The 288,358-nt window shown below is 42.8% G+C and overlaps 2 protein-coding genes across 6 annotated transcripts; both read left to right on the top strand.

Moving 5' to 3' along the window:
* The first annotated feature begins 124,758 nt into the window (after positions 1–124,758).
* EMCN (endomucin) lies at positions 124,759–214,318 on the top strand. 3 transcript variants are annotated; one of them, XR_014711205.1, is made up of 15 exons: positions 124,759–124,945; positions 150,134–150,187; positions 152,075–152,128; positions 155,185–155,232; positions 159,577–159,690; positions 163,839–163,907; positions 169,024–169,149; positions 175,763–175,792; positions 179,067–179,120; positions 181,090–181,185; positions 183,015–183,039; positions 183,909–183,970; positions 205,801–205,874; positions 209,582–209,663; positions 212,528–214,318. XR_014711205.1 is itself a non-coding variant. In XM_084625343.1 (14 exons), the coding sequence occupies exons 1-14, from the start codon at positions 124,861–124,863 to the stop codon at positions 212,531–212,533; spliced, it is 897 nt and encodes a 298-aa protein (XP_084481469.1). In that variant the 5' UTR covers positions 124,761–124,860; the 3' UTR covers positions 212,534–214,318. The 3 variants fall into 3 exon arrangements, 1 of the variants encoding a protein (XP_084481469.1); XR_014711206.1 differs by having other exon boundaries at positions 124,766–124,945; positions 150,076–150,187; XM_084625343.1 differs by lacking the exon at positions 209,582–209,663 and having other exon boundaries at positions 124,761–124,945.
* A 66,939-nt stretch (positions 214,319–281,257) lies between these two features.
* DDIT4L (DNA damage inducible transcript 4 like) lies at positions 281,258–285,532 on the top strand. Of its 3 annotated transcripts, none has more exons than XM_084626054.1 (3): positions 281,258–281,339; positions 281,824–281,961; positions 282,959–285,532. In XM_084626054.1, exons 1-3 carry the CDS (start codon positions 281,261–281,263, stop codon positions 283,444–283,446), a joined length of 705 nt encoding a protein of 234 aa, XP_084482180.1. In that variant the 5' UTR covers positions 281,258–281,260; the 3' UTR covers positions 283,447–285,532. The 3 variants fall into 3 exon arrangements, with proteins under 3 accessions (XP_084482180.1, XP_084482181.1, XP_084482182.1); XM_084626055.1 differs by lacking the exon at positions 281,258–281,339 and adding an exon at positions 281,346–281,444; XM_084626056.1 differs by lacking the exon at positions 281,258–281,339 and adding an exon at positions 281,346–281,541.
* Positions 285,533–288,358: the final 2,826 nt, after the last annotated feature.

Below are 288,358 nucleotides of genomic sequence, written 5' to 3'. Positions count from 1 at the left end.
GCCCCTGGAATCTGCAGTGGCTGCCAGTAAATTGCCAGGTGGATTTCAGGTTACTGATGTTAACCTATAAGGTCCTGAATGGTTTGGTATCTGCTTATCTAAGGGGTCGTCCCTTCCAGTGCCAGACGGTTCCAGATGGGAGTGCTTGAGTTGGAGTTCTTCCCTATAAAGGGGAGTCAGCAGTATGTTCTATGTGGAGGGTCCTCAGCTTTGGAACTCCTTTGTCCCATTGGTCAGCCGCAGGCCAGATTTGTTAACCATTCAGGTATGCTGCATGTCCTCCAGACTTTTGAGATGGATGTGGACTCAAGGTTATAGGGAGTAGGTGACTATTTATTGATGATATGAGAAGAACTCTTTCTATTGTATTTAGTATGTTAATTTATCGGATGGGTACCCAGTGCATAGGATGGGTGCCTAGAAAGATATTCATAAATCTAAATAAATAGAACATCATGGCAGTGGCCAGGACAGTTAGAGCTTTTGGTACCTTGAAAGGCAGTCGGGGAATGCGGCATATGCACATTAGCTTGGGGATTCTGCTAAAATGATCAGCAGTGAAATAGTTGACAATGTTGGCATTTAAACTGTCAAATTTAAACCCCCATTGAGGTGAACGGGGCCATGTCTCTCAGGGTATGTCTTCACTGCAGAGTTTACCCAGGTCTGGGCACTCAGATATGGGTGACCGAGTTAGCCATGAACACTTGTAAGGGTCCACACTCTTTAGACACTTCTCTTACCCAGGTAGCCACATCCACACTGATGCTTCCAAAACCTGAGTTAGACACTGGGATTTCTGGGTTTATAGCCATGGTTCTTAGAACTGCATTAAGTTGAGCTGCTCTAGGAATTGTTTTGTGGTGTATAGTGGGAGAACTTGTCTGTTCTTCCTGGGCAACTGAGTGGAAGTGTTCTTAGCCTGTCAATAGAGTCAACTCTTTCGGCTCTTGCTTGCTCCTCACTTCTGTCTGCAACCTCCACTGGCGATGAAGCAGGTGCTGGTGCTGGGTTTGGCTGCTCGCTGGCCATCAGACTAAGCACGTGCTCAAAGAGTTCCTTTGCTTCCTACTGTTGGTCACGCTGTCTCATTGCCCTGTCATGCACAAAGTAGTCTCACTCTAGTCTGGCATCTCTTTCCTGTCCCTCACCTCCCTCTCCCTGTCCTGCTCCAACAGCTGTCTCTGGAGTTTCAGCTGAAGATCTGACCTGTGGCCAAAGTCATTCAGCATGTCCTGCAGCAGGTCATCCCTGACCCTTTTTCCTTTCTTCCTCTGGTTCAGGGGCCTCTTTCCAAGAGGCCTGGGTGGGCTGTGTTTGGTCCAAAAGCAGTAGAAGGTGTTGCAAAGGCAACAAAAGAGTCCCCCCCCCTTTTTTTTTTGTACAGAGAAAGAAAAACAAAAGTTTCTCCCATTTAACATTCTGAGTCACAGTAAGGCCACAAATTGGTACTTTGATCTCATTGGAATGTCTTTATTTCATCTCTCAACTTTTGTCTGTCCCACGGTGGCTGAATTGGAGGCCACTAGCCCACCAAGAATATGGTAAATATTTTCTGTCTCTTGGAAAAATATCAAGACATTATTATTAATTATTATTATTATTATTATTTACTGGGGCTGGGGTGTGTGTGTGGATGTTGGGATCCACCGGCCAGGGAACGTTTACCAGCGATGATCTTAACAGTAGTTGGGGCAGTGGTGTCATAGGAGTTAGATCTACTGGAGATTGGAAATTTTCCAGGCCTCTGGTAGAAGACCTTCTGTCTGTGAGAAGGTGATCTTTTGCCGCCTGAAGACTGATCGGCAACTCAGTGACAGAAGAGGGTTAGTGAAATTCAGGTGAATATAAACAGGATCCTGAATACAGATGCAGAAACTTCCCTTTCCACAGATGTGCCTTTTCAACCTCCCCCGCCCCGCCCCAAGACAGTTCAATGTCTCCCCCTCCCCCTGCTTGGCATCCATTGTGGATCACACATGGTCAGGAGGGGAAGGAAGATGGGACAGGGAAATGCCATAGCTTCTGCCCCCAATGGAAGCAAAAGCCTCTCCACAGCACATAATATCCTCCCCAACAATAACTGCATTGGTCATAAACCTATGAAACCCTCCTACTCATGCTGCAATTCCCCCCCAAACAGTAACAAAGATACCAATGTCCTCTTACCTGGCTGTGGCTCTGATATTCCTTCCTTTCTGTTCCATGGCTCCTCTCCTGAACAGGTCCTTGGACTCCAGGCTGAGGACATCTTGTGGCCCCTGTGCCTACAGGGTCTGCTGTAGCTTCAGGATCTGTTCTAGCTTCGCTGGTTCCTCTGCTGCCAACGTCTCTTCCAGCTCTGCTAATTCCTCCCCCCATCCAAATATAAGACCATTTAGTCTCAAAAGCCCATCATGCATGACACTGGGCTCTGTGTTCGAGGCAGTGTCGAGCACTTGATCAAATTCCTTGTAGTAGGGGCGGGTTAAAAGTTAGGGCTTATATATATAGTGAGTGAGTCTGTGGCAAGCTGGGGTGTAAATTTACAGTGCTGTAGCATGCCATGGACTAAATGTCCTTATGGACTTTGCTGCCATGCATTAAAAGTATTTGGAACAGCGGTTTGCAAAGTTCACGAGAGTGCTATAGATTTACACTCCAGCTTGCCACATACTAACTCACGGTACAGACATGCCCTTCATTTTGAGACCTTCTGTTGCTGTTTGTTGCCTTGCGACACGCACCTGTTAGGTTTTTAACTCTCTCCCTTCACTGAATTGTCATCCATTTAATCCCCTCCTCTGCCAGTCTCTTGGAGATATTCTTGTACAGGTGACAATTTGGGATACATCGCTCAAATGTGGGTGCTTGCTGAACTCACACCAGAGATAGGACTGCTTGCAGGAATATGTCGGGTTAAGAGAACTTTCCCCAGGCCACAGGCCAACAGGGAGCCAATAGGGAGCATATAAGCCCTGGAATTCCTGGCTCCACAGCAAGGAGCCTGGAAGTCCTGAGTGCCCTGGGTTGAACTCTCAGGGGGACTTTTGGGTCTTCCAGGCTCCTGCAATAGACCCTGGAGCCTGGAAGTCCTGGGACAGGCTTCCAGGGTCTGTGGCTTCAGGGTAGTCCTGCCATGAGTTGGGGATCCCAGGGCTTCCAGGCTCCTGGACTAGCCACTTCCCCATGATGTCTGACTCCTGCAGCCTGGTAAACCAGCTGATTTGCGAATTGGGCAGCCTGGGAAGTCAGCTGGATAGGGAATGTGGGAGCTCTGGGGTCCCTAGCCGCAAGCCTGTCTGCATTGTGGACTTCCCTGAAGCCATAGACCCTGGAATCCACTGAGTGAAATAGACCTGATTCTTGTCAGTTTGATGGCTGTCCACAACTGAATAGCAGTGGTGAAACTGACAGTCATGTCATGTCAATTTCAGTCAGCAGCTGTCAGGCCCCGGGAGCTTATTTCATTGTGGAAAAACCATAGGGTGGTGTTTCCTAAACGATTTTTTTTTAAATGTATGGTTAGTGGGAAATTTCCAAAAGTCTAAATTTTCCATGAACCAAAATTTCTGAGTTTTGTCCTGCTTCTAACCACGGTCCACCAGAACCTTGGTGTGCACCTCCTAATAGCATGTGGTGATAAGGCGTTATTGTTCCAGCACTGTTTGAATGAGCTGTGCAGAAATGCAGCAGGTTATGCAGAAGAATATAATACCACCTAGCTGTTATATAGCACTTTTCATGTTAAGCCCTCAAAGCACTTTACAAGGGAAGCCAGTGTTGTTATCCCATGGAGGGGAGGGATAGCTCAGTGGTTTGAGCATTGGCTTCTAAATACAGGGTTGTGAGTTCAATCCTTGGGGGTGCCATTTGGGATCTTGGGCAAAAATTGGGGACTGGTCCTGCTTTGAGCAGGGGGTTGGACTAGATGACCTCCTGAGGTCCTTTCCAACCCTGATATTCTATGATTCTATGATCCCCATTTTACAGATGGGGAAACTGAAGCACAGAACAAGACATGATTGCCCAACATCACTTAGTAGTAGACCAGTGCCAGAGTCAGAAATTGAACCCAGGACTCCTGAGTCCCAGTCCACTACACTTGAACACTGCCCAGTTGTATATAAATTAGCAGGTGACTTCTGGTGCAAAGAAAATGAGTGAGGTAGAAGGGCAGGAAAATACAGCCTGCAGGGAATCATGGGAAGGCATTGGAGGGCTATCAGAACTCAAGTTCTGTAACCTGGGCTTCAGCCTGCATCCACACTGCAATGTGGGGTGGATTAGAACCCTAGCTCCAACCCAGCAAAACCCTGGCTCCAACCCAGCATTTGTCAAATGCAGCCACTAGAGGCTTTTCTTGTGGCCACGGCCTCCTACGTGGTGATTGGGAGAGGGGGGCAAAGCAGCAGCCCCTCCTCTGGGGCTGCCAGGAGGAGTTGGGCCCTGCCCCCTTCTGGAGCCACAAACACCGAAGGCGCAGACCGTGCGAGTTCCCCACCTTTCCAGGGGTTGTGGGGCTCAGGCTTCTGGCTTCAGCCCTGGACCCTGATGGCGGCAGTGGGCTCTGGCCATGGGCTCTACCCATGGGGCTTTGGGCTCTGGGCTTTGGCTGTGCAGCAGCGGGCTCCATCCCCCAATCACAGGACTCCATCCCCAGGCTCACCCCCGCGGCCACCCCCCATCACAACTGAACCCGCTGCCTTCCCCAGGTTCACCACTCCCCTCATCATCCCTGCTGCCTCCCTACCCACCTCCCCATCGAAGGCTTAATTGTCCCCCGGCTTTCCAGGGCTGAGTAAGTCTGCTGTGAAAAGTGATATTTGTGTGCTTTGTAAATATCACTTTTCACTGCCTCCCAGCTAGCCAACAAGTCTGGGGCTGTGAAAAGTGATATTAACAAACCTACAGATATCACTTTTCACAGAAGCAGACTTACTAGCTAGCAAGTCTAAAAAAATGTAACCAAAAAAGCAAAAGAAACAACAACAACAACAAAAAGACAAGACCATGCAAAGCACTTTATTTGTATGTCTAGTCTGTTTCGGTCTAGTAAAGAATAGAGACTTGCATGTTATTTTTTTACGGAGTCTGCAAAAAAAACCCAAAACCCAAAACCCCTCCATAAATAAATTACTATGATTTGGACACATATATGTGCCTATTTATCTGTTTTTCCTAAAGTTAATTAAGTATTTTAGGAAAAATTGTCTGGGCGGCCACCAGCAAGAGCCCGAAAACTAAAATGGCCTAACTCTGAGGCGGCAAAAAAAATTGTGCGAACCCCTAACCTACATCCCCAGCTGTGTAAGCAAGCCTGGATTCAAAGCATGTGTAAACATGGGTGAAAGATTTTTGTATGTGGATGATAGTCGGTTTTGGACTAAAACCCAGGTAAGAGCCTGGGTTAATGCTGCCATGAACTCTGTACCCTTGGAGCTATTTTTGCAGGGTGTCTGCAGATTCAACCACACCATCAGTTACTCTCTGTTCACCTTTTCAGGGTAAGCCACAAGGGCTAGAAACATTCTTTTCTAATGAAACCTGAGATGCTGGAAAATGACTGGGAAGCAAGGGATAGATTCTGTGGGCCAACATTGCAGCTACAGAACAACATTGTACTTTGGGGGCATGTAGATGAGGTATGCTCAGAGATAGTTTACAGCAGTGATGCATACAAATAAAACATGCTTTCTCAGACTCAAACCTACCCTCAGGAACCTCCACTGTATAAACCAGGCATACGTCTATATGGAGGTAATGATCCTAGTCAACGTTTTTCTGTGTGACTCATCATGTGTGTGCGGGGGACTGGAGGCATGAGGGATTGTGTTCTTAGCCATTCCCTCTGCAAACTATGCTAGCCTGTCTCAGCACTTTATTGGCTTCTCAATTCCTGGAACAGAACTTACTTCATTTAGCCACTGAGCAACTAGCCCACACATTGGTGAAATTAATGAATTATTAATAGAAAGCAGAGCTTGATTAGGAGGCCTGCAGTTCCAGCATTCCCAGCTGTGCTTAATTTCTTTAACAATTTATGATGGGTTTTCCAGCTCTTTGGTTTTGATTGTACTCAACTCCTTTCTTCTTACTCCTTCCTTCCAAATGACCTGAAAAATGAGCCAGAGAAGCACCTGCAGATGAATTCGTTGAGCCTGGCTCCTGAGAAATATAAGCTAGCTGCAGTGTCTGCAAAAAATTGCAAGGGCATGAGTGCAGCATAAATGCTCCTAACTAGTAACCTGTAGGGTGGTGTTCTACTCTCTGGCAGTCTAAAGGGCATAGATCAAAACCCTGGCATGATTTGATTGGCATCATGGAATTTTTTATGAGCCTAACAGCTCTCAATGGGATACACTGTGCCTTCAGCACCCCAGAGATCGCTTTGGGAGGCATTGTGCCTTAGAGACCCAAGTCCCCCCCTTCTCCAGAGGGTGTCTGGGCACTGGGTGCCCCAGTGCACTTTGTACCTTTGAAAAATCTTTGGAATTTTTAAATTGTAACATCTATGAATTTCTGGTAGATTTTAGATAGTGGCCTTGTGTATTCAGTCTGCAAAGGGGGGGAAGTGCACCTAAAATGGGCGGCTGCAGTTATAAATATCCCTTCAGGTTTTCCTGTTCACCAAGTATATTACCCCCCTCCCTGCAACATATGGCTGTGCATTTGTGAACAAAAAAGGATGACATTTTTATATATTTGAAATCCCTCCTATGGGGTGTGTCCTGTGTAGTCTGGAGGAAACCACGCCCCTCCCCATTATATACCTGAGGTATTTGGCTTCAGCTAGCCTGAGCGAACACTTGGAGGGGTTTGCCATCAGCCCCGCCTTCCTCAGGGTATCCAGCACTGCCTCCACCTTCTCCAAGTGTGTCTCCCAGTCGGGGCTATATATGATAATGTCATCAAGATAGGCTGCTGCATACTTGCCATGTGGTCGCAACAGTTTGTCCATGAGCCTTTGGAAAGTAGCGGGCGCCCCATGCAACCCAAAGGGGCGGACGGTGTACTGATATAGTCCCTCTGGAGTTGCAAAGGCCGTCTTCTCTTTGTCGGCCTTGGCCAGGAGATCTGCCAATAGCCCTTGGTCAGGTCAAGGGTAGACATAAACCGTGCTTTTCCCAATCTGTCAATTAGCTCATCGATCCAGGGTATAGGGTGCGCATCAAACTGGAACACCTCATTCAGCTTTCGGAAGTCGTTGCAGAACCTCACGCTGCCATCCGGCTTAGGCACTAAAACCACTGGCCTCGACCATTGGCTATGAGATTCTTCAGTGACTCCTAAGGCCAGCATTTTCCTGACCTCTGTCCTGATCTCCGGGATCCGGTATGGCTTGACGTTCACCTTCACTCCAGGCCCTGTGAGGATGTGATGGTGAACCTCAGTAGTCCTGCCTGGCTCTTCTGAGAACACATCCTGGTTGCGTTTAATCAGGCTGATCACTTCAGATCGGTGCTCCGGAGTCAACTCCAGGGATATTCCCCCTTGGTCGGGCTGGTCGCTTTTAGGGAATGGTGCCCCTAGCGCAACCACATGCGCTTCTCTAGCCATGGTTTCAGCAGGTCTCTATGGTAGATCTGCTCCAGCTTCCGGCGACCCGGCTGTCGGACCTTATAGTCGACTTCTCCTATGGCTTCTATTATCTCATATGGCCCCTGCCACCTGGCCAGGAGCTTGCTCTCTGCCGTGGGTATGAGCACCATTACCCGGTCTCCCACCCGGAACTTCCGGGTCGTTGCTGGCGATTGTAGTATGTCCGTTGTGCCCGTTGGGCCTTCTCCAGGTATTCGCGCACAAGGGGGGCGACTTGGGCTATACTGTCTTTCATCTGCAATTCATGTTCAGTGATGTTTCTCCTGGTGTTTGGCTGTTCTTCTCAGCCCTCTTTGGCCATGTCCAATATGCCCCTGGGGTGGCGACCATATAACAGCTCGAATGGGGAGAATCCAGTGGAATCCAGTGGAAGCTTGGGAAACCTCCCATACAGCAAACAGCAAGTCAGGCAGCAGGGCGTCCCAGTCTTTCCCATCACGATTAACCACTTTCCGTAGCATGTTCTCCAATGTTCTATTGAAGCATTCGACAAGACCATCAGTCTGGGGATGATAGACTGATGTCCTGAGGGTCCGTAAATGGAGCATTGCACATAGGTCCTTCATTAACTTAGACACAAAGGGGGTCCCTTGGTCCGTCAGGATCTCTGTCGATATCCCTACTCTGGAAAAAATCCGGACTAATTCTTTGGCTATGGTCTTGGACATGGTGTTCCGTAGGAGTACGGCCTCGGGATATCGGGTGGCATAATCTAGTACTACCAGAATGTACTGATGACCCAGGGCTGACTTCTCCAGTGGCCCTACTAGATCCATAGCTATTTTCTCGAATGGGATTTCAATAATTGGTAGAGGTACGAAAGGGGCCCTTGGGTGTGGTTGGGGCCCATGTAACTGACATTCTGGACAGGAGGTACAATATCGCCAGACAGCCGCATAAATGCCGGGCCAAAAAAACCTCTGCAGAATCCCATCAAGTCTTATCTACCCCTAGATGGCCCCCAAAAAGATGGCTGTGGGCCAGATCCATCACACCCCTCTGATGCTTCTGTGGGACCAAGAGTTGTTCTAAAACTTGCTCTTAGACCTGGACTACTCTGTATAGCAGATCACCCTTAATCACATAATATGGCCATGGGCCCTTGACTCTCCCCTCCACGGGGACCCCATTTACCTCGACTACTTCTTTACGAATATTGCTGTATTTTGGATCATTGGCCTGATCCTGACCAAAATTCCTGAGTGAGGTCCCCATTTGTCCAAACTCAAGGGAATCTACCTCTGTCTCCTCCTTGGGGAAAACCCCTGGGCTGCTGGGTCCAGCTATTGGGTTGTTGATCTCCTGCTCCGCCCCGCTGTCTGTTGAGCCACCTCTTTCCCCTACAAGCGTAGATTTCTGGTATTGGGTCAAGATCCTCGTTCCCCTCCTTTTGTCCACCCTCTGTTCCCCCCGAGTCTTCCGGGGCTTTCCCAGTGGGGAGAACAAATCCTGGCCAAATTCGTGGAAGACCGGGTGGGGGTTATCTATCTGGGCCACCCCCTGTGTCCCGGGTTCATTATTTTCTTCCACCTTCTCCCCAGGGAGTAGGCTATCAAACCCTAGGAAGTCTCGTCCAATAAGGACTGGGTAGGGGAGTTTCGGAACTACTCCCACCGTCACCTTAGTGGGGTTTCTGAGAACTTCTATTTTTATGGGGATGGTTGGGTAGTAACTGACATCCCCATGCACACAGGATATTCCTGAGCATTTGGCCCGGGATAGTTGGTCCTGCCCGAACAGCTTTCCTGAGACCAGTGTGATTGCACTTCCCGAGTCTACTAACGCGGTAGTCTCTATATACCATTCATTTTAACGGGTCTAGTGTATCTATGAGGGACCATCACAACCCCTACTAGACTTATTAGATCACATGGTCCCCCTATATCTCCCAGTTCACATTGCATGGGCTCGTCTAGATTTGGGCACTGGGCAGCGATATGCCCCAATTCATTACATGTATAACATCGGTACCCTGCTTGGGGCAGCCCCCGATTTTTCGGGCTACTGGGCTTTATTCCCTGAGCCTTTCTCTCCCCCCAGCCTCAAGTTCCTCTGGGACCGCTAGCTGCTCTTTGGCTTCCTTCCTCCCCTCCATAGTCCGGCCTGGTGTTAGGGCAAACTGGGGCCTCAGCGCAGAGACTTGTCTCTGATTCTGGCGCCTTCCTTTCCCGGTGGTCCACGAAAGTTCTTGGGCTGCTAGGTGTTTCTCTACGAGAGCAACCAGTTCATCATAGGAGGAGGGATCGTTTTGGTGGACCCACCCCCGTATGTCCGGCGGCAACCCCCTCATGTACCTATCCAACTTGAAGATTTCCACTATCTTCTCCTGCCCATGGGTCTCGGGGCGGAGCCACTTCTGGACGAGGTGAATTAAATCAAATAGCTGGGACCTCGGCGGTTTGCTGTCCCAGTATTTCCACTCATGGAAGCGTTGGGCCCGTATGGCTGACGTCACACCTGACCGTTTCAGGATTTCCGCCTTCAGCTGGGGGTAATCCATAGCTGTCTCTGTGGTCATGTCGAAATAGGCCTTCTGGGGCTCCCCACACAGAAATGGAGCCAGGATACCTGCCCACTGGTCTTGAGGCCAGGCCTCCCACAGTGCTGTCCTCTCGAAGGCGAGGAGATATGCCTCTATATCGTCATCCTAGTCATCTTCTGAAAATAGTTGCTTGCCCGCAGCGGCTGGATCCCCTGGGGCCCATGCATCAGCGTGGTCAGGGTCAGGGCTTTTAACTGGTTCACTTCTTCATTCAGGGTGGCTTGATCTTGGGCCGCCTGGTTCATCAGTAATTGGTTCGTCTCCTGTTGGATGCATACTGACTCTTGCTGGGCAAGCATCTGCACCCTGGTAGCCTCTTGTTGGGCCGCAGTGGCTTGTACCAATGCCTTCACTACATCCTCCACTTTTTGTGTGTGTGTGTGATTTACCCTGCCCTGAGATGGCTTGCCACAGAGCCTACTCACTCACCACATCCCACTTCTCACACCACGTGTGGCAAAATACCTTGTTCGCCTCAGTAGGCTCAGTCCTTTTTAGCCTTGGAGACTCAGGTTTGGGGCAAGGTGAATCCTTATAGGTGGCACAGGGTCCTGCTACTCCTCTCCTCAGTCAGTCCCTTGTGCTTATTTTCTTTCCCTCCTGGGGAGCGAGTGCAGCCTCCCTACTGGGAAGGTTTGATGTCTTTCTGCAAACAGCCTACTGGCAGCTTCCCTGCTCCTCTCACTCCTTCACTCTCCCCCTCCTACCACCCAGGGGAGGGTTTAAAAAGGTCCCAAGTAGTTGGAGTCAGCTGAATCTAATTGGTTCCCTAGCAACCCCTTTTCCAGCTGAACCTTATTGCCCCATGGTTCTCTCTCCTCAGTGGATAGGGAGGGGCCTTTTAAACCCCTGGGACTAATTACTACCCCCCTTTTGTAGTTATTTGTCCTGGGTTTACCACAGGCCTTGTAGGATGAATGAAACTTGTCATGGTTTTGCATTGGAAATGATTTCTTGTGTGCAGTTCTTTACATGCAGCTCTAAATAAATACCATGTTATGTTTGTTTTTTTACCCTAAGCCCTGTGGTCAACTGGCTTCAGATGAAAGAAGCCATTATGAGCCCTTTTCAAGCCTTTCTGATTTGCTGCTGCACCAATGGAAGTCATGGTTTGCGCTTTGGTCCCCATAACAGAGAAGAGGCATCCAGAAGATACTACCTCCTCAGCAGCTTCAAGAACTCATGCCTCGTGTCACTGTTTCTCCAGCCATAGATGATGGGGTTGAAGGTAGAAGGCAAGGTAAAATAGACAATGTCAAAAAAGGCAGCAAATGTGGTGAGGGCAGATGGGTCATTGGATGGGTCTCTGAGTTGTAAACTTCCTGTAATCTAAAGAAGTCACACAGTCACATAAAAAACTCCCAGCACAATGCTGTGTGTGACCACTGTTTTGAGGGCTTGCTAGGAAGATGTGCAGAGATTCATGTATTGGGATACCTACAACATCTTGATGTAGGAAAAACCACGCCGAGAAAGGGAGTCCACAAGATGAGTAGCCATCATGGTTATTCTGTAAAGTTTGGGGTAAAGGGCAAAGACCTCAGAGCACAGGCTGCTTTCTAGTGAAGCAATACATAGGAAGCTGCAAGAATGTACTATGTGGCAGGATTTTTGGCCCAAAAAAGTAAACACTCAAATCAGAGGATACATGATGGCAAACACTCAGGATTTTGATCATCAGCTCACCATAGTGTCCAGGATGGTGTTGTCAGGAAGATCACCAATGCATTGTAGTTTCCTCAGGAAGTTGGTGGTCTCTCAAAGATAGCTAGGAGTGCTGGTAGCGTAGGGTATGAGGAGAGAGTCCAAATAGCCAGATAATCCTGCTGTAAGAGTGCCGATGCCTGAGATGATGGGGCGTCCAGGATTTCCACGTTTATGGATTTTGGTAGCAGATAGAATACTCCTGGTCAGGGCTCTAGGGATGTGTCCGTGTAGATTTGTTCCTGTGCTGTAGGAGGGAGTGTCTTGAGCAGGTGATGTAGTTTCTTTTGGTAACCCTCAGTGGGATCAGAGGATAGTGGCCTGTAGAATGTGGTGTTGGAGAGTTGTCTGGTAGCCTCTTGTTCATAATCCGACCTGTTCATGATGACTACAGCACGTCAGCCCTTTTGATTATAATGTCAGAGTTGTTTCTGAGGCTGTGGATGGCATTGCATTCTGTACAGCTGAGGTTATGGGGCAAGTGATGCTGTTTGTTCACAATTTCAGCCTGTGCACGTCTGCAGAAGCACTCTATGTAGAAGTCCAGTTTGTTGTCATATGGACCCACGGGAAGGAGGCCCGTGAAGAATTCCACCTGGATTTCAACAATTTCCATGTCACCATCAACCTCAGCCTGGACCAGTCCACACAAGAGATCCACTTCCTGGACACTACAGTGCAAGCAAGTGATGGTCACATAAACACCACCCCATACCAGAAACCTATTGACCGATATACTTACCTACATGCCTCCAGCTTCATTCCAGGACACATCACACGATCCACTGGATACAGCCAAGCCCTAAGATACAACTGCATTTGCTCCAATCCCTCAGACAGAGACAAACACCAGCGAGATCTCTATCGAGCATTCTTAAAATTACAGTACCCACCTGGGAAAGTGAGGAAACAGATTGACAGAGCGAGACAGGTACCCAGACATCACCTACTACAGGACAGGCCAAAGAAGGAAAATAACAGAACACCACTGGCCATCACGTACTGTCCCCAACTAAAACCTCTCCAGTGCAACATCAGTGATCTGCAAACTATCCTGGGAAACGATCCCCCACTCTCACAGGCCTTGGGAGGCAGGCCAATCCTCGCTTACAGCCAGCACCCAAACCTGAAGCAAATACTCACCAGCAACTAAACACCACACCAAAGAACCACTAACCCAGGAACCAATACCCTGTAACAAACCCCGTTGCCTACTCTGTCCCCATATCTACTCTAGCGACACCATCATAGGACCCAACCACACCAGCCACACCATCAGAGTGTACCTGCACATCTACTAATGTGATATATGCCATCATGTGCCAGCAATGCCCCTCTGCCATGTACATTGGTCAAACTGGACAGTCTCTACATAAAAGGATAAATGGACACAAATCAGACATCAGGAATGGTAGCATACAAAAGCCAGTAGGAGAACACTTCAATCTCTCTGACATTCTATAACAGCTTTAAAAGTAGCCATCCTTCAACAAAAAAAACGTCAAAAACAGACTTCAAAGAGAAACTGCAGAGCTACAATTCATTTGCAAACTTAACACCGTCAATTTGGGCTTGAATGGGGACTGTGAGTGGCTGGCTCACTACAAAAGCAATTTTCCCTCTCTTGGTATTGACACCTCCTCATCAATTACTGGGAGTAGACCACATCCACCCTGACTAAATTGGCCTTCAGCACTGGTTCTCCACTTGTAAGGTAACTCCCTTCTCTTCATGTGCCAATATATATTTATGTTTGTATTTGTAATTTTCACTTCATGAATCTGAAGAAGTCGGTTTTTTACCCACAAAAGCTTATGCCTAAATAAATCTGTTAGTCTTTAAGATGCCATCAGACTCCTCGTTGTTTTTGTGAAAACCTGGAGGCTGCTGTGGACAAATAAAAAATAATATTGTATCAGGCAAAATTTCAGGGTCATGAGGCTGTCAGTGCCCCTGGAAAACATTGTGAAGTACTAAGATCCACAGTGCACAGTTCACAAATGAGAAAATTCTTTGGGGTTCAGAGTGCTTTCCAAGCACAGATGATGATGATGATAAGCCAGTTTGCCATCACGCCAGCCAGAAAAAGTAGAACCAGCACTGGTAAGATAATGTGGGTTTCTCTTTCTGCATGAATAAACCCCCATAAAAGGATATTGGTGATGGTGCCATTTTGAGAGATTCTGGAAGGATTCCGTTTATTGTTGTCACTTTTTACCCTTCTTGTCCTGTTTTTTTTTCAGAGATTTAAAATTCACTAGAGAAACAAGGGAGAATAATAATAATCATAGACTCATAGGACTGGAAGGGACCTTAAGAGGTCATCTAGTCCAGACCCCTGCACTCACGGCTACTAAAAAGTTAGTAGTGATTGGACATCTAACATAGTGAATGCCAGTGAAAATGAGGTAGGCTCAGAGGCTAAAATAGGGAAAAAAACAAGTTAAAAATTAGTTAGACAAGTTAGACGTCTTCAAGTCACCAGAGCCTGATCTGAAGAATACCACCTTTGTACAGAGATCCACCTAACGATCTTGAAGACATTTTGGGGATGTCTACGTAGCCCATGGAAGTAAGCCTCCCAGCCTGGTTTAACAGATGTGGGCTAGCAGGGCTCGCATTGATGCTCTAAGAAAAGCTGTGTAGACAGCACATTGAAGTTGTGTTTCAGGCTGAAGCTCAGCCTCTGAAGCCTAGGGAGGGGGGCTGCAACTTCAGAGCATTGTCTACACAGCTATTTTTAGAGCACCAATGTGAGCCCTGCTAACCCAAGTCTGTCAACCCAGTCTGCATAGATCTGTGGGCTGTATAGACAGATCCTTGTGGGCCTGATCCCAGGGCCACTAAAATCAATAGAACCCACTTCCCGCTGAATTCAGTGGGCTTTGGGTTAGGCCCTGAAAACATTATTAGTGAATTACACTTTACAGGAGCCCTGTGACCTAGGTCAATATTATTATCCCTATTTTACCCTGAGTGAAACTGATGCCAGAGAGGGCTCATGATTTACCTGAGGGTCTCATAGGGTCTGAAGCAAACTGGGAATAGAATGCAAAACATCTGATTCTCTCTCCCATGCCTTAAGCTCAAGGCCCCTCTTTCTTTGCAATGAGAAAAGACAATAAAAGGGTGGAAAAACTACAAAGTTAGATCTCTGACTGGTGTAAACTGGTATAGCTCTACTGCTATCAATGAGGGTAAACCAGTTTACACCAACTGAGGACCTACCCCAACTTCTCCTTTCTGCTCTCAGTCTTCAGTGCCTCTCAGATACACTCAGTTTTCTCTTATTAGTGCCTCTCTTCTTTCAGATTCTTTTTTTCTCCTGAAAGAAAAGTGCATGTTGGATAAGCCTGTAAGGCAACACAATGGATTAACTCAGTGGTTTCCCCAAGTATTCTTAAATCCTGATTCAATCAGACAGTTGTTTTTGTTTCTGTTAGAAGTTCCATAGCTCAAAGTGCATGTTTTCTCTTATCGCGGATGGGATTATTTTTATGCTGACAACCTCTTGAAAAGGAATATAATAGAATTAATATCTGATGAATGATTTACCTATGGGGAACACTCATCATCAATGAACACTGATAGGTTGGCATATAAACACTATGGGCTAATTTGCTGTTCGTGATACTCTGGCATTAACAGTGGCAAAAATGCATGGGGGAGGTGGCATGCAGTAGCCGTGCAAAGAGGGCTTCAGCTTTCCTGACTGGCAGTACTAGAAGTTAGTGATGCACCCAAAAAAGGGAATATGACCAGGGAAATCAGGATTCAATAATGTAGCAGCTCCTCTGAGTCATCCACCAGCATAGCTCCCATCATGGTGGCCCCCCTGTTACCTATCAGCTCTGTGTTTTGGGGAACCAGGGTTCAATACCCAGCCTGTCTGACTCATGAAAGACCTTCCCCTCCCACCAGCCTCTGCTTGAACCAAAGCCAACCAGAAGAAAGACTTACAAAAAGCAACGAAAAGGCAGAGGAAGACACACCTAAACCCCTTCGGACAAGGGTGACAGGATTAAGGAAACTCCTCATGCCCCATTTGCATTAAAGATGGGACAGGGAGGTATCCCCTTTAGCATACAGAATGGAGAATAGAGATTCCAAGGCAAGAACCACACTGAACTCTGGGACCAGAAAAGCAGGAAAGCACCGCATAATAGGGGATCTCTGCTTCAGATGTTAATGAACCCATGCCTGAACACCCCTAGCTCAATAGTTATCAGACCAATTCTAGTAATAAATGCTTTATTGGTATCCAAAATACTGAAGCTGCCTAATTGCATTGTGAGCTCCCTCGAAGGAACACCGCCCATAGCCAGGAATAATCAGTTCCTATTGTCTAGCCTGAACAAAACAACTTTGGTATACTCCCTTGAGCCATCAGTTTACCCACAAACAGATCTAGTGTTCTCCCTTGAACCATTGTTCTTTTCCTACAAAAACCCCTACGCATGCTCAAGTAAGTGCTCTGATGCCTGGATCCAAAATCTGCATCAGTTCCATTGGGACTTCATCTTTGCCTGACTGATCTTGCTGAGGGCTCTGCCTGTCTCCAGCATTCTGGCCCCTCGTCTGCCACCACCATCTGGGAACCCCAATCGATTCAAGCTTCATGGAGTGGTGAGAACCCAGCTCTCTCTCTCGAGGTATAGCCTTCTTACCCTCACTTATGTGATCAGTTATAGTTTTCTAAACCTGACTTTTATAATCAAATTTAAGCTACATTTAATATTATAACTGTTTTGTCTGTTGGCTCCCCTTGTATGGTTATAACCTGGCAATAAATAAATTTCATGGCTAAGCTGGTTGCTTCTCTCTCTCTCTCTCTCTCCCTTGTGGGTGATTTTTTGGCTTCCCCATTCGCTCTGCAACAACGCTCCTTGTTCCTAAGCTAAAGATACCTGCAGCGACCAAAACTCCTGTGGGGTTCGCTCATCAAGTGGGTTACTACCAGAACAATTGTAACGTGGAAGTGGAGATAGGGACGTGCTGAACCTGGGGCATATGAAGGTGGCAGCTTAAAGTGCTGCTCAACCCAGCCTGCTGAGTCCAGGGGCATATAAGGGGTCAGCTTGGGAGTGCTGATTAACGCGGTCCTCTCAGACGTGCTCTGTTAATGTGTGTGTGTGTGTGTATGTTCGCCTGGAAAAGCTCAGCCCTGGGGAGCCTAGGTCCTGCAGGATAGCTCCATTGGGAGGGAACTTGCAGAAGGGAGAAGTAGAGCTCCGAATGAGAACACAAGTAACACAAGCAGAACATTGATAGAATTACAGAACCCCTCTCCCTCCAGAAGAGTAACCCTAATAAATTAGCATACCCCAAAGTACTGGGCAAATCTGGCAACACCCCTTAAAAATTGACCCTACACACATAGCCCAATCACTTGTGGAGTCCAGTTGAATGACAGAGGTAGAAATATAACACATTCTCTGCTGACATGAACCGGGGAGACAGTGACTTGGATGCTCTTTCTGGCTCTTCTATTGCCCTGCCCTATGACAGTGGGCAAGTCACTACTCCTCTTGGTGCTTCAGTTTCTCCATTGGTAAGATGGGAACAATGATAAAATACTTTGAGATCTACACATGAATTGAAGGAAGATGTCCCAATGGTTAGGGCACTAGTATGGGACTTGGGAGACCTTAGTTCAAATCACTGCTTCCCCCAAAGACATGCTCTGTGACCTTGGGCAAATTGCTTAGCCTCTCTTTGCTTCTGTTCCTCATCTGTAAAATGGAGGTCTCTTTGCCTCAGGAGGCTGTTGTGAAGCTATAGACATTCAAGACTGTAAGGTGCTCAGTTACTAAGGTAGTGGGGACAACAGATCTACCGGCTATGTCTCCCTACTGTTCTTATTAGTTGGTGCAGGAGAAAGCCTTTCCTGTGAAGCTTTGGATGGAGTTTACGCTATAGAGACCTCTGAACTAAATAAGGAGCAATGATTCGACAGCAGCAAAACAAAAATAATCATTTATGAGATTTGAAATGTTGTGTGAGATTAAATGATTAAGCACTTGTAATATATTCTATAACCTCAGTTTCCCAATTCTGTAATTGTGATGTAGATAATTTAAAGGTGTGGGGAGAAAAAGAGTAACACAAGGTCTGGGAGAAGGTAAAGTCAGGTCTGAAATGAAGGGCTCCATCTTGTATTATAAAAGCCCTCAGCTGGAGCTGTGGGAAACAGCCCCACTTGTTATGGAACTGTGCATATGTACATGCTTATCAGGGAAGCAGTAATGAAGAGGATAAATATGATAATGATTTTAGATTTGCCCATGAATCAAAAGATCTTTGTCCTTGAAGATTTAAATTTCACATTAAATATTAACAAAAGAACAAAAGGAATTTCTGCTGAGAGTTAATATAACTGCAAAACAGTTAATCCTCCAGCCATGAAAATATGCAGAAGAACTTAGTGGCAGAATGATATCCACAGTGGGTGAAATCCTGGTCCCATTGAAGTCTGTAGGAGCTTTGCCATTGACTTCAATGGGTTCAGGATTTTGCCCAGTGGGCCTACATGTCTGAGGCAATTTGGAACTAAAAAATGAGTCAAAAATTTCAAGAAATCTTGCCTTCCATCTTAGAGATGTATATTTAACGTAAAATATGACAGATACGGTCATTTTAATTGATTGTCAATTTAAAAAAACCCTCTGTGCTTTCAAGTTGTGTGTAGAGCTAGGCTCTTTAGGAAAAAATCAGTATCACTGTTGCGCAGACTTCTTGTCTTCCTTCTCTCTGTTTCACTCACTACTTGTGTCATTTCTTAAACTGAGATGGTAAACTCTTTGGAGCACGGACTTTTTTTTTTTTTTTTTACTTTATCTGTTCATCTCCTAGCAGAGAGTGGACTCTAAGTACTGCTGTCAAACAAATGCTAATTTAAGATATCAGTTAGCTTGGGACATGTATCATTATTTATTGTTTAGATCGGTCCTGATAAGGCCCACAATGTGCTAGGTGCCGAACAAGTGTAAAAAGAGGCCATCTCTACCCCATTTAGTAACCTATATAATAAGATTTCAGGATTGTCACCATTCTGTGTGTCCCCTTGACACCTAGACAGCCTGGTGATTCATTGTGAATCAATGGAAACAGCTTCAAACATGGCTGAACACTCTTTTTGTTTAGAATATCACCAGTTTCAATCATCGCTGGCATTTGCTCTCTGTTACTATCAAATTTTTAAGTTCTCAGCCATTTTCTCCTTTATTTTATAAATAAGATTTTACGAATTACACCCATGTACCATAATGGGCTTTTAGCTACGAGTATGTTCTTATGAGTTCCTCCCTCTATTCTATTATAGTCTAGGTTGGATAGATTTTGGCCTTAATTATATGTGTATATTTTATCCCCTCTTTGGGTGTGTCCATACAAATGCTTAAAAATGTAAATTGGAAAATAATTAAATACAGTGAAAGAGGTGCATTGTAAGAAGGGATAACTGAGCAAAATAGTCAAGCGTATAATACAGATTACTCATAAACTGAAACACCAGCTCCAACGCTTATGAATCATGGGAAAAGCCAGTCTTGAAATTTGTGAGTTGGAGCCACCTTTAGTTCAGATATCAATTTTCATTTTTTTTTTTTAAGAACAACCCTGGGTAGAGTCGAGGGAATATCTTGAGTTTGGGATGGGGGAGAAGATAGATAGAAAATTATACCGGCCAATGCATTTGAGAATATACTGAAGATAAAAATCTTTCCTTAGGCTTCAATCCTGGAAAGCACTTACCTTTAGGCATGCACTTAAATGCTTTCCAGAATCAGGATGCTTTCCTTGATAGGAGAAATGAACAATGTGTTCTAGGTCCTTTCCATTTTCATCTCTAATTGCAATAAGCCTATGAAATATTATCCATGTTAGTATATACTTGCAAACTGCTTACTGAAACAATGTTGCCCATCTTTTCGTGCGCAGTTGCCAGTTTATTTTCCAGTTAAACCTGGATCTATCCGAAAAGGGTGTTTTGCTAAGTATGTTTGGTCCCAATTGCTTTTTCTCCACACTTTGCTGCAAGCACATGTTCATCTATACAAATCCCCCCATGCAGCTGAAATGGAAATAAAATCTTGATTGCTTTGAAATGTTACACAATAAAAGAATCACAGCAAAAAACAAAAATGACCAACACTCCCTCTCTCCCCCGCCCCAACTCTGGCTCACAATCTGCCTAATGCCTATAGCAGAATGGTGCTCTCTAGTATTTAGATCAAGAAGTTCAGAGAGGGATTTGTTTATTTACTGACATAGAAACAAGCTTGTGTTCCACTGACTCACTATTGGTTTCCAAATAGGATTTTAATGTGCTTTTATAGCATATAGATCCAGACAAAATGTTATTCACCATACATTTATTGCTCAAACTTGACACTTCTTTGCTTCTGAGTGGTTTTCACACAAACTATTCCTTACAAAGCCAATGTGAATCATGTATTATTATCATCCTCATTTTATGGGAGAAACCAAGGCTGAGAACTGAAAACATGATTTCCATGAAAACATAACTGCAGAGGGATGTCAAAAAATATGTGAACAACAGTGATCCAGGGGATATAATGTACTTGGAGTTTCAGAAAGCTTTGGCAAGGTCCTCACAAAGGCTCTCAAGCAAAGTAAGCAGCTATGGGATAAGAGGGAAGGTCCTCTCATGGATTGAAGATACGAAACAAAGGGTAGAAATAAATGGTCACTTTTCACTGTGGAGAGCAGTAAATAGTGGGGCATACAAGGATATATACTGTAACCATTGCTGTTCAACATATTCATAAATGATCTGGAAAAAGTAGTAAACAGTGAGGTGGCAAAGTTTACAGATAATACAAAAATACTCAAGAGTTAAGTTCAAAGCTGACTGTGAAGACTGACAAAGGGATCTCATTAAACAAAATGGCAGATTAAATTCACTGTTGATAAATACAAAGTAATGCATATTGGAAAACATAATCCCGCCTATACGTACAAAATGATGTGGTCTAAATTAGCTGTTACTGCTCAAGAAAGAGATCTTGGAGTCTTTGTGGATAGTTCTCTGAAAATATCCACTCAATGTGCAGTGGCAGTCCAAAAAGCTAACAGAATGTTAGCAAACCATTACGAAAGGGATGGATAATAAGACAGAAAATAGCATAATACCACTATATGAGTCCATGCTTCACCCACACCTTGAACACTGCATGCAGTTCTGGTTGCCTCATCTCAAAAAAGCTATATTAGCATTGAAAAAAAATAATACTGAGAATGGCAATGGGGTATGGAACAGCTTACGCATGAGGAGAGATTAAAAATACAGAAACTGTTCAGCTTGGAAAAGAGACAACTAAGTGGGGGGGATATGATATTGGTCTATCAAATCATGTATGGTGTGGAGAAGGTGAATAAGGAAGTGTTATTTACCCCTTCACATAACATAATAGCCAGGGTGTCACCCAATTAAATTAATAAGCAGCAGGTTTAAAACAAACATAAAGAAATACTTCTTCACACAATGCAAACAACCTGTGGAACTCATTGCCAGGGGATGTTGTGAAGGGGAAAAGTATAACTGGGTTCAAAAGAGAATTAGATAAGTTCATGGAGAATAGGTCCATCAATGGATATTGGCCAGGGCCGCAATCCCTTGCTCCGGGTGCCCCTAAGCCTCTGACCACTAGAAGCTGGGACTGGATAACAGGAGATGGATCACTTGCTAATTGCCCTATTATGTTCATTCCCTCTGATGCATCTGGACACTGTAGAAAAACAGGATAGTGGGCTAGATGGACCAATGGTCTGACCCAGTTTGGCCGTTCTTATGTTCTTAGGTCAGTTTCAAAACTTGGATTAGAAACCATCTTTTCTAGTTCCCACTCCTGTGTGCTGACTGCTAGATCTACACCTCTCTTTATTTACTAAAACAACTATACAAATAATATCTTAGTCAATTTCTTAGAGTGGGTTGCCTTAAATATTTGTAGGAATAGTTCGAAATATCCAGATAAATATTTTTCCTACCTAAATGGAGTTAGTTACTTTCCATGGCAAATTTATGATGAGTTTTGCTGTTTTGCATTTGATTAAGTTTTATCAACCAGAACAAAAACTGTTTTTCCCAGACCATCATTTATAAATGAACCACTCTTGTATTGCTGGCATAATTCACCATAATAAAGCCATGTAAAGAGCCTCGGAGGAAAAAGCAATTAACACAAAATATTTCTGTGTGATATTTCCCCAACAATTTACATATTAACACCAGGATTATTACTGAGTGCTCCAAGGCTTCTGGGATTTCAAATGATGCTTGGGAGCGCTCCGGATTCACATGAAAGAAACTAGATATTTTTCCGACTTAGCTCTCCATTAGTAAAACAAATCATAGGCTGAGTTTGGCATTTTGTTGACCTCAAGACAAACTGATCAAAAGATCAAATATAGACAGCGGCTTTCACTGCTTTTGGTTAAATGGCTAATAAAAATCTGAAAGTGACATTTTTAGCTGAATGGCAAAACTAACAAAAAATTGTCCTGAGTTCTTGCTCTTGACATGTGGAATTGGTTTTTCTTTCCTCTGAGAAGGCCTCTTTGTATAAATTAACGAGTCTTTAGTGGCAAATCTGAAAGTTGTTGGCTCCTGCAGGAATATATTTATGCATTTGGTCCTGTTGTGTTTGTTTTAGTAAATATTTCTTTTTTTTTTAATTCTTTCCCATTGTAAAGAGCTTTTGCAGAAGAGGAAAGCAAGAGTGAGAGATCAATGAAAATATACGTTCAAAGACTTGAAAGCAAAAGAGAGCTTAAAAGGTCTTTAAAAAGTAAAGTGCACATATAAAATTTGCATGCTGTCGTTTTTTTTACTGAGTGTTCCCAGGCACGCATACAGACACTGCAATTTGCCTTTCACACTGAATTTCAGCATAACAACCAATACTTTAAAAAAGGTAATATAACAAAGACAGAATTTTTTTCTCTGCAGCTCTGAACCTCCCCCTCTCCTTTAGCGCCTTCCTTTCAAAGTACAAACATACAATGGATTTTCCAATAGTCAAAATCATCACTCTTGTCCTTGCTTGTCTTTTCGGCTACTCCCTCAACTCTGTTCATCCTTTCACCTCTCAGTTCAACAAATCAGACCTTTACAGTTGTTGCCCTCGCTTTCTTATCTCCATTGGCAGCCTGGATCTTCTCCAACTGGGTTTTCACCCTCCATTGTTCTCACCAAGGTGATTAGTTACTTTTTCCTGGCCAATTCTGAGAGTTATAGTCCATCTCCTTCCTCTGTCATCTGTTCACTACTTGGTATCATCAGCTTTGAATTCTGCTTGGTCTTTCATGAGTCTCTTCTTACGTCCCTGATTGATCCTTCTTTTTTGGTGCATCCTTCTCTTACCCTCACTATGCAGGAGAACTTGGTTCTTGAGCAATTCCTCTTCCTTCCTGGCCCCCAATCTTATCTCTAAAAGACCTCATCCACTCTCCTAGTTTCACCTATCATCTCTGCGCTGATAGCCTACAAATTTATGATGCCTGTTCACTCCTCATTTGTCTCTCCTGTCCAATCCCTCATTTCAGCCTGTCTCTCTAACATTTCTTCCGGGTTGTTTAAACATCAATTTTACCACAAAATGGCTAACTCAAATATTTAGGCATCTAAATCCCAGTTTTAGGGACCACTGCAATTTATACACTTGACTTCCACCTAGTACTGTAGGCATCTAAACTCATTCGGCACCTACATTTTTGCTGTAAAGTCCCCTAGCTGCCTAAGTTTCTCCTCAGGGCATACACACTTCTGCCTTACTCCAGGCATTGGGATGCCTATTCCTTCCTAAGCCCCAGTGTGATCCACGAATTGGGGGAAGATAGACAGAAGTGCACCTGTCTCACCTGCAGAGCCAGATCTGAAAGGTGTGCTCAGAGGCTGCCTACTGGATCAGGTCCCATTCAAAATCCAGTGCTGGTATCCACCGTATAGTTTTTATCCCAGCTGTTAGAGCACTGGCCTGAGATATACAAGACCCATGTTCAAGGTCCTCTCTGCCTGAGGGTGAAAAAGGATTTGAACAGGGCTTTCCCATCTTTCAGGAGAATGTGCTAGCTATTGAACTGTGGGACATTCTGATGTGGGGCTCCCTCAGTTTCTCCTGTTGCAGCTGCACATTGAATACATACTTAGTCTTTAGGCCAGAAAGAGAGCGACTCTATAGCCTGGGTTTAGGACACCCACTTGGAAAGTGGGAGACCCAGACTTCCTGCTGCTATGACTCTAATTATTTATGCACAGTGGAACAGCTTCAATAGGAGAGGTTGAGGAAACCTCACACCAGAATATCTCATAGCACAGTGGTGTGCTAGAACAGAGAGATGGGGGAGTTCAAATCCTTTCCCTCCAGCAGGCAGAGAAGGGAATTGAACATGAGGCTCCAAACATCCAAGGTGAGTGCGCTAACCACTGACCTGGAAGTTATAGAGTGAGCATCACCCTCTGCTTCCTTTCCTCCCCACCCAGTCCATTTGTGTGGCGTGAGGCAGGTGCCTATTTCATTCTCATAAGAAACAATTTAGGTGCCTACGCCACCTGACTCCAGGAGCGGGGTTCCTGGTTATAAATCACGAGCAAAAATATGTGCTTCCCTGGAGCTTGGAAATAGGCACTGGATTCCGTAAGAGGGGTAAGGCACAGGTTACACCCCTCTTATTTGCATCTCCCACTGGCTATTTTAGGCATCTTTACACCTAGTATGCTGTCCTTTGTTGATCCCATTCTTAGGTGCCTATCTTACCTCATTCATTGTATAGAGAACCTACGTACCTAACTCAGGCTTTGTGGATCACATTGTTGTTCCAATGATTGTCTAGGCACCTAAAAATTAGGCATTGCAACACTCAGTATCACAAAACCTAAGTCCCTTTGTGGATTCAGGCCTAAAGTACTACTCAATTTACTGGTATCACAATCTGGGCTTTATTCAGTGGAGGGAACTGACATATCGGCAAGTGGGACTGACACATTCCATCCTATAGAATCAGTGGTATGCATACACACACACACACAGAGAGTCATCAGTCATGCAGTCAGCAGTTTCTCAGTAACTTAATACAATATAAACCATAAATTGAACTGGAGTAAATGTTAGGAATATTGTACACAATACAGTAATTTCATGATACCTTGATATTATTACAAAAAGCCTTAGAAAACAAACTCACACAAGGTAAAGATCTCTTCATGTCTGCATAGAAAACACATTACTGGGCATTTCTTCATCACCATCACTCACAAAACAGAAAAAATGGTGTACAAATAAAGTTCTCAGAGGATTTAGATCCATACTGCTTTGCACTCACACTGCAGAATTTCTACAGTAAGGAATACAGTCTAGCAATAAGCAAGCCCAAAGTCCCTCATGTGGACAGCCAGCAGATTTTGCCTCGCTGACTTAAAGTACTCAGACAACAGGAGGAGGTTTTCAAGAAGTTTTAGAGCCTACATCTTGGAAAATCTGCTCACATTTTGGCATGTGCAGCATGCCTGGGTACTATGCTCACCTGGATGGGGAGCAAAGAACACAGGGAGTTCTCAGCCAGGGTTTGCACCAGCAATGCAAGGAACCCAGCTCGGTGGGGTTCTTTTGCCTGGCCATGCACATAGACTGTCCAGAGGGAATGGACAACCTGGGCAGAGGCAGGACCAAAGGAACTGCTGTTGGGAGAAGGGGGGGTATGTAAATGGTAACGACAATGAGGGATGCTCATCTGCAAGATAGGGTGGTGTCAGCGTTGACACCAGCCTCCCATTATGCTTGTACTGGGAAAGGGAGGCTTTAAATCCAATTGGGGTGCCATAGACAGAAGTTTTGCTGGCAGCTCCTGGCTGATCTCCCGTTCGGGCTGTGTTTGTGGGCTGGAACAGGAGTGGCGGGCTGCTTGCACTGGCATGTTCATGCTCCACATGCATTTCCACCCTTGTGAAACAAGCCATCGGACAGCTTTTTTCTGCTGTACTGAAGGAGGCAAAGCCTTCTGTGGTACATTAGTGCTGCTTCAGGTGAGCTGGAAGCAGGTGAAAACTAAACAGGTTCAGGAGCTCTGGAGACAGCAGTTTTACTGCAGGCAGGGAGACAGATAATGGAAAACAGGCACAACAAAGCAGAAGGGAAAAGATTATTTACTTTTGTGCCTTTAAGCTGGGCTCTGTGGGATGAGGCTATTGCCCGGCTTTCCACTTGCAAATCACATTCTTGTTTTTCTTCATTTTGTCTTCAAAATGGACAACCTCAAGAGAATACTACACAGGAAACGTTTTTAAAACACTCCTGCCTGCAGGGCTGCCACTGTGCTAAATTGGCCCTCTGGGAACCAATGCTTCCTCTCTGTGCTGACAAAAGGTGTTGTGTCAGCCAGCAGACCAGTGGAGGTGGAGTAGGTGGTTTGCAGAACTTTTGAAAGTTAAATTTTCCTGAGTTTTCTTTCATGTATAAATTTAAACCACTGGCTGATTGTTTTTCTCATGTAGCCAGCCAGATGAAGTCAGCTGGAGGACAGCTCAGGATGTTTGTGGGAACATGTAGGCTATTAAGTTAGCCTGGTTATTATTTATGATGTTGTTGTTATTACTTGTGAATTCATTGCTTTGAATCTGAATATCTCAAGGAAATTAACAAGGTAGATCAGTATTTTTATCCCATTTTAGAGATGGTGAAGCTGAGTTATTGAAGTCCTGCCTTACTTGGACAGCGGGCAGAGATTTTGCTTGCCTGACTTAAGGTGCTCAGAAAACAGGGGAAGTTTTCCATGTTGTCTGAAAATCTGCTCACATTTTGGAGTGTCTAGGGTGTCTGGATACTTAACCTCAGCTGGGAGTACTTCCAGTGGAATTTTCAACCCCCCACTTGTATATGCATCCATGCTAATTTTCCAGTGCTGTTCTCCCTGACAGGGGAAGATGTGAGTGCAAGTGAATCATGTAATAAGAATTTATATATTGATGTATTGGAACAGATCCTCAGTTGGTGTAAATCTGCATTGCTCCACTGACGTCAGTGAAGTCAGGGTGGGATTAAGGCATAAATACTAAAGGCCAGTGCCTAGATCCCAGCTCCTGGAGTCATGTGTTGACAAATTCCAGATTTCATTTATTTAAAAAAATTAAATTCTATTGTTAAAAAAATGGCCTTCCCCTATCTACCATTCCTATCAGCTACCCCATCTGTCATCCCCAGTCTCTCTGTCCCTTCCATTTGAAATAAAGAGACTGCACGATAGAGGCTATTAAGACAGAGCACAACATGTGGATTCAAGTAGTATACATGACATTGATTTAAATGTCATTTCATATTTCTTCAGGAACATCAGAGGACCAGTATGAAACACCATCATCACAGAATTCATCTGGAGCCATTTGTATCTACTGGAGGTAAGATCTTCCTCTCTTCACACCCAGATGCATAACTGTTCCTTTCTCTCTCTTAGCACAACACAGTTTGAAATATGGACATTTTATAAAAGAAAACAACCAAGCTAAGTTACAACCAAGATCCAAGCTTCAGTGTTTTATCTTTTGAAGTCTACTTTCAAAATAGTAAACCAGGAAACAAATACAAATTAAGAATCTGATTCTGCAAACAATTACTCCCCCATGCATTCCCCTTGGCATCGGAGGGTCTCTTCCTGGGAAGTAACTGAAGGATCAAACCCTAACCATCCTACTACATAAAGAACCTCTGGTGAGGACTTGGATGATATATAAAGGAAATCCTGAAGAAAAATGTTTCTTGTGGTAAAGATCATGGATGTGCTAAGTAAAACAATTGGGTTGTCTTTAGAAATAATGGTCCAAATTCTTAGCAGAAGTAACACCTCCACTGAAGTCAATGGAACTGTGCCAGTTTACACCAGCAGAGAATTTGACCCCCTCTTTTTGAAAAGGCTATATTTAGCCTACATTTGCAGGCTGGATAGTACGTCTCTTCCATCTCTAAAACCTGGGAGAATGGTGCTGAGCAGACAAGTCCTCATATGCCAGTCGTATTCCACTCCTCTCTGACAGCACGGCTTTGGATAGTTGCCCCAGTTGTGTTCAGGAAATCATGACCCCATGTTCATACAAGCAACCAGAATGTTTTGTTTTTTTTAAAAAAAGACCACGTTATAAATAATGCATTGAAATACAAAACCATTTTGTCTCTACATAAACAAACAGAGATGAAATAAGGATTTGACTTTACCTGGGTCAAAGAGTAGACAGCTGGAATTAAAATAAAAATAGTACAGGTTGGACCAATACAAAGATCATTAAAATCAGAATTCAAGAGAGCTCTGTAGTAAACACTAATGAATGACAATGACTGTAAATTGAATAGGATTGATTAATTAGCAAAAATACGTTGCTTAGATTATTTGTTAAAAATTCTAGATACATGCATTTAAATCTAACTATGCATGTTGCCATAACAACATTAAACCACTATTATATCATTTTCATCACATCATCTTGGATATCATTGCATTATGTTACAACTTTGGTTGCTAGGAGAACACAGTACCTTTTATGTGTGTCTCACTTTGTAGAGTCGCTAGCTACTTGTTCCTGCCCTCTGAAATAGCTTATGTAATGATTAGCAAAACAAGAAACTAATTATACATGCTGGAGTAAATTAGACTGGAAAAACATACCTGTAACGGGATAGCCAGACCCTTCTATTGACCCATCCTGTTCACAGGTGTTGTCAGCAGCTTTCTGCATGCTGATGTACTGCAATCTGACTGTGACAGCTTTTGGTCATTATCTCCACCCTGAAGATAATGGAGGTGGGAAAGGTTCTTTAAAAAGGAGCTAGCACAAAGAAGGTCCTGGGGAAAAATAAAGAGAGAGCCAAGCTCAGGGAGGAATCTTACGCTGAGCCTTGTGTTGTACTCTTGCTGGAATTACCAATAAGGCCAAACCCCAAGAAAGGGGTGACTGTCAACTCTAACCCAGGGCCTGTGTTCTGTTTCGGGGACGGGACTCTGCCCATGCTCAGTAACTTTATTAAAAATACAAATTGCACTCCAAAGGCCAGATCCATTTGCTGGAAATGTTGACACGCCATTATGAACTCTTCTAGGGTAATACCAGCGAAACAGGGGTACAACTGATCCCTACACGCTGCATTCAAGTGATGGGCACACTATAGGTGTACATGATAGACTAGTAGCGCTGGTCTGAAATAGGCTGACAGAAAACGCCAATTTGTCAAAAGTGGGAACCTGTCCATTTTGACGAATCTTTAGAAGAAAACCACTTGGTGGGCTGGGAAGGTGGGAAACACCAGAACATTCACAAGATGGAAGGTTTCATTGTTTTCAGAATAAAATATTGTGGAATTTCATTTCCACAACATTTTTTGAGATTCTGGATTTTGGGCTCAATTCAGGACAATTTATTTTCTCCAAACCCTGAAATATTTTGCAGAAGTGAAATTCACTCTCCTGACCAGCTGCTTGGATTAGCTAAGCTGTGGGGTATGACATTACAGCAGAGGAGTACCAGCTGTTTTCGCAGTAATGATAGATTGCAAGGTGATTCCTGGGGTTTATTGACCAGCAGAGAAGTGATGGCATACGTGGTCCATGGTCTGAAGAAAAAACTATACCAGGATCAGGTGGTGCTCATTAAGAATCTGGCCGTGGAGTGGGTTTGAACATTGCATTGGCAGTGACGATGTCGACTCCAGAAAGGGACAATAGTGGCAGGGCAACCTCTGGGAGGGTGTCATTGATGTACTCATCATAGGGATTGTATCAGTGAAGAATGCAGTTGGGGAAAAGAGGCCAACAGCTACAGATCCGTTTTCTCTATTTCAGGCTTCAGGATGGATGCCAATGCACACCCAGCTGAGGACAGAACATACATACACCCCCATTAAGGTAAGTCTCTTCAGGGGTGCTCTGTGTGTGTGTGTGTGTGAGCATGAGTGTTTGTGTGTGTCCTAATGTTTGTAGTTAGTACTTTTTTTGATATTATACTGCAGATTGATCCCCACAATGCCATCTTTCCCCTCTTCCAGTAATACACAGAAATATAGTTTTAGCTTTACATTATCTTGGAGTCGTGTGTGTCTGTTCTGAGTAATGTGTGCACTTGGGTCAGCCCTGCATGCAGGTAACGGGCAGTGGACAGATAGGTGTTCACTGCTCCTGCTGAGTTAATCGTCCCTTAGGTTGAGAGAATCACAGAGGCACCTTCCTGCTTGAGTGTGGGGGGCCCTGGACACGTTTGAAAATCCCATAAGAGAACCTATCTCAGAACTGCCTCTTTATCCAGCTCCTCTCCCCACATGCTTCTCCTGTGGCTGCACAGAGCCGTTGGCCCAGTGACCAGATGTGTAGTGAGAGCAACCAAAAAACCCTATTAGCCGCTCAAACTGCATATTTCTCCTGCCACTAGCTTTGGAAAATCCTGGTCTTAATCTCTGTGCTGCAGTTTCCCCATTGTGCAAAAGGAGAATAACAATAGTTACCTCTTTGTAAAGTGCTTTAATATTAACAGATGAAAAAAGGCCGTGTACTGGCAAGTCCTAAGAGGGGTTGTGCTTATTATGGGAAGTGTGAGGTTCATAGCTTCTAGGAGAACCAAGAGAGAGAAATATATAGTGAAGCATTTTTGAAAGTTTGTTAAAAGCCAGTGCTGTGTGTAGGTGCAGCTTCCCCCCTACCCTACCCCCCTTGGTTTATTTATAGCTGCAGTATCTGTTGGAAAGATTTTGTTCTGATACCTCACCCAACAGTGTGAAATGGAAGAAATATGTTTTTTCCCTCAATCTCCTCCCCCCCCCTTGCCTTAGATTGAGACTTCAATTAAAAATTACCCAGGAGACCAGAGAACAAAAAGAAAATTCATGGGGCAGCTTAAATATCAGTCGTTTGGGGTTTTTTCTTTATTTTGTCTTTGAGAATTAAACTGATTGGACAATAAAAAGGCAGTGAATTTGAATAACAATGTGCACCTCTCAAAATAAAAACAAAGAGCACATTTCTTCTACATTTGCATGAATATTGTGTGTCTTTCAAGTGGTGTGGAGGGATCAAGATTATTGAAACAGATGCACAGGAAAAGAGATTGGATTTCACAGATCATGTTCTCCTTGAGAAAATTATAGAGCTACTTTTTTCAGTGGTATAGGACCATCCTCCCTCCACTACAAAATGTCAGGCTTCAGCATCTGCAGAGTTCCTCCTTGTTTCTTTTAAATGACAGCCTGACTCTCCAAAGTGTCAGTAATAATCCAGGCTTCAATTAGCGTTGTAGGTATGTAGGTTTTTGACACTATTCTCAAAGCTTCCGTGGGCTGCTACAGCCTACAAGCCAAGGATCATTTCTGCTTTGCAAGATTCAAAGGAGAGAGGCTGGGAAGGAAAAGCTACAGTTTTTATTATTCCATGCTAGCAGAATAACAGAATACACCTCTTTTAATACCAAAATGTGTCATCTGAGAAAAATCCTATTGCCTGATCAAGCCCTCCATTACTTATTTCTGCAAGTGCAAGCACAAATCCAGTGCTAAGCCCACGATGCTGGTACCCAAAAAAATACAGCAGGGTATTCTAAAGAATAACAATTTAGAGTTTGTGGGTGGTTGTGGGTGTAATAAAGGAGACTGCATACTGAGGCATTAGAATTAGGCTTCTCTTTGGCTGCTTACATTCTGTGTTAAATTGTTAAGGGCCTGATTCTGCAACCTGTATTCTCCCTGAGTAGTAGTTGCTTGTGTGAGTAGTCCCAGTGAAGTGCTAGCAGTGTAAGCAAAGGTTGCAGAATTGGGCCCTAACGCAGAAGCTGAACAGTAACTTAGCTGGATGCCAGTGGAAAGAGTTGGGTTTACTTTAGGCTCTTTACACATGGAGGGGCATTTTGATTTTAGCTATTAACTAAAGGGTTAGATTGTGTAAACTGCATGCAGCTCATACCAAGGGGCGGTGCTGAGCCTTACCAAACCGGGGGGAACACCAGGGAGCACCCTGACTCATGGAAGCAGAGTGATTCCTGGCATGGAGAGGCTGCTTGCTTCACTGTGCTGAAGAGTGGAGGAGGGGAGGCAGGGCCCTCTTCAGAATGCAATACACTGCTTAGGGCATCCAAGTCCCTGTGCTGCCCTGAACATAGAAACTGGGATTCTGCCTGGCAGGTAAGGGGCTGCACAGGGTTGTGCTGGATCGGGAAGAGAGTACCATATGCCCTCCCTTACCAGGTGTAGCAGCATGAGGACCAGACAGAGTCTAGCCCAAAGGCAGGAGAGACATACAGAAGCCAGGCTGTTATTTTAACAGCACACATAGCAGGTACCCTAAGTTCTTTATAGGTATTATTTTGCTAATGGAATGTTAATCATTGGCTTGAACCTGTGCAAAAATGTTAAGCGAATGGATCACAAGAGAGCAGAACTCTGATATATGTCTCTCATTTGCATCAGTGGATTGCAACTGTAGGAACAGCAGGGTGAAAGGTGTCTGAACATTTCCATGCCTAGCAAATATGAACTACTTTGGAATAGATTAGAACAACAAACAGTTGTAGGGTGAAATAGACAGACTGAAAACTGAGGACTCCTGACATTTTCTTTTTTAACTTGAATCCTTTTTTATAATAATTTTACAATACTGGGAATTAATAATAAATAATAATAATAATAAATAACAATTATAACACTTTGGAAATATTCTTTGATCAAGCCTTTGAATAATTATGGTATTACTGTATCCATTTAATAGACAGAAATACTAAGGATTACTACCAAAAAACCCACCCCAAACCTGAGTTGGAGACCAGTTTACAACAGTTCTAATCTGTAGTGTAGATGGGAGCCCTAACTGGGCTGAAATGAAGGTCCTGTCTACAATGAAGTCTGGAACTATGTTGTATTCGGAGGGGATAAATGTTGTGTCAGGCAGTAAAAATGTTGTAACTGGTCTGTTGGCTTATTTGAATTTTAGTGTGGCTTGACCAAAAGGTGTAGGAAAATCAGTTCACTTCTCTAAAGTCACGTGGCTAGTCAGAACCAGGATTATAACTTGAGCCTCCTGACTCATAGTCCAATGGCTTAAACACTAGATTTATTCCTGTTAGAGATGCATACTAGTTCACTGCATCACTAAAGAGAGTTTTGGTTAGGAACCACCTATGTTTCAGGAATGTCAGGCACACATCAGTATTTATTTGTTCTATATACCTTTGCCACCGAGTCACAGTCTCAGTGCTCTGGAACCGCTCTGATTGAAGCTCAGCCAGGACTCTGCTGCAGTGTGTCTCCCCTCAGGACACATTTTCACCAGAGCAAGAAGCCTCCTCGGCTTCAGCACTTCCTGGGTCTGGCCTTGGAACATTCAGCATCTCTGTTCAGGCTGGATTTAGGGGCAGGCGACCTAGGCGACTGCCTGGTGGGCCAGCTCAGGGTGCTGTTTTTGTTGTTAGTGACAAAAGGGAAAATGGAATGTTTGAAATAAAATGTTTCAGGTATTCTGTATGTGGATTCATTTTTTACTAACCTCCTAGAGTGATCTGGACCTTTGTAGAATCTTGGGGAACCTTTCAGACTTTCTGAGAACTACATTTTCCTCAAACCTCCTTGTCAGCCATGCATAGGGTTGCCAATTTTGGTTTGACATATTCCTGGAGATTTCATCATATGACATAATCTTTAATTAATAATTAATCTGAAATTCCTGGAGACGCAAGGACAATCCTGGAGAGTTGGCAAGCCTAGACATGCCCTCACAGGTCGAAAAGAACAAACTGAAGTGATGTGAGAGCTCAGCTGCGATATTGTGAACCTTGTTTTATTGTGTAATTGTGAAAGTGTACTTGGGTTTTAAAACTTGAAGAGTATGTATAAGTAGTGACTAATAAAGGACATATTTAATGAGATGCCAGAGATATCTATCAAACCCCTATCTACACAACAATATAAAAGAAATAATGTTATTTCTTTTGCCATACTTAACACGTAATGTTTGATGACATTCTAAGACTGCGGAAGGTGGATGGGAGGTGCTGCAGATGCTCCTTGCCTGGGGCGCCATTTGATTTAGGGCCAGCCCTGCTCCTGTTCACTCTGTGAGCTCCTTGCAGTGAGTCCACCTGGATGGGACACATGAGGAAGCCTTACATGCCCCCAAAGGGGCCATGCACCCCAACTTTGCAGTCAGAAGTGACTCTTGGCTAGCACTGTAAAACACAAAGGTTTATTAGTCATCAGGAATACAGCGTAGAACAGATCTTTTTAGCACAGGAATCAGGAACATTCAGTAAAGTCCATTTTGTGGGGAGGGAATCCAAAGCCCAGGGCCCTGGCCCTCCCCCTGAGTCCCAAACCAGGAGCCTGACCAGCTTTCTGCAGCCCTGCCTCAGGCACACACGTTGCCCCTCCTCCATCCTTTGTCTCGTTTCCCGGGCAAAGGGGTCACCTTGTGTCCACCCCTCTCCTTGCTCTAACTTGTCGCAGACAGCTGGAACTGATGAGAGGCCCCCGGCCATCAGTAGCAAGGTTATGGAGTGTTTCGGCCATTATCTACGTGCAGGCAGCTAGAGGCAGCCACCTCCGCCCACTAGGTCTTAGCAAAAATCACACACCCTTGTCCCACCACCTAGGTATCTGTGTCACACACGGAAAAGTGAGGCACACACAGTATTTATGCAAAACATTGAGAAAAAACCTACCACTTTGTTACAACTTTGTAATAATAATGTTTTGTAATGATCTAGTGTCTTCCAACTGAGGCTCTCACTTAGCCATATGTAGCAATTGAAAAGTGCCTTGGGCCAGACTTTTAAAGGTAAATAGGCACATAAAGATGCAGTTAGGCTCTTAGGTGTTTTGAAAATCCCACTGGAGCCTCACTTCGTCTTTAGGTGCCTAAATACCTTTAATAGCTGGCCCTCTGTGTACACAGCCAGTTCAAACACATTTGCGTGCCCTGTGGACTGATCCATTTTTGCTCAGAGAGGCTGTGTGTACTTTTCAAGTTTGGGCCCATATTTTAAAAAAGGACTGCCTACAGGTGGGCTCCTAAATCCATATTTAGGCACCTAAACAAATGGCCTGATTTTCAGAGCTGCTAAACACACCCAACAGTTCCCAGTAAAGCCAACAGGAGATGCTGGGTGCTCAATACTTTTTCCCGGTCAAAATGTTGCTTTCTAGAGCTGGAGAGATGCTTACCTGGTTGGAAAAACTTTACAACAAATTGAAAACCCACCAAACCCAAACTTTTCGAATGTCCATGCAAAATCAGAGTATGGCATGTGTAAGCACTGCATCCCTCTTCATCATTATCCTAGAGATTTTTTTTTTTAATCGAATCTGTCCACCTACACAAAAAAAGCTTGAATCTTGGTGGGTGGGATGGTTTGATTTGTATCCATGCAGCTGCATTCTTCCCAGAGCAGCATCCCTAAAGGAATAAATCCTACAAAACAGCATAGGGTGGCCTTTTTCTTTTCTCATTTTTGGACTGTTGGACCAAGTGAAACTCAACAAACAAAAAATACCCGTCAAGAAGAAAACATTCTGAGGGCTAAATTCTGGACCGCTCTGCAAAGTCTGGATAAATGGACATGTGCAGAGGAGTTCTTTGCGTGTCATTGGTGGGACAGAATATTTCTCACACTGCCAGTCTCAGCCATTATGGCACCACCCTCGCAGCCATCACTACAACCCAGATCCTGTGGTAGTACCCAGGCCTGCTGCTCCCCACTACAAATACACACACTCTGTGATTAATGATAGTAGACTAGACAGACACGGACCAACTGGCATCACTCCACCCCACTTAGGACATGGGCTTAAGTCTATAGAGGCACAAGCCTTCTGAAGTAAGAGTGGCTTAAATACATGTATACTTGAGTTTGCTTTTTTAATTTGGTTTCTTTGTTGTTTTAGTTTAAATAATATTGATGTCCAATATTTTAGCATGTATACAGAATTAATGAGCCATGAGACACAAGCTGTACACAAATGGCAGGAAGCAGAAAATACTCCCATTATTTATAGTGTTATTTTATTGCATTATGAAAGCTCCCATCAACACACAAACTTGTACATGATGCAGCCCCACTGGACTCGTGCTCAGGGAGTCCACCAAAAGTATTTCATAATCCCAGGGGAAGACTTTTTGTCCTCTGGGCAGTCAAGTTTTTCTACTTCATACCACGAGCAAAAAGCTAGACTGGCCACATTTTGGGAGGGCAAGAAGAAGTGTGGGATATGGGTGGTTGGATTTGGGCCCACATAATGCAGTGTAGATGCTGAAACCCCCAGGTTGGGATCCAGGGTTCAACAATTCCTAACCTGAGGTTATTAATAAGTATGAGTTCAGGCTGTAGGTTAACAAGCTCAGGGTCCTCTAACTCAAGTTCTATTTACCGTGGGCTTCCATTGTAGGGCAGACATACCCTTACTGTCTTCTATGTTTCAGAAGCCACCGCAGCCCTGTAAGAACAACAGTATATACATATGTGGCTAGATCTTGCATGTTAACCATGTTTACTAAACATATATAGGTGGACCCCACACCTATGTGCTTCCTTCATGTTATTTATATTGTGTAAAGAGCAAAAGCCACAACAGTACCTTTGTTTAAAGTAAAAAGAAAAGGAGGACTTGTGACACCTTAGAGACTAACCAATTTATTTGAGCATAAGCTTTTGTGAGCTACAGCTCACTTCATCGGATGCATACTGTGGAAACTGCAGAAGACATTATATACACAGAGACCATGAAACAATACTTCCTCCCACCCCACTCTCCTGCTGGTAATAGCTTATCTAAAGTGATCACTCTCCTTACAATATGTATGATAATCAAGTTGGGCCATTTCCAGGACAAATCCAGGTTTTCTCACCCTCGCAGCCCCCCCCTCCACAAACTCACTCTCCTGCTGTTAATAGCCCATCCAAAGTGACCACTCTCTTTACAATGTGTATGATAATCAAGGTGGGCCATTTCCAGCACAAATCCAGGTTTTCTCAACCCCCCCTCCCCTTTTTTCCAAAAACCATACACACAAACTCACTCTCCTGCTGGTAATAGCTTATCCAAAGTGACCACTCTCTTTACAATGTGTATGAAAATCAAGGTGGGCCATCTCCAGCACAAATCCAGGTTTTCTCACCCCCCACCCCATACACACACAAACTCACTCTCCTGCTGGTAATAGTTCATCCAAAGTGATTAAAGTAGATATCGATGTCTGCTTAAGGATATCTACGACTGCTGAGCAACTGATGGCTGTCAGCCAGTCTTGAGAGCTCTCTCTCTGGGTTCAATGTAAGTAGAAGACTTCATACACTACCTCAACAGAGTCCAATTAACACCATCCGCGTCCACCATCCGCGTTCGCCATCCAAATGATTTAGGCTGGGAGCAAATTGGAAGAGATGGAATTCCATTCTATGGAGGCATTTTTGTCTTCTGAATCATTGCTCTGCCTCTTGGTCCGAAGCTATGGAATTGCCCCAAAGCTCAGTTGGCATCCATGGTGTTGGAATTTTTTAATTGAAGGGCTTGGTCATAACTGGGGCTTTCCTCTACATTTTTCTTGTAAGGTGCCAAAAAGACTCTTGGAACAATTAAGCCTGAAATGCATCACTGATCTGAGACCAAATTCTGACACGTGATTAGCCTAATGTTTATTTCCATTCTCATCGTTCTGACTGTGAATAGGCTTTTATCTTTTGTTTTGTTGTAGAATGCCAGTTTCAAGATGCAGGTGATACGTTTACACTGGAGCTCAGGATAGTTCTAATCTCATAATTGCATCTGAGAGGATACAAACAGAAACATTTAGCTTATTAAAAGGCAAATACCAGCTTCTGAACAATAATTCTTCCAGGTGCTTTGTAAGCTTCATGATAAAAAAAAGACAGCATGAATCCCTCCCATGAACAAACAAGAACTACCGTCAAAATTATTAATTATGCCTTCTACCTAGCTGCCTCGATATTATGATCTATCTGTTGTATTCCAGAGTGGCCAGTACCACAGCATCCAAGTGCTGGACCCACAGGGCTAAATTATGAATTAGACTATACATTCTTGCAGGGGAGGAAGTGAGAAGTAAGAATCCATCCCTACACGTACACATTCATAGGTGGGCTAATTGGACTCTGTGTCTACACATGCAAGAACAAACAGATGTATCCCCAGAGAGAGGGATTGTGAGGGCTGAAAAGGGGTGGAGCTTCGGCTTTGTTCTTCCCCTCACAATCTACTGGCTGATGCAACTGAGCTGGCATGGCGAGTGTCACAATTTGGAGTTGGAATGCCCAGAAGCAAACAACTGTCCCCTTCAGCCTCAGAGCAAGGAGAGAGTGAGGAATGATTTGTGCCACAAATTCAGGTACAATGTCTCTGGGGGCTATTCCTGGGTTGGTGCAGCTTATGCTTCACCTCTTGCTCAGGGCTGTAATTAAGGGGACAATTTAGCCCTTAGATAGAAGGGCTTAGAAAGTCCAATTTCATTAGGTATTGGAGCTGGACAAATTTTCTGTGAATATTTCCTTCAAAATTTCAGGGCCTGATTCTGCCATCTTTACTCAGTTAGGTAGCGGTTCTATTCAGCGTGACTAAGGGTGGCATAGTCAGTCCCGTTACAGAGTGAGTTAAATCTACAGGTCTCGCCTCTGATTTATGGCTGTGTTTCCTCCTAAAGTAGGGAAGTTGGAGGACAGGGTCATATGACCTCGGGCTACGTGATAGCAGGACTATATAAGGCTCCTGGTGTTTCAGTTGTGAAGAATACTCTAGGGAAGCAGGATGTGTTTGGAAGTTTCTCTGTGGTGCCCCAGGGAAGAGGCCTGGGAAGGGAGTTGTGTTTAGGATGTAGCAACAGGAAGGTCAGCAGCAGAAAGTTAGAGGGGCCTGAGCAGGGAAGCCTTTCATAAGTGAGGCGTCTGGAGCAAGACCTGTGATGGTTTCTTGGCTGAAAGGGCACAAGGAAAGATAGAGTTTGGCGGAGATCTGTTTGAAGAGGCCAGGGAGAAAGCCTGCATAGTGATACCTGAAGTAGAGAATGACCCTGGGAAATAGCGGAGTAGGGTAATCTTGGGCTTGGGACAGACTGTTGCTCATAGGGTGACTAGATGTCCAGTTTTTGACCAGAACACCTGGTCAAAAAGGGACCCTGGCAGCTCCGATCAGCACTGCCGACTGGGCTGTTACAAGTCCGGCCGGCGGTGCTAAGGCAGGCTAGTCCCCACTCGTCCTAGGGCACTGCATTGCACCCCAGAAGCAGCCAGCAGGTCTGACTCCTAGCCGAGGGGGACATGGGGCTCTGTGCGCTGCCCCCGCCCTGAGCACCGGCTCTGCACTCCCATTGGCCAGGAACTTATACTTGCACTTATGAGTTATGCACTTATGATTGGCAACTAGGGTCCTGGACTGTGAGACTTGTCTGACAAATCAAAACTAACTAACCTAACAAGAAATAGCCAATAGCAGTAAACTGTTTGCAAATAATTGATAGTTAACAAAGTTGTAAAATACAAATAACAAAAAATGGCTACATTAATTGGATAGGCTATTCATTTTATAGCTCCCATCTAACAGGGTTATGTTATATAGCTGTACAGAAAGGAACCTCTATATAAGGTTGTGGCTCTGAACTTACTTAGACATACGAGACTGTACTGTAATCTGTGCTAGTCTTCAGAAATAGAAACATTAAAATATATTAACATATATGTACTTATGTGATTAATATGCTAGCACTCATAATTACCTGCTAATGTTCGTATTCAACTTTAATATTTAAAAGTGTGTGTGTGTGTAAGAGAGAGAGAACCCAGCCACTTTGGACCCTTAATTCTGTAATGTGTCTCCTCAGCACAGTATCCTATCTCCTCTACATACAGTTCTGGTATTTGTGAATGCAAATTAATGGTCTGATGCTGAGAAATGCTGAGTGCCCTCAATTCCTGTTGAGCCAATTCACTATTTTACAGGAAAAGGTCTTTAAAAATAGATAAATCAAATTCTAGTAAGCCTTAGAAAAAGCTGTGGGCCCACACCAAAACCAATTCCAAAATATTCCCAAATTTGCCCTTCTGTTCACTTCCCCACCCTTTCTAAATTATTATTCTTTTTCAAGTCTCCACGTTTTTCTTTGAAAAGCAATCCTCGTCTCATATTCCGTCGTTCTCATTTCACTCCCTGTTCTCTTCATCTCCTCTGCTTACTGCATTCTCATTGCTGGCCTCCTCTGCGCTATCTGCTCTTCCCTCTATTCCACTGCCTCGCCTCTCTCCTTTCCAGTGAGGCTCTCTGTCTCTTCACGGTGCCTGCTGTATCCCTCACCTACTTTCACTTCAGCAGCTTCTATTGTTGGGGTTAGAAAAGTTCCCCCTTATGAGCTCTTTGCACCTGTGGCACTGCTGTCACTAGTCAGGGAGGGTAGGTCCTCTCTCCTCTGGCCCCCCCCAAATACCTCTCAAACTGCTGGGGGGGCTGCTGCTGGTATTTTGAGGGAAGGGTGGAGAAGACACCAGGCATCCTTTTATTCCAAATCCTGCCATCTCTGCATCCTTCCTGCAGCTGAGCCAGCCTCTCCCCTGGGATGCCCACCCTTGTCATGGGAGATTGTGTTGTCATCTCGATGGATCAAACCACCTCGCTGCAGGCTGGCAGCTAGGGAGCGGTGCACAGCTCTAGCACAATGGCAGTGGATGCTTGCTGTGCTCCACCACCCCACGCACGACTGGATCCAGTACCCTCTAATAACTGGCAGATCCATGCTCAAGGGTCTCAAGTCCTAAAGCCCAACTCTGGGCAGCTGTGACAGCCTTCAGTACTCAGAATCCTTAACTTAAGAACCAGAAGGGCTAGCAACCAATTCTCTTTTTTAATGAAAGCTGAGGTTAGCCTTGCTATGTAAAGGTTCCCAGTACTCACGGTGCTGGCTTTCGTGAGTTGTGTGGGCCCCAAAGGCCAGCCCTTCTGGTCTCTGTGCAGTTGTTAATTTCTAGGCAGGTGCTGACTCCAGAATAGGAACGCCAATTTTGCTATAGCACTCGGGTCACACCACTTCACACTGCCACCAGATGTGAGAGCCCTACACCACATTTTCCTTTCCAATATCTCTCCAAAACAAGAATGAATGGCGCATCTTTGAAGTGTTCACTTGGTCTACTGGTTGATTAATCCTGAACAGGCAGAAGTGTGGGTGTGTGTGTATGTATGGGGAAAATCACTGAAATTATATGAGCATCATATAGTTACATCTTTGATACCTCCAGGTACTCTAATTCAATGTAGATAAAGCTGGCAGTCTGTGCTAATCCTCAGCTAAGTGCATGAAAACTGATTAACAACAAAGCTACAAGCTCCAGCAGTTCCTGCAGTTGGGTCATTGACCCAATCTTAAGTAACAGGCTTTTGCACAGATACAAGGCTCCCATTCAAATGGTGGGGGAGGCAGGAAAGAGAGATACAATCTTGACTTTTCAGTTGGATGAAGACTCACAAGGTGTTTTTTTTTCCCTCCCAGACAGAAAAATATTGCCATTACGCACATTTTCTCCCAGGTGCACTTACGTTCTATTAAATGCTTCCTGATGTTTTGTACTAATGTTCTCATTATTTAGAAGGACAAAAGAATAACATTTGTTTTCAGCAGAGCAAAAGGCCTTAATTTTCTTAACATGTTTCTCTCACTTGGGAGCTATTATTGATGCAGTGCTATTAGAACTGAATAAATTTAGACCAGAGCTGGTATATGACAAGCTTAAAGTGTGTATTGAATTTGTTTATCATGGTAAACAATGCTGATCTGCCAGTAGGTAACAGTCATGTTGGAACAGCAATGGCTATTGTATATGTATACAACTACCCTCTTCTGGGTGGAATTAAAATGGCTATCTGTGGGTAAGTTTTCATTGCACAGTTAACCTGGCTCTTATCTAGCTTTTAGCCCAAATTTCCCTACCACTCACATAGAAGCCAAGGTTGGAGGTGCTTTAAGCCTGGTCTAGCCTATCAGCTGGGGACTGGGTAAGAACCTGGGCTCCAGTTGCATTTAGGCTGGAACCTGCCTACTTTTCAGTGTGGATGCAGGCAAAAATCACTTGAGTGCTCAAAGTCCTCCAGTACCCTTTCCACAATTCCCCCCGCAATTGACCAGTTGACTGGGAAATGAATCCTACCACATCTCAGCCCAAAGAACCATGGGGTATTTCCCCAGACATACACGGGTGACTGAAGAAACAGTGAGGACACGGTAATATGGACAGGGCCTTGTTGTGGGAACACTTGCACCTGGACTATGCTAAATTGAGTGCCCAGATGGCAACTGATCACCTGGGCTAACTTTGCAGTGAAGATGTACCCTGTTTGCCATAGCCTCATCCTGCTAAAGCTAATAGAATATTTTAGCTGAAGGGTAGAGGCCTCTGCTTTTAAGCCCTGTTTCAAAGCCCACTGAAGGCAATGGGAGTGTTTCCATTAACTTTTGTGGGCTTTGGAACAGACCTTAAAGAAGAAGGATCAGGATTGTATCCCTGCAGCTGCAAATATGTTCTGAGTGTGCCTAGCATGCAGCACAGTGCAGCCATGAACTAATAGACAGCTATAGATTTGTTAAGATATACAACTCAATACATTCTTTAGAAACTATCATGATGGTTCATAATTTTATTGGGCTATAACTACAATCTGTTCAGATGTCGGGTCCTGGGTGCCCTCCACTTCCACTAATTTCAGCATTCCCACTGTCTTCAGCCCCCTTAGGAGAGTATTACTATGATTTCTGCCAGGTCAAATTTGTGCTAGTTACTAATTATGCTAGTTGCTTTTCCTTTTCAAACAATGCACATTTCTAACCCATTTATATATACTTCCCCAGTCAGCCTCTTACCAAGTCTATCTCCCAGCAATGTGTTCATGAATAGGTTGTGCAGGAAAGTGCTCAGTCACTTCCTTCAGCCTCAGTAGGAACAGCAATCTGGATTCTCTGCAAAACCCCCAGAGCGTAAGGCTTCACATCAATGGCTAATGTTCATTATGGTTGCAGACTGAAAGGTACGTTTGCAAGTAACAAAGGAATGAGAAGTGTTCATTGTTGACAGTCATTTCTGTGGAGGTTAATAGATGGCTCTTCTCATCCTGAGCTGTGGTTTCCAAGCACATTCCTGTTTCAGAGCAAAACCTGCAATAGAAAACTGGATTTCATTGACGTATGAGGTGTTCAAAATTCTCATTGTTTCTGTCTCACTTGAAAACAGGTCTCTCACAACCTCAAGCTGTATTAATATCTTTCCCCCGTCACTTCCTCAGAGTTCAGGAATGAAATTCAGTGGAAATAGCAAGTACCAGAGCCTCTTTGTCATGAGGTTATGACAAATCTCTATGGAGCAACTTATTTAATCAGCATTTTTCGGTCTGTTACACTTCTTTATTTTTTCTCCCTTAAGTAAAAATTTATTTCAGAACTGTATTAACCTTCTGTATTTGCCTGGTCTACTTCTAACAAGATAACCTGAGATAAAAATGACTGTACGGTCTGCTGACGTCCTGAATTTGGGCCAAAACACATCCAAATGACGTCAGAGTTGAATGGGGAGTGCACGGTCATCCCCAACCTCTGCACTATTTCCACATTTTTATGAGCAGTGAACCTTCTATTTGGAGAAATAAGGTGTGGGGTTTTTTTTTGTTTTGTTTTGGTTTTGTCGGATCAAAGTTGGGCCTCTTTAGGAAACCCTCTTATATTACGTGGAGCTGATCTTTGTGTTGCTGCATATGTAGCCGCATCACTGGATCAGGTCTTCAATAAACACAAATTGAGGAGGAAACAGCGAGATACTCCACCTCCTATGAAACAATCCTATATCATTTATGTGTATGTGGCAATACACAGCTGTGCTGCCCCAGGAGCGGACAGTGATTCTGTCACAATCAACCTCCTGGTTTCCCTCTGCTCTTCGGAAGGGGAAAGAGGAGGGAAATATACCAGGCACTAGCCCTGTACCTCGTATGTTGACTGGGGTGTTTGTTGGGGGAGGGGTGATTCAAAATTCTGCCCGAATGCACGGCTGAGGCATAGCAGCCCCATGGAGACTCCTCTTCCCTCAGCACTTCTACCCACACTATGGATACCCAGTGCAGGGGGGTAATATAGTCTTACCTCCCCCTTGCTGCCCTGCCCTGGCACACAACATAGACCACAATCTGCCCCTCAACAGGAACATAACCAATAGGGTTCTATAGAATAGTATTAGGATTCTCTATAAATTATTCTAAAACCAGTGCAGTAGGAGAGGGAATGATAATCTTCCTTTAGCTTTTCTGAATCATCCTATAGAATCCTACAGCAGGGATAAAATTCTCCGGGATGGCTCCGGGATGGAATGTTTACCCCACTCAGGTGAACAAAGAGATAACAGGAGTTTGAGAGCTCAGTTGGCCCACCTGGCTGCAGCTGGAGGGTGTGTCAGACTTAATTTATTATCAGAACCAGCTGGGGACAAGCAGGGTCTTCACTGTAAAAGAAGGAAGTGAAAACTACAGGGAAGGTCCAGGAGGGGGGACACAGGAAAGAGGAAGGAGGCAGGATCTTTTCTGTCTCTGGGAAGGCAGACTGAAGAAGGCCACAAAGACAGAATTAAGCTGTATACTGGGCCCTTGAAAAGGGGCAAGGCACAAAGAAGCAATCTTGAGGGAGGGTTCCAGCAGAGAAAGGAGGAGCTGGGAGGACCGAGGGAGAATCCAGAGGCCTGGAATCAAAGGAGAGGCTTTGCTAAGCACAGGCTACAGGAAAGCAGCCCAAGGAGTTCAGAGACAGGAATCAGAGTAGCAGCCGTGTTAGTCTGTATCTGCAAAAAGAAAAGGAGGACTTGTGGCAACTTAGAGACTAACAAATTTATTTGAGCATAAGATTTCGTGAGCTACAGCTCACTTCATCGGATGCATTCAGTGGAAAATACAGTGGGGAGATTTATATACACAGAGAACATGAAACAATGGGTGTTACCATACACACTGCATTTGCTCAAGAAACACCCTGAAAAAGCACAAGAACAAATCCGCACACACACCCCTGGAACCCTGACCAGGGGTATTCTCTTTGCTACCCAAGATCCATAAACCTGGAAATTTTGGCCCATCATCTCAGGCATTTGGCACCCTGACAGCAGGATTGTCTGGCTATGTAGACTCCCTCCTCAGGCCCTACACTTCTAGCACTCCCAGCTATCTTCGAGACACCACTGACTTCCTGAGGAAACTACAATCCATCGGGGATCTTCCTGAAAACACCATCCTAGCCACTGTGGATGTAGAAGCCATCTACACCAACACTCCACACAAAGATGGACTATAAGCTGTCAGGAACAGTATCCCCGATAATGTCACGGCAAACCTGGTGGCTGAACTTTGTGACTTTGTCCTTACCCATAACTATTTCTCATTTGGGGACAATGTATACTTTCAAATCAGCAGCACTGCTATGGGTATCCACATGGCCCCACAGTATGCCAACTTTTTTATGGCCGACTTAGAACAACGCTTCCTCAGCTCTTGTCCCCTAATGCCCCTACTCTACTTGCGCTACATTGATGGCATCTTCATCATCTGGACCCATGGAAAAGAAGCCAATGAGGAATTCCACCATGATTTCAACAATTTCCATCCCACCATCAACCTCAGCCTGGACCAGTCCACACAAGAGATCCACTTCCTGGACACCACGGTGCTAATAAGCGATGGTCACATAAACATCATCCTATACTGGAAACCTACTGACCGCTATGCCTACCTACATGCCTCCAGCTTTCATCCAGACCACACCACACGATCCATTGTCTACAGCCAAGCTCTATGATACAGCCGCATTTGCTCCAACCCCTCAGACAAACACCTACAAGATCTCTACAACTACAATACCCACCTGCTGTAGTGAAGAAACAGATTGACAGAGCCAGAAGAGTACCCAGAAGTTACCTACTACAGGACAGGCCCAACAAAGAAAATAACAGAACGCCACTAGCCATCACCTTCAGCCCCCAACTAAAACCTCTCCAGCGCATCATCAAGGATCTACAACCTATCCTGAAGGACGACCCATCACTCTCACAGATCTTGGGAGACAGGCCAGTCCTTGCTTACAGACAGCCCCCCAACCTGAAGCAAATACTCACCAGCAACCACACAACAGAACCACTAACCCAGGAACCTATCCTTGCAACAAAGCCCGCTGCCAACTGTGTCCACATATCTATTCAGGGGACACCATCATAGGACTTAATCACATCAGCCACACTATCAGAGGCTTGTTCACCTGCACATCTACCAATGTGATGTATGCCATCAGGTGCCAGCAATGCCCCTATGCCCATGTACATTGGCCAAACTGGACAGTCTCTATGTAAAAGAATAAATGGACACAAATCAGACGTCAAGAATTATAACATTCATAAACCAGTCGGAGAACACTTCAACTTCTCTGGTCACTCGATTACAGACCTAAAAGTGGCAATTCTTCAACAAAAAAACTTCAGAAACAGACTCCAACGAGAGACTGCTGAATTGGAATAAATTTGCAAACTGGATACAATTAACTTAGGCTTGAATAAAGACTGGGAGTGGATGGGTCATTACACAAAGTAAAACTATTTCACCATGTTTATTCCCCTCCCCCCGCTGTTCCTCAGACGTTCTTGTCAACTGCTGGAAATGGCCCACCTTGATTATCACTACAAAAGGTTTTTTCCCCCCCGCTCTCCTGCTGGTAATAGCTCACCTTATCTGATCACTCTCCTTACAGTGTGTATGGTAACACCCATTGTTTCATGTTCTCTATGTATATAAATCTCCCCACTGTATTTTCCACTGAATGCATCCGATGAAGTGAGCTGTAGCTCACGAAAGCGTATGCTCAAATAAATTTGTTAGTCTCTAAGGTGCCACAAGTCCTCCTTTTCTTTTTGCAGAGGCAGGAAGTGGCTTGGGAAAACAGCAGCACATCAGAAGGAGCAGATCTAGCTGCTTAATACAGGATCCCTGCACTGAAACCCAGAACAGAGGGTGAACCCGAGTTCCCCTACCAGCCCTGAGGAAGAGATGCATGAGCCTGATGAAACAGCTATTGAATCCAAGGTGGGGTTGAAGACAGTGTCTTGAGGATGGGCTGAAGAATAGCACAAAGTGGGGGAGAAGACAGTCATAGGCCTGGAATGAGTGTTGCCAGGGGGTGTTCAAGAGAAGAGAACCTGCTAGGCCATACCCTTTCACAAGGGGGCACTCCAATGGTGAGTCTGCTCTTTCACAGGCTCCAGAAACCAACAGGAAAGTTATCATTTTGTGTTTAAATTCTGTAGAACGTTTTTTCCCATAACGGGGTAAGAGAGAGGGAGAGCGATAAAATAGGAGTGGCTAATATGTAAATAAAAACACTTTCTCCAAGAGTGAAATTCTCTCTTGCGCAGTGGGCCAGCACCAGGCCTATGCAGTTCTTAAGCCCAAAATAACTTAAATGGGAACTATGTGCTGCGCAGGGGTGAATTTCACCCTAGTAGAATTGAAACTTAAATAAAATTAGAGAGAGAGAGAGAGAAAATAAGGAAAACACACAGAATCCTTTCAGAAAACCGTAATAAGGCTGGGGGAATGTGGGCAAATTTCTAATTAAAATGCAATTTTAATTAACATTAATTAAAAAGTGCTCATCTGTTTTGATGTATTTTAGATTGTATCACCGGTTCAAGATATAGCCTCTTCTATCAGGCACCCTTTTTAAAATAATGCCAGCGATCATACTGCTTTGCTAAGGTTAATTATAGCTATAAAACTTTCCCAAAGTGGGGAGTAATGAGGCATGTTATTAGGTCTGGTGAAGATTCTCCTTTTCACCTAGGCAGAGATGTGGAATGGCCTCTGTTTCTCAACTGGTTCATCATGTCGTTTTTATCTGCATACATGTCTTCATTTTCAGACAACTAGGCACATCTGTTCATGGCTAAAACTACTGTAGTAGGCTACTCAAAATGTACAGAACTGTTTTTTGTTTTTTTAACTCTCCCAGCCCTAGAACCTTGTTTCACTTTGAATTTGCCCTGTGCAGATGTTCACAATCCTACCATCACATGGATAGTAAAGCTAAGATTTTCAAGGGTGCCTTCAGGATCTGAATGCCATTTAATGAGAATCGGGGATCCAGATTTCTTGTGCTGCTTTGAAAACTCCAAGCTCAAGACTTCCCACATTTCAAAGGAGATACCCCTGTTTACCAAATAGTTCAGTTTCAACCCAATTGGAGAAACAGTTTGTCAGCAACGTTCGCCTCTCAGGTCTGCGTGACAGATCACAGCAGTCAGAGGGTGAACCTCAAAAATGTGGGGAGCCATGTTCTCCCCGTGCAGAAATTACATCCGCAGAAATTACTGGGGAACGGAGGGAGTCAGTCTCTGGGAGTTTGTTTTGGACAAGAATTCAGAAGCTTCAATGAGTATCTGGATCTCTTAAACCTATAAAATTAGTCTGGAAATCAGGCAACTCCCTCCTCAATTTCTACATGAGATTACAGTACTTCTATTTCTGGTTCTGTCTAAAACTCTTTGTGGGAGTGGGGGCGGAGGGTGAGGGGAGGAGAAACAGCACCACCAAAACCCAGAAAAACTACCCGTAACTCAGAAAAACCTTTCAACATTATTTAATTTCATAAGTGCAAAGGGGAGCACCCTTTGGGAGAGAAATCAGATCTTTTCAGTACCTTTAAAAAGTCCAGTTAGAATTAAATTCAACAAGAACAATAGTTCAGAGAATAACTTTTTCCCCCTCTAAACTGGTTTGCCCATTCATAATCTCTCCACCATTATTCTGTTCTTGAGCTATGCATAAGAACATAACACCAGCAGGAGTTCTGCTCATCACTTCTCTTTTGAGGTCAAAGAACACTTTCCCCAGCATGACAAGACATGTTACTGGTCTACTTTTTAAGCCTGATATTTCAAATGTGTCTGAGGAATATTGTTCACTCAACAGAACTTTTGTCCTTGACTATCAGTACTAGGCCTTCTTTGGCCTCAGAGGGCAGTAGGATATGTGTATTCTGATTGAGAGACTTAACTGAACATTTGAAAGTATGAGGATTATTTATTTTAAAATACTTATAATTTTCAGTTGTCGTTCAACCTGTTGTCATGGCAAAAAGTGCTAATGTCATGCATGTTGTGAGCCAGGGAGCATAAAAAGAAAGAGATAACAGGACCCTGGGCAGTAACAGCATGTAGATGGCTGCTAAGGGATCTGTTTGGGTTGAAACACGCTTCTTTGTATGGATGGTCAGTCAGACTTTTCTGAGAGTTCTCTTTCTTGCAGAGCAGCCAGACAAAAGGGGAGTTAATTCTCATTTATCGAGATCATGTGTTCACGGACAGCAAATTGACTAGAATTTTCCCAGGTCAATGAAACATTTTGACATTTCATTTCAAATCAGCATTTCCAAAATGAATTTTTTTCAGGTTTTTTTGTTTGTTTGTTTCTTCAAGGAAAAAAAAATTTCCGTTCAATATTAACCATTTCTCTCCTCCTGCCCCACAAAGATTTTTGGGATTGGCCATTAACATGAAAAATCCTGCCATTCACCCCATTCTAATAGGGAGGCTATAAAATGCATTTGTGTTTGCATAGTGAAAAACTCCAGCATAACAAAAGAGTTAAATGAAAATCCGAAAGGATAGATTTTATCATAAATTTATCTTCTGGTTCATCCAGACAGTCCAGATCCATCTCTTCCTGCCCTTCATTGATATTTTTCAGATATGAACTTATAAAAAACTGTTGCCTGTCATTTTGTACTTTCATGAAGCTTTCTTCCAATCTACCATCAAGTTGAGCTTTGCAGGAAAATGTGGTGGTAAAGTTCAAGTGATAGCTTCTGTGTAGCAGTAGCTCCATCAGGAAAAAAATAATGGTTTTTCACTTAAATAGAACACATTTCCCTTAGACCAATATCTTAGCATTACACAAGTTTAATATTATTGTCACAAAGCTCAGTTTTTATGAAGAATTACATTATCTTTAATAAAAACACCTACAGGGGTCTTAGCGCTGTCAGACAAGACTTTTCACTCACTATTTTTCTCCTGCAGTTCCAAATGTTCCCTTCTGAAGAGTTAGTTTTAGAGACGAGCAAATCTACCCTAGATTAAAATTGATTGTAGTGCTTGAATGGGAGAGAGAATTGTATCAGTGATATATTAGAAGATGAAGGAGGCAATAGGACAGATAAAGGACAATTCATTGCCGCTTCAGAAACATCTAAAGCTGCCATGACCAAAGGGGATTGCTACCATGGTGAAAGAAAAACTCATCTCTCCTTCATCTTTCTCCATTACTTTTGGGTGTTGCGAAATCTGTGTGTACCCATTGGTCTGTACATACAGGATCTTCATTTCTTTTGGCTGTCTCTTGGAGGACTCACTCAATGAAGAGAAGAGTAAGGGGAAAAAAGATTCTCGTTTCAGTTTAGTCAAAAAATCAGCATAGGAATACTTGAGAACTAGATATGCCTGAGTATAATTTCCAAGGTGGTCTCTGTTTATGGAGGAGATGGTATGATGGGATAACATGATTTTGGCAATTAATTGATCTTTAACTATTCATGGTAAATAGGCCCAATGGCCTGTGATGGGACGTTAGATGGGGTGGGATCTGAGTTACTACAGAGAATTCTTTCCTGGGTATCTGACTGGTGAATCTTGCCCATATGCTCAGGGTTTAGCTGATCGCCATATTTGGCATTGGGAAGGAATTTTCCTCCAGGGCTGATTGGAAGAGGCCCTGGAGGTTTTTCACCTTCCTCTGTAGCATGGGGCACGGGTCACTTGCTGGAGGATTCTCTGCTCCTTGAAGTCTTTAAACCACGATTTGAGGACTTCAATAGCTCAGACATAGGTGAGAGGTTTATCGCAGGCGTGGGTGGGTGAGATTCTGTGGCCTGCGTCATGCAGGAGGTTGGACTAGATGATCATAATGGTCCCTTCTGACCTTAGTATCTATGAATCTATGTTGCAATTTAAATACTGTAAGATATTTTAAAGAGTAACAAATTGATGTCCAGAGTACTTAAGCTTGACTCCAGAAAACAAAAACATGCTCCCAGATGTCAGAAGAAGGATTTTTAAGCCTCCTTCTCTCGGATGTCCATATTTTGGGTGGGTCCATGAGCAACCAAGGACCAGACAGCCAGCAACTTTTTTTTATTTTAATGCAGGGGGGGGAGGGGGGGTTCATGGTTATGCTTACCTACAGAGAGACTACCCTTGCCCCATGATAAATCACATACAAGCCTCCACAGTCAGGACTAGAACCTGATTCTACAGTTTCAAAAACACAAGTGTCTACCATTGAGATAAAGGAAAAACTTTGTTAGCTATTGAAGGACCACTTTTGTTTCTTGAAAATTGCACCCTGTCAATTTAGGGCACCACACTCTCATATAAATAGTATCTGATCCTGCTCCCACTGAAGTCAGTGGCAAAAACCCTCTTCCCATTGACATGAGTGAGAGGAAGATTGGGTCCAGAATTATTATAAATAAAGAATAAAAGAATAACTTTGTTTAATTAGAAATTATTTTCTTCGAGGAGCAGGCCCTTGAATTTTCAGAGATGTAAGCGTATGTAAAGCTTGCGGGAGTAGTAACAAGCTATTTTTAAAATGGAAGGAGACAAATTTATGTTAGACAAAAACTGTAGTCTTAAATCAGCATAATTTTTCTAATGATCCATAATCAATTCTTCTGACTTTGAGGAAACACTTCCTTAGGTTTTCAGAGAATTTGGCAATTTTCAGGCTAAATAAATTTTTTCAAGCCAAAGTTAGAGTGGAGCAATAATTTTCCTTTTTAATGGAAGTTGGTTGTCACCCTAACGATAGAAGAGCTATCACCTCTGCATAGTAACCACTTGTCTGTCTTTTTATTTTTAGTCTCTCTTCATATTTTTCCACTATATGATTCTGATCCTGATCCCAAGGAAATAAATGAGAGAATTGTTATTGACTTCAGTGGCAGCAGATTCGGGTCCATAACATAGGTAGAGCGATTGGCAGTTCAGACACTGAAGCTTCTGAAAGTGATACCAACAATTTTGCTTATGTACAAAATTATATGTATTCCATTTTAATTTCTTCTGTGGCCCCTGATGTGGGTGTATAACCCAAGTAATAGTTTTCACATGCACAATCCCCATTGGCATATATAAGTATGATTGTATGTATAAATACTATTACTTGTGTGCTCTTTGTAGAGAACACAAATATTGGATATACGAATAATTTCACCTGCAAAACCTGTAACTGAGAGGCCACATTAAGGTGGTTTTGAAAAATTGGACCACAATGCTTTAAAGAAGCTGCAAAGTCATGTCTGCTTTGAGAAATGCAAAGATGAGATAAGTGTTTTTGAGCCTGCTACAGTCGATTGGGACTTACGAAGTGGAATGGCCTTTTCCCTTCCAAGGAAACATTAAATCACCCAGTGTTTGTCACACCTCTTTGATCTTCTGGGGATAACAGACCACTGACCAATTGCAAGTGTTATGCTCAATTAAAGGTGTGAGAGAACACCATTTTCCCTCTTATTAGAATCTTCAAAGCACACAAAAATAAATATGCGTAAACATCCCACTGAGACAGACTAGACTGACAGCTATTTCTGAAAGTCAATGACACATTCTGTAGGGAAAGTTGTTTTTCTGATTAACTGGAATTGCCCACAGTTGCTGTCTAATGACAGCAGTGGGAAGCCCAGAGTGATGATGTACAGAGTGAGTTATGCAATGATTTCCTGAAGCATTAAAGTGCCTATCACTTTATTGGATTTGAGAGCAGTCCTTTCTTTTGTTGACTAATTAATTTTGATTTACGTGGTAAATGGCTAGAATTGAATAAAGCTTTCACCAGTACAGAAGACTAAACATGTTATGTTACTCGTATTTATTTTGGTTTATGTTGGGGGGTATCACACTGATTAGACACATTGGAGCTACATCAAAATAAAACTTTTTTTTCTTTGTGATTTCATCTTTGTTTTGATTAGTTGAAGAGATCAGGGAGGTGGAAGAAGAAGTTACAGTGTTAGCCTTTAATCTCTGGGGTTATGATTTTCTAAGATATCGCCTATGTACATTTTGGCAAGTGGAAACACATAGCTTCAGAATGCAGTGTGTGGCCTATTATTCATTAGGTAATGAGAAATTTAAGATGTTGTTACTTAGCATCCGTGCTCTGACCATGGTACCCTCTGCAGGGATGATCTATGCAGTAAAAGGTGTGGTACTGGGGAGAGAGAATGAAGGTAGTGGGAAATCAGGGAGTCAGAGAGGGTTTGCTGAAGAGGCAGGTTGCTGAGCACTAAGAGCCTTGAGTGTATGACGAGGAGAGGGGTAAGACTGACTGGCAGGGAGACAAGGGCACAGCGTCTCTGTTTCAAAAGGAAGATGACTGGTGTCAGGGTGGTGAGTGTGTGTGTGTGAGAGAGTGTGTGAGGGGTGCGTAGGATTGCCAGTTTTGGTTGGACATATTCCTAGAGGTTTCATCACATGACATAATCTTTAAATAAAGATTAATCGGTAATTCCTGGAGGGTTGGCAATCCTAGGGGGCCTTGACTGTGAAACTCACTCACCACCTTGGTCTGAGACAGGCTGTTTGTTAATCCAGTCAGACTTAATATAAAGGTTCCATTTGTAAAGAGATGATAGATGATTACTAGATGTTTTATTAAATGGCTAATCCAGTTGTTATACATTGATTTACTTATAACAAGAGCTGGTGAAGAATTTTCTGTCACAAAATGTAGTTTTCACAAACTTGAAATTTTCCAGGGAAAAATTTTGAGTTTGCCAAAATATTTCCTCTCCTCCTCCACATAGGGAAAATTGAAGCGTAATGTCATTTTGCGTTGGTTTGACCCAATTCAAAACATTTTGTTTTGAGTCAGTTCAGCATTAAACTACATTTTTTGTGCTGCTGTATTGCCTCATGGGTATTGTAGTTCAGGTAGAAAGGCTCCTAGAAATCCCTATGGACTGCACTCTGTCTGAACTACATCTCCCATGATGCATGACACTGTCAGGGGACCAGACTTATCCATAGAAATATTTCTTAGTACTGAGTTGTGATTGGTTAAAGTTAATTTTCTTTCCTTTATTAATCATTCATAGAGCAGGATATATAAGTATATTTAGAATGTAATGCTAGTGTGCATTACACTTGTACAATTTCAAGGAATTCTATATTTGCTGGATAAAAGCTGATGCTGATACTGTGTAATTATTTTGTTCCAATGACTTTAAAGCGGGTGTGCTCAATAGAATAAAAACACACACTTAGATTCCTAACCTTTAATAATTCTACTGTACTTTTACAGATGCACCTCACCATACCAAGGGTGGAATATCTTTTAAGTCCAACCTGCTGCTGTTACAAGAATAGAAAAGTATGTAGCATATGAACCCTGTGTAAACATTCAACTATATGAACACTGCTACATATGATGCACACTGCTTTCAGTATATAACTATGAGTAGTATATAATTGAGAGCAACTTCCATTTGCAGGGTAGGCAGCTGTCAATGACACCTGTGATGCACTTGCTCACCTTCTGTGAGCAATTAATTGCTGTAACGTGATTTAGTTTTATTATTTTGACTGAAGAGAGAAGTCTGGTATTAATATACCTCTGACTCGAAACTGTCTAGCATATCTGAGGCCTGTTTTATGTTCTTATTACTGTTTGGTTCATCCTCCCACTCTGTTTCTTCTGGCTGCTACACCCACTTCTTCTGTTTTGTCTTACTAAAACTGTAAGCTTTTTGGGACAAGGACTTCCATTTCCACACTTACACATCTACTAGCACGATGAGGCCCTGATCTTAATTGAGGCCTCAAGTTGCTATCATACTACAGATAAAAATTGCATCGTAATCAGTCCGTCATTCATGCAGATACATTTTTTTCAACCTTTTGAGTATGGATTTTCAATTATATAAAAATACACTAATTTCACAACAGCTTAAAATGCTGTGAAACTAATAAGACAGGTTATATTCGTATCCCAAGAACATATATATGGCCTGTTCCTCTGAAAATTGTGAAACTGCTCTACCTACAGAGAATGTGGGGGAAAGTCCTACAGAAAATGTTAACTTTTCAGTACATTGGGGATGGGATTGTGTAAGGGTCTTTTATGGGGAGGGGAAGGGAAGGACCATCCTATAGCATTAGATAGGAGAGAGAATTTTCACTGAATTGTTCAAAAGAACCTATGGAAAAGTTGTCTTTCTTTAAAGAGTTCTACACTCTGTAGGATTTCAGAATGATTTCTGTTGAATCCTAATGGACTCAAGGAAATCTTACCACAGTTAACAATGCAGAATTGGATGCAGTATAACTAAGAGCACGACTTGGCTTGTGTCTATAGGGATCACTCTCTGACCAATGAATGTACCCACTGCTGCAGTGCTACGTGGTCTAAACTAAGCTGTTGTTTACACTGGAGTTCTGTATGACTATCAGCTCACATGATGTAGAAAGCAATTATGTGTGCTACGGTCAGATCACAAGACACCACTGTATCCAGCTAACACAACTATCAATCGAAGTAACAAGTGACGCTCAATTCACAGAAGTGTGATCATGTGACTTGCCAAAAGCATGCATGCTCCTGTGTAATTGCTTCCACTGGTGCTGCAGACCCAGAGGCAATCCAAAACAAAACCAATGTCAGTTACACCAATCAATGCAAATATCTATAGTGATTTTTTTTTACCCTTTGTTATTGTGCCGTGAAAACAAGTAATTGAATGCCCCTGCAAGCTGCCTGATCCATGTTCTGCATCTGTCTTCATGCTTTTTATTTTAAGAAGACAACAATTAGTCCTCTCCTTTGTTTTGATTTTTTGTCTTAAATATTTATTTAATAGCTTCAATGTGAGGCACAGAATATATTGCACAAAGGTGAGAGTGCTTTTCTGGGATCCTACTGTTACGCTTTATGGGTACATCATTGAACAGTGCTGTGTGAACACTATTCTCACCAACACTCTTGTGAGGTAGGTAAATAAATAGTATCCCCACCTTACAGGCGAGGAAAGGACATGAAGTGACTTGTCTAAGGACACTGAGGGAGCTAGGAGTAGAGCTCTAGGGATACCTCTAATTTCCCAGAAATAATGATGGCACTGAGAGGAATTAATAAACGATGTGACGCTCCCAGTTCCAAGGGGATTTGTTTAATTTTCCTAGTGATACCTCTCCCACTCTCACACAATAAAGGGCAAAAATTGAAAGTTGCCTAAGTTGAGTCTTCACTCAATGTGACTATTCAAAACTTAGATAAGGGGGAAAGTCCTAAAGACTCCCAAGTTGGTACAATGATTGGTTGAGCTGTCAGTCCAACAGACTAATTAACAGCTGGTTTAATTGCAACAAGACCAAGATGGCCTTTTTTTGTTGCCTCAAGAGCCAGACAATCCAAAGGCCTGGACTGCACTGCATTGCAACAGAAGTTGGCCAGTCACGTTACTGAATTTTAAATGAGAGATGGAACTGGGACATCAGAAGCAGTTATCTTGCTCCTATCCAAAGAGCTATGAAGGTGTCTTTACAACTAAAGACAGAATTACAAGTAGGAGTAGGAGTTTAAAATTAGAAATGAAGATACTGTCATCTTTAAATAGATTTTTTAAGGCTAAATCAAGAGACACTAAAGTAAGTGTAGGTTGGACATAAGCCTGTTAAAAACATTAAAGTTTTCAGAGTGATTAGAAATAATTTGAGCACAACTTCTGGAAAAGAAACATGTTGCAAAGAACAAATACATGATTCTAAAGGAATGATGTAGTAATGATAGCTCATGATATGTGTGTGGAGACAGGACATGTCATGGGATAAAAACATTTGCTTTTTATATGTCATTATGTCAGACTGTATTTCCCACAGAAGAAAGGGACTTTTTTCTCAAGCTTTCAAGTACATGGGAAGGACCATGCACAGTTCTGGATAAGTTACCTGAAGTTGTCTACAGAATACAACTATACAGAGGACATCAGTTGGTGTCTCTACAACAGGACAAGTTAGTTCCTTATCCACATGAGCTTCTGAAGTACAGCCTGGGGGATCCCAAGCCAGAATCAATGGTCACAATTATTCAGTAACACCACCAGTATCTGGGGGATCATGTGGTTTGTCCAACCTGCTACAGCCAGCGTCAGTGCAGACCCTCTAATTTTTTCAGAAAATCACAGCTCTTACTTCGGGGTTGTAGAGTAAATTTATCAGTAGGTGGCATTGCTGGAGTCAAATCCTAGAGCATATGGCAATGTGGTCTCATGGACAGGAAAATGGACTGTGAGTCAGGAGATCAAGATTCTGTGCCTGGCTCTGCCACTGATCTGTGGTGTGACTGTGATGCCATGGAGGTCAAGCCAGTGCACCACCTTTTGGTCAGGTGGTGCCACCGGTGAGTCCTGTCTCATTTATCTTTCACTCGGGCTATAAACATGTCCAAACAGGCCTTTTTGGACATGTTTATAGCCTAGGATATCTGTCCTTTCTGGCTCTTTTCTTTTTCCCTATGCCAGGAAACCGTGTCTGTTTCTGGAACCTTTTCTGGTTCCTTCACTGGATTACTTCTTTTCAGATCTTCCTTAAGCAGGCTCACCAGCTTTCCGTTTTGGAGAACTGGTTTGTATGTATTAGTTCCTCACTCTCTCCTGAAACAGGAGTCTCTCCAGCTCTTCTCTCTTGAGCTAGGTTCTGTTAATCAGATTATTTAGTTCATCTTAAGCAGTAGCCGTCTCCTCTCCTCTCTGGAGCTATTGTTATGGGTAGCCAGTTGTAGGGCTTTACCAGCTTCTCCCTCAGCTTGCCCCTTCTCCTTAACGAGGCTCCAGGCTGCTGAGCAGGTTAGTTTTTCCCTACTTGGATCTTCTGGTATCTGCCCTGCTATGAGGGAGGAGGCAGCATTTATGTTGGTCCCTTTCTTCCAGCTCAGCCCAGTTGGTTGTGGGGAGCCTTGCCCTGCTCTCTCTGCAAGGCTCCTGGTCCCGGTTACAGTAATGGGATTTCCCCCTGAGCACTACTTAGCTTCCTCTCTCTCCGATATCTTCCAGATATAATTGGACCTTTCAGCTTTTTTCCTGGACCTCCACACCCTGGGTTTACCTAGCTATTTTAGTGAAGTCCCCTCTGTTCAAAATCTGTGGTTTTTGTAGGTCAATACCTCTCCATGTGTCCATTTATTTCCTCACATTTGAAATAAATTACCCCAGGGTATTTCTCTTCCTATCCCCAAATAGGCTTCTCATGGTAATTTCTCTCATTTTAGCTGTTATATGGGCCTTTTCTCCCCATGGCAGAGTGCCAAAACAGTCTGGAACTCTGCTGGGAAACTGGGGCAGTCTTACCATCTGGGATCCCTTGAGGGCACCTTAACTCCCACTGGCTGCTTTTCAGAATTCTACTAGGGCACCTATTTGTGTCTTTGGATGCCTAAATACCTTTGAAAATCTGGCCCTAGTAGAATATAATGAATATGTGCAAATTCAGCTTTGGGAGGTCTGTGCTATCTATTTTATATTGCTGCCCCACCACTATAGTATCTGAGCGTATTCCATGTAAAATCAATAACAGCAAAGTCCCTAATGGATTTCATGGAGTCTCTGGCTCTTATCCCTTTTTGGGGTAAAACTCTGTTTGAGATATGACTGTTTATGGTGGGTGTGTGGGAGGGGTTGTTTTTGTTTTTTCTGACTGATTTATTTTCTTCAGGAGTTTTTGGCAAAGAGGGGGAAAGGGCAGAGTGTTGTGAGTTTCATTCTAGCTATGGTGGAAAGGCTTTTTTTTTTTGAAGAAGGGGGTTTTGTGTCATTTCCTAAAGACAGACTCTGGATTCACGTAATCTCCTCTGGAAGCTTATTCCATGGTTGGATCCTCCAAAATGAGTATGCTTTATTCCTAGTTCTCACCCACTGCATCTTCGGTTTTGTGAGCTGCATTGTCCCAGACGAGAGCAGCTGTTGCAGTGGTTCATGGACTGAAATTCAGCCTTATATGTAGCTGGGTCTTGATCCATTAATTGCTTTGAAGATTAGGACCAAAGCCTTAAACTGGCAGATGAAACTGACAGGGAACCAGTGGAGGGATTTAAGCCTGGGCCTGATGTGCTCACAGTGGCCTAGATTTGGGAGGAGTTGGGCAGCCACATTCTGTACCCCTACCAGCAGCATCTTCACATTACACTTCAGATACAGTGGATTACAGTAATCCAGTCTGGAGGTGACAAATTCATAAATCATTGTGGCCAACCGCTCATCTGAGAGGAAGGGATGACGTTTCCTAGCAGTTGAACTTTCACCTAGGGGTGAAAGAACCAGTTTTAGAAGCTGACACTATCTGATCATTCCAGTTTAGTGAGGAGTCAGACAGAACCCTGAGGCTTGGCACCACTTTGACATTTGGAGGCTGTGTGTCTTCAGTGGAAGACAGGGACAGCACAGCATCTCAGCTAGTTCTTCAAAGCATTTCCCCTGTCTGACCAGACCCACTCTGGTCCTGCTTGGACTAGCTGATCTCTTCAAGGGATTCTGACATCTTGGTAGTGGGACTTAAACACACACAGCTCTCTGAACAAATAGTTGATTATGAAATATCACTTACTTTGTGTTCTGTAGGGTAATTTCAGGGAGAGAACCCTCAAACTGGGAGAAAAAACAGTAGCACTAATTATAAATGAGCAAGCATCCTACTTTTAGAGTAGTTTTGGCTATAGAAGCACTATTATTCTAAGCTCTTTATTGGCTGTTAAGTATTCAGGAGAGGGGTATATGCAAAAGACTTTATAAAAGCTACAGTAAAGTTAACTGTTTTATTGCCATTGACTGCGTCTGCAGAGTCATTTTGCTACTGGATACTACACTGTCAGTTGATCCAACAAATGAAACTGAGCCGTACTCTGTACAGTATTTACATGGAAAACATCAGCTCCAAACTCAACAGCATTTGTGGTCCCTGAATGAGGCAACTCACAGCATTTTATAGTAAAACAAACACGGAACATCACTCTTTTTAGAGCAACACTGACAATTTCCCACATTCAAACCACCACTGTCATTCACTGAAGTTTCGGACTGGTTCCTGGACACCATTTTGGTTCTGTTTGATTTGCAGCTGCAGGTTATATTTTAGGAACAGGATGATACTTCATTTCAGCAAAGAACTCTGACTGTTTGAAGTGGAAACTTCTTTTGAAACCAACATGTAGGTAGCTGGTTCTGAGACATCCCCACTGAAGCAACACAAACCTTTTCTTTAGGTTTTCTCTTTCCCCACCATTCTCATCCACACGTCTATCCACAGAAGTAATGTCCTTTGCTTACCAGCTAGTGAATAGGGGCCTGATCTCAAGCCCATACAGGTCTGACAGTCTTTTCATTGATTTCAGTTGGCGTTGGGATCAGGCACTAGATACTGGGGCATACTTAACAGTAAAATTCTTCATATATTGCTCTGTGTCTTGTATATAGGGTGACCAGATGTCCTGATTTTATAGAGACAGTCCCGGTTTTGGGGTCTTTTTCTTATATATGCTCCTCACCCTGTCCTGATTTTTCACACTTGCTGTTTGGTCACCCTACTTGCATATCACCTTGTCACAGTCAGCTTCCTTCTGGCCAAACTGGTGGGAGCTCTGTGCAGGTTGGCTGGAAGTCTTTTCTCCATGGCAGCATTACTTCATAGAGCAATTCATTTAAAAAAGCAGAAATAAGGCCTAATATAAATATGAAACATGGAGATTGTGAAAAGATCTTGCCCAATCATCAGGAGATCAGGATTGTAGACTATTGAAGTAGCGAGATAAATCGAGAGATGGGTCTGAATCAAAAAACGCGCTGCCCTGAAGAGTGGGAATGTTGAGATTCTGATCCACCACCACATCGGGAGCCTAATTCTGATCATGCTTAACCTACTGTAACTTCCTGGATTTCAATTAACTAAACTCCTGATTTACACCTGTGTAAGATCAAGCTCACTGTGTCTAAGGGACCATCTCTAACTTTAAATTGCCGACATCAGTGTTTCTCAATGAACGGTCCGTGGACCAGTGTCAGTCCCTGAGATCTCCCTGGCATAGTTTAGGAAGGCAGCAAGGTGGTCCCTGTTATCAAAAAGGTTGAGAAACACTGGCTTAGATAATGTGCAACTATTCAGGGCCAGATTGGGGTGGAAGGGCAGAGGACAACAGCAGTCCCCATCCTGCTGGAGAGCAAAGCACTGCAGCCACCCGTACTCAGGGGTTTATGCAAACTGCCCAATCTACCCCTTATAAATCACCTTTCCTACTATTACTAAGGGATAGATTGTGCAACCCTTACTTTGCTGAGCTCTTGTGCACGCAGCTCCTCTGAAGTCAATGAAATTGATAGTGTAAATAAGTGCATACCAACATAAGTAAGGGTTGCACAAATGCCCTGATCCAAAGCCCATTGACTTCAGTGGAAAGACTCTGGTTGACTTCAATGGGCTCTGGCTCATACCCTTGATTATCAAAACAAATTTCCATCAGAGCTGATACCCTTGCTCACTGGTAACAAAAACATGATTCAAATCATCGATCACTGACTGAATTTTCTAATGCTGCCACCTATTGCAATACAGCTGGTCCCTTTTAAAAATTATAAATAAGATGCATTGTAGCTGTGAGAAACCATTGATTATAGGGTACATTAACAATAATACCACAGTTCACGTCTGGTGGTTTGTTAGAACAGTGAACACCCTCAGCTTTGCTTTGAGCTATTAATTAACCACCCAGTCATTAAGTGCTGCTAACAATTGATTTACAGGGAATTATTTCTTAAATAGCGGGAGGTATTTAAGAGGAAAATAAATTAAAACAAAGACTTGCTGGATCCTTGGGCACAAAAAAGGACTCCTAATAGAGAGAATAGCTGCTACTGCACTGTAATTACAGAGTGATAAACAGTCATTGGAAAGTACATTTCTTTCCAGCAACAATGACATTATGTCTCATTGAAAGAACTCCTCTGTCTGCGCTAATTAAATAATCTGAAATGAATGATGTTATCAGAAAACTAACCGAGACAGCAAATTTTATATTTATGGGGTGATCAAAAATGTTTAATCTTTCCAAGTGCTGCTTTCCTCTCTGCCTGCAGATCAAATGAGACCTATTAACCTTAGTGTAAAGAAACACTGCCTCCTAATGACATTTCTTTTTTAATGTGTGTAGAGAGTAGGGGTGGGGGAGAGCACAATTGTTTGCTAATAAGTAATGACAGTTGTTGATTTGCAGCTCATAGCTTAATTTACTCATCAAAACACAGACTCGTAATTCCACCTGTCAACTCTGCAAGTGTTGATGCCTACGTTTCTATTTTTCAATAAGCCACCATAGCTAAATATCTAGAGACAAGTCCTTTCACCCCATTCCATTGCCTGACTGAACTTTTTTGCAGCACTGATGCACTACAGTGAGCAAATAGAGCACAGACACTTGTTGTCCAGAAGGAGGTCTTGACAGATAGGGGAACTGCCTGCTAATATGGCTTTGAGTTTTGGTAGACCAATGTTAAATATTGGCTGATAGTGCTTACTGTAGTGAGAAAATTGGGGATATTTGGTGTTTGTGTTACTAGGAAATACTCCTGCATCAACATTTTCTTTAAGCCATACCCACTGGCAGCTGGATAATTTATAGTAGTGGCTGCAAAATTCTGCCTAATCATAAGGGACTAGCCAGAAGAAATAAAACATTTTTTTCTTTCCACTGCAGGAAAGGATTGTGAATAGCTGCAGGGAAGTGTATTTAAAATGGCAGGTAGCATGGTGATGGGGAATTGAGTGTTGAGTCACACTGGTAGTTTATACTAAGTGTAATTGCCCTCAATCTTTTAATCTGTATTTGTTTCATTGCTAAGCAATGTAGGAAAGTGCTTTATAAACAAAATATATTGTAATTCTTATGCACTAGTTGGGGGCCCAAAAAACACAACTCTAAACAGAAGTTCAAGATTTAAAGCTCTGAATCCAAACTTCATAATTTTGTACTAGATTGAACCAAAATCCTAGATTCAAAATGTTTGGAGGTGAGTGGTGAAATTTCAGAGTAAAACTTGAAGCTCCCCAAACGCTGGGGTGTGCAACTTGGGCCAATTTATAGGAAGTGGTTTGATCTTCAAATTCTGATCCAACTGCACACCTATTTCTGGGATTTTGTTTTGGGCTCCTTTTAATAATATGCATCCTGAAAGACAAGAGTGCAATAAAATCTTGATTTTTTTCTTTCCCCCCTGTCCATTCCTCTGCAATGGTTACAAATACATTTACCCTTTCTTTTTAAATATATGCTATTCAAAAAGGTTCTAGTAAAAAAATGTACCTTTCAGACCTTCCTATAAATGTGGATGTTTATTCTGAATATAGGCTGGACAAGTTTTGGCATGTCCAGGTTTGAATATTTTTGTACCAGTAGGTGGCATTCATAAACACTGTGTACTGCAGCAAAATTGAATAGAACATTGCTTGATAAGGACTCCTTGTTGATATTAACCATGACTATGGCTGTGTGAGTCTTTCCATACAACACCTGGCAAGAACCTATGCCCCAGAAGATCGAAAGACAGTATCACTATAACCAAAATTTTCAGTTCCATGTCAACTAACATTTGATAGAAATGTTTTACCTGATGTGGCCTGATCAGAATAATGCAGTGCTAAGGAGAAAATGCTCAATAGCATGCCCCCCGCCCCGAAACATGTGCAATCTTCAAGAACACAGTCAGACTGTTACCAGGTCAGTTTTTTTCCATCTTTCTATTAACAAAACGAATTCCTGAGGAAAAAGTCAGAATGTTTCCAAAAAAAGAATACAGAATACCTATTCTGTACACCTATTGTTAGCTCTGTTTTATAAGAGTTTTGTATGTCTTCATCTCTGGCAACATTTTCAATAGTGGCCACCTAAACTGTATAAAGAATTTGGACTATTACTGTGTGTGCCAAATCTGCATGTCAGCACGTGCCAAATCTGCATGACACAAGCACTTTTATTGCACAAGTGCCAAATTGATATGTGCATGCAAGCATGTGTGTGGCATGAGTATTGTGGTACATCACAGGGGTATTTTAGCTGAGTATTTCTAAAAATTTGGCCGCACACTCCAGTTCAGAACTGGTGTCAATAAGTGCAACTCACAAGGAAGTTTCTTGGTCCAAATTCACTGGTGACTTAGATGATGGTGACTGAAAATCAGTGTGGCTGGTAAGTAGAGTAACCTGACCTGAAATTCTACAATCTGCAGGTGCGCAAAATTAATGTAACTTACATGCTTAGGGAACAAGATGTAGCAGGTAAAGAAACTAAGGCCTGGTCTACAGTATGTGGTTATTTTGGAATTAGCTGAGTTAATTCAAAATAAAACTGATTCTGTCCGAGACCAAAGCGTCCCCCCCCCCCGATTTAAAGGGCTCTTTAATCCGATTTCTGTACTCCACCTCGGCAAGTGAAGTAGCACTAAAATCGAGATTGCAGTTCTGGGTTACAGGTACTGTGGATGCAATTCGATGTTATTGGCCTCCAGAAGCTATCCCAGAATGCCCCCTTGTGACCGCTCTGGACAACACTCTCAACTCTGATGCACTAACTAGGTAGGCAGTAAAAGCCCCGGGAACTTTTGAATCCCATTTCCTGTTTGGTCACCATCAGTACAGGCGACCATGCAGAGTCCACCATCACAAGAGAACACGCAGTCCTGGATTCGCAGACGAGCTCCAGCATGGTCCGAACGGGAGGTACTGGATCTCATCGCCTGTTGGGGAGACGAATCTGTTATGGCAGAACTACGTTCCAAAAAAAGAAATGCAAATACATACTCTGAAGTCTCCAGGGCCATGACGGAAAGAGGTGACTCCAGGGACACAGAGCAGTGTCATACAAAAATAAAGGAGCTCAGGCAAGCGTACCAAAAACCCCGGGAGGTGAATGGGTACTCTGGATCACAGCCCCATACATGTCGCTTCTACCATGAGCTGCATGCAATTATGGGGTGTGACACCACCACTACCCCACCACTGTCCATGGACACCTGCAAGGTGGGAGTTGCACAGAGCAAGGAGGATGAGTTATTGGAGGATGAAGAGGAGGAGGAGGAGGGCAGTGCACAGGCGGCAAGTGGGGAATCTGTTTTCCCCCTAGCCAGGAACTAGTCTTAACGCTGGAGCCAACAGCCCCCCACAACTGCCAATGCATGCTCCTGAACCATGACCCTGGAGAAGGCACTTCTGGTGAGTGAGAGCCTGATCGGAGTCACTCAGTGGGGGGTGGGGAGAAACCCAGCTGCGCTGGGCTGTTCGCATTTAGCTTAAAGGGATCATCTCTGCTCAGAGTCTCATCGGAGTGGTGGATGGTGGGAGGTGGAGGGGTGGGGTGCGTTGTATGAAGCCATCATCCCAGAGAAGCCTGCAGGCCCTCCTTTTATATGGCAAACCCACCAGGCATTGCTTGCTATGGGAAAGGGGGCCTGGAAGTTTGAAAGCATTGAAATGAATGCAGAAAAAGCAGAACCCACATGCCCCTAGGGCTTACCATGGCTGCCTGCAGGCTGAATTCAGCTGCCCAGCCACGTGTGATGGCTTACTCACACCAAAGTGGCAGGCACTTCAGTATAAGAGGCAAAATGCGACCTTGTACAGAAAGAACATGTGCTGTGTATTATGAATTGCCTGTTTCACTGAGAAAGAGTGTCCCCTTTGTTCTCTAAAATGTATCTTCTAAAATACTACCCTCCTCTTTTCTCCTCCTGCAGCAGGTGCAAATATTTCAACGCAGCCCCTATCTACTCCGTCCCAGAGGTTGGTCCAGATTTTAGAAGGTGGAAAAAAAGAACTCAGGATGACATTTTTGCTGAGCTCATGCAGTCCTCCCACACTGATAGAGCCCAGCTGAATGTGTGGAGGCAAACAATTGCGGAGTCCCGTAAAGTGTTAAATGAACACGAAGAGAGGAGGGACACACGCAATGAGAGCAGGCAGGATATTATGGTCAAGCTCACGGGGGAGCAAACTGACATGCTCCGCTGTATGGTGGATCTAATGCGGGAAAGGCAGCAAGACCACAGACTGCCGCTGCAGCCCCTGTATAACTGCCCTCCCTCGTCCCCAAGTTCCATAGCCTTCTCACCCAGATGCCCAAGAACACGGGGAGGCTACGGGGACCCCCACACTCAACCCCAGAGGATTGCACAAGCAGCAGAAAGCTGGCATATCTGAAATTTTGATTTGGTTTCTGGACTTGTCCTTCCCTCCTCCTCCACCCCCAAACCCAATATCCCCCCTCCTCCAGTCTACCTTCTGATTTCTCTCAATGTGTTGTGCACCAAATCATAAAGAATGGTTTTTAAACAATTATGACTTTATTTCCTTTCACATATATAGGGGGTGGGTAACTTCAAGAGAAACAAACACAATTGTCACTCCGTACCCTGGCCTGTCATGAAACTGGCTTTCAAAGCTTCTCTGATGTGCAGCGCTCCCTGTTGTCTGGCTGTGCAAAATTGGCTGCCAGGTGAGTTGCCTCAACCTCCCACCCTGCCATAAACATCTCCCCCTTACTTTCACAGATATTGTAGAGCACACAACAAGCAGCAATTACAATTGGAATATTGGTTGTGCTGAGATCTAACCAAGTCAGTAAACTGCGCCAGCGCACTTTCAAACGTCCAAAAGCACATTCTACCACCATTCTGCAGTTGTTCAGCCTTGAACCGTATGCTGCCACCACCAAGCATGTTAACAAAGAGGGAAAGAGGCCACTTGGAGACGTCTTCCCCCAAAATATCCCCCCAAGCCCTACAACCCCTTTCCTGGGGAAGGCTTGATAAAAATCCTCGCCAATTTGTACAGGTGAACACAGATCCACCCTTGGATCTTAAGAACAATGAAAAAAATCAATCAGGTTCTTAAAAGAAGAATTTTAATAAAAGAAAAGATAAAAGAATCACCACTGTAAAATCAGGATGGTAAATACCTTACAGGGTAATCAGTTTCAAAACATAGAGAATTCCTCTAGGCAAAACCTTAAGTTACAAAAAGACAAAAACAGAAATATACATTCCATTCAGCAAAGCATATTTTACCAGCCATTAAACAAACGGAAATCTAACGCATTTCTAGCTAGATTACTTACTAACTTAACAGAAGTTTCTAAGACTGCATTCCTGATCTTTTCCCGGCAAAAGCATCACACAGACAGACAGATCCTTTGTTTCCACCCCTCCAGCTTTGAAAGTATCTTGTCTCCTCATTGGTCATCTTGGTCAGGTGCCAGTGAGGTTATCTTAGCTTCTTAACCCTTTACAGGTGAAAGGGTTTTGCCTCTGGTCAGGATGGATTTTATAGCATTGTATACAGAAAGGTGGTTACCCTTCCCTTTATTTTTATGACAGCCACCATAATCCCTCAATCACCACATGCCGTGCTTCTAGGAACATCTGTGTCCATGCCCTCATCAATATAGTAATCGCGTTGTCGTTGCTTCCTCGCCCAGTTTTGCAGGTACTGCACATACTGCTGAATAATGCACGAGGTATTTACAATGGTCAAAACTGCAGTGGAGATCTGAGCGGGCTCCATGCTTGCCGCACTATGGCGCCTTCATGGATAATCCTGGAAAAAGGCCGCGAAATGTAGGAAAGCAGCATGGCAGCAGAAGAGGTGCTGTTTGGTTCACGATAGCCAAAAAAAGGCAGTAAATGGTTGTCTTCTGTAGCTTTCACGGAGGCGGGAGCCCAGGACAGACAACATGGAGAAGCTCGGTTGCGTGGCAAGAGCGGGAGAGCAGAGTTGGCGGCGGAAGCTGTGCTGCTCGGTTCACGATGGCCGAGCAGAGTTGGCAGTGGAAGCGGTCGATGAGGCAGAGAAAGAGTAGATACTTATAGAGATTACATAGAAAGACGAGAGGAAATGCGAGGTGGATTCATAGTACCAGGAGAGAAGTGGTGCACCGTACTGCACTGTCTGCTGAAAGCAGTATGGCGTCTGCACGCCAAAAAGGCGTGAAACGATTGTCTGCCATAGCTTTCATGGAGGGAGGATCGGCTGATGACACACACCCAGAAACGCTTGCGAGAATGTTTTTGCCCCATCATGCACTGCGAGCTTAACTCAGAATTCCAATGGGCGGCAGGGACTGCGGGATAGCTACCCACAGTGCACCACTCCGACATTTGATGCTAGCCTCGGTACTGAGGAGGCACTCCGCTGAATTCACGCGCTTTAGTGGGGACACACAAGACCGAATGTATAAAATCGCTTCCAAAAATTTGAATAGAATAATTTCGAAATAATTTTGTATTGTAGACGTACCCAAAATGACTGGTGCATGATAAACTGTGTGTGTGTGTGTGTGTGTGTGTGTGCGGGGGGCCGCAAAACTATTAGATATTGTCCCAAATCATAACCAGACTCGGATATGACCAACTTGGTGGGATTTGAAATCCAGGTCCTAATTTTGTAAATGGCCCCTTTCTTTACAGAGGGCCTAACCAAACTCTGGATGTGAACTTCCTTGAGATGAACAAAAACTGCATCAAGTGCTCAATTGTATAGTGTGAGCCAGTCTCTAGGGTAAAAACAAAATAAAAAACAAGTCACTTTGACTGGTGAAGCCTAGCTCTGATGGTAGCAGCAGATTTTCTCACAACTGTTACCATGGTAATGAAAATAACTGTAGGTTTTAGAGATTTTAAAGACAATGAATACACAGTTCTGAACAAGATGTAACCAAGACGGGGGCTGGAGAGGAGGAGGCAATGTTGCATTATTTCTCCCCACGCACACTGGGACCTACTATTACCCCCAATTCATTCTTAAATCCACCCCGCCAAGAATCAACAGTGATTGTCTTTTGAACATATTTGCTTTTTTTTTTTAAGTAGGTTTTGTTAACCTGTAAAGAAAATGCTTCCTCCAGACCCCCAGTGCAATTTGCTTTTTTATGCAGTGGAAATTGACCTGGCATTTATTTAATGTCATATTCTTCCAAATATCTAATCAATATTAATTTGTATTTTATTGTTCTTAATGTAGCTAAATGAGATATTGCACACTGGAAACAATCATCTGGTCAGTGGGTAATTATAAAGCATTCTCAGCTGCCCTTTAATTACTGCAGGATTATTTATTTATTTATTTTTCATTTTGCAAATGCTAATTTAAGGGACTGGTATTAGTGCTATGGGGGAAGTGATTAAATCACCACTGTGTTTAACTCAAACACTGGGAAACTTAACCTAGCAAAAAACAAACAGAGAGCTAGTGTTTGGATTTGAGCTGAGCTTATGTGACATTCTCCCTGTCAGGTGAATATTGCACTAGATGCCGGGGAATTTAGTTTGAGCTTGAATAAAAGAGACTGTGAAGAGAATTTGTCAGTAATTTGGAAAACCTGATTAACCTGGGGTCCCTGATTAAGGTCCTGATCCTACAGTTAGCTCTGTGTGGGTAGTCTCCTGAAACCTTGTGAAATTAATTACAGCACTGGGATCTAAGGTAGTTATTTTACAGCCTCTTTCCTCATCTCTTATTTACCACATGAAGTGCATTTATTTCAAGTGCATTATTATTTTCAAGGTGTCATTTTTCTGAAAGATTGACACAGCCTTAAATAACTTTGTGTCACTGTTTTAAAGCTGACCAAAAGCAAAAATAAACACTCTGCGGGCTAGTCTGCCAAGAACAGATCATGATCAGGGCTGAGAGCAATCGATGAGAAATTCTGAAAATCTGTCGGGATTTCCCTCCCCTATATTATTGTGATTTTCTGTGTGTGGAGAGGCTTTAGAGTTTGGATTAATATTCATTAAGGGCTAAGGGGCTCTGAGGGCAGAGGTCAGGGACAAAAAAATGCACACGGGAAAAAATGAAACTAAGGTCAATTTAAGTGCAGTTTATTTATTTGGCTGGAACACCAGGACTAACATTCTACTTGTCCAGGTAGCATCATAATTACTGAGAAGAGTTGAGCTGGAAAAATATTTTTACCTTGGATTTTTACCCAGGAAGCTCTGATAGGTGCTGTTCCGTTTTGGCAAATGATACAGGAATAATTTCCTTTTCTGAGCTTGTCTGACTAGAATGATCGAGAAGCTTCTTGGCTGCTGAACTGTGGTGGGGGTGCTCAAAATAAATAATGGAACTGGGGCTGGCAATTAGATACCTTCCTCCACACTATCCCATACCAAAATGTCTTTCTCTCCCACACCCCTCAACTCTTTCTGATGTTCCAAATAAAATCAATTTAAAGAGCAAGGTTTGTTGTTTTAACTGGCTATAGAAGAAATAAGTCTTTATTGTTTATAAATGTGTTCTAATGTTCTTCTGACTACATTCAGACTGCAATAAACTTCTACACAAATTTAGATCTTCATTGAAAATGAAATATTCTTAAGGAGAAAAAAATACCATGTTGTGATATTTCAGTTATTTCACAAATAGTATCCAGGATCACTGAGGAATAATAGGAAACTTCCCCCTGCCCTCACCCGCCTTGGTCCAAGGAGCATGGGACATCCATCCAGATAGAACATTCCTCAGAAAAGAGAAGCACTTGCTGCTGATTTGTAGATGAGTGAGACCTTTTGAATACAGACTTCACAATTTTAGTACACAAATTCCTTTCCCAAGATTAAGATCTTGTGGCCTCGGATGCAGGAAGCTGCCTGGGTCACTCAACTAGCCAGATATACCATGTGCACGTGTGCAAACATGCTCCAGTTGTGAAAGAAATTAAAGAGGTTGGGCCCTGATCAAGAAACATTTAAGCACATGCTTGAGTGTTTTCCTGATGCGAGGCTTTTTTGAGGTGAAAGAGACAGATGCAGATTGCTGGATGGTTACATTTAAATACCTGGGAGGAATGGTTTGAAAGTGTTGCAGTCTTTTCCTGCCATAAATCTGGGTAGGAAATCAAGCAAGGAAACTGGGCAACTGTGCTGTTCACTCATAAGGAAATACACAATGAGCATAATGAAGCCAACAGCTGCAGGACAATGGGAACAGAGTGGGCTATTTTTGTTAGATATGAACAATCAGTGGAATTTATAAGACCTTATTTTATTCCCTAACCACCTCCTCCTTCCTCCCCTTCTTCAAAACCTGAAACTTTCCGAAGGAGAAACAACATCCCTTTAATCAAACTTCCCGTTACCAAGAATAAAATAATAATTTTCTCTTTTATCTCAGAGGTTTGGCTTGAAGTCTTAGATGTTTTTTTTTTAGTCAGATATTGTCTTCCTGTGACTTATTGATTTGCAGCTGGTCATATTAATTTTCTTGGAACTTGGAACAGTATTTGCCACTGGGGCATTACTTACTACTTGTCAGCAGATAGGGTTCTCTGTGTGGTGGAAGCCTGACCTCCAACCTGCTGAAAAGGAATGTTGGAAGCATTTCTGAGCTCGCTTTGTCCTTATGGCCAGAATCTAAATTTTAATTGTGTGAAGTGTTTCACTCATGAAAAATGAACAATGAGTCTTGCATCTCATCTGAGTTAATGAGGAGGATGATATAGTTGTATGTATGTCAGTCAGTTGCTTTACTTATTTATTGACTCTTCCTTGGTCCTCTTCACTCTAGTATCTGAGCACCTCACAAACACTGATCGATTTAGCCTGACAATACTCCCTATTAGATAAGGCAGTAGTATTATCCCATTTCACATATGGGAAAATTGAGGGACAGACTTGCCTAAGGTCACCCAGGAAAATTCTTGCAGGGGTAGGAATCTGGATCTCGACTCCCACTACAGTTCTTTTACCACTTTTGATTTGAATGTCGATAAGTGAATTTAATGCTGGTGTAAATTAGTGGCTTTACGGCCCTGAATAATGAAAACCTCTATTTTTCCACAAGACAAATACAGTAGAGGCAACTGCAGTGCAAGATTCCCCACACTCCTTGCCAGTGTGCCTGGAGTTAGCATCTCTGGAATGAGAGTGCAGTGCATTCTCCATGGATCATTTAGACCTGAAACTTTCCATTTAGATGGCAGAAAAGAGTGCCACTTCTGGTGGCAGCTTTTGCGATGTGGATGCCTGTCCACTGGGAACTGGACTGTGGCCCTCTCCTCATCTTTCCCCCATACATACCATTACAAGCACTGCCTCTTACTCTTGGAACGTATCTATGACCACAGTGAGGAAGTTGTGCACTGGGAGTGGGGCAAGAGAGACGCTAAAAAACTCTTGATCATAGAGTTCACCTGGGTGACTGAGGGGCTGTGTGGGATGAGTGCAACTGTGGCCTTCAGGTGTCTTCTGCATGGAACCCCAGATTCCAGCTGTTTAGTCTTGTCAGTTGTTGCTTGATTAGCTCATGTGGAAAGGGAACAAATGGGCTTGGCTGCTAGTCTCTTCTTTCTTTTTTAATGATGTAATTGTAACAGATTTTGTTTAGAGAACTGTTGGCATTGTTAGGGTAGCAGAGTCTACAAACCTCTCTGCCTGTTCACCACCCTAGAGGTGGTTGTATTTCCATCAGGCTGCAAAATAATAAGTGCTGGTTGTGCCATACAAGCAATGCCAAGCATAGGGGATGCATGGAGATCTCTGGACATAGCGGTAAGGTGGTTGCTGTGCCATCCCATAGCATGTGTAGCATGGCGCCCCCAGCATTTTGACAACATGCAGATACAACTGACAGGGGGGAAATGATAAGCAGCAATCATGGTTGCCTTGCACAGGTTCTGTTTATCTGATGATGCTTGTGTTATTCGATTAAGGACAATTCTTTGAACAATAAAAGGAGAGCAATTTCAAAGATCTCACCCTTCAAATACAAACATACATGCTTCACTTGACACATGAATAGACTTACAGAAGTCCTTCGGGATAGTCACACATGTAAAGTTAAGCACACATTTATGGGTTTTTAGTCACATGGCCTGTATTACAAAATGTGGGTTATGGAATGGAAGGAGAAGAATAGAAAACATTTTGTTCCCCCATCTATGCATACATACACACACACTTTCTTGTGCACTCAATATAAATTTATGAAAAATCCAAATTCACTGAATTTAAATAGTTCTCTTAATACTAAAAAAGATTCAGCGATAGTCCCAGAGGCCAGTAAAAGGTGCACTACTTTAATCGATCATATTGCATAGTTAAGAATTTTAAAATTGTAGGACTGGGAGGGACCTTGAGAGGTCATCTAGTCCAGTCCCCTGCACTCATGGCAGGTCTAAGTATTATCTATACCATCCCTGACAGGTATTTGTCTAACCTGGTCTTAAAAATCTCTAATGATGAAAATTCCACAACCTCCCTGGGAAATTTATTTCAGTGCTTAACTACCCTGAAAGCTAGGAAGTTTTTTCCTAATGTTCGACTTAAACCTTTCTTGCTGCAGTTTAAGCCCATCACTTCTTGTTCTATCCTCAGAGGTTAAGGAAAACAATTTTTCTCCCTCCTCCGTGTAACAACCTTTTTTTGTACTTGGAAACTGTTATGTTCTGTCAGTCTTCTTTTATCCAGACTAAACAATCCCATTTTTCCCCCAGTCTTCCCTCATAGGTCACGTTTTCTAGGCCTTTAACCATTTTTGTTGCTCTTCTCTGGACTTTCTCCAATTTGTCCACATCTTTCCTGAAATCTGGCACCCAGACCTGGACACAATACTCCAGTTGAGGCCTAATCAGCGTGGAGTAAAGCGGAAGAATTTGTTGTCACACTGTTGACTCATATTTAGCCTTGATCCACTATGATCCCCAGATCTCTTTCTGCAGCATTCCTTCCTAGGCAGTCATTTCCCATTTTGTATATGTGCAACTGATTGTTCCTTCCTAACTGGAGTACTTTGCATTTGTCCTTATTGAATTTCATCCTATTTACATGAGACCACTTCTCCAGTTTGTCCAGATCATTTTGAATTTTAATCCTATCCTCCAAAGCACTTGCAACAACTCCCAGCTTGGTATCATCTGCAAACTTTATAAGTGTATTCTCTATGTCATTGTCTAAATCATTGATGAAGATATTGAACAGAACTGGACTCAGAACTGATCCCTGTGGGGACCCATTTGATATGCCCTTCCAGCTTAACTGTGAACCACTGATAACTACTCTCTGAGAATGGTTTTCCAACCAGTTATGCACCACCTTATAGTAGCTTCATCTACATCTAGGTTGTATTTCCCTAGTTGTTTATGAAAAGGTCATGTGAGATTGTATCAAAAGCCTTACTAAAGTCAAGATATATCACATCTACCAGTCCCCCCCCCCCATCCACAAGGCTTGGTATCCTGTAAAAGAAAGCTATTCGGTTGGTTTGACAGGATTTGTTCTTGACAAATCCATGCTGACTGTTACTTATCACCTTAGTATATTCTAGATGTTTGCAAATCGATTGCTTAATTATCTTCTCAATTATCTTTCCGAGTACTGAAGTTAAGCTGACTGGTCTGTAAGGTTTTGTCTACACTGGCACTTTGGTCGCTAAAAATTTTGTCGCTCAGGGGTGTGAACCTCCCCGCCCCCAAATATCAAAAGTTTTAGCTACAGAAAGCACTGATGTGAACAATGCTACTGTGGTGGGAGCCATGCTCCCATTGACGAAGTTAGCACCCCTCGTTGGGGTGGCAGAATGGCTGTACAGCGCACCTTACAACAGCGTGGCTGCAATGGCACAGCTGCGCCGTTGCAAGGTGTGCAGTGTAGACATGGCCTAATGCCCTGGGTTGTCCTTATTTCCTTTTTTATAGGTTGGCACTATATTTGCCCTTTTCCCGTCCTCTGGAATGCACTTTTGCAATCTCTTGTGAAGTATTCACTGTGCACTGAACTAGCACTGAGATTCACTATTAATATTCTGTTCTTCAGTCCTATTCTTCTCTTTGCAACTCCTCTCTCCTTTTGTTAATCAGCCTGTTAATCTTCTTCTTGTCCCAAAGCATCTTTACAGACACGGGGAGCAGTACAGCAGCGCCATTCGTTCCTGTCCTTGGCTTGTTCATCCATTAAGCCCAGCCTGGTCATGTCCCCGTGTACATTGTCCCGCTATTACTCACTTAAGATCAATATTTTCTTCAATTTTAGCTATTATCTTAATGTCAGTGAGATCTATCTAGACGTGTCACACACTGCTGGTATTTTATTTTCATTATGATACGTTTACTGTGTTAATGTCTTAATCAAAACTGTTTTATATGTTTAAAATAGTTAATGTAGTTTAGATTAACTGCTTAATTCTACATTCCGGTGAGGAAGCCACCTAACTGACCATAATTCTTCAATTAATTAATCAATAGGGCTATAATTCTTAATATCCAATTTGGTTCTAAAATGGTCTTGGCCAAGTTGCTAAAGGTTACATGGCTGTACTATAAATTGTCTCATCTACCTAAAACAGAATCCATTTCCATACAGTCCAAGGGAACAATTGCTTCATATGTACAGTTATCTAAAGCAGATACTCTTTCACATTTTCTGCTGCCATTTGCTTGCTCCCCCGGATTGGTATAATATATGATGAACTTCCATCCCTCCTCAGTGAAAACAAATTTTTAAAACTCTACTGCTTGAGCCCTTTGTTATTACATATACATAGATGTAGAATGAAAGGGAAATCAGAGATTACAGCTTCTTTGTTCTTTCTTTACTTCTGACCATTCCTTCTGTATCTTCTTTAGCAGCCCCTCCCCTCCCCCCTGTGCTTTCTTCTGGATACCCTCCAGGACTCCGTTCTCTCTCTACATCTTACCTTTGGGTGACTTCATCCACTTGCATAGGTATAACTATTGCTTCCACTCCGATTTTCAACTCCAGACCTGTCTCTTACAGTTCAGCCTCACTTTTTCTCATTTTTTGATCTCTTTATGAATCGCTTCCTGTCACCTCAAACTCTACATGGCCAAAATTGAGCTCATAATTTTCCCTTCCATTAACACTCATTATTGCTCTTGATGACACTAACCTCCCTCCAAGCCTGTGACCTGAGACTCATTTTGACTTCTCCTTTTCCTGCTTCCCCCACATCCTGTCTTTTTTCTCCATAGCAACTCAAAAATCAATTCCTTCCTTCATATCCCTGCTGTTAAACTGCTTTATCTGCAGCAGTGGCATCAGGAGATTATTAGGTAATCTCCTCATCTTTGGGCACTCACATTGAACCTCTATAGTCTGTCTAAATCATTTCCATCTTCCTTGCTACTTCCCTGTTCTGGACTCGTGACTCTTATAGCCTTCTTTCAATACTCATGATAGTATGCCTGGCTGTTGTGCAGATTGGTCTCTTGAAGGTTGTCAAGGTTCCTTCCCCACTCTGAACTCTAGGGTACAGATGTGGGGACCTGCATGAAAACCTCCTAAGCTTACTTTTACCAGCGTAGGTTAAAACTTCCCCAAGGTACAAACTATTTTACCCTTTGCCCTTGGACTTCCACTGCCACCACCAAACTTCATCTGGGTTCCTGAGAAAACATTGTTTGGAAATGTCTTTCCCCCCAAAATCCTCCCAACCCTTGCACCCCACTTCCTGGGGAAGGTTTGGTAAAAATCCTCACCAATTTGCATAGGTGACCACAGACCCAAACCCTTGGATCTTAGAACAATGAAAAAAGCATTCAGTTCTTGAAAAGAAACATTTTAATAGAAGAAACAGTAAAAAGAATCACCTCTGTAAAATCAGGATAGTAAATACCTTACAGGGTAATTAGATTCAAAACATAGAGAATCCCTCTAGGCAAAACCTTAAGTTACAAAAAAGACACACAGACAGGAATATTCATTCTATTCAGCACAGCTATTTTCTCAGCCATTTAAAGAAATCATAATCTAACTCATACCTAGCTAGATTACTTACTAAATTCTAAGACTCCATTCCTGTTCTGTCCCCGGCAAAAGCATCACACAGACAGACACAGACCCTTTGTTTTTCTCCCTCCTCCCAGCTTTTGAAAGTATCTGGTCTCCTTATTGGTCATTTTGGTCAGGTGCCAGCGAGGTTACCTTTAGCTTCTTAACCCTTTACAGGTGAAAGGATTTTTCCTCTGGCCAGGAGGGATTTTAAAGGTGATTACCCTTCCCTTTCTATTTATGACAAAGGTCCACTGCTATCCTGACCATATACTGAGTCTTTGGCTTCCCCCTTGGTTGCCTTCCATCCATGATCATCATACGGTTGTCCTACTAATATAAGTCTCAGGTCTCTGCTGAACATATCCATACCAACATAGTCCAGCCTCCCTCAATTTGTTTTCAATTGGAGCAACCTGCATTAGGCCCCTCACAACCTCGTTTTGTTTCCTCTGTCTGAGTGATGAACAATTTGACCATCTCAACATCTTCATCTCTTTGGTGGAGAGCTTACTGCTTTCTTTCCATGTGCCTGGCCAAATCTCTGTTCCATACATTAGAAAGGGTCAAATTACATCTTTTAGAATGGTTCAAATTACGACATAGTTTTGTCACTGAGAATGGGGTCAGCTCTTCCCATTTGCACCAGGCAGCATTGGCATGATGCCAGTCATCACTTGGGAGGGCACTATTCTCAGCCAACATTTAAATTATTTCATTCCTATACATTCTCTGCTTGTAATATCCTTTATGGCGGGCTCTCTTCTCTGTTATCATAGCCTCAGTCTTATCAACATTCATTTTAAATCCCACCTGCTCAAAACTGTGTTGTCACTGTTCAGAATTGGTGGGCAGGGTCTCTCAATCTTTTGTACATATCACTAAGTCCTCAATGAACACACATTCTAAGGTGGCTGCCTTCATATATTCTCACTTATCACATTCAAGACAACCACAAACCAGAAAACGGGCTCAATGCTGGCCCCTGGTGCAGGCCAATCTTTACTGGAAATTCTCTGTTGTAGCCCCATTTGGATTTGATGACAGTAAGCACTCCATCATACATATCTTGGATAAGACAGACATAGCCTTCCGGCACACCTCTCTGTCACAAACACCACCAAATGAATTCTCTTGGTACACAGCTGGACACCTTCTCCAAGCCCACAAAGATCATGCCCAGTTGCAATCCCATTTCTGTCAACTTCACCATGAGGATTCATAGAGCAAATATACCATCAATTGTACTTGTTCTTGGAGAAATACAAACTGACCCTGCCAAATTTCAGCACGTCCACGCAGACACTGTTCAATAATTTTCTCCCCTTTTTTCAAAGCATGTGATGTCACCTTAACTGAGTGATAATTAGTACAGGGTAATATCTCCTGTATGTTTAAAAATGGGCACCACAAAGCTTTTACGCTGTTTGTCCAGCATTTTCTGCTTTCTTAAGAATATCATTAACTTATACTTGAGTCTGTCTAAAATACTCCTGCCAAAATCATCTTGTTTTGTCCATGACAACATCTTCTTCAAAGCCATCCACCATTTTTTTAAATGTTTTTCATTTCAGGAAATATCCTAATCAGCCCTATTGAGCCTGGAATATAATACAGTACTACATAAATCACCAGTGTTTTAAACATTAATACAATGGTCTGTAAAATAACTGATTGGGCTGTTCAAGATACTAGATCAAATCCTATTTGCCTTGTTCTCACAAAGCTCCCCCTGATTTAAGGCACTGAAAGATGCAGATGGGAACCTAGTGGGGTTTACAAAAGCCCTGACGTGAATTAGGCACCTCACTTCATTTCTGTGTCATTCCTCCCCCCACCCCTTCCCTGCATCTCCAGGGTGAGGGTTCCCCTTTTCAGGAGGTCATAGGGGGTGCCCCTGACAGAGTTGCACTGATGGAATTGTGATGTCAAGGAGTGGGGCTGGAATTGTTTCAGAGGCAAAGGGCCTTCACACAGATAGCCTTGTGGCCCACAAGGGTTGTATGGTGCTATGTAAGTAGAAGTAATAATAGACTTTAGATAATCTGAAGAAATCTAGTGTGCTGCAATCTATGACTAGCTCAGACAGCATTAATAGGTATTTTTCTGACATTGTATGTATTTTTTAAAGTATCTTTTCTTGAGTGAGTGGATGGATTAGTTGGATAAATTTGTTGCCAGACTTTTTTGTACCACTTGCTATAGATTCTGAGCTGCAACAAGATCCAAGGAAGCCTTTTAATAGCCTGGGATTTTCCACTGCCTTGTTTTCTGCACCCCGCAAATAAAAGGCTTTGAAAACTCTCTTGCTTCTCTCTGCCCTGTAGCAAGTGGAAGTATACTCTTTATTGCAAGGGACTGTGATCGTCTCTGCCAAGATTGCTACCCTCAGACTTTGACAGTGAATTGAATAATGAAAGACCTATGCGCTGGATCCCTGTTGTTGGAGCTGCTGAATTATGTATGTTTAATAGCCATTTAATCACAGAAAGATGACTTTCTACATTCAACTTTAAAAAAATGAGGAAAAAGTGTGGAAGAGATGACCTGCTCTTTCTTCTTGTGAAATTAACAGCAGATCTGCCATTGATTTAAATGGAAACAGCCTTCATACTATATTTTGTAGACAGCTGGGATTTTTTAAAAATCAATTTCTAACAAATAAATCAATCTGAGCTCCATTTCCAAGTCTACAAACTGACTAATCAAAAATTGATCTACTGTACATGTACAAGGGAAGAGATAAAGGACCCTATAGACTCCAGGTTTACAAAGTTATCATTCATATAAAACAATGTGAGAACTATTAATCATCTTTTCAGGAGCCTTCATTTCTAATGATGGAGTCAAGCTAATAGCTCATGTTATCGTGAAGACCTATTTGCTTTAAACCTTAGTCTTGAGTCCTTTTCCCAGTCAGAAAGTTTGATGGGTTAGCAATGACAGGTTATTAATACTTACGATGACTTCAAGTACAATATCAGATTTGTTGCTTGGCTTGGGGTTTGTCTAGACAGGTTGTTTTATTCAGTAGCAGATGGTTTGGAAATTGTTTGCTGTAATAGAGCTAACTGACTGGAATTTGAATTCTCTGTTCCCAAATTAAAGAGGAGTGGGGTGGAGAATGGAGGAGAGAAACTCCCACACTCTCTACTCAAATTGAAAATGTGTGTGTGTGTGTATGTATATATATATATATATATATATATATATATATATATATATATATATATATATATATATAAAAATCCAGGGAAATGAGTTTGACTGTGGAGATGGGCGATTCCTAATCAACTCCAGTCAATTACAGAATGAATTTCCCTAACATAGCATTAATGCCACTATTAGGAAAGAGGATTTACAGTCTTTCAAAGTTAAATTTTTTTCAATTATGCCCTCGAAAAATGAGATAATCAAACAGAGGAGCTTATTAACATGGCACACAGATTTCATTGATTAAGATGCTGAATCAGGTAATTGCATCTAGTCAGTTTATTCAGTGTTGGACAGGCATGAGTTATTTAGACAGCTTGAAATTTTGAGTCTCTTAGTCTGAGCCCAGATAAAAGTCTTCATGGGAGTGAGAGAGTAAAGGTTGCTTTGTAGTGATTCTGGATTTCTATTTGGCTATTTTTTTTATAGGCCAAACTTCTCAAACGTAAGTGACCTATTTTCAAGGGAGACAGTACCTCTCATCACCTTCACTAGGATCTGCAGGTGGTCAATATGGACCTAACTTTGAATATAGCTTGTTAATATTTCCCTTCTGTGTTTCTGATATAAATGTCTCCCAGGAATGCCCTAGTAAATGAAACATTAACAATTAAAATTAATGAAATGATGCATGTTCTCTAAAGAGACATTGAGCTTTTGTTCTTGTTTGTACAGGAACAGGACCCATCTGCACCTTGAAGTATTTCAGATTTTATCCCAAGAGCCAAAGCATGTGCTGATCTAAAAAAAAAAAAAGCAGCAACCATTTAACATTGGCAGCAGATTTCCTGCTGGTACAAACTGGCATAGCTTGACTCAGTATTTTTAAATACAGCTTAAATGTAGGGCTAGATTATGCCCCTGGCTATCCATATAATCATGAGTAGCAGTATGGGGATGAGGGAAGAGCAGCATACAGGTAAGTGAGGAGTAGGTGGCAAGGCCTGGAAGCCTTGGCTCTGCTCCACCCCACCTCCATGTGCAGGCAAACTGAGTTTAATGGGAGGGGTAACAAGTTGCACTAGGAAAGGTGCCTGTATTGATTCCCCACTTGAGAAAGGGAGGAAGAGGGACCAGATTGTCACTCCGTCACCGTGTGACCCCTGCTCTGCTTTTGGGACAGCATAACTACGTACATCCCCTTACTCAGAATACGTTGCAAGGAGACAACCTAGCCCTTTAGGAGCAGCACATACAGTTGTGTTCATCCCCAAGCATATTCAATGCAGTGTTATATAATCTATTATTATACAATGCCCTTTGGTTCTCAAATTCAGTCCCTCTCCAGGTTTGCCTCACAAATGGGCAAAATCTAACAGATTTTACAGCCTTATTTTACACCTGTGTTGTGGTCAGCCAGCCATTGGCTCCCACATAGGTGCCCTCACAGATTACTTCTGCTAGGAAAAAGGCATGACCATCTCAGTTTAGATTATTCTAGGTTTCAAGTGAATGGGGTGAGGCCACCTCCCTGATCCTTAAATTCCAGGACAGGGTGCCTCTCAGTGAGGAGGACCCATGGACCAAACCCTCAGCTGGTGTGACTTGGTGTAATTTCATTGACTAAGTCAGGACAGCTCCCTTGCAGCAGATGAAGACATAGCATGGGTTTTGGAGGAGTCAGGATTGGGGCACATCACATGAACTGTATTTTTTCTCTTCCTCTTGACTTCTTTTCTGGCATAAGTTCCAGCTAGAAGTTAGCTTTATAGTCTTAGAACTGAACCATCCTACCTGCGTTTAAGTGAGAAGCGGATAAATTGTACGGAATTTCCCACCACAACCAGCTGGTAGGTGCATAACGATTGGGGTGGGGAGGAAGAAGTCTCAGTTCCATTATTTACCCTGCGACATTACATTCCATATTCTTTATGAAAATATGATATGGATATAATGTAATTGAGATATACTTTACGCAAGATGGCTCATGTAAGATATCATTGGAAAGGTTATGATTTACTGAATGTGATTATCCAATTTGTATACCTGTATCATTTCTGTATCTGAAGTTAGGAATTTTGACCATGTATCTACTAAACTGGGAGGAGTGGTAGATATGCTGGATGGTAGGGATAGGATACAGAGGGACCTAGACAAATTGGAGGATTGGGCCAAAAGAAATCTGATGAGGTTCAACAAGGACAAGTGCAGAGTCCTGCACTTAGGATGGAAGAATCCAATGCACCGCTACAGACTAGGGACCGAATGGCTAGGCAGCAGTTCTGCAGAAAAGGACCTAGGGGTGACAGTGGACGAGAAGCTGGATGTGAGTCAGCAGTGTGCCCTTGTTGCCAAGAAGGCCAATGGCATTTTGGGAAGTATGTGTAGGGGCATTGCCAGCAGATCGAGGGACATGATCGTTCCCCTCTATTCAACAAGGAGTAATGGTCTCAAGTTGCAGTGTGGGAGGTTTAGATTGGATATTCGGAAAAACTTTTTCACTAAGAGGGTGGCGAAACACTGGAATGCGTTACCTAGGGAGGTGGTAGAATCTCCTTCCTTAGAGGTTTTTAAGGTCAGGCTTGACAAAGCCCTGGCTGGGATGATTTAACTGGGAATTGGTCCTGCTTCGAGCAGGGGGTTGGACTAGATGACCTTCAGGGGTCCCTTCCAACCCTGATATTCTATGATTCTATGATTCTATGAACATTGGTGAGGGCCTCATCTGGAGTACTGTGTCCAGTTTTGGGCCCCACACTACAAGAAGGATGTGGAAAAATTGGAGAGAGTCCAGCGGAGGGCAACAAAAATGATTAGGGGACTGGAACACATGACTTATGAGGAGAGGCTGAGGGAACTGGGATTGTTTAGTCTACAGAAGAGAAGAATGAGAGGGGATTTGATAGCTGCTTTCAACTACCTGAAAGGTGGTTCCAAAGAGGATGGATCTAGACTGTTCTCAGTGGTAGCGGCTGAGAGGACAAAGAGTAATGGTCTCAAGTTGCAGTGGGGGAGGTTTAGGTTGGATATTAGGAAAAACTTTTTCACTAGGAGGGTGGTGAAACACTGGAATGCGTTACCTAGGGAGGTGGTGGAATCTCCTTCCTTAGAAGTTTTTAAGGTCAGGCTTGACAAAGCCCTGGCTGGGATGATTTAATTGGGTATGGGTCCTGCTTTGAGCAGGGGGTTGGACTAGATGACCTTCAGGGGTCCCTTCCAACCCTGATATTCTATGATTCTATGATCTATATTTCAAATGTGCTACTTTGGGTGTCACCCACAACCAGCCCTTCAGGTACAACAGTGAAAAAGCTAGATAGTGCTGATGGCCCATTAGCAAGCACAATGGACTGTAAAAGAGCTTAGTCTTCCTGTGGATGCTCCAGACAGCCTGCAAGTAATGGCTGCCACAACCCTGCAGAGACATGAGTCTGAGTCACCTGGTACCAAACACACCCCTTGGAATGACAGTGTTTTTCTACTGGAAGACAAAGGGTTCCTACCATACACAAGAGCTATATAAGGCAGGGGAGATAAATCATCGTGGTTCTCCTCTGGCTCTCTACCCAAAGAGATACTGAAAAAACACCTGAAAGCAAGAACTGAACTGAGGGGAGAAGAGTTGAGCCCAGCCTGGAAGGCCATCTAGCTTGTGGGTAATAACACCTGAAGTCTCAAGTTGCAGGCCAGTGAAGCTAACTTTCAAGACTCTCTGTAATCTGCCTATGACAATATTTAGGGTAAGAAATGACTATTTGTGGCCAATTTCTTCAGTGAATCAAGCTTAGATTGCGTATTTTGTTTTATTTGCTTAGTAATCTGCTTTGCTCTGTTTGCTATCTCTTTAACCACTTAAAATCTGCCTTTTATAGTATATAAAATTTGTTTTGTTTATTATTAAACCCAGTTTATGTAATTTCTAACTGTGAGGGCAAGAAGTGGTGCATATCTCTCTTCACATTGAGGAAGAGGGTGAATTTTTATGAGCTTGCGCTGTGTGGAACTTTCTATAACATGGAAGACAATATTATTTTGGGTTTATCTCCCAAAAGGGGTGTGCACATGAGTTGTCTTCAGTCTGTGTCTGCAGCGGGGTGTGACCCTACCCATGTGTGTGTGTGCTGCAAGAGGCCGGAGAGCCTAATTTAGCAAAACAGGGAGAGGGAATCCAGGGTGGTGGAGCAGGAGAGGCTCAGTGAAACCCCAGTACATCAGGTGCCATCAAACCGGTCACACATCCTTCTCCATCAAATTCCCTGTTCAGCCTCTCCATCTGAACAGCATCTTTTTTGGGGTCTACGTTTGTCCAGGTGGAGGTTGGGAACAGAGAGTAATTGTCTCCACACAATATAATTTCCCTGATAAACTTGTTTCAGAGTAACAGCCGTGTTAGTCTGTATTCGCAAAAAGAAAAGGAGTACTTGTGGCACCTTAGAGACTAACCAATTTATTTGAGCATGAGCTTTCGTGGCATCCGATGAAGTGAGCTGTAGCTCACGAAAGCTCATGCTCAAATAAATTGGTTAGTCTCTAAGGTGCCACAAGTACTCCTTTTCTTTCTGATAAACTTGGTCAGTTCTTGTAGTATTTCCCATGAACATTAATGTTGATTCCATCAATAATCCTTTTTGTGAAAACCTCCTCTACACATTTTACCTGCCTCTAAGGGGATATGGCAAAGCTTCTGGCAAGGGCCAATGGGAGCATGACAACTGAGCCTGGCTGACATGGAGGACAGAAGGCTAGGGAGCAGCAGAGATGAACAACCCTGCACAGGTGAGCCTTTATCCACCGGATTCCTGCTCCCAGGGGAGCTTTAGGGCCCCGCTCTCTATTTATTGTGTGGTAAGTGAATACCCCTTTCCTCCAACATCCATTATAGTGGGTCATGCAACTTATGCCATCCCTTATTTGTTTCCACAGACTGTCATGATTTGCCCATTTCTTTGGTGACTGACTCCCTGCCAATAGTTTGTTATACAATGGTTGCCCTTCCCCCATCCCTCCACTTAACTGTAATCCCTTTTACCATATAATTAGCAATTGGGTAACAAATTCATGAAGTGCTGCATCAGACAGATCATGAAGTTCATCCCCTCTGTTCACTTAAAAGAAACAAAGGTTCCTTTATGTTCAAGACACATGCTGGTCATAGTAGTTGTATTGGGAGCGGGTACAGGTGGAATGTATAGGACTTGGATCTTGGGCAAAAAAGCCTGTTATCAGCTGAAGTTTTTTAGATATATGTTGTCAGAAAAGTTAGTTCCTTGCCTGAATCTATCTGACTTATTAAGAATCATTCTTACGACATCACAAATGTTATAATGTCAACAAAATCAATATAGACATGTGATAGGCAGCGATACTCAGATCTCACTGGTTCAGGAGCCAAATTATGGATCAACATTGCCCAAAAGAGCCACAGTAGTGTGAATTCATTGGTTCATTTACTATTTTATTTATAATTCTCACAGCAAAATGCCTAAGTATTGGTTAATCGGTACAACTGGTTAATAACACAGTAAAGGCACCCTGATTGGTTAATAATTAAAAAACAGTGTTTTAAAATCATGTGCTGCTGAGAGCCACATTAAAGAGCCACTTGCGGCTCCCAAGCCTCAGTCTGAGCATCATTGTAATAGGATCAGGTTCTGTTCTGTCTCATGTGGAGTGACATATAGAATTAGCAGTGATCACAGTTGTTCTGCTTCCCAAAGATACGAGTCAGAGGGTGTGAAGATACAGGCTGTGCGGTTGTCGTCATTGTCATCTTCTGATTATTTAAGTTACCATAGCACCGAGGAGCCCAAGGCCAGAAGCAGGACCCCGCTGTTCTAGACGTAGGACAAACACGGCCTCTCTGTCTGTTTTTTTTCTTCTGTTTCAGAGTGACAGCCGTGTTAGTCTGTATTCGCAAAAAGAAAATGAGTATTTGTGGCACCTTAGAGACTAACCAATTTATTTGAGCATAAGCTTTCGTGAGCTACAGCTCACTTCATCGGATGCATACTGTGGAAAGTATAGAAGATCTTTTTATATACACAAAGCATGAAAAAATGTGTGTTTACCACTACAAAAGGTTTTCTCTCCCCCCACCCCACTCTCCTGCTGGTAATAGCTTATCTAAAGTGATCACTCTCCTTACAATGTGTATGATAATCAAGTTGGGCCATTTCCAGCACAAATCCAGGTTTCCCCCCCACACACACACAAACCCACTCTCCTTTTGGTAATAGCTTATCAATTTTTTGTTCTGTTTTTTTAATGCTGATCCCAATAAATGTTATTCTTTAATCAATAATCTCAACCCGTAAACTGAACAAATCCCTTCTTAAAAACATATGCTGATTAAGAAGCAGATCATGTCACACGATCAACTTCCACTGCAAATCCACTACATACATCCTGGTACCATAAATCAATGGGTATTTCTCAAATTGTGGATTAATACATAATTAACTTATTTCCTCACCCACCTTTTCTCTCTTATTGGTCTCCTGTCTGTTTGTAAATGTGAATGGATTTTTGCCATTAAACAGTATTCCTTACAGGACAATGTTGCGATACACCAAAATAAACGTCTAATTCATGGGCAAGAGTTAAGGTGGTGATTTTTGTAAAGAAATATACATTTCTCTATAATAAGAAAGTAGCCTAAGGGAGATGGGCAATGTAAAATTTAGAATGTCATTAATTATTCATTTCCTTGCCTTTAAGTGCTTGGATTTTGTATGTAAGTGGTCTGCTACATTGCTGCATCTTTTATTTATATATATATATATATATATATATTATAAAACTGAGCAACCTTAGGTAGGTTTTTAAATTAAGCTTTTTATTTTAAAAAAATTAATATAAAGTAACAGGTGATTGTCCCCTAAAGGAAGTACGGACTAGGGATCGTTCAACAGCTGTTCTGTGGTGTCCTTGTAGGATTCTTGGGAGTTCTAGCATAGATGAAGATCTATGGAAGGGCAAAGGCAGGTGTTGGGGAAGAGGAAGATGATCTCAGGGGAATAGTTAATGCCTGGGGGAAGCCCGGGCTGTTGTTGCTTTGAGGGCTTGGGATCAGGAGCCTTGGAAAGTGAGTGGAGCAAAGCTCCCCTCTCTCCCAGCCAGCTGAGATATCTCTGGGCAAGATGACTGTATCTAGTCTGTCTCCTCCCACAGAACAGGATAGACACCAGCAGGGAACGGCCAGCAACCCTCTCCCAGCCCCAAGGAGGAGATCTGTGGGACTTGTGAGCAGAGGAGAAGGCTGACTGAACCAATGCAGACGCCAGAAAGTAGGGGGCAGGGTGTGGGTGCTTGGGACTCCTGAATGAAGAAGGAGGATGGGTCCAAAGGCCTTAAAAGTCTGTTTTTGAAAAAAGACTAAATTCCCCCCATTAAGGGGGGAATACTCTGGCCTGAGAGTAAGTCATTACCAAGGAAGGAACTGAGGGCAGGCACTTGCAGGGCCACCTCAAGCCACGAGGAGGCACCCTGTGATGGCATCCATTTACTAAAATCATTAAAAAAGTGTGTGTATGCATACAGGAATGTGTCAGTAACACACATGCTGATTTGAGCTGTTTGAATATTATTCACTGAATAATGTATATGCAATTTTTTAGCAATTAGACAACTAGATTTTTTGCTAACTTCAGGTGAAATTCACCCCGATATTGAGGGCACAAGATTCATATACTAATCAAGTCTTCAAAATAGGACTTAAGTAGGACTTAGGTGGGGCATGGGCCTGCACTGGTCCTCTGAACAGACAGGAGGTAATTTTATCTTATTTGCAGAGTTCAGCCAGTCCTGTGGCTGGGTGACTACTGCTCATCAAATAACTTATTCAATGTCGAACAGCAAATAAATAATTTTTCAAATGACTCATGTCAGAGCCAAAGCTGGTCAAACAATGCAGGAAGTACGTAGCTGACAAAGGAGTTTATGGTTTATCGCTCAATAATACAGTGGTATCAGGATGTCTGGAGTTAATACTGGTAACTTATTTAGTGCAATTCCCCAGTTACAGTAAATCCTCTTTTCTGTACACTAAAAGCTAATGCCTGGTGATAGTTACACATTGCCATAGAAACTAGGACAGTTCATCTGTAAATCAAAGGTTATAAAACAAAATTTGTCATTATAGATTGAAGTTGCCCCAAACCCATTTCCTTACGAAACACCCCATTATTTTGATTCAAGCACATCTTTGTGTGTGTCAACATGGTTTCTGTTGGCTTAAGGAGGATTCACCTTAAGGTGTTGTACAAGATAACTCATTGGTTTTGTGTGTTTGCAGTTGTTTGCAAATGCTAGAGTGAATGACAGCACAAACTCTCTGTGGGATTGTTGTAAGCGAGCACATTGATGACTCATTGTATATGGTGTTGTTTCACACTATAGTTGCTTGCTCTACATACTGTACATATGTGCAAGTCAGTAAAATAAAATTCAAAAGCTAATATAGCATGGGAACAAATATATTTGTGCAGTATACTTCACATCCAAATTCACAGGGATTTAGACAATTGTTTGTCAGAGGGTGAAGTTCACCCTTCTTCAGAAGACAAAAAATTTCACATAACACAGGGTTTAGGCGGAACCTAAGGATCTCTACACTGCATTTTGAAAACTGCTCAGCAAGTCTCAGACTTGAGCTTGTTGTATTTGTGCTATGACACTAAAAACAACTGCATGGACATTTGGACTTGGCTCTGAAGCCAAGATGGAGGCTGGGCTGAGTCTCAACATTTACACTGCTGTTTGTAGCCGAGCCCAAGACTGTAGACCTAGTCTTTGAGACCCGCTGCTGCGGGTTTTTAAAATGCAGTGTAGACATACAGAGCAGTGCACAGGGCTTGCCTTACCATGAGGCGAACTGAGGCAGCCGCTTCAGGTGCCAAACTGTGGGGGGCGCCACTAGGACCCAGAGTGTAGAAAATTGTGTCTGTTGCTGGTGCATATGTAGTCTCTCTGCTCTAGATGCACAGAGATGGTGGAGTGCAGTGCTGGAGGAAGGAGGGCACAAGAGACATAACAGGCAGGCAGGCAGGAGAAAAGGTGAGAGGGAATAACAGAAAGCAGGAGCTGCAGGGAGAGGGAGGAGGAGGAGCCTCTTACGTACCTCTCTAACACCCCCAGGAGCCTGGACTGATTAACACCAGCTTCTTCGGGAGCTTCCTGTTTCCTGCTGCTTCCCTGAACCCACTTGAGGAGAACATGCAATCAACTGAAGCAGTAGAAGCCAGTTAGCCCTTAAGACGTGGATATCTTCCCTCACTCAGGCCCTGCTACCAGCCTGCTTATTTGTCCCCTTCAATTGAGTGTTGAGAGCTACTATAACTGGCACAGAAAGCAGTCATGAATGAAAGAAGAAAATGCCCCTTTGGGGCAGCATTCAGAAAAAGAAAGCAAGCAAAGGAAGCTTTTCTATCTAAGCAGGAAGGAGCTCTCCTGAGATACATAGACACAAATGTTCACGGTGAGTCTTCTGGCCCCAGTGAGGATGTGAGTGGTGAGGAAATGCCGGATCTTCCCGTTATTCAGAGTGCAGGTGACCCGGCAGCTACTGCAGCATCCATATCTCCATCTCAAATGGATGTAACCATGCACATTCCCGAAGAAAAGTGTAGATCAGAGAAGAGTGTGGTGGAGGCGCAAGAAACAGCTGCTGCTGAGTTTAGTTCCTTAAGTCTAGATGATCCAGGACTTTGGACCCACTTGAGCAGTAGCCTGGGGGACTTCCTTGTACAGCATGGGCCACAACAAGTGAAAAACTTCATGTTCCTGAAAGACAAGGAAAATAGAAGTTTCCATCCAACACATTACGGATGTGAAATCCCCAATGGTGACAAAGTGGAGAGGCCATGGCTTATGTACTCAAAAACCCAGAATGCTGCATACTGTTTTTGTTGCAAACTCTTCCAGTCTAACGTTCCAGCCACATTGGGCTCTACAGGAACAAAGGATTGGAAAAATCTGGCTAGAAATCTGACATGCCATGAGAAGGCAGCAAATCACCAGAGAGCATTCCATAGGTGGAAAGAGCTTGAGATGAGACTAAGGTTAAAGGCCAGCATAGATGATCAGCATCAAGAGAAGATTGCATCAGAGTCTCTTTACTGGCAAAATGTTCTGAAAAGGCTCATTGCCATTGTGAGAATGCTTGCTACCCAAAACCTAGCACTGCGTGGCACTTCAGATCAGCTGTATATGCCAAACAATGGAAACTTCCTTAAAATTGTGGCGCTGATGGCTGAGTTTGATGCTGTACTCCAGGAGCATCTAAGAAGAGTCACCACCCAAGAAATGTACACACACCACTACCATGGAAAAACAATTCAAAATGAGATCATACAGTTCCTGGCAACAAAAATAAAACAGAAGATTGTGGCAGATCTGAAGTCAGCAGCATATTACTCTGTTATTCTGGACTGCACACCTGATATCAGCCATAGAGAACAAATTATTTTAATGGTGTGTTTTGTAACAACAATGGAACCTAGTGAAAATGTCTCTGCAATGGTGACTGTCAGAGAGCATTTTCTATAATTTATTGACATTGATGATACTACAGGAGCTGGTATGACAAATGTGCTTCTTAAAAAGTTGGAAGATATGGGAATTGCAATAGCTGACATGAGAGGTCAGGGCTACGATAATGGTGCCAACATGAGAGGAAAGAACAGAGGAGTGCAGACACAGATTCAACAGTTAAACCCTCGAGCTTTTTTTGTCCCATGCAGTTCTCATTCATTGAACTTGGTGGTCAGTGATGCAGCATCAGCTTCCAGTGAGGCTGCTGAATTTTTTAATGTAATTCAAAGCATCTATGTATTTTTCTCTGCATCAACTCATTGATGGCAAATTTTGAAGCAACATCTGGGAATATCCTCTCTGACACTGAAACCACTGAGTGCCACACGATGGGAAAGTCAAGTGGAGGCGATAAAGCCTATCGAACACCAAATTGGGAAGATAGATGTTGCCATAATTGTCATTATGGAGGATAATGCTATGACAGGAACTGTTCGTGGGAGAACAGTGGCAGAGGGAAATGGAATCACCAGAAACATACATAACTTCAGATTTCTGTGTGGCTTAGTGTTGTGGCATGATGACATACTGTTTGAAAGAGAGACTGCAAGGTGTTGACCTTGATATATCTGGAGCAATGGAACAACTGGACAAAGCAAAGTCATACCTACAGTCTTACCGGTCAGATGAGGATTTCAAAACATTCTGAAGAGTGCACTGGCAGAGAAACTTCACGCTGAAGCTATTTTCCCACCCACTCAAGAATACAAGAGTCACTGAAGAACACATTTTGATTACAAGGCATGGGATAATCCCATAAGAGACCCCAAACAACAATTCAAAGTTGAATTATTTAACCAGGTGCTAGATTGTGCAGTACAGTCAGTTGAAGAACGTTTCATGCAGCTGAAGGAACACAATAGTATATTTGTTGTATGATATTCCAAAACTCCTCACTATACCTGAAGAAGACCTACACCAGCAATGCAGGGCACTAGAGACAGTGTTGACACATGATGACATGCGCGATATTGATGCGAGTGACTTAGGTGATGAACTGAAAGCCCTTTCAAGATACATTTCAGCAGGATCAACTCCAAAGGCTGTTCAGGAATATATGTGCACAAATAAGATGACCACCCTCTTTCCAAATGCTTTTGTTGCTCTGCGCATACTTCTAACACTTCCTGTAACAGTTGCCAGTGGAGAACACAGCTTCTCCAAGCTGAAGTTAATAAAAACACATCTACGCTCCACAATGACACAGGAGAGGCTGGTCGGCCTTGCAACCATCTCAAAAGAGCATGAGCTGGCCCAGACTGTGGACCTTCAGGAAGCAGTTCAAATCTTGGCAACCAAGAAGGCACGGAAAGCACCACTTTGATTATTCAAACAGATAAAAATGCCAGTGTTTACTATTGTAAAGAAGAAAACTTACATTTTGCTGTTCAGGCGTTTGAAAGTTAAGCGTTACTTAAAATTTTTGAAAAGGCATTTTAAGTTGTTAGTTCTCCTTTATTGGGGTAGGTAGCAGAGCAGTACCATGAGAGGAGTAGAACAGGAAGAAGGCAGAATTGAGACCTTTCAAAGTTTTGGCCCCAGTGAGGGGGTCTGGGGGTGTCATTTGAGCTCCCTGCCTCAGGTGCCAAAATGTTGTGAACCAGCCCTGGTGGTGCATAGGCTGTGTGCTGACCTTCTGAAGGGGGCAAAGTTCATGCGGAGTGTGGAGCAAGTGTTCTGAAGGTTTCTGATGTTGTAAGCTCTCTGGGGGCAGGGACTGTCTCTTTGTTCTGGGTTTATATAGCACCTAGCACAATGGGGTTCTGGTTCATGACTGGGGCTCCTAAGTGTTACCACAATACAAGCAAATATATAATAAAATAATAATAATTAGGGTGACCATAAATCCCAGTTTGACTGGGACAGTCTCCATTTTCAGGTCTGTCCCGGCTACAAGGCAGAGTATAGAGCTACGGCTGCTGCCCAGGGCTCAGATAAAGGCAATGCTTTCCATCAGCAAGAGAGTGGAGAAATTTGCTGCTGGCGGGCAGCGCTGCTTTCAGAGGTTACCCCCTGGGCGGTGCAGAGCTCAGAGGGTCAGCCCCAGCTAGAAGCAGAGTGCGGCTCTGGCAGGCCCTGTGCATGGGGGGCAGGGTGGCTCGGGCAAGCTCCAGGCAGTCCTGTTTTTACTTTAAGAAATATGGCCACCCTAATAATAATGGACTTTGCTTTTATTTTGAAAGGATTGAGAGACTGCCAAAGGATAGCGTACTTTTCTCCCCCCCTCTTTTCTCCGGAGCTCAACCCAAATCTGAATAACAGCATTTTGCAGTGGGAGGGATTAATTTGTTTTGTTGCCACATTTAAAAAAGTTAAACTGTGATTCTGTAAATATAATTTAAAACATCGAGATTTGATTATACTCTGAAAGCGTCTCCTGGGAACAATTCCAGTCTGAGGCCAGTTCAGTAATGGTGGTGAAAGTTTGCCTCTTCCCAAAAGAAATAATAAGGCTCTGAGATAACTATTATGTTATTTCTGTCCATCTGATGTTCTTGACTGTTCCCTTAGACCTCATCTCCTCTCACTAGGAAAAAAAATCCAATATTTTATTGATAGATTTCAAACCCTTAGGGACATTTTACTGAACATATAAAAGCAATTCAAACTATTGTTGCATATCATCAATGAACACAGGAGGAAAAAGGGACGGTCTGTCCAGGAAATATTTTCTCAAAATAACTGATTCTTTTTCAGCTAAACTAGGAGACAAATCTGCACTCTTAAAACAAAAACAAAAAACCCCTCAGGCAATGAATTTATACTAAACGTGGCCTGATCCAAAGCCACTGAAGTCAATGGAAGTCTTTCCATTGACTTCAGTGGGCTTTGAATGAGGTGCACATAAATTCCCCTTTGTATGAAGTGCCAGACCATTTCAGACAATGCTGTCAACCCTTCAGCAGCAAGGGTCCTCACCAAGTCTAGGTTGTGCTCCTGTGAGCTGTAATGTGCACTGCAAGTACGTTCATGTTAACCGAGTGTTCTGTGATGATCATTTGAACACCTTGGGAACCAGGATGTCTGCTACAGCATCATGGCCTTGTTGGCCATTATCAACATCCTTCTGTTGAACTGAAAATCCCAATCCACTCTTCCCCAAGCTCCCTAAACAAGCACACTCATATCACTTAGACATATTACTCACTCCCCATTGTTTTATGATCTCTGTGTGTATATAAAGTCTGCTGCAGTTTCCACGGTATGCATCCGATGAAGTGAGCTGTAGCTCACGAAAGCTCATGCTCAAATAAATTGGTTAGTCTCTAAGGTGCCACAAGTACTCCTTTTCTTAGTACAGAATGGGTAGTGCAAGGTATCCAGACTGTCATGGGGAGGTGGATGAAGGATGTTCTCATGTCAGTTGTATGTGTTGTTAGAAAGAGGCTGGTTTGCATGGGGGGTAGCTCTGATTTGGGGAGAGGAGGACAGAGTTTATCAGGCTGGGACAAGTACTCCTTTTCTTTTTGCGAATACAGACTAACACGGCTGTTACTCTGAATCTCCCAATCCTGTTTGTCTCTGAAATCTGGCTCCAGCTGTCGAGGCATAGGAATTTGGATCAGATGATAGAAGGAAGGTGGCACTCAATACCTTGCACCCCAAATGTGAATGACTGTAGATTTAGCGGAACCACACAGGCAGGGAGCTAAGCAGGAGTTAGGGGAAAGGAAATCATATAGGCAGGCCAGAGGATTACAGCACAGCTCCTCCATTGGTTCTTTCAGACTCTGGGTTGGAACAGTGGTTGCTTCCTCTCTCTGCCACCTCCATGCCAGTTTCTAACCATGGAGGACAAATTTGGTCTCGATAATAAGCAGGTATAATGTGTCAAAGGAGTAACAGACAGCAGAACTGAATGGGACCCTTCTTGTTTTTCAAAAAGCATTTCTGTTCACTTGTAATTTCCCTAAAGTGGACCATAGTGTGGTGTTGTAGTGAAAAACTAATGAGGATTTTGAAAAGGCCTTGAAAAGAATGAGTACCTCCTAAAAACCTTTCTTAAGTCTTTTTTACTCAATAGTTGTATACTACATATTTTTTAACTGTAATATATCAGCTCTCTAGTTCTGAGCATGTTATTTCTGAATTTCCAGGATTCTGTGGATTTAAACTTCAGAATTATTGAAAATGTAGGATTCATGCTCCAATTTTGCAATTAAGTAAACATATATTACACACACCCTCTTAAATGAATTCACAGGCACACATTTCAGTGAAGACTTTAAACAAAATGAACATGCTATAGGTATCCATCCCACCTTGCAGATAAATTCCATGCCTCTGATGGATTTCCCTAAACTGTTGCTAGGAGACCAAGATACTGCCTAACAAAGGGCATATTGATAGATTCTTTTTGTAAAAATTTTCAATCTTGTTATGGTAAATGCTGTTTTACTTAAAATCGATGTCATAGGATCTATTAATACAGCTGTTGCAGTGGAGAAATTGTACATGTCAAGAGAAGGATGAAATTTTTCCATCATGAAGGCTGGGTTTTCCTTTTTCTTTTTTTTCCCTCTTTTTTAACGTGATGCTTTTCAGTGTGTTTAGTGCAGGGCTAGTATAATGAATGCATTACTCATTGATATTTTTCCTCCTTCCTTGACTCCATTATTTTTCCTTCTTGGAACACATTTTGCTTATTATTAAGGTTTCCGTTAGTCTTATGGGAAGCATTGATTCTTTCCTTTACTTTAAAACAGAACAAATTATTCATGACTCCTGACATCATAGGATTTTGGCATGTGGGTAGCTGAATGCAATGGTAAATTAGGACAAACTGTTCCTTTAGAACCTCAAGTACCTCTAAATTAAACCCTAGACTGCATAGGAATCTAGTTAGGAGGGGAAACTCAGCAAGAACACTGCTTGAGATACAAAGATCCAGAGCTGTGAATTCTCACTGAAAGAGATGATTTCTTCAGAGTGATGAGTTTCTCCCTTTTGTGGGGTAAAAACAAACCAAAACCCACCCCAATAAAATAAAACTCTTCTCTGGAGAGTAAGGTCAGCTAAAGCCTAGCAACTATGTTCAGTTCTGTTCACTGTCATCCCAGTAGTTTATTATTCAATAGCACAATGAGCATACTTGGCACCTTGCTTGTTTCCAGGGTCTCTGGCTCCAGGGCAGACCTTCTGTTCAGACTGCCCTAAGCCAAGCATTCCAGAGCTTCAAGCGTCTGCAGCTCTGGGGAATCCCCCGTACCAGGGCTTCCAGGCTCCCTGTCATGTAGCCAGAAGCCCAGGAGCCCTGGCTGTAGCCAAGCCGCTCAGTCTAGCTCTTAGCTACACATGAGGGAGTCTGGAAGCCCTGAGCCTCAGCTTGAACTGGGCTCTCAAGAGTTCCAGGGTCCCTGAGGTGGAGTTGGGAGCCTGGAAACCCTGGGAGTCTTAGCTCTTACTGGGATCTGGCTCCTGGTTCCTATGCAGGGAACCTGGAAGCCAAGAGAATCCCAGCTTGGGCCAGGTGTTCAGGGCTTCCAGACTCCCTCCTGTGGAGCCAGGAGGGTCCTGGGAGACCTAACAGCCGCTGTCTGAAGTTGATCTTCAGTTTCACTCAACAGTTGCAATGATCCCTGGAAACATATTGTGTTTTGGAAACACCAGGTGTTGATATTTCCAAAACGATTTTCTGGCGACTTTCTGTTTGTGAGAAATTTTAGCAAAACTAGTTTTATTCTGATTCAACACAAAACCAAAATTTGAAATATCAAAATTTCTCATGGGCTGGAGATTGCAAGTTTCAGCCAGCTCTATTTGTGTAGCCAAAATGGTACTTGCTCCCCATCCCAGTTAGAGAATACCTAGCATGGGTGTTCAAAGCCAATGAATTCATGTATTGGAGAGAACATTGTTTGGATACGAGTCTGTAATAAGAACCTATGTCTGCAAATGACAGACCCGGTTATAATATAAATCTCTCTCAGACTCATGTGCACACAGCTACACTAGAATCCTGGTCCTTCAAAACACAGGCATCCCCCACTTGCACTAAGGTAAAACTCCCATTGCTGCTCAACAGTCGGTCCCTTATCTTCTCAGTATTGTGGGCCACCATAAAGAGGACAGTTTTATTTGCTCATAAATGGAAAGCCAGTATGTTACAACAGGGGAAATATGAGGGAAGCTGTTTGGGTCTTCTGTGGGAAAAAGTGGCCACTGTGAGACAGAGAGTTTGGGGAGAGGAGGGTGGTGGGAAATAAAAGATTTTAAAAAACAGATTGTGAAGAAGAGTGGGCTTAGAGGAAAAGAAATCAAATAAGATATGGAAAAAGGACTGACACATGGACAGCAAGTGTGGTGAAGAGGAAAAACAACGGAGGAAATTAATGGAAGAGAAAAGGGAAAGAAAACATGGAAGAGGGAGGTTTCTTTTTTCCTTGTAACTCACTTTCTGTAAAGCGTGTGTGTGTTTGTTTCAAAAAATGTGAAGCTACAACCAAATGGTGATTTGGGCTTGTAGTTAAAAGCCATCAGAAAATCATCTAGAACTTTTCCCAGCTGTGAGCAATGCCTTTTTCTGCACCCCTTTTTCGGGGGCATTCTACTTGACCCATGTTTTCTTTTTTGAATAATGTAACAGGTATTTGCTACCCCAAGTGCTCCCAACCTCTAGCGTTCATGTGCTCCCACTGAGCTCCACACTCTCTCCACCTTTGAACTTCAGACAGCTTCAGATGTTGTGATGGGCAGTCTTCCAGAGCCCCACAATGGACCTGTACTCCCTGCAGATTACTTGCCCACTGTTGCTCTTGGGCTTGATCCAAAGCCCATTGAAGCCAATGGGAGTATCTCTATTAATTGGAATGGCATGTGGGTCAGGCGCCTGTGTGGAGGCCATACACACATAGTGGAATGTATGTCTATGAGGTGATTGTGTTGTTTTGATTTGTAATGGAAAATTTCTGCTCACCAAAGAATTCATTTCAAAGAGGCCTGCACAAACAGTCGCAATGAATCTGAATCTCTGTCCCTTGGCAGGCATTTATAGATGTTCAGTGAATTTCCTTCACCAAACTTGAATTAGAGCACTTTAAGTCACTCAAATGTAGCTGAACTTGGTCTCTGCTTCCTCAGGTTCAGCTGTAAAACAATTAAAAAACTTTTTTTTGTCCTTTGAAAGTTTCTGTGTCACTGACCAAACAAAGTTTCCACCTTCTTGATTGCTTTAGCATAGGGACAACTGTTAGCCATGTATTTCTTGAGCTTATGTGTTGGAAAGTCAAAGTGGGAAAGGCCATTTGATTGAAGTGGATGCACAGAAGAAACTTGCAGCTGCAAGCACAAGGTACTGTCTCCTCTGATTGCCTTTGCAGTTGCAAGGAAAAGCCTCACTTCTCCTAGTTCCCATTATCTGTCAACAACAGGCACTCACTTTCCCCAGGTGCACCAAATTTAATATTTTTAAGTACCTGAATATAACTTTCAGCTGTCAGAAATAGCTTCAGACTTGCAAAGAGTGAATGAACCTTGTAGAGAGAGAGGAGTCTTTGTTAAGCCTGGCAGAATTAGCCTTCCACTAGTTTCTCAGGCTAGCTACTGCTGATATCTAGAACTCTTCAGCTCATATAGTGCTATACACTTTCTTCCTCTCTGTTCCCCACTCTCTACACTTCACTCTATTAGGTACAATAATTGTCCAAAGACACAATGAAGCCAGGAGTAGCCAGAGAACCAAAGGATGTTATCAGAGATCTCACAGGTATTTTTATGTTTGTCTTCTGTGAAATCCAGCCACACTTGAATATGAATTTAGCTGAATAGTCCTGCTAAAATGATCAGCAATAAAATAGTAATAGTTTAAATGATGATCAGTAACCTTCAGAGTTAACATCCTACTGAGATGAATACGGTACACTCCCATTTATACTAACTCCCTTTTTTCCAAAAATCCTAGTTATCTGAATCCATAGTGGGTCCCCCGGGAAGCCCTATGTTAGTTAATCATCCACTAATAGCTTCTTGATTAGGCTCTTGGTACCTGGTGAGTGTTAATCAACAGCTTTGTATTTGTATAGTAGGTCTGAATGGTTAGCTGCTATTATAGAGACCTAATTTTTTCTTCAGTAAGTTTCTATATCAGTGAAACTGCAGCTCAGATTAGCACTTCTGTGTATCCAAATACTTCATTATCCAAACATTTCAGATGTTCCCCAGGCCACTTGGATAAAGGGGAGTATACTGTAGTAGCCATTTATAATAAAGCTATCAGTAACGGCTCTCTACAAACTGAAGGAGAAACCACTGCATCAAATAACCATGTGAGGCCACAACTTTCAGTTTTTAAATAACAGCTTAAATTCTTCAGAAATTCCCCGTGAGGTGCAAATATCACCTTGACAGACCAACTGCTGTATAGGGGTAGAGAGTAACTTTATTGTAATCTCTGCTAAGTACTAGCACCATCTAGTGCACACTGTGTGAAATATGAAACATGGTCAGAACCGCATTACTTTATCCACTTTAAAATACTGCTTGAGGGAGTTAGTTAACTGAGAAGAGAAATAACATACATTTGTGTTGTCATCGCTTACCCTGGTTTATAAATTGGATATCCAGAACGGCAAGTGGGAGAGCTCCTCAATGAGATCCCTAAAATCCCCAAACCCGTAGCTGCCTTGCCGAGTCATCATGTAGTAGTTAGAACATACCATTATCAGATCCAGTATACTCCTCTCCCATTAAACCATTCACCTAGCTCTGTTGGGTGGCACGTGGGTTCTGCCTCCTCTCATTCCCTCCCTGCCTTCTTACGCATGCAGGGCAGTACAGGTGCAGGACCCCTGATCTTGATCCTATGCCTGTGTCCTTGAGTCAAATATTTTAAACTCACATTTCATACTCAGGCTCCCTGGCAGCAGGAGGGGCAGTGGCAATAGGAATCAGTATAGGATTTGTCTTTAGGAAATCAGAGGGAATTAACATTATAATTAATTGTTTTCTTCAGAGAAGGATCTTGCAGAAAACAGTAATACATTTATCAGCAGTCACTGCTGTAGCCATAAGACAATGACTGCAAATGGCACTTATTCCTGAGAGACATCCTATATTGTATCTTGGTGACCTCTAAAAAAGGAGTACTTGTGGCACCTTAGAGACTAACAAATTTATTTGAGCATAAGCTTTCGTGAGCTAGAGCTCACTTCATCGGATGCATCACGAAAGCTTATGCTCAAATAAATTTGTTAGTCTCTAAGGTGCCACAAGTACTCCTTTTCTTTTTGTGGATACGGACTAACACGGCTGCTACTCTGACACTTGGTGACCTCTGTGTAACCTACACTATTGTTCTCAGCTGGTACTGTTGTTGTTCACTGCTGCTGAGTTATCTACTAAGTGCTAAAGCTTCAAACCTGCATGTGTATATTCAGATATATAAAGTTTCCTGTGCTCCCCTGTCTGTATCTATCCATTGTCTCTCGTGTTATACTTAGCCTCTGTCCCAAAGAGCTTAAAATCTGCCTTTTTGTTCTGTTTGTACAACACCCAGCACACTGGGGACCTGGTCCACAAGTGAGGCTTCCAGGCACTATGGCAATATGAATATGAAATGATATATGTACATGTGGGTAATACACACAGGAAATTTTGTAATTTCATAAATGCTTCTGCACGAGAACACTTTTTTAAAATGGGGCAATGTGCAAGTACTTACACTCATGGAATGCCCCTTGCCTTTTCTGTAATCCGCTCCAATGATATGCTTTGATCAGGCAGACATACACCACCAGATCTTCAGCTGGTATGAATGGATGCAGCTCTGGAATATCATTAACATGACATGTGTTGTCTGTGTTTCCCCTGCTACTCTGAGAAGTTTGACTATAATGTAATGCCCATTTTTAGAAAGAGCTCAATAGGTGATCCTGGCACTTATAGATCAGTGCATCTAACTTCAGTACTGGGCAAACTGGTAGAAACTATAGTAAAGAACAGAATTATCATAGACTCACACTTTAAGCCTAGAAACTCACCCACCCCCTTCTATAATAGACCTATAACCTCTGGCTGAATTACTGAAGTCTTCAAGTCATGATTTAAAGACTTCAAATTACAGAGAATCCACCATTTACTCTAGCTTAAACCAACAAGTGACCCATGTTCCACAGAAGTAAAAACCCCAGTGGTCTCTGCCATTCTGAGCTGGGGGAAAATTCCTTCCTGACCCTAAATATGACAATCAGTTGAACCCTGAGCATGTCCACAAGACCCACCCCTAGACACCTGGGAAAGAATTCTCTAAACTTAGAGCCCTCAGAGCTTGGAGTCACTGTGGAGAGTTCTCTGAAAACTTCAGCTCAATGTCCCGTGGCAGTCAAAAAGGTAACAGAATGTTAGGAACGGGGAAGGTATAGAAAATAAGACAAAAAATATGTCACTGTGTAAATCCATGGTGTTTCCACACCTGGAATACTGTGTCTTGATTGCCCAGTCTCAAAAAAGATATAATGGAATTGTAAAAGATTCAGAGAAGGGCAACAAAGATGATCAAGGGTAAGGACCAGCTTCCATATGTGGAGAGACTACAAAGATAAGGGCTGTTCAGCTTGGAAAAGAGGCGACTAAGGGGAGATGTGACAGAGGTCTATACAATCATTAATGTGTGGGAAAAGTGAATAGAGAAGTATTGTTCACCGTTTCCTAACAATACAAAAACCAGGGGTCACCTGATGAAATTAATAGGCAGCAGCTGTAGTACAAACAAGAGGAAGTACTGTTTCCATATGACACACAATTAACCTGTGGAACTCATTGCCATAGAACATTGTGAAGACCAAAGTATAATTGGATTTTAAAAGAACTAGATGAATGCTTAGAGGATAGGTCCATCAGTGGCTATTAGCCAAGATGGCCAGGGCTGAAACCCAATGCTTGGGGGGACCCTACACTTCTGACAGCCAGAAGTTAGGAGAGGATGACAGGGGTGGATCACTCCAACTGCCCTGTTACGTACACTCCTCCTGAAATTCTGGTACTGGTCCCTGGTGGAGACAGGATACTGGGATAGATGTACATGTTGGTCTGACCCAGCATGGCTGTTCTTTTGTTCTATAAAATACTGGCTAGTAAATGAGAAAATCCCACACATTGCTCTTCTGGCTCTCAAGAGGTCATCCATGGCAGTGTTTGTAAAGCTTATCTAAAGTGATCACTCTCCTTACAATGTGTATGATAATCAAGTTGGGCCATTTCCAGCACAAATCCAGGTTTTCTCACCCTCCCCCCCCCCCCACACACAAACTCACTCTCCTGCTGGTAATAGCCCATCCAAAGTGACCACTCTCTTTACAATGTGAATGATAATCAAGGTGGGCCATTTCCAGCACAAATCCAGGTTTTTTCACCCCCCCACCCCCATACACACACAAACTAGAGCCAGAAAAGTTCCCAGAAGTCACCTACTACAGGACAGGCCTAACAAAGAAAATAACAGAACGCCACTAGCCGTCACCTTCAGCCCCCAACTAAAACCCCTCCAACGCATTATTAAGGCTCTACAACCTATCCTGAAGGATGACCCAACACTCTGACAAATCTTGGGAGACAGGCCAGTCCTTGCCTACAGACAGCCCCCCAACCTGAAGCAAATACTCACCAACAACCACATACCACACAACAGAACCACTAACCCAGGAACCTATCCTTGCAATAAAGCCCGTTGCCAACTGTGATCACATATCTATTCAGGGGACACCATCACAGGGCCTAATAACATCAGCCACACTATCAGAGGCTCCTTCACCTGCACATCCACCAATGTGATATATGCCATCATGTGCCAGCAATTCCCCTCTGCCATGTACATTGGCCAAACTGGACAGTCTCTATGTAAAAGAATAAATGAACACAAATCAGATGTCAAGAATTATAACATTCATAAACCAGTCGGAGAACACTTCAATCTCTCTGGTCACGCAATTACAGACATGAAGGTCGCTATTTTACAACAAGAAAACTTCAAATCCAGACTCCAGCGAGAAACTGCTGAATTGGAATTCATTTGCAAATTGGATACTATTAATTCAGGCTTAAATAGAGACTGGGAGTGGCTAAGTCATTATGCAAGGTAGCCTATTTCCCCTTGTTTTTTCCTACCTCCCCTCCCCCCTCAGACGTTCTGGTTAAACTTGGATTTATGCTGGAAATGGCCCACCTTGATTATCATACACATTGTAAGGAGAGTGGTCAGTTTGGATGAGCTATTACCAGCAGGAGAGTGAGTTGGGGGTGGGGGGTGAGAAAACCTGGATTTGTGCTGGAAATGGCCCACCTTGATTATCATGCACATTGTAGGGAGAGTGGTCACTTTGGATGAGCTATTACCAGTAGGAGAGTGAGTTTGTGTGTGTATGGGGGTGGGGGGCTGAGAAAACCTGGATTTGTGCTGGAAGTGGCCCACCTTGATTTTCATACACATTGTAAGGAGAGTGGTCACTTTGGATAAGCTATTACCAGCAGGAGAGTGAGTTTGTGGGGGTGGGGTGGCGGAGGGTGAGAAAACCTGGATTTGTGCTGGAAATGGCCCAACTTGATTATCATACACATTGTAAGGAGAGTGATCACTTTAGATAAGCTATTACCAGCAGGAGAGTGGGATGGGAGGAGGTATTGTTTCATGGTCTCTGTGTATATAATGTCTTCTGCAGTTTCCACAGTATGCATCCGATGAAGTGAGCTGTAGCTCACAAAAGCTTATGCTCAAATAAATTGGTTAGTCTCTAAGGTGCCACAAGTACTCCTTTTCTTAGTACAGAATGGGTAGTGCAAGGTATCCAGACTGTCATGGGGAGGTGGATGAAGGATGTTCTCATGTCAGTTGTATGTGTTGTTAGAAAGAGGCTGGTTTGCATGGGGGGTGGCTCTGATTTGGGGAGAGGAGGACAGAGTTTATCAGGCTGGGCGAGCTATTTAGGGCAGGAAGGCCATGCCAGGGATGATTCTTCCCTTTCTTATATTGCAGGCCACAGGAAGGGAAACCACTGTAAGATTTCTTTCCTTTCTTCGCTCCATGAGAAGAGACTCAAGAACGAAGGAATGAAGGTAGGTGGGCCTTCTGAGGGAGGGTAGTCCACCTAGTGGCTCAGGTGGCTAGAAGATGTCTGAAGGAGGGAACTGGAGGTGTGACTTGTCCTCTGCCTGTGCTGAAACTGGACTAGAGAAGATAAGCAGAGCCAGACTGATGTTCCCACACAGGCAGCACTGGCTCTGGATCACATGCCAAGCATTGTCCAACTGGGCAAATGCGCAGCTGCTTGGCAGGGCATTCTAATCCTGATAGCTGTAAAAATGTGGTTGTCAGATGCCTCAGATTTTTATGATGACTAGAAGAGATAGAGTACATAGAATACTCAACATTTGGGAACTAGCTGCTCTGAGGGGTGCTGAGATTCTAAGGGAAATTATTTGGATATGTAGTAATAATACTCAGAGTATATACGGTAATGAATATAAACATGGATGATTTATCTTTTTGCTCATACCCACAGGACTGAACTCCACACCAAATTATTGGTAGCCAAGAACTGTTTTCCTATTGCAGATTTTCAGACTTTTGGGGGAGGGATTTTTTTTTTTTGGTGGGGGGCTGGGGTGAGGTGGTCTAATGGATAGGGCACTGGACTGTGGCTGAACAGCCATAGGTTTGATTGCTGTCTCAATCACAGAGACCCTGTGTGACCTTGGCCAAGTCGTTTACTCTGTCCATATGCCTCAGTTCCCCACTGGGGTGTGATAAGGATAAATTAATTTATCCAAGACTGCATGGCATTCAGATACTCTGATGATGAGGGCCATATTGGCATCTAGATAGATTCCTCTGGAACATAGTAGCATGTGGTCATATTCCATGATTGATTTTCCTCAGTAGCAATCACAGTTCATTCTTTCCTGACTTCAGTTTCTGTGTTTCCTTAAACAAAAAACATGCCAGTAAATTGTGTTTGTTTGTTTAGCTGGCTACTAAGAATTATTGCTGCAATCTGGGATCTACTGGTGAGCCACTGGTGTTGCTTTTATTTTGTGGACATGAATCAAGATGGGTAGTGGCAGCAGAACTTGCATCCACTGAGTAGAGACATTAATAATATAAGGGAGACATAGCCTTCAGATTAGATAATCAAAGGCAGTTGTTTTTATCTGACCTGCCATGAGAAAAAAAAAAAGACTTCCTTCAAAAACAAATAACAATGTTAGCTTTCCCAAGGAAGTTGCACACATTTGTTTGTGTAAGCTCGAGAGATGTTTTTGTGAGTGAAAGTTCTTCTTAAATTAATATTAAGTGAATAGATTAAAATAAGGCAGTGGCATTTCTTAATGAAACAGTATGTGTTATAGCACGTAAGCAAGAGATCTTCAGGTTCCTGCATATCTGGATAATGTTGCCACAGGATTGTCGTTTATTTGCTTCTTAATCCAGGGGACAATGTGACTATCTATATCACATAATAAGTCAATTCTGCAGATGGCTCTAAATATTTTGTGCCCAATTCATGCAGTGGTTGTTGCTATTTGTTTGTAAAGAAAACTTCCCAGGGTAAAAGGACTTAGACATGGAACATATAGGGAATCAATGCCAGTGTGGCTGAGTTAAAGGTGCTGTCACTGTTTTGGCAACCATATCTCACAACTTCTTTGGTTTTGTGTCTGAGTCTTAACTCTTTATCGTATAGTTTGGGGCATTTTAATATGGACATAGCAGTTTAGCCAGATTATTTTAATACTGCGGACCTTTTATATGTTGTGCTTAAACCGTGCTATGACTTTCACTGGGAAATCTGCATTAACTGGCAGATTGCATGCTGATATCAGGAAATGAGTCTTCAGCTACTGGAAATGTGCTGCCAAATATAACATTCTTAAGTAAACATGGAAGCAGAGATGCTTGTTTACAGTCCACCTATTCACTCATCGGAGTTGCTGTGCCCTGTACCTCCAGTACAACAGGGGAGTTCCAAGATCAGAAGTACAAAGGAGATCACTTCTTTTTTCCTCCCTCAGCTAACTAAGGGTCTGAAGACTTGTCTATGTTTACCGGGGGATTGATGCAGCAGTCGATTTAGCGGGTCTGGTGAAGACCCACTAAATCAACCACAGGTTGCTCTCCCATCAACTCCTGTACTCCACTGGATCGAGAAGAGTAGGGGGAGTCGATGGGAGAGCGTCTCCTGTTGACATCGCATAGTGTGGACCCTGAGGTAAGTAGATCTAAGCTACGTCGAATTGAGTTACGCTATTCACATAACTCAAATTGCATAGCTCAGATCGAATTTCCCTTGTAGTTTAGACAAGGCTTAACTGTGCTCCCATTGAAATCAGTGGGTGCAGGATTAGCCCATCTGTGGTAGACGTTCCACTTCTGGAGGTTTCCTTTCTAACTTGGAACTGTGATGCAACTGAAACTCAGGGGCATACCCTAAGAGTCTTAGGATCATTTAGTTATGTCTACACTGGAATTAAAAACCCATGGCTGGCCCATGCCAGCTAATTTAGGCCTGCAGTGTAGCCCAGTGGGCCAGCTTACCTCTATTATATTCATTGCTTTAAGGCCTTATAGTCCACTTTATTATATTCAGCAGTAATGCAAGGAACCTCCAGGCTTGTGTCCTGTAAGTCATTGGCTTCAGTGGTTAGCATGAGGGTTGAGGCCTAAGAATTTTGGCATAGATAAACTTAGGTAACTCATAAGTTTTGGGTCACTGGAATTTTGGGAAACTGGGGGGAATTTTGTCCATAATGAAATCAGCCAACCACAGAACATGAATTGACACCGGCTTCTGGAAGGTTTTGGGTGGAACATCCGACTGCAAGAGTGCCAAGGCAACGAACTGATGTATAGGATAATAGGGTGAAATCATAAATACATTAACCTATAGAAGGAGGACACCTTAACATTGGTAAGGGGAGGAAATACAAATAAGGAAGAGGAGAGAAACCCCTATTGAATATGCATTAGCCGTGGTAACATCAGTGTAACATATTACAAAAGTGATGTCCCAGGGCAGTAGGCAAGAGAGATGTAGCCCTTGGGAGGGACCAGAATGATGGCCACTGGGGAAGATGAGAAGATAATGGCTAACATTTCAGGCTGTTCTGCAGGGGATGGTGACAGTGTGGATTTTCAGATGTACTTTCTGTATTATCTCTATCTACCTTACTGAGTTAGTGTGTATGTGACTTTACTAAATGGATTAATAAATTATTTATAAATATAAAAGAGTTCCTATAGTGTGAGTGTACACCTGTGCACATTGGGGTTCCCAAGTACATACTAATTTTAATAATACTAGTCCTGATCTTGGGCAAGAAACTGTCAACCCTGAAAGTGATAACTGGGAATTTTTCTTCATAATCTATAGATCAGGCTACAGCAGGGTTCAGGGTGTGGGGCTGTTTAATTGCAATGTAGGTGCCCGGGCTACAGGACACTGTGAGGTGGAGGGTCCCAGGGCTCAAGCTGGAGCCGGAGCTGGAACGTCTACACTGCAGTTAAACAACCCTGCAGCCTGAGCCCTGTGAGCCCGAGTCAGCCGGTCTGGGCCAGCTGCGGGTGTCTGTTTGCAGTGTAAGCACACACTGAAAGTGTGAGGCTTTCAGAAGTGCTCAGCCTTGGCCTAATCCTGCTCCCATTGACTTGACTTAATATTTTCCTTTAAAGTGAATCTGTGTGCTTATGAAAGGTGATAGATAGAAATGGAGACTGAATGATTCAATACAGAGACCACAGATAACACAAGCAGTGGTAGTGTATGGCTTTCCCCTACTCTACCCAGCCAACCTTTACAAAGTATCTCAAACACCATTCTTTTTTAAAGTCTGTGCTTAAGTAAAGACTACTTGTGCCAAACTGGAGGGGTTTACTCAGTGTTTAACTGAGTTCTTACTTTGGAACAACTCCCAGTCAAGTCAATAGAAGCTGTCTGAGGAATGATTGAATAAAAACTAAGTAAGTACCTCAGTATTTAGCCTAGTGGTAGCACAGAAACTGCATCAACACTTCTCTGGAGGTATGCCTTCTATGCAAGAGATGGTGATTCAGTTCCAGGGCCATTCAATCCTTGGTCTGTCTGCTGAGACTGACGACAATGCTGTGCGCTCGTGCTCTCTCGCTCTCTCTCTCTTTATATATATATATATATATACACACACACACACACACACATCTAATATTAAATAGTTTTTATTGGCACGTAGCACCACTTACAGTGTACACAGGGAGAGATAGTTGGCTTGGCTGAGACTGATTCGTGCAGGTTCACTAATTCAAAACAGACCTAAATCTGACTGTTGTGGCCATTCCAGGGATTCCTCTAGTGGCGCAGGGGTATGACGAGGGCAAAGAGGAAGTGGGTTGGACACTGCTGCATCCAGCTGATCCCTAACTGCTCAGCCGGCCTATTGAGACTGTTGGCAACTGGTATAAGATAGAGTAACCTAATGGCTACTCTGTGAGCACTGGGGCAGTGCCAGCCAGCCCTGATACCAGGGAGCTGGTTCAGTGCTACCTTTTGTTCCCCTCTAGGCAGACATTCACCGAGCACAGGGGGGATGATACAGAGGATATGTATCAGCACCTCATTTCACAACAGTCTGTATCACATTTATTAACTAGCATCATTTGATTGTATTAGAGGTTGAATATTTCCTGTCATTACAATTGTTTATTCTATTTTGGGATATTGCAAAAGGTCCATCAAAGAAATTCCTTTTGACCTTTTATTTTAAAGTTATGGCCTAAAATAATTGCTGTCTACATCCTCTTGTCCATCCTTTTATGTACCTCTTCTGCCTTCTCAATATCATGTTTTCATGTGTTGTTTTTAAAATTGAGTATGTAAAATATGAAAATTTATTCTGGGGGCTAATGTCCCCCCCCTTTTTTTAATATAGTCATGATTTTTTAAAAAGCCTGTAACCAGTCTCCAACCCCCCCAGAACTTTATAAATTGGCTGTGTTTCACTTTCTGGGCCACGTCCTCTGAAGTTGTTGTTGTTATATTTATGTAGCATGTTAAAGGTGGGTGGGCACAGTGTGAACCAAGAGGCTGCTGCTTGATTTTTTTTTTATAGGGTCTGATTTTTGTATGGAATTTGAATATATAGATCCTTAAACCCTCAGTACTATATGACCTATATCACTGCTATATCAGCTTTCGCTTAACATGCTGCTGAATTCTCCTATATCTGTTTAATGTCATGATAAAACACATTGCTTTCTTTGTCTTTATAATCATGCATAACTACAAAATATATCAAGAATGCCAGTTATGGCTGCCGTTTGTGTGTTGTAGATGTCTGTTAGCTTGGAAATAATTAGAGAATTTTTTTTTTAATATTAGTATGAATTGAAAGTGATACAATTAAATTGGCCAGTGCACAGCCCTCAGATAGTAATATGTAGATAGACCCCATCAGTACTTCTGGGACAGCATCTGGAGCCAATTTAGATAGCCCCAATACTCTTTGGAATCCTGTTTGTGTTTGGGGAACACAACTTTAGGGAAAATTCCTTTCAGGATAAAACTTGGCAACCTTGGCTTCAATCTGAAAAAAACTTTGTTTCCAAAACTCTGGCAGGCTTTTAAATCTAGGATTGGAAAATAAATATGTTGTTTAACATGTATTTTATGGTCATACAACTCAAAAATGGTTTTTAGAAACTAAAAAATGACTAGATGCCTCCACTTATCAACTCACCATTTGCCTAATCAAAAGTATGTAAATGAACCAACATAGCCCTGCTTAAAAAAATGACATTGTTTTATGTGGAACACAATACCATAACACCTATGGAGCCAAAGCTTGCAGCCAAGGAAGTCAGTGAGAGTTTGACTGAGTTAGGACTGAAATGTTTCACCTGTAATGACCAATAGAATTTCTACCTATGCCCTGAACAAGAGTTTGGAAAGGTGATATGAAGCTCTCTAAGTCAAGATTTAAATGAACTATAATCTTATTGGACTTCACAGTACCCTGTAGGCATCAGATTTTTTTCAGATAAGACAGTAAGGTGATGGAATTGTAGCAGACAATGGTGTCTTTGTGAAGTCAGTGTGAATTTTGCCATTAATTTCAATGGGGCCAAGAGTTTACCTTTATTTGCGGATCATATACCACTGAAGTTAAAGGCAACACTCCCATTGACTTAAGGCAGGGAAGAGGAATCGGGGCTATAGTTTTGTAATACATAAATATTCTTAAATCTTGTTTAAAATAAAAGCAGCTATAAAAAAAAAAGAGCCAAATAGGAAGAATAGTGAGTTCAAAAAGCAGCCCAATGAGGCTGTGCAGCCTCTTCTGAATGTATAAAAAAATTAACTGTCTTTTAAAATAGTGTAGCTTAGGAACAGATTATTTCAAGGTGGTAAAAACCTAAAGAGTGGAATTTTCAACAGCGTGCAGCATCGGCCTAACCCTGCTCTCCATTTATCCATTGCCCATTGAAGTCAGCCTGGTAGGTTCCCCCACCCTGCATCACACCCTTATTGATGATCCCCATTTTTATAATTTTCTATGTATGACAAGTGGCACTTCCCAGTGTCCGATGGCTGTGTAATAAAACAGTCTTGGGTCTTTATCGTCATGCTAATACACAAGAAGATAAGAGATGTTCCCCCATCACCTATTCGGGTGGATTCCTTGAACTTTTTTGTATATATGAACTTAATATATATGGTCTGCGTAAGCTGGTCTTGTAAAGACTCTGGCTGGTCCTCAGGAGAGTTCAGTTTGGTGCCCAGCTCCACTGTAGGCTCCCTGCATGACTGTGGGCAAATCACTTAGGTGCTAATTTTGCAAATTACAATGTTTGGGTTGACCCCAGCTCATATGTTGTATCTTGCAGGATCAGGGCCTAAATCTCTTGTGCCTCAGTTCCAAATCTATAAAATGAGTATAATAGATTCTTACCCCCTCCTTTTGCCTGTCTTGTCTATTAGATTGTAAGCTCTTTGAGTAGGGACTGTTTGTACAGAACCTAACACAGTGGGGCCCGATCTCAATAGAGATCCCTAGGCACTACTATAAAAGAAATGATAAATAATAATAATTCACCTATTTTGAAATGGACATCTCCATCTTCCCCCGCAACGCCCCACCCCCCCAGCTCTGTCTGTGTATTTGTTTGCTCACTTGCCAAGCAAAGGCAATTGACTGGCGGTTCCCGCCCCACTCTGAATTCTGGGGTACAGATGTGGGGGCCCGCATGAAAGACTCCCTAAGCTTATTTCTACCAGCTTAGGTTAAAAACTTCTGCAAGGCACAAATCCTTCCTTGTCCTTGGATGGGTACTGCTGCCACCAACAAGTGAGTTAGACAAAGATTCAGGAAAAGGACCACTTGGAGTTCTTGTTTCCTCAAAATATTCCCCCAACCCCCTTCACCTCCTTTTCTGGGGAGGCTTGAGAATAATCTATCAACCAGATAGGTAAACATGGTGAGCACAGACCAGACCCTTGGGTTTTGAGGACTCTAAAAACCAATCAGATTCTTAAAAAACAGAACTTTATTATAAAGAAAAAAAAAGTAAAAGAAGCACCTCTGTAAAATCAGGATGGAAGGTAATTTTACAGAGTAATAAGACTTAAAACACAGAGGATACCCCCTAGGCAAAACTTCAAAGTTACAAAAAACAGGGATAAACCTCCCTCTTAGCACAGGGAAAATTCACAAGCTAAAACAAAAGATAACTTAACGTACCTTGCCATGTTTACTTACACTTTTTGTAATATCAGAGACTCGTTTCAGGATTGTTTGGAGGAGATGGATTTCCCTGACCTGGTGCCTCTCTGCCTCCCGAGAGAACACAAAGAAACACAAAACAAAAACCTTCCCTCACAGATTTGAAAGTATCTTCTCCCCTTATTGGTCCTTTTGGTCAGGTGCCAACCAGGTTATCTGAGCTTCTTAATCCTTTGCAGGTAAAGGAGGGATTTTATGCTACCCTTAGCTGTATGTTTATGACAGTCCTATATTCAGGTTTTAAGAGTACAGTACTCAAGTTACTTCCCAAACTAGAATCCACCTAACAATATTTTAAACAGCAATTGGCAGGATGAAAGGGGGGGAAAATCAGTGATTCACTGAAGGTTCACTGCCCACAGCATTCCCATCTGTCTTCATAATGGTTTACCTGACTTCTCTACCTAGTCGATGATATGCAGTTCTAGAAACTCAGAAAAGCTGCCAGCAATTATTGCAGGAGCAAAAGCTCCATTTATAATGTCTTATGGACAATAGCTTCATGGCTTTATAATTTCTTCCCATGCAAACTGTTCAAGTTTTCCTTGCTGCAATATTGAATTGCTCTTTAAGATGAGCTGTTCCAAAGCCATACATCCTTATACTGTTGTGACAATCCCCAGGGTACAATCTGGACAGCTGAATAGCTGTGTCCTCTCAATCCTCCAACTTGGGGTGCCTTTCACACTTCTTTTCTTTGAGAATACCCACTCCTGGCCTGTTCACACACAGCCTCTAGCCTGCAAAATCACTCCCAACTGAATTATATGAGTGCTTCTAGCCAGCCATTTTTGAATTATATTGCAGAGTGACACCAGCAAATTCCCAGTCCCAGACTTGTCCCCAGAAATGTGTGTCTTGTACTGCCTAGTTCTTTCCTTCTGTGCAGTACAAGCTCATAGAAAGTTTGTCACTTCATTAATAGAAAATGATATGCACAAACTCTGTTATCTCAAATGCAGGTTTCAAACACTTCAATCCAAACACACTGGTTTAGATAAAAACAATAAAACAAGTTTATTAACTACAGAAAGATAGATTGCTTGTAATCACTTAAAATGAGGCATAAAGTCAGAATTGGTTACAAAGAAATAAAAGGTAAAATGCAAACTAATACCTAACTTATCTAGCTAAATTAATTCAAATCAAAGGTTTTTCTTATCACCTGCTTTCATTAGCTGAAGTCCTTCAGTCAGGATCCCTCCCCCAGTTCAGTGATCCTTCAGGTGCCGATGACGTGAGCAGAAAGAAAGGGAGGAGTGGTTGGGGGCTTCTCTTCTCATTTCTATAGTTCTTTTTTCCCCTTTGAAGATCATCTCCAGCTGGGGTTCAGGCAACAGCAATTCTGTCTGCCAAGATGTAAATTTCTCACTCACACCAAGAAAAGGAGTACTTGTGGCACCTTAGAGACTAACCAATTTATTAGAGCATAAGCTTTCGTGAGCTGTAGCTCAGGAAAGCTTATGCTCTAATAAATTGGTTAGTCTCTAAGGTGCCACAAGTACTCCTTTTCTTTTTGCGAATACAGACTAACACGGCTGTTACTCTGAAATCACTCACACCAATCTTCCCAGTCAAAGAATTGCTGCTTACCCAGGTGTTTATTCAATTGATTTTGTTGACACCTGGCTGAGGTGTCAGTTTGCCTTTTGTCTTTGAGGAACTGGTTTGGGCTGCTTTTCTAAACTTGGAGCCTGTCTCAGCAATGTCATACTGTAAAATCTTAACTTTACATACAATGTTGCTACATGCATTTTACCAGGACAATAATGTTCAGTAGATTGAATTTTCAAATGATGCTTCACAAGGCATATTTCCTACAAAATGTATCATAGTCTTGTAATAGTGGTGAACACAGGGGTACAGTCTGCCACAACTGTTACTCTGTAACAAGAACAAAAAATCTTGCATTTCAGCATAATTCACTTTTCTTAGCTTCCACTTAATTTGTCTCCTATCATTGACTGATTGGTACTTGATGGTAGTTACTTTTTAGGGATAAACAAGCCCAACCCAAACCGAACCTCTGATATCACTAGCCGAGAATTTAGGACCATTCTAGGTCTAAACTTTGCAACAAATGTCTATTACGTTTTAAATATGTAGACTGGAGTGGGACTAGGAGTTTGTGCATTGTCCCTACACCAGCCCCATGGACAAGCCACTGAACATATAATTCTGCAAAGCCTTTCTGCTTCATGCGTGAGCATGTGTGTGCTTGGAGGTCTTGAGAGCAGTGATGGATTGAGGAAGTGCAGTTCCAGCACGGCACTATATCAGGGAATGAAAGGGGATCCCTGCAGTAGCAGGAACACAGTGTCTTTGTCTCCTGCACTGGTAGCCCTCTGCTGCACTGGATCCCAAGGTATTGGGAGATTGTGGGAGATGAACCTGCCTATTCATCCCATAAGGAATTAATCACACACATTCCCTCCCTCCAGTGGAATGACCTAAGGGTGAAATCCTAGTCGCATTGAAGTTTTGCCATTGACTTAAATGGAAGCAGAATTTCACCCTAAGAGAATAATCTCATTGAGTTTCCATCCCCATTTGTCACTTCCCATGGGTCTTTCTGCAGAAAGAGGCACTCTGGCCCACTCTAAGAATTGCAAAGAGATGGGAGTGCAGAAAGAGGAAAACTATCTTTGGGTACAATAAATACATAAAATCCAAAATATATCAAATAGTTTCAGACACAATTACTAAATTTCAGGGGTAGGTCTCACTTAAAAATTTGTAAATGTTCCTGTTATGAGTAAGGGCAAGATGTACCTTTCACCTCTGTCTCCCCCTGGGCACCTTTACAAATGAAAGCCCTATACCCATACTATTTAGATTAAAATCCCACAGTTCACCTTTACTCTTACACTGGGTGACCAGGACACAGTACCCCTGTTTTATTAACTGTGTCCTCAGGTCCAGCTGGGTTTTGGCTCCTGTTATATACTTCACTCCAGGAGCCGGTGGCCAGTATAAAAGTGCCGTGGTAGGGAACAGCTTGTTCAAAACAAAGAATTATTTATCCATAGGAACATGGCACACACAGAAGAAAGAAAAGTTAAAACAAAAGGCCTATATGAATACGATTTTACCTAAACCTTAGCCTTTCTTGTAAGATGAAGTAGGCCCCCCAGCACTGAGGCTCAGTAAGACAGACTGCACCCCTCCAGCTTTTGCCTCTTAGTCTGATCCACCAATGAGTGTCTCTTCTCTGAGTTCTCAGGCAGTCTTTTATTCATTTCAAAAGTTTGTCCTGGGACCCCTGAACCTAGTCCATCTTGTTTATGCACCTTTGCAGTTGGGTTGGAGGAAGACTTTCAGCGATGGGTTCACTGAATAGTTCATCTGAGCACCATTAATTTGATTACTCATTAAATGGTTCCTGGTATAACTGGAGAGCTCCAGCTGGAATTAATCATATTTGACCAGAGATACATACAAATAGTCATAAAAAATAATACAGATCTCTCCCATGTTCTTCACAGATCATCAACATTTCCCTCAATAAACTGTCAACAACTACAAGTTACTAGTATTGAGTAAACTGTGAGCATCTGATAAATTCCATTTTATCTTCTGTAACTTTCACAGTTCCGACTTCGATCCTATGAGTACCTTTATGCATCTGAGTATTGCCACTGAAGTCAAAGGGACTACTCACATTTGTAAAGTTACTCACTTATCACCATTGCATGCCCAAAGCTGTCAGAATTTTTGCAGGTTCATCTTGCACTGAACACTGCTCTACCTACAACAGTTGAACCATCAGTAAGGAATGAACTTAAACTAAACCAGCAAAAGGCACTCTGGCAACAGTTGAAGGGTCTGTGCAAGGGGATTGCACCAATCAAACAAAATCAATTTCTAAAGCAGATTAGTTAAATTGCTGCAACTTTTTATATGTGGACAAGGCCTGAGATGACAAAAGATGAAATTTTAATTTTACTTGAAAAGATTAGTTTCTAGAAATAGGATTGTGCATTTGGATTTAATTTGTAGTTAGTATGTTGGCTTAGTTTATGTCTAAATATGGAATAGGTTTGAGATTTGGCTTTGATTTTTGTTTAAAGTATAGTTATATCCTGTTGTTATATTTCCTAGATTGTGAAGGGTCCCGGCAAGGTCAATAAGGCAATTTTAACAATTAATCAGTTAAGCATCTTATTTTTGTTTATCTTCAGCTCCCTCCAATTGTTATGTAGGAGAGAGGGATCCACTGTTTTATTAATTTTGATAGAATATATGGGCCAAATATGTTAATATAACCCAATTATTGTTGCATTAGGGTTCAGAGTTTGGTCTACAGAGACTTCAGCCTGATTAGTACCATGGCAAATACACCATTAGAAGTCTTTTAACCTTTTATTAAAGATACAGGAAAGACGGAGGAAAAAGTTAAAGCATTTCAAATGTAAAGTATTAAATAAGGCTTTCATTTTAATGAAATCCCTTGTTACCTTTCCCCTTAGCTGTAAAGAGTTTTTAGAAAGATTCCCCCCCACCCGTCCAACAGTTTTTAGATATTATTAAAGATGCTAATAACTGTTCGTTTAGGGAAGAAGTGTTAATAGAAATGGACTGGAGCTGTCATTGGTGGTGGTGGTGTTAAAGTACAATCCAGTTTTGTAAAAGACAAAACAAGATGAACACACAAAAGAATGAGAGAAAAGGACAGCAAAGATAGAAAATGCAACTTCTGTCTCTGATGTTTCCAGGGGAAAACAAATTAAAAAAGAGAGCCACAGAAGTTCATCTCATCACCACTTTAATGTTCTTCAGCATGATGCCTGCGCATATTGAAAATGACAATCAGAACAGAAAGTAAATATGAATGTACAGGACTGAGATATGCTTTAGGTACCTGTCTTCCCACACTGCTGTTTATTTTTAACCATGCCAAGAAGAATTAGCTCATTTCAATTTAATACAATGAAGATGTAATGGTGGGAGTCTGCTATAGACCACCGGACCAGGGGGATGAGGTGGATGAGGCTTTCTTCCAGCAGCTCGCAGAAGCTACTAGATCGCACGCCCTGGTTCTCATGGGTGACTTTAATTTTCCTGATATCTGCTGGGAGAGCAATACAGCGGTGCATAGACAATCCAGGAACTTTTTGGAAAGCGTAGGGGACAATTTCCTGGTGCAAGTGCTAGAGGAGCCAACTGGGGGGGGGGGGCTTTTCTTGACCTGCTGCTCACAAACAGGGATGAATTAGTAGGGGAAGCAAAAGTGGATGGGAATCTGGGAGGCAGTGACCATGAGTTGGTTGAGTTCAGGATCCTGACACAGGGAAGAAAGGTAAGCAGCAGGATACGGACCCTGGACTTCAGGAAAGCAGACTTCGACTCCCTCAGGGAACGGATGGGTAGGATCCCCTGGGGGACTAACATGAAGGGGAAAGGAGTCCAGGAGAGCTGGCTGTATTTCAAGGAATCCCTGTAGAGGTTACAGGGACAAACCATCCCAATGTGTCGAAAGAATAGTAAATATGGCAGGCGACCAGCTTGGCTTAACGGTGAAATCCTAGCAGATCTTAAACATAAAAAAAAAAGCTTACAAGAAGTGGAAGGTTGGACATATGACCAGGGAAGAGTATAAAAATATTGCTCGGGCATGTAGGAATGAAATCAGGAGGGCCAAATCGCACCTGGAGCTGCAGTTAGCGAGAGATGTTAAGAGTAACAAGAAGGGTTTCTTCAGGAATATTGGCAACAAGAAGAAAGCCAAGGAAAGTGTGGGCCCCTTAATGAATGAGGGAGGCAACCTAGTGACAGAGGATGTGGAAAAAGCTAATGTACTCAATGCTTTTTTTGCCTCTGTCTTCACGAACAAGGTCAACTCCCAGACTGCTGCGCTGGGCATCACAACATGGGGAATAGATGGCCAGCCTTTTGTGGAGAAAGAGGTGGTTAGGGACTATTTAGAAAAGCTGGACGTGCACAAGTCCATGGGGCCGGACGAGTTGCATCCGAGAGTGCTAAAGGAATTGGCGGCTGTGATTGCAGAGCCATTGGCCATTATCTTTGAAAACTCGTGGCGAACAGGGGAAGTCCCGGATGACTGGAAAAAGGCTAATGTAGTGCCAATCTTTAAAAAAGGGAACAAGGAGGATCCTGGGAACTACAGGCCAGTCAGCCTCACCTCAGTCGCCGGAAAAATCATGGAGCAGGTCCTCAAAGAATCAATCCTGAAGCACTTACATGAGAGGAAAGTGATCAGGAACAGTCAGCATGGATTCACCAAGGGAAGGTCATGTCTGACTAATCTAATCGCCTTCTATGATGAGATTACTGGTTCTGTGGATGAAGGGAAAGCAGTGGATGTATTGTTTCTTGACTTTAGCAAAGCTTTTGACACGGTCTCCCACAGTATTCTTGTCAGCAAGTTAAAGAAGTATGGGCTGGATGAATGCACTATAAGGTGGGTAGAAAGTTGGCTGGATTGTCGGGCTCAACGGGTAGTGATCAATGGCTCCATGTCTTGTTGGCAGCCGGTGTCAAGTGGAGTGCCCCAGGGGTCGGTCCTGGGGCCGGTTTTGTTCAATATCTTCATAAATGATCTGGAGGATGGTGTGGATTGCACTCTCAGCAAATTTGCGGATGATACTAAACTGGGAGGAGTGGTAGATACGCTGGAGGGCAGGGATAGGATACAGAGGGACCTAGACAAATTGGAGGATTGGGCCAAAAGAAATCTGATGAGGTTCAATAAGGATAAGTGCAGGGTCCTGCACTTAGGACGGAAGAACCCAATGCACAGCTACAGACTAGGGACCGAATGGCTAGGCAGCAGTTCTGCAGAAAAGGACCTAGGGGTGACCGTGGACGAGAAGCTGGATATGAGTCAGCAGTGTGCCCTTGTTGCCAAGAAGGCCAATGGCATTTTGGGATGTATAAGTAGGAGCATAGCGAGCAGATCGAGGGACGTGATCGTTCCCCTCTATTCGACTTTGGTGAGGCCTCATCTGGAGTACTGTGTCCAGTTTTGGGCCCCACACTACAAGAAGGATGTGGATAAATTGGAGAGAGTCCAGCGAAGGGCAACAAAAATGATTAGGGGTCTGGAACACATGAGTTATGAGGAGAGGCTGAGGGAACAGGGATTGTTTAGCCTGCAGAAGAGAAGAATGAGGGGGGATTTGATAGCTGCTTTCAACTACCTGAGAGGTGGTTCCAGAAAGGATGGTTCTAGACTATTCTCAGTGGTAGAAGAGGACAGGACAAGGAGTAATGGTCTCAAGTTGCAGTGGGGGAGGTTTAGGTTGGATATTAGGAAAAACTTTTTCACTAGGAGGGTGGTGAAACACTGGAATGCGTTGCCTAGGGAGGTGGTGGAATCACCTTCCTTAGATGTTTTTAAGGTCAGGCTTGACAAAGCCCTGGCTGGGATGATTTAATTGGGGATTGGTCCTGCTTTTGAGCAGGGGGTTGGACTAGATGACCTCCTGAGGTCCCTTCCAATCCTGATATTCTATGATTCTATGATTCTAAGACAAGATTTGTGTCTGGAAAGATAGTGGTTGGGTTTATTCAACCTTTTTTGGAAAATTAAGGCCTGGCCCAAACACATACTTCTGTTTTGTTTCCTCTGAGACAGCCATGATTATCATCATTCCATGAGTTTCAAATCACAAGAGAATCTGAGAATGACTCATTGTTTCCCATTTCATTAGCTCAGGACAGGATGCAAAGCTCATTAACACATTTTGGGAGTCTTTACATGACATAAGTCTGTAAGCTTCCATATTTAGTTTCCCACTGAATTGTTGTTTATAACTTCTCTTGCAGCTCTCTAGACTCCCCACCCATAAGCATGCAATTTAGCTTGATGCAGCCAGTCACATTCTCTCCATCACCCTCCCTCCACTGTTGCTGTCAGCATGTCTGAGTCTGCGTCTAATCAGTGATGTGGCAATATTAGCACATCAGTATTAATAGTTCTTCCAGAGTGCAGCTTCTCATGTTACCCAAAAGTATCTCCTCCTCCTTTCCTTGTGGTGTTTAGATGGATATTTGTTGTTAACCAACACATTGCCTCTCCAAGTCAGGAATGTGACTTCTGATCAGAAAGGCAAGAGTCAGCCAAGCGGTGGATGGTTTAGTTGCTAAGTAACAACAAAAAGAGACAAATTCTGCTCTCGGTTACACCATATAAGTCTGGAGCAGCTACCAAAGCCAAAGAACCATATCCTCAATTGCCATAGCTCCATTAAAATAATAGCACTATGCTGAATTACTCCAGCTGAGGCTCTGGCCCAGGGAAGATAAACTCCATTTATACCCATGTCACTTTGAGGAAATTTTGATCCTATTTTCTCATAAATAAAGATGCATACATACAATTCGATATCAGCTGAAAGTCTAATTGCTACCTCAGAAGTTTAATCAAATGATATGGGGTAGACCTAGTATTTTACAAACTCTCTATTGGCTTACGACGCAAGATGGGTGAGGTGATATCTTTTATTGGACCAACTTCTGTTGGTGAGAGAGACAAGTTTTCGAGCCACACAGAGCTCTTCTTCAGGTCTGGGAAAGGAACTCCCAGAGTCACAGCAAAATGAAAGGTGGAACAGATTGTTTAGAGTAAGTAGTGAGCACATATTGGAAGGGACCATTGAAGATAGAGTGACCTGTTAACACCTCTGCAGTCATCAGACAAAAAGAGGGCATTAGTGGGTTACAGATTGTTGTAATAAGCCATAAATCCAGTGTCTCTGTTCAGTCCATGATATTAAGACTATGTCTATAATGTGCAGCTTACAGTGGCACAGCTGTAAGGTATGCAATGTAGCTGCTCTTTGTTGGCAGGAGAGAGGTCTCCTGCTGACAAAATAAAACCATCCCCAATAAGGGGCAGTAGCTTTGTTGGTAGGAGAGCGTCTTCTGCCGACAAAGTGCTGTTCACACCAGGACTTCTCGTCCGTAAAACTTTTGTTGGTTGGGGTGTGTTCACACCCCCGAGCAACAACAATTTTACCAATGAAAGTGCAGAGTAGATGTAGCTTTAGTGTTAAGCAGAATCATGAATTTATACTCCCAGGCTCGTCTTTTGACCGGGTTGCGCAGGTTTCCTTTGACGATGAGAACTGACAGGTCAGATATAGAGTTAGCACTTAGTGAAAAGTGTTCACCATCAGGTGATGATATGTTTTTTTTCTATCATTTTTCTCTGTGAGTTTGAGAGCATAGTGACTGTCTGGTTTCATCCATCTAGTTGTTGTTGGGGCATGTAGTGCACTGGACGAGGTATACCACTGGGACGGGGTCCTCAGGGTACAACCTGGACTGTGGGCCTGGTGAGCCCCCTGTCCCACCAACGTGGGGTATTCCTCTCTCATTGTGATGCTGTTCTCATCTGATAGGCACTGCACTTACACACACTGTGATACATGATGATATCCCTGCCACTCATGAACCATTAAGAGGGAGACTCCAGCCAATTTCCCCCAGCTCCCCATTCTTGCACTCCAGAACTGTGCCATCTTGCAGTGGAGAGAAGCCTGGCCAGTGTAAGTTCATTATCCAGTTTGCTCCTCCCTTGTTGTGGAAAGGACACACACTAGCCTTTGTAAACTGAGCTGAGATTTCCCAAGCACTTCAACCAAAACACACTCTTTTAGGTAAAATATAAAACAGGTTTATTAACTACAGAAACATAAATGGAAAGTGATTACAAGTAGCAGGCGTAGAGATCAGAGTTGGTTACTTAAGAAACAAAAAATAAATTTGCAGTGTAAGTTCTACAAACTAAACAGGATTTGAATCAAGCAGTGTCTCACCCTGATAGATAGTACAAGCAGGTTACAGATCTTCAATACACAGCCTGGGACCACACTCCCCCAGTTCAAAGTTTTTGTCTTCCAGACATTCCTACAGGTGTTGAGTTTGGGGAGGGAGAGGCCAAGTGATGATGTCAGTTCCCCTCTTTTATATGTTCTTCCAGCTTGCTGGAAAGATCTTTTTGCTGTGACATGGGGATTACGCAGTCTCCATTATCTATGTGCTCCCTCTGATAAGTCTCTGGGATGGCCCTTGGGAGAGTGGATTCCAGTGTTGTGCCTGACAGGCTGATTGTGGGTGTTTCCAACCTCACAACATATTTCAGTGACGCATACAGCACTACTTCATACATTTCCATATAATGATAGCACACACAATCAAACAGGATATTAATGTTCAGCAGATCAAGACTTTTCAAATGATATCCCATAAAGCATGCATTGTACCAAACATATCCTAATCATATCATAGTGGTGAATATGGGAGTTCCATGGTGTTATTTTAAGGTATTGAATGTCACAGCCATGTGCTGGGATAGGCATGTGTAGGATCCATTGAAATCGAAAGGTGTGTTGTGCAGGGGAGGAGGTTGATCATTGTAGCAGTGGAGATATGTCTGCAAGCTTTGCATCTGTTCTTCTGGTGGGGTCTGGTGCTGCTTCAAGTTGGTGTGTCATGGTCTGTGAGAAGCTTGCTTCTGATAATGAGCATGGAGTGGTTGGGGCGAGGGGGAGGTGAAGGCCAGAAGTCAGGGTCCAGAAAAGATTTCTTTCAGGTTGGGATCCCCACTGAGTATGGGTTTTAGTTATCTGATACCCTGTATGGGTTCCAGTGTAGGGTGGTAGGTCTGGGAATGTGCAGTCATAGAGGGTTTTATTTCTGTATTGAAGCAGGTTCTCTTGGGATATTTGGGTATCACGTTTCATGATATGATCTACTTCTCCGGTGGAGTGTCCTTGTTTGGTAAAGGCAGTTTTAAGTTTGTTAAGGTATATATCCCGGATTTTCTCCTTGGAGCATATTCTGTGGTATCTGAGTGCTTAGGAGTGAGGACTGGGCCGGGCACAAAAACAAGATGATCTGTACTGACTCTCAGGACTCCTAAAATAATCTGCAGTTGCACTATGAGCTCTGGAGTATAGTTTTGGTTTTATAAGACCTAAATGAAAAAAGATATGAGTACCAAACACGTATGTGTAGAGCCTCTTTCCCCCCACCCCCTTTTCCTGTTTTACCAGCAGCAGGAACAAATTACCCACATATTACTGTATGCTGTGCTAATTATTAGATCAGGCAGTTCATGAGGTCAGTTGTTCCTCATGGTTTTCTCGCAGGACTCTGCCAGTCCTATTTTGCTTTTCAGGTTACCATTAGGTCCACCCCAATTTCCGAACCGGCCTTTGAAGAGCATTCCCTTGTACTATCTAGTCCCTGTCTCTGGCCATTCAAAGGAATAACCCAGTAAGCTGCCTCCTAATGAGACAGTATACACACAGCTGGAAGATTACAACTCAGGTTTCACACATTTGCTTAATCGCAAAGCACTGAGATGTATTTATCATAACATGAGAATAAGTTTATTAACAAAGATAGAGATTTAAGCAGTGCTTAATTTGTAATGAAAGAAGTGCTGGAGCTCAAGCAATTTTTTTACTTTCATAACTGACACGACAAACCCAGAGGTACACAGTTATTAACTGTCAAGCCTAGAGGTGCCAGGGCTCAGCCCTGGCAAGCTCTGACACAAATTAAGCACTGCATTTAAGTAAGGGTAATGGAAACAGAATTGGGTACAAAGCTCTGACACAAATTAAGCACTGCATTTAAGTAAGGGTAATGGAAACAGAATTGGGTACAAATAAAACAAAAGTATAATGCACTTTCTAGAAACTACACCTTAACAGTCACAATTCTTGACTAAAGCTGTTTTGCACCCTCAGCCTTTCTACAGAACTTGCTGGTTTTCAGTCAAACCTACAACCAAATTATCAAAAACCCTCCTCCTCCTCCTCCTCCTCCAAGAGTGTTCTTCGGTAAATTGAATAACAGGGTGTTGTCCTTACATGTTCTGTTATAGTTCAGTAAACCTTTGAAATGTGTTCCAGCTGGTTGTTCTCCAGTGTGCTTTGTCATGGTGCCCTCTCATCCCCATGTTAACTTGTTTTTCCTGTTTACGTCACCTGTAAATGTAGCTCCCAGTGTGTTTGGATCACAATGCTTAATTTACATATGGGAGTGATAACTACCTTCCCTCCAGTCTGGAAGAAATATGTTTCTCCCTTGGATATGTATTTGAAAGCATAATATCAGTAGAAAATACATAATTCCTCATATAGTGTCAATGCACACGTTTCACTAGGACAGTGGTTCCCAAACTTCTTCCGCCGCTTGTGCAGGGAAAGCCCCTGGCACGCCGGGCTGGTTTGTTTACCTGGAGCAGTGAACTGCGGCCACTGGGAGCCGCGATCGGCCGAACCTGCGGATGTGGCAGGTTGGTAAACTGGCTGGGCTCGCCAGGGGCTTTCCCTGCACAAGCGGCAGAACAAGTTTGGGAACCACTGCACTATGATATTAATGACAGTGTGTCTCACCACCTTTCATGTGATACCTTACAAGACACTTGCAGGATAAATACTATAAATAGTGTAAGAAGTAGTGAGTTTGTCAGGCCTGTTAGGAGTTGCTGGAACAGAGTTTGCTGAACCCTTTGCCAGCTGGCACCAATGGCTGTATCACAGAGCTCCACCAAGGTCTCTTTTGAGAAGGAGGGGGAGGGGAGGTCAAAGTAGAGGAGGACTCTAGCTCATTAGAAAGCCTGGTAGAGAGTTATACTTTTAAGGATATAGTCTCATCACACGGTGCAGTGAATTAAGATTAGAAATCACTGTACAGCAGAACAAGAATATACCTCATGGTACTATGAGTCCGATTCTGGATGCAGTGATTAGAGCTGGTTTTGAAATTTTCAACATTTTTAGAGAAAAACTGAAGGGTTTTTTTAGCCCATTTATGACCAGCCGTATTAGTAGTGACTGACCAAGGATCATTTGAATGCTTCTGCACAGAGTACAGAATGGGAGTTAGCCAATCTAAGTTTCTCATAGGCAGTCCAAATGCCTATCCTTCTGGCTATGGAATGTGGCTGTTAAAATGACCTGCCATTTCATATCAAATGCAGAGTATGACTTACTCAGACTGCATTTCATAATTAGATCTTCCCATCCTGGGACATAACCTTGGGGTAAGGGAAAGGTATTCTGGGTTCATGGTGCATTCCCTTCTCTGTGGGAGATTGCAAAAGACCAGCAGCAATTCCTGTATGCCAGGCCACCTCGTGCTCACTGTTGATTCTGAGTCATCTCTGGCCATGCAGTTGGAATTCCAAGGTTTCCTGTCTTACAATATTACCATTTATTCAGTTGCAGACTATATTAAATTGCAGTTTGCTCTGTATTTCAGTACCTTGCTATAAAATGGCCCTTGTTTGGACCATCACTATTAAGTGTCCCCTTTTAAAAACATCCAAAATATGTTACCAAAAATTGGTCTGATGTACACCATTCTAAAGAAAGATCTGCCTCTCTTTAGAACCTTTCCTGGCCTCTGGGCTGAAAAAAACACAAAATAAAGTATTAACAAAAACACAGTTGACTGCCAAAGGAAATGAGTTCCTGTAAGGACTGAAACAATAAGTCTCCTCTGTATTGAACTCTCGGAGGGAATATGCTGCGTTTCCTCCTGTTCTTTATCAAAGTCCCCAAAATAAGCTGGAATGGGCAATGACTTTGCACAGTCTCTGCACACTTTTTCCACTTACTAATTAGGGCCTGCCTCACAGAGAGAGAAAACACGCTGCCTGGCTCTGCAAGGGAATGCCCATGCTACAGATTACAAGTATGAAGCTGCTTGGAGCTGCCCTCCTCTCCCTGGCCGTGTTCAGCATCTGCACTGCAAATGGTAAGAGTGCACTGTTCTCTGTCACTCTTCTGACTTTCTTGGTAAGCAGCTAAGTGCGCCTGGGCACCGTTTATGGGTTTCTGCTAGGCTTCACCTCACTGTACTATAGCAGCTCAGTCGTTCATTCCCACATGTATGGGCTGAGTAACTGCATTTGGAGGAATGCAAGGAGGGCATTGGTTTTTAATCGAATTAAATGTCTATAGTGAAATAGCCTACTGACCGATCAGTTTCTGTGGCCTATCTCTGTCCAGCTGTCATGAGCCTCCCAAACCTGAGGGATTAAAAGCACCCAGCAACTGGGAAAAGCCATTTACTCAAAAAATGTTTTCCTTCTCCTGTGAAAAATATATTTTTCGGGACTTTTAAAAGGATTTGAAATGTTTGTCAGATTTGAAAATACCATTTAACACACTGGGGAACTTAAAGTGTGTCCGAGTGTAACCCTGCTGACTTCACTGCAATTACACTAGCAATGAATTTGGCCAAGTCTGCTTATCAGAAGCCAGTGTATGTTGACCACAAATACATGTAGACTTGTAACATTCCTCCAGTGTAATCCCACAATGCCCAGGGCAGTAGTGTTTTAGTTCTGCAATGTGAAAAAGTTACTCCCGTCTCCAAATACTTGATGATACTAGGTGACATAATGGCCATTGACCTGCTTTTTCTAATGTTTTTCTGCATAAAAGTTTGTGTACTTTCAAAGCAGAATAAATTACATTTCATTAGCGTGGGAAGCAACTACAACTTAAACTATCATTTCATCATCTTTATCAAGGATTAATTTGAAAACAAAGCTGATTTTCTCTCTCCAATTTTTTGGCCCATTATGCAGCAGATCTGTAGTCATAGCTTTTACAGATGTCATTAGAGCAGATGGCTTTCAGTGACTGGCTACTAACCAGTGAACAGAAACTCTGTTATTAATGGATTAAGTAATTGCAGGCCACTGTGTCCTCAAACTTTTACTTGGGTTACATGTTAGAAATTGATGCACAAATAAACAAGTGTGTCTTGTGTGGTGTAACTTGTGTTGTTATTCTGGCTCATTGCTGTTAAAAACGTGATGGAGATTGACAGGTAATATTGTTGCTACAGGAAAATTTGCTTTTCAAACCCTGCCAGGTCAGTATGAACTCTGTAAGTACGTGTTTGGGCTGCTATTTATGCTCTCTCTGCTGGGGTTAGAATGAGCAGCCTTCCTGCCATTGTTAAACCTTGACTTCATTGCAGGTCTTTTGAAAAGCAAGGTGGGATTAGTTCAGTAGGAGCAGGCTCAGCGGTGCTGTTTGTAAAAGCTTATTAGAAAGCAACATGCACAGGTTAAAGGGGATGCAAAGGAGAGCTACGATTTCTGTCAAATGCATTTCCTAACACCTCTCCTGTCGCTGAATGGGAATGATTGGGTAGTGCTCATCACGCTGAATTAGCCAATATCATCAAGTAATGGTCATTTGCTTGTAACTATTTTATTCTGTTATAAAAATCTTAAACTCAAAACAGACATGCTGAAACTCCACTGGTAAAATAATAAGAAAAAAAGGAAGACCATGGGTGGAAAAATACAAAGCATATGTCTCCATCTCTACCATACAAATGAAACGTGAGTGGAGCTGGAAAACTTCATAAATTGATAATCTGTGGAGGACAGAAAGGAATCCCCTCATGTTTGACACAATCCTATTGAAAGGGACACTGTTAACTTGAAATCTGACCAGTTTCAAAAAATGAGATGAGCAAATTCAGGTACAACACTTCCTACTGAATCCCCCTGCTAGTTTCTGTTATTTTATAATCCCACTTTCCTATTTTTTAAAAATATTTTTTCTCCTATTGCCGTGTGAAAGACCCACCCAGAGACTATATGGGGAGAGTGAAACTGTTATACGCACAAAGTTCTGTCAAATGCTCAAAGTGAACAGACTGAGAAAACTGAGGGTTATTTTTCCTTTAATTTAATTTGATTAGGTGTTCCTTGTCGCAACAGCAGGTAAAAAATGTCGGGCAGTAACTGTGATTTAAGTTGACAGTGTCCCTTTAAGTAAAATGCAATTAAGGCAACCTCACTTTTTTTTTAAAGTCAGTCGACATATGTTCCCCATCTTAGGGACCTAGTAAGTGGCCCTCTCAAAGCTAACTGGCTGCTCCTCTAGTCTCTGAGAGTATGCTTTCATTGCAGCTAGCAGTGACCTGGGTGGAAAGACTCATGGTGGTGGGGCTCATGCTAGAGTGGGAAGTTGCAGCTCTGGCAGAAATTCTGACTAGCCACTCAAGCTCAGATCCAGGGCCCTGAGTTGCAACCCCACACTGCTGGTTTTAGCAAGCTAGCTCCACCTCCGCTATCTTGAGTGTCTGCCAAGGGTAGGAGTGTTCCATTCAGCTGCACTTTAGACATACCCTGAAGACTTCCAATGGTCTCCCCTTCTCATATCTTCAGATAATGTGTGGCCTTTCACAATTGTCTGGGAGCATTATAGGGTGTGTGGGGAGGACATACATCACCCTCTGAAGCATCAGGTATTGACTACCAATGGAGGCAGGAAATGACAGAGCCGCTTTTTGCATCTCCCTATCTTAATGTGTGTTGCGTGCCTTCAAATGCATCTCAAAACTATACAGTCCTGTGTGCATCCCTTTTTGTGCAATGGATTGTAAATATTCCCACATTCTGGCAAAAGACTTCGTCCCACTTAATAGGAGGCACTGTCATATTTTAGAATTATATTTAGTTGAAATTGTAGATTCAGCCAAACCATAGCCTGGAGGTGAACACTCCCATCCATCGAGAAGTTTGGAACTGCATCCAAATTGTGCATTTTGGGCTCAACACTCATTGAAATGTTTGCGATTTGTGGATTTGTCTGGAACCTCTCCACACACATACACACATACAGATGCAACTATTATGATCTGCAGTGTTTTCGAATGTTCTCCCCAGAAGGACATATAGTTGTCATCTTCCTTAGCCTGCAGGGATTAACTGCAGCTTGATGAATACTGGACTCAGCCTCCTGCAAGAAACAAATACAAAGAGAGAGAGAAGTTGGCAGCCCTCACAGGACTGGAAAATTTTAGGATCTAAATTCAGTCTGTGAGCTAGCAATATTTTCCTAAAATTTTTCCAATAGAGTTTTGATATGAAATTCTTTGGACTCTCATGCACAAGCGTATTATTGGAGGCTAGATGAATCTAGAAATGTTCAGGATCCATTGATAGCAAAATAAAAGCCCCAGAACCTTCCTGACAACTCAACTCTAGTCTAAAGGCTTCTCTGAATCCCAAACTTCATAGTGGACTTGGGAATTCCTTGACTCTAGAATTAAAGTGCTCTCGCCTAACCACATTTCCCGCTATCCCCGTCTGCACCAAAATATACATATACCTTAGCACAGAAATGCTTCCTGGGCTGATTCATCATGCTTCCAACTACCTATTACCTGGGGAAAAGAGCTAACAGGGAGGGAGGGACAGCTGGGAGAGAAACTGAGCCAAAGAGCTGTGAGCTATGGGATCATAGAAGATTAGGGTTGGAAGAGACCTCAGGAGGCCATCTAGTCCAACCCTCTGCTCAAAGCAGGACCAACACCAACTAAATCATCTCAGCCAGGGCTTTGTCAAGCCGGGCCTCAAAAGCCTCTAAGGATGGAGATTCCACCGCTTCCTACATAACCCATTCCAGTGCTTTACCACCTTCCTAGTGAAATAGTATTTCCTAATAGCCAACCTAGACCTCCCCCACTGCAACTTGAGACCATTGCTCCTTGTTCTGTCATCTGCCACCACTGAGAACAGCCGAGCTCCATCCTCTTTGGAACCCCCATTCAGGTAGTTGAAGGCTGCTATCAAATCCCCCCTCACTCTTCTCTTCTGCAAACTAAATAAGCCTAGTTCCCTCAGCCTCTCCTCGTAAATCATGTGCCCCAGCCCCCTAATCATTTTTGTTGCCCTCCACTGGACTCTTTCCAATTTGTCCACATCCTTTCTGTAGTGGGGGCCCCAAAACTGGATGCAATACTCCAGATGTTGCCTCACCCGTGCCGAATAGAGGGGAATAATCACTTCCCTCAATCTCCTGGCAATGCTCCTACTAATGCAGCCCAATATGCCGTTAGCCTTCTTGGCAACAAGGGCACACTCTTGACTCATATCCAGCTTCTCATCCATTAGACTCCCCAGGTCCTTTTCTGCAGAACTGCTGCTTAGCCACTTGGTCCCCAGCCTGTAGCAGTGCATGGGACTCTTCTGTCCGAAGTGCAGGATTCTGCACTTGTCCTTGTTGAACCTCATCAGATTTCTTTTAGCCCAAACCTCTAATTTGTCTGGGTCACTCTGGACCCTATCCCTACTCTCCAGCATATCTACCTCTCCCCCCAGCTTAGTGTCAAACTTGCTGAGGGTGCAGTCTATCCCATCATCCAGATCATTAATGAAGATGTTGAACAAAACCAGCCCCAGGACAGACCCCTGGGACACTCCACTTGATACCAGCTGCCAACTAGACATCAAGCTGCTGATCACTACCTGTTGAGTTTGACAATCTAGCCAGTTTTCTATCCACCTTATAGTCCATTCATCCAATCCATACTTTTTTTTAACTTTCTGGCAAGAATACTGTGGGAGACCGTATCAAAAGCTTTGCTGAAGTCAAGATATATCACGTACACCGCTTTCCCCATATCCACAGAGCCAGTTATCTCATCATAGAAGGCAATCAGGTTGGTCAGGCATGACTTGCTCTTAGTGAATCCATGTTGACTGATCCTGATCATCTTCCTCTCCTCCAACTGCTTCAAAATGGATTCCTTGAGGACCTGCTTCATGATTTTTCCAGGGACTGAGGTGAGGCTGTCGTCTGTAGTTCCCTGGATTCTCCTTCTTCCCTTTTTTAAAGATGGGCACTATATTTGCCTTTTTCCAATTGTCCGGGACCTCCCACAATCACCACAAGTTTTAAAAGATAATGGCCAATGGCTCTGCAATCACATCAGCCAACTCCCTCAGCACCCTCAGCTGCATTAGATCCGGCCCCATGGACTTGTGCATGTCCAGCTTTTCTAAATAGTCCTTAACCTGTTCTTTCACCACTGAGGGCTGCTCACTTCCTCCCAATATTGTGCTTCCCAGTGCAGCAGCCTGGGAGCTGACCTTGTCTGTGAAGACCAAGGCAAACAAAGCATTGAGTACTTCAGCCTTTTCCACATCATCTGTCACAAGATGCCTCCCCCATTCAGTAAGGGTCCCACATTTTCCCTGACCACCTTGTTGTTGCTAACATAGCTGTAGAAACCCTTCTTGTTACCATTCACATCCCTTGCTAGATGCAACTCCAATTGTGCTTTGGCGTTCCTGATTATACCCCTGCATGCTTGAGCAATATCTTTATACTCCTCCCTGGTCCTCTGTCCAAGTTTCCACTTCTTGTAAGCTTCCTTTTTGTGTTTAAGCTCACCGAAAATTTCTATGTTAAGCCAGTCTGGTCGCCTGCCATATTTGTTATTCTTTCTGCACATTGGGATGGTTGTTCTTGCACCCTCAAAAAAGCTTCTTTAAAATACAACCAGCTCTCCTGGATTCCTTTTTCCCTCATATTAGCCTCCCAGGAGATCCTGCCCATCAGTTCCCTGAGGGAGTCAAAGTCTGCTTTTCTGAAGTCCAGGGTCCATATTCTGCTACTCTCCTTTCTTCCTTTTGTCAGTATCCTGAACTCGATCATCTCATGGTCACTACTGCCCAGGTTGCCATCCAGTTCTACTTCCCCTACAAATTCTTCCCTGTTTGTGAGCAGCAAGTCAAGAGGAGCATGGCCCCTAGTTGGTTCCTCCAGCACTTGCACTAGGAATTTGTCCCCAACATTCTCCAAAAACTTCCTGGATTGTCTGTGCACTGCTGTATTGCTCTCCCAGCAGATGTCAGAGTGATTGACGTTCCCCCATGATAACCAGGGCCTGTGATCTGGAAACTTCTGTTAGTTGTCCGAAGAAACCCTCATCTACCTCATCCACCTGGTCTGGTGGTCTATTGCAGATGCCCACCATGACATCACCCTTGTTGCTCTCACCTCTAAACTTAACCCAAAGACTCTCAAGAGGCTTTTCTCTAGTTTCGTACTGGAGCTCTGAGCAGTCATACTGCTCGCTTACATACAGTGCAACTCCTCCACCTTTTCTCCTCTGCCTGTCCTTCCTGAACAGTTTATACCCATCCATGACAGTGCTCCAGTCATGTGAGTTACCCCACCAAGTCTCTGTTATTCCAATCACATCGTAGTTCCTTGACTGAGCCAGGACTTCCAATTCTTCCTGCTTGTTTCCCAGGCTTCTTGCGTTCATGTACAGGCACCTAAGATAACTCGCTGATTGCCCTACTTTCTCAGTATGAATCAGGAGGCCTCCCCTGTTGCATCCTCCTCCTTGTGTTTCCTCCGGGTATCCCACTTACCTCTGGGCTCAGGTCACCATCCCTCAGCGAACCTATTTAAAGCCCTCCTCACTAGGTTAGCAAGCCTGCCAGCGAAGATGCTCTTCCCTCTCCTCATTAGGTGGATTCCATCTCTTCCTAGCAATCCTTCTTCCTGAAACAACATGCCATGGGCGAAGAATCCAAAGCCCGCTCTCCGACAGCACCTGCGTAACCATGCATTTACCTCCACAATTCAATGGCCCCCACCTTTGATGATGATCAAATACAGATACTCCTTCTGAGTCAACACCAAGATTTATTTTCCTGAAGAAATGAACCAAGACTAAAGTGAAGCTTGTTCTCTAATTGTTTTCAGTGGAGTGTAGGCATTAGCATGTGCTTATAGAATAATACCTAGCACTTCTACAATGCATATCTTCTTCAAAGCACAGTACATATATTCACTAAGCATCTGATTCTGTGACTCTTTGTGACAGTGAGTAGCACTTTGCCCACCAACCACTCCTGTCAAAATCAGGCATTCGAAACAAACAGGAGTACTGGCGGAGAAAGGTACTATTAAATTAGTGTGGGTGGGCAGGTGTGTGGGATAGTGGTGAGGCAGAATTTGGCACTACAGGCCTGATCCAAAGGGCACTGAAGTCATTTGAAGTCTTTCCATTGATTTCATTAGGCTTTGTGTCAAACCCTAAATGAGATGAACCTAAACCAAAGCCCCCAGATCTGAACACTACTGAGCTTTGTGGGTCACCCCATCTCTATAACCAGACAAACCAAACAGCCAGATTCCAGTTTTGCAGCTTGAGACAATTGATGATGACAAAATGATATTAATTAACAGGAGCATTTTCAAGTGATGGTTGTTTGCATTTCTATTTAGATGCGCTTTGAGTTTGTAAGTATCGTTAATTGTAGCCGGAAGCGATGGACAAACTGTTCTCCTCTCCTTCCCTCGCTCATGTCCCCATATACACAAACCTTCATTTGTTTTAGGAACTAGATGCAAAGGGAGCCATTTTTTTGAGCTATTGCAACACTTGAATATGTTTTCTTCCCATTCTGTGTCCCTTTCCCCTCTGTTTTGGTTCAGACCTCAAATGCTGCATCAGCTCATCAGCTCAGTTTTGCAGGCTCAAGAAATTGAATAGGCTTTGGGTAATTTGCTGAATTTTGGATGCTTATCTGAACTGAACTTGAACTTGCACTCTAAACATTTTGGGGTTTGCCGGTTGTTCGTAGGTGGGGACATCTGAAATCAATTTGCAAGATGGACATTTTCAAACATCCAATTGCAGTAAATGGAATTTACTCTAGCCTTTAATTGAGCTTTAGTTCCTGGGCAGGTGGTGTTCTCCCTCCCGACACATTCCTTTGACTCATTACTGCTGTCTCATGTTGGGCCAGTAATGGCTTGTGGATTTCCAAGGTAAACTTACAATTTTTGTTCTGTTCTGTAGTATGTTTTACTCCCAAACACAAAGGCAGGTTCAACGCAGGTGGATAAGATAAGGAAACACAAGCTGAGAATAGAAATAGCTCACTTGACCAGTGAGCAGGGCATGATGTGCAGCCAGAACAAATGGAAGCTGGATCCTTAGGGAATATTAAATTCAGCCACCTCTGGCTGCAAACACGACACCATATAATATTAAAAATACCAAACTAGAGGCTGTCTTGCTTTCATACATTTTCTTACTTGAAATGATTTTGATGTCCTTTTTTCTGGGTTTTTCTGTCTCCTATATCTGGACCAAATCCAGAGGCAAAATATCCACTGAACTCAATAAGCTTTTCCTAATTAAAGAATGAGTAAGAAGCTCAGTGTTTGACCTTCTGTTTACCTACATGCTTATCTCCAGCCTCTGCAAAATCTGTGGATACATAAGTGACAAAACTCTTTCCAGACATACTGTCTCCGACTAGACTAATGAAGGTTCTAACTGGTGACATTCTGCCGTGAAGCTATCATTACAGTTTAAAGAATGTTCAGACCACAGAGCATCAACCCACAGAGAGATGTTACTGATTTTGTACTGCAGTGAATTTCTAATTTTATGCTGAAGCAAATTTAAGACTGATCATCTACTTTTTATAAATACCATGTTTAAAAATGTACATTGTAATTGGTTAGGAAAAAGGTATGTCAGGGTTGGGATGCTGTAAAACTATGGCTGTTGCTGGAAAAATTCTCCCCAGACTAAAACTCTTGGCAAAACTGTCAAAATTCAATAGGAGTGCAAGGGGTGTCATTTGACACAGAACTTGGCCCAGTGGATATGTAGGAACTGTTGCTTCCATACAGCAAGTCAGGAGTCTAGGCCAGGCTCTAATAAAATCCCATAATCTGCACTTGGCAAGCCCAAGAACAGGACAGCATGCAAGGAAACAGGTATCCCATTTTTAAACTGGGGTATTGGAATCCCTGGGCCAGATCCTGGCCTGTGATATAAGCCATTTGAATTGCTCCAGTAGTGCATAAGGCCCCCTAAAGAGGAAATGGGTCCAGTTCTCCTGTGATGGGTTAGGTCCTTCCCAGCTAGGCCTGATAGAGAGCACCTGGCCTCTATGAAGACTCAGGCAGCAACTGTGAAAAGGGAATAGGGAAGGAGCAGTAAGGCGCTGGTGACAGTTGCCAGTCAAGAGCTCTATGAGACTCAAAAGAACAGTAGTCAAGAGCTGCTGGTGAAGTTCAGTGAGAACACTGTTGGGAGAGTGCTATGGATAGGAGTTGCTGGAGAGAACTGGCCAGAGTGGGGGAACCCTGCTGAATAGAAGACTTGTGCAGAGAATCCTCGATAAAGGGGAAGAACCAGCTCACTCAGTGCAGGCTGAGCCCAGGAACCAGAGAGTTGATTCTGGAGGGAGGTTCCCATGAGCAGGGGTGGGACTCCAAACAAAGAGACCCGAGGAGTGGAATGCTGCAGGGAGCCCTCTTGCAGAACAGCTGAGTGGAGAGCTGTGAGAGAAGAGCTGCAAGAAGCGTGGAGAATTGCTGGAGATGTGGAGGCCCTGGAATAGGTGCATAGTAATTGGAGGAATTGTTGACTCTTGGATGTGTGGCTTGGAGCTGGGCTCCAGAGTGCAGGGCTGGAGGACTGCTGCATTTTAACCTGCTTTACTTTGGGGTCGGAGGGCGGGGGAGAATTCTGACTTGGAGGAGCTTGCTGAATATGGAATTGTGGTAATTATTCCTGGGTTCAGGCCTAGAATTGGACTCTGAGAGGGACAATGTTCCTTTTCCAGGAGGGGGACGTGACCATTAGTCTAATCTGTGGTGAAGAAGATGGGCAACTTGGTCGGCTCCAGGGACTGTAGGAGAAAACAGACAGGACTCACCTGTATCACAGCCTTCCCTCCCCCTCCCCCCCCCACCCCAATGTGTTAACAAAGTATTTTCAAAACAACATTTAATCTCATTTTTACTTGCACTTGGATGTTCTGGTGTGTTTGCTGTAGGTTGTAGATAGCAGCACACTGCAGGTGGCTGAGAGCAAGGAGCAAATACAGAGTGGTATTTCCTCATCACATACATGTTCTGTAGCCTTTCTGCCTTGCCTTATCATTCTAGTGAAATTGTGCATCTTGCCAGCATGGGAGATATACCCCAGCATTGCTATCCTACAAGATATTTAATCCTTTTAAAGAGAACATTCAGTTTGTATTAACATCTCAAGAGCACAGAGTTGAAGCTTTTTTTGAAGAACACTGGTGCAATTCAAGCGTTAGGGTTAAGTTAATTGAACCATTGGTTGTCGTAATGAGTTGTTAATTCTTAGCATCTGCTGCCTTCCTGGCCAAAGAATCTAGCTCTTTTCTATATAATAATTTATATACAATTTTATAATGTAATTACCCTCCTGGTCTGAGATGTGAATTTTTTGCTTCATAATGACTAGAAATAATCAGTCTGGCATATCCCAGGACTTCCTGGCTGCAGAATTTGCCACAGGTTCCACCCCCCAGCACAGAACGTTGACTTTTATTTAAAAAATAAATAAATCTTAGCCTTTAAGGCTGCGACGATAACATTTGCAGTGTAAACAAATACAGTGATTATATGTCAATAGCTGTAGATATCTCAGAGAGATGATTTCAGGCTAAGGGCATTACCCATATTCTCAGCGTGATTGAACTTGGACACCTAATAATGTCAATGTTGCTAATTGTTTTGAAGCTGGCCATTTAAGCGAAAAGTTGTTGTTAGAAGCAGTGGGAAAGCTAGTTGCTAACAAGGAACTAGAAAGTCAACACCCCTCATCCCCAAAAATGATCACATCAAACCCTTCAAGAGAAGAAGGGAAAGAGGAGATTCATCCTTTCAGCCATGCCTATAGCTTCAACTGCCCTCTGGCCCAATTACTTTCCCAGATGCCAAAAAGCTCCACATAGCCCTCTCAGAGCTGACAAAACTTTCAGCTTCTCCCTGACAGCTTCTCCTATATGCGAATACAAAATGCTGCAGCACAATGAAAATTGAACGTTCACGCAATTGAACTGAATATCTGAGTAAATGACACTGGTGATACTTTAATGACGGTAGTTATTCAGTTTTGTAGGGGATTCAATAAAAGTTAAAATTTTAAAATTTGCTTTAGGGCTGCCATGGAAATCCAAGCCTGCAGAATCCAGGGCTCCCTGCTGCAGAATTTAGCTCCAGCTTATAGCACAGCATATGAGCCTTGGAAATATATCACTGTAATGTTAAAAGGATGGCTGTCCAAACACCCTATTATATTAATGCAACTTCAGAGTGTCTTTTGGGGAATGGTGTTCTTTTAACAGAAGGGTGCTATAGTATATCACTGTATTTGTGTAGATGATATCGGCGGCAGAAAATATATTTGCTGAATTACTAGATTCCGTTTGAAGCTGTTGGTTGATGGGGGTTCCAGTGAATATCAAGAGGAAGATTGGTATTAAAATACTTGCAGAATAATGCAGTACTAGAGGTATGCTACCAATAACTGAAACACTACATATAGGTACCCCGATACACCCCTTTTCATAAGCATGCCAACTTCATGATATAGTTGCACCTACTTTGTAATGTCATAGGAATTTAGAGATGAAAGTGACTTAATCTGCTAGTGTAATGCCGACAGACCCCGGCTGTAGGCGGGCAGGATTGAACCTGGGACTTCTGAAGCGAAATGCATGAGCCTCTGCTGCAAGAGCTAAAAGGCACAGGGCTGTTAGCTATGGCTGTAGCAGATTCATTCATTTCTAAGTGGTCTCGGTGCCACTACACAGGTCAGAGCACGGCACCCAAGAGGTGTGTGGGTTACACTAGGACACCTTATCTAGCTGTCTCTCTTTCGGCAGACAGTGGCAGTAGTGTCATGCTCTTTACCTCCTCTGTTTCTTCATTGCCCCTTAACAGCATCCTGTTCTGGATGCTGTGTTGACCTACTGCCTCAACTGTTAGTGACACCCATCCCTCCTCTGCAACATCAAAGCATACGAGAAAGATACTCGTTTAGAATCTGGACCCAACTGTACCCTCTGGCTGGTGCAGAGTCAAAGTAACAATGGCTAATTAAAACAAGGAGGAGTCCTTGTGGCCCAAATAAATTTGTTAGTCTCTAAAGTGCCACAAGGACTCTTGTTGTTTTTGCTGATACAGACTAACACGGCTACCACTCTGAAACCAATGACTAATGAGTGGACCCAGATAGTCAATATCCATGGTCAGTTAATTCCCCCAGCCGTTTGCCTGCCCCCCGTTACAGATACCAGATATTTTATCCTCTGCATGCATCAATAGCTAAATTGATAACAAATATCTCATTTTTGCTTTCTTTAATATTGGGATGTTCTGTACCTTCTAGTCCTTGTGGCTTTATTCTAAGCATTGTGGGAAAAGATGAACAGGGACTTAATTCAGTATGAAATTAAAGTAATTATGAAAGCAATTTCTATCATTCCCACAGAAGTTCATGTGGGAGTCAGGCTGTATCCGAGGCTCCAAACGCAAATGCTTCTGGAGAAATAGCAGCAACAGAATGGCAAGTGTGGGTGTGGCTGGAGTGAGTGTATAGCAGATACAGGATATGCTAAAAATACATACATAGTGGGAGCAGCTGCGATGACCCCTTCCTGCATTGTACAGTTAGGCCAAGTTGAATCTTACTCTATTAGAGCTAGCCACAAACCCATGATTTTACTGCATGCTACAGCGACAGTGCATGATAGAAGATAACTACCAGTTGACTCATACTCGGGTTCTCCTTTGTCCCCTTATTTTCATACACAAAATTTACTGATTTGGGGGCAGCAAAACAAGTACTGTAATAAATCTATGACCTAGGACTTCATAGTTGTCACACTGGTGTGCATCTTGACCTCCTGGTATTTCAAGGCAATAGAAAGAATAGAATTAAGATCTTTGTGTTCTGAAAGAACAGGCCATCCCCTCTAATGGAGAATCACAATAAGCTGTTAGCAGTATAGAGCCCATGGCAAACAGCTAAGTGGTTCTGATTCTATCCAGTGCTGGGCAGTATTCAACAGTTCTCAGTAATCATTAATTCCTTTCCCTTCACGATCTTAAAATGTTTTAGGGTAAAAACTTTGAAAAGCACCTAAGTAATTTAGGGGTCCAAGTCACATTGACTTTCGTTTAAGATTTTGAACAATCTGACCCCAGCTATCAAAAGTTGAGTGAGAGATCCCGTTTAGTGGCTATATGACAACTGCATGTAAAACAACGAAGGCAGCTTTATACTTGACTGTACATTTGGCAAACTTTTTAATTGACTAGGATAAGTGCATCAGCATACCAGTCCTATTCCATGTCGTCAACCCTGTACACTACCCCAGAAAAGCAGACTCTGTTAAGAGTAAGTACATTCTGCTTTTCTGGGAAATGTGCAGGGCTGAGTACATTGTGGTAAACAAACTAACTATAATAAAAACAACAAGGAGTCCGATGGCACCTTAAAGACTAACAGATTTATTTGAGCATTAGTTAGTCTTTAAGGTGCCACCGGACTCCTTGTTGTTTTTGTGGTTACAGACTAACACAGCTACCCCTTGATACTTAACTATAATAAAAGACTCTGTTTGTTTTAAAATGTCTGTTTCTTCTTATAGGTTAAGATCTTCTAGGGCTTCCATTTTATCTCCTTAAAAATATGGTCCAGGATTAAACTTGGCAATTAAGGTCTCAACGTAATAGCAATTAAGCATAATTCAGAGTCCTATAGCCTTCTCTCAGCTATTGGGTGAGGTGAGTTGGAAGGGGATCAATATTCCCACTCTTGATTGTTGTGAGGGATAAGCATTTTCAGTTTGTTCTCTCTCTTACTCCTCCAGATAGTGCACAGGAGGAGCCTGAGGCCTTGTCTACACACAAACTTGCACCAGTTAATCAAAACTGCATTTTAAAATTGATTTAGTTAAACCAGCCCAAGTTTGTGGGTAGATCATCCCTTAGTGACTCCTGCAATTCCTCTTCCCTCTCCCCCCCTTCCATCACCCCAAAAAGGGAGAAGGGAGGGAGATGGTCTAGAGCAGTGGCTCTCATCCTTTGCACACTACTCTACCCCTTTCAGGAGTCTGATTTATCTTTCATTCCCCCAAGTTTTAAGTTCACTTAAAAACTACTTGCTCACAAAATCAGACATAAAAATACAAAAGTGTCACAGCCCACTATTACTGAAAAGTTGCTCACTTTCTCATTTTTACCATGTAAATATAAAATAAATCAATTGGAATATAAATTTTGTACTTTTTTAGTGAATAGTACATAGAGCAGTATAAACAAGTCAGTGCCTGTATGAAATTGTAGTTTGTACTGACTTTGCTAGTGCTTTTTATGTAGCCTGTTGTAAAACTAGGCAAATATCTAGATGAGTTGATGTACCCCCTGGAAGACCTCTGTGTACTCCCAGGGTACGCATACCCTGGTTGAGAACCACTGTTTTGGAGGTGTAAATACTTCCAGATCTTTCTAGAACTGGGAGCCTAGCTTCCTGGATGATTGTGAAGTGTTGCCTTTCATTGCTAGTATAAAGCACAGGTAAGGTAAGCACTCTGTAATACACAAAAATAGAGAGTGACCCTGCACCACTCAGCATAGTATGAGAGACAAGGTCTATGCAGGGAACACTTTGACCAGATAGCTATACTATACCAGCAAAGTGTTCCTAGTGTAGATGCAGTTTATACTGGTAAAACTCATGCTTTTGCCAGTATAGCTTATCTCAGCTCCAGCCCCAGTGAAAAAAGCTATACTGTACCAGCAAAAGCTCATCTACGTTAGGGGCTTTTGCTAACATGGCTATGCCGGCCAGGGACCGCATATCATCACCCCTCTGACAGCTATACTGGCTGAAGTTTGTAGTGTAGAGCTTCCCATAGACACGCCGAATTCATTGGAAATGCAGAGTGGAGATACTGTAGTAGGGATTTTTGATTGGTTTTTGCCTGACTATAGAGGGGGATCAGTGAAACTGACTATACTTTGTCAGGGCACAAAGTTTGCAAACTGTACAGCTAGTGACAGAAATGCTTTTTCTTTAGTCCATTAGTTATTTTAAGTGCTATTTATGACCATGGGTAAAAATGTTTAGGCAGAAGTTTGATCTGTAAGCTGATAATTTGCCATTAACTATCTATCTTAAGCCACTGTGCCGGTAGTTATTCACTATTATTCTGTTCATTCTCCTCTATAGTATTTTGTGTAGGAACAGTTTTCTGTGCACTTTGCATATAAATAGCTTTTATGGACTGTTTGTCTGGTGCCCAGGGAGTGCTACCCATGTGTTCTGGGAAGGGGAAGAAGGAGAAGTATCAACACAGTGTTTCACTTCCTGCTCCTCTTTGTTCTCTTGTAGAGAAATTGCATCAGGTTCCACTGCTTCCACCCCTTTCTTCCTTTGGTCACTCCCAGCTGTCATGGTAAGAGGCCTCCTCTTCTGTGAGGCTTAGATTCCATCTCAGCAGCACCGTTACCCTCTTTCTCCTTTCGCATTGCAGTAGCTTGGGTTCTGGTTCGGTCCTACTCATTGCCCTTCCTTCCTCCTATTCCCAGCTACTTCTACTCCCTTTGCTTCCCACATCAAAGCAGGGAGCTGCTGACCTACCCTCAACAGATCATAGTAGGACTGCCTCCTGAGACTCTCTGGCCTTGCTCGCTTCCCTCAAGGCCTGAATGTCCCCTGCTGTGGGAGTGGATGGCTCCCTCCTTCTTTGCTTCCAGAAGAGGGGTCTGCAACTCTGAGTGTGTTTAAAAACTGAGGTTTAATTTGCCCTTTATGGGGGACAGGGTTTGAAGGGAGGGTGTCTGTTTGGCAAACTGAAATGGGGGGGGCATTGCTTTACGCTGCTCTGCACCTAAGCCTAAAGAGACTGGCACCTCTCCTTGGCTTACACTTTTTAGCCTAGTCTGCATGAGAAAAATGGCCCTTGACAACTTGAAATGGGGCAATTAAACCTCGCCATTGTGAATCTGTTCAGCCTGTCCATATAAGCAGAGGTTCTCTGCCTTTTTCTTGCTGAGGCCCACCGCAACATGCGATAAAAACTCCACGGCCCCTCTGCGCTACAACGACTCGTTTTCTGCATAGAAAAGCCAGGGCCCGTGTTAGGGGGTAGCAAGCAGGCCAATTGCCTGGGGCCCCATGCCACAGGGGCCCCCACGAAGCTACACTGCTCAGGCTTCGGTTTCAGCCCCGGGTGGCAGGGCTCAGGCCCTTGGGCTTCAGTCTCATGTGATGGGGCTTTGGCTTTCTGCCCTGGGCCCAGTGGTGAGCTGGAGCCGGTTCCCACCGGTTCGCTAGAACCGGTTGTTAAATTTAGAAGCCCTTTTAGAACTGGTTGTTCCACGAGAGAGAACCGGTTCTAAAAGGGCTTCTAAATTTAACCGGCCAAAAGTGGCGCCTTAGGCGCCGACTCCACGGGTGCTCCAGGGCTGGAGCACCCACAGGGAAAATTTGGTGGGTGCAGAGCACCCACCGGCAGCTCCCCTCCCCGTCCCACCCCCTGCCTGGCCCCAGCTCACCTCTGTTCCGCCTCCGCCTCCTCTCCTGAACGCACCCCCTCGCTCTGCTTCTCCGCCCCTCCCCAGACTTCCCGCAAATCAGCTGTTCGCGCGGGAAGCTGGGGCAGGCTGAGAAGCAGGCGGCGGCTTCGTGCTCAGGCCCAGGGAGGAGGCGAGCTGGGGCTGGGGGCGTGAGGAGGGCCACCCGCGCCGCAGCAGGTAACCTGGGGGAAGGGGTGGGCGCAGGGGAACCGCTCCCCGCCCCAGCTCGCCTCTGCCACCCTCAGGCTGAGTGTGAAGCCGCCGCCTGCTTCTCAGCCCTCCCAGGCTTCCCGCCGAACAGCTGATTCGCAGGAAGTCGGGGGGTGGGACGGAGAAGCAGAGCGGGGCAGTGCGTTCAGGGGCGGAGGTGGAACGGAAGTGAGCTGGGGCCAGGCGCGGGGCGGGGAGCTGCCAGTGGGTGCTCTGCACCCACCAAATTTTCCCCGTGGGTGCTCCAGGCCCGGAGCACCCAGAGAGTTGGCGCCTAAGTCGCCACTTTTGACGTGATCGGTGGGGGGAGCGGTCGCTCCCCCTACTCCCCCCCTAGCTACACTCCCCTGCCCCTTGGAGCCAGAGGGACCTGCCGGATGCTTCCTGGGAGCTGCCCCAGGTAAGCAGCGCTGGGACTCCCCATCTTGCCCCCCGGCAGGTCCCTCTGGCTCTTAGGGGTGGGGTGGACACCCACTACGAGACCCTCCTGCCCGGTTCTGGGGGCAGTCAGTGGACAGAGGAGGGGGGTGGATGGGGCAGGGGTCCTGGGGTGGGCGTCAAGGAACATGGGGGGTTGGATGGGGCAGGAGTCCCGGGGGTTGGGGTGGGCAACGACCCCTTCGAGGGGTGAGGAGGGAACCAGTTGTTAAGATTTTGGCAGCTCATCACTGCCTGGGCCCCAGTGAATCTAACGCTGGCCCTGCTTGGAAGATCCCCTGAAGCCTGCTCGCAGCCCCCCAAGGAGCCCCGGATCCCTGGTTGAGAACCGCTACATATAACTACTCCCTCCAGTCATTGCACTGCAGCTTCCAAAACAGAAACCTTGTATGAATAAAATCACAGAAACTGCAGTAGCTCCAAGCGAGAAACAAACAGGAATACAAGAGACGGTGCAGAGTCATCACAGAAAGGATTACACGAGCACTAGGGACTGTGCTGGGAAGCCCCCTTTCAATGGTGTCCCTGCAGCACCAGCACTTTCTATCCACGCTAGTGCTGGAGTGCCAAGGTAGGGTATGCTGGTGATAGGCAAAGGCAATTTCAAACTGGCTGGTCATATTTCTTTACCATTGCAAGCACTTTGGAATGTGTGCATGACCTGTGTTATAACTGCTGCACGGGCTTGTGGGAGAAATATAAACAAACTGGGAGGCGGTCTGTCTTTTGCCCGAGGAAATTAACAAATGGCTACATTTAGTGTGACACCTTTTCAGTGTTGCTAACACCCATCATTTTATCACAAGTCTTGCAGTATTTGGTGTTTCTCCAAAAGCTCCTGCCCCTGGGTGCAACACATGCAAACTTCAGCTTTTACGTTTTTTAAAAAAGTTCGTTTTTAGTCCTCATGGTTACAGAGGAAAGTGAAAGAAAAGGTGAAAATGTGAACCCAAAGGGCTCCAAACACCAGAAGACAACCTCCCTCCCGCACCTGAAGTTTATTACTTTTAAAAACTAATTAATTTTATTCTAATCTTGTGAGTTTTGAATGCCTGGGTTGGCAATAATGATCATACTTGATTTTAAAGAGAAACTTCTAAAGTTAGGTTTAAAAATCTTGATAGTGCATTCTGTTTGGAAGGATTTGGGATACAAATCCTTTTCCCCAGAATTTCTGTGGTGCCCACTGATCTTTCTGATATGTATAGTATGGTATAACAGTGTTTACTCAAACACCACTTAACTGACACACTATGGCTACATTTCAGCATTGTCCTGCAGCATATGTAACTTTCAGGTTACTCCTGGTTAACTGAACCATCATTTCTCTAACTGTTTTCAACGTCTCAGAAATATTTTGAATAACTAGAGTTCTAATCAATGGTATGTTTGTCTGTACCGCACCTAACACAATGGGGCCCTGATGTGGTTGGCTTCTCGGAATTACTGTAATCTAAATGTTAAATAATAATAAGTTACTAATGCTATGCAATCAAGATTGTAATATGAGAGCCTAGTACAGTCCAAAATGTGACTTCTCCATGACCTGTCACCCCTGTTGCTGTTTCACTTTGGCTTAATGGTGTACTTTACAGGAAGCTCAAAAGTATTATAGGGAGGGTTTATACTGAGTTGTTAGTTTTGTACCCAAAGATCAAAAACACTTGCTCTTAAAAGTATCTGGAACTTTTGACCCTGCTGATAACTAGCAGTGAACTGCTCATGGAACTACATGACCCTCTTAATTGCAGTGAGCAACAAAAATCACATCTGATTGAAATTAACTAGTCATGTACAGCGCATTGCCTACTAGAGAGAAGGAGCTAGAAGAATTTCTTTAATGAATTCCACTCCTTGTCATTATCCTGGGTGCCCTTAAAATATCATTCATTACATACATAGTATTGAAAAGGCTGTAGTAAAATGTGATCAATTTCCACTCCTCCCATTCAACACTCGGTGTATGTCAAAACTGCAATGTAAACCCAGGGTTAGTAGGACCTGAGTTAGCAGATCGTGGGTTTGTTAATTTAGGGCTTGAGCATCTACACTAATTTGTAACCCCAGGTTAGGAATTGTTGAACCCTGGGTCCCAACCTGGAACTCCAACATCTATACTGGGACCAAATCCAACCAACCATATCCCAAACTTCCTTTGTTTGTGGTGCACTGTGGGAAAAATTGACTGTCATCGAACTTCACTGTGCAGAGGACAAAAAGTCAGCCCATGGGATTGTGAGAAACTTTTGGTAGATTCCCAGAGCACTGCGTCGACACTGCAAAGCTTGAACCTTGGGTCCCAGTTTGCTTCATGCTTCAACCCTCTATCCCTGCCTGCATCCGAGCCCTGCATTTGTGTGATTTGTGTGTAGTTGGAAGGAGGGTTAGGTTTGAGCCTGAGTCTGAACCCTGGACTTACACTGCAGTGTAGACATACCCTCATTGTTTGGAATAACTGTACAGGAAAGATGAGAAATCCAAATAGAGGTGTAATTGAAGCGGCAGATTTCCATCATGGCTCCTCTTCTATCATATCATCTGAATCACTCAAGTGCACATTTTCTTTCCAACAATGAACTGTCCACAATTATTATTATCTATATTATTCAATTAAACATGAGGTGTACTGCGAGGAAATTATGCTGAAAAGATTCTGTGATCTGTATTGGCTCAATGAGTACCTTTTGGGTAATATCTTTAGAGATGGCTCTGCACCAAAAACAAGGCTCCAAAGAACTCCAGACTTCGGGGAAATGGAGATCAGCCTTGCAATACTGATGACCCATGTATCTGAGCTTGGGTGGGTAGCCTAAGCCTCTGCCAGTGCTACAATGTCCACATGGCTATTTTTAGATCATGCCAAGCCTGCATGAGTCTGTCTGTCTGGGCTGGGTGGCTCGCTGCAGTGTAGACATACATTGATCAGTGAATTTAGAGTAACCCTTGGACATGGAAAACAATTGATCACAGTCCTATTTATAACAGTGCTTAACATATTTGAAGACTTATCAAGTTTCCCTCTTCCCCCCTAAAGGTACCTAGATTTTTTTAACCTGTCTTTATAGATCAGGTTTTCCAAACATTTTCATTTTTGTTGCTTTCCTCTGGACTGTCTACAATTTGTCCAATGTGGAACCCAAAACTGGACACACTACTCCAGCTGAGCTCACCAGTGCTGGCAGGACAATTACCTCCTGTGTCTTATATACAATGCTCTTGTTAATACACCACAGACTATTTGCCTTTTCCGCAATTGCATCATATTGTGGAGTCGTATTCAATTTGTGATTCACTATAAACCCCAGATCCCTTTCTAAAGTATTACCACCTCACCAGTTATTTCCCATTCTGTAGTTGTGCATTTGATTTTTCCTTCCTAAGTTAAATAATTTGCACTAGTCCTTGTTCAATTTCATCTTCTTGATTTCAGACCAATTCTCAATTTGTCAAGGTCATTTTGAATTCTAATCCTGTTCTCCAAAGTGCTTGCAACCTCTCCCATCTTAGTGTCATCTGAAAATTTTATAAGCATACTCTCCACTTCATTATACAAGTCATTAATGAAAATGTCGAATAATGCTGGACCCAGGACAGACCCCTGTGGGACCTCACTCGTTTCATCCTCCCAGTGTGACAGTGAACCATTGATAACTGCTCTTTGAGTGTGGTCTTTTCAACCAGTTGTGCACCCACCTTATGGTGATTTCACCTAGCTCACATATCCCTACAGTTTGCTTATGAGAGTGTGCAAACTAGACTCTGTCAAAAGTTTTACTACAATCAAGGTATATCATGTTTACCTCTTCACCCCATCCACTGGGCCAGTAACACTGTAAACTGAAGAAAGTAGTTTGGTTTCGGATGATTTATTCTTGACAAATCCATGTTGGTGGTTATTCTCTCTGTGCTTACAAATTGATCGTTTAATAATTTGTTCTAGTATCTTTCCAAGTATCAAAGTTAGCCTGACTGGTCTATAATTCTGCAGGGTCTCTTTGTTTCCCTTTTTAAAGATAGGTCCTATGTTTGCCCTTCCCCAGTCCTCCATGAGTTCTCAAAGATAATTGCTAATGGATCCGGGATGTCTTCAGCTAATTCTTTAAGTATCGTAGGGTGAATTTTGTCAGGCCCTGCCGACTTGAATACATCTAATTTCTCTAAATACTCTTTAACCTGTTTGTTCCCTACTTTGGCTTGTGTTCCTTCCCCCTTGTTGTTAATATAAATTATGTTAAGTATCTATTCACAATTTATTTTTTTAGTGAAGATTGAAACAAAACGGAGAGAACATTTTTAAGACAATAGGGCGGTAGGTTGAACCCATACTGGAATTTGCGTTTACTTTATGCTTGTGAAAGTATTTTACTTTTTTATTTTATAATAAGCACATGAAGAAGAAACTTTGTTGATTTACACAACTGTTTATTTCTGCTGAGTTGTTCCACCACTGGATACAATGGTTCCTAACTATTTTTGCAGGAACCCCCTTTGGCTTGTTTTGGCAGATGGGTGTTCCCGTTCCCTTCACATCCCTCTGCATCATGTCCCAACACAGTTCTGTTGCATCTCATTTCCTCTGTTCTTTTGTCTACCTCTCCTGTCCTTCCTCTGTCCTCTTTTACCATCCTGTTATTTCCCCCCTCTTTCTGTTCTATTTTTAGTCCTTTTGGCTCTTTCATTATTTTTTGACTCCGCATCCTAGCAGCTCCATCTTCTCTATCCTTTACTTGACAGACGTTACAAGCTGCTCAGGGACCATGCTATGAACATGCTGCCCACGCTTGAGAATTCCATAGCCATAGGTCACATGGCTGCATTTAGTGGCAGGGGAACACAAACAAGAGAAACTTGAGTGAGGAAGTTGCTGCCCTGTAAGCATGAGATGCTCTCTCCGCTGGCTATATTAGGGATTACTGCTGACGCGGGGAGGACAGGTAAGCATTTTCAAAGAGCTGAGAGGTGCTTACGTACAGCTGTAGGAGCATGCATGCTAGGGGCTATGGTGAATCTGAAGTCAAGCATGAATTCATCCCTCAGGCCAGATCACTCATTTGCTTCTGCCTCTTTTGGGTATATAAAAAGTCCAGCAATGGAGTTGTCCTCTGAGGCAAGGGGCTCCCGGCTTCCCCTTGGGTCAGGGTCTCATGGTCCAGATTCTTCTGTTTTCAGGGCCTTCCCTAAACTAGATTTCCCCATACCAAGGGTTGACTTTTGTCTTTGGCACTCCCTAGGGAGTGGTATGTGAACACAGCCTCTCCACCAGGTTCCATTCAAGGGCCCAGTGGTAAGCAGCTAAGTCCTGCACCCCAAAGTGCTGTACTTCTGCTTCCCTGGATCACTTCCTACCAGCCCCTCTCTTCCCAGTGAATAAAATAATTTATTTGCTGAACTCAAAGATAAAGTCCTTTGGAGAGGTGTGACTTCCTCCTTCAAGGACTTGACCAAATCCTTACAACCAGACCTCAGGAACTCCTGCTGTGCTCCTTCGCAGAAGCTCCAATTGTAAATCTCTTTACCTCCACTGTCTGCCACCTCCTGAGATGCTCTGCTCCCCTTTTAAGCACCTTCTCCAGCCTGTTCATGTTTTTCAGGTGTGATGGGGCCAGAGCAGCTTTTTAACCCCTTCCTTTCCAGTGTGGGGTTTGTATGCCCCATCACAGATGAGATATAGGATACTGGGCTAGATAGTCCTTTGTTCTATATCAGTGTGGCCATACTTAAATTATAGTCTTAAATCAGTTTGTTACCACTGACACTATCAACACATTAGGGTTCCTATACTTAAAACATGCCAACTCAGAACCGTGCATACATCTATTTTGTAGCCTCACATGTAAAGTCAAGCTTCCTAGATCCTCTGTCAAGACTGTTCATAAGGACCTAATTCCTTTTTGGCTTTCAGTGAGAAGTACACTATGCACAAGGTCAAACTACTGTTGTGCTAGGCAACTCACTTCACTGATGTATTTTTAATGAACACCAAAATGGTCATCATACGTCTCACTTATTCTTCTAATTGTAGGCATAAATCTAGAAACCAATATTAATAGGGCTAGTTACCTATTTCTCTGTTTTATATAGTCTTTAAACCTGTTTGGATTTTGTATAATTGTATTCAGTTGTCCTCCTACTGAAATTTTTTAAAATAATGGTGGTGTAGCAAAGTGAAATAAATATATCTTGCCACAGTTGCATTTTGTTGACTTCAGCAAGCCTGTTTTATTCACTCATGAGAACATACCACAGCAAGCAACCAGAGATAGTTTAGATCCACTGTTAGTTATTCAGTATTTTTTAAAAAAACATTGAGGTATGTGATGAACTGTTCTGACCCCACCCAGAAGTTCAGGAGGGAAGGAGTTAACCTGTAATTCTAATTAAACAAGAGACCACAGCTATCTGCCTTTAGTGTGGGGACCTGTAAAGTATCAAGGCAGAGCCAACTGTAGGCAAGCAATGAGTCACCCTAGAAAAGGGATGTGCCATGGGAAGTCAGGGGCTGGGCACTGACTAACTATATTTAGTCAGAGAGAAGGTGGGGTGGAGAGGAACGTGGGCAGGATGAGCTGCTCTGTACATTTGGGAGTTGGCTGAAGCAAGCAACCACTTAAATGTTACTTTAGCTAAAGAAAGCTGGGATTGCATTTGTGTTTAGCACTTAAAGTGGTGGTACACTTTTAATACTAGTGCTGATCTGCAATAAATTGCACAGTGGTATTGTCTAAATTATATACTGATGTGTAGACTTTCTTTTTTTAAATGGCCTTCCCCTGACTGCCATATCCCAAGGACATCGTGGTAATTTAAGGGTAGTGACTACAATAAATTTTGACTTATAAAAGGGGATCAAGTTTATCATTCTCATTTAGTTTTTATAGTGGGTATATTTTAATATACTGTTTCATCTTTGGATATATCTTTGGATATTACAATATCTTCTGACTGTCATACTTTTTTAATGGTGATTATCTTGTATCACATATAGACCCTTTCCTGGATATGGATCCCAGGGCATTTTACAAATTATAGTTTCTATATAAATTATTGGACTAATTCTACCATTAGATACAGACTGACAGACACATGCACACACTCCTATTAAGAAAGGCGTGTGTGGGGGGGGGAAATTTGGCCTTATGTACTGTCATTGAAAGGCAGTCAATTTTTTGGTGAAAAGTGATAAATGTTTCCCAAGCATATTGTAAAACTACACAACATCTTAAGGAGAGGAAAAGAAGAATGTGATATTGAACGAAAGAGGGAATTTCAGGTAGGCAGATTATATCCACCTTGGGATTTGGCCAGAATGCTGAAGTTAAGTTAATATCCTTGCTTTCCTGAAGAGTGCTGTGAGATTTTTCACTACTTAATGTTTTACATCTCATTTGAATGATGATAATTCCAGCAGCATAGTGCCAGTGTGCACCCTACTGGGAAGTTGTTCAAAGAGAAGAGTCCGGCAAATAAAAAGTTTTCTTCTGAATGCTTCCTACCTGGCTTTTCCCAAGGACTCTCATTCAATTACTTATCTGACCATAATACAAGAAGCCAAGCTTCTACACCCAGAATGGAATTCAGGAAGACAGCCCACTTAGAGCAGATCAGGATATGTCCAGGACTACATATTCAACACCCCGTAGTTAGCTGCTACAATTTTAGTAGTTTAGTAGCTGTTACACAAATGTAACGATGACATTTTAAAAGAAAAGATATGAGGTCAAAGTTTGAAACACACTTCTTAATTATGCAAGCAAAATTTGCAGCGGTATCTCTTTGCAGGTCACTGAATGCACAAAATAGATACACTTGCAAAATTTGGAGGAGTATTTAAGGAGGCTATTAGAAAACACACTCCAAAAGAGATCAAATGTTTCTTGGAATCACAAAATGCACAGAACAATTGGCAGTTTTTAAAAGATAAGGTTAATCCATAAACCATCAAAGGAAAGTATTACCAGCTGCTCAAAGAGAGCTGCTCTGCAGAAGGACTCCACTTTTCCTTCCTTGTTTGATTATTGATTATTCCTTTGACAGACGTCTGTTCGGAACGGTGGTTAACTGACTAACAGTGTTTCTTTTATCAAAATATCAGCAAAAGAAAAGTCATCTATGACTCCAACATCCAACAACATTCAGTCGACTCCAGGTAAGAGTACATCCTTTCACAATCTTATTTATAATCTGTTTAGAACAGACACATTAATCAATGATGTTTCATAGATTCTTGAAGTTTAAGGCAACAATGGACCATTAGATCTTTTAATCTGACCTAATGTATAGTACAGGTTGTTAAATTTCATTCAGATACCCCTGTATTGAGTCCAAGCCCTTGTGTTTGGCAAAAGCATATTATCCAGAAAAGCATCCAGTCTTGATCTGAAGACATCAGTAGATGCTTCCCTTGGTAGCTTGTTTCAATGATTAATCACCCTTACTGTTTAAAAATGTGGCCTTATTTCCCATTTGAATTTTGTCTGGCTTCAGCTTCCAGCCTTTGGTTCTCCTTATGCAGTGATGAGCTGCCAAAATCTTAACAACCGGTTCCCTCCTCACCCCACAAGGGGGTCGTGCCCTCCCCCCTGGACCCCTTCGCCATTCACCCCCCTCCCCTGTCCCCTGAATGCCCCCGGAACCAGGCAGGAGGGTCTTGTGGGCCACCGTTGTAGGTGCCCACTCCACCCCACCCCTAAGAGCCGGAGGGACCTGCTGGGGGGCAAGGTGGGGAGTCCCGGCGGTGCTTACCTGGGACTGCTCCCAGGAAGCATCTGGCAGGTCCCTCTGGCTCCTAGGGACAGGATAGGGTAGCTAGGCAGGGAGCAGGGGGAGTGGCCGTTCCCCCCACCTATCACATCAAAAGTGGCGCCTTAGTCGGCAACTCTGTGGGTGCTCCAGGGCTGGAGCACCCACGGGGAAAATTTGGTGGGTGCAGAGCACCAACCGGCAGCTCCCCGCCCCGTGCCCAGCCCCAGCTCACCTCCGCTCTGGCTCCACCTCCTCCCCTCAATGCGCCACCCCGCTGTGCTTCTCCGCCCCCACGCCCCCGGGGGGCGGGGGGGAGGCTAAGAAGCAGGTGGCGGCTTCGCACTCAGGCCCAGGGAGGCGGAGGCAAGTTGGGGAGGGGAGCGGTTCTCCTGCATGCCCCCCCAGGTTACCTGCTGCGGCGCGGGCGGCCCTCCTCGCGCCCCCCCGCCCCAGCTCACCTCTGTTCCACCTCCTTGGGCCTGAGCGCAAAGCCGCTGCTTGCTTCTCAGCCCTCCCAGGCTTCCCGCGCGAACAGCTGATTCGCGGAAAGCCGGGGGTGCGGAGAAGCAGAGTGGGGCGGCACGTAACTCAGGGGCGGAGGAGGAGCGGAGGTGAGCTGGGGACGGGGATGAGGGGAGCTGCCAATGGGTGCTCTGCACCCACCAAATTTTCCCCGTGGGTGCTCCAGCCCCAGAGCACCCACGGAGTCGGCGCCTAAGGCACCACTTTTGGCTGATGGTTAAATTTAGAAGCCTTTTTAGAACCGGTTGTCCCATGAGTTGTCCCTCACGGGACAACCGGTTCTAAAAAAGCTTCTAAATGTAACAACCAGTTCCAGCAAACTGGTGTGAAGCGGCTCCAGCTCACCACTGTCCTTATGCCCTTCTCTGCTAGATTAAAGAGCTCTTTAGTAACTGGTATTTTCTTCCCGTGAAGGCGTTTACACATTATCATCAAGTCACCACACAACTTTCTTTTTAATAAGCTCTTTAAATCTCTCACTTTAAGGCATTTTCTCCAGTCCTCGAACCACTTCTGTGGCTTTGTAATGCACTCTTTCCAATTTTTCAATCTTTTTTACTATGTGGACACCAGAACTATTTATGCTATTCCAGTATTGGTCTCACCAATGCTGTATGGAGAAGTAAATAACTTCCCTACTTACTACTCCCCTGTTTATACATCCAAGGATCGTATTCGCTCTTTTTACCATGGCATTGCACTGGAAGCTCATGCTGAGTTGCTTGACCACTATGACCCATAAATCCTTTTCTAAGTTATTGCTTTCTAGGATACACACTCCAGTTCAGTACTCCAACAACCAAGAACATTCAGTCCACTCCAGGTAAGACTACATCCTTTTATAATCTTTTTTATAATCTGTTTAGAACAGACACATTATTAACAATTGTAATTAATTTTGTATTTGTTTATTATATTAACAATTGCAATTAATCGCAATTAATTTTTTAATCATGCGATTAATCACGATTAATTTTTTAATCGCTTGACAGCCCTAATTAAAATGCATTTTATCCAAATGGACCCAGTTTATCATGTCATCCCAATAGCTCTGTATGACTGCTCTGGCCCCATCATAACACCAATCCACAAATTCTATCAGCAGTGATGATATACCTACTTTCGGATCATTGATGAAAATGATGTATAGTATCAGGCCTAGTACTGATCCAGGTGGAACCCTGTGATAAACATACCATTTGATGATGATTTCCCATTGACAACTAATGTCTTAGATCAGTAATGTATCAGTGGGAAGGGCAGAACTGTTTCACTGAGTGACCAAGAGGAAAATGTCAAGGGAAATCAGAGAGTATTGACACAGTGACTGCATCCTACACAGAGTGCTTTACCCTGCACTTTCAAAGAGGTGCACAGATATTATGCTATTTGATCCTGTTAACATTAAGAGTAGTTGCTAGGCTACAAAGCCTGTGCACTATGTTAAAAGTTTAGTGGTTAGACTTCCCTTATTGCCTTGCAGCTCAGATGAAAGAATTTGTGCATAGCAAGGTAATGCTATGAGCTAGCACCATATGCTGCAGCTTGAACCTAGTCACAAAATGGTAAACACTTGAGGGTGCAGGGGAGGACTGTGAGGCTCAAGGGTTTGTAGAGTCTTTTATTTCTAGCCCATCAGTTCAGATATGGCCAGATATCACTAATAGTAGGGGAGAGAGGGGGAACCACCTCTTAAGACCATACAATGAGTCTTGTGTTGCCATTTACAGCTGTGCCAAGTGGGCACGAAATATTACGAAATCACACTGTTATCATTTTGCATACATTTGGCACAAATATAAATGATAAAATAAGGTGAAAAATTAAGCCCTCCTTATATTTTTAAAAGCCCCATATCTGACCCCCTCCCTCCAAGATCTCTAAGGCTGTTTCCATACTCCAGCTTGCTTGATAGTTGTCTCCATAAAGTGAAAGGATGCACTTCTGGCTATGAAAAAATTGGGGGAATAGGAACCTTTCTTCAGAAGAAGTCATTGTTTGGAGACCTTGAAAAGAAAAACCGAGATTAGCATCGTCCAGAAATGTGAATTGGTGACCATGGCTTTCTTCAAGCAGATTATGTTAGCAAATTATTAGCAAAGTATACTTCATACCATATACTGCACACTTTACAAAGCAAAGACTAGATTAATAGACAAGGGGGTGTCAAACCAGAGCTTTGTTGCCCTAGTATGAAATATGGGCAAGAAAAGAATGACTCTGCTATTTTAGGCCAGCTTTGTTAATATACCATTCACGTATATATAGTATGGTATAGAGCACACAGATTCCTCTGATTTCTAATCAGCTAATACTTTACAGGTCATATCTCAGCTCTCTCACTCTGGCTGGTCTCAGAAATGCAAATGAGAGTGCAGTGTGCTGAGCAAAGGGAACAAAACTGACTGGTCTACCCAGCAGCCAATACAGGGGGACGACATCAGAGCACTATGAATGGAGACACATAATAATAGCAAAAAGAAAAGGAGGACTTGTGGTACCTTAGAGACAAACAAATTTATTTGAGCATAAGCTTTCATCAGCTACAGCTCACTTCATCGGATGCATCACCACAGTATATCATACATCACCACAGTATATCATGATGCAAAGCCAAATGTCAGGGTGTCACACTGTGTGATGATTTTGTGCCTCTTTGCTGATTCTATTCACTAATGAAGCTGATCTCTTCCACCTCAGATTTGATTATCATGGCCCTGATTGTCTGCCGCCCTGCACCTTGTGAAGTCATTGGCAGCCGTATAGGGTGGGTGTAAAACCCTGCCATCCTGATGTAGCACTGTTTTACACCCACGGTGCAGTCACATTGCCAGCCCCAGTGTGCAAAAATCATGACTCAAGCGAAAAAAATGGATTTAAAAATCAGAAGATTTTAAAAATATATAAATTTGGGGTTTCTTTAAATTTGACTTCTAATTTCTGAGCCTTTAGTGTGCACTTGGGTCATGTTCTCCACAACCGTTTCTCCACAACCGTGGAAGCTAGAAACTTTTTGTGATGAAAGCTGAGATTTTCACAAAATTACCTGGTTCCAGCCACTGGTGCTTTAAGAAAAGCACCATTTCTTGGAATAATCTCCCAAGAGTTGTCTTTGCACTGGTGTAGATGATGACACAAGACACGTGCTGCACGCCCATGCATTGTTGCTTGTCTCCCATTCCTTTGACCATGCTCTAAACAATAAATCATGGCCTGTTTATGAGACTAAGGCTGGCCTATACCTAAAATTTCTGCTAGTGTAATTATATGGGTTAGGAGTTTGACTAGTGTAACAGTAGTTACATTTACCATTAGAGTTTATTTTGGTTGGGGAACTGGTATAAACCATACCAGCAAGAGAACACTTTTGCCAGCCTAAACTGTGCCTTCATTAGGTCTTTCAAACATAGACAAGGCCTATAGCTGAGTGTACCTATCACTCCATTGTGAGTTAGAGCATGAACAATTGAACAGGAAGTGGTGGGCCAAGGTCATACTCTGGTAAAACTGCAGTCGCCTGAAAAATTTGGGCACCTCTGTTCTAATCCATGCAGTTTATATTCATCTTTTTTATACATCTTCAGGAAAAATTAGCAAATCAATGGTTCAACAGTTAACTTCTCTCTATACCACCAGGGCTTCCAACAGAAACCCCTACGCTTTCCATGTGACTAGCCATGCAGCTCCCACTAATTTCAGTTTGGTGTGAATGTAAGTGGTATAGCTAAATCCTGCACATCTTTGGAAACATAAGGGAAAGCATTGTGATCCTAAATACAATACAAATGCTTTGTGTGCACATTATTAACTTTCATATTTTAGCACCAAACAGACCTGGAAGATGGCTGCACTAACACAATCCTTTATATTACTTTTCAGTTTCCAGTGATTCAACCATTACTACAAACAGTAGTACAGATGTCTCAGGTAAGCTTCCAAGGTTTTCACTTTGCCTGGGATTCAGAGGTCTCTGTCACCTGCTGGGCATGTAAGACAATGAGAGAGATCCTCTACACCACAAACTTGGGCATGCATTTAAAAGAAGATTTATTTATTTTTTGCTTTTGGAATATAAATGTCAGTAGAAAATTGTGCTGAACTCCTCCAAGCTGCAATGCAACCTTAATTCAGTCCCATTGTGCGTATGCATTATGATACAGTCTTTAATTACGTGATTGCATACTATTTTTTCCCACTGGATCCCTGCCTCATTTGTTGCACAGGATGGATATTGCTCAACTGATGAGCAGTTTTTCAATATTTTCTTTTATCCTCATTGATCAATGTATGGCCCCATGCACACGATTGAAATCATGCTCTGAAGACAGAATTATTAATTTCCTTATCAGCTTTTCTCTGGCAATCTGAGGGTTTATAGAATCTGAGGGCTTCACAGTCATTTACTCATTTATCTTTACAGCTGTTATGTGAGAGGAAGGGGTGTTGTTATTCGTATTTTACAGATGGGGGAGCTGAGGCACAGAGAGATTAAGGTCAAAATATCCACTAATTTTGGGTATCCAATTTGAGCTGTCTCGGACATGACTTTTCAGAGTTCTTAACATCTTGCAGCACTTCATATGTCTGAGCACAGCTCCCACTGAATTCAGTTGCAGCTATGAGCACTCAGCACTTCTGCAAATTGGACTACAGGGTCTAGAGTTGGGCAGCCAGTAAATGAGAAACACACAATTAGTGACCACCTGTAAAAAGTTTAGTTTAAGTGATTTGCCTGCCATCACACAAGAACTCTGGCAGAGACAGGGATAGAATCCAGTTTCCAGAGCAACATTCAGCTGTCTTAACCATGGGACCATCCTTTCTCTTCCTGCGAATGCTTGCCTCATCCACTACACACCTTTCAACTTCTACAACAAATGAAGCAGGGGTCCCACGGACAACAATTTCCTTCACTACATAGCTCTGGTTTGTCCCTAGCACAAATCCAGCATATGCGCTGAATGACACAGGAGTTCTGTGGAAAAAATATGATGTGATCATGCAATTAAAGACTGCATCATAATGCATATGGACAAGGGGGGATGAATTAAGGTTGTATTGGCAACCTTAATTTTGGCATTTCCTAACTTTTGAGGGCTTAATTTTGCAATCCTAATAACGTTTTTATCTATTAACATATGTGCAAACACTGGGTCTAATTCTGCTCTCTCACCAATGTAAATCAAAAGTCATATCTCCACTGAAGCAAATAGTTACTTCTGATTTACATCAGTGTCTGCGAGAGCAGAACTGCGCCCCCCCCCCCCCCCCGCCCGTCTAAGAAACATACTGCTTTTCACTGTAACCCATTTTAACATATTTCCTTTTCCCTTCTTACCTGGAGTCTTTCCAATGCCGGGTCCACTCCTGAAGTCTTTATTCAGTCCCTAGTCAGCTAAAAGTATCAATGAGATATATTCTCATTGAAATTTTGCCTAAGGACTTCACTATTGGACCCCCTATGAGGAAAATTTCTCAGATCATAAAATCCAGTACAGTTGGCAGTCTGTACTGGATCATAAAATCCAGTACAGTTGGCAGTCTGTACTGGATTATAACTGGATCATAAAATCCAGCACAGTTGGCAGTCTGTACTGGATCATAACTGGATCATAAAATCCAGCACAGTTGGCAGTCTGTACTGGATCATAACTGGATCATAAAATCCAGCACAGTTGGCAGTCTGTACTGGATCATAACTGGATCATAAAATCCAGCACAGTTGGCAGTCTGTACTGGATCATAACTGGATCATAAAATCCAGTACAGTTGGCAGTCTGTGTTCCAGAGTGCTCCAGAGAGACCTAAGGTTGAAATAACAGGTGGTAACATAGCTAGCTGGAATTGAGTTACATTGTCAAAGTTATAGTCTGCAATATGCCTTGCCCTAGCCAACAGTAAATCTTTCACTTCAGTAAACATCAAGGGCCTGATTCTGATTATGAGCAGCTGCAATGAATTCTGCGGTGTTACATTAGGTGTAAAATCAGTGTGAGTCTCTCAGAATGGGCTCCTCACCTTGGATTTCCCTTTGCAAGCAGTCCTCACACACACACACGTAAATTCACCACAGTGTACTTCATTTATGTCTTATATACTTCGTGTCCCATCACCTTAAGGCTTTTTCCAAGCTTCAACATACCCCGATGGCACAGAGTGGGGGAAATAGAGGTCTCAACTCTCTGAGATCCTGAGCTTCTTTGCCCTTCTTTCAGCCTCCCTCTCTCCCATTTAACAGTCCCAGCCGATGACCTGAATCCCTTTTTCCGCATCAGACTTTTTGCCCACTTCTGAAGTCTCCCCATCTACAATATCACCCAGCTTACCCTGGATTTCAATAAGCTGTTGCCCTTGCTTCTGGATCTCTCCAGCCCTCAACCTCTTTGCCCTTGCCTTTCGTCGTCTTCATCTAACTCATCTGCTTCTAATTCTTCCTCTTTTTCATACCCTTTACCTTCGGGTTCTCCCCAGGAATTTGGTTCTTAGCTCGTCTCTTGTCTTGTCTGTCCTGTTTCTTCCTTTGGCTTCTTGGCCTCTTTCTTGTTGTCTCACCTTCTCCAGTCCTTCCCCCTCTAGCCATTTGCTTCTCTGGGCATGTCTCTTCTTCCTCAAAGGAAAAAGGCTCAAAAGGGGTTGCAGTTAACACAGGTTTGGGCTATGTCCTGACCATCCACCCCACTTCCATCGAAATGTTCCCTAAATCTCCAGAGACATCCTGGCCACTGGACAGACTTTCCCTTCCCCATGAATGCACGTTAGTTTCAGTCTTTCCCCCGGCTTCATCCATTAGGGTTTCATCCCGTCTCTCCTAACCAATGAGCACCCTGTGTCAGAATGTACTAGGCCCTTGGCCCTCATTGCCCCCTCCCCCTTCCCAGCTCTCATGGAGTTGGTGAGTGTTTGTTTTGTTTTGACTGCTTCCCAAAGTTTGTTTTGACTGCTTCCCAAAGGTTCCAGCCACACACACAACTCAGCAAGATTACAGTCCATGTTGGGGCAGTCCCTCTTCAGATGTCTTGAGCCCCAACACTGGTAACAAACAATCTGACAGATTGTGAGCAGGGTTTTCTTCCTCCCCCCTCTTACAATTGGTTGTTCCCCACTTTTCCTCCCTGAGACAGTTTGTTTTACTAGGGACAACAGCCTCCATGAACTCCTCAGTGAGTTTAACGGCAGCTTCTAAAGTAGGGGGTTGGTGCCTCTGCATCAAACCCTGGTGACCTCAGGGAGACTCTGCAATCGCTGTTCCAAAATAATGGATGGCCTGATATCCCCCACTCCTTGGCTCAATCTGGCCTCATCCACCTAGTGGCCCAATCTGATACTTTTTGTGCAGTACAGCTTGCTGCTTGAAACCTTTGCCTGTTTCATTCTGCCAACGGACTCATATGATCTAAAATGGCTGCCTTTACGGTATCCTAATCTGCAGCTTGTTCAGCGCCATGTAAACAGCTTGAGCTTCTCCTGAAAGAGAGGGAGCTAACTGGAAGGCCCGTACCGTCTTTTCCCAGCCTGCTCCCAAAGCCACCTTCTCAAACATAAACAAAAAGCCATCGGGGTCATTCATTGGGCCTATTTTGCCCAGGCCTGTGCCCATCACTTAGTTATCACTCCCTACTGAGGGACTCAACAGCTTCTCCAAGAGCTGTTGCTGCACTTGCAATTGGCCTGCAATATATTGCTTTGTTGTTCTGCTGGCCAGGAAAACAAGAATTATCTCTCGGTGCACTGGGTCATCTGAAACTCCTGACGGGTTTTCTTTAACTCCATTTGTTGCTCAACTACCCAGCACAGGAATGTCTCCATATTGCCCAGTCTGCCACTCCTTCTCATCATCTTCTCTCTCCAGTTCTTTGCCTACACCAGAATGGGAAATCCCAGATAAACCCACAAATATCACAGGGGCACTCTTGGCAAGCAGGCCTCATATGCTGCCAAGTTGATGCGTGAAATCCAGCCCCCTTTGAAATCAATGGTAGTTTAGCCATTGTCTTCAGTGGAGCTAGGATTTCACCCCATGTATTTAGATAGGCTTTTCCTTAATGGAGTGAGTTATTAGGGAGGGGGACCATGGGTGGTGTATTCTGGTTTGTTGGTTTTCTGTGTGGAGAGGGGAGTTCTTTCAGTATTGCTGAAGTTGTCGATTTAGATGAATTATGTTGTTTTAAAAAATATATTAATGCAAGTGGGCCTAGAGATATTTGATAGATATGCTACATATATTGTAGGGGAAATAGGTAAAATAAAGAACTTGAATGTTTTTTCTTTCAGTTGCTTCAAATGTTACCTGGGAACCAGTTTCCCAGACCAACTCTTCACAACAACCAACACAGGTCACTACATCACCATCATCAATAAGAGAAGAAAATGACAAAACTAGTAGTGGTAAGTGATAACTTTTGCTGATCAACTACTGAACCCATTGGAGGCTGCATTTCTGAACAATAGTGTGGAACAGTAGAGAGCACAAACAATGTAGTTCTGATGGTAGAATTAGGGATTTGAGAGCCGGTGTTCTCTTAACTGTTAAGTTTACTTCTCAGATACTTCGTTCCACTGTAAACCTCTCCATAATGAAGTCCTTCTCCAGTGGCTCAGACACTAAAATGTTTCATTTTTATGAGAGAGATGGCTTTGAACCAATGCATTGGATTTGAACAAACTTGTATTTTGAGGAGGTGGAATGATAAGGTCTTTTGTTTGTCTGTTTTTTAAAAGAAAGTTGATAATCAAGACATGACCATGTAAAGTGATCAGAGTGGTCCCAGAATAGCATTCCCATATGTAAACAATAAAACCCAGATTTTAAACAGTTCTAGTATGGGCTCAAAACAGATCAGTGTGACATTTATTAAGGAGCTTTGAGAGGAAAATGGAGGCAGGGTGCTGCAGAGCTACTCCTGGCCATGAGGGGGAACTCAGGCGGTGGCTGACCCTGTTACAAACAAGCAGGAATAGAATCCAGCTGCCTCTCCCACAGCTGTGTTGACTGAAAAGGGAGTTAAATTCAGTACACGCTTTTGTCCCTAAAGTAAATAGATGTGACTCTGAGCAGATCTATTGAGTAAGAAAGTGCCATTTTCACCATTACTTTTCAAAGCTAGAATAATACTTTGGACCCATTTCAGCAAAACACTGACGGATGCACTTTTTACATATGCTTAGGTACTTTACCAAATAGGAAAGGACTTCACTATGTAGCTTGATTATAGCTTCACTGAATTGGGGCCTTTAAAATATTCCTTTTTTAAGTTATCATAGAACTTAAAGATGGAAATATTTATGTGGTCATGTAGTCCAGCACCCCAATAGTGCGCAATGGCTTCCCAGCGTATTCTCCAAAATGTTGTTGAGTCTAGTTTTAAATGGCATAAGTCACCAGAGCTTCTTTTTCTTTCCTTATGTCTGTGTTCTATAATCTAATGGATTTAACTGCTTCAAAGTGAGCATAGGATAATTTAGGCTAGGGAAGCGTAACAATTTCCAAACTATTACTCCCAGTCCCCACCCTTTGGGCCTGAAAATCAGTCCTCTCTTTTACTTGTCAGTTACACTTTCAAATTCTATATTCAAAATTCAGGCTTTGCCTTTGTATTGAACAGTCTAATGTGTTTGGTCCTCCTTCACTGTATTTTGGCCAGCCATTCAGATGCTGTTATTGCAGAAGGCATGGCTAAAATATCCCCAGTGCAGAAGCTGTTGAAGTGTGGGAGAAAGTGTCAAAAGCCCTTCACAAAAATCACTAATGTGGCTCCTTTCGGTTTGATAGAGGTTCCTGACTCAAGGGTATCAATGCAGCACAGCCATCTGGAACTAAAACATACCGATAGGTAGGGCTCCTGGCATGTGAGGAAATGCTGATGAGGAAAAGCATGCCTGTCTGTGCAGCTTAGTTCCAGGTGGTGGTCAGTATTGATATCTTGGAGTAGGCCAGGCTTGGAAACCTCTTTTATATTTTGAAGCAGTAGGGGAGAAAGAAAGGAGGGGGAAGTCTAGTGAGTGGTATATCCATAAGCAAAACATACATTAATACATAGAGATGGCCCCGAGCCGGAAAAGGCCCAAAGATATAGGGCCTCAAAATCTGTGGGTATTTGAATTTAAATGGGTGCTGATATTTTAATTCAGGACCATTTCAATAGATATGATTTTCCCTGTTCGCCCAACACACCCTCAGCCTGTGTGCAACTTAATGGATGGTGCTTATTATGTGATCTTCTTACTTATAAAATGCCCTGCCACTTGGAGCAAGAAATTAAAATGTTCAATTTAACCAATTAATTCCCATGTATAGACTACTACCAAAGAAGCAAATGTTCCCTGATTATATTTGCAGTCCTTACCCAACCTTTATTTTCTTTAAATCAGTGGGAGCTTTGATTAAGGACTGTGGGATTTAACCCCATAATCAAAGTAGGGGCTTCACTGTTAAGGTTTTGATTGGAAACAACATGAAGGGTGGCCTTTCTTGCATGCCCACTCTCGGCAGAGAAGAAACACAGCACGCTTTCTTACATCCATCCCCCTGCCCTCCAACTGCATCTGCAAATTAATAAGACAGTATATAGCTGTTCCATTGGCTATTCTGGGGTGTCTCGCTCTTGTTTTGATGCAGAATGAAAACAAATTTTGAAACAAATTTTGAAACCTCATAATTTTTCACGAAAGGTGATCGTGGCTTCATTACTTGCATTCCACCATCTTTATTTGCACACTGGAGGGGTGTGGCAGGGAAAATGTTTCCTGTGTCCTCATTTCCCTCTGTGACAAGTACACAAGACAGACCAGATTTTGCCTGTAAAATGGAGACTAGTCTATTACAATATTGGCCACTACCTTTCTTTTTCAATTACGCTTCATTCCCTCCCACCACCCCGTCTTCAGTGTGTCTCAGAGGACAAATGGCAATAATTTAAGATGGCCTAATGAAATTTTAAATTTCACCTTAAAAAACCACTAGCCCGGATCAATAATAAAAATGAGGACGTTCTGCAAAAGAACATTTATATTGCTTTTTAACTGGGGAAATCATTTTGCCCATGCCAACCCCTGATCCCATCCACACAGCAGAGATTTGACAGCTCTCCCCATCTCTGCTACTATTTCTGTTGCTGCTGTCACCTTTCATTATAGATTTGGAAAAAGCCCTCACAAAGTCTGTGCGCTTTGTGAAAGAATGCAATAGACTTTTTTCTCAGTCTACCATATTTCTTCCCCTCCAAAGGCACTCTTTCCCTCTCCCTCTGTTTATTGATATATTTGGCCACTCTCCTTTAACTTTTATTAATATTTGAGGACAACCCCAGTAGCTTTTACTAAATCAAAACTACTGCATCAGCCCTGCAGTCCACACCCCAAACAAGAGCTGTGTGTAAGATCCAGACCTTGTCTCTCTCATCAGCAAAAGTTGGTCCAGTAGAAGATATTACCTCACCCACCTTGTCTCTCTGGTATTTTTGTTTGTGGTGAACTACAGATGCAAAAGAGCACAATCAAGTGTGTCTATAAATAATAGAATTCTATACTTAATAGAATTTAGACCTCTGACTACCAGGGGCACAATCAATTAGACATTTACTGTGAGATTTTCAAAGCTGCCTTGATTATTTGAACAATGATTTACCATTAATTTGAATGGGGATTGGGCATTCCAATCCCTGAGGATTTTGATGTTGCACTATGCCCTAGTGGATAGAGCACTAGACTGGACCTCAGGAGACCTGGTTCTGCCATTGGCCTGCTGGGTAGCCTTGGAAAAGTCACTTCCTTGCTCTGTGCCTCAGATACCACATCTGTTAAATGGGGGAATAATGATGCTGACTTCCTTTATAAAGTGCTTTTGAGGTGTGGTGGTAAAAGCTGGGTTTTATTCACATCTGCAATCAGCTGCATGTGCGATTGATTATAGGTGCAAAATTAGACGCCTGAGTGAATCCTCTTTTAAAATTTGGTCCTGTGAGTATATGTGTAAGGTGTAAGCTCCACAGAAATCACTTCGTTTTCTGCTTAAAATCTCTTACTGGAAATAGAAAGATTTTGACTGGAAACACACACTGTTTCTTTTGGCCTGAAAGATGCTTAACCAAAGTAGCCTCAATTTTTGAAGCGTGTCATGAATTACTGAGATGGTTGACTATACATCATTTTTCACACACAGATAATTTTGGTTTTGATGTTCTCTGCACTTTGCAATCATTTTTGGCTTATTTGATGTGGTTCTAATATCAAAACTAGTTAGCCTGCTGGGAGGGAGATTAAGAGCACTATGTAGAAAAACTGAAATGTATGTGGATTGTATATAAGATAAGTGGTAATTCACCCTGAGATCAAGAGAGGATATATGTAAAATTTCAGTTCATTAAAAGAAAACGAAGGGCTATTGGACACAAGTAGTAGGCAAAACTTGATGCTCAGACATCAGATTTACAGAAAAGCTCCAGTTTTCCCCTTGCTTTCCTGCTGATTATTTCTTTGACAAATATGTGTTGAGAACAGCGGTTAACATACTGTCGTTTATCCTACCAAAATATCAGCAGGGAAAACTGAATCACTGCCAGCGAGTTCTGTGATGGCAGCATCAGACTCCACTTGGATGATGTCTGGTAAGGCATCCCTTTAAAAATCTTATTTATAATCAACTGTTGACAACAGACCCATTAAACAATGATGTGACTGTTTTACAGCAGCAACCTGCTTTCTCTGTTGTGATGCTTTGCTGTGAATTCAGCCTCCTCCTGTTAAGCATGCAGAAATCTTTTCTGCAGCTGGTGGAATAGGCACATGATGAATTACTGCAGTGATGTGTCAGTGGGAAGGGCAGATCTGGATCACTGAGTGCCCAAGAGGAACCAGCAGGGGATTCTATTACAGAACCCTGGCATTGTAATAAGCGGAGAACTCAGATTTACACTGTCTCCTTCTACTTCCTACATCAAATTAAGTCTCTCATAGATCTGAGTTACGGGTTTTATCAAAACCCAAATGTCTAGCAGGCTCAGTGCAGCTCTTCCATTTATAAGCACTGGCTGTGTCTGAATGAGTCAGCCTCTTTAGGGGATTGGCACAAGAACTGCTCCATCTACTTAGGAGATCGCAATACTGTGTATTAGACACAAAGCTTAGATACTACTGAAGGCCCCAAATCAGTTGTTGATATTTAACTGTAAAGGAAATTACAAATAGAATTAAGAGAATCTCCTCATTAGGTTGCCTCTTTAGGCTCACGTTAGATCCAGTGCAGAGGGCCCGTGCACAACTTTGTGCCCACTTCAACCCTCAATATAGGGCTTAGGGGCCTGATCCAAAGCCCATTGAAGTTAATGGGATTTTTTCTAAATAACTGCAATGGGCTTTACATCAGATTTTAAGTAAGACATAAGTAGTACTGTTACCCCTTCTGACTAGGGATGTAAATATTATTTAAATAGCTAACTGTTTAAACAATAAAAATTATATCATTTAACCGGTTAGCCGATTAAAGGGAGAGGGGCTGGAGCCGCTCCGGCCGGCACACCAGGCGTTAACAGTTAGGTTGGGTTAACAGTAAGACTAATACTTACCGGTTAATCATTTAACCATTTAATATTGTACATCGCTACTTCTGACCTGAGCATCTAGCCAAAAACTCAGGGTCTAATAGGTTGTTCCAGTTCAGAGGAAAAATTGGTGACATTGAGGCCTGATCTACATTAGGAACTTACATCGGCATAGCTACATCTCTCAGGGGTGTGAAAAATCCATGCCCCTGAAAGACGTAGCTAGACTGACCTGACCCCCGGGGTAGACAGTGCTAGGTCGACAGTAAAATTCGTCCGTTGTTCTAGCTACCACCTCTCAGGGAGGTGGATTACCTACGCCAATGCGAGAACCCCTCCCATCAGCGTAAGCACCGTCCACGCTGAAGTGCTACAGCAGCGCAGCTGCAGTGTTTTAGCTGTAGACATACCCTCAGGTATTTCTTTACGGCAGTTTTATTTACAAAGAATGTACCAAGTCCTGTGTCTCTGAATGCAGTACGAATCAAAGTAACAAGAAATAGTTTCTATTGCTCACAGACCCAAGCTTCTTTTCAGGCAGCACTCCTGACCCAAATAACCTCTCCCCAGGTTTCTTCCAGGGTCCCATGCCATGCTTTCCGCTGCACCTACAGTGACTTTTGTGGTCTTCCCCTGTGTGTGTATGTGTTTCTCTCTCCTCTGTGTTTCTGTGTGTTCTGCCTTTGCCCTTCACCCTGACCCAACACACGCACACACTTACCCAGACAATATGCAACAAAACACCTCTGCCCACTCAGCCCAAAACTCCTGGGCAGGATGAGAACCACTTTTGTCTTGTGTGGAGGGCCTTGTGATTAACTTATCCTTACAGTACTGGTAATAGAAGGGTGTGTTCATGCCCAATCTCAAGGAGCTTTTAACTCTGTTTTACCCAGCTCATACCTTGGCCATCCCTCTGTTCAGGGGGTGAATTTTGCCCATGCTGAATAAATTGTATCAAAAAAGATAAATGAAGATTATGTCCTCCCACTGATCCTCCATTGTGGAATATACATGTTCCCCAGAACAATCTGTTCTCACAGCAACTAAATACGAGTAGAGTATTTAGACCTGGGTTGCTGCCAGTAGTGAGGCAGCTCTTGGAACATGTGATCCCTGTGGGATTACAGCTGTATGTGGGGTTACCAGACAAACTGGTGGTTGATGTCAGAACAAGATGCCTGGCTGCCTCCCTCCTTGTTTCTCCCACTCACCTGATTATTCTGCACAGCTTGCTGAGTGTATTTATGGTTGAATGTCTCTGCAGATGAAGGATTACTGCAAGTCTGGCTTTCCTTTCGGTCTCTGATCAGAGGCTTTTATTAATATTGTTGTAATAATTTCATATTATTGCTTCGATGATAACAGAATCATTAGTGGAACCTGCTGCAACTACCATTCTGATTATCTCCTATAATAAGCCCCTACATGTTAAGAGAGTTTTGTTTGTTTGTTTTAAGACCTCAGGTCAAAATTCAGTGTACAAGGTTACAGAGCCTGGAGCAATTAAAATAAAAATGAAAACAAAAAGAAAACTTTGTTTAAAAATCTGTTTGCCTTTTAAGTTACGGGGATTCAGAAATGATCAGAGGTTTCGGAGACTTTGTGTAACTCTTGCACCATAATTTTAAAAAGCTTTTTTAAAATTATTTAAATGAAAGCTTGCAAGTCATTAGCTTCTATTATAGACTAGACTTCCATATTAATTTTAAAATATGTGATCCTGTGTGCAGAATGAGCGAGGTACAGGCAGTTCAGCCTTACCTCAAAAATTTCTAGGCTTTCCAGAATATAGCCTGAACCTTAAGGTGCAATTATGGCTCTTATCGGCTTGAGTCATGCTGGAGGGGGGAGGCAGCACACACCTCCAGAATGGTGGGGCCTGGAAACCCAGGCATTATGCCTTTGGAGAGAGGCAAGGTGCACTCCTTGTTATACGCCTGCTCAACGGGTGGGGCCAGTATTACCTGCAGCACAGCTATTTGGATGAAATACATACATGAAGCAGGGAAGGGCGAAGGCCCCAACCTGAAATCTCCCCCCCCCCCCCGATGCTGCTGCCTCCCCTTGTGTTTCTTAGCTCCCTGGGCCCCTGTAGGGGTATTTTGGGAGGGGAAAGGGCTCTAGCAAACTCAGGCAGGGGGAGCATAGTTTAATTCTGTAATGTTGTACAAATGTACTTTTTGGTATCAATATTATGTTTACAAAACTGGTTTTAGAATAAGACCTAAATCCTACCCCAAAAAAATGAAGGGGGGGGGGAAGTAGCTCATGTGCTTTTGGGTTACAGCGACTTGCAGTACACTTGCCCATTTAGCTAAGCGTGGCTCCAGGACGCAACCCTGCAGCGTGTGGAATACCTAAAGAAGTCACTGAGTTCTGAGCAGAGCTTGACAGTGGGATAAAATCCAGAAGGCCTTAGAATTTGGGTGCCTGAAGCTAGACATCTTAATTCATATTTAGACGCCTAAATGAGTGATCAGCTTTTCAGAGGTGCTGAGCACCTGCTGCTCTCTCTGAAGTCACTGGTTACTGCTGGTGTTCAACATGAAAATCAGGCCTTAGGGGGATGTCTACACTGCAATAAAACACCCGTGTCAGCTGACTTGGGCTTGCAGGGCTATAAAATGGCAGTGTTGACGTTGAAAAAACTGGGTTTGTTTAGTCTGGGTGTTTTATTGCAGTGTACACATACCCCAAGTGTGTGGACAGAGATTCTGGAGAAGGGCTCTCTCTGGGAAGACTGGGGGAAATACAGAGACTCTGTACATATTTAAAGCATACGCTCCCAAAGGCTGACATGGTCTAGATACAAAATTTGCACCAGTTTAAATGTATAGGTTTTTAAAAATGGTTTGTTAAATCCCTTGTGTGGACACTCTTCCATTGGTTTATAGCTGGCTCTTATAGACTTTGCATAAGTCAGAAAGGGAGTATTGTGTTGCCATCGGGTACCTGCTGTTTTTATCCAATAGGTAACGTCTTGCCTTTTGTTAGATTAAGGTATGAACACAAAATATAAATTATCCACTCGATCGTGACAACTTAAATTCTGTTTCATTGTTGTTCAATGACCTTCAGCTCTGCTGCTTCATGGGGTGCATCACGGGATCATTTTAGACTCACCTCAAGTGCAAATCTCGTTATTATACAAGTAACCCTGACCCTGTATCAAGCATATGAGAACTGAAATAAAGGCGAGAATAGACATTTAGTTGTACATTTAACGATCTCCGGATATTGTACTTTCTAAGCAGCAGGATAAATCCTCCCAATGGCAGAGAATGAAGCAATTGACCCTTGTAGCAGGGTGCTGGTGCAGAAGCACCTAATTAGCCCCTGCCCAGTCAGCTCCAATCCAGGGAAGCTGATTGGGGCTGATGGAAAAGGCCTGATGCTGGCCTGATTGGTAACACCTGCTGACCTGACAAGCCAAGGGCTATAAAGGCTCGGAGGGAGCCAGAAGGGGGTGTGTGGCAACGGAGACGTCAGTCAGGGAGGGAGGGAGCTAGCTAGCTAGCGGCCGCCTAGCTGAAGTCTGACCCTGCCTGTGAGGGAGGTAACCAACCCTGTAAAGCTTGTATATAGATGGACACTGGTGGTGGGACAACATTAAGTAAATAAAGACATAGGTGTTGCACAACCCTGAGGCCTCTCCGAGCCTTACTGGGGAGGACAAACAGGCCCCAGGAAGAGGGGCGGGCCATGAACCATGTTACAACCCTATTATTAATTTCTATCTGTAAAACTTGTATAAGATCAAACCATGTGACTGTCAGGTGTTTAGCTGTAGAGTTGACACAGACTTTATCAGGAATCCAGTTCCTCTGTTCTGACCAGATTGTACTCAGCATAGGAATGGGGTAGGGGCGGAAGTGGCTCTAAGCTATTTTTCCATTTCCCTGATCCTGGAAAAAGGGCCTGAGGCTATTTTGGCCACTGGTATGGCTTAGTGAGGCCTCAAGGCTGCTCTAAATTATGCTAGTAGTAACAACCCCTTAGGGGCTGGCTGGCAAAGGATTGCCAGAGTGTCAGGTGCTCCAGCTACACACTCTACACTAATGGGGCTGAGAGCAAGTAAGGTGTAAAGTTGGGGGCGGAAGGGCGGGCAGATAGGTGGGTGTTGAGGATCAAGCATGCTGTTTGTATTTGATCAATGCTCATTTGACTGCCTTCTTTTCAGATCTGACTACCAGTGTAATAACCTCAGAACACAGCAAGGGTCATCAAACCACATCTAATGTTGATGGGTCACCTCCAACTCCGGTAACAGGAACCAACGCAATAGTCATCAAGGCTGACACTATAAGTAAGTGATGAGTCCCTGCATCGTCAGTCACACCGTGTTCTGAAACAGCCATGCTCAGCGTGAAATGTCAATTACAGTTTGCATTACAGTTAGTATGGGTGAACTTCAAAAGATTCAGAGTTTTCCCCACTCAATGAAATTAAAGGCTGTAATTTATAAAATGAGCTGGAAAGACTAACTTCAGCCACATACAGTTGTTCTGTGGCATTCACTGCTACAGGAGGTCATTGAGTCAAATACTGTGACTAGAATTTAAAGTGAAAAACAACTATAATGTTTATGATCACTAACAACCCTACAAACTGGTTCACAGTCAAGCTGGAAGGGCATATCAAGTGGGGTCCAACAGGGATCAGTTGTGGGTCTGGTTCTGTTCAATATCTTCATCAATGATTTAGATAATGGTAGAGAGAGTACACCTATAAAGTTTGCAGATGATACCAAACTGGGAGGCATTGCATGTGCTTTGGAGGATAGGATTAAAATTCAAAACGATCTGGACAAACTGGAGAAATGGTTTCATGTAAATAGGATGAAATTCAATAAGGACAAAGTCAAAGTATTCCATTTAGGAAGGAACAATCAGCTGTACACACACATAATGGGAAATAATTGCCTAGGAAGGAGTACTGCAGAAAGGGATCTGGAGGTCATAATGGAGCACAACCTAAATATGAGTCAACAGTCTAACACTGTTGTGGGGGGGAGGGCAGGTAGGGGGAAGGGGAAAGCAAACATCATTCTGGGATGTGCAAGTATTAGCAGGAGTGTTGTAAGCAAGATATGGGAATTAATTCTTCTGCTCTACTCTGCCCTGATTAGGCCTCAACTGGAATATTGTGTCCAGGTCTGGGTGCCAGATTTCAGGAAAGATGTGGACAAATTGGAGAAAGTCCAGAGAAGAGCAACAAAAATGATTAAAGATCCAGAAAACTTGACCTATGAGGGAAGATTGAAAAAATTGGGTTTGTTTAGTCGGGAGAAGAGAAGACTGAGAGGTGACATGACAAGTTTTCAAGTACATACAAGGTTGTTACAAGGAGAAGAGTGGAAAAAATGTTCTCCTTAACCCCTGAGGATAGGACAAGAAGCAATGGGTTTAAATTGCAGCAAGGGAGGTTTAGGTTGGACATTAGGAAAAACTTCCGAACTGGCAGGATGCTTAAGCACTGGAACAAATTGCCTGGGGCGGTTCTGGAAGCTCCATCACTGCAGATGTTTAAGAGTAGGGGAGACAAATACCTGTCAGGGATGGTCTAGATAATACTTAGTCCTGCCTTGAGTGCAAGGGACTGGATTAGATGACCTCTTGAGATCCCTTCCAGTCCTACAATTCTATGATTCTGTGAAACTAAGATAATGCTATAACCAAAAGATGTGGTTCAGGGTATACAATGATCATCTGTGAGGTCATGAAGGCATTCATTTTCCACAACCTACAAATAGCATGGTACAACTGGCTGGTGTGGAGGTTTCATCTTTGAATCGTTAGGTACTGGCCATGGCTGAAGGTTGATGACAGACGAGATCAGGGGTGGGCAAACTACGGCCCGCGGGCCGGATCCAGCGCCTCAGGGCTTTGGATCCGGCCCGCGGGATTGCCCCCCTTGGTGCCGCAGGCCCTGCGCTGGCACCATGTCCATGGGGCCCGGGGGGAGGGGGCAAAGGCAGAGGGCTCCGTGCGTTGCCCTTGCCTCCAGGCACTGCCCTCCCCTCCCCCCCACAGCTCCCATTGGCCGGGAACGGGGAACCTCAGCCAATGGGAGCTTTGAGAGAGGTACCTGGAGGCATGGAAAGGGCAGCGCGCGGAGCCCTGTGTACCCCCCTCCCCCAGGGGCCGCGGTTCCGGCCGCTTCCCAGACCGGCATGGCGTGGGGCCAGGCCATGTGGCTGCCCTCCAAAACTGAAGAAGTAAACTACAGGTTATTGAGGCTATTTAGGTAGAGGACCTTTGAGAATACAATGGAGAGAGGTTAGTTATTGGTTTCTTTCACCATTTGTCAATCTTCTAACGATCTCTGAATTGATTGAGTCAGGTATTTTCAAACCAAACTGGGGTCAGTTGTGCCAAAAAAAGTGTTTTGCTCACCACCCAACAAGGATTTAGTGCCACCAATGTTGTACTTCACTTTTCAATGATGAATTTGGAAGTCTTCCCAGATTATTTATACAGAGCATCTGCCCCTCTAATTTACAGCCCCAAAGGATGAGGTTGACTAGGAACAGACAGAACAACTACAGTATCTGTTACTCCTGCCTTTCTTCCCATCTCTCTTTCTGTAAAACCACTGTGCATGACCCCACCTCCAAACACCTGTCTGTTGGCTGAATATTTAGAGAATACAAACTAAAAACATCTACTGTGTTGGCCACCTGAACATGTGGGTTTATATACCACAGCTGAGCCACCTCCAGAACAAACAGGCCAGTTGTTTAACTGGATACTTGAGATGGAAGAAAAAAGAGAGAGGGTAGGAATCTCTTCACTATTCTCTGTTTTCTTTTTTCTATTTTGGCAGAATGTAGATCTCATCTGGAAAAGATGCTTCATACTTGTGCAGCTTTAATAATGGTCATGAGTTAGGTGATTTTTGTAATCCCTGGATAAGGTGGGCTGCTAAAGTGGGGAATATCCCTTTAAATAGTTTGAGTGTCCTCTAATGGCCTTCACTGGCTGTGTTTGCAGTGACCAGAGATCTGTCAGAACAGCAGTGTGCATTATTCATAGATTCCAAAGCCAGAAGGGACCATTGTGACTATCTAGTCTGACCTCCCACATAGTACAGACCAAAGAACTTCCCCCAAAATAATTCCAAGAGCGTGTCTTTTAGAAAAACATCTGATCTTGATTTAAAAATTGCCAGTGAAGGAGAATCCACTACGACCCTTGATAAGTTATTCCAATGGTTGGTTACGCTAATTTTTTAAAAAAATTAATCTTACCTCCAGTCTGAATTTGTCTAGCTTCAACTTCCAGCCATTAGATCATGTTATACCTTTCTCTGCTAGACTGAAGAGCTGTTAAATATTTGTTTCCCATGTAAATACTTATAGACTGTAATCAAGTCATCCCTTAACTGTCCCTGTGTTAAGCTAAATAGATAGAGCCTGGTGCCCCAGGCAGCATGGAGGAGGAAACTGAAGCATTCAGCAGAGGTCTTTGTGATGGATCTCAAGGCTCCAACCCTTCTGCTGAACCCTGTGTGTGTCAATATGAGGCCACATGATGGGATTTCTCTTTTTTTCAATTAGCTTTTTTAAAAACCTAGGAAATTACACAAAAAACTGCATAAGTACAAGGAGGCCAAAATAAGGTTGCATTTCCTGACTCCTGTGTGCTTGACTTTGCAACGTTAGTAATGTTCTTTAAAAGTAGGGTTTGTGGGAGAAGTAATATGTAGGTTGCTCTGTATGTTTATTTTGATCCCACTCTTCCCATATGATTATTACATTTGTGGTGTAGATACAAACACACAACAGCAGTCATTCTATTTTTTAGGGAGCATATTCTGGCTAATAATACTAATGTTTATAACCAATAGCACTTATGTAGTGTTTCAGACATTCAGTAAATAAATTTCATACTTGTATGATAAGTAATATCTTCATTTTTTAGAGGGGCAGTGTAAGAACCAGAGGATGAGTGAACTCTTCAGGATTACACTTGGAATAATTGACCGTTATGCAGAGGGCCGGCACAGGGTATAGCATAGAAAGCACAGCACGGGCAAAAGTGACTTTACACACCTCCAGGATTCTGGTCTGCTCTGGGGCTGATTTAGCCCCTGGTATCATTTAGAGTAGCCAGAGGACTGCTCTGAATTATGGCAGCTTTCCCTCAAGCAGCATGTGGGCTGCTTCACCATCCAGAAGAGTTGGAGTGCAGAGCATGCGCCAGTCTCTCTTGCAGAGTTGTAGTCTACCTCTCCTTACAGATTCCCCCAGGATAAAATCAGAGAACTGCAGTCCCCAATATCACCCTGCAAGGAAAGAGCCTTAAAAAAATAGATGGGCCTTTCACTAAACACAATATTGGCTGGTTCTGTCAGACAATCGGAGGAAGAGAATTCCAGAACTGAGAGCTCACCAGAGCCCTGCCTTTGAACTCCAAACAATCCTAGTTTGAGGCTGTTAGCAAAAACATCCTAGCTCCTCTCAGCTGCCAGGGTAGCACATGAGGAAAGAGGCAGTTTCTAAGGGAGCCAGGCCCAACTCATGTAGGACTTTCATGGTCAAAATTAACACCTTGAATTGCACCCAGGTCAAACTGGAAGCTTCTAAAAGCTTTGGAGAACAGCTGCTATCTGGTTATTATTTTTCATACAAATAATTTATCAAGCCTCATATCCTGCACCAGCTGTAGCTTCTGAATATTCATTAAAGGTAGCCCCCTTTCAATAAGCCAGTTTGGAGACCACCAAGACAAGGATGATGACAATGAGGTGCACACCAGAGAGAAACAGTCACAGTCAGTTAGTCCCTGGTTTGGGGAAGCCTGTGTCACACTAGAAGGTCAGCATTCCACTGCCAGTATATAAAAGGGGAGAGTTTCAAAGAGGGGTTTGGTGCCCAACTCCCATTGACTTGCACAATGCACATGTGAGAGGGTTTAGCACTGTGTCATAAAGAGCACTGTTGGGTGTGATGACAATCTGTGGCTCCAAATCTGAAATATTCATTAGCCTTCTTAATTTCCAAAGATGTTATAGTCTAGACATGGCACAGCAGCCTTCTAACAAGAACAGGAATTACTGTACCGCACAATTACTGAAGTAAATGTTGCATCTGACAGTAAGCATTATGCATGATGCATTGTAAGGTCCATTTCTTCTTCATTAGTGATGCACGTTACTCCTGCTGCTCTGCAGACTACTAGCCAAAATCACTAAGATAATTAATGAATATTCATTTTTAAAAGGGTTTATGACACTTGAGGGTCTGGAGTAACTCTTTACCTGTCACAATGAGGCACTTCAGTTTGTTTTAGGAAGACACTTAAGGTGTTTGCCAGTTAAATGCCAGCTATCTATTGAAAGGCACTTACTCAAGTTGTAGTCTCAGAACTTTTTAGGAATATATTAGTTGCAGCAAATAGGCCCTTGGCTACAGCCAAGCGGCACATAGCACCAGTGGCTTTACGCTTCTCTGATCCGGCTGATGCTGTGCAAGGTCACTTTCGCCCCCACCCAGTCCCGTAAAAGTAGGAGATCAGTTGGCAGTTATGGAGGGGATTGGGCAAGGAAGAATAAGGGTTACAGCAATATGGTCACATGAGATGGTCAGAGGTGGACAGGAGCTCTTAGATCACTGAGAACATAATGATTAAACTTTTACTGCTCTTGCTCTTAGGCTAAGATTAAGCAATTAGAACTGTTTTCTTTCTTAAAAAAACAAACAAACCTGCATTGTACACAGTGCCTAACATTATCTTCTAAAAACAAGTCTGAGGGCTAAAATCTTCTGAGGAACAGAGCAGACTGAAAGCCCACAGCAGCTCCATACCATGCAGGAGAGATCTCTATCTGTTCATAACATGGCTAGAAAGCGGAGTCACTGGGCCCAGGAGGGGCAAGTACTGCTGTTTCTCAAAGTTTCACTGCGCAGATTGTAGGTAGCAGAAACATAGAGGAAGAAGTGGGGGACAAAAGGTGAAGGTAGGGGCTATTTGTTTTCTATTTAGATACTGTGTTTTTACAAATGTACGTGCTTTTATTTTTTGCTCCCCCTTTTTTCTACCACTCCAGTGTATTCTGTTGTAATACAGACTTAACCTGAAAGACAGTGTGTATGTAACCGGATAATTCTACAATAAGTAACCTCCACGTATTCTGAACAACTTGGTGCTAGGGATCTAAACTCTCTTAAAACAAGAGGTTGAAATTCACACCCTGTACTATGAGCGAACCCAAAGCCGATGTACTACTTAAATCCTCAAAATAGGCCTGGTTCTGGCATTCTGCATAGGGTGAATTTTGTCCTTAGAGAAATCATACCTACCCCCATGTATCTTCTGGGCCACACATGCATTCTTTGTCGAATGTATTGGTCTGACCAGAGCTCCTTCTGCTGAGCCTGGAAAGAAGATAGAAGCTATCATGTTGAACAGAATCGAAGAGAATCACAAAGTAACCAGAGCCTTACATCTCAGCACTGCTTTGTGTTACTGCAGTGATGCACGGTGGCATGGACCCATGATGCTGCAAAAATAGCAATGCAATACCCGGAGACCCTACCCCAATTACTTTGTAGCTCACTCGCATGCCATTCACTGAATAAGTGGCTATCTCGCTCCTCATAAATAAGTCCTACTGATTTAGTATTTTTCCAGCTGTATCTTTCTAACCATCATGCAAAAAAGCTTTACCTCCCTTAGTGAAAAATGTTCACTGCAGCTGGGATGGGCATTAAATTTAAAGCCTGTTCCCCCATCATATAACAGCATATAGCAAAACTTTTTCAAACAAAGTTTCAAATTCTTTAAAGTAACACTAGCTTTTGGGGTTTCATAGTTTCTAAGGCATGCAAGCAGTTTCCTCCAAGTATCCGTTCAGTACAGTGCTGCTAATCTTAAAGCAACTGCTAACCATAGTTTTCTTCTTGTCTTTTTTTATAGGCCCACACAAGAAATCAACATCAACACCAAGTAAGACTGAGAAAAGGACCTAGTCCTTACACATTCATTAAAGGGAATTGAATGCAGGGAAGGGAGAACAGAATGAAAAAGGAAGCATACATATAAAGGACACCAGGAAGCTCCAGGGAGAGAGAATGAGTTCAAAGTATAGCACTGAAATGGACAGGAGACACATATTTGTTGCTGCAAGAAGTGGTTTCCCCTGATAATTCAACTGAACATAATATTACAGCAGGAGACACTGAAAACATACAGGGTACAGGCACAAAATTAAAGATATCTAACAAGGCTAAAGAGAGATTAGGTTGCAGCAGAAAATTGATACAAGAATAAAATATTTGCCAAGATATTCTAAGATGATTATTATAGTCATTGTTAATTCTTTTATCATGTTTCTTTTAATTAGCAAGTACTGGCAGATCTCAGGGGACAACGGTTTTCTGTGCCAGTCCCTCAGCTGGTATTGACCTTTCGAACGCTCTTTGGAGTTATCAGAGAGCAGGCTCTTCAGTACTGTGTTCTTTTGTCTCTTCCAGTTCTTTCTAGCACTTCCCCTCCTGCAACCAGGAGGACTAACCCTCTCCCCATACTCCAAGACTTGCATAGATCATTTTCTATGTGTTTAAACATCTTCCAAATTCACATTCAGGATGGGGAGTACAGGTGGGTGGGCCTGGTGTGGGGGAGAATTTCAACTAATGAAACTGATAATTGAGCACAAGTTTGTATTCCTTGACCCATTTTATCCTCTTAATAGAGATTCCTTTTAACTGTTGCAGTTCTCACTGAGAGTCTCATATATATATAAAATGCCATGTGATTTAGTCTACTGGTTCCTGTAAATAGTTTATTCTTCAGTCAGTCTGTCACATAAGTGGGTGTTTCTATGCATCATTTAATGAAGTGAGCTAGAAAAAAATACAAGAATGAATTAAAACCCTTAGCTTCTCACCTGAGAACACACGTGCTGGGTTCTGGGGACTACGTTCACTGTGACAAGCCTTTCTGTTTAATTAGTTTCTGTTACTGGATTTAAACAGTATCCACGATCAGTTGAATTTGTGCTTTCTGTTTGCTTGCCTAATTCTTGCTATAGCAAGTACAGGTAATGTAATGAATGTTTTGATAATATTCCTCTGAGAAATCTGAAGAGATAGCACTGAATTATGAAAGTTATTAGAATTATCTCAGGCTCTTTATGATGGCTTATGAATTCCATTCTTGTATTTTCACTTCCCAGCAGACAGACACCCTGGGAGAGGTAACTTGTACTTTGCAGAGATAAGGGCCTTAGACAATGATTGTCTATATTATATTATAGCACTTAAAGGTGCCAGCCAAGATCAGGGCCCCATTGTGCTAGGCGCTGTACCAATACATAGTAAGCAATAATCCCTGCCACAAAGATCTTAAAATCCTAGACAAGACAGAAATAGGATGGGAATGGAAACAGAGAGAGGAAGTGACTTTCCCAAGGTCACACAACCAGTCAGTACCAGAGCTGGGAATAGAATCCAGATATCATAACTCCCAGTCTAGTTGCTGCCAACCAGACATGTAGCATGTTAAACATTCTCATGAACATCTGTTGTTTCTAGTTATCTGGAAAATGCAACAAACCTGTAGAGAAGCAATCCTGCCCCTTCAGCTGTAGGCAAGCTACTGTTTTATAATTGAGCAGATCAGTATGTTCTGAACACAGGGTTATGGGCAACCTAAAAAGAATAGATTAAAAACTGAAGCTTCCCTCAGGACTGGCTTTGAGTTTGAAATTAGTACAGCAGGGGACAGCCCATGCTCTAAGGTTTAGCTGGGTCTGACACTCAGTTTGTTACTACAATTCTATGCTATCCCTACATATTTACAGTACCAATATAAGAAAATGATAGTCTAGAGTTTAAGGCACTGGACTGGGCCTCAGGCCCGTTGAGTTAAGTTTCTGGCTCTGCCACAGATTTCCTCTGACCCTTGGGAAAGTGACTTAATCTCTATGAGTGCCTCAATTTCCATCTGTAAAATGGGGCTTTCCTTTTTCTCACTCTATTTAGATTATAAGCACTTTGGGATAAGGACTATCTATTACTCTGTGTGTGTGTGTCTGTGTCTGCATGGGCAGTATAATGGGACTCCATCTTGAATGGGGCCTCGAGGGGCTACCATAACATAACTAAAAAAGTAATAACTATACTGTGTGCTGTACATAACACTACTATATACTCTGTCTGTGGCACATAATAGGCTAGTCTCCTGTGGGCTGTGTAATACTTTGGTCTACCTTTGGTTGTTGGGTTTAGTGTGAGGGAGGTGTTGGTGGCCTGTGATATACAGGAGGTCAGGTGAGTCGATCTATTGGTCCTTTCTGGCCTTCAGCTCTATGACTCTACGTGCTATTAGTTCTACTGAATCCACCTTTCTCTTTTTTTACTCCATTGTAGGAGAGCTATTTCTTATAGTGTATCTGTATGTAAATCCTATGTAAATGCTATGCTTTACCACTGTTTTATTATTGTTAGGCACCTAACGCTTTGTTTACGCAGGCCATTTGCCTAGGTTGTGTGCTCAGTTGCAGTAATTGCACATGCAGTTCTAGGTGCACAATACCACGTCTTGTGTGACTCAGAACTCCTTTTTTTTTAAAAAATGTTGTCATGTGTGCAGTGAAATGGAAGCACAGCAGTTTGCTTTTTCTTTCAGATTCAATGATTTTGTTTTTCTGTAATCTTTCTGCAGTGAGGTAATAAACTACTTGGGTAATTGATACCTGACTCAGATTCAGATTAGTGCCCAAAGGTAGAAAACAGTGCTTAGAACACAGATCCTGGAAAATCCCTAGAGAACTCCTCGTGCTGATTAAACTAACCAACCGTTTCTGTCTATAAACACAGCAGAGAGAGCATTCATCTCCCACTAAAACACTTGACTCTCAAGAAAGTGGTTAAAGTTCAGAAGTTTCAGCCTGTCAGTGGTGGTGTTGGTTTCTGCCTGTGGATTCTTTTAGTCAGACTTACAGTGCATGTCCCTGATTCCTGATGAGTCTTTTCTCCTAGCCCACAGCAAATTCCCCTCAGCTAGACTCCTTCCCATTGCAGAGCCCAGGTTACCAAAGCAATTTCTCAGCCCAAATGATACCTTCTCTGTTCTTTAGAACACATATGTCAGTAGGGAGGAAGGGAAGGAGCCACGCTCCTATTCCAGGACGAATTGCATAAAATTAAATAGGGGGGTGCTATCACAAAACAAGGTTTAAATTAACATGAGAGATAATTACTTTCTTTGTCAATAGGTCAAGGCAGATCTGGTAGCAATGACAAACAAGCGGATACTGACCAATATTCCAGTGAGTACATATGTTTCTTCATTCTCCGTCTTTAGAATTTGCTGGTAGAAACTGTTTGATTTTAGGTGAGTGATCAGCAATGAAACTAGCAGCCTTATCTCAGTCCTTCCTGGATCATGGACCCATTACTAAACCAGTTGAACTGTCTCTGTTATAAGGCTTTACTCACAGAGAAGCAGGGCTTACCGAGCACTGAGCTAACACTACTCTCAACTCAGAGCAGTGCAATTTTCCCAGGGACTGAGGGCCATGGGACATGAGTGAAAAACCTCAACTCAGTTGTTCGTACTGAGTGATGACGTGGGGAAATGCATAACTAAATTGTTCACCTTTCACAAACCTTTCATTTAGCACTGAGAGAGCCAGTCAAGGCACAGGGTAAATGTGTGTAGTCCTAGGCTGTATTCTCCAAACTTCTTCAGGCAATTGGTATGAGGGTGCAACTCCCTTTCTTGTATATGATAAAACACATGTACCTCTTGTAGGGAAGTGCTATTGCAGGTCTGGTTTCTAATCTCCTTTCTAATATTTACTCAGCTATATCCAAATTCGGTTTTCTCTAAGATCTAAACTTCGCTCCAGTACAGATATAACTATATTTTAAATCACCTCAAGAAACATTTTGGAAAGGATCAACTCCATCCTTGGTGGAGCCATAAAGATGCTACATCCCCATTTTATCCCCCTACCATAGAGGCCCTTCCAAGTGGCCACCATCTTTTTTTTATCTAGATCAGCTCTTTCTTTGGATCCAAGCAGTATCCCTGCTAGTGCTTCGCCTGTCAGAAAGACTGCTACTGAATAATGCAAAGTATCCCCCCACTTCCCCAGAGTCTGAACCTATTGCTTCCTCATCACTGTTAGCCTGGAGAGAGCTGGCGGTGTTCTGGGAACTAAAGCCAGGTTTCCCAGAATCCAGACAATGCCACTGTTTAATCAGTGAGAGAGGTTGCTGTTGAATTGATGCAGGGCTCTATCAGCTTGAGGAGTGCTAGTGTATGTCTGGGAATCTCCCATGTTGCAGGGCAGAGAACCCTCCTTTAGGCCACCAGGCTAGCCTGTTAAACTTGAACCTGAAGGATGGAGCCATGAAAAATTATAAGCAGAGAGAAACTGGGCCTGGCATATACATTTTCCAGAAAGTGTCTCTATTACATAAATCTGTCCTTTTACACATTCTTACTACTTGGCTGGGAAACACCTGTCAGGAAACAACAGATGGTAGGAAATAATAAAAGGAGACAAACTGCCTCCTTTTAAAAAGGGGGCTTTTTTTTTTTTTGGTATCCTGGTCAGAGGTATTGTGCAGAATGTTGCTAGATTGTGTAACTCCTACACGCCTTTCTGTGATTACCATATTGAAAGAGAAATCATCACTTTTGTTACTGAATTTCAAATCTGCCTTGTTTTACAGTACATGGTTTTTGGTTTTTTTTAATTGTTCCTGGAACATGGGTGCTGAAAATTTACATTGGGCTATTAACTCTCAAGGGGAACATTTTGTACTTGTCTCATGATTAGAGTATTCCCATGTGGGGAGAAATTATAACCCTAATGGTCCAAAGACATGTGCATGCGAATACACTCTGTCTAGTTAGGAGTCTGATATTTAAGACACAGACTCCAGAATGATGAGGGATGGTGGAAGAAGCTACTAATAAATTGGTTAGTCTCTAAGGTGCCACAAGTACTCCTTTTCTTTTCTTTTTGCGAATACAGACTAACACGGCTGTTACTCTGAAATCTTCCTTTGTTGCCTCAAGTCCTGGTTTTCAAAAAGGCTGCAAGCCTGACACCTAGTGAATGCATGAGGAGTAACCAATGTAACAAGATTCAAGAGAAATCAATAGCTTCAGCTGTACTGTTGGAGGAGAGGCTAAGAGAAGAGATTAATTTGTTTGATATTTATATGTTTAAAGTTACGCAAGTGGAATGTGGTTGGTAAAATAATTTTCTCCACTTTTTGCAGGTATTATTTTGCCAGTTGTGATTGCCTTGATCGTAATAACCCTTTCTGTATTCATTCTGGTGGCTTTGTACAGAATGTGCCAGAGGACAGCCCCAGGTATTTGTTCAACATTTTTCTGCAGCCATGAAGTCTTCGATATATTATTAAAGGAACACTGCAAATGTTTGTATTAAAATCTGACCTATCATACAAATGTTGTATTCAGATAGATAACTGTGCTGATTTTAAAATATTTAGTCAAAAAAGGAATGAACACTTCTTTATTAAGATCACCATGGGGTATATGTAGGGGAGGAAACAACACCTGTTGTAGAACACACAAATCCAATATGTTTAATGCTACCTCTTCTTTAGCAGTTACCTAACAAACAGCTGGGCTGACACTGTCAATGAGTATAGTCTGCAGAGAAAAATTGCTTGGAAAAGCAAGGGGCAAAATAAGTTGCATCTGTTGTTAAAATCAGCTGTGTTCATTTTAGCTCTGTTGAAAACACAAGGGGAAAAAATCAATTTTTCCTTGTTTTGGAGAGACCCCGTGTTTATATTTTTCCTTGTCCACATAAAATCCAAGGGAAAACAGTATTTTCATCAATAAAGCAGTGATTTGGACAGAGCAGTTTGCCACCGTTTCCAATATTGCCCATAACATATTGAGGCTGACGGGGAAATAACGTTACTACATTAATTTTGCCAAATATATTGAACTTAGTGGGCTAGAGGCAAATGCAGTGCGGTACTAAGTAGGAGACACAAATGTGAATCCATAATGTGGTCTCTCTGCTTTCAAGCTGACAAGAGCTGGGAGCTCTGTGCAGGGATTTAGCTGTGAAATTCCTGGGGGCTGGAAATGTGAAGTCATAACAAGGCCTTGAAGCTACAGGCCAAGGTAAATAGCATGTTGTAATAAATTTTGCAAATGACAATACAACTGCAAAAACAGAGAAGGGAAATGATTCCTTGCCTGGAAAATTATTGAATCTTCATTGCCAAGGAGTGAAGATTTTAGGTGGAGAGAATTTCTCTGGCTTTCCCCCTGCAAATAAACTCAATCAAAGCAAATTTATTTTAAAATTGTAATGAATATTTGTGGATATCTTTTGAAGTATTTGCCTAGCTCTAGCTCACTACCTAAACATCCACACTCTTACAACCGGTGCTGTAGAAATATATCTAATCTAATCCCCCACCCACAGGACAAGAATAAAGAATGTGGAATACACAGCATGCATAATACATTATTTGGGTGTGTCCACTTCTTGTCTAGAAGGCTAGAGACTGTAACATGGGAACTTTGGAGTGTTTACAGATATGTAAAGGAAGGGAAAACTTTTTTATCTCAAATCACACCATGATGATACTGTCATCACATTGTACTCTGATTTTCTTTATTGATGCAATGCCATGAAATTAGGATCAATGTAAAAACACTGATGCATGAGAAGCCCCAAACAAAAAAATCAGGCCTCCAACTGTCCTTTGTGTGTGGGATCAGTGGGAGTTCCAAACGTGGCATGGCTGCAAAATTAAGCTTGCAAGATCTGGAACAAACCCATGAAAATTGGGATTATTCCATGATGGGCAGTGACTTTAACTTGGACAATCTATATAGGAAAAACCATACAGCAGTTCCCTTTAGCTTCATGGTCTTGGAGCAAGGACTTGTTGTGTGACCTCTTGTGAGTCATTTAGTTCTTGTTCCTGAGTTTTGGTAAAAATGATAATTATACTTATCCACCTTTATAAATCATGTTGACCCTGCATGATAAGTGCAAGTTATCATTCCTGTTTGTTTATTGTTTTATTAATATTTGCTGTAGAGCTACAAAATCTCAAAATAGGTTTATGCTAGTCATGGCTGTGTTTGAGCCTGTTATTTAGCCCACATCTAGGCAATCAGAATAACATAAATTTGTTTCCTCTTCCAGAGAGACAAGAGAATGGAACTGAACAGTAAGTTAAACTATGCCCCTGCATTCCTTTAAGCCTAGTCGTGTGGCTCTTATGAAAGCAGCAATTTCTGCATGTTCTTAATTTTCTCCATTGAAATATAATAAACGGTTAACACCCATAAAAATAGCAAAAAGAGGGAAACATCATTTGAGAGTACATATTTCAGGGCACAGTTGAGCCTCTTTGCTTTTTTCTGTCCATTTCCTCTTTGTTTCCCTTTCTTTCCCATCTCCCTTCTTTTTTCTTCTTTCTCTTTTATTGGTTTTTATTTTATTTTTTTGCTCTCCTCCCCATTCGCTAACTCACTAATTCACTTCAATTCAATTAGACTGCATTGGTACAATGAGCTGTACATGTGTTGTCACAGAGTAAAATTGAGACAGATCCATCAGGCTATATGCTTCTCGGGATGGCTGGAGGGTCCGTTGCTGACTCAGTGGGGCTCAGACATGTATTCATGAAGCTGAATTGTGTTTTGAGTGAAGAAACACAAAGCTTTGGCTGGCGAGCTGCTTCTTGAACCTATAGCTCTGTATGTCGGAGCTGCTTCTGTGGCCAGGTGTATTAGAGACATTGCAGGAGCAGAAAAGGAAGCTTCCCATCTTTCATCCCACAGCAGCTTCTCCCATTAGCCCTCTCCTCTGCACACCCACTTTGAGAAATGTTGGTTTAGGCCCTACAATCAGAGTGATGCAAGAAGACCTTTGTACCCATGCAAAGCCCTACTGAAATCAGTGGGGATTCCCAACATGACAGATTCCACCAGGATGGATCCTGTTACAGGATCATACCCTTAGTACTTTCTGCACTGACAAATATGCAGAAGTCTGATGCTAACTGTCTGTTTAAATGTCTCCCAACTAAAACAGAGCCCCAACAGATAAAGAGGGTGTCAAACTTCTTTCTGTAAAGACAACTTCTCCTGAGACTGGTAAGTGGATGCTTTTCTTTGACCGTAGAGGCTGGGGAGAAGAAGAGTTTGGATGTCGATTGATTTTTACACTGCCCCTGCCCCCCAAAAAATCACAAAATGATTCCTTAGTAGCAGCCAAATAGTGACTTGAAGTAAATGCAGACTCTGTCTTTAATGAAAGTTGGGGGAAAATTACTCTTGTCTGAGGAGATTAAAGCTATGTTTATGGCCCAAACCTAGAAACAATCATAATGACAATTAGTATTATGAATTTGCTCTATGCTAGGAGCAAGTTCAGTATTCCCCTGGAATAGCCATTTCCTGTGAGCACAATTCCGACTGACCCAATAGTGTGGACAGAAGGTATTTTCACGCTGTCAGGATGCCACATATGGAATAAGGACCCAAAATGCAAGTATTCAAGGACAACAGTTGCAGAGCAGCTGCCCCACTCAATAAACAGTGGTCTGCAATATTTGCAGCCTAAGCAATGCAGCATTGAGAAGCTGACTTCACTGATTCTTGTTGTCCCAGCTGAGAGAAATGCCAAATGGACGTAAAAGATCTGATCTAAAGCTCGTTGAAGTCCGTGGGAGTCTCTTCAATAGGCTTTGGATCAGACCTAAACATTATAGTGAAAATAAGTGGTTTTTTCAAAATTTGTTCAAATTTAATTTATGAAACATGATTTTTAAAGTTTTTGCTGTCCCTTTAAACACCAGTCATTAACAAGAGCCCAAATCAAGGAAATGTAGTAAGTCTGGATAATTGATTCTTGTGACTTCAAAAGAACACTTCTTTTATTTATTTATTTATGTGGGACGCTTGCATTCTTACGTAGAACAGGGTGAACTATTAACATATTTGACAAATAATCCCCTTTTTCTGTTGGCAAATTATATGTGAACAGACTTTAATTATTTACAAATTTGTTCATTATTCACAACTCTTCAGCAAATGGTTGCTTGAAAACTACTTGCTAATGGACTTCTAGTATTTGCTGTTTATAATCTACTGTTCAAGTTATGTACGGTCAGCTGTTTCTACTCTGTGTATAACTCCCATCCCCACAAAGACCTTGGCTTTTAAGATGACCCAGGAAACGTTTCTAGGAGTGTAATCATGTGTGACCCATTATGCAGATATTTTTGTGAACAAAACTTGGCTGATTATTAGTATTTGCAGAAAGCAAATAAAGGGAGTTGCAAATACTGTCTCCAAAATTCCTGCTTTTGGTTTGAATTAATGTTTGCAATTACTTTTTGCAGTATGCGCCCAGCTCTGCTTCTATCACTCAACAGTCTCTTTTGTTACAACATACTGCCCTCATTACAGATTTACATTACAAATTACTCTCTTGTGTGCTAACTTGATGTTGTTTATTGTAAATTATTTACATCATAAAATCTGGAGGAAACAGAGGATATATATAATGTTTGTGAAAGGAATTAAACCTTCCTCATTTTAAGCATAATAAAATAATGTCCCTACAGGACTGAAGGTGGAACTAGGAGCTGCAAGAAAAAGCTGTGAAATGTAGAAGGACTGAGATAGTGATGTTTAGATCAAGACTCAGACCGTGCTAATCTGAATCCCAGTTACTGCACCAAAAAAGCAAAACCTCTCATGAGAACAACTGTCCTCACAGGATTTCAGATTTCACTCCCTCCCCATCCCAATACAGGACCCTTCCTGACCTACATAGGCCCTTCTCCACCGCAGCTCTAGGCACTCGCCATCAGAAATCTGCAGGGAAAGAGTTCCTCAAGTCTCCACCCTTCTTCTTCCTCTTCCAGGAAGTCTCTTCCATTCCTTTAATGGGTCCTGGCTGACTGCTTCCCCCCAGTGGCAGTTTCAAGGGGCTGCTACATAGCTGCTGTGCCCTCCCCTCAAAATCCTATGTGATCTTCTGGGGCCTGGTAGCGGATCCGAACCACCTCTTACATATGGCAGCAAGGAGTGGCATGGTCTGCGGTCTACTGGCTGCACTGCAAATCCCGCCACTCCCGTTGGCCTGCCTTGGAAGCTGTTGCAGTCAAAGAGATCAGGCTCCAAATGCTTTGTCTGGCTGGAGCCGTACCCATTTATCCTAGGTAGGATGCAGAGCCACGCTCCTTCACTCTCTAACTGACCCTGGCCTGCTGTTGCAAGACAAATGGAATCCAGGTCTTAGAAAACACGAAATTGAATTCCAGGGTTTGCTTGGGGTTTTTAAAATGTATTGTTTGGAAACTGAGATCATAGGTGTATTTTAAGGGGGGTTGGAGGGGTGTGTGTGTTTGTAAAATTGCAAGTATTTCTTTAAAAAGCTGCATAAAGCTTCTGGTAGGTACTAGATTTCTTGGACACCTACAGGACCTGTTGCTTCCCTCTCACCAATTTTAACACTGGAGTAACTCCGTTGATTTCAGTGGGTTACTCCTGTTTTGAATCAGTGTCAATGAGAAGAGAATCAGGTGCCCTGTGTTTTACAAGAGGGGGCCTGAGGTCTTTTTAATCAGCTTCTAGATCACAGGTTGACTATCTGAACACCTTCTGTGGAGAGAATGCTTAATATTCTCTTACTGAGGTATGCTGTACGTTTGCTATATTTGGAAGATATGAGTCGTAACCACTTAGGGAACATGAATTTTCCCCCTGGTTAATGCTATTCTTATTTAATACACCTAACTCTTTTGCTGATGAAATTCTACATTTTAATAAATGTCGAAATTAAACACATATCCACAGGTATAAAGGCCATTTTTCTTCCAAGTTTCCTAAAATGATTAAATTAATTCTTTTTAAATCCGAAAAAGGACCCATTCATATTACAAACCTTATGAAAATACTTCTTACTCACACAAGTCCTAGTCACCTCAAGGTATCTATTCATGTAAGTAAGATTTACTCACTTGAATATAGGTTGCAGATTTGGGCCCAAAGACAGTCATTTCATAATAGCACAAATACACAGAAACGTATGGCGTGTCAGACTAATTTAGGGAGTATACTAAAAAACAATTACATTGTGAAAAAGTTATTCTGGAGCAATGTAAATTGTCACAGTGCACCTGTATCCCCCCTCCGTGATCCAGCAGTGGCACCCACGGTTATGCTCCCAGCTCCTCAGCCATCAACTCTCTTGAGAAGAGACCCACATCTTTCTCCCTGGTGATGAAGTGTTTTACCAGGCTGCCTAAATGGCCTGCGTCTGCATTTTGCTTTCTCCTCATAGGCTATAAACAGTGTAATTGTCCACAGTTATAGGTTACCACATAGTTCTTTTTAAGCATGTAAATTCATTTGAGAGCATCACAGAGAAAACCTATTAAAACCCAATAAAAGAACGTACACACATGCTAATAGGTTTACCAGAGATCACCCCTCAGCTCCAACAATGGCTCTGGCAAGTGATCCATCTTTTGAAATCCACCAAGGGGTTTTCCTGTGGTTAAAAGTTCATAACAGCTGCTGGCTCAAAACAATCACCTCCATGAATCTGAGAGTCACCCCTTTGTATAGCTTAGGCCTTTGATCTTTAGATACTAGGAACAGGTAATCAGCAGACAAAGGTGCCCTCCTCAGGGTGTAGTTTCCAAAGGCTGAGTTTTTGCATAATAGCGCACACCACCCTCTAGAGATTTCCTGGGAAATGCACTTAACTTTGTCCCAAAATTCATTCTTGTCTGGCACATTGTTTTAAATAGTCCTTTGAAGCTCATAATCCTTCCCAGTGTTTACATTGGCCACATCTCCCCCCAGAGGAATTACATACAAACCCACAATAGCACATCAACTTTGCATTTATAATACAATGGACTCCAAAACTATTTAAGCTTAATTTAATAAGATCTCCCAAAGATATTGCAGGAAATTGCCATATCTGTCATATAAACTTCTATATGCATTCCTTTTTTTTAAACTAGATTCAGGAAAAGCAACTCAATTAAAGAGGAAGGCATAGTATAAGCAGCTTCATATTCACAAACAGTGTTGAAAGGACTTCACTTTGGCTGCCATTGACTCTATTACTATTATTATTTATTTATTGTGGTGCATATGTAATCTGCAAAAAGTTGAGAGTCTTAATCCAGGAAAGCAGCTAAGAACGTACATGTGTGAGTAGTTCTATCAAAGTCAATGGAGCTATTCAGTTTGTTAGTTAAACACATGCTTAAATGTTTTCCTGGACCTTAATCAGCTCTCAGTGGTTTTAGATGTGTCTTGCCCTCAAGGTGTATATTCAACCAATGGTAATGCTTCTCTTGTTTCACTGATTGGGTATGTTGTCACTCAATATTCCATGGAGGTTGAGTGCGTTGGGAAGTTTACATGAATGGCTAATCTTGATCTTGTATTTGAGGTAAGCTTTGTCAATAAGCACAGTTGGTATTTTTGGATTTATCCACACAATTTGGTGATGAGGAAGGAACAATTACTTTTTAGAAAAGCAAATGAAAGTACAAGGAAACTTTCTGCCTTGACGTGCAACCCTGGAAACTCACTGTCTTCAATGGAGTTGCATGGGATGTGTGTCAAGGCAGAATTTTGCATCTGGTCTTTGGCAATAGAGACCAAAGGAGACTGGCCTATTTCAGCCGTGCATTTGGATCATACTTTAAAGAAGTAATGAAGAATTTTAGAACATATGGAGGGATATCTACAATAATGCTGAAGAACTGCAGAAAATGTCTTCCAATCACGGAGCTGGCCCAAACACATTTGTTCTGCCAATGGACCTTATGACATTAGGAAAACCACATAAAACTAAGTTTAGTGTTCTCATCATTTTGGAAACAAATAAGAAAAATGTGTGTGCTGAAGGATATATGTCTATAAGGTTTGGATTTCATGTGAGAGTTTAATAATACATTAGAACATCTGAGAAGTGAGATAAAGCTTAAGTGGACCCTGTGGTGAAAATTTGACATGGACAAGAACTTTGGATACTGTATATAATTTGGAAAGCCTTACATGGACCATGCAGAGAAATAACTTTGCCACTCCAGACTGGCTATGTGGCATGCCAAGGGCTCTGCTTGCTAGTAACAAGAAGTCATCACATACTGTAGCGTGCATCAGAACAATCAGCCAGGAAAATGGGTGAATATATGAGCTTACATTGGGTTTTCCTGTTCTAGGACTGAGCATCCACCATGGAGTTGCATATATGACATTTCAGCTTTAGGCATGTATATCTCCGGAGAATGCGTAATAATGCCGGATTTTCTATGACAAGTGAGAGACAAGTACAATCATCATCCAGATATAGTTGTCTAACATCTTAAAAATCCCAATATGACAACCTACCTACCTCCTTTTGTAGTGGGAGCTGGGTTCTCATGTACTTCATTGTAGACCATGTATGTATTAACCTCCATAAAAGGCAACTGAAAGAAGTGGACCACAGATCAGTAAAAAGCCCTGAGGCATAGTATTTGGAGTGAGGATGTCCCATAAATATGAACTGCACATGGTAGAACTGTACTGGTTACATAGATAATGGATCATAAATCATCACTTTGGAACCAAGGCTGGAGTAGCTGCACTAACAGCTCTCTAACTCTAGCAATGGTCTTTGGTTTTATCGCACCAGAAGGATATTTAATATAAAGTCTCCTGAGAATGTGGCAATGTAGAAGTTATTGCAAAGTTGCCTAGCCCTGGTCTACACTAGGACTTTAGGTTGAATTTAGCAGCGTTAAATCGATTTAAACCTGCACCCGTCCACACAGTGAAGCCCTTTATTTCGACTTAAAGGGCTCTTAAAATCGATTTCCTTACTCCACCCCTGACAAGTGGATTAGCGCTTAAATCGACGTTCCCGGCTCGAATTTGGGGTACTGTGGACACAATTCGATGGTATTGGCCTCCGGGAGCTATCCCAGAGTGCTCCATTATGACCGCTCTGGACAGCACTCTCAACTCAGATGCACTGGCCAGGTAGACAGGAAAAGAACCGCGAACTTTTGAATCTCATTTCCTGTTTGGCCAGCGTGGCAAGCTGCAGGTGACCATGCAGAGCTCATCAGCACAGGTGACCATGATGGAGTCCCAGAATCGCAAAAGAGCTCCAGCATGGACCGAACGGGAGGCACGGGATCTGATCGCTGTTTGGGGAGAGGAATCCGTGCTATCAGAACTCCGTTCCAGTTTTCGAAATGCCAAAACCTTTGTGAAAATCTCCCAGGGCATGAACGACAGAGGCCATAACAGGGACCCAAAACAGTGCCGCGTGAAACTGAAGGAGCTGAGGCAAGCCTACCAGAAAACCAGAGAGGCGAACAGCCGCTCTGGGTCAGAGCCCCAAACATGCCGCTTCTATGATGAGCTGCATGCCATTTTAGGGGGTTCAGCCACCACTACCCCAGCCGTGTTGTTTGACTCCTTCAATGGAGATGGAGGCAATACGGAAGCAGGTTTTGGGGACGAAGAAGATGATGATGAGGAGGAGGTTGTAGATAGCTCACAGCAAGCAAGCGGAGAAACCGGTTTTCCCGACAGCCAGGAACTGTTTCTCACCCTAGACCTGGAGCCAGTACCCCCCGAACCCACCCAAGGCTGCCTCCTGGACCCAGCAGGTGGAGAAGGGACCTCTGGTGAGTGTACCTTTTAAAATGCTATACATGGTTTAAAAGCAAGCATGTGAAAGGATTACTTTGCCCTGGCATTTGCGGTTCTCCTAGATGTAGTCCTAAAGCCTTTGCAAAAGGTTTCTGGGGAGGGCAGCCTTATTGAGTCCTTCATGGTAGGACACTTTACCACTCCAGGCCAGTAACACGTACTCGGGAATCACTGTAGAACAAAGCATTGCAGTGTATGTTTGCTGGCATTCAACCAAAATCCGTTCTTTATCTCTCTGTGTTATCCTCAGGAGAGTGAGATATAATTCATGGTCATCTGGTTGAAATAGAGTGCTTTTCTTCAGGGACACTCAGAGGTGCCCGTTCCTGCTGGGCTGTTTGCCTGTGGCTGAACAGAAATGTTCCCCGCTGTTAGCCACAGGGAGGGGGGAAGGTTGAGGGGTAGTCACGCGGTGGGAGGAGGCAAAATGCGACCTTGTAACGAAAGCACATGTGCTATGTATGTAATGTTAACAGCAAGGTTTACCCTGAAAGAGTGTAGCGACTGTTTTATAAAATGTGTCTTTTTAAATACCGCTGTCCCTTTTTTTTTCTCCACCAGCTGCATGTGTTTCAATGATCACAGGATCTTCTCCTTCCCAGAGGCTAGTGAAGCTTAGAAAGAAAAAAAAACGCACTCACGATGAAATGTTCTCCGAGCTCATGCTGTCCTCCCACACTGACAGAGCACAGACGAATGCGTGGAGGCAAATAATGTCAGAGTGCAGGAAAGCACAAAATGACCGGGAGGAGAGGTGGCGGGCTGAAGAGAGTAAGTGGCGGGCTGAAGAGAGTAAGTGGCGGGCTGAAGACAGGGCTGAAGCTCAAATGTGGCGGCAGCGTGATGAGAGGAGGCAGGATTCAATGCTGAGGCTGCTGCAGGACCAAACCAGTATGCTCCAGTGTATGGTTGAGCTGCAGCAAAGGCAGCTGGAGCACAGACTGCCACTGCTGCCCCTCTGTAACCAACCGCCCTCCTCCCCAAGTTCCATAGCCTCCACACCCAGACGCCCAAGAACGCGGTGGGGGGGGCCTCTGGCCAACCAGCCACTCCACCACAGAGGATTGCCCAAAAAAAAGAAGGCTGTCATTCAATAAATTTTAAAGTTGTAAACTTTTAAAGTGCTGTGCTTAAAGTGCTGTGTGGCATTTTCCTTCCCTCCTCCACCACCCCTCCTGGGATACCTTGGTAGTCATCTCCCTATTTGTGTGATGAATGAATAACAAATGAATGACTGTGAAGCAGCAATGACTTTATTGCCTCTGCAAGCGGTGATTAAAGGGAGGAGGGGAGGGTGGTTAGCTTACAGGGAAGTAGAGTGAACCAAGGGGCGGGGGGTTTCATCAAGGAGAAACAAACAGAACTTTCACACCGTAGCCTGGCCAGTCATGAAACTGGTTTTCAAAGCTTCTCTGATGCGTACCGCGCCCTCCTGTGCTCTTCTAACCGCCCTGGTGTCTGGCTGCGCGTAACCAGCAGCTAGGCGATTTGCCTCAGCCTCCCACCCCGCCATAAACGTCTTCCCCCTTACTCTCACAGATATTGTGGAGCACACAGCAAGCAGTAATAACAGTGGGAATATTGGTTTCGCTGAGGTCTAAGCGAGTCAGTAAACTGCGCCAGCGCGCCTTTAAACGTCCAAATGCACATTCTACCACCATTCTGCACTTGCTCAGCCTGTAGTTGAACAGCTCCTGACTACTGTCCAGGCTGCCTGTGTACGGCTTCATGAGCCATGGCATTAAGGGGTAGGCTGGGTCCCCAAGGATACATATAGGCATTTCAACATCCCCAACAGTTATTTTCTGGTCTGGGAATAAAGTCCCTTCCTGCAGCTTTTGAAACAGACCAGAGTTCCTGAAGATGCGAGCGTCATGCACCTTTCCCGGCCATCCCACGTTGATGTTGGTGAAACGTCCCTTGTGATCCACCAGAGCTTGCAGCACTATCGAAAAGTACCCCTTGCGGTTTATGTACTCGGCGGCTTGGTGCTCCGGTGCCAAGATAGGGATATGGGTTCCGTCTATAGCCCCACCACAGTTAGGGAATCCCATTGCAGCAAAGCCATCCACTATGACCTGCACATTTCCCAGGGTCACTAACCCTTGATATCAGCAGATCTTTGATTGCGTGAGCTACTTGCATCACAGCAGCCCCCACAGTAGATTTGCCCACTCCAAATTGATTCCCAACTGACCGGTAGCTGTCTGGCGTTGCAAGCTTCCATAGGGCTATCACCACTCGCTTCTCAACTGTGAGGGCTGCTCTCATGCTGGTATTCATGCGCTTCAGGGCAGGGGAAAGCAAGTCACAAAGTTCCATGAAAGTGTCCTTACGCATGCGAAAGTTTCGCAGCCACTGGGAATCGTCCCAGACCTGCAACACTATGCGGTCCCACCAGTCTGTGCTTGTTTCCTGAGCCCAGAATCGGCATTCCACAGCATGAACCTGCCCCATTAGCACCATGATGCATGCATTGTCAGGGCCCATGCTTTCAGAGAAATCTGTGTCCATGTCCTGATCACTCACGGGACCGCGCTGACGTCGCCTCCTCGCCCGGTATCGCGTTGCCATGTTCTGGTGCTGCATATACTGCTGGATAATGCGTGTGGTGGTTGATGTGCTCCTAATTGCCAAAATGAGCTCAGCGGCCTCCATGCTTGCCTTGGTATGGCGTCCGCACAGAAAAAAGGCGCGGAACGATTGTCTGCCGTTGCTCTGACGGAGGGAGGGGCGACTGACGACACGGCTTACAGGGTTGGCTTCAGGGAGCTAAAATCAACAAAGGGTGTGCCTGTACATCAAGGAGTATTTCAGGCAGGACTGCACGGAGGGTTCCAATAAGAAATGGTGCACCTAAGTTATCGTTGTTATTGGAACAAGGAGTTTAGCCTGGCCTCTGATTGATACATGGCTAGATTTACCTCGCTGCACCTTCTCTGTGAGTGACTGCAGTGTGATTTAGACAGGGGAGGAGGAAAATGAGTACAAAACAAATCTGGTCTATTTCTTGTTCTGACCCACTCCATCTATCTTTTACATGTTTGGCTGGCAGCAGATGGTGCAGAAGGACTGCATGCCATCCACATCTCATGGCTGCTTGGCAGAAGATGGTACAGTACGACTGCTAGCCATCTTCATCTCTTGCCTGCCTGGCATAAGATGGTACAATACGACTGCTAGCAATCCTCATCTCTTGCCTGCCTGGCAGAAGATGGTACAGTACGACTGCTAGCAGTCCGTATCGCCTGCCCGCTCACCATAAGACGGTTCAATAGGACTGCAGGACTAAAGAGAATGACCTGGTCAAGTCACTCCAAATTTAGTCCCTGCGCCCATGTCTGCCCAGGCGCTCCCAGCCGACGTGGCCAGGAGCACCTCGGACACGACGAGGACGACTACCAATCGTATTGCACCGTCTGCTGCCAGAAGGCAATGGGTTGCTGCTACTGTGCAGCAAAGCCGTACCGCATCTGCCAGCACCCAGGAGACATAGGGTGACGGTTACCTGAGCTGGCTCCATGCTTGCCGTGGTATGGTGTCTGCACAGGTAACTCATGAAAAAAGGCGCGAAACGATTGTCTGCCCTTGCTTTCACGGAGGGAGGGAGGGAACGGGGGCCTGACGACACGTACCCAGAACCACCCGCGACAATGTTTTAGCCCCATCAGAGTGCTCCATTGTGAGTGCTCTGGACAGCACTCTCAGATGGCCGATTGTTTGCCATTGCTCTGACGCTGGGAGGGGCGCTTACAGGGTTGGCTTCAGGGAGCTAAAATCAACAAAGGGGGTGGCTTTACATCAAGGAGTATTTCAGGCAGGACTTCACGGAGGGTTCCAATAAGAAATGGTGCACCTAAGTTATTGTCGTTATTGGAACAAGAAGGTTAGCCTGGCCTCTGATTGATACATGGCTAGATTTACCTCGCTGCACCTTCTCTGTAAGTGACTGCAGTGTGATCTAGAAGAATGAGTCCCCTAGACAGGGGACGGGGGGGAAGCAAATGAGTACAAAACAAATCTGGTCTATTTCTTGTTTTGATCCACTCCATCTATCTTTTACATCTTTGGCTGGCAGCAGACGGTGCAGAAGGACTGCATGCCATCCACATCTCATGGCTGCTCGGCAGAAGATGGTACAGTACGACTGCTAGCAGTCCGTATCGCCTGCCCGCTCACCATAAGACGGTTCAATAGGACTGACTGCAGGACTAAAGAGAATGACCTGCTCAAGTCACTCCAAATTTAGTCCCTGCGCCCATGTCTGCCCAGGCGCTCCTGATCGACCTCACAGAGGCGACCAGGAGCACCTCAGACATGACGATGACGGCTACCAGTCGTACTGTACCGTCTGCTGCCACAAGGCAAGGGGTTGCTGCTACTGTGTAGCAATGCCGTACCGCGTCTGCCAGCACCCAGGAGACATAGGGTGACGGTTACCTGAGCGGGCTCCATGCTTGCCGTGGTATGGCGTCTGCACAGGTAACTCAGGAAAAAAGGCGCGAAATGATTGTCTGCCCTTGCTTTCACGGGGGGAGGGAGGGAACGGGGGCCTGACGATATGTACCCAGAACCACCCGCGACAATGTTTTAGCCCCATCAGGCATTGGGATATCAACCCAGAATTCCAATGGGCAGCGGAGACTGCGGGAACTGTGGGATAGCTACCCACAGTGCAACGCTCCGGAAGTCGACGCTTGCCTCGGTACTGTGGAAGCACTCCGCCGAGTTAATGCACTTAATGCACTTAGAGCATTTTCTGTGGGGACGCACACACTCGAATATATAAAACCGATTTCTAAAAAACCGACTTCTATAAATTCGACCTAATTTCGTAGTGTAGACATACCCCTAGAGAAATCCAGACACCTGAATGTAATCTGATATACCAGGTGTCGTTCCTTCCAAAATAACCTGTGCTGCAGAGAGAGAGTACAGGGTAGGCTATATGACAGATAGGATTTTGGTCATGGGGAAGGTAAAGAAAGTAATCAGCCCTGCAATGAATTTGCTGGAAGTAAATAAAAAGTATTCCAGAACTGATTTGGATCAGATATTAGCTTGTCATTTCAGAATGCTGAGTGGCCTGCAGAGTCTAAAGTGGGCCATGGTAATATCTGCATGGGAAATTCCAAACATTTCCATTGTGATAGAAATTGAAATTGTAAGAGTTTTTATTGAACAAAACCAGCAAAAACAAGGCAAATGTATGGGTAGTCGACGTGGTAGTCTGTACATGGCCCAGACATCTTATACTTGCCCTCCTGTGGTATTTTGGTCACCATTTCTTTTCCCCTCCTTTCCTCTTGCTGTACTTTTTCCCAGAGGATGAACGCAACCAGAAGGAAATGAGGCAGAATGGATGTCTGTGAACAGTGATTTCCCCTTAGCTGGTCCTTATTTCCCCTTCCTGGTAGATGTTTCATGGTTCCTAAGTAGTAACCACGTTGAAGGAAAGAGGCATCTCTCTGTTCAAGGTGCTCACAGATAGCACAATACAACATTTGAACCAGTCACGAACCCAGAACACACAGCCACACTCCCCAGTATTTCCCAGGTCCATTGTATACTTGAGCATCTCCAACCACTGCTTTTGGATATTAATAATACTAATGATCTTAGGTCTTCTAGCATCCAGTGGTTGTAATTTAACCTACCAGGTTTCCATGATATTGCCCACAGGTATGTCCCGTGCACAGTCATGTGAGCTACATATTCTGAAGATGTGAGATACCTGACAGAATGGATTTTTATTTTTATTTTGGTACTATGGCCTGTGAATTCTTTATGCCATTCCCCTGTTTAACATACTGTTCTCTATCATGACCTCTATGATCCATAACATGCAACTTCCCTCTCTGTGATAAGGAATACCGCACGTGGTGTCTGACCATTCATTTAATCAGCAAGAGACAGAAAAAAGGAGTCTCACATACTTCACTCAACACTCCAGACATTGGAATATGTATGCATTGTGGCACTTACGTCTGAATACCTAGCACAGCTCTCCAGAGCAAATGCCTGTGCAACCGTGTTTTGGATCTTTGGTATTCCATCTGTAAGCAGAGTCAGGATGAGCTCTACCCTGACATCTGGGGGCGAGTCATGGTGGGTTGTGGAAAAGAACTTCAGATCTCATTTGCATAGGCACACCCACCCTGCCTAGATGGTCACTTTGGCTGCTGTAGGAGCCCCAGTTTCTCTGTTACTGGGGCAGGAATAAACTGTTATTATCCTGATTATGTGAATCAAGGACAGTGGAACTGTACTTGGCCTTTTGTTATGATGGACGGACTCACCATCAACTAAGCAGCACTTGCTAGGCAAGGGTCATGGGTTCCAAAACCCAGTCAATGGAGAGAGGCTGAGGATAGATATTAATGCTTGGTGGTATGGGCCCCACATGCTAATTGCACTTTCTCCTCTCTCCACTATGGAATATCAGAGATTTTGATTCCATTAGGAGTCTAGTTACAGGCTGCTGAGCTGAATTCACTTTGGGCTAATGGTGCGCCAGCACTGAGGCTCCCCTACTACAAGCTGAAATCACAAAAGAGCTAAACTTACTAAGAGCTGAAATCACTGAGTGTTGTGTTAAGTAGTGGGGGAGGCTGGAGATATATTGCAGAGCAGTTTGTGAGACTGCTGGCAGAGCAGACCGGCTGGTGGAGCAGAGCAGTTTGTCGGATGCCTGGAGCAACTCATGGGAGCGGCTGGCAGAGCAGAGCCCTATGGAGAGGTGGGGCAATCAGCTTTGGACCACGTAAGGTGCCCCTTAACTCCCCCCTATCTCCACCCAGGTTGGGAGGTAAAGCTCCGCAGATAAACTTTCAAACTCTGGGGCTGCCCTGACCAGGGACAGAGACTTTTGGGTTGTTGGACTTTTGGGACTTTGGGTGATTTTGGGTTGCTGGACTCAAGAACCAAAGGGAAAGGACATGCCCCAATTTGCTTGGGGTGGGTTTTTTGCTCATGGGTTGTGTTATGAATCCTGTTGGTGGTGTTTCCCAAACATAATGCCACATTGTTTCTCTCTGTTATTAAAAGGCTTTTGCTACACTCAGACTCTGTGCTTGCGAGAGGGGAAGTATTGCCTCTTGGAGGCGCCCAGCGGGGGTGGTATATATTTGTCCCAGGTCACTGTGTGAGGACTCGAGCCGGTTTTGCATTGTGTTATTGGAATGGAACCCCTAGATACTGAACCCGGCCCTTGTTGCTGCCAACTCTGACGGGCAGAAGGGTCACACATCCTTTCACAATGAGGCCATACCCCCATTTTCACTCCGCTGGAGAGTCAATGATTTGTTTAAGCAATTTGTTCTGTCAAGCACATTTAACCACAAGTATGTCCTGAGACACGATCCCCTCATGCTGTTGGAACTTTGTCAGAGGAAGACAAGAAATTATCCCTCCATCTACAGGCCCAGAGGCCGGCTGTCTTTTGTGATGAGCACATGCACATCTGGGCGATGGGGCTTAAGGAGGTAAGGCACCTTTTCGTTGTTTTTTGAGGTTTTCAATGTCTGTATGACCCAGTGGGGGCTCAATCCTGGGGGCCCTGTTCATGCCAAAGGGAGTTTGGCTTTGGGGAATGGTTCCACATTATACCCCATTTTTCAGTTTGCACTAGTGGTTTCATTCTCTCTCATTTCCTTCATTTCTTCTAGTATCTACAGGGAGGAATCCAGGATCACCTGAAAGCGTAAGCCCCTCTGATGCAGGAAGTGCTTTCTATTTCTTCTCTCTCTTATGAGGAGACCTCCAGTGCAGGTTAGCAGGGAGCAGACCACTGGCAAAATGAAAGCCTGGAAAGGGTACAGGCATTCCTATGTACTTGAAGTGGTGACTTTGGCTACTTAGTAAATCTTTGTGTCTGTTATTGTGAACTGTGCTTTCAATGCCTTTTTTTGTTTTTCTCCTTGAGGGTGGATAGTCTTGGAGCCGCTTCATGGAAAGTCGTCCCCAGGGAGGAGAGCAAGTACTCCTTTTCTTTCTGATTTTTCTCTCACCATCTTTTTTTTTTTGTCTCTTATTTTATAATGACCTGTCACTGTTGTTTCCTCATAGAAATTGAAGAATAAACTCCCCACATGGTCTTCCAGGCAGCGACTGTCTTTTATTTTGTTTGTACAGCACCCAACACACGATTCTGACTGAGGCCTCTGAGTGCTACTATCTAGTACAATTACACATTTTTCTGCACATCTCTGTGGCTGTGTTTTTATGAGTGTTATTTTGTTTGTGTCCTGTATGTGTTTCCAAGAGTTTTTAAAGCAAAGTCTACTCCCGCCACTGAGGAGAACTCTTGGGACTGCTAGGGGATCACAGCATTGTGGAATGATGTATGCACTTGAATTTTCGGGATACTTGGTTTGCCAGCTGTATCCTGAGACCTCCTTCTCTCAGAGAAATTGCCTTTTTCAGCATTTTTTCCCTGGTTGGCTATTGAGCAATGGACAGCTACTTATCCCTTATCTTTCTATTCCAGTGTGCCCCATAATTGACATTGTTGTCTGGTTAGGTACCTCTGTCCTGCTGGTTGTGAGAAGGAACTATTCATTGGTTAGGCCCAGCGTGGCCAGGAGATCAGCATTGGGTTCAGGACAAGGGAGAGCTACCTCTGCCCTGATTTTTCCCCTACTAGTACCTGTCTCACACTGTCTCCTATTTCCTAGTGTGTTACTGAGAACATTACTAGCTGAACAGGGCACAATCAACTGTGTAGTCATCACTGGATTTATTTTTGCACTCTCGTTTTGCTGTGGCTGCATTTTCAGTCCAGCACAGTTCTATTTTCAAGCATTATTTACACTCCCTCCCTTTTTAATTTTAGAATTATAGAGATAAACATATAGCTTCTGGTCTCCACCGATGCCTTTTGCACTTTTATGGAAAAATTAGCCTCTGTTGTTACATTTTCATCAGAGCAAGAGACACTTACGCTGCAATTGCTTTATACCAAAATGATTGTTACATATGCCAGGTTTTTTTCTGTTAGATGTTTTGGTGGAGTGACAATGGAGCACACTTGGCCTCATTCATAACATGCCCATAGAAATCTTACACAAAATACAGCTTCTTATTTTTGATGGCCTACATTGCTTACTTGGGCAGAGCTCCCATTAAATTCAAAGAGCTCCTTGTGCTTGTCTCTGCAGTATAAAGGCCTCTGGATGACCTATCTGTAGGACAGCTGCTGTTACTCCTCATGCTTCTCTGATTATGTCCTGTATGTGTATTGTGCTTGGGATTATCACGGTTCAAGGCAACTGCACATGTATTCCCCCTCTGTGGCCCAGAAAGGGCACCCGCTCTGGGCTACCATCTCCCCAGTCATTGTCTACCTGGGGTGGAGACACACAGCTCTCTTCCCTTCTGATGAGGGTATTTCCAGATGGCATGATCCCCCTGACTATGCTGTGGCATCCCCAGCAAAAGACAGGCTGCCAAAGCAGGCTTCTTTTGCCTTCTCTTCAGAGATTGATAACAGCGTAATTGCCAAGAGTTATAAGTTACTACACAGTTCCTTCTAAGCAAGCATGTTTATTTTAAGATATAAAGCATTGCACATAAAACATTTAAAACAATAAAAGAAACTGCATGCAGGCTAATAAGCTTACCAAGGATTATCCCAACACCAGCATGGGCTTTGGCAGATGAGCAGTCCTTCAAACCCCACACAGGGTTTCAAGTTCATAACACCCTTTGCTCAGAACAAGAACCTTCATGCCTCCTGTGAGTCACTCATGTAGCCAGTTTGCCTTGAAGAGAGCGTGAATGCTCATCAGCCTGACAGTGGCTTTCTGCTCAAGGAGAAGCATCAAAAAAAATGCAATCCTCTGTGGGTCATTGGCATTCACTTCCCTGCAAGTGTTTCCTAGGAAATGCACGTCACATGTAGTGTCCCAAAAATTCCTTTGAAGTTCCTAACGCTTCCCAGATTGCATTAATCCTGTCTTTCTCCTAAAGAAATTCTGTACAATACCACAATAGTACATACAAGTTTGTCTTTTTAATACAATGGACTCCTAAAATACTTAATTCAATAAGGTTTAACTTAATTCCATAAATTTTGTCCAGGATATTGTTATATCTGTCCCAGGGGTAACAACATTAGCATCCTGAGTCAAATTGGAAACCCAACATCCCTGTTATAAAATTTCAAGTACCTGAATAAATGTAGAACAGAGAAATGTCTATTTCAGAACCCCAAATTCCCCTGTAGAACAAAGAGTCACAATACACTAACTAATGACACACAAGTCAGAAGCAAAACGGTGTCAAAATAAATGTTCATGAGCTGATCAGTCAGGACACTCTGTGTACGGCAGAAACTTGCAAGAACGATTTAACATGTTTGTAGGTGTTACATATGCCATATGTTCTCCAACCCAAGTGAAAATTTCATTCAACAAATAAAAAACTGCTTCACTAAATACAATATTTTTCCTTTCATATCATCAATTTATTTAGTACTTTGTGTACTTTTTAGTACATTAGGCGTAATAGCTGGAGACTCTTGGCTTGCTGTAGGTTAATGGTTTTATTCAATAACAACACTTAAGTTTTCATCTGTGCTATTTCTGAAAAAATGTCAACCTGACACTGAAACTTTGGACTCTGGAAACTTTTTTGCAGTTAGCTAGCGTCAGATCTACATTTCCCATTTATTTCAAGTAAATACATTATTGAATCAAGAACTGCATTTACCTTCACATGATAATCAATTTCTGCTCTTTATCTCCTCCACCCTCATTCTGATTAAGGATGACAACTGGCTACAGAAGGAAGGAAACTGCATATCAGATTATAGTCTGGTGCCTGAATTTCACTTGATGACTTTGATAAGAGTATTTGAATTGCTTGGCTGCGAAAACCAATTTTTCATAAGTGCCATAATAACATGCTAATCATATCAAAGACCAATGCTGAATTACAGTAGCTCCTTGTGAAGCTATCCTAATTTTAACATTATTGTTGTTTATGTGTATTACAGCAATGCTTAGAGGCACAAACCAAAATCAGGGCCACATTGTACTAGGCCCTGTACATGTTACATGATCCTTGCTTTGAGAAATTTACTATCCATTTTAAGACAAAACATAGCAAGTGAGCATGACCACTAATACAAGGGAATGAGAGACAGGGAGGATGCAAGTAATAGAAATAACATCTTAAGATTTTCAGTAAGGTTTTATGGTTAGTTGTCAAATAAAATTTCTAGGCTAGTTTCTGTGTAATTCCATTATCCTAATACTTTACCTAAGGCCTCTTTCTTAATCTGTGCATCATTTCTTTCCATTTTTGTAGCAGTGTATGATTTATGTGCAGTTGGCTTCTCACTGCCCTCTGCCAATCTATATGAGATAATTCCTACTCCAACTGGAGAGGTGTTGCAAGTCAAGATCACAGGTAAAGTGGTGTCCCATTGCACTTACACCTGTGCAGCTGACAACACTTGTTTAATTGCATGCAAAATTTTCTGTCAATACCTCCCAATTCCCACATTTTCACCTTTTTATAACAATTCCGTCAGTAATTTTAACAGGGTAGACAATCATGAAATGAATCTTCCACAGTAATTAGCTGGCACCAGGAAAATTCATTAGTATTATTACACTATTACATATCTGTTCCAATTGAGACTGGGGCCCCATTGCGTTAGGTGCTGTACAAACATACAGTGAGAGGCAGCTCTGTGTCAGTTGTCACCGATGACCTCACACTCTTTTATACAGTCCTTCAGTATGTTCCATCTACTACACCAATGGTGGAATTTCTTAAACATGCTGCTTAGCTTTAACTAGACAATCTTGAATCAGCTAATGGAAACAAAAGCCAGCTTTTCACTGATTTTGAAGGCTGGCTATTTTGGTGTTTCTGGTGATTTGTGTGTAATGTCCTTTCTCTGAACAACAGTCCCCCAAGGTGCCCATATATTCTATCTAGACTGCTTGAGAACAGCAATGTTTTTGCTGTGTGTCCAGTACTTTCAAAATGATTCACTATATTCAGAGATTTTGGCCAAGACAACTTTCCCCTGTAAGCCACACTTAGCAATGTGCTGCACCGTTTAGTGCTAAATAATTCTGCAAGTAAATTGAAATCTCATCTGTTCTAACATGCTCATGGAAGCCAACCTTTTTGACTTGCTATAAAATACCTGGGTCAAAACATGTTTTTTTACAGTCTTGGGAACGATATCTTTCAGTTAAGGCTTTTTTTGGATTAATAAAAATCTCTTCACATTTAAATAAGAACATTCAAATTAGTTTCATCTGGGATTTTTTCTGGTGCCTCAAGATATTCAGCAGAGCAAACATCTTGGATCCAACCATTGTAATACTGCTCCTTTTCCTGCTCTCTCCTATCCCATTTGTAGGCTTGTCCAGGCACTGCACGTTTATGCTAAAATTCTCTATTGCTTCTTCGAGGCATAATCCGATCTTATTTCTGAAACAGTCCATTTATTGCCTTAGTTTCTTTTGTTCAGAGACTTGCTGTGTTCCCTTTTCTATTCTGAAATCCTATTCTATTCTGTCCTCCTCACTAAATTGTTGGGTTGGAGTAATACATATAGACTCTAATACTGTGTTTATTAAGGATATGTGATCCAAATATGTAAGTACGGATGGAGCAGGCATTGTTATGGTTTATTCTAGAATGCTACCCACAAAACTCCCCACCAGGCGATACGTTAACACAGACAACAAACTAAAAAAAACCATGGAAGCATTGCACTGTCAGATCAAATTCTTAGTGGCTGCTCACTGATCTTGCAAAGAGGTCACTGATACCTAGCAATTTCTGAGTGGATCAGTCCTGCCGTGGGCATCACATACATCACACTGGACTCTCTAGATAGATCATGTGTTAGGCAGGGTGCCTAGCCTAAATGTCTCTGCCAGCGGCATATTAATGCCTAGGCCAACAAGGCCTAGGCCTGGGGCGGCAAATTTATAATAGCAGCCAGAGGCTGCTTCCCCCGCCCCAACTTCACCCATTCCCTGCCCCCTCCCTGCCTCTATTGGTCCCCTTCCCCAAATCCCTGCCCCAGCCCCGCCTCCTCTCCTGAGCGCACCACGTTCCCCCCTCTTCTCCCTTCCTTTGCGAAGCTGTTTCATGCACAAGCACTGGCAGGGAGCGGGGAGAAGCAGGACCCAGTGGTGCACTCAGGGGAGGAGGCGGAGGCGAGCTGCGGTGGGGGGGGGGGGTGGGAGCTGTTGTGGGGAGGGGGTGGCATTTATTTCAGGGCCTAAGGATGGCAAAATCATTAATCCGCCACTGATCTCTGCTATCTAGGGAGAGACTAATGGCAGAGACCTGGACCTTAAAGAAAGCAAATTCACTACTCCTGGCAGGGATGCGTCTGGATATTCAGTTTTCAAAAGCTTATGCCCAAATAAATTTGTCATCTCTAAGGTGCCACAAGTACTCCTCATTCTTTTTCCTGATACAGACTAACACGGCTACCACTCTGAAACCTGTCAGCTTTCTGAAGCAGTCATTGTTGCTAGTTCTAAGAAACACACCTCATTTTAGATTCTGAGCCAAAGATCGTTCACATCAAGGGTAGCCTTTACACTGACATCAGCAGCTTTGGATCAAGGCTATAGAACTGTCATGTTGCAGTGGGGGCATTGTGATTCTTTTATAAAGTCTTCATGGTGGGTAGCAGGGACGGGCAGAATACCTTTGGCAGAAGGGCTGATCAGAAAATCTTAACAAATTTGAAATTCTACAAAAAAAATCTTGGCAAATTTTTTTGTGGAAGTCCTCCCCTTCCCCATTTTTTTTCAACCAGGTCTATTTGTTGTCATCCTCTCCACCCCCCATCTTTCCCCAGTCCCTCTGTTTCTTCATGCTGTACAGATGACTGAAAGTGGAGCAAGGTTAAAACATGCAGGCCAAAAAGAGAAAACGGGTGGGGGAGATGGACTGTTATCACCCATAAAGATGTCAGGGAGGGTCCTTAAAAGACTGTGGAGTTGGTTGGGACAAAACTGTATTGCATTGAGAATTGGTTGACATTTTTGGCATTTGTCTGAAAACAAAAACTGTCGCAAAATATTTTGCGATATTGTTGAAATGCTCCATTTTTCACCAAAAAACCCTGGACCTTTTTTTTAAAAATATTTCCTCTTCTCCTTCCCTCCCCCCCACCCCCCCACCTCAAAAAATCTGTATCGTAAAAAGCTGCTGAACTGGTGCCTGGTATTTTTTGTTTACTAAAACCTGGGGTGGAGGGCTGGTAAGCAAGCATTTGTTGATAACCATTTCAATAACTTTTTTGATGTTTTTGATAGACATTTTGAACTTTTTAAAAAAATCTAAATAAACAAAAAAAAAGGCTAAACACTTTGAAGTGAAAACAAATTCAGTTTTTCTTGTCAAATTACTTTTGGATTTTTCAACCAGTTCTAATAGAATCCCAGTGGATACCAAGGTCTCTCTCAGCTGAACTCTGAAGATTGCATTGTATTGTAGGGCATATATCGCTGCCCATGGTAAGGTCACTTGAGACCGTTAATTATTCATTTAAAATAAATAGCTACAATTTAGTTTTCGGTTGAATAGAACATAGTGGATTTGTTGCACCTCTGATTTGTATTGACTTGTATGTTAATACAGTATGTAATCATGATAAATATTATACATTTTTACCAGGATGTTTCAAACTTTATTGTAATTTAACTATATATACACCTCTTAATTTAGTCGTCTCTCATACACCTATAAGTGAGAAATTCCCTTTGAGAAGTGGACAGAAAGGCACTCAGTTTATGTTTCTGTGTTTCATAAAACCAGCTTCTGGTTATATGGAGCCCACCACATTTAAGTGTGTGAATCCTTTTCAGCCCCACACAGATCTTGACTCCAATATTCTGCTCCTCCTACATGCATAGAACTCCCATTGATATTAGCAGAAATAACATGGGAAATAGGGTGTTCTGGAAAAACAGACATATATGGAACTTATAAGCACTTAGGCCACAATTCAGGAAAGCCTTAAGTGCATGCTTAAGTCCATCCCTGTTTTTCTAAATTGAAGCTACAGAGAATACAGAATAACCAAGTCAAGATCCACTATGTGGAGTGGAATGGAGAATGTTGCATGTCATGTAATTCTGACAGGGAAACTGGGCTAATTTTGCAAAGCAGCCTGTGATGTATTCTTGCTGCACTTGTTTCTTATTAGGTTTCTATGCCTAATTGATCAAAATGTACCTTCTCTTTGTTAGGTGAGCACATCTTCCAGGGAAAGAATAGAACTCACCAACCTGATGAATCCTCCTCACACCTGGGCAATAAATATGTACGTTTACTCTTTCATTCTGTTTTCTGTAACTTTCATTAATATGTGTTATCATTAGCATGGTTCAGTTAAGCTAAAACAAAAAGCAAAGAACTGTAAGCAGAAAAAAACTAATGACTTCTGTCAGTAAGAACCTTAAGGCCATTTTGCTTAAACTTTCATGAACTAGAATCACAAATTAGCTGGGGTTTTTTCCCGTGTTGCAAAAGCAATATTAGAATTTTGCTCCACTGCTCTGGCCTGATATTTTGCCACTCATGTACTCAAAAAGTTAAGATTTTTATATGGGCTACAGCTGATATCATGTGGTAGTATTCTACTAAAATAAGAGTCAATCCTGCACTGTGCTGACATTATTCTAAGAGGTGCTATTACCTCAATACCTATTGAAGTCAATGAAAATGAAGGCACCCTGCACCTTGCAGGATGGGGCCTAATGTGTGCATTTCCTTGCTTTGACTGTTGACTATTATCTCCTACTGGATGGAGCTTTATATTTTTGTATGTGAGCCTGAACTAAACATATGTTTACCCTCTGAGTCCAGTGTCTGAAGTCAAGTGCCTAAATAAAAGCAGCCAGATCTACAGGGGTGCTAAGCTCTCAACCCCACTGGTTTCACAGGAAGTTGTGTACACTTCAGACCTCTGCATATTAGGCCATTTTTATTTAGGTGCTTCAATGTGGATTAAGGTGCTTCATTTCAGTCACTCTAAATTTGAAAATGTTGTCCCACATTTTTGAATATAGAAAGGCAGGGGTCTCTAGAGAATCCATCCAGGTCAAAAATTGAAACCCATCAAAGTCTCTGTGTTGTTCTTCAAATGTAAAGTTTTTTCAGGCAGTCATGTCTTTTCATCTTTTCCCCCTATGGTTGAACCCTTGCCCCTCTTTTCACAGTAACCACTTGTCATAGCTTTTATTATTATTATTATTTTATTTTATGTTATTTACTTTTTATTAAGGCAAAGTTACAACAAAATGTTAACACACTACACCACACATTACTTGTTACTTATGATCCAATTAATATTCAAAGAACCTTGCTAAAGATTCTGGCTGGCTGGCTAGGGAGATTTCCAACTCTGGGTACCCTACAAAGGGTACCCAAATTTCTAAAAACCTATCCTCTTTTTGGCATTTCTCTTGTGTATAAACTTTGTGTGAAAGCCTTTCCATGACAAGGACAGTCCATATTTTACTATACCAAAATTCCATAGGATGAGGAGTCACCGTTTACCACTAATGTGCAAAACAAAGTTTAGCTGCTTACAAGAAAAAAGAAATGTATTTGCCATGCTGTTTAAAATACAGATCCTTTACTAGAGCACTAAGTCAGCAGTCAGTGCATCTCTTAATAATTTCCTCCCCAAACTCTCCAGTTCCTGGACATGGCCACCAGATGTGCAAGTATGTTCCTCTTTTACCACAACCGTGCCAACAGAGCACCTCTCTATTAGCAAAAATATAATGGAGTTAAATGCCATCTATATAGTAATTTATAAAAATTTTCTTTATGAGCTACACAAATTGGAGCCATATAACCCCTTTCCTACATCCAGTCATCCAGATCAGTTTCTTTGTCCAAATTCGTCTCCCATCTTTTAATCTGGGTTGTTTTCTTATCAATATTTTTTTCCAGTCAAAATTGTACACATCTTAGAAATTAAATCTTTTATTTATTTAATTTATTTTATTTGCTCCTGGGCTGGCCAACTCTTCAAATGTGGTTCAAGGTCTAGATAGAGCTGCCCTGTGTCCCGTTTTCACAATAAAACATCTGAGTTGTAAATATTGAAAATATGGGATCTTCATATTGGTATGATTTCAAATCAGGCCCCAGGAACAGTTGTGAGAATTGAGTAATCTCAGCTTATATCCAAACTGAATAGTCACTTTACTTCCTAGGGATAAATACCTGATTATTAATGAAAGTAGATAAAGGAGAGGGCCGAAGCAACAGGAGTTTACTAAATTTCTCCAGAGCTGCTAAGGATGTCTGTTTGAATGGGTGATTTTTTTTATTAATTTTTGGTGACCTACATTTCTTTTTAACCCAACATTGACTAGGAATGCCTATATTTGGGCTTTTGTTTTGTTTGAGTTTTACCCAATGTTTGGATGGTCTATTGTTAACTTGATTCACGTCTTTTAATTGTGATGCATAATAATAATAAACCAAATTAGGGAAAGCAAGTTCATCCCACATTGTAGGCCTTAGAAGCTTAGAATTTACCTTTGTTTTTTTAGGTTTCCATACAAATTTTAATAGCACATTGTCATGCTGTCTAGAATGGCTCAATGACCATGAGAGATCACCTCAGGGCAGACTGTCAAAAACAGGGCAGATACCCCAACCTGGTAGTGTGCTCTACAATTGTTTCTCCACAGTATTTATTCTTTAAAATTTAAGATTTTAAGATTCCTTTACTCATTTAAATTTATATAGCTGATAACAATTTACGTTGATCCTTTTGGGAATATTAATTTCCTAAAAGTTCAGATTTATCACGGTTTATTTTGAAACCTGATAGCTCTCCAAATTCCAAAGTCAATTGTTCTGTAATTTCTATCTAAACTTCTGGATCCTGCAAATATAACAAGATGTCATCAGAATACAAACCTATTTTGTGTTCTAATCCAAGAAGGCGTTTTGATGCTCTTTATCAAGGGGCTGTTTCTAAACATTTATTGCAAATGGCTCCATTGCCAAAGCAAACAACATGGGAGATAACTGGCAACCCTGTTTCGTACTTATAGACAAATTAAAAGGAAGGGATTGATGACCATTATCAAAAGCAGATGTGCAAGGATGAGTATATAGGGGCAATATGCCCCATAAAACTGATTTCCAAAATGAAACTTTACCAAAATCTGTCTGAGGTACTCCCACTCTAGCCAGGCAAAGGCTTTCTCAGTGTCCAAAAAAAGCAGTGCATGGGAAGAATTGCTCAAATGCACATTATAGATCAAATTCAGAGTTCTTCTACTATTATCAGACAGATGCCTGTCAACAACAAACCAACACTGGTCAGGGTGCATATATTTGTACAATATAATACCCCATTTGTTTGCTAGCACCTTGGCATAAATTTTAGCATCCACTTTAATGAAAGAAATAGGTCTGTATGATATGAACTTGGTAAGGTCTTTTCCTTCTTTGGGAATGACCACAATATTTGCCTCTTTTTCAGTGAATCTGGAATGTCATTCCCCTGCAATATTATTAAACTATTAAACAAATCAGTTAAAATCAGGGCCAACAATTGCATTAGAACTCAATAATACTCCCCAGAAAACCCATTGGGACCTGCAGCTTTATTGTATTTTAAATTCTTAATTACAACTTCAACTTCCTCTGCAGCAATTTGCCTATCAAGAGCTGCCCCATCATTCTCTGAGAGCTGAGGGATTTTCATACTTCTCAAATATCTACTTATAAGTTCAGGATTTGGATGTTCCAAGTATGGGAAAGGTTCGCAAACATTTCTGAGATCTGTTTGACGCCAGTTAGTAATCTCCCTTTATTTCTAATCAGAGGATGATGATTTATTCTGTTTCTTTGTTAAATTTCTGGCTAAAGCCCAATCAGCTTTATTGTCCTTTTCAAAATATTTTTGTTTAATATATGTGTTTGCTCAACTTTTCATCTTTGTAACAGATTAATCTTCCCTCTTACTCATTTATTTTCTTATACACTCTTTTTTAGATCCTGTAGAGTTATGTTTACTTTCCAAAACAGAAAGTTCTTTAACCAATCTCTCTTCCTCAAGAGCTCTCATCTTTTTGAGGTATGATGCTATATTTGTAAGTATCCCTCTCATTACTGCCTTTCCAGCATCCCAAAAACACTTATTGATCCTTTCCTTATCATTTTTTCTATATACTGCTAAAAATTTTAAGGGGGTCATACAACAGAGTTCTATTGTATTGTCAGACCCTTTGTTTTTCCACGGAGTCCCAATCTTTTAAATTAATATATGCAGGGGGCATGATCAGACCGAGTTATAATTTCTGGATTAGGATTTTTGACCAAATTAGCCAAATCCTAGAACATTTAAATCATAAAAATCCTAGTATCCATGAGTAGTAGACATCCAGTTTCTTTTCCCACCAGACATACACCTAGATCCTCATTTTCTCAATGATGCAACAAATTTGCACTTGCTGCTCCCACATGCTGTCTGTATACATTTCATTGATCTAAAGTGGGATTAAGTACTTTGTTAAAATCCCCCTAGAATAATATCCCCTTCCCTAAACGTTCTAAAATCCCTAAAAAAAGGATCATAAAAAGAAGCTTGCCCTTGATTGGGAGTTTACTTTTTAAAGAGTGGAGCCCTTAATTTAAATTATATCCGCTCTCTGTGTCTATTATAATTTCTTCTTTTTTTTTAAATATCCTTAGCAAACTTGGAACTCTTCCCTCATCTCCTTTATTCATCTTTCTGATTTCTAAACAGTGAGTCCTTCAAGTCAGCCTCAGTGACTGGGGCTTCTCCACCCACATCCATAGTTTGTTTACTGGAGGGGGAGTTACTCTCTTTTGTGGCCATGTCTTTGTTTTAGGGCAGACAGATCTTTTGTACTGGAGAATTTCTTTCCTTTCAAGACACCTAGATGATCTTATCTTAAATCCTTGTTTGTGGCACTTCTCCCAAGATGGCTGCTGCCACACTTTCCCTTTGTTTGTCTGACCTTCCCCAAAGAGCCACTGCCACATTTCCTCCCCCCAGCCACAAGCGTACAATTTTAATTAACTGTTTGGTTGTTGGTTTTTAATATTGCTTAATACTTCTCTGCAAAATGCAGACTGGTCTTTTGAAGTGGGAAGGGGAAGATAAGGGCCTGAGTACGCACAGCTATTTGCCTTGGCTTGTGGGCTATAAGCATTAAACATTTGAGGGGGGAGGGAATAGCAAAGATGTGCAACAAAAAGCTGCTGGTTGTTCGGGGGGGGGGGGAACACAAGAGGTTGGGGAGCGGTTCAGTAAATATGTCCTGCCATTTAAGACTCTGCTACCTTAACTAGAAGTCATAATAGCTTCCACTGGAAGCAGTGAAGAGCGTCAGTTCTGAATCACTGAAAAGAAACCTGGTTGCTGTGAATGAATGAAGCTGCTAAATTAAAAGTAATATTAATATTTTCAGAGGCATTGAAGAGGCTTTTGTAGTGTACAGAGGTCTTGATCACTATTACCACACAAAGTTACAGTTTCTTTCTATAATTCCTGTATAAAATGCAAATGTATTTTATATTCATACTGCACTTTTCACCACACAGAGCTTTATATAGCAGGGCCATAATCCTGCGAGCAGATCCACATGAGTGATTTACTGGTTCTCCAAATAGGTGCAGAGGTCTAACTGCATGGGTCTGATTGCAGGAATAAGACTCAAACAATCAACAGCACTGAAACGCAGCCATTCTGGGGGGTCAGGCCAGCAGCCAATCAATGAGCAGCACACTGCACAACATGAGGATAGTTGGGAATTAGCAGTATAGGCACAGAGAGCAAAACTCAAATAAAATTTAAAAATATATTTCCCAAATGGGCAATTTTCAATTCTGGGGAATACAGAATGCATAGACTACCAAGCAGTATGTACCAAAGCAAAGGCACCAAAGCCTGCATAAAGATATGGATAGCAAGTAGACAGAATCAGACAAAACGAACCTTTAACCAGAATTAGAAAGACTATGTATATTTAGATAAAAAGTGTTCAGATCAAAATGCTTAAAACTTTTTCTTACATAAGAAGCGGTTTCTATCTCGAGTAGATAAAAAGAAAGCATTTAAATTACAGTACCTACTGGTGAAGAATATATTAATGAAGCACCATTTCTGAGGAAGAACCCATGGTCCTGCAAAGTTCCTCCTGGGAGGAGGGAGGGTTCTCAACTCCTTTTGAAGCCAATGGGAGCTGGTGCTCAGCACATCACAGGATAAGGCCCAGAGTGAGTATGGGTAGGAAACAACAAATGAGAAATGTACAGAAGGCTCTGTCCTGCTTGCACTGAAGGAAGTGGCAAAACTCCCATTGGCTTCCATGAGTGCAGCTGGAGCAGCTCCTAAACAATGCACTCACTCAATGTTTTTACTGGCCATTTTGAGAGTAAAAAAAATCTCATTGTACAAATGGCCAAACTTGCCCCTGTCCTTCATTCTAAGGCCTTTTGGAGAATAATAGTAAATTCATAGGGTCAGTCTTTGTATGGGCATAGTGGGACATTTGGTCACTGTGCTCTTTACTTATAGGCTGGGGCTCTGCTTGATGCTCCATTAGACTTCACCAGTGTGCCCCGATGTAGTCAAGTGATTTAAAGGAGCAAGTTTTCTTTCATGAATTTGCACATTCATTGCACCAGACAGGTTTGGTGAGAAATTACTGCTCAATTGAAATCAATTAATATTTTATAAACTGAGTCAAGTCCTTGTTCTCAGGTGAGGCCTTTGATCAAATATTGCTCTGGGAGAACAAAGATTGTGAATTCCTACAAATGTAAGCAATTGAGAATAAAAATTCCATCTACCATTCCAAGAGTTTTCTTTTGATTTTGACACCATAATAACAACTTTGCTTCTATGCCAATCACTGATACTGACTAATCTGAATTGGGATGATAATCTTGAGATTTTTATTGTCATTTCAGATGTGAAGCAGCCTCTTTTACCACGTTATAAAGGAGCTTCCCTCTGACGTTGCAGTTCCACAGAGGACATGTGCATCAGCTGCAGCTTCCTACAGAGAGGCAGGACACTTGTGTTAATTGTTCTATGATTAGATTTCCATACTCTAAATGCCTCGTGTTTTCTGCTGGACTCTTGTGTTTTCTTGATGGCTACATAACTGATGTACTGTACATATTTATTATTTCTACATATATCAAAGCAGAGAAACTTTCAGGAATGATAAAAGTATTGTAAAAATCTGGTGGTGTGACACTAATAATGATGTCTTTCTTGTACATAGAAATGTTTTCTTCCCGTACAGGAAGGAATATGTTAATATATTTTCTTGTACGCTCAATAAATAGTCTTCTTAAATCATATGTACGAGATTGCAAACTTGGGGCCTGATCTTTCAAACATTAGTATGCAAAATCATCATTACCACATGTACATCCATTGACTTCTTTGGGGCTACTCATAGTAGTAAGCACTTCACCTGGTAGTAAATGTCTGCAGGATAGGGCACTTAGAGATAATAGAGTGGTTTTGTTTTTGTTTTTTTCCATGAAGGGGGCAATTTTACCAATTACATCTTACATTAGAGTTTTTTTTAAAACACTGCACATGGTCCTTAAAATGCAAACTAATTACAAACAAATATTATAGTTTATTTTTGACTGTTCTTTGGGTAGTCACTTTGTTATATCTGCTGTAAAAATATTTCCCTGATATAATCTGCATAATATACTGAGGAATCAAAAGGCATTTACAATACTACAGGCTGCATTTGTCAAAGGAATAACAACAGTTATAGGCCTTGTTTCTCAAATTTTGAGTAATGCATGGAATTCCTATTCATTATTTATCAGCTCTGGAAATTTAATGATTCCTTCTAATGATAATTAGAAAATATCTCAATTTATAGAGCACTTACGTAAATATCTAAATAGTGCTGCTCCCTCCATGTGTTCTGCTTTCCTAGATATATAAACCTTGGGAAATATAATAATTTGATCAGTGTCAATCTGTTGATTCGTTTCATTTATTTGCTGAAATATGAAAATGAGACACAGCAGTCTCATTAGTGGTCTAAAAACAGGATTGAGAGCCAAGAATTCTTATTCTAGTTCTTTCTGCTATGCGTTCGGGCAAGTCACTGAGCTCCTCTTTCTAGTTTTGCCCCTCTGCAAAGTGGCAACAATAGCATCTACCTACCAGTCTCACTGGGCTGTTGTGCAGATTAATTAGTTAATGTTTGTACAGTACTTTGAAGATGAAAAGTGCTCTTCCAGTGGTAGGCATTATCAGCTGTGTTGTTTTCTCTTTGATGGGTCTGACCCTGTATCTAAGAGACTCAAAGGAAAACTTCTATGAAGCACTGTGAAAGCTGGGCACCAAATCCACAAACCAGTGTACTACAGATTGCAGCTAAACTTTTATGCTTAGATAAAGCATTCTTTGTGCTGGATCACCTGAGTGACTCAGGAGAGTTTGGTTGAGCAAAAGCATCATGATGGCTGTACTTTCAAAAGGTGAGGCTATCTAAAACATGCAACTTAAGAGTTTGTATAAAGTATTATACCCAGTTCAGCACCCTGACTGCTGAGGATTCCCAATAGAAAGAAGAATCTATGCCCAAGTTTTCATGTAAATGTAAAATAGGTGTTTCGTCACACATTCTTTATAGGGCAGTTTGAAAGAGCTGAGAAATATGAGTGTGGAAGATAAATATCAGTGATTATGCAAGATTTGTTTAGAAACTGTCATGAACTGTCCAGATAATGTTAATCTTATAATAAAACTTTATCTGTATTAAGAGCCTCTCTTCTCTCTCTCTGCAAATACACAATATATAATCCACACCAACTACAAATACTGGACTGATCCTGTGTTCCTGTTCCACACTGCATGAGGCAGGCCTCAGGTCCAAATGTTACCCTGTTTCTGCAGCGAAGCATTGTTGGCATTGTGGCTCCAAGGGACACCAGCGAGTTTTAGGCCTTGCAGCAAAGCATACTGGGAAAGAGGCTGGGGATATAAGGAGCTCTCTTTCTCAGTGTAAGAGAGAGAGGAGCAGGAGCAGGGCTTGCTGTAAGTCTTGCTGCTAAAGGAGCAAGAGAGAGACTAGGAAAGGAGCAGGTGCTCTGTCTCTCTCCTGTCAAAAGGCCTGGGAAGAGGTTTCAGAAGACAGCCATGCTAATTTCACAGGCGAAGTTACCTCAAAAAGTGAGTGTTTGTAGCAAGAAAAAAGGAAATATTCTCAGTGGGACAAGCTAGTGGTTAGACCTGCCCCCACTTCATTTTTGAGGGGCCAAGGCTTTCTCTCTGAATGACCAGTAAGGGGCACTTGAGTTGTACGATTGACAGATGCTTGAGGAAGTGCTGTGACCCAGGGAAAGAGATTAGAAGCGTCCCTTTTGGGACTTTCTTGGGGTAACAGGGTGGCGTTTAATGGTCTAGCTGGGGGACAAACTACCCACCAAGGAGAGACACTAGGCTTTTAGCTTAACAGAAAGGTAAACAGCTACACACATAAAACACTCATGGGATCTCTAGGTGAGATGCAAAATCAAGCCTAGTGAGATGTGTTCCAGTGGATCCAGTTTGATACCTGTCAGTAAAACATGGCTGAAATAGAAACCAGGCCCGAAGAGACCATTAGATTATCTAGCCTGACCTTCTGTGTAACCAAGAGCTAGATCCAAGGCATGAATCTTGCCTGTATTTGTTCTGCATGGCAATATGAACCGAATTCAAAAATTTCAGCAGTCTGAACATAATCAGAAGGTAATTAGTGTGCATTGTTGCAATTCAAGAATAAAAGATATTTTGGGTCGGCAAGCAATTTATGTTCAGCTCCTTCAGAGATGTATTGAGTCGTGATTAATAAAGCACTTTGGAGTCAAGTTTGTCAGGGGAGAAGAATGCTCAGTGTTTGTATTAGGCAGCATTCAGCTTGGGTCCAAGTGCTTATCCTATGGTGTCTACATTTCATACGGTTTGTTCCTGCCCAGACTTACAGAAGACTTGGCAGCCTCGTAAGAACTATTTTTTCTATTTGACTTGGAAGTTCTGGCTAATCCCGCCTTTTAGAGTTTACGTTCATTTTTAGAAACACATTTGAACAGATCCCGCTTTAGAACGTTGATTTATTATTGTGCTGTGCCAGCTTGCTGGAAAGATGGCCCATAACTTAGTAGTGTTAAACAGCTGTATGTGGTTTACCAGATATAGGCACTGCCCTGGGTTGGAGATGATGCAGAGGTACACAGCCTCAGTAGGAGCTCTGGGAGACATTATAGCCCAGATTTACAAAGGTATTTAGTAACCTAATTTGCATTGAAATCAAGTGGAGTTAGGCACCTAAATATATTTTTGAGGATCTGGCCCTGTGCTACAATGAATGGAGGGAGAAAGTCACCCTGCAAAATGTACTCCATTCAAGGCAAGCGATAGCCCAGCCACCTCTCTGTCCCTCCTTTGCCCCGTGGTTCTAGTCTATGTCCACACTTACACTTGCCTGAATGCCAAACTGGGGTTGTTTTCAACCCCTGCATGGGGAATGTTCCTTGTACTCTCTCTCTCTGCATTTGCACACTGATGGTAGGACACAAATCAGTCTTTAAACCTCTAATTTCATTCAGTCCATATGTAAACACAGCTTACACCTGCACCTCCGTGTAATGCCCCCTTCTTTACATAAACATACCCCTCTCATTCCCCTTAATCCTACCCTCTTCTCTTTATGCTTATTACTAGTAGCATCTCTCCCTATAAGAATCTTGCTTCCTCATCTATGATCTTGTTGTTATGGAAAGAAAAAAAAACAAGAATTCTCAAACACTCTCTTTTTCTCTCTTTAATTGTTTTTTATTTGTGCTGTATAGTTATGTCTGTGCTGGAGAATTACACTGTGTATTCCAGTTTCATTCAAGACCTGCCATACAGTTATCTTTACAACAACCTTTCATACCTATTGAAAACATAAAGGGCCAGACTTTAGTGCCAAACCTGCCAATGCAAATGTAAGCGGAGGAACAGTCCCGCTCTTGTGGGGACCTTTCCTGGCTTTTGCACTACCCCGGTGAAGTGGGCTAGCGAAAGGATCTGAGTCCTCACTCCCACTTCCTTTACCCAGTGGCCTCCCTGCCCTTGAGGACGCCCCTTCCACTCTCCTGTCTGGCAGAGTCCTCGTAACCCCACCAAGGCTGGGCCCAGGATTCCTGGGGGGCTCGACCCCCAACCCTGCTGTGGTCACCTAGGACAAGGGCTAGAGTGTCCCCACTCCGGGGTACTCTTCTGCACTGGGCACTTCTCTGACCCACTGACCATTACATACAAGTTAAAGCAAATGCAAGTTATTTAATCAACAATTAATTTTAAAAAGAATAAGGAATAATAGGAAAGGTTAAAGGAAACACATCAACCCGCCCTGTGGCAGGGAACATCACAAACAGCGTCTCTGGAACATCAGGGCAGTTCAAAGTCTGTTCCTTGTAAGTCCCAGGCCCCTTCTCAGGCCCTGGCTGTGCTGCAGGGATGCTGTGGGTTGGACACTTGCTCTGGTGGTGGCCACACGCCCTCAGGCTCTAAGTGGTAGGACCCTTTTTACCAGTGTCACCTCCGCCCCCACCCTGGCGGGGTTACGATCCAAGCCTGGCCTGCAGAGCCCATTGGCTGAGGCGTCTCCCTGTGCTGGGCCTGCTGCCCAGGGTCCCCCTCGCTCTCCCCAGCTGCTCACCGCACCCAGCTCTGGACTGCTCCAGCCCCAGCTCCACTCTGCCTCAGCGCTGCTGCTGCTGCCCTGCCTCCAGCTCCCTGGGCTGCTTCTCTGGCCCCTCTGGCTCTGGGTGCTACTGCTCCGCTCCCAGGACAGGTCTGCTCTGCAGGCTGCTTCTGTGACTCTGCTCCCAGCACTGACCTGCTTCCTGGGCTGCTTTTCTGGCCCCTCTGCCTCTGGTTGCTGCAGCACCGCTCCCAGGGCAAGTCTGCTCTCTCTGGGCTGTGCCTCTGGCTTTGGGGCTGCAGCTCTGCTCCCTGGACAGGGTCTGCTCTCTCTGGGCTGCTTTTCTGGCCCCTCTGGCTCTGGTTGCTGCAGCTCTGTTCCCAGGGCAAGTCTGCTCTCTCTGGGCTGTGCCTCTGGCTTTGGGGCTGCAGCTCTGCTCCAAGGACAGGGTCTGCTCTCTCTGGGCTGCTTTTCTGGTCCCTCTGAATCTGGTACAGCTCTGCCCTCCCCCAGCTCAGCTCGGGGCCCTGCTTTCTCCTTAGCTCAGCTCCACTGTGTCTGACCCAGGCAAATCCAGCTCACATGGAGGACGGGACCTCCCTGGCCTCCTGACTCCCTGATTAGCCTGCTTGCCCTGCATTCAGGCTGACCTGGAGCACTGGCCTCTCCCCATTGTTCCTGTGGGCTGTCAGTCTCAGGGTCCTGATTCCCCAGCGACCCTTCCCCTTTGAGTACTGGGAGCTAGCAACTAAACCACCCCCACTGAATGTTAGTAAGGGGGCAACAGTCCCCCTACATCAGCATAGCAGTTGCAAAAGGTGGAGTTGGTCTCAGAGAACTTCACCATTCCTGCTCATTCAGACTAAACCTCTACTTCTCACCCCTGAATGTTAGTAAGGGGGCAACAGTCCCCTTACACAAAGTTTATTTGTCCCCTGGAAAATGCCACCCTCTCTGTGAGAAGAGGGGAATTCCTCAAACAGCATAGAGCTACAATAGCAATGCCAGTACAATGGGCCTGGCTGGGTTGTATCTGTCCACCAAACATCCCCAGCTGCTGTTATGAGTCCTTGGGGCCATAGGCAGTTGGTACAAGTTCAAACAGCACTCAGGGGAATGGTGCTGCACAGAGCAGCCTCAGAACTGAAGGCATACAAAGGCAGCTCAAAGCTTCTGTTACAGCAGAGGATCTGACTCAACATTCTTCTAGAAAGAAGAAAAGTAAACCTACTATAGAGAACAATTCTATGCTGGCAGGCCTGGGGGCTAGATGATTTTTTTCACCTCTAATTTCAATGATTCTTTAAAATTTTTCCAGCTGTAGCTCTATTCAGTAGAGGAATAACTATGCTAATACTGTTGTTGCTGTTATTAACATCTTGTAGCTCTCTAATTAGATCAATGGGACATTTCTCTATTCACTACTGTGTTCTTTAACTGATGTGATTTGTCATTTGTCCTCCCTCCCCACTTACTTTTATTGCTTAGTCATCTCCACCATACCAGCTTGAAGTTCTTCGGGAGCTAAATACACAACTAAAATACAGTGCCATTATAACACACCACAAAAAGAAGAGCATAGAATAGCAACAAGCCAACTGAGCGGAACATGATGTGGATTGACTATGTCTGGATCAAAGACTGAATCTCAGCCTTCTGATGTAGGCAAATCTGTAAAACAAAATTCTGTTTTGTTTTTAATGAAAAGTAATAATTGAAGCCATTTTGCATGGATGGTAAGACCTGGTTGTAAATTACTCAAAAGCAGCTTCAAAGCACATTGCAATAGAATTAAGAAATGGAGATGAAATTGGTTCTGAGAAATTAAAACAAATGTATGTGACCCATCGCATGTTGATATATAATAGCTGCTGCTCTTCAGGGGCTCCGTAAGCTTTACAGTTAAGGCCTTTTCCAGTACCTCTGCTTCTGAACTCTCTTTTTCAGGCTTTTGTGCAAGAGGTGGGGCCCTTGAATTCAGCTGTTAAAATTGAAACAGTGAGGATTAGGGCTGGGGACCTTAGGGCTGGGGAACTCTGCAGCTCAGACCTATCTTTAGGGAGGACAGATGTGAAGCAAAGTAGAATGTTACCCTGTCCCTTGGGGCTCTGAAAAGTGATACGTACTCTTCCTGAGTTAACAATTAAATGCCGTGACACCAGCCACCTTTGAGAGCGCTACACCTAAGTAAGGACTGGGGGGAGTTGATCTTGCTGGATTTTGATCATCCTTATCAGCCTTCGTCATATTTTCCAGTGATCTTCTTCTAAGCCTTACTTAAAGGAAAGGAACACTGTGAACACATTAATGTAATCCTTAGAGCTTTATCTTTCAAAAGACTTAGTACTTGGGCTTCAGCTAATTTTATTTTTCAGTGGAAGTACTATACTGCCAAGAATCCAAAATTTGGAAGGGTTCCCCAAGCCAAGGCTTGTATTTAATGGATTATCTTAGTGAAACCAAGCCCTAGTTAAGAGACCATCTCAAAGAAGAAAATCAGCCAGACCAAGTGATAACAAAATTTATTAACTACTTAGTTTCTGTCAAAGTCGTTCTGTACATCCTAAGTTCAATATGTCAATTTCTGGCACCGTGTGCTTGAACTTTCAGGTCAAATAAGCAGATCTATGTGGAGTAAATTCACTTCCAAATTCAAAACCTGATTATGTACCTTCTTAGGTATGCCCTCGTACAGAAGCCGGTGCTCTTGTCCGGTACAGGTGGGGAAATAGGCTGGCCCTGGGTGAGGGGTGAGCGTTGGCTATCCCATCCCAGAGAAGGTGGTTTAGCTGCTGCTACACATATAATACCTATCTGTCTCACACCTCTCCTGTCGGGATGGGATGAGATGAGACCGCTAACAATAGCAGCTTCTCTGATGTGCAGGTGGTAGCATGCTGTGGAATGGTGGTATTTTCCAGCATGTGTGGGTAATTGCACAGGACTGACTTAAGACTAATGCCCATAAGAGGATGAAAACAGGGGTCCCCTGCCCATTCAGCCCCATTCTCTGTCAGGATTGTGGTTTGTGGGTGTACACACTCATGCAGTGTAGACAGTGAGTTGGTAGGCCCATACTGCCAGGTTGACATGGACGCGGACTGATGATTTGTGTGCAGTACAACTTGGCTTCTAATACATCGGTGCGTGTGCCACAAACTTACGGACAAGACCTCTGTGGAGACATTTTGGCAAGCTGCAATTGGAGGTTGGCTGCCAGGCAACGGACGGCTGCTGGATCACGTGCCAGGGAGATGGCCACCAGCAACAAGCATCATCCCTCTGACTTCCCAAGTTGCTGTCTGCATGGGATACATAGCAGAGTACTTTATTGGGATTTTTATAGTGAATGCAGAAGGCAATGATTTAAACTTCCTGCATAGCTGAGACTTTGTTGAGCACTCTGGGCGAAAGTACTGAATTAGGCCCACTGGGCATTCAGATAAAATGGGACCTAGATGTGAACCATCCCTAATGCTAGCTTTGCAAAACGACCCTGAATTTTAACTATCTCTAGCAATATCCTGTTTTACTGAGTGAATTAAAATATAGCATTTAGTCCAAGAAGCTATTAGAGAAGAAGGTTATGGTTGAAGAAAACAGGGCTTCCATTATCCCTTTTCTAATTTATTCAGGGTCTTATGTTGCTCCCATCACAATGGCTACTGAACACCTTCTGGACAATGCATTAAGCAAAGTGACTAGTATCTGTCCCATGTGTTTTTTTTCCATTCCTCTTCCCAAGTGGAAAATTGTAGGTGGGTTCTCTGTTTTTATTTTTTTCTCATTTGATTTGTTTTTATTGTTTCCCTGGGGCTAAGTGCTCTTATTTATGAAGGCCAGGTTGAAGAAGTGCATCATGCACTGGTCTGGAAGATGGCAAGCTCTGAGCCAGTTCCACTTCCTGCAGGAGTCCCCAAAAATACTCTGTCTCCTGCACAGATCAGCTTCATCCTTGCAGTAGTACCTGTAATGTACAGAGATGTGAAATAGACACTAGTCCTGACTTGCACTGCTGAGAGAACAGAATTAGGCTCCTAATGTTTGTTTTCTTCTCCCTCATTCAGATTCTCAGTCTTTCACTAAGCAAGACACACAGTAACGCCTGCAAATACTTACTGAACATTATTTGGTTGGGATATGGAAAAATAAATGATAGCTAAAGCACTTTTTTTTTTAAAGAAAATGCTAAGTCTTTGCTTATACAAACTTTCTTTGCTGCATATTTACATCACATTTCAGCGTACCATTTCCCCCAATGCATCGTATTTCATGGCTATGTTGGATCTGCATGGTGAATAGTATCGTGCAACAAATGAGAGTGGTAGAGCAGTATTTTTAAAGCACTGCAGTAGTGTTATGTGACAAGATTGATTGCTGTCTACGAAACTGGTTGTTGTGATAGGGCTACAGGCTCTTATTTTCTCTGCTATAGCAATATTAGCCTTGATGCAAAACTAAAATAGACTGTACAGTGTACTTATTGCTATCTCTATTCACTTACATTATTTCCTCTCTCTAGTTCACCATGCTCCAAATCCAGACCGACTGAAGAACCACAGACCCAGCTTATATATCTTCCTCAGACATTCCACTCCCAATCAACACATCTAAAAAAGGCCTATTTTCAATGTCAATAATGAGCCAATTAGTAGGTTGCCATATTCACTGAGTTACTGTCAAGCAAAGCAGCTTGTAGTGGCTTAAGCATGTTTTCTGGTTAGTTATTCCCACCCCCACCTTGGCTTCTAAATTTATGGAACTCAGATTTATAGCAGACAATCTGCATTCATCTGAGAACACCAATGTAGTGTCTTTCAGTTAATGTTTATATCAGATGAGCAACAGCCTATCTGCACTTCCTCTGAGGAGCCTGTTCACGCCACTAGGTCTCATGTATCATTTGTTGTTGACCAGTAGATGGGGCAATTTAAAGCTTTTTTGCCCCTCATCATGTAGAAATGTTTCCGAGGGGTAGCCGTGTTCGTCTGTATCAGCAAAAACAACGAGGAGTCCTTGTGGCACCTTAGAGACTAACAAATTTATTTGGGCATAAGCTTTTGTGGGCTTATCAGAGGCATGGAGTGAAAAATTCAGGAGGTAGGTATAAATATACAGCACATGAAAAGATGATAACGTAGAAATATAGAAATGGTAACTCAGTTCGGTCTGAGAAGGGTATTACTGTTTCTATTGTAGTTTCCTTTAACACACATTCCTTCTGTCACATGAGCTGAAAAGCTTCCCCACACACACCCCCATACGCCCTTTAGGACACTGAAGTGCACAGTTATGCATAATGATTACAGATTCACTGTGAAAGTGATGCTGTCAGATAAAGAGAAACTTAGGTTTGGGGCCTGATTCTCCACTCTTTTTATCCCTGTTTTCCATCAGTATAACAGAAGTGTGATGGAGTTGAGGATAAGCCTCATTCTTTTAAAGTGTTTTCTCAAAATTGAACATGAATAGAAATGTTTATGATCTTTAAACCTTTCAAAGAGAGGATTTTTAAAATATTCCTCTGTAGTTTTGCAAGCTCAGATCAGCAGCATTGTGCATGAACACAAGAAGGTGAACTTGACTGGCTGATTTTTATTATCCAAGCTGAGCGCAATGCAAACAGAAGAAATAAGCACAAGTAAACTTGATTTTCTTTTTTTAAATCAGACACTTCACACAATCTACATTGGTAACTAAGATAAGGAATATGCTTGTTAAATAAGAGCCTTACTTCAACTGCATCCCTATTGTCAGATCTTCTTAATTTATTGAACTGCTATTTTAATGTTAGTAACACGGTCAAACTGATCCAAATAGAAGCTGGCAGAAAACATCCTCAGCAAATATGCACCATAATACCAATGAGGTCCTCTGCATCAATCATATTTTACCAAGGGTTGTATTTCAGTTCAGCTATTTTAGTTCTTGTACTTTTCAGTTATGGAAAGAATTTCTCCATGACTATAGCCAATCAATTAGATGAGTTGTCTTAGAGCAAGCTCTCGATCAGGTATCTGCCGTAGACCCTTGCAGCAATCCATTTCATAGAGCTTCTCTTGCAGCAATCTCGGTAACCTCTGTCACAAAGTTGATGAAAATTTGCTTTGCCTGGTGGCTTCCTCATGATGATTTCGAAGGATCCGTGGTTTGATCCTGCTTTGACTGCACATAGTTTGTTGTTGTTTTTTGTTTTGTTTTGGGACTGCAAACCAAATAAAAAGCTTAAAAGAAAATGCAGTTGATTGTCAATCCAGCCTGATTTGTTTAAAAAAGACCTGTGATGTCTTTGTGGTGTTGGCATTTATTTGTTTATCAAGGAGTGCAAAGGAGGTGTTTATTCACAAGCATTTTTCCTTAGAAAGGTTCTCCTGTGTTTCTCGTCAAAGGGAATTGTTAGAATGAGGTGATCATACGAAAATACCTTATGAGCTACCTAGTATAGACATAGTTAATAATATTCACCTAATAGGCATGTCTTAATAATTCTTGTTAGTCCCATGACTTTGGTAGAAGAATAATTGATTGAACTTTCTCTGGTTTCAAAGACACCCACACAGATTGTGCATTCTAAGTATGCAAAAATGAAAAGCTTTCAGGCAACATTCAGATTGAAAAATGAAGTACTCAGAGGTCAAGCAATGTAAAATGAAAATTGAAAACTCAATCAAATTTGTGTTTCTTGTAGGTATGTTATAAAATATAAATAGACTTTTATAAGGAGAGACAATTACAATATAAAGTGTACATACACTCTAGGTACTATGCTGCAGTATTGAGTAAAACAGACTCTATACCTTTATGACAACTTAGATAGCAATAGTTAAAAAAAATTTTTTTTAATTCATTCTTCATCTTAATTGTTGTTTTGTTGCTATTTCATCATAGTCACCTGTCCTGAGGCCGTCAAGGATATTAACATAATTATAGGTAAAGTTATACTTGAATTAATTAGCCTGTTCATTCTCCCTTCAAATGGCAAAACTGCCACTGGCTTCAATAGAACAGGATTGAAGATGGTGTGTGGAAAATCTCAACCAAGCTGCTTTTGGCTGAAAGAGTTAAGTTACTCACTCTTTTTCAGTTGCTTTTAATAATATTTAACCCATTCCTGCTGTGGTTTGTCTGTCTCTGTACAACACAAACATGTAGGACCTTGTTTTCAAAGGTTTCAGAGAAGCAGCCGTGTTAGTCTGTATTCGCAAAAAGAAAAGGAGTACTTGTGGCACCTTAGAGACTAACCAATTTATTTGAGCATGAGCTTTTGTGAGCTCCAGCTCACTTCATTGGATGCATAAAGCGGAAAATACAGTGAGGAGATTTATATACACACAGACCATGAAAAAATGTGTGTTTATCATACACATTGTAAGGAGAGTGATCACTTAAGATGAGCTATTACCAGCAGGAGAGTGGGTTGGGGGGGAGAGAAAACTTTTTGAAGTGATAATCAAGGTGGGTCAACGTTCTTGTTAACTCCTGGAAATGTGCTGGAAATGGCCCACCTTGATTATAACTTCAAAAGGTTTTCTCTCCCCCACACCCCACTCTCCTTCTGGTAGTAGTTTATCTTAAGTGATCACTCTCCTTACAATGTGTATGATAAACACACATTTTTTCATGGTCTGTGTGTATATAAATCTCCTCACTGTATTTTCCGCTTTATGCATCCAATGAAGTGAGCTGGAGCTCACAAAAGCTCATGCTCAAATAAATTGGTTAGTCTCTAAGGTGCCTCAAGTACTCCTTTTCTTCTTGTTTTCAAAAAGACTTAGCAGCTCTGTCCACTTGCTTAGCTGCCTTCTTGAGCTGAACTTTCCAAGATCTCAATCCTTGCAAGAAGCCAAGTCACCTTATACAGAACCCTGGCCTCATGGAAGAGAATGCAAAACCGACACTGACTTCAATATTTCGTCCTGTGGGTGTATAATAAATAGGTAATTGGATCCAAAATAGTTGATGCCCTAAAAGCTACAGTGAAATGCAATTTGATAGTGTTCCACCTGGGTTTTTGTGTGTGTGTGTCGGGGGGGGGGGGGGGGGTTCAAAATCTTTTTAGCCCCATAAATACACCTGAGCTCAAGCCACAAAATTCAGATCTGAATTTCAAGCATCTCAAAGCTCAGGGTTGGTGTGGTAGATTCAAATCCACAGTTTTAAGACCAGCCCAAGAAAGAGATCCAGACTTTAATATTCAGATCCAATTCCACCCTCAATGCTCAGAATTGCAGTTGTAGTGGAGTTGGGTCCAAACCAAAATGCTGGAGCAGAACACTGCTGAAATTTGAGGACGTGCACGTCTGAATTAGGATCCAAACTTAACTGCTTGCCTCTGCCTTTCTGTGGTCTCTGCGAGAAGCCTCAATCCAAATGGCTCATCTCCATTTCTAATTTACTTATTGCTAGATCATTTAAATTGTTCAAGACCAAAATTGAAACCAGCTTCTGGGTATTGGCTTTTCTGCCTCACAGCTTTCCATGTGCCATTCTCTCTCCATTGAAAACAAATAAAACCAAAAATCACTATTCTTGCTGGCTCAGGGGTTCTCAAACTTCATTGCACCATGATCCCCTTTTGACAACAAAAATTACCACATTACCACAGGAGGGGGGACTAAAGCCTGAGCCTACCCGAGCTCTGCTGTGGCACTGACCCAGGCAGGGGTGCCAGAGCCCTGCCACCCCGGGTGGGGGGCTAAAGCCAAAGCCCCGCTACCCAGGGCTGAAACCGAAGCCTGAGCCCCGTCCCAGGGCTGATGCCCTTGGGCTTTGGCCCTGGGTCCCAGCAAGTCTAATGCCAGCCCTGGTGACCCCATTAAAGTGGGGTTGCGACCCACTTTGGGGTCCCAACCCACAGTTTGAGAACCACTGTGGCTTGTTCCATAAGTGTAGAAATTCACAGTCTTCAAAGCAAGGGTAGCTCTCTTGCAAGTCTAAATGACAACAGGATTTTAGCAAATTTAAATTCAAAAGGAGGCTGCTATCCCCATAGTGTGGAAATATAAGTGCGGTCAGAGAAACAGCCTCAGGAAGATAAACAGGCTCCACAAGTGTGATTGTGATCTATAAGTTATTCCTGTTGGAATATTGCTTGAGCTCAACCATCACAAAGGTTTGTTACTTGCTTGTAGAGTGTCCAGACAGCAAGTGTGAAAAATCGGGACCGGGGATGGGGGGTAATAGGTGCCTATGTAAGACAAAGCCCCAGATATCGGGATTGTCCCTATAAAATCAGGACATCTGGTCACCCTACGTGCTTTTCATGATACACTCCAATGGGCTGGAGGAGAAAGGAGTTACACCTACTTATATTTGCTATACAAACAATGAGTTACACCAGTAATGAAAATGGCCTGGAAGATGCCCCTTACCTAAGTGTAACCTAATGTCTCTGAGTTTGGCTCTTATGCCTTTTTCATAAAACATGCAAATGTTTTACAATTTATTGCTACTGCTATACTGCTCCCAGAATAGCAAAGCAGCATAGAACTATTGAACAGATGCCATAAGAATTCTAATGGCCTGTGGTCACATGGCTTTAGTTGATGAGAACCTGGGGATCAGTTCTCTTCTGGGCATCGCCGCTCCGTTCAAACTGGCCCTCAGAGAGACTGGTGTAGGTTCCTGTCAGAGACAAATTGCCAAAGTAGCTAGAGCAGTTTGGCAATGTCTGTGTTCTCATATTAAGGGCTACTCTGTTTCGGGGCATTAATAATTTGAGACACTTTCTAGGATCAACATGTGTAGCGCTTACTTCTCCTTTCAAGCTGCAAATACTGACAACGTTCAGGCCTCACCAACTATTAAATGTTGAGCAGAAGGGAGAGAATGTAGGGTATGAGCTCATTCGAAGGAGGATTTACAATAAGCCCTTTTCCACAATTGCAAAACTAAACAGATTTAAAGCTCAACCCAAAAGGCACCCGTAGGCGCTAACTTCTTTGATGAAAGACAAGATAAAACAGGGCATTAGTTTCCATGCAAAGGGAGAGAATGGAAACTTTTTTTAAAAGCAAAACTTGAAGAAAAAAAGAAAAGAAAAAGAAACAAAAAGAATTGACAGGCCAGAAAGAGCTACTGTAACTGAGGACTTGAACCAGCAGGCCTCTATTCACGTCAGCAGGGGCTTCCAGCATAGGGTCCTTGAGGTCCTTTTTTTCCAGTACAGGTTGTTGATTTCATTCCCTCCTATAGAATATTTAATCGTAGTGCATCATTTGCAAACAAACCTACCTAACTTTCCCATTTTGGTGGCAGTGTTATAAAAGGACATGTGCTTAAAAAACCCACACATGTATTTGGATATGCAGCGCATCTTGTGAAATGAGGACTGATAGTAGTAGGCCATTGGACAAAGCTGCACTGGGGAGCAGTGTGTAGACCTAAGAAAATGCTATAAACCCTCCTGGTGCATTCAGGCCATGTAGAGCTTTACAATCAGAACAACAACCAAATCAAAACGCTCACTTCCTGGAGTTCCTAAGTTATTTGAATTACACTTCACAGGCCCTCAGAAAATAAAGGAAATCAAACACTGAGAATCAGATTATGCTTGGCGCTTTGGGGTGGGTGTGCTGGGCAGGGGTGGAGGACAGGACACAAGGAACTCCCTCATGATTCCTTCTCCAGTGCACAGACAGTTTGGCTTCTGCATTCTAGTGCCCTCAAAGCAGCCAATCCTGAATAGAGAAAAGGTTGGGGCCTCTGGCCTGGCCCCTGGGCCAGAGCCATAAGTCGGCATTTTCGCGCCCGGAGCAAGCAAGCATATTTGAGCCCTCTATGGTTTTTCCCCCATCGTTTTTCCACCCAGAGGTGACACGTGTTGGGGGAGCATGCAGGGTCAGGTTCCCTCCTCACCCCCTCCCCCCCGCCGCCTGCCCGCCCCAGAGATTTTGGTTGCACTCCCACAACCCAGACAGGTTGGGTGGGTAGGCTGCTGAGGTGCATTGAGGGTGGAAGAGGTTCTCCCTCCCAGAGCCCCGCCATATGGGGCTGGCCCGACCAACCCCGTCACACAGGGTTTTACATGTCACCTCTGTTTCCACCCCATTTTTCTGCCGTCCCCTGGGGTTTTGCATCCTGGGTGGCTGCCCTGCTCACCCCGCCCTGGTTATGGCCCTGCCCCGGGCACAAGGCTAGCTGTGCTGCATTGGGAGCGCAGTGCTATACCTTTTAAAATTTGTCTCCTGTGCATCCTCTCACTCCACTCCTCCAGCAGCTCAGGTGGCAGTAAACCTTACGTAGGTGCTCCAGGTCTGGTTCTCCCTTGTACTGCGCCATGTGTGGTCATTTACACCTCTGCAAAGTGAGTGTAAAGCACTACCAGATAAGAGTGGTAGCATGCTACACTCCCTTTGCACAGACACAGAGATGACATGAGTTGCGGAGGAGGGAAGAATCAGGCCCAGTGACTCATTCGGATGTTACACTTGTTCTACATCTCATTACAGAGGCCTAATTTAACCCTAAAAGCATATGGGGTAAAATCCTGGCATCACTGAAGTCAATGGGAATGTTGACATCAGTGGGGCCTACATTGTACCCATGGTTCACTACATCTCAGTACAAAATTGGGAGCACTTTAAACCTGAAAGATGCAAAGAGTTGTTAGTAACAATAGGCATCCAGATGGAGCCAAACTATTGCATTTGACCCTTGGTATGGGATGACTGCCCACCCCCACAGGGCTGAAAGAGGTTAAGGTAGCCAGGCAGGTCAATTAACTCCACGGGGTGCACCTGGAGGAGGAGAAGGACATGCCACTAATTAGAAGTAGGCTCGGCTGGGCAGGAACAGGTGGGGGCCAATATAAAGCCCAATAGTGGCAACCAGCAAGGGGTTGCTGGGGTAGGCTGTAGAAAAGCAGGTAGTAGTTGTTCCCTGGAAAGAGGGTTTTGGCCTGATACACCCAGAGAGAGAGTGAAAGGGAGCCAGGTGTGGTAGGAAACAGTCCGGGGAAGGAGCTGTGAGGACTAAGAGGAAAAAAGCCCAGAAGTGCTGACTTGAGGGTCCCTGGACTGGAACCCAGAGTAGAGGGTGGGCCAGGGTTCCTATAGCAGCCACTGAGAGAGTGGAAGGGAGGATAACCTAGAACTGCTAGGGAGGAGAGACTCTGCTGAGTGACCGGGCTGAGTTACAAAGAGGATGCCATGGTTCTTGAGCTGATGGATGAGCTGCAGACCTGTGAGAGATGGAACAACAGTGGGCAAACTGTATAAGGGGGTGTTGATTGACCTCCGTAGCTAATCCTCAGAGTGACCAGGAGGAAATGCTAGACCAGTGGTGATCCCATAACAGCCCTATATATTTTTTAGGAATCCTATTAATCAGTTTGGGAGTTGTAGAACTTGGGAGGGGTAAGAGCAAGGACAGCAATGTGATCTCCATGGGGGGGGGAAGCGGGAAGATGGGACATTGCTGTACCCAAATAAGAGTTGTCTGAAGATGTCTGGGACAGTAGAGATTTGTTATGGATTTCAATATAGGGATGACCTCTGGACATATAAATGCTTCATTAATTATGTTCAGGACCTCTTACATTATGCTAAACGAGGGCTCCTGACTAACTCTCACGGTCCTGTTTACTGCAACAATTTCAGGAGCATGATAATTAGTTTGAAATTGTTATGCAAAGGATAAACTAAAAGTTTAACTGAGCAGAAGCTGTTATGCAAATATGTTCCTTCTTTGCTTAGGCTGGTCAGATATGTAAAACCTGCTATCTTACCAGCATGTTTCTGAAGCAATATGAATTATTGTAGAATATATACAAAGACCACATATCTGATGGCTGAAATAAGGAAAAGTTAATGGATGGTGTTAAGAGACTGAACATTCTGGATGCTGAAATCTATCTTCCCTAAGACTAGAAAGAAAAACTGGGAGCTTTAATTGTAGAAAGAAGAACTGGGAGCTTTAATTATACTGGATAAAAGAATTTCCCCACGTTCAGGGATCTATTTCAAACAGAGAATAACACTTAGTATTTGAATAGTAATTTTCATCCATAGAAATCAAAGTGCTTTCTAAAGAAGAGAGAGGCCTATTATCTCCAATTTCCTGAGAGGGAAAACTGGAAATCAGAAGTGCAGTGACTTGCCCCAAGCACACAATGTCTAAAATAGAATCTAAAGGCCTGACCTACACTAGGAAATTAGGGCAGTATAACTACATTGCTCAGGAGCACGAAAAATCCATACCCCTGAGCGACACAGTTAAACGGACCTACCCCCTGATGCAGACAGCTCTAGCCCAAAAGGAGAACTTTCGCCTCTCAGGGAGGTGGAGTACCTAGGCTAACAGGAGAACCCCTCCCATTGGCGTAGGTAGTGTCTTCACTGAAGCATTACAGTGACAATTTGCACCGCAGTCATGTGTTTTACGTGTAGACAAGCCCTAAATCTCCTTACAATCTTGTGCACTAGTCACTTAGACCATCCTGCCTCCCAGCTCTACCTACATGAACAATTAGGTCTTGATCCTGCACTCTTAGCATATGCTAAATGCCCTTTAGTGTTTTTCAGGGGGTCTGTGCCCCTACAACTGTAACTGAAATCAATGGGAGTTGTGGGTACTAGTCACCTTTTTAAAAAAAGAATCAGGCCACTTACGACTCTCACTCTCAGCATTAGGTTTTAGAGTTTAAAATCACACTAATTATTTAAGTGTCAGTGATTTTAGCAGACATATCCAGCAATTATTGTCACCCGACAGTGCCAAACTGCATCCTTTAGTATCAAAACACGCAGATATCCCAGACCAGACTGTCCAGCCTTCCAATTTCACTCACTTCTCGGTACAGTCCTTGCATGTGGAATGAACTGAATTGGTATGAAATTAAATTTTATATCAGTATTTCTTCTATTATTTATTTCATATTTGATTTAAATTTGGCTTTTGAAAAAAAAAATTAAATGAACCAGACACAGAATTGCCAGTCTGCTAAATAAGAGTGCCACAGAAACCAGAGACCTTTCTGTAGACTTTAGGTCCAGACTACCTTGGATGCTTATCAAAGTTAACATTTGATGTCCTGTGTCCAATCCTCATCAGCTCTAAAGCAAAAATGATTATCAAACTTCTCCTTGTGACAGAGTGGTGAGCCAGCCTTAAGCTACTCATAGGCTGTCACCACTCTGGAAACTGGGTAAGCATCCACACATGTGCCAAAATAGGGAGATAATTGATTAAAAAGTGAATGGTTAACCAATTAATGGGGTGGCTCAGCTCATCAGCTGAGGACAGCTAACAGGGGTAGGGAATAGGCAAGGCTGGAAGGAATGACTAGAGAAGTCCAAGATCTTAGGGAGGTGAGATCTCTGTTTACCCACCCTGTGCCAAGGTAAGAACCATGAGCTGTGGGGAGCCACTGTTCACACTGTAAATAGAGCAGTAGGTGTTGAACTTCCCACAAGTGCTGTTTCAGAGTAGCAGCCGTCTTAGTCTGTATTCACAAAAAGAAAAGGAGGATTTGTGGCACCTTAGAGACTAACCAATTTAACCAGGGGAGAGTATAAAAATATTGCTCGGGCATGTAGGAATGAAATCAGGAGGGCCAAATCGCACCTGGAGCTGCAGCTAGCGAGAGATGTCAAGAGTAACAAGAAGGGTTTCTTCAGGTATGTTGGCAACAAGAAGAAAGCCAAGGAAAGTGTGGACCCCTTAATGAATGAGGGAGGCAACCTAGTGACAGAGGATGTGGAAAAAGCTAATGTACTCAATGCTTTTTTTGCCTCTGTCTTCACGAACAAGGTCAGCTCCCAGACTGCTGCGCTGGGCATCACAACATGGGGAATAGATGGCCAGCCCTCTGTGGAGAAAGAGGTGGTTAGGGACTATTTAGAAAAGCTGGACGTGCACAAGTCCATGGGGCCGGACGAGTTGCAACCGAAAGTGCTAAAGGAATTGGCGGCTGTGATTGCAGAGCCATTGGCCATTATCTTTGAAAACTCGTGGCGAACGGGGGAAGTCCCGGATGACTGGAAAAAGGCTAATGTAGTGCCAATCTTTAAAAAAGGGAACAAGGAGGATCCTGGGAACTACAGGCCAGTCAGCCTCACCTCAGTCCCTGGAAAAATCCTGGAGCAGGTCCTCAAAGAATCAATCCTGAAGCACTTACATGAGAGGAAAGTGATCAGGAACAGTCAGCACAGATTCACCAAGGGAAGGTCATGCCTGACTAATCTAATCGCCTTCTATGATGAGATTACTGGTTCTGTGGATGAAGGGAAAGCAGTGGATGTATTGTTTCTTGACTTTAGCAAAGCTTTTGACACGGTCTCCCACAGTATTCTTGTCAGCAAGTTAAAGAAGTATGGGCTGGATGAATGCACTATAAGGTAGGTAGAAAGTTGGCTAGATTGTCGGGCTCAACGGGTAGTGATCAATGGCTCCATGTCTAGTTGGCAGCCGGTGTCAAGTGGAGTGCCCCAGGGGTCGGTCCTGGGGCCGGTTTTGTTCAATATCTTCATAAATGATCTGGAGGATGGTGTGGATTGCACTCTCAGCAAATTTGCGGATGATACTAAACTAGGAGGAGTGGTAGATATGCTGGAGGGCAGGGATAGGATACAGAGGGACCTAGACAAATTGGAGGATTGGGCCAAAAGAAATCTGATGAGGTTCAATAAGGATAAGTGCAGGGTTCTGCACCTAGGACGGAAGAACCCAATGCACAGCTACAGACTAGGGACTGAATGGCTAGGCAGCAGTTCTGCGGAAAAGGACCTAGGGGTGACAGTGGACGAGAAGCTGGATATGAGTCAGCAGTGTGCCCTTGTTGCCAAGAAGGCCAATGGCATTTTGGGATGTATAAGTAGGGGCATAGCGAGCAGATCGAGGGACGTGATCGTCCCCCTCTATTCGACATTGGTGAGGCCTCATCTGGAGTACTGTGTCCAGTTTTGGGCCCCACACTACAAGAAGGATGTGGATAAATTGGAGAGAGTCCAACGAAGGGCAACAAAAATGATTAGGGGTCTGGAACACATGACTTATGAGGAGAGGCTGAGGGAACTGGGATTGTTTAGTCTGCAGAAGAGAAGAATGAGGGGGGATTTGATAGCTGCTTTCAACTACCTGAGAGGTGGTTCCAGAGAGGATGGTTCTAGACTATTCTCAGTGGTAGAAGAGGACAGAACAAGGAGTAATGGTCTCAAGTTGCAGTGGGGGAGGTTTAGGTTGGATATTAGGAAAAACTTTTTCACTAGGAGGGTTGTGAAACACTGAAATGCGTTACCTAGGGAGGTGGTAGAATCTCTTTCCTGAGAAGTTTTTAAGGTCAGGCTTGACAAAGCCCTGGCTGGGATGATTTAATTGGGGATTGGTCCTGCTTTGAGCAGGGGGTTGGACTAGATGACCTCCTGAGGTCCCTTCCAACCCTGATATTCTATGATTCTATGATTCTATGATTTGCAGTAAAGGAATCCAGGGTGTGGGAGCCCAGTCTACTTACGTTAGCTGAAGCTCAGGTTTTGATAAAATTGAATGTTGCCTTTATTCTATGTTTGTACTATGGTTCCCTTTTTAGTATTTATAGTACCTGGACAATTACCAAAATGAAAGATGACTAGTGGGTTTATTCACCTTTACAACAACGTAAGCCTTCTGGTTCGCAGCACTATTGATCTTTCTGAAAGTAGTTTTCAATTAAGTTTAAAACTCCAGGTTTGGACGCTGAGCCAAAAGAAAATTTCTGGAGTTGGATGATATTTTTTTTCAGACAGTTTTATGATTTTTTTGACTTGCGGCCAACGTTCATCCAAAAGCTGATTGCTGTTCTGTGGTAGAAGCACCCTCCAAACCACGCTTTCCCAATCAGGCTTCAAAACTGTTCTTGGTAAATAGTTCTTTCAGGCATCCATAGGGAGTAATGAATGCGTGTTGATAGGAATACTGATGTTACTTGATTTTTTTCTTCCAACAGCATCTATCCTGAGGTCCTGCTTAATAGAAAAGAATAAATTAACAAAAATTAAGTCAATATATTACGTGCCAATGCTCCATGAAAGTGTTAATTCTTCATATTAAAAAAAGCAAGTGATATGTTTCATGGTGGTATTTCCTAGTCCTACCCCTGTCAGCAGAGTTCATGAGAGGCCAGGACAGCATTGTGCATGTGTGATTAAAAAGGGGCTGCCCCATCAGCAGCTCAACAGCAATGACACAGTATCATAGCAGGTGTGATCACTAGAATTGTCCTTGACGTGAGTAGCCCAGCTTTATCTACAGCAGTTCTAGATGAATATGTGCATGTATCAAACGACATCATCTATGTATAGGGCCCTACCAAGTTCATGGTCCATTTTGGTCAGTTTCACAGTCATAAGATTTTAAAAACCATAAATTTTATGATTTCATCTATTTAAACCTGAAATTGCATGATGTTGTAATTGTAGGGGGTCCTGGCCCAAAAAGGAGTTGTGTGTGAGGGGGGGTTGCAAGATTATTGTGTGTGCGTGTGGTGGGGGGGGCTTGTGGTACTGCCACCCTTACTTCTGCGCTGCTGGTGGCGGTAGTTCTGCCTTCGGAGCTGGGCGGCTGGAGAGCAGCAGCCGCTGGCCGGGATCCCCGCTGTGAAGGCAGAGCCGCCGCCAGCAGCAGCGCAGAAGGAAGCATGGAACGGTGTGGCATTGCCACCCTTACTTCTGCGCTGCTGGCTGCAGAGCTGGGCCCTCAATCCGCAGCCGCCACTCTCCGGCCACCCAGCTCTGAAGGCAGCAGCGCAGAAGTAAGGGTGGTACAGTATGGTATTGCCCCTCTTACTTCTGCGCTGCTGCTGGCAGGGCGCTGCCTTGAGAGCTGGGCACCCGGCCAACAGCTGCTGCTTTCCAGCCACCCAGATCTGAGAGCAGCATGGAAGTAAGGGTGGCAATACCGCAACCTCCCTTAAAATAACTTTGTGACCCCACTGCAACTCCCTTTTGGGTCAGGACCCCCAATTTGAGAAAAGCTGCTCTCTCCCATGAAATCTGGATAGCGTAGGGTAAAAGCATGCACAAGACCAGATTTCATGGCCCATGATGTGTTTTTCATGGCTGTGAATTTGGTAGGGCCCTATCCATGTATATTGCCATATCAAGAGTGTCCTCATGTGTATGTACGGGACTTTAGTGGAAGAACATCAGAGGAGATCCTGTTGGTTTGCCAAGAGATGTAGCACTGTGATTACTTCCGTTATCAGTCTTTCAGTTGTTTAATGTATAAAATTACTTGCTGTCAAAATTAAGCCAAGTAATATAAAAAAAAATCTTCATGGATTAGATGCTCCTTGACCATTTTTTTTTCGGGGTGGGGGGGGGGCGTTTAAAGGTACTTTTGTATGAGTACAGCAAAAACCTGATTTGTTGACTTCTAATTGTATAAGCTCCATGGCACTGGATTGTTCTCCTCCATATAGAGTATTATAGATCCAATTTTGCAAAAACTATCTATGCAGAATTGTCACTGAAATCCATGGAAGTCTTGTGGGCTCACGACTCTATAACAGGGTCGGCTTATATTTGTCATATCCTTCTGGTTTATGTTCTGTTTTTTGCTTGGCTTTGTCTCAGTTCAGTGTTATGGTACAGTGGTTGTGTTGGGAATGTGTCTTGCACAGAAGTCAATGGGAACTTTCCATTGACAAGCGTTCTAACACACAAAATAAGAGAGGACCTGTAGAAGTGACATGGGACTGGAATTCCAGGGCTGCAGCTACAACCATATTATATGTCTGCGGGTGGAGGTGAGCTGTTGGTATTTCTGATTCATGAAGCTTCATTGCTTTTGTTTTTAGCTTTCTTATTGTTCTGGTTTCTTAGGAACTGAGAGCCCTTTAGGCATGATCACCACAGAATTAGATGCATGATTTGTTTGTTATGAATGATTGTCTAATTGGAGGAAACTTATAAGAACAGACCGTAAAATGAACAACAGAGAAAATGTTGGGTTTTTGTTTATGCAGGGAACAGAGGGTGCATTGGTAGACAAATCAAACTTAGAAAGTGATCAGAGAAGCAACACCAGCTGTCCAGAGTTCCACCTGTGGCAAGATCTGTGTGTGAGCAAATTGAGTCCTATCCATGATTCCAGAATGTGCAGACCAGAGATAAGAACTTCAGATGGTAAAAATCCTCGTGGCCTAATTCTGATCTTGCTTACATCCGTGAAGTTAAAGCTGATTGATACTGAAGTCAACAGAGTAATAATTTTTTAAAAGTTCAGAACTGTGCCCTAAGTGTCCAGGGAACAATACAGCAGATTTATCTAAAGCAGTGAACGTCTAGCTGAGCAGCTACCTAATCAAATACAATGCAATGTAACAGCAAGAGGTCATTTTAAGGGGTCAGGTTAGAATGTGAACCTAGCAACATTCAAAAGCAATACACAGCTTGGCAAATCTGTTTTGTTCCTATGTTTAATATATAGGTAGAGATGGGTTATGAAGAACACGACATCTGAATGTTACTGTCTCTTCCCTGGACTGGGTTTATAAAGAGTCTACATTCCAACAATTGTCTTGCCTGTCTTTCGCTGCACTTCAGGGATTAAAGGACATTCTGGCTTTAAATAGCATCATCCTTTTTGAATTTGCCATAAGTTCTCCTGTGGATTTCTGAGAGGCATTAATGATAGCTGAGCTATTTAAAAAATCTGATGCACTTTTTATTTCCATCCAAGGTCTTAAAATTAATTTGATACATTTTGGTACAAAGCACAAATAACCCCTTGCCCCCAGTGCAGAGATTTGTCCTTCACACCAGAGACCAGTGAGAGGCTTACAATAATTGCCTGTCAATTTGCTGTAAGGTTGTGGAGGACTATAAAAATAGCAGCATTAAATTTGGCAATAAGACCCATGTGTTGCAGCAGGTGGGTTCAGGTTCCCTACCCCCCCAGGCTTTCCACAGCTTTAGTAGGCCTCTAATAATTGGACTGATCATGAACTGCCAGCAGACACATCTCCCCTCTCTGTTTGTGGTAAACAAGCAAGTGGTAAACCAAGGTGCAAATTGCAGAAGCAGTAGAAGTTTTCATTTCACTAAGACTGTAAGCTCCACTCTGACTCAGGGATCAGGCATTGTTTTCATGAGCAGTGTAAATTTCACAATAGAAGAAATAAGGAGGATAATAGTGCAGTGTGATTCTTTAATACATGCCTTTTCCAGTGTTGGGTAACTGACATCTGAACATGCTAGTAGCTGCTGTCATTGCTGCACCAGTTGGCTAAACAGGTAGGAAGCCCTCTGGTGCTCCACCATATATAATAACATTCCTCAAGTATTTCCCCATGCACAGTGATTTGTTCTTGAGTCTAAACTTCAAACTTCAGCAGTACAGTCAGCACAGCAATTGTTAGGAATTTTTTTCTTTGGCCATTAATAAAATGCTACTATACTTAATTTTGGCAATCCGATGCATACTCTCTAGAGAGACTGCATCTACCACTAGCATGGGAACAGACTTGATGATCTATAGGTCTTTTCCACACTTTCACAGGCTTCAAGGCCAGAAGAGACCACTAGATCATCTAGTTGAACCACCTATACATCACAGGCCACTAATTTTCACCCAGATACCCCTATACTTGGATTGCAAAATTCCATGGTCTTATTAGTCTCCCTCTCTTTGAAGGGAGGGAGGGAGCCATGTTGATTTTCTCAAGGCACTGTTTTTAGCCACCGCCTTGGACGGTAGTAGGTTCACTTTCACATGTTCAGAGTCTGGTTTGAAATGATGAGGAGTCTCCATGTATCCTGCTGTGCTAAGCAGCCTCCCTGATGGCTGGCAAAATACTCTTCTGGGGTGCAATATATTTTCTTGCTTGATGTGCAACTGCATGCCATGGAAGAGTATAGTGGGTGAGAGGGTCTGTGGAGAAGTGCCCTCACAGACTCTCTAAAGTTAATGTCAGTCTTTTACAGTAAACCTCAGTGGAATTAATAGAGAAATGTATACGATTAGAACCAAATATTAGGCCATATTCTCCTCTGTTACTATTGCAACCTCATTAATGCCGCGGACTTCATGCATACATAGAGGGCTGAATTTGACTAGAAGCACCACCACTATTGGTTTTGACCTAGAAGATGGCTGGTTTCCCTGAGGTGATTGGAAAAAGATGCCACTGTTGCTTCATTTTGAGAATGTCCTGACAATACATTTATCTTGTGCCTCCCTTGCAAGACAAGATCTTAAAGTTTCAGCCAAGCATTACACATAAAAGGTACGTCCACCTCTGGCCTTAGCAGGCGTTTCTCAACTGGTTAGTAGAGCTACTTCCAGTAATGCGAAGGCTGAGCTTGGCCAGGTGCATCTCTAGCTCCGCTTATAAGACACAAGCAAGGCCAACAGCCTCCTGTGGGAAGTGTTCGTCATCCTCTGACCTTAACTCATGCGCAATAGCAAGCTGTGAGCAATTCACAGAATAGTGGAGAGGTATGCAGCTATCCGCATAGCTGCATCGGCTGACATTGCCTCCTTGAATTTCACTGAGACTGTGGTCACAATCTCATTCTCTCTCCCTTCAGAGAAGTAGACACCCAGGTGGTGACCCTTGCTGACCCTTTTTACAAGGTTTTTAGCTTCTACCATTGCCGAGCACAAAAATGGATTTTAATCTGACCACCTAAAAGAGAATTTTGCCTGGGCAGTACTAACTTTGGACAAAAACTGGTTTGTTGCCAACGGTAGATAGAACTGCAAAGAATTTCTGATCCTCCTTATATCTGAAATGCATATTAATAGTGGCTGATATTCTGATTGCTAGTATGGACCCCAACCAAGATCAGGACTCCTTTGTGTTAGGCACTGTACAAATAGAGTAGTAGATTGTACATTCTTCAAGACAAAGATGATCTATATAGACAAGAGAGACACAGAGTTGGGAAAACACACCATTAAAAATCTTTTTTTTAAACTCTTTATTGAAGATAAAGAAAAGAAGAAAAAACAGTTAAAACATTAGAAATGTTAAGTATTAAATAGGCTTTCATTTTAACATTTTTTTTGTTCCCTTTTCTTGGTGCTGGAGAGAATTTTAGAAGGACACCCCACCCCCACCCTTGTTTGACAGCGTCTTAAACAGTATCAAAGAATGTAATAGCTGTCATCCTAGCTGGTGGTTGGGATTCATCTGGCACTGGTTGGGCTGGTGATGTCATCTGGGTCCCTCTTTGTAGCCCATTCTGGCAAGGAGACCTTGCAGGACCAGAATGATGAAGGCTTGGCGTGTGAGGAAATGGTGGCAGTGGCAACCATGAGGGAAAGCGACCTGTCTGTTCTTTGTCTTCTCTCTCATTTTCCCTTTCTTTTCAAGGACCCAAAAAGGGAGTGATAGGTGGAATAGCCCATCCCCTCATTTTGTCCACCAATTAGGCCTAATAGCTGACATACAAGTTTTGGCTCATTCACTTCCAGCTACACATCTTCTGTTTTTAACAAGCATAATTTCAGCACAGTCGTTGAATCATATCAACTTGGCCTCTTTGTTTAGATTAATTCAGTGAGTCTGTCCCCTTTTGAACCTTTTTCCACTTATATTTATTATAGGTTATTGTAACATTTTAAGAACTTTTTACAATTACGCTCACAATTCAGGTGAATCTGTAGGCCCAATGGTCACAGCAGGTGGGACCTTTAAGACGGTGGATTAGTCTCCAGAATTATACTGTCTGTTCCAGAGATTATCCTGCAAAGTCAGACCCCATAGACACAGGAAACAACCAATGCGAGAAGAAGTGGTCATGGGGTGGCAGTTGGCAGTCAGAGAAAATCCAGAATGCAACTGTCTCGGATGTGGAACCAGAGCCCTAAGAATTGGATGGTCCAGGCCTCTCCTCTTCTGTCAGCCAGAAGGAATCCTTCAAAGATGTTCTTAGGGCTCAGGGAATTTGTGGGCCACCACATCAGGGCATGTTAGGAAGGGGGTAGACCATAAGCTGCCTCCTCCCTTAGAACAGAGAGACTTGGGGGGAGCTGGAGCAGTTGGCCATCTCTCTCAGCAAGATTTACCTGTCTGGTTTGGGCTTTGACTGCCAGATGGGAGAGATTAAAAACTATGAGATGGTAATTCATGTTTTGTAGACTACAAATCAATGAGGGTTTGTCTACACGGCCATTGGGAGTGAGCCTTTCTGCACCGGTCGGCAGACTGGAGCTAGCAGGACTTGTGCTAGGGCACTAAAATAGCAGTGTGGATGGTCTGTCTGCACTGCAATATCAACACTGCTATTTTTAGTAGGCTTACTCCCAGCTGCAGTATAGGCATCGCCTAGGACTAGTGGAGCTCCATCCATACACTTGATTAGTGAGCAGTTGAAGAGGCTATTGAATAGGGTGTACAGAAGTACCTACGCAGGAAGATATCCGAGAGCTCTTGAGTCATCTGACAGAGCTAAAACAATAACTGGAAGCTGAAGGCAGCCAAGAAACTGGAATGAGATGCAAATTTTTAATGGTGAAAGTAATTGGAAGAGATTGCCAAGGAATATAGTAAATTGTCCATCTCTGGGGGTCTTTTAATCAAGGCCAATGTCTTTCTAAAATATAAACTCAAGTTTAGCCACATGTTGTGCTTAATGTAGGAATTAGTGGGTGAAATTCTACACACTGTGCTATGCAGAGGATTAGATTAGATGGCCATGAAAGTCCTTTACTGGCCTTGATTTCCCCCCCGCCCTTGTTCCAGAGGGCAAGGAGGTAATCTGCTCCAGCCCTATTTCGAGCACAGATGACTTCTCCTTCCATGATGACTCAGCTACATTGACTGGTCCATTCAATAGCGGAGCCAAAGCTCTGTCCTCTCCCCATCCCTGCTTGCTGTTTTCCTTTCCATGTACAGCAACCTGCAATATGAGTAGGCTATGCAGGAGCGTGAGAGGCACCTTATGCCTTTTTATTCCCCTATGCGGGTCACTCTTGTGCCCTGAATTACGTAAACAAGTGCAAGGATTGCAGTGCTGAGTTACTTGGTAGGACCTCATGTGATCCCATCCCCCTTTAAATATTTTAAATTATTTTTAGCTCCAAGGTTGTTAACTGTGTATTCTGAGATATTTATCAATGTAGCAATGGATCTCAAACTGTGGGTTGGGACACCAGCGCTGGTTTAGATTTGCTGGGATCTGGGGCTAAAGCCCAAGCCCCTCTGCCTGGGGCCAAAGCCAGAGGGCTTCAGCCCTGGGTGGCGGGGCTCAGGTTACAGGCTTGCTGCCTGGGGCTGAAACTTTTGGGCTTCAGCTTTTGGGCCCCCCAGGGTGGTGGGGCTCAAGCTTTGGCCCCTTCACCCTGGCCAGCAAGGCTCAGGTTTCAGTTCCTCCTCCTGGGGTCATGCAGTAACTTTTGTTGTAAGAAGGGGGTCACGGTGCAGTGAAGTTTGAGAACCCCTGCTTTGAATAGCATATATAGACTCTGGGCTTGGATAACAGGCACAGGCCTACAAGAGCAACAGAGAGTGCAAATGCAGCGTGTGCACAGTGAGGAAGTTCAGTTCATATTCAAGAATAAGAAACACATTGTGCAAAAGCTCACATGTAAATCAGTTTTTTAATGGTCTTTAATACTGAGCTTGTAAAAGTAGACAGACTACAGTGAAAAGCCTACACAATGATCATTGGATTTAACTACAATGCTAAAATGATAGGTTTACAGTAATTACTTTGCAACAAAAACAGGAAATGAACTATTGAGGGATTAGTCATGTTTATAGGGTGAGCTGCTGGTGATATCTTTGTCATTTGTGATCCTGTATTAAATGATTCATTGCTCATAGGACAGTGGGAATGGGGATCTTCCTGGCCGGGCAGTCTGCGGAGTGGCTTCTCACCCCACGGCCTAATGTAGTTAGTTATCTCATGTTAAATGGAGTAATGACATCAAGAGGATCCTCTGCACAGTGTACCAGATAGGGTGATGGGAGTGCCTTTTGCTAGACAAATGACTTGCTGTATGTCTGGCTAAAATGGAAGTTGCTCCTCTTTCTTGCGTTGCTAGCTTTTTTGTGTGTGGTTTTTGGAAACGTTTAGAGGAGTTGGAGGTTGGATTTGAGGTGCTGAAGCCTTGAAAGTGGAAAGCAATGGTTTTGTTTCACTTCACGCAACTATTTTTGCTAGTGTGGATGGTTGCCCACCCCTTCTCGTGCTTCCTTCAAATGCTGCCAAAGTGACAGATATAGAAGGGATCTAAAGTGCATCTAGCAACTTGCTGTCTCTCAGATAGTGTTACAGTTGTAGAAATAGCTGCAGAATTTAGCAGGTACTTTTTTTGGTGCCCTTTCCCAGCTATGCGGAACATGAATTGTAGACCTTAATTTTACATAATACAGCAACAAAGTCAAATCTTGGCCCAATTAAAGCCAATAGGCGTCTTGCCATTGACACTAATAGAACCTGGATTTAGGCTGCAGTTCATAATCAAGTTAATTGGTTTGGAACATTGCACAGACCATCAGAGCCACAGGTCACTGACCCTAGAAAACAACATCCAGGAGGAAGAACATAGTAAAGTCAAGTCCATTGGGGTATGCAGAGTTTGACAAGCTTGATGCCAATGATTGTCTTTGGCTTTATGTTGGTGTAACTCCACTGAAGTCCATGGGGATTCCCTGATTTAAAACAGCAAACGTGGATCAGAATCAATTAGTTTTTAGCTGCTGCATATACATAAAATGGAGATGGAGGTACAGATTCAGAGCACCATCTTAATTTTGATAAATCCAATGTCTCTGCTTTCACAGCTTCATTATACACCGGGTTTGTTTTTATGCCAGTTAAATTATGTAAAATGAAGCCAATTACATTTTGCAAATACAAATCCTATATAGCGAGATCCAGTTTGTGCATCCTTCACTGCAGCAGAATTATGTAAAAGCTACTTGACAGCATAGAGGCTGAGAACTTTAGTGCCCAGCACTGCAAAGCAAGAAAACCTGACGCATAATTACATGCCAAGACCTTGGTTAATCTAAATCTAGTCCTCCATTTGCTACTCCAAACAGGCTCAAGATGTCCATCGACAGAATTAAAATTCAGAAGTGCTCCGCTCCTGAGTACTTTGCACAAGAGCCGTCACTCTTTCCCTCTCATTCATTCATTCAGCACCTACCACCTGCTCTGTGCTCGAACATAAAGTTGGTCCTTGCCCAGGGAGCTTACGTTCTAAAGGCACTATGGGTATTGTACAGTCGTTCCCATGTACATGATGTATTGTGGAGGGATGGTAACTGCTCCACAGGAATGACTGTGACCAGCTTACTGTTCTTGACCCCCCCACACTAACTTGCCCAAAAAGTACTAAACTGACTGCGGTTATTGCAGTGGCAAAGATTTCCATTGTATGCCTGCTTCTCAAGGGTAAGAACAGTGCCAATATCTCTTCCCTGCCTTTCCTACTGGTATCAGGCAAGATCAGGGTTTGTTTTGGTTTTGATTTCTGTTGCATAGAGGGGACTGAGAGTCAGGGTATTGTAGGAAAGCTTGAGTTAAAAGTTGCTTTGCATATTCCAAACACTGAGGCTTCTGTGAAATTTCTCAAGTGCTAGAACATAACTTTTTTAGGAGGACTCCAGGAGAATCAGACAGATTTATTTATAAGCAGTAGGACTGTTAAAATTGGGCTCTGAAAACTGTTCAGGTTTTTATTGGTGTAGTCTTTTTTCAGAAATGGCCTGGGCTGGAAACTCCAAGTGTGATTCTCTTGTCCTCAGTGAGGATTAGTGGTGTCAAAATATTGGAGCAATTAGGAAGTTAATGTTTTAAGTTATGGGATCCATTTTTTTGGCAACACGGGCGGCTCTGAGGTCTCATGCATGCGGCTTTATTCTAGCGGAGACTGGGCTTTTCTATTTTCTAAAGTACAACTTGCAGAAGTTTTTAATCGCCATGAATTGTGATATCAGAAGTCTGGAGCTCTGGCACAGGAAGGAGGAGATGCGGGGAGGACTTTAAGTATGGGAAGGATATTCGATTCACTGCACCTGATGCAGGCATTTTGATTTACATGAGGTTTAAGATGTAATTTCCATGAGTTTGCATGTTTGGACACTGTAATGCCTATGAGCTCTGCTCAGAGTAGTCTGGGAAGCCTCAAAATGGGGGCAGGAAACAAACAAAAGACTCCAAACAATAGAAAAGAATGGGCCTCCCAATGCAAACATGATCTGTGAGGCCTGGTGCTCCTACTGCAATGATACAGGCATAACAGCAGATGTAGTCTGAGGATAAATCTGAGTCTATTCAAGATGCTCATTACATTGTGCATTATCCATGACAAGTCTATAGTGATTGATTAGTTTTCAATTTGTGGTCACTTCCATCTTTATCCTCTCTGCAATAGGTACCTGCTGCTTAGAACTGGGCAGATGCCCCACCGCAATACCCCTATTCAAATTTAAAAATGAGTAACTCTGGCATATGGCTGTCCAGTGCAATTACGGGTGTTTGTGTTCTACTGCCTTCTTTGTTTGCAATGTGGACAGACAACATGGATGGGGAATTATGTCAAGACTTGTGTTACAGCTTAGGTCATGGACTCTTAGTGTCAGTTTCAAAAGATCTTTTACATTATCAATGCAGTATCCAATGTAAAATTAATACCACTGTCTTAAAAACACAAAACAAACCTAGATTTTTGTAAGCTATGCTACAGTAGTGTAAAGGATTCATTTAAGACCACAATAGCATAATTAAAGCTACAATTTAATACTCCATTCACTCAATTGTATTTAATTACTTCATTTGTAAAATAATTCAGTCCCTCCGAAGCCCACTAGCAGAACCAAAATACTTTCCCCTTATTTTAGTGAATGTCAGACCACAAATGTAGTCGCATTAACACCAGATTAGATCTCACACTGTTACCTTTCCATTTTATAGGAGTTCTACAGCAGTACAAACTGGGCTCTATGAACTGGCTCAGTCACTGTATGTCTCTCCTATTCTAATAACCTTATAGACCAGTGCAGGTAGTATTGAGAGGGAAGAGCTAATTGCAGCTATGTAGGATAGTGCCTCATCTGATAGGAGCTGTTTCCAGCTGTCTTGGTACACACAGTGAAAATTGGGTGTTTATGCCCTGGCCCAATAATAGCTATTTGAAGCATGTTTCGGAGAACAGGTGAGAAGGAAACTCCTATAACAGATGCAAGTGTGACTTATAAGAAGCATCATATTCTAGATCCGTAAGAGGATCATTCAGTCATCTATCCTATACAGTGTTCAAAGAGAGAGGATAGGGTTGGGGTTTTTTTACTACTAATCTAAGTTGTAGTATAAGCCAATAAATGTTTTTTAACCAGAATAAAAGTAAACGGGGGACCCTTAGCAAGGGGATTGGAGTGCAATGTAACATTTGCTCCCTTCTTTGTTCACGTGCTGCCTGACTATCTAGAGCCTGCTCCAGAGAGAGCCCACTGAGGTAGATGGAAAGACCGAAGTAAATGGGAGTGGGTAGTCAATCAGCACTTTATTTCACAAACATTGCCTTGCATTTATGATTTAAAAAGAAGGCAAGTGCTAATGGTAGCAAAAAAGAGTTTTACAAGCTTGGAGTCCTGGCTGAGTAGTGCAGGAGGTGCAATTAAGTATACATGAGGAATGAGAGTTCTCAAAGCTGTCCATCCTAGCTTCTGTTCCCAAAGGTGAGCAAATGTTTGTAAGAAGTGAGGGGGCCCAAATCATGGATTTTGGGGTCATTAACCAGTGTTCAGGGCTGTTGGATACAGAGGTGTTACCCCGACCCATTATAGAGATGGAGGCAAGCCTTAATGTTTGATCAGACTCCAAATTTCCCCATGGTTCAGAGGTGCTTGCATCTTTGTTCAAGCTCATATCTAGTCCTAAAACAGGAAGGGATGGCAAGACATAACTCCGTACTCTGATACCTACCTGGGACTTAATCGACTAGAAGAACCAGGCCTAGTCAATAAGATAATGCATCTTACCAGTTGTTGCTCCTTATCAAAAGGACCGATAACAGCAAACTGAACAGCTTCCCAATAGATACAAAGGAAAATCTGATGTGCTTATTTAAAATATGAAGGACTTGATTCTGTCTGGAGTTACATTGGTGTAGATGATATCTCCAGTGAAGGCAATGAACACAAGGGAAAAATAATGTGAAATCACATTGGTGTAAGTAAGATCCACCTGTTATCTCTTTTCACAGTCCCAAACTGACCTCTGTGACAAGAGTCAATTGCACTAACTTGTACAGTGCCTAGAATAGTGGGAACATTCTGGTATCCTGTGTGGGGGCAAATGTAAGTGTAAGCAGAGTCAGGATGAGCTCTACCCTGACATCTGGTGGCGAGTCATGGTGGGTTGTGGAAAAGAACTTCAGATCTCATTTGCATTGGCACACCCACCCTGCCTGGATGGTCACTTTGGCTGCTGTAGGAGCCCCAGTTTCTCTGTTATTGGGGCAGGAATAAATTGTTGTTATCCTGATTATGTGACTCAAGGACAGTGGAACTGTACTTGGCCTTTTCTTATGCTGGAGGGACTCACCATCAACTAAGCAGCACTTGCTAGGCAAGGGTCGTGGGTTCCAAAACCCAGTCAATGGAGAGAGGCTAGGGACAGGTTTAATACTTGGTGGTTATGGGCCCCACATGCTAACTGTACTTTCTCCTCTGTCCACTGTGGTATCAGAGCTAATTTTGATTCCATTAGGAGTCTAGTTACAGACTGCTGAGCTGAATTCACTTTGGGCTAATGGTGCATCAGCACTGAGGCTCCCCTACTACAAGCTGAAATCACAAAAGAGCTAAACTTACTAAGAGCTGAAATCACTGAGTGTTGTGTTAAGTAGTGGGGGAGGCTGGAGATATATTGCAGAGCAGTTTGCAGGACGGCTGGTAGAGCAGAGCGGCTGGTGGAGCAGAGCAGTTTGTTGGATACCTGGTGCAGCTCATGGGGGCGGCTGGCAGAGCGGAGCCCCATGGAGAGGTGGGGTAATCAGCTTTGGACCACGTAAGGTGCCCCTTAACATCCCCCCCCATCTCCACCCAGGTTGGGAGGTAAAACTGCAGATAAACTTTCAAACTCTGGGGCTGCCCTGACCAGGCACAGAGACTTTTGGGTTGTTGGACTTTTGGGACTTTGGGTGATTTTGGGTTGCTGGACTCAAGAACCAAAGGGAAAGGACATGCCCCAATTTGCTTGGGGTGGGTTTTTTGCTCATGGGTTGTGTTATGAATCCTGTTGGTGGTGTTTCCCCAACATAATGTCACATTGTTTCTCTCTGTTATTAAAAGGCTTTTTGCTACACTCAGACTCTGCGCTTGTGAGAGGGGAAGTATTGCCTTTTGGAGGCGCCCAGCGGGGGTGGTATATATTTGTCCCAGGTCACTGTGTGGGGGCTCAAGCCGGTTTTGCATTGTGTTATTGGAATGTAACCCCTAGATACTGAACCTGGTCCTTGTTGTTGCCAACTCTGATGGGCAGAAGGGTTACATTTTAAGATTGGTGCCTGCAATGTTCAGACTGTCTGAAACAGCTAAAGCCATCCTCATTGAGCAGCCAAAAAACCTGAACATGGATATCTACATATTTCATCGGAAGTGCACTGGCCAAAAAGTGGTGAAAAGAAAACTGAGGACCGTATGTTTTGGTTCTCAGGCCACTCTGACACGTTGCTCCAGCAAGGGGTGGCCACTGTACTTCTATACAATGCCTGATGGATGTTGCACGGTTGGCAGGTGATTAATGAACAGCTTATTGTGCAAATGTTGCCACCTCAGTGTTTACTCCTCTTTCTAGATCACTTACGAATGTTGAACAGCACTGGTCCCAGTACAGACCCTGGGGAAAATGAATATTTACCTCTCTCCATTCTCACCATTTATTCCTATCCTTTGTTTCCTATCTTATAACTGGAGTGTCTGGCAATGCTTTCAGGATCATCTAATGACCCTTAATCACCCTGCCTCTGTTTATAAACTCCCTGCCCCAAAGGCAGAAGCTGGGAGCAGCACAGAACTCATCACGTAGCACTCAAGCTGTTACAGTTAAGAGTTAGGGCGTGTGCTGTGAGCAGACCTCAGGTACAAAACCTGGGGGAGGGTGGACTAGAGCCCTCCTGCCCCCAAAGGCATCCCTGCTAAGGAGGGTGAATAAATTACCCCCAAGTGACATAAGTTACACCGACATAAGTGCTGACAAGAGCTCCTGCCAACATAGCTTATGTCGCTTGCAGGGGCTGGAGTAGTTAAGCCAATGGGAGAGCTCTCCCCCGTCCACTTAGAGTGGCTCCATTCGAGAGCTTACAGCTGCATCACTGTAAACTCTGTAGTAGCTGTGCCCTTAGAGGGGGATACTGAATCACAAGAATCCATACTAGCTGTGAGCATCTTCCTGTCATCACAGTGCATGGTCCCATCAGCATCAAAGCCAACAACACAGCTGCAAATAACTTATCAGCAACTGCAATTAATCCTTAATGAAACTCCAAGAAGAGATGGTGTCATGATCACAGGTGACTTCAATGCACAGGTAGGAAAGGATAATGATACCTGGGCAAGTACATTCAGGAAGTTGGGTATTTGGCAGAGGAACAGGAAGCAAATTCTGAAATTTGCAGATACCAGTGATGCGACTGGGTGACAGAGGAGCAAATCAGCAAATAGTCACAAGGAGACCTGGTACAGCCCAGATGGCTTCATTAGAACTGCTCGTCTGTCATCAGTGGTCAACAGACATGGATGTAGAAGTTCACCAAGGTGTTGAACTTAACACTGACCATCAGCTTCTGACAAAAATGTACATCGATCTTCAAAGACAGGCAGCCACTGGGCTGAAAGTAGTGATTCACCCAAATGCTCTGAATACAATCAAGCTATCAGGTGGCTTTCAGTTCTGAACTGCTTAAAGCCATTGAAGCAATAGGGAGTGAGATTTCAGTCTCTCTCTGCCATTTGATGAGGAATGGAGCAGTTTCATGTCATCAGTGCCATAGGTGTTGGAACTTGGGGTGCTGCTGCACCCCCTGGCTTGAAGTGGCTTCCATCATATACAGGGTTTACGGTTTGGTTCAATGGCTCTCCGCACCCTTTAATCAGTGCTGGCTGACTGCCTGTTCAGTGCTGGAGTCTCAGCCCTTCACTGATCCATGGATGATGATTGAAGAGATGCTCACTGCGGTCAGAGCTAACAGGGGTAGCGGGGGGAAACAAGGCTAGAGGCTGAGTCTTCAAAGTTCGTCAAGAGCAAAAGCAAAGGCTGAATGGGTCCATCTTTGGAATGTCCTCATGTAAGGAACCCTGGTGGCAGACTCAAGCAGCCAGTTTAGAATAGGCTGACACCTGACACTATCCCTGCATCCCTTATTCAGCTTTGATGTTTGAAAAGGAAGGTGGCCTCAACTTGTCCAGTAAAGAATCAGGATGGCAGCTTTGGTACGTGCAGGATCAGTTGCATCAATAGGAAGATCATTTGAAGATGTTCCTCAATTGTCTGTTGCATGCAGTCCCTCTTCCATTTGAAGAGGGGCAGGAAGTTCTGAAAGAGCCACCTTCCTTCAACCAAGAAGAGATCCAGATCACTGTCCCCAAGTCTGGGAAACCACAAGGGGTTTTTGACATCACACTTGAGTTGCTGAACACAGGTGAGTATTGTTGTTCCATGGCTCTTCCAAGCCATCTGACATATCCTCCCTGATGACAGGAAGAAGGGTTGTGTTCTACCTCTGTTCAAAAAGAGTGATATGACTGAGGTATTACACTGCTGTTTGTCCCTGTGCAAATCTTTGCTTCTATGTTAATGTCTCCAATCAACAATGCACTTCATGACAAAGGCCAGGATCCTCAGTGCCACTTTAGACATGGTGGTTCCACTGTCGTCCAAAGCTTTTACCTTGAGACAGGTTTTTGAAAAGATGGCTGAATTTAATAGCTGTGTGCAGCACTTGGTATGGATTTCTGTCAGGCCTTTGATTCAGCATGTTGAGTGAGGTGGTGGGACCTGATGAGATGACTCATCTATACCTGGGAAGTTGGTATAACTGAGAGAAGACCTTTATAATGGAACAGAGAGCGGCATTCAAGGTCAATGGCAGATACATGACATGGTTTCCTATCTCCACAGGAGTTTGGCAAGACTGTACTGTCTCTGTTGTTCAGGATCAGCACTGGTTGGCTGATAAGCTTGAGGAGGCAATTGTTCAGCTCACCACCAACTCCATCCTGCTCCTAGACCTCAAATACACTGATGACATTGTCTGGCTAGGTTTGGTATATTGCTGCAGCTGGTGACCAATTCAAGCAAGAAGCAGTGTGTATTAGTCAGTTTTATCTGGATTAATAAACCAAAGTCTCTGGGCATTACTATCGAGAAACATTCAGCTCCTGATTACACCCAGCTTGTATTAACCAATCTGGGCAGGACATCGAGCAGGTGGCAACTATCTCCTATTTGCATGGGATCATAGACAGTGATGGAGGATGCTGGGAAGATGCCGACACTCATATCAGCAGTTACTGCCATGTTTCGGGTCCTTCAGCAGCCTCCCTGATATCTAAATGAAGGCTCTCGGTGCTACCACAGTATAAATAGCACTAATCAATTTCAGATCTAAAGTTGTCACTTGCATTAGTATTCTTCCTAAGTAATAACATCAGGAATAAAGCTGAGAAAGAAGGCTCTCCCTCCTTAGCTGGTGCAGTGAACTCCCCTTCCTATTCCAATCTTTAATCTTTGAATAACTTCTATCACCACACTTGTCTAAAGTCCTTGAAGTAAATGTGCATAGCTCCATTAACTCTGCGCTGGGTGAAGACCAGAGTCATTAACAAACTGAATAAGGTCTACGCATGTGAATGGAGGATCTGGAAGAGGCAGTGGAAACCCCAGTGACTGGGACATTCACACCTTGCAACCAACAGCCAAGAGGAAGGAGAACATCTCCTGCACTCCACCCTTGCAGGGAAGTACAGCAAAGGCCCTGAGCTGGAGAACAAAGGCAAGATGTGTCAGGTGGCTGAGCTCAGAGAAATTGGCTATCGTGGGATTGACTGACAAGACACCAAGATAGTTCCTAGACTGCATAGCTCAAGGGAGCCCTGGCTTTAGCCAGTATGGACTATGTCTTAACCTTGACTTCTCTATGCTAACCTAACAACTTTCAGATTCTGTATGCAAGGTGACTAATAAATGATTACCATGTTTCTGGCTGAAGAGATCTTTGAGAACTTCTTAATGATTCCACTGCTTGCCAATGGCCTGAATAATAAGACTGGCCTTTAAATACAGTTTGAGTTCTGAGTCTGAAGCTCTTTCCCTGCAATCTTTCAGTTCTAAGGTGTCTGTCTGTATGGTCAGGAGACTTTGTGGTAAAAGTCCCAAATCTGCACTGTACTTGAACCAATATGCTTTGTGCTTTAATTTTAAAATAGAATTAAAGGCTTAAGAGTCTAACAGCCACACAAACAGATTGTGTAGCACGTTTGGAGAGGAAGGCTTTACAGAATTGATGCAGTGAAATAGTTTGCCCAATTTAAAATGATGCATTTCAACATTTGGAGCCTCTAAAATAAGATCCTGATTTAGTCTCCCTACAAGTTAAGGAAATCGAACCATTCTCCTTTTAAAGAGGCCAATACATCCCATTCCAGGGGGTTTGGAATAAGAAAATGGCAGAAGAGAGGAAGTGGTCCTGGGGAATTAAAAGTTGGATGAGGGGAGAAAAAACCCAGGACACTATTCTATTAGGGACCCAGAATCAGGGCTCCCCTTTCTTCCAGGCAATTGGGAGGAATGCTCTGGAGTAGGGCAATAGAGTGCATTCTGAGAAGGGGGCCAGAGGGCTGGGGACTGGCAGTTTTGGGCAGAATCGACTTGGAGGAAGAGCTCTGAGTATGGGAGAAGAAATGGAGCTAAATATGAACTGCTGAATCATGATTTGGGGCTTTATGTTGGGAACTCATTGAGGAGTATTTTGAAGTAAAGGACTCTGTGTGAACTTAATCTGATATTAAACCAGTCCCAGAAAAATGGTGGTGTGAGCCTTAAGAGCGCTTAAGGGGCCTGCAAGAGGGAGCCAAGCTAACGAGGGCAGGGTGCCTTAACTGTAAGGATCCCACTACTTCTGTGAAATGTAGCTACCTCTGGGGAAAATAGCATAGAACAGCAAAAATGGCAACTAAAATTTCAGCTAAGTAAGCTATGGCAAACTCCTACAAAAAGTGCTATGGGATCTTAAAATTCCTCAGATAAGAGACAGGAGGTTTTAAGGCCTCACTGAAACAACTGTGTTTCAGTTATTTGAGAGAAGCTCCAGCACATATGAGGCTTGTTGTCCTTGATGCTGCACTGACTGAAGTCAATTGCTTCTATAATGCATGATCAGACTCACTGGCCGGTGTAGGGTTGCCAACCCTCCAGGATTGTCCTGGCATGTCCAGAATTAGATTATGTCGTGATGAGCTCTCCAGGAATAGATGCAAGCAAAATTGGCAACCCAACACTGCTGCATGTATTGTAATAATACTGGGGTTCAGCGGAATTCTGATCTAGATCCTCAATGGTATTTGGGCACCTAAATACCTTAGACTCTGGGATCTGGGCCTCTGTCCCCAAGCTGTCAATTTGTACCTTTTTAAACAAACACTAATCTCACTTTAATCCAGAGTCAGGGTCACTTTAAACCAGGGTACAGAAAGAGAACAGTGAGAAATGTTATGGTGCTTAGTATAGTTAACTGTGATGTGCCATAATTTGATACTCTCTGATAATAATTACAAGCACTTTTAAATCTTTATTTTTCACTTGGTTTTGGGAGTTCATTTCAAACTCTGGTGATCAATGGGTAGTGAATGGGTATCTGAACACTGCAGCATTTACTCAGCCTCTAACCTGACTGCCTCAAGATAGACTTTGAAGTCTTTCCAAATGAGAGCTTCAGCCCCCTCACACAAACTGTACAGTAATTATGCTCCACTTTCAGTGCTGAGAAAGGCACTTTGTTTGACAGGGTCTCATCTGTGATGCTTTTATATATTAATGAAAAAATGTTGTCCAAATCTCCAAAGTACATTCCTGCAAGTAGCCTGGAGGTAACGTCTTTGATGGCAATTTTTTTTGGAGGGGGTGTATAAAACTTTTAATGTCTCATCACCCTTCTTCCAGCTACATACTGGCACAGATTAACGGCAAAACATATTGCTGACAAGTGTTTAAAGAGGCCTTGGAACAAATGGCTTGTGGCTATCACCCAGGCCTATGCTATGAAGCAGGCTATGGATTAAAAACTGGTGAAATGAAATAAGTAAAATTAAATCAAAGGGAAATTAAATTCAATTTACTTTGCCCTCAAACTTTCATTGGGCCACAGGTTTGTTTTTGTTTTTTTTTGTTTTTTTTAATGAAACTTGTAAGTACATGTTAGATGTTTCCAAGGGACAAATTGGAAGCTTTGGCTGCTGGACAGAAACCAGAGCTGTGGTTTCTGGTACTCAGGTTGGTATGGGAGGCACATTTGGGTTTTGGCACTGAGGAAGAAATTGAGACTTTTGGCATTGGCAAGCGGCATCTTTTCATTCCCCTTTTAGGCATGAAGACACTTGCCTTTGCATCTATAGAGTTGAATTCCTTATTCCCTGCCCCAGTAACCCTTAACAAAAATAAATGGCCCTTTTCCTGGTATCTGCCAGTACATCCACCGAGGATGGATAACCGCATGAGCTTGATGTTTCTGCTCGAATGATCAGCAGTGAAATAGCTGGCAATATTAGCATTAAATTACTGTAATTAGGCTTTAATTCTCCATTGAGATGAATGGGGCTGTTGACACTGTTGTTTCAGGCTCTCTGGAGAAGAAGGTGCTCGGTATCTCATAACCGTGGCCTGTTGGGACCTGTGGGTGCTCACCAACTCTCAGCATTTGGGCTCGTCTACACGCCAAAGGCTTGCTTGGTCTAGCTCTGTCTGCAGCGCCCTTTGGTGTTACCGAACGTTGTGCCCACAGAAGTTTTCCTACCAGCGCTGTCCCGCCACTCCCCTGAACCCCTTTACCTATGCTGACACAAGCGCTGTGGATGGCACCCCAGTGTCTACGCTGGGGATGTTGCCAGCGTAGCTATGGCAGCTAGGGCATGTGGGTTTTTGCACACCCCGACTGACATAGCTCTGCCAACAAAACTTTATAGTGTAGATCTGGCCTCAGAGTCTGTGTATTTGATATCCCTGTTTCACCATGGCTTTGTTCAGGAGCCATTGGCTTGATCCCTATAGACCTTGTAAGGTGCAAAGGGGTTCAGGAGTACTGCTTTGCTGCTCTAACCTTTTCCCTGTGCATTTCCAAAGGCACAGTAGACTGATAGTTCAAATGTGTATGTGCTATTGCAGGTTGGTGCTTTTTTTGGCAGGTTAGCAGTGCTTCAAGTCTTGGAAAGAATAAAGCTCCTTTGGGGGTGGAGGGCTCTAATTTCTGATGATAAAAGAACGAGGAAATCTCAAGCTGAGGACTGGTCTACACGAGAAAATTGTCTGCTTGAGCCTATAACTCAAATTCCATGTCAGAGGAAATTGGACTGAGCCTGAACTTGACTCTTCAGATCCAAGCACAAGGCTCACCTCTTCAGGAAAGCATTCCCCAAGTAATGATTTTCCAAAGGGAATCTCTGGGTTGCATAGAGCCAGTATAACAACTCTATACCACTCCCCTTCATAACCCCTAGCACAGGAGGATGGGTTGGCTTCTCTCTATGCTGCTGCTCCCCCTGGCTGCTGAAATGGCCCCCTGGGTCATAGGGCCAGTAAATCAGAGCAGCTACAAGGCTGCTCTAACTTATGCTGGAAGCTGGACAAGACTCTGGCTAGCCCCAGAATTGGGATGCTGCAAAGGGCTCCAAGAACTGAGTCTCAGATCTTATTAGGAGTGATGCTAGTAATATTGTTTCATTTTTTTCTTTTAAAAAATCTCTTGGTCATCAGGCTAATGCTTAATGTCTCTTAAAGCCAGGTCACAGGATTACCCCACAGGGCTAAGTGTGCTTAGGCAAAACACTTTCTCAGGGCCCTGTCCTACAAGCTGCTGTGCAATATCTATCTGTATGTAAAATTCTAGTGGAGACAAGGCAGGTGTAGTTCTTAACCTTAACTTGCTACATAAAGGTAATGCCATTCTCCTCCCCCTCTCCCCTGGGATTACTTTGACAAGCCACATCTAGGCTAAAAACTACATGTGCCTTGTCTCCACTTGAATTTTACATCCAGATAGGTTCCCCCCCCCACACACACACACACTGTAAAGGCTTTGAAGTCAATGGCAAAACTCCCATTGACCTTGATGGTGCATAAGATCAGGATTTTAGAGTAATTGTAATTAGCTTTGATGTACTAGAGAGAGATTAACAGATTATGATCCAAAGCCCAGGCAGGTCAAGGGAAAGACTTGATGGGACAAAGGCTGCAAGAATTACCCTCAGACTCACAATGGAATTATGCATGTGAGTAAGGGTTGCATAATCAAGCTTCCATGTTTACATTTGAATGTGTTCCAAGGCAGTGGTTGTGGTGTAGATTTGGACACTCTCCAGTTTGTCCACGTCTTTCTAAAGTGTGGCACCCAGGACTGGAAACTGTACTCCAATTGAGTAGAGTGGGACAATTACCTTCCTTTTGTAACATGTATGGGGCAATGTTCCCAATTAATATTAAGTTGTTAAAATAAGGGTGAATAAAAACCAGCTTAGTTTTCAAGTTCGAGCCTCTAGATCAGCTACAGAAAATGTATTTAGTAGAGGACCACGAGGCGATATTTTGAATGATAAAACTGAACTTTGTTCAAAAGGAAACAAGATTAGTTAATCAAACAGGCCTGCAATTACCACTTACACAATATTACAATGATATGCTACACTCTAAGATAAAAGTATATAATGGGTGATCGGTCCATGACAGAGTGAATAACCCTAGAACCTAACAGTACGCTTATGTTAATTGGCATTCTCCCCAGTTTAACAAAACTACTCCTTTTTATAATACTAATAAACATGAAACTGTCCTTGAACATTATTACATTTCCACCATTTTCTTCTTGGCTCTATACTATACATATTTAAATTAACATGTGCACCAATGTCCTCCTTATACTATCAATACAGACAACATTTTAAAAAATATTCACTTTTCAGAAACACTCAACACTTTTCTGAAATTATGTATAACCAAAACATAGCATCAACATAACCCTGGGTCATGCCCTTGTTAACGTCTGTTTTTCTCCCTTATTGTCTCCAATTTATCACTTCTGCTCATGCTAGCAAGCTCAATTTCCCATACTCCTATACCTTTAAACCAAAGGCTAATTTCTATTTAATATTGGCTATAGGTTTCTTACGTACGACACTCCTGTTAATACATCCAGAACTATACACGTTGACTCATGTTCAATTTGTCATCTGCTATAATCCCTAGTTCCTTTTCAGCAGTACTACCGCTTAACCATTTATTCCCCATTTCGTATTTGTGCATTTGATTTTTCCCGTCCCAAGTGAAGTTCTCTATACTTGTCTTTATTTAACTTCATCTTGTTGATTTCAGACCAATTATCCAGTTTGTCAAGGCTGTTTTGAATTCTAATCCTGTTCTCCAAAGTGCTTCCAACCTCTCCCAGCTTGGTGACATCCCCAAATTTTAGAAGCATAGTTTCCACTCCATTATTCAAGTCATTAATGGAAATATTGACAAGTACCAGCCACAGGACTGACCCCTGCAGGACCCATTAGATAAGCCATCCCACTTTGACAGCGAACCATTGATAACTACTTCTGAGCATGTTTTTGCAACCAGTTATGCACACGCCTTATAGTAATTTCATTTAGTTTATACCATATTTCCCTAATTTGCTTATTGGAATGTAATGTGGAACTGTCAAAAGCCTTACTAAAATCAGAATTGATGTCTGCGTGGTGTATGATGTCTACTGCTTCCTCTCTAACCACTAGGCCAGTAAACCTATCAAAGGAGGAAATTAGATTGATTTTGCGTGATTTGTTCTTGACAAATCCATTCTGGCTAATCCTTATAATCCTATTATCCTCTAGGTGCTTACAAATTGACTCTTTGGTATCTGGAAAGAGACAAACATTATTAAAGTTAGTCTGAGAGGCCTATAATTCCCTGGGTCCTCTGCGTTCCCCCTTTTAAAGATAGGTATTATGTTTGCCCTTCTCCAGCCCTTTGGGACCTCCCTTATCTTCCATGAGTTCTCAAAGATAATTGCTAATAGTTCAGAGATTGCTTGAGCTAGTTTAAGTACCCTAGGATGAATTTCATCAGCCCTTGATGACTTGAATACATCTAAATATTCTTTAACCTGTTCTTTCCCTGTTTTGGATTATGTTCCTTCCTCCCTATTGATATTAATTGTGTTGAGTATCTAGTCACCATTAAACTCTCTAGTGAAGACCTGAAGCAAAATAGAAATTAAATGCCTCAGCCTTCTTGTCATCTGTTACTAGCTCTCTGTAATGATACTGATCTCTTTTGTAAAGCACTTTGAGTCTAAAGATGAAAAGCACTAAATAAGAGCAACTTACAATTATTATAGGCAGAATAAGAGATGCCAGATTACTCGACACATGCTGCAAGAGGAGTCGAGGCTGGTGGCACTGGATAGAGTAAGAAGATCTCTACACTGCGTCAGGAAGCATACAATATAATCCTCCTGCACATTTAGCCACCATCTGCACTGAAGTTCAAACTTGTTTTTAGCTGAAGTGTCATGACCTGAGTATTCAGCATTTAAAGACATGCATCATTGCTTAGTCAGGGTGTGAGTGATGGAATTCACAAAGGAGGTTGGGTGCATGATGTTACCAGTTGGTTCCCACGAACAGTCAGCTGAGCCATACTCTTTCCAGTCCACAAGGTACATGAGTCGTCCTCAGAGCTTAGAGTTCAAAATCTGTCTTGCCACATTCTTCCTGCCATACCCTGTCTCCAACTGGCATGGGAGGATGGTCCTGTCAATTAAAGGTCAGCATATTGTTTGTAGTCCTTCTTGGCTGAGTTTAAAAGTGCTTTTAATTCCTCTTGAATGCAGTGGAGGTGTTGAACCAAATCGGAGGCTGCAGGGACATGGGAGGCTTGCAGTACAGATGGATGAAATCATGGGTGGAAGCCCTAACTAGGGCACAAGAGACTTTTGGGTGGGTTGATTTGTGATCGGAGTTACAATCAGCAAACTCAGCGAAAGGCAAGAGCTGGACCCAAACATCTTAATGGTGGTTGAAGCAGCAAAGATATTGTTGGAGAATTTGGTTTACCTGTTCTGTTTGTTCATCTGGGGATGGTAGGCAGTGGAAATGAGCAGGTGGTTTCCAGGAATTTGAACAATTTGCTCCAAAAGTGGGTGGGTGATTGTGGTCCAAGATCCGATGTAATATAACCCATGGAGCTTGAAGATCTAGTAAAAAAAAAAATAAGTGAGCTGTCGCTTCTGCAGTGGGGCTTTTCTGGCAAGGCACACAGTGTTCCATTTTCATGAGGAGGTCAATAATGACCAGTACACCTGTGCAGCCCTGAGACATGGGGAAGTCTGTGATGAAGTCAATCCATATAAAGACCCAGGGTTGGGATAGGGGGGATTAGGACACCTAGAGGTCTGGCACAGGGGGTCTTTGTCTGGCTACACACCTTGTGGGAAGCAATATAAGATTTGACAAGGAAAATAGTTTTGGCCACCGAAGTTTTGAGAGCAGCTTTATTGTCTTCCCGTACCTGAAATAGCCTGCCAGAGGGGAATCCTGGCATAGCTGGCGTGGTCCATTGGGAACATAAAGTAACCCATTTGTGACTGAGAAGTTTGGGTCAGAATTGGCTAATATACATGTCCCTGAAAGCTGATCGTTGGCCAGTGAGGACTTTACAAGGGTCAAAAGATCACTATTGGCCAGTGCGTTTTACAAAATGGCAGGACACAAACATAGAAGCAGATTCAGGAGGGTTATCCCTTTATCTAGGTAGTTCTCCTTGTGGGATGACACATTAGGTTTGCCATTTCCAGTTTCAGGCCAGTAAGTCAGGATGAAGTTAAATCTAGAAAAGAGGGATCAATATATGATGTTGGTTGAGGGCTGTGGCCGTTAAGAGATATTCCAGGTTTTTATGGTTGGTGGACACCTAGACTGGAAAGTGCACCTTCTGGATGATGGTGCCACTCCTGAAATGCAGCCTTGATTACCAATAACTTATTGTAGATTTTGTAACTTTGTTCCCCAGGTGTCTATTTCCTAGAATAAAAGACACAAGGGTGAAGGTCATTCGAAGGTCCCTGTTGTTGAGCTAATGCTGCCCCCAATTGCATAATTGGAAGCATCTGTTTTGACAGCAAAGGGTCTAGATAGAACTGTGTGTATTAGAATGGGGGAAGAAGTAAATGCTTTCTTCAGTCTGTTAGAAGCCAATTAGGCTTCTGGTGTCCAGTTGAAAGTGGAGTTCTTCCATAGAAGCTGGGTAATTGGCAATGCCACTTGTGAGAACCCCTGGATGAATTGCTTGTAGAAGTTGGCAAAACCTAGGAAGCACTGGATATCCCAGATACTTTGGGGGTTGCCCAAGTCAAAATCAGAGACCTTTTGGGGATTCATACTTAATCTTCTGGGAGAGATGGTATAATGCAAGAAGTCCACAGAGGTGTGTGGACAGCTGACATGGAGCTCAGAGCCTGGAGGATATCTGAAAAACTGGACATGGAGAGCATCCCATGAGCATGAGTGTGCCAGGTAGGATGAGATGCTGTGGATTATGAAGGACCAATCAGACATGTTGAGGAGTCTGGCTGAACTTCAAGAAAAGCTGTTTGAGGCTAGACTCCTAACTGCAAGCATCGCCTGTTCCCAATCTCCCTTCCCCAAAGGTCCAAGGTGCAGGGCAGGGGAGCTCAATATGCCTTCCACTCAACACCAGGAAAGGATACTAAGAACAAAAGGCTGCCATTTGAAGACTTTTGATGGGCAAGACTACTGTGCTTTCACAGAGAAGCTGACTTGGTTTCTCCCCTCCCAATTTTATCACACCTTTTGTCCAAAGTTGAATTATTTTCTTGCTGTTTCTTTGCACAATAGAAGTCAACGTTTCAAGAGTAAATGTTCTATTTAGTCCGATCATGAGGGATTGAGGGAAGTGGGGGAGGGGTACAGGGAAACTTATGCAACGGAGGGGATGGTACAGTGCAGATAAGCGGTGCACATTACTATGGCTCATTACTGAAACAGGTTTTCAAAGCCTCCCAGAGACAGAGTTCCTTACTGGGCTCTCCTTATAGCCCTGGTTTCTGACTGCTCAAAATTAGCTGCCACCATCTGCCTCCACACCCCACCCCCGCGCGCACAGGATGCAGTGATAACAATGGAGATGTTGCTTCACTGAGGTCTAACTTAGTAAGAAAACTCGGCCAGCGACCCTTTAAAAGACTCAAGGCACATTCCACCCCCATTCTGCACTTGCTCAGCCTGTTGCTGAACTGCTCCTTACTGCTGTCCAGATGGCCACTGTACAGCTTCATGAGCAAATGGTAGGCTGGGTCTTCCAAGATCATTATTGGCAGTGAGCTGTAGCTCACGAAAGCTTATGCTCAAATAAATTGGTTAGTCTCTAAGGTGCCACAAGTACTCCTTTTCTTTTTGCGAATACAGACTAACACGGATGTTACTCTGAAACCAACATCAGTGGTTATTTTGTGATCTGGAAGGCAAGTCCCTGATTACAGTTTTCTGAACAGACCTGTGTTCCTAAAGATTCCATAACATGCATCTTTCCTGACCATCCCAAGTTGTCAGTGAATCACCCCCTGAGATCCATCAGTGCTTGCAACATTATTGAAAAGTATCCCTTATTGTTTATGTACTAGGTGATCGGGTGCCAAGATAAGGATATGCATGCCATCTATTGGCCCATCACAGCAAAACCATCCACTATGTCTCACACACTGTCCAGTCACTACCCTTCATAGAAGTCAATTAATGGCCCTGCACACTTGGATCACAACAGCTCCCACCGTGGATTTACCAACTCCAAATTGATTCCCTGGTGACTGGGAGCAGTCTGGCGTTGCAAGCTTCCACAGAGCGATCACCACTCGCTTCTCCACTGTCAGAGCAGGTCTCATTTTAGGGTTGTGCTGCAGGGCTAGGGAAAGCTCTGCACAAGCTTTCTGGAAAGTGGCCTTCTGCATTTAACAATTCTGTAACCACTGCATGTCATACCATAGCTGCATAACCGTGCAATCCCACCAGTCAGTGCTCATTTCCCAGGGTCAGAAATGCAGCTCCACCATGTTCAGCTGCTGCACAAGTGCCAGCAGCAACTGGGAATTTTCATTCTATGGCTTGCAGCAGGTCTGCTTGAATGACGTTGCAATGTTCCACATTGCAATTCCTGTCTCAGTTCTGGAAATAGCTCGTGTCTTATCCTGCGGTATCTGTAATGCTCACAACAAGAGTGCACAGCTGATTGGGGTTCATGCTTCTCAGGCTATGGCATATTTGCAGCTAAGCTAGGCTTTTGGAAAAAGGCATGAAAAAGTATTGGTTGTTTTCTGTTGATATTGGGAGGGAGGAAACTGCATCACGGGAGGCCGAAGCCATGTTCCCATTTCCCCACTCCCCCCGGTGACGATGTTTTGGTTCCATGAGGTGTTGCAAGCCCTTCCCAAAAACCCCTGCAGCTAGTTGCACTGTGGGAAAGCTACCCACAATGCACTGCTCTGTGCATTGATGCACACGCTGCTAGGGCGGATGCACTCCACCGCCACAATGAGCGTGGTGTGGACACGCACGACCAACTTAATTACTGTGGCATCTGGTTGTTGACTTACATTCTCATTGTAGCGCGGACATACCCTCCAGATTGGAGTTTGAGGTTTAATCCTAAACTCTCATGCCTGAAGGGGCATTAGTTTGCTATCAGGCAATCCCTCGGCATGTTTCTTTTTAAAAAAACAAAAGAGATCCTGTGGTGTCTTGGAAACTGTGTAAGATATTTCCTGGTTCTGCTTGGAGGCTCTGTAGGGAAGTATGATAATTGGGTTTTCTGCCATCAGTCTGTAAAGAGCCAGCCTCGAGTGAGGTGAGGTGAGTTGTCTCTGCCTTATGAAGCAGCCTATTTTTATTTGGTTTTTTAATTCATTTATTTTGTGTCCCCTATCAGTGTCATTCCTGAGTGACTCCACCAGGTGCTAATGTCCTAGGGTTTCTGCAGTTGTTAAAGCTACCAAAACGAATCTGTTTCTGCGCACCACTACTTACAGGCTTGTGACAGGATCAGCCCTATCTGGGACAAGAGCGGTTTGCTTACAGTGTATCTGCACAGCATGAATATTAATAATATAGCTTTATACATCTCATTTATGGGGCAGAATGAATAAGAATTTTTTTCCAAGCAAATACAAACTAAAAGTCCAAAAGGAAAACATGCCAATTAAATAGCTAAAGGGCTGATTGTGACTACAATCCCATTGACTTCAGTGGAAGTGCAGGCTGCTTAGCACCTTGCAGGAACAGAGGGCTGGAGACCGTACCAAAAGATTAAAGGACAAACTCTATACAAGTGAGTATAACCCAAAATATTTATAGGGATTTATATCCCAGGAGAACACAGTAAATAAAGAGAACCACCTGGTGCAACTGTAGTAGATCATATTTACCATGTTGCAGCAGCAGGCGTTCATATGAACCTGATAAGTTCAAGGCATGCAGTTCTGAGCATGTGGTGTGAGGTTGGAAATTAAATCGATATGATTACCACCTTCCTTTTTTCCACAAGTGCTAGGTCACCCAAGTGATACAGTTTCCAGGCATCCCTCACAAGTTTAGTAAATGATGTTAGTTTCATTCTTAGTAAGAACATGCAAGGAAAATGTATGTCGGAACTATAAATTCATCCCTGGTGTAACTGCAGTGACTTCCGTCCACTTTACCTTTGGGCCAAACTCATCCATAGTGTGTGCTATTTTCTAGTTATTTCTTCAAAATAAGCTGTTGCCTCATCTAAAATCAGGTTTTCCAGATGTCTAAAGGACATTACCACTGCTGTGTGTAACCCTACAACCAAGGTGTTTGAAAAGAAACAAGTTTGTCAATGTAACATACTATTCTGAATGCCAAATGTTGATGGGGATCAAAAGGAAATAGTAAAATATTGTGCAAGGATCCAAATGGTGCTGGAGGTAGTGCAATGATACCTTTTAGCTGCAGGAAGTGTTTTAATCTGAGCAGCCTTTAATTACTGTTGCCCTTAACACTATCAATCTTTATTTTTCGTTCTGGCAGTATGGTTGAAAAGGAGCCCAATTCTGTTCTCACTTACATCCCAGCAACCCTGGAATAACTCCACGGGAGTCACTACGTGACCCCAGTGTTACACCTGTACTACACCAACACTGAGGAAGGGAGGGTTCAGGCAGCATTAGGGCAGCAAATCTGCATATTTCCATCAGTGGGAGTGACCTCCCTACCCCCATCACACCAAAAGAAGCCTGTGTCCTGAGCTCTGTCTCAAACATGGCTCTTGCATTTGAAGTGCATTAGCACTGCAGCAGTGGCATCCAGCGGGCAATCTTCACTAATGTTTGAAACACTTTTGACACATTCCCTTATTTTTTGACTTTCCTTTCGTGTCTAGAACTTTAACCACCCCCTTCTGCTCACCTCTTAGAAGCCCCTGCTTTTCCTGGCTAATATTTATTCAGGCTTTATTTGCATCCTTATGTTTTGAGACCACAGTTCAGAACTCTACAAAATTAATTACTTCCGCAGGGAACATGAACATAAAATAAATAGGCTACTATCCACTCCCATTCCCTCTCCCCCATCACTAACTCATGCATCTGCTTGCAATGCAAGGTTTCCCTGGCAACAAGCTCATCCTGACTCACTGGAGAAATGTCTTACTCCAAAAATGCTATCAGGTTTTCGATAACAATAGTGTAGCTCCACCTTGTATTCTAAAAAACCAAAACTTTTATTTTGTATTTAAGTTAGTCAAGAAAAAAATCTATTTTTTTTCCTTCTAGAGAGATTGGACCCAAGTTGCAAAGTTTGGACTGGAACTTTCTTGGGAGGTGTTTAGTTATGAGTTTTTTGGGCCCAGCTTTTAAAAATCAACTGGCTAAAGCAAACTCTCTGAAGCTAGAGATGCAGTATAGCCTAGTGGTGTAGAAGACAGAGAGAGCCTGAGAGCTGAGGCATGGTGTAAGGCTTAATGCCCAAACTAAAGTCAGGCCCTGCCCTGCTTTACGAAGCAGATGCCTGCATGCAGATTCAGACAATACATGGACTTGGCAAGAACAGGGATTGTAAAAACACAAGCACTCCTAGGTACTAAGTATTCACGTAAGCACATTCCAGAAGAGTAATACCAGAACACCTTGATACCAAGCATGGTATAAGCACACTCCATGAAGATAATACAGGACACGCCCCTCTTAAAGATATGGTCAGGATGACAGCTTGATGGATAGAGATGTTGTAATTGAACCAAGACGCATAAGGTAAAGGGTGGTAACTAACCACATCAGAGGAGTAATCTGTAACTTGTTTGTATAAACAAGGGTATAAAAGCGGGGTCACAGGGAGTGTGTCTTTGTCCAGGAAGGGGTGGGACGGAAAGTCCTGCCGTTCACTGAGCTAAGTCCATTGCAATAACTATACGTGTGTTAGTGTGCCTGTAATCATTGAGCCATGCTTCGAACAACCCGGCCAGGTGCCTTTGGTGCTGAGTTGTCTTGGGCAGTTCAGTAGGAGCATGCTATACAGGCTATCTGGCCAGTGCAGCACCCAGAGAGAGCTTGCGCGCGCGCGCAGCCGATAACTAACAAGCCAGCAAAACTGGGTTCTACTTTTAGTTCTTGTCTGATCATAAGCAAATCGCACAGCCTCACTTTGTCCCGATTTCTCCATCTGTAAAAATGGAGATAAGAACATTTCCCTGTATCGCCTGACTGGGGCTCAAGAACTGTATTCAGGAGAACAAAAGGAATGCAGTGGTGGCTGCCAGCCACTGCACGATTGGGCTCTTTATGGCTGGCCAATGTGCAGTCTGACTCTTAACACCTGGAGAGCATGTTGTGGTTCTTGGCTGCAAGGTGTGTTAGTGTTACTGTGTAACTTATTTCTTCCCTCTGCTGGGTGCACTCAGTCTGTCATATTGAACTTGAAGATTCTGATGCAGAATCATGATCACCCTGAAAGAGTAACATGCTTTTGTTGTAATTCTTCCTGGTGAGCCAGCCTCCTGCAGTACCACAGTCAGATAATCAGGACTGTATTTAAGTTGGGGAAGTTGTAGGTTTCTTCACTCTTCTCCCCCGCATGCCTCCTTGGCAGAATTTTATCATCCAGGATTTCTTATGTCTGGAGAGAAGACAGGATTTACTACTATGCAAAATGTATACTGTCATCTGCTAACTGCAGTCACCTGTCCTAACAGACAATAAAATCTCAGTATTCACAAGAATACTGTATTGACTGAATGGCATTATATAGCTACCTTTTACAACAGCCAGAAAAGAAAAAAAAACAAAACAAAAAACACCCCTGTAGTCACTGCTATTAAGCTGTCACTATACAAAACCTGAAGCTCGATAAGATACGAGATGTGAGTTCAAGTCCTGGCTCTGTTTGGCTGCTTGTTTGACACTGAACGCAGCAAGACTTTCAAAAGCACTCACTGACTCTGGGTGCCTCAGTCCAACTTGGGCCTGATTTTCAATAGCGCTGAGCATCCAAAGTTAGAACTGTAGGTGTTCAGCACTTCAAAGTCAGGCCAAAGGTGTCTCCATTTGACTTACACATCCTATCGCGTTTCCATTTGTAATAAACATAAATAACTGCTCACAAAAGCCCATTGGTTCAACACATGCAAATAGCAAAGGTGTCAAACAACAAGCATCCAGAAATTTTACAGCATTCATCAGGTTTCTGATAGTTCAGTAGGCTCTGTTTAGTTTGCTATCCGAAGCCTTTGCTAACATCAGGTAATATGTCCAAAATACTGTCGCACTCTGCAGCACATGCCCCCTGAATCTGAGTACCTAATGACATTGGATCAGATCTTAAGGTCGCGATTCAATTTTAAATCTGGATGAACTTCCACCAGTGCCATTGGAAGTTTTTTGCTGGTGTAAGAGCTGTGTATGAATCTGAGGGTTTGGCTCCATAAATAGTGCCCACATCTACCTACTGTTGCTACGTCCTAGGATGGGAGAAATTTCTCTCCTTAGCCTTCTCCTCGCCCTGTCACCAATGAACAGTAAGTTTTTAAGGTGTTTCCATTTCATTTCCACTGTCAGATTCTGACTGTCACTTAACTTTTGTGCTATCCTTTGTTTTGGGGGCAAATGGAAGTGAAGAAAATTGTAGCATGCACTTCTTGAAAGCGACTCACTAGTAATAGCTAAGGGCTTGTAAATTTGATATCTGGGGCAGTTTCTGGAGTGATGTGTATACCAGATGGGAATAAAGCCAAAGCATTTGATTAGCCTAACTCGGAACAAGAGAGGGTTGACCATCTCTATAGAATCATAGAATATCAGGGTTGGAAGGGATCTCAGAAGGTCATCTGATCCAACCCCCTGCTCAAAGCAGGACCAATCCCCAACTAAATCATCCCAGCCAGGGCTTTGTCAAGTCTGACCTTAAAAACTTATAAGGAAGGAGATTCCACCACCTCCCTAGGTAACTCATTCCAGTGTTTCACCACCCTCCTAGTGAAAAAGTTTTTCCTAATATCCAACCTAAACCTCCCCCACTGCAACTTGAGACCATTACTCCTCGTTCTGTCATCTGCTACCACTGAGAACAGTCTAGATACATCCTCTATAATGCACTTGAATCCACTGAGAATGTAACTGAGAAGTAGAGAAATACATCCAAGCAGAATAATAATCCTGAAACTCACTCTCGCACTGAATTGCTGGTGGCGAATGTGAAAACCCCAAAAGGTAATAACAGTGGAGCAAGAGCACCAGAGCCCAAATTTCTCAGGAAAAATAAGAAAAGATACAGAATTTATTAAAGTTTCATCTTTGACACTATTGACTTTCTCGTATGGATTGCTGCTCTACATCTGTTGCTGTTTCCTTGTAATCTTTCTCTCTCTGCTGCAGTGCCAATAAACAGACATGCTTTCAGTCCCACTTATCTGCCCACTCAGGGATCTGAGCAACATCCAAAAAAAATATTCAATGGGTCATTCTTTTAGTGCTGTAACTACATTGCTACAAGGAAAATGGTTTACACTTTCCCAACGCAGTGGTCTAAATGGTTCAGATTAAAGTTTTTACTTGTAAATGAATTACTCTTTCCATGTTTGAGTCGTGCTGTTCGTGCGTGAGTCACCATAAATTCAACTGGTGCCAGTCACCACAGCCCTTCATCTTCCTAAGGTATATGAATTCAACATCCTGCATTTTGTTTTGTGTCCCCCTCAGATGGACTTTACAAAATAAGAAAAGGAGTACTTGTGGCACCTTAGAGACTAACCAATTTATTTGAGCATGAGCTTTCGTGAGCCACAGCTCACTTCATCGGATGAAGTGAGCTGTGGCTCACGAAAGCTCATGCTCAAATAAATTGGTTAATCTCTAAGGTGCCACAAGTACTCCTTTTCTTTTTGCGAATACAGACTAACACAGCTGTTACTCTGAAACCTACAAAATAAGAGTTCACAGTTCTGTCCTAATTAACACTACTGTGAATCAACAAAAAGAAAAGGAGGACTTGTGGCACCTTAGAGACTAACAAATTTATTTGAGCATAAGGTTTCGTGAGTTACAGTTCACTTCATCGGATGCATTCAGTGGAAAATACAGTGGGGAGATTTATATACACAGAGAACACGAAGCGATGGGTGTTACCATACAGACTGTAAGGAGAGTGATCAGGTAAGGTGAGCTATTACCAGCAGGAGAGCAGGTGGGGGGGGAAACCTTTTGTAGTGATAATCAAGGTGGGCCATTTCCAGCAGTTGACAAGAAAGTCTGAGGAACAGCGGGGGGTGGGGTGGGGGGGGAGAATACTTTTACTTTTTGTAATGACCCATCCACTCCCAGTCTTCCCAATCAACAGTAACTTTACAGATGTCACTGAAGTTACACTGGTGTAAACCTGTGTACACAAAATCAGAATCAGGCCCAAGGATTCATATGCTCTACATAGACAAGTGGCAGATTCATCCTTGTGAGGCTTGTCTCTCTCCTATTCAGTTGCTGCTGGGAGAGATGTACCCTTGATGTGGTGCTGGCTGACCTTCCCCCAGTGCCCTAGGACAGTTCTGGGGATATAGAGGGGCTGAGAGGGCCATGCCCCCCTAACCCATCCCCTTTGGGGTGATTTGCACACCAGGGATGCATAGATGGATGGCCATTACACTTCTGCAAGTGCAGGTACTTGGATTGTCCCTAGCCTGTGTGTATTGTTCTTGGCTGGGGTGAGACACTCGGCAGCCTCCGTCTGCCCCTGCACTCTAGCATATGGACGAAAGACAATCTGCCCCAAGAAAACTGGCTGTTATGTACCATTTCTTGACACCCTGAAAGAGAAGGGAATCCCTCTGCCCCACTTTGAAATGTGCCAAGCATTGCTGAGAGCTCAGATATGTATTATGAATGTGATAAATATCTCAGTAGCTAAGAGGGAACCTGTCTGAAAATAATGGCAGATGCACAGCACCAGTCAAATACTGGCCAAAAAAAGCCCCCTCTGTGTGAAACTAAACTACTAATTTAATCCAATGAAGTGAGCTGTAGCTCACGAAAGCTTATGCTCAAATAAATATTGTAGTCTTTAGGGTGCCACAAGTACTCCTTTTCCTTTTGCGAATACAGACTAACACGGCTGCTACTCTGAAACCTACTAATTTACTGTGAATTACCATTCCTTTGGGTATATTCACTGTTTGGCATTAATAGGAAAATAATTTACTTTGTAGTACATTTAATGGGTTGTGGGAGAGCATCTAAAAACTTCATTTGTTTCTCCGTACTTCTGTCTTTGTATATGCTTGAATGTGTTAAATGTTTCAAAGACTTGTGGAAAATTTCGTCCCAGTGGAAATAAAATGTGTCCATGGAAATATTTCCTTGGAATTTGCTAAATTAAATAGTGATTTTATGTAAAATGGAAACAGTAAATCTTTTGTTAAGATTTAATTTCCTTACCATGAAATTGTCATCCTTTAAATTGCCAATATGCTAGGATGCCAAGTACTACATTTGTGTGATTGCATCTTACATTGTGGAGGGGAACTCTATTAGAAGACCTTCTATCTCTTATACGATACATACTGGGAAAATTGTCTCCACTATAATTATGTTATCAAGGAAACGGATTCATTAGCCATAGCAGTAGACAACAGAATGTATTTAAAACCTGTCCCTCTTGGAATTTGAACTAAAGTGATGCCATTTTCAGTTCTAAATTGCTATAAACAGTGTATCTTTTAAAACTGTTTTTCATTTAAATTAAAAGCTTGATCCTGATGATCTTGTTCACATGGGTGGTTGTGTCAGTAAGAGCTCTGGAACTAGGCTGTAAATGAAGGAAAGCTATTCTTTGCTATATGGAGTATGAGAGTCCTGTGTCTGTTGCAAAATCTGAAAGTAGGAGTCTTCGATAAATCAACAAACAAGATGCATCCTAAAATAAGTACAGTACTCCTGTAAATGTAGAACGTTCCTCGTACGGGTCATCAGCGGGGTTTGAATCGGAGACCTTCAGCACTAAAATGACTTTCAGTTTTTGTGACCTGAGCAAAAAGAATAACTCTCCTCAAGATGGTAACGATAGTAGTCGTTTCCACAAAGAGACCAAGAATTGTATCCCCCCAAAGTTGTGTGTCCCTTGTAAGTCAAGACCTCTGGCCATACGAGAAGTAATCAATAGCACAGGGTTTTCACTATTGGTAAACCACCTTAAGGCTGCTCATGCTCATGGTCTCTTCAAGAGTGACCTCCCAGGATATACTCCAACACTCGGCCTTCGGAGTTAAAGTTGTCTTTCATCCAGACTAGCTCCTTGTTAGTGTCTCTAACTACAACTACCTGCATCTTTTTTCCCAGCAGTCTTTAGCAAAAGAACTGTGAGATCCCATTTCTGATCCTCTTGTACCCATATGACTTTGTGTAATGCTATCATCTGGAGAAGTGCCGTGATGCCCCTCCCTTTGCGGGGGTCATCGTTTCCTTTCAGATGACCACCTTTTTAGCTCAACTCTGGCTAGGGCTAGCAGGCTGACTGGTCCCTGGTGCTCACCACCAGCCCAGGCTTCAGTATGACCTAGAGCTGCCTTGAAGTCGCTCTGTCATGCCAAAGTTGCACAGTTCTTCAGTAGGAAAACAAAGTATGTTCTTACCTCTATATTAGATAACATCTCGTAACTAATATGAGGTAAAATCCTAGTGAAGGCAGGGCAGTTTGTAGTTTTAACAAATGATCGTGTCAGGGAGCCAGGCAACCTGTGGAACTAGGGAACTTGGGAGCCGAACGTCCTGGCCACCATGCTTGCTGACCTGATTTCCACCAAAATTTTCAATGGAATCAACAAGTTCCTGCAGAATTTTCTGATGGAAAACTGTTCCATCAGGAAAGTTTCATTCAGCTCTAGACTTCTTCTTCCTAGACTGCAAACAGCTATGCTACAGGGTAACAAACTCATCTACATTTCCTAATCATGTCCTCGTTTAAGTTGATGATGGGGGGGAAATACTCCCACTGATACTGAAATAAAAAAAAAATGAATGCTGGTGGTTGCTGATTCATTAGATTTTTTTTTCCACACAGCACTGTAATGCTAATATTCAGTAGCTAGCAAACGACTTTTGTTGCATACTATTTATAGCAATCTACCATTTCAAAACTTTAATGTAAATAGAAAATTAAAACACGGCACCCACTCCCATTTAGTATTTTTTTCTTCTTTTTGGTGGGGAGTAGGTTTTTTTTTCAATCCTACGTTGAAATGTTTAATTATTTAGACTGAGGGCTTGTCTGCACTACAGTTTTTGAATAAGCCATTCCCTGTGAGTGACATAAGTAACATCTACCTAAGCGCCGGTATGCCCGGGGGAAAGCTTCTCCTGCAGACATTGAGGAAAATAAGTCTGCTATCCACCAATTCTATAAATAGATAGGTCTATAACGTGAAAAGCAGAACATATGTAAAAAATTAGTCATGACAAAAAGTAAATACAAACCATGTTTCAGTAAATTGATTGCACTTTGTTCCGTTACACATACCACAATCTGATCGTGACCTTTATGAAAATGATTAATTCACCCAAACCATAGATTAGAGAGAAAATAAGACTGGAGTAGTGATGACAATAAAAAAGATTTTGTCCAACCTCAGGGGAGAAAGTACTTTTTAAAAAAATACTGTTCATAAATCAAAATATTGGGTCTGGCCTCAAAAAAACAGATCACTAGTTCAGCCCCAGGTCTGTATGACTACTAAATAACCATCTAATGGATCTGTGACATTGAATTGGAAACATACCATTAAATGAGAATTCATGGTAACTTGCTGCCAGTGCACGAAATCTGCAATCATCCAAAAATACAAATTATAGTCTTCAGCATTTTATAATTATCTGATTCAAAAAACCTTTAATTTTTCTTTTCTTTTTTTTTAAATAAAGACAAATAGTCGTCATCAGCTTAAGCCCTAATTTGGTTCCCCTTTCTGGAAGCCAGTTAAGACATGAAAAAAGTAATTTTTCAGGATGATACAGACTTGCCTAAATTTCCACAGCATGAAAGCCTGGAAAAGTTTTTACTGACTCTCTTAGTCCATTGGTCCTTCCCTTGATTCAGAATTCTCCAGTTTAGAGTCTTATTTGGGAAAATAGGGCTGGTGATGTTTTCTCCACCGTCTGAAACTTTCATCTTTCTGTAAAGATCAGTCTTCAAAAAGTGCAGAGGCCTGATGTCCTAAACTTATTTATTTTAAAATGACTGTGTGCTGTGATTATAGTTTTTTCTTCATCTGCGTATTACACTCCATCAATTATACAAGAAATGCACTTCAGGAAAAGGTTGTATTTATTTCACAGTTTGCAACACCACCTTATTCCTTCTTGGATAAGACTAAGCAGTCTGATTAGCATAGTAATCAGTTTAAATATAAGTAGGCTTGAAAGGATTAGATTTATATCAGTAAACATCGATATCACAATATGCAGGCAAACCGACAAATATTTTCATCCACAATAATCAAAATTTACACAGAGGCAAAGTAAGAAAAATGCAGCTTAGGAACTTATTACAGTCAAAATCCAGTGCTTTAGACTTCTGAATTAAGCTTGTTACAAATGGACTAGCAATTGAATAGTAAAAACAGGTATGATTGGTTGATGTAAGAATATCTACTTTGTATATTTTGACATGTGATTTTGACAATTTTTCAGTGGTTTATAAAGCTTTAATTTTTGAATTCAACATCTACTATTATGGAATTGGTTTTCCCCCATAATTTCCTGTAACTGAAAAATTTAAATTGATAAAAATCTTTAAAATAAACATAGATATTGTGATGCTGGTAAACCAAGTGCCAGCACTGGCCAACGTTGTAGGTGCTACCAAAGGACTGACAAACTCAGAGCTGGAAACCAAATCAGCTCACCCAAATGTAAGGTTTGTTCAGAAAAGGTATTTGTTTGATCAGAATGTATTTCGTGTTTAGACTCCTCTCTAAAATGCTTGTACATTGCTGCATGTATTAATCTCGCTTGTAATGTCTGTAGTCCAGGCCATGAGGAAATATGTAACTTTTGCTTTATAACTTTGAAAATGTTTCCTCTGAACTTGTGACCCCAGGCATGGGAATTTTCCCCCTGCCCGTTAAAGAGGCCTGTGAAGATTAAAGGGGCCACTAAGGAACATCACAATCCAAAGGACTGGTGAATGGCCCCATAACACCTTGGAAATGCTGCCCGCAAGGGAGCTCATCTCATCAACTGGAAGACTAAATATAAAAGAGGAAATTGGGTCACGAGGATTTTTCATCTCTTTAATGTTTGGACTCTCACAGGGTCAGAGACACTAAGCTAAAGCAGAGATCCCCAGGTTCAACCTGGGTCTGCCCTGAAAGACATTTTGAATGGACTGATTACTACATTACTTACCTTTAGGAACCATAGATAGTTAATCACATGTTTGCTTGCTTTAACCTGTAAAAACTCATTTCTTTTCACTGGATAATAAACCTTTAGATAGTTTATTATAGGATTGGCTACAGATGTTGTCTTGTGGTGTAAGACCTAGGGTACCAGTTGATGTGGGTAAGTGACTGGTCTCTTGGTACTGGAAGCAACCTGAATATTTTGTGATTTTTGGTGTAAGTGACCATTTGTCACTAAGCCCCAAGTTCTCTATTCTGACCCTAGGCCCTATTCCTTGCATACCTTTTCACACTTAAAGGGCATATATGGACTGATCTAAAGGCCAATAAAATCACTAGGAGTCTTTCCACTGACTTCAGCATTTTTTGTATCAGATCACACCTGAGGGCCCCTACATTAAGATGAGTCACTGGGGAAAAGTTTATGGACCAGAGGTTCCAATAACTTAGATGAGCCATTGCACATTTACTTTGCACAAAGAATTACCCTGATTTTATGTATATCCCTGACCAAACCAGCCTGACTCCAACAACCTGGCTCTTGAATATTTATAAAAGGTTACAGATTTCCTTTCTTTCACCAACTCTTGTAAGTTTTCCTGGTTCACAAATCTGCGCCACATCTTGTACTCATTGGGTATGTCTACATTGCACAAAACCCAAACCAGCATCTGCAGCGAGCCTCAAAGCGCTCACACTATGGAGATTAAAATCATGGACTTTAAGGTCAGAAGGGCCCATTATGATCGTTTAGTCTGACCTCCTGCATAATCCAGGCCATAGAATCTCACCCACCCACTCCTGTAACAAACCCCTCACCTAGGTCTGAGCTCTTGAAGTCCTCAAATCGTGGTTTAAAGACTTCAAGGTGCAGAGAATCCTCCAGCAAGTGACCCGTGCCCCACGCTGCAGAGGAAGGCGAAAAAACCCCAGGGCCTCTGCCAATCTGCCCTCGAGGAAAATTCCTTCCCGACCCCAAATATGGCACACTACACCGGTAAAAATAGCTGTGTAAACGTTCCTGTGTGGGCACAGGCAGTGGCTTGGGTTTCAGAGCGCAGGCAAGAACATCTACATGGCTATTTTTACAGGTGTAGCGCGAGCCTGAGGCTGTAGACTCAAGCTTGGAGATTCACAGCCACAGGTGTGTTTTGCAGTATAGACATACCGACTGAAATCAGGGGGAGTGTTGTCAATAGGATTTCAGTAGGAACAGAAGCAGATGTGTTGTGCTTTTCATGCATCACAGTATAAATATACTTTATAAACTGTATCACTTTCTCTCTCATGTCTAAACTGCTAGAAGCCAAATATATCTTGCCTCCTGACAGATCATGAAAAACCACCTGTATGATTGAATTACACTAGACCTTTCTGCCCCTTCATCTATGTTGTTTTGCACACCATTCAAACACGGGAATTATTTTATAACATTTCCCCTGAGCCCTCCTCATATGGTGGCAGCCTCATTGCAGAATGCTGAGAGAGAGACAGAAATACTCATCTAGGTTTGTTCAATTTCTAATTCTCGAACTTCTGCTACTCTCGCTACATTGATTGCAAAAGGCTCATTCTTTTTAATAATTGTAATAATTCAGTGTTCTGTGTAAGCAAGTTATTAAACTGGACCAGACTGCAGAGATAAATTAATTACTTAATCTCTCTTTAAATCAACTATCTTGGTTAAAATTTCCATAGAAAGTCTGAGTAAAAAACTAAAACGTAGATTTCCTAAAATCAGCAGCAGAGAGACCAAGACACAGACAAATCCAAACATGATAGAAGAGGGTCCTCTAATTGTGCTTAAGCAGAAGTCCTTGTTGTAGTGTCTAGGCCTCTGTCTTTCCCGCTCCCTGATCCAAATTGGTGCTCTGCATAAGTAGCTCTGGAGATTAAAAGAGAGTGAAATATTATTAGCTGACACATGAATTCTTATGCCAGTACCTTTCAAGATTTGAATTTTTACGTTCAATGTTCAGTAATTTCTTCAGACCATCCAACCATTAATAAGAGGCTTAATTATTATCCAGTACATAAGAATTATGCACATATGCCAGTAGATAAAGAACAGGGAATCCCAGGCAGATTTTACAAACAGTTTTGTGTGTGTAGTTTTGCACAAACTGTAGTGTACATGTAACAAGAGTGAATTTTTCCTTCTTCTTTTAACATATCTACACTTTTAATCACATAGATTAGAAGTCCTGGGATGAAATCCTGGCTCCACTGAAGTCAGGGGGAGTTTTGCCATTGACTTTAATAAGATCAAGATCTCTCTCTTGGACTTTAAGCGGAGAAGGAAAAGTAACACATTGCAAATAATACACATTGGTTGGCCCAAATGCCACATCCAACAATACTGATAATGCAGTGTTTGGGGTGTGAATAGTGTAGTGCTACTTTTAAAAAAAAAAAAAACGGGCTGGGGGGGCTCAAAATGCACGTGAACATCTGTTCTGTAAATAGGATTGCCGTTCAAGGTTATTTCCCAAATGCACACCTACATTTAGTTATTTACACTAACAGAATGAATCATCCAGCATTTTAGGTTTCCTGCATGAATAATTTTTTCTCTCTCTCATTGAGGGTCTTTTGTCTCAGATTTGGGTTTTGATAGGTTCAGAGGTATGGTTGGAGGTTGGGAACTCCTGAATTCTACTCTCCATTCTGTCTTTGGCTCCCCCTGTGGCCATGGGCAATCATGAACTTCTCTGCCTCAGTTTTCCATCTGTAACATAGGGCTGCTAATACCCATTTACAGTACAAATTTCACAGAGATGGAATAGAAAGTAACTGATGTTAATATGGGACAGTAACACCGGAGGTACCATTTTCTTAGTGAATGGCCAGATTCTCAGCTGGTGTACACTGTTATAGCACCATTGACTTCACTTGAGCTACAACAATTTACAGAAAATGAGGCGGATAAGGCTAAGGGGTAAAACTATGGTCCTGACTACTTGTGGTTATTAAACATCCTGTGGCACTTTTCATAAGGGTCAGAGTGTTACCCCTAGAATTCTTGGTCAAATTCAAACTTGGGTAATTATAAACAGAGGATAAAATCAGGCCTTGTGCCCTGAGGAGGTATCAAAAGTGGACATTGAAGGCAGCCTATCATCAATTAAAAATAATTATGTCACAATAATTTCGTGAGTAACACCTGGGATTGTTTTTGTTTTGTTTTTTAAACTGTAATCAATTCTGAGACATCACTAACAAATTCAGTTGTTTAAGATTAAGGTCACTGGATAAAATCCTAGTCCCAGAGAAGACAATGGCAAAACTCCCCCAACTTCAGTAGGGACAGGAGTTCACCAGTTGCATTCCAACTTCTTCTTCTTTAAACTGCAGCACAGTCTGTTGGCTTTAGAACACTATTCTCTAAATCTTCTCCAGGAGGGGTAGATCATTAGAGAAATTTAACACAAAATTGGACAAAGTAACTGTAGTGAACAGTCCTTCATCGGTGAGGGGCAGAGGGAGAGATTACATTAGATTACCTAAAATGTCTCCATAATCTTTCTCTCTATAATTCTGTCACAGAATACATTAGAGGCAGCAAATACTTATTAAGTGTCCAAATGTCTTTTAAGAGTGCAGCAAAATCAAGATGAGAAAAACTTCTATCAGGACAAAGCAAAGTGTGCATTTTTTAAAAAACATGCATGCAAATTACTTTAATCAGTAACCAAAAGGGTGTAAATGCTCATACCTGACATATAAGCTTTTTCTATACTCCAGGCTTTACATCTGAAAATTCACATGCCCTAAATTACTTTCTATGAAGACCGATATTGTATGGTGTTTTTCACTGTTTGGCAGAAACTATTTTGAAGTATGGAGTCACTATGGTAACCACTTTTGAGCTCAGAATCATAAAGCAGTTGTGATCACTATCAAAAATGTACGTTTTCTAGCAAGATTGGTTTTGTACTGTAATTCATTTTAGGGTGCATGTCTAAGCCATGTTTCATTGGCCAGAAGGGGTTGACTGTAATTAAGTGATAAAACACCCTGAGGCAGTGTTTCCAGGAAGGATTATTGCACATCTTGAACATATTGTCAGAAATGATGCCCATTAACCTCAGCCACCCAAGAAGGTCCATAATCTCCAAGAAACTGCCTGGAATGCCCTTTTCCTGTTATGAAAGGGAAATAATAAGATAAATAAGGCCTACAGATAATTCTAATTTTGACTCAATTAGATGAACACTCCTAACACTATATTGCATAGAGGGAGATACAAATTCACCATTTTAAGCAGGTGTAATTCCAGTAAAGTCAATGGAGCAGCATTTACTTACACCAGTAATTAATCTGCCATGGGGTGTTTGGCGCTGTTTATTTTAATTATTTAAATTAATTTTAAAAATCCATTTACCTCATACAAAACATGTGGATTCCTGAAACAGCACTTAAATACATAAAGATCTATCATAGGTCACTATTTTTAACTAAAAATCAGTCATTAACACTAATTATTAACACCTACTCTGATGGACAGCTTTGAAGATTTTCCATCAGCTCAGGTAGAACAGCTCTTTGAAAAACTTTGCTCCCCTCTTCTGTCTCGGGCACCAATACCCATCAGTTCAATTGCTAGAAAGGTCAGGTTCCTGCCTGGAAACTAGTACGGACAGTTGGGATATAATGGGGATTTACAAATGGAGCAAAAAAGCAGAGTTTTGCTTTGTAAATTATTGCATGGCTAAAAATGTATATTACTCAAAATGATCCTGAACTTACTGCGTTTGAAATCAATTGCAAAATTCCCATGGACTTGAGTGAGAGCAAAATTAGACTTGTGGTTGTGTGAATAGATACTCCACTTAGCATTAATGGGTGTTTCCCACACGTATAACTTATGCAGGGGAAAGACCCTCTGTTAATACTCACCATTTCTAAATTAATAATATGGTAGTTGCCTTATCACTTTCTCTGTGGTTTGATTCTATTCAAAGGCAAAACAGCCTGTTCCTTCATGGAAGTTCTGGAATTCTTTCCTTGTGTTTTTCTATCTTTAAACTAGAGCCTATTCATCCTCCAGCCAGAGCAGTATTGGAACAAATTTTCTTCTGTGTTTATGTAAATAGCAATAGGACTGTTTGCCCAAGTGTTTGTTTTCACTCTTAGAACGAGGGAGGCAGAACAAATGTTTATATAAATAAAATGTGTTTAGATTATAGTATTTTTCTTCAATCCGTTTCTTTGTAGTGCAGCTGGGAATCCACAAAGATAATGGAGTTCTTTCTCTTAGAAATAAGTTTACTGCTCAGTGGCTGCAGTTATTCTGACAAACATTGTTATAGAGAGTTTTAAGTGCTGAGAATGAGGGGTCTATTCTCCCTTGTGAAAGGAGAATAGACTCTTTCCTGTGCATAGGTGGCTGCCAGATTAACAGTAATCCATCAGGGTAATGAGCCACAAACTAATAATCTTTTGGATCTGTTCCAGCCAGCAATCAACCCAAATGACTCTTGATGAATGAGAACTTTTAATTAATGAGTGACTGACCTACAAGCAAACAAAACATTTTTAAAGTAGGATGACATAGAACATTGTACTCTGATTTGTCAGCAATCTGTATTTTAATCCTTCCCCAGTTCCAGTACACATTCACCAAATCACATGAATAAAATGCTCTAAAATCCCCTATTCCATTTTTGTTTTCCCTGATAAACTCCCACCAAGGAATTTGCCCTGCTAGCATTTAGAACAATTGATAGCAATTGGAGTGTGTATGGAAAGATTCTGAAAGAGCAGCTCTGCTCCCTGAACTATAGGAGAATTTCCATTAGCTATTAGAAGGCAAGACCACGAGAGCAGGGTCTCCCAAATTTTCATCATAAGGTGAACCACAGCTTAAAAGAAAGTCTCTTGTGAACCCTTCCCTGCTCTTTTTTGATTCAACGAACCACTCCTCATCTGCTGCTAGTTAAATAACACACCTGGGCAATCAACGGCTGTAGTCATTGTTAGGAAATTATCTAACGTATTGTTGCTTCTTTTAGTATAATGTAGCAACTGAAAACAAGTAGAATCAACATCTCCTGACCTGCCAGCTCATGGTAGGGCAGTATACACTACTCGCCTGCCCCCCCTCCAACTTAAAGTAAATTCTACTTCCAAAGCTAAATTTAAGCAAAAATTTGACTGTCCTTATGTTTTAGGTCCTTATGTTTATGTTGGCTGAGGCCAACATTTAAACCACCATGATGTTGTTGTCTTAGTTCCTGGCATGAGTTAAAATTGGAAGGCCTGATTCTCCACGGCCTTGTGTAGGCATTCACACCTGTCCAAAATGCTACCCAAATGAGAATGTGCGCACAAGATACAAAGCAATAGAGAAGAAGGGCTAGAGTATTGGCCCGGGTTTTATACCCGGACTCTGAATGTCTTGGCCCTCATAGCTTTTAGTGGGGTGTTTTTTGTTTGGGTTTTTTGCTGTCAATGATATTTTAAAGAGCAGCAAAAAACTACGGAGAGGGAGTAAAACCTGAGTCAATTTGCAGTTTTTTTCCTGCATGCTGTTTGTTTCCATTTGGGTAGGGAGAGGCAGGGAATAAGGGAAAAATTGAGACATTGCTGTCCCCTTCACCCACCTTAAAACTCTTCCCTGTCTCTAAACGGCAGTAAAGGTATTTAGGAGCTGTTGTTTGAGGAGATATGCTCTCAACTTCCTTGTGGATTACTATAAGTGCTAAAAGTGGCCAATTCATATGGAACAGCACCCCCACCCCTACGTTCCAACCAACCAAGAGCCTGCAGGCTCAGCTTCTAATTTGCTCCCTGTTCTTTGAGAGTACATTGAGTAATGTTAAGGTGCTTACCAAGAACCAGCAGCTATTTACAGCGCTGTAGTGAACACACTAGAGGTGCAGCTCTTCCAAAAGAAATGAACTGGAGTCACCCCATCCACTCACACAGAGATGTAATTTTCTGTACAAACCATGGGTATACAAGTTTTTATCAGTCAGCACACCAAGTAGCTGTATATAGACCGGTTTAGCTCCCGTAATAACTAACTTGCAGGCATGATTTGAGAATTAATACCCCAGTTCTGCCCAAGTGAAGCTTATTGGAGGTTTGATGCCACATTCATTCATGATTGTACAACACTTTGAAATCCCCCCTTTGAAAGCACAAGAGAAGTGCATATTATTATTAATTGTAATACTGTGGGCCTGAGCCTGATCTCACAGTGATGTAAATTAGGAATAATCAGAGGAAGTTAATAGAGTTATGCTGGTTTTACTCCAATGGGAGATCAACGCCGGGCTCTGTGTATCCTTTTTTGCATTATTGTACATCTGTAATACGGCCGCCACCCCTTTATTCATAAACAACAGCTGCTGCATTAATAAAACATGCTGTGTTAATAATACAGTATTAGCCCAGTGAACTGCAGCTTGAAAACGCCTCTGCATTGCGGGAGAAACATGCTTCAAGAGTCCCCCTCTGCAATGACAGAGAACTGAGGTGAATGGGAGAGGAAATGAAGGGGACACACGGGCCCTGGGGAAATGTGTGTGAGTGCACAAACCAGTAATTTAAAGCGACATAAATGTGTCCAAAGCACCCTGGACAACAAATGAAATAAAAGCTCTACGTAACAAAAAACAAACCCCCAAACAAGCGCTTGGCCGCAGAATACACTATTGGGGTGGTGGGGCTCAGCGAAATGACAGGGGCCGAGTGTGACATGTGTCAGGGGATCAGCCTTCCCGCGCTCCCAGCCCCCGGATCTTTTTGACACGGCCGTTGACCAATCCTGAGCTAGACCTCACCCTCTCCTTCCCCCTCCTTGCTCAAGCGTCTCCTCCTTCGCACGAGGGACGAGATGAGTCCCGCCCCCGCTCTGCTCCCCTCAGAGCCTCTTGGGACAGCAGCCAATGAGAGGGGGAAGAGCTGGCAGAGCAGAACGCTGCCTGGGGAACGTGAACGGGGTGGGGCGAGGGAGTGCACGGACAGGTGGGGGAATGAGAAGTGCATATAAGCAGCCGCTGCCCTGGCGGCAGGTTGATCCGTGGGAGGGAGGGGTTGCTCATGAAGAGCAGCGGTAGACCGTCGCTGTAGGTTTGTATTTGGTCAGGGTTTGTGTACTTCCTGTCACTGAAACGGAAAGCAGCTGTCCTAAATGTAAATATTTTGTACTTCTGTGAAGTTTTAGCAGGTAAGATGAAATCATGTGGGCTGATTCCACTGATAGGTGAATTAACTTTGTTCTTCATCTGCTTTAAAGCTGTGCCTCCTTTCGGTAGGAAGCGGGAAGGCTTTCATTTGACCCAAGGGAAAAAAACATTTAAGGGGATGAGTAACTAGGCTCCCAGACTCCGTTTTTCCTCTCTTAGCAGGCAAGTGGTCCTCCTTGAGAGTTACTATGAGTTGATGCTGCTGTAGTGTCTCTTAATAACTTGCTTTGTTTGTAAGCATGCTACATGTGCTTCCCTTTCAGTAAACCAGGAGGGCGTAAAGATCTGTTGGAGGCTAGAGTGTACTTTAAAAATGGTTGCAGCTAGCAATTTAAGCAGTAAAAGCACTGCATGCATTTCAGAATTGCTACACCAAGGCTTTCACCACTCAAACATAAGCGGTGAGTATCTTTGACCTTCTCAACCTCTCCTTCTCTCCCCCCCCCTTTAAAAAGTAAGGCTGCAAAAGGGAAGGAGGGGTCCATCCCCAAGTGGTGTTATAACTTATTATGTGCTAGTGCAGGGAAGTTCATAAATGGGGGATAACTGAGCAAAAGTTATGCTTGTGAATTATTACATGACCACAAGTGAGGTGGGGGGGGGGGGGAAACTGATGCAAAATTTTGTAGAGCTACCTCTGACTAATACTTTAGGGTTACTAAAATGATTTTTATGGCTAGATAAGGTAGCTGCAAAGATGATCCTAACAAACTTTTCAGAATGAGTGGAAATCAGATTTTTCAAGAATTGCAGTGGCTTATCCTGACTCACAAGTCTAGTTATTGCCACCTATAGTGAACCAGTTTAACTGTCTCTGCATATAAACCTGTTATATTACTCATGCACTACAGTATACTTCACAGCTTTCAGTAGTTTACTAGGATGAGCAAGTTACTTTATTCCATGTATGTACTAAACAATCACAGCCCTTGGCAGCCTGCCACACTAAAGACTGATCACATTAGAAAGCAGATGACCAAATGTAAAGCTATCACTTCTCCTTTAAGCAAACTAACTTCATGTTTTCAAGGGGCTAGCTTTTTATCATCCTGCAGCAATAAACATTAGTAACGGCTGTGAAGTCCTCTCCCTAGTGGAGAATGACTTCATTAAGTTTACAGTAATAACCAGCATAATCAAGAAAAGTGTAACTGTAGTTTGAATTACTTAAAGTGACCACAGACTGCTGTTGCAGCACACATAAAATATACATAGTTTTAATTCTCATTCATGTAAGAAACCACACTACAATGACACTGTAGTATGCTCATGCTGACTTGCTGACTATCGCTATTTAATACTTCAGGAAAATTAACAGTTAGGTTTGTTGTCTGCCTCTTGCCAGTTACTGGTATGTTACTATGTGTTTTTCCTCCTCATGTCTTAATTCCCCTGCAGACTTTGACTACTGGGATTACGTTGTGCCTGAACCCAACCTTAATGAGGTGGTGTTTGAGGAGAGAACCTGTCAGAGTTTAGTTAAAATGTTGGAGAACTGCTTATCCAAATCAAAGCAGACCAAACTTCACTGCTCAAAGGTTCTGATACCAGAAAAACTAACCAAGAGAATAGCTCAAGATGTATTGCGGCTTTCTTCAACTGAGCCCTGTGGCTTGAGAGGTTGCATTATCCATGTCAATTTAGAAATTGGAAATGTATGTAAAAAACTGGATAATCTTATCTATGACCCCAGTGTTGTTCCTACTTTCGAACTGACACTTGTGTTCAAGCAGGACTGTTGCTCATGGCCCAGTTTCAGGGACTTTTTCTTTACCCGAGCTTGTTTCGCGTCTGGCAGCAAACGTACTCTGATTCTGAGTCCTGGGTTTCGGCTTATTAAAAAAAAACTTTACTCCTTGATTGAGACAGTCATTGAAGAATGCTAGAAATCTTGTTGCATGTTTAAAACTGTGCCTGTGGCCACTAACTAAAATGTCTAAGTGGAGTTTGATATCCTGAATTTTTAAGAGGTACCTTGCTTTACAGTTTGATTTCATGCACAGCAACCATTGTGCTCTGTATGGGCTGTGCAAACACCCCAATGTGTAAGCCTTCAGGCTGGCATAAGATATTCCCGGTGCAGCTAACTGCCTGCCTTTGCTGGGTGTGCAAAAAAGGCAGGAACAAAGCTAACGTTTTACTTGAAACTTATGGTTAGCATCTAGTTGACCTGTCCTGCGGTCAGCCTAGGAATTGTTACTGACCATTTTTCTATAGAAAGTTCTTATGCCATGGAAATAACTCTACCAGCATAGGTTTATAGTTCCAAAAGGTTTCATAGAAAACTCTAGAGCTCTTGTTAAAGTATTGTTCAGCTAGTTAAATATAGTGGATGTCAAACTCCCCTGCCCGAACGAAGAAATAGATCTTGCCTCTTAAAAGGTAGCAGGCTGATCAACCTGGTGCAAAAGTAAATATTTCACAATTTTTCCTACGGGTTATATAGCAAACATAATTTGCTCAATCTTAGGACTATGCCAATTTGCACTGCAATCTCAGCAATGTGCACTTTTAAACTTTTGAAGTGTTAGGGGGCAAATGACTCGTCAAAACAAAAGTCAGTTGTGTTTGAATATTTTTCCTTTTAAAAACTGGAAAACCAATGCAATTTGGGCAGCAAAGATGGATTTAAATGCAAGGTAACTTCTGAAGCAGAAATGCTAAATCATTGTCTTGGAAACACTTGCCTACCTCATGCTTAGTTTTGAAAATGGAATATGTCTGCACTTAGAGATGCCCTCTTTTTCTGGGCAGAAAACTGAATCCTACTATTCCCTTGCCATACCCCTTCCTCTAAGTGGAACCAAGAAACACTTTAGTTCTCACTAGCTCCTCTCCAAAGTCTACAGGATTTTTCTGTTCTGGCATGGTAGCTCAAACTCTTCAGAGGATACCTTGTGGGGGTTTCAGTTCTCCATACCACCATAGTGGCCCCACTTTGGTTCTAGAATAGCCTGGCAGTGTCTCCCTTTCATGAGCCTGCCCCCTTCATTCCCTAAGGTAGCTAAAGTTTAGCTAGTGTTCAAGCTGATGCTTACGTTGCTGCTCGAATGACTTTCCCCCTCATCTTCCCTAGAGACTTCCATTTCAATGTCACACCACTTCTGCTGAAAATTAACTCCTCTCCCCATGCTCAAACAAGCTGACCAGTTGGCTTAGATAAAACACAGGAATTTTCAAAAGACCATGAACTGAAAAAGTGACTGTCACTGTCTGTAACTGAAGCAATGTCTTTCAGATCCAGCCAGGAGCATATATCAACACTATGCAATATGGGGGTGAGGGGGGAAAAGGCTTGCCTAATCTTTTAGTCTATTTTCCCTGCCATGCTTCTCAGTAACAGTTCTCTGGCTATGTACCACTCTTCTGGGGGGGAAGCTGAAAGATCCACCATGTCTTGGTTGCTGGCACTTAAGTTTCTCGGAAGATGACTATCAACAGATAATAGAGGGGAAAGCACCTTGGCAGACACATATCAAGTGTCTTGGCTCCTAGTAGTTCTCTTGAAGACTTACCTTGCAAGTACCTAAGTAATATCCACATGTATGAGGCACTTGTGGCACAATTTGACACTTAGCAAGTGTGTGGGTGAAGGAGGGGGAAATGTGTGTGTTCTCCATCAAGTTGCATATTTGGTATACAATGTAACCGGCTTAGGTGGATTACAGAACTGCACTCTTCTAACATTTGGAAGTTACTGCACCGCACAGCTATTGAGCCTTTGACTTATCAGAATTGGACCATTGTAAACTGACTTGTTTTGCACTTGTACTGCTTTTAATGTTTTTAATTTCAATGCCTTAAATGATGGTGTCACTTTGTATTGTTGGAGCTCTCTGCACTGATGTATAGATGTTCGGTCCCCCTGCCCCTGAACTGTTCTTTGGCTTGCCTTTTGAACTTCACAATAGCAATTATTTACTGGCATTGTTCTTGAAACTGATTCCTGTGCAAGAAAATGGGTTTGTCTATCCTGACAATAAAAGTTATATTTTTAACTTTCAAATTTAGGTTGTCTGTGAGATCATTCTTCTCCAACGTTATTCATACTATGGTAGTTCCCAGGAGCTCCAGTCATGGCCTGGAACCCCATTGTGGTCAGTGCTGCACAGCTCCTGTCCCAAAGAGCTTGTGTGGTACAGCATAAAATAAGCAACAGGTGGACAGAGGTAGACCAGGGAATATAAGGAAACAATGAAAGAATGTTGAAGTGGTTTGTCCTGACTTTCATTCAGCACCTGGTTGGGCAGTGCTCAGTCTTTCCTTTAATTGCCACTAATCTCCCTTCCTCGCTGCAGAGGCCAAAATGGCTACCACTGATCCCCACTGCAAGAACAGCAGGCATGTTGTTTGCCAAGAGGAAATCTGCAGTAAGGGTGTTAACCCTTCATACAATGATGATGAGCTCCATTAGAAGGGAGGGATGAGTGTCTGAGGGGTTGTGGGTTCAGTGAGGGGTTCAGTATTCATTACAATACAATGTAAAACACCTTCCTGTGCTCTCTGCGCTTGGCACATAGCATACAGTACTCTTTCCAGCTTGGCTTGTGGTGATGTCCACTACTATAAATATCAAATGCTTCCTTAATCAGCTACACAAATAACTATTTATAATGGCTCAAACTCAAATGAGGTCGACATGTTAAACTTTTTTTTGATTCTTTATGCAAGCACTACCTTGAATCTTACTAGAGCCAGTGAGAATGGAAGAAGCCTACCAACTTGTCTAGTAAACATATTGTCTGTCCTCCACAAATACAGCTCCCACGTATGTTCTAGCCGTTTGTAGATGATCGGTGCCTTCAGCGAACCACCCTGGCAACAGACACCCTGGTGGTAAGTCTCAGTGACCAGGAATCGAATAGGCATGGAAATCAGCTGGCTCTTCTAGAGTGGGGAGGAGCTAATGCTGGAAGCATTGACCCTGTTCAGGGGAGAAGCTCCAGCATAGTCAGTCCTCCATCTTTCACAAACATGTGGGTCTTTTTAAAATAATGGATTCCTCTCTGCTGGACTAGATGAGTACAGGGGGATCCATTAGAGAGTATGACTGTAGCATTACTAGATGCAAACTTTAAATTTCTTTATGGGACCTGGTGATTGATAGAGCAGGGTCCTAAACCTGCTATTTTGACTAAATTCCACTGTGATGAACTGCTTTTAATTATGCTGGTTACCTTTTAAAACTTTCACTGTTCATGGGGACTAAAGTATCACTTCGTATTGGGGCAGTGTGGGGAGTCTGTTCACTGTAATGTACTGAAGCAAGAATTCTTTGCTTATAGGGGTATATGTTGGAGGCAGTAGCCCTGTATAAGAAATAATTCAGTTAAATAGTTTATACAACTATCAAACATATTTCAGATTTAGCTGCTGAACCAGAGTTTGCCTGACTGCATTATTGCTGCTGATCTTGCATGCCCTACTTTATTAGGGTGTTAACTTTCTCTTAGTGATGGTCGATGGCAGTTCTCTTTCCTTTTCTTCTGTTCTCCCACCCTCTCACCGCCCTCCATAATACTAGAGAGACAAGGTAGGCAAGTTAATATCTTTTCTCTTTCACCAGAGGAAGTTGGTCTAACAAGCTTTTGAACTTACACCAAGCTCTTCTTTAGCTTGAAAGACAAGTTTTCACCAACAGAAGTTGGTCCAATAAAAGATATTACCTCCCCCATCATCTCTCTCTCATATCCTGGGCCCAGATAGCTATACCAACTCCCCATGTCTCTCACTGGACCTGGCTTACCTTCGATGGTAGACGAATGAACCACCATTTGATATGATAAATATTTAAGTAATCATTTTAATTCTTCAATTCTACCTTGACTTTATTTCCCAGCCTCAGGAAGAGATAAGGGAACTATCTCCCTTTGCTTGACCACTATATGATACACTTTATTTTAAAAAAAAAAATACAGCAGAGGTTTCAGACCTTGTCAAGCATCCAAAACCACACTGTTTGAGTTAAGTCACATGGCTCAAAGAATGGAACCATTTTCTTTAACATTTGCCTTAACTCAGGCTATGGCCAGGTTACAGCTGCTGCATGTGATGGTGCCCGGAAGTTTCCTTTTGTGTGACAGCCAAAGTTTGCAATTAAGCCAAACACTACAACCCTTATCCAATAATGAGAATGTTACCTGTGTGTGTGTGTGCGTGTGTGCACAATTATCAATGTGCATTCCTATGCTATTTCCTTTGTTATATCAGTGGGCGAGCAATGTGTAGAGACTTGCTGCATCCAGGTTTATTACCCTTTCCAGTTTGTTCCATGTAATGTTTGTCCTCTAGCAGTAACTGGGTTATTAATACTGTGAGATTAGTCGTGCATTTTTTTTTACATCACTCAGCAAATACAACTGTGCAAACAGGAATCTGATGGATGGAAACATTTCTATTTTCAAAACTTTTTTTCAATAAGGTGGTCCATTTTATAGTTTGTACACACAGTACAGGTTTTAATAAACCTGGCTGTGGCTTCAGTGTTCTGTTTCCTGCTAACAGAAATGTATCTGTTTGAAAGTTATTAAACTCCCTAAATGCCCCAGGGTTACAGTGGTGTAAACAAAACTTGGGCTGCAGAGCTTTTTGCCCTGGGACTAAGCCAACCCCTTCGCATGTGCTGGCAGAAAACCCACTCAGGATCCTTCAGACCAAAGGGAAAAGTAGTAAACAATCCCATCAATCACTAGGAACCACTAAGCACTGAGAGGCGTAAGTTTCAACCACCAGTATAGAAAGACATTGACAAATTGCAATCCATCATCCTCGTCCCCCTCCCCACCCCCCATGCACACA

Source organism: Lepidochelys olivacea (genome assembly GCF_965140295.1).
Source record: "Lepidochelys olivacea isolate rLepOli2 genome assembly, chromosome: 4".
NCBI lineage: Eukaryota > Metazoa > Chordata > Testudines > Cheloniidae > Lepidochelys > Lepidochelys olivacea.
Note: the sequence above shows the minus strand (reverse complement) of the source record. Positions and strands in the feature narration are given on the sequence as shown.

What these genes read in the sequence shown, in the direction of transcription:
- DDIT4L (XM_084626054.1), top strand. Translation starts at nt 281,261, where the DNA reads ATGAGAGGGGGAAGAGCTGGCAGAGCAGAACGCTGCCTGGGGAACGTG. An exon ending in GCGAGGGAGTGCACGGACAG is followed by an intron (nt 281,340 to 281,823) that starts GTGGGGGAATGA and finishes CTTCCCTTTCAG; the next exon opens with TAAACCAGGAGGGCGTAAAG. An exon ending in TCACCACTCAAACATAAGCG is followed by an intron (nt 281,962 to 282,958) that starts GTGAGTATCTTT and finishes ATTCCCCTGCAG; the next exon opens with ACTTTGACTACTGGGATTAC.
- EMCN (XM_084625343.1), top strand. Translation starts at nt 124,861, where the DNA reads ATGCCCATGCTACAGATTACAAGTATGAAGCTGCTTGGAGCTGCCCTC. An exon ending in AAATGACAAAACTAGTAGTG is followed by an intron (nt 159,691 to 163,838) that starts GTAAGTGATAAC and finishes CCAAAATATCAG; the next exon opens with CAGGGAAAACTGAATCACTG. An exon ending in CAAGAGAATGGAACTGAACA is followed by an intron (nt 183,040 to 183,908) that starts GTAAGTTAAACT and finishes CAACTAAAACAG; the next exon opens with AGCCCCAACAGATAAAGAGG.